Source organism: Marmota monax, unplaced genomic scaffold (genome assembly GCF_021218885.2).
Source record: "Marmota monax isolate L192 unplaced genomic scaffold, Marmota_monax_Labrador192_F-V1.1 WCK01_AAM20220418_F8-fsc00025, whole genome shotgun sequence".
NCBI lineage: Eukaryota > Metazoa > Chordata > Mammalia > Rodentia > Sciuridae > Marmota > Marmota monax.
The window spans coordinates 9,294,642-9,576,473 of NW_026691950.1; the positions used below are offsets into that span (position 1 = coordinate 9,294,642).

The window sequence follows — 281,832 nt, forward strand, 5'->3', positions numbered from 1 at the left end:
TATTTTACATCACTGAAAGTAGAAAATATTTTCTAAATTGTGTAATAGTCCTTGGCTTTCTATCTTGAAAATAGCATGAAGAAACTGCCAGATCTCATTTTGCTGTTGTGTATAAACTGTTTAAAACTGATAAACTTAATCGACAAAGGGTTGTAGGTAGCAAAAACTGGGCTCTAAGTGGAATAAAGTAGGGAGAAAAAATTACATACTTGATATATTCTGTCAATAGATGCAACTCCAGGTTCTGAGAATGAGAAGGAAGCACAGGTTTGAGGAAAATCCAATTCAAAAAGATAATTGTAACGAATTTGTTTACATCGTGATTTCTGCAAATGTATTTGATTTTATTACATTATTACTAGATTAGTGACAGAAGTAAATTTGAAAAGCAAACTTTATCTGTTCCAAAGTTTTGATCTGGGCAGTTTACTTTTTTCCCTCTTTTTTAAAAAGGAAAATTACACTTGCGAATTATGCAGATAACATTTGGAAAGTTTTTTCAAAGTAATTTTCTTTTTTTTTTTTGAGAGAGGGGGGGAGAGAGAGAATTTTAATATTTATTTTTTAGTTATCGGCAGACACAACATCTTTGTTTGTATGTGGTGCTGAGGCTCGAACCAGGGCCGCACGCATGCCAGGCGAGCGCGCTACCGCTTGAGCCACATCCCCAGCCCCAAAGTAATTTTCAAAGTAAAAATGATGCACACTATCGTCATTCATGCTTTCTCAAAATACCACACAAACCAACAGCTACAATGTTTTTTATTTTTAACAAAAAGAATGTAAGGAGGGCGAGAAAAATAGGGGAGAGTTAAGATAGGATATAAAGTGTGATGTGTCTCTGGACACCCCCCTCTCTGCCTGCCCCAACACCCGAAGTTATTAAATAATTTAAAGGACACCATTTACAGTACCAGAACACCATTAAAATAATTGTTTTTATCAGGGTCAAAAAATACAGTGATTATGAATGTGCCGTGACCAGTTATGGAATTTTACAGGAAACAACTAGAGTCAGCAGTCCAACGGCGTGCACAGTGCCTTCAATTAATGCACTTGAGCATAATTACATTTCTGGCAGGGTCCACACCCCCAAGAAAAGGCAAAGCTAAGCATTTCATTTCTACATTCCAAACTCTGAAGTAGTCAGAGCCCAGTTTAAAAGAATAGTCACAGTGGATAAGAGATGCATATAAAAAATACAAGGTGTTCCTTTCAAATCAGAGGAGTTGTGGGACTACATTCATTTCTTTTACAAAATGCTATTTAAAAAAGGACAGAGAATCCAGTTCGTGTTATGCTACAGACTTAGTAAGTATATTGCGTGTTTTGGTAGTCTTCAGGCTGCCTTTCATCTCCCCTCTAGCCCCAGGTTCCTTTAGCACGACACATGTGAGTCCTGAATAAACATAAAAATGCATTTGCATCTCTTTGCAGACTTCAGAGCCTGCAGACCATATATTCTCCCATCAATGACCAAAGTTTTTCCTCTAGCTTTGTACACCTATTCTTGTATAACAGTGCATGGCACGAATGTACAAGAAAATATTGGGTTTAGTCTATACAGTTTCTAGAATAATTATGGTGTAAAATAAGTTAACTTTTCTAATGAGAATAGCTGACGGGCAGCATACATCTTTATTTTACATTTTAAAGTCTCTGCAGGCATCTACTTTGGTTAGTTATCAACAATTTTGTAACATAAGCACTGATCAGAGAACTGAGCAGCATTCCAATAACGTTAACAGATATATTATTTCTTTTTGAAATACTGGGAGAGCCCAGTTTTAAAATATTATTAAAATGTTCTAACATTTACACACTATGAAGAGTTAGATCTAATAAAATAAAATTTCTTCAAAAATAATCTTGCAGTGCTCTTTTAGGCATGCTCTGAGACGTTATCACCAGACATCCACACCTTGAAAATATGACTATCACGTATCCATACATCCCAACTCACACACACATAATTCTTTACACAGACCAAAAAACAAAACACCCCAAACCCTTATCCCATAAATTGAGGGGAAAAAAAAAATCAATGGTTTTTGCAAATAAGTCTATATATCGGTCTGGATGTTCGTGTTGGGTGATTAAGCATCAGTTGTAGGTGATGTTGATGGCTGCAAGAAATCCAAGCAGCTTTGCAGGTCTTCGGCTAAAATGAACCAGCCTTGATTTCAGCCTCATTTCACCTGCTTTCTGATGTCTCAGTATTAGAGGCCATTATTGCAAACATTCTTGGAATTCTTTTCTTTCTCCAGAAAGCAATGTATTTGTATGCATCACTTTTAGCCCTTTTCTTTTCACATAGGTTAAATAATTTAAAAAATTCCTTCTTCATACAGTTACTGTGGGAGGTATTGGCAGCTGTTAGATTTTCTTGTCCTTCAGATACAGTTTGACATTAGTTACATTACAATTGTAGATGCTGCCAGGAAAGTTATCAGTGAATCACAAGGGTTCATAAAAGGTGCTTGGTTAATATTCTTAATCATCAGTTTAGTTTCTCTCCAAAATGTTTGAAGTTTCTCAGAATCCAGTGCTCACCATATTTCCAATGGGTTTGGCCTGTGCTAGAAGTTGGTATGACTGCACCATGCGTAGAGACTCTCTTATCTCCAGATTAAGCTCCATCAATTTGTAGTTGGCTTCTGACATGTCCAGGTTGGAGCCTATAACTGCAAAGCTGCCCGTCTGACCCAGTGTCTGGTGATGAAAATAGATGTGTAACAGCGTCTGCACAGGGTCATCCTCACAGCTGCCGAAAATGTCATTGGGCCAGAGAGATCTGAAAACACATATTCTTTTTAAATTCTGAGGTGCAAACAATTGTTAGTTAAGATTAACTACATTTTAAGTTAACTGATATATCACAAAACTTCCTGGTGAATAACACGAAGCCTGTTTTGTGTGTCCATAGTACCAGGAACTGAATCCAGGCATGCTCTACTACTGGGCCATATCCCCACTCCCCCACCCAACCGCCCTTTTTTTGTTGGGTACTGGGGTTTGAATCCTGGGGTACTTAACCACTGAGTCACATCCCCAGCTTTTGTATTTTATTTCGACACAGGGTCTCACTAAGTTGCTGAGGCTGGCTTCTAACTGTGATCTTCCTTAGCCTCCCGAGTTGCTGAGATTACAGGTATGTACTACCAAGCCCGATGCCCAGCCCAGTGACCTGTTTTTAATTGTTTGAGCAAATATATTACTCAAAGTACCACCTGAGAGTGAAAAAAATCTGAAATTGGTATCATTTCAGTGATAACTACTGAAAATAAACGTGGATTTTTCCCTTCACAAAGACATGCTATTGAAATATCAAACCGAGAACCAAAACCTAAACTTTATAAATTTCCAGTCCAGTTACATAATGGCATCTTTATCTTTAAATCCTTTCACATTTTACCTGAAAGCTTTGACTTGTGCTACAGCTGATATAAATTCCTTATTTTTCAAAGTTTCAATTAGAGAATGAATGGCAGTTTCTATAGTGGTTTGTGCAGCTTTGGAAATGTCAATTTCTTCATTTTCAGAAGCAGCTTCAGCTTCTTTGAGGATACTTTCCAGCTGGGCAAGTTCCTCTGACATGTTGATGACCTAAAACAAATACACCTTTAGGGACCCATTCCCATAGTCAGTACCACAAAGCATTTACCTGGCTATGAGGAGACACCTGATGGGGGAAGCGTTTTCTCTCATTTGTTAAACTTAGAAGTAGGGGCAGTTAAGATTTCATGTTTTCTATTCAGTGGGAATAAGTAATCCCAGTCACAGAATAGGCTTTAAAAATTCTTAACAAAGCAGCAATGAGTTGTAACTTACAGAATGATAATTTTAACGTGATTACATGTTATGATTTGGGTAGTAAAAAACATTTATGGGGGAGAACCATGAAAACTTTTTTGACAGTAGTCTTTATAAAATTCACTGGTTAAACTTTTAAAGCATGAACATATGTACACATATTTTCAGGGATTTAACAATTTAAAAAAATCATTTTCCTAATGAGAGCTTTAGTACCAGCTGGTAAGGGGAAAGGAGAAGTCATTACCCACGAACCTACACATTAAAGATTTTCAACATCCCAGGTGTTTTTAACCCGTTTGTTCTTGTTGCATTCACAGAACGGGAGAGACATTCCATGGACAGGATGTTGGGGTTTCACTGTACAATTTGGTTTTTACTGAGGTGCTTTGCTTGACTTTTGATTACACATGATCTGTTTATACTTCAGAAACCGGTAAGGTCTTGAACCTCTGAATCCAGTACTTGCTGTCTGATTCACTAATAACGTCCTGGCATAGGACATCATTTAAAAAAAAAAAAAATTCCTCAACTGAAGAAAATGATTCAAGGTAAGTGACTTTTGATGTTAGCTAGCCTAACAAATGTATGTATACTTTAGTGTTTCAGTTACTGATGCCTAGGACAACTTAATATTTACCTCTGCTTCATTTTTTATTGTATTTACTTGGTTGATAAGTTTACAGTAGGCCTGGAACAGAAGCAGCAATTGAAAATGCAATTTGTATAACCTTCGGCAGAGCTCCAGTTCCTAGAAATAGATAACAGTACATTAAATTTAGGTGGGATTTTTTATGTTTGGCTATACAGCATATTTCCAGTAAAAAGAATTATAAATCATTATGTTAAATTTGTCTTGGCATTTATTTTTCTGCAGTAAGCAAGTTAATATGGTGTAAAGCTGATGAAAGACAGATGAAAGATGCTTTGAGGACAGGCATTAAAATAAAAACAAGGATCATTGTTGGTTACTAATTCACTTTTTGTATAAAGTACATTTTACATTGGATAAGTATAATATATCAGAAGGCAATATATTGGATGTTTAAAAAGGGTTCACTGTAATTTAAAACTTTAAATTCATAATGAAAGAATTTATAAATGCATAGACTTTTGCCCCCATTGAGCTGTAGCTCTCACATCGAGATGTAGATCTCATTACATTTATCCACAAGTGCTTGATAAAGCAAAGTGAAACTGGGTAACCTCTTACCTAAAGGGTAGAAAAGTCTGTCTTTAAAATGAAGTCATTTTTCTAAAGAAAACCACTTGGTAGTCTCATTGACATGAGACTATGAAATTAACATGTGCACTCTGATTTTTTAAATTAAAAAAATTTAAAGGGAGATAGGTTAGTTATAGGTGAAGAAAAAGGCAACTGCTAGTTGTACATACATATTATAAAATCTCATTTTATTCAATCAACATTTCATGGATTAAGGCTATCAAAATTGAAGCACACACTACTTTTAAAGTAGTCCATGACAAAACATTACTAGGTCACAAAAGGACAATGGCAGATGAAAACCAGTTTGTCTGGCAAGGGTAAGTAGTCTATAAATCAAGACAGGTCACTTACTGCTAGAATTTCCATTTGCTAAGCAAGAAGGTGATCGGGTCACAAAAAATACAAAGAAAGAAAAAGACCAAGAATTAGTGTAAGAATCATTTTAAGTAGGGTCACAGATGTCCCAGGCAAACTGAAGAACATATATTCACACCCCAAAGAAAATTTTGTATTTCCAGAATACAGTTTTCTAGACATTTATTGCAGCAATTCAGGGTGCTTATTTAAAATTCTTTGCCAATTAACTGAAAAACATTTAAGCTATAGTTTATTTTTGTGTAGACAATATCAAGAATCAAATAGAACTAATGTGATGTTGAGAAACTTGACTACTGTAAGTTTCTATTTTTATATCCTTTCCAGAAATCCTCAAACAAAACCCAACTGCAATAAAACTTCCCATTAATAAAGCCGACAACTTACAGTTAGAAAATAAGCAAATGAATTGTTTTTTCAGGAGTGGACTGGCTTATAATCTCACACAACAATCTTACTTAATATATACTCACCCATGAGGAGATCGTCTCTGGAGTAGCTCATTCTAGGCTTCCTACTGTTTAATGTCTAATTAGGTGCTAGGTTCCCTCTATTGGTGCTGAGTGAGCCACAGGGCAGAATATCAAAAGCAGATGTGTTTTACATTGCATTCCAAATGTAATTTAGTAAGTTTCAGAAATTGGACCTAACTAGGTTTGAATCAAAGAGATAATGTATGTAAAACACATAGTGAAAAGTTTTAATTTATGTTCTTGAAAATTACATTAAAATATTGATAGCAACTTGGAAGTGGTTTCAAAGAATGACTTCATGTAAATGTAGCTTCTAAAAGTCATTCTTAAGCCTGCTTTTATAAATAGTTTCCTCTGAAGGACTGTTTATATAACATTTATTCCTAGCAATTTAGAAAGGATTTGCTAAGCAAAGGTGAACTTTAGCTCCATTCTGCTTACCATAAATTACTTGGCTAGTCACATCCTGTAAACATTAGCTGAGTACAATCCAATGTCAGGCATATTAGCCTGAGGTTATACTTGAGGTTTTATTTCATATAATTTAGATTAGCATAAATACAATAGAACTGGCTCAATGTGTACATATCTGTAGCCTCTACTTTGAGATATAATGGAAAACAAACCAGAGCCTCTGACCATCACGATGACAGGAAACAACAAAAATGTCATTCCACAACTCTGAATTATCAAAGATTAGTCTAAATATGCTAAAAGTGTAGTTTTTGCCGATGAACCTATATATGTATGATTTAAATTGTTGCTTGTAAGTACACTGAAATTTGCATGTACGTTCAATAAATATTGATTGCTTATTCTGCAAAAGACAGTACTGGCACAAAGGGACAGAGAGCAGATTAAGTTGTATAAAAAGGGCCTTGCATCCATAAGGACTTCATACTAGAGGAAATCATCATAATTTATCCAGGCATAATTTATTCACCCTTAGATAGGCTAATATGGATATTTATCCTGTTACTCTTAGATTTGCTTTCCTGACCAGACAATTTATTTGCAGAATACTAATGCAGAACAATTTTTTACTTTTCTAAAGGCAGATGCAACTAAAAGCCAACCTGGACTGTCAGATAGCCATCAGGCTTATCTAGGGAATGTTATTAAGCTTCAGTCACAAGCTGGCCTTTCAGTTTTATTAAAGTGAATTTTTCATTACTAAGCCAATATTTCATTCAACATAACTTTTACAGAGATTATTCTGATAACCAAAATGAAAAGGTTTACAAATATTTTCTATTTTCAGGAGTAGCAGGTGAGGACATTTGATCACACATTTGTTTTACCCGATACAGAAACGCGGCCAGAACAAGGGTAAGAGACTTACCTGTGCATCTGTGTTTATCCTATACATGTCCTCTTTGGCACCAAATGTCCTCTTACAATTGTCTAACCACTAAAGAAACAAGAAATAGTAAATTTTAATACAGTAACTGCATAAATGGCAGAACTAGTAACATTACAGCCTGTCCATATAAAACAACACACTTAAAGGTATCTTGAGGTTCTAGGATTGGTGGTGAACATGCACTTTCATTTGCATTGGAGGTTAATCATTTATACGGACAAACGAAAGCGGAATACTCAACAAGATGACTGCACTTGTGAGTTTATTAGTGAAAACACAATGAACAGCCTTTTATTCTAGGAACCGATGCTGCCCCTTTCAGTAAAGATGATTCTTCAGCTGAGTACTGTGGCACATGCCCATAATCCCAGTGGCTTTGGGAGCCTGAGGCAGGAGGATTGCAAGTTCAAAGCCAGCCTCAGCAATTTAGCGAGGCCCTAAGCAACTCAGTGAGACCCTACATCTAAACGAAATACAAAAAGGGATAAGGATGTGGCTCAGTGGTTAAGTGCCCCTGGGTTGAATCCCTAGTACCAAAAAAAAAAAAAAAATTTATTTTGCAGATTTTACTGAAAATCTTCACAATCTGTACCTGACCTTTGTCTAATACAAGTTGTGAAATGAAAGGTTTGTTTTTCCTCTGGTTGGCTTAATAAAAGCAACTGAGAATTAACCAAGTCTGCCTACCAGAAGTCTAATTCTCTGAAGGCTGGTGTCAGTTCTAATCAGTGAAACAGAAACCAAAATCCATTTAAATCTTGTTTTTATTTCTTTTCTTGTCTTTTTGGACAGTAATGAATGACAAACATGTTATCTCCAAAGAATATTGCCTGTAGAAGCCAAATGTTTTTCTTTACCTAGGGGTTGATATTAATTTAAAGTACATTTTCTTCAGTCAAATAAAAATAACAGCATTGTGGTAGAACAGAAAAGAATACTGAAGCCATAGAATTTCCAAAGCAAAGTGAAAGCTAAGAGCTTTCAAGTTTAGCTTCTAGGGTTTGACAGTTTGATACTGTTAGCTCTTTTGACATCCTAGTTTTTTTGTGTGTGTGATATTAAGCATAATAAAACTAGTGTGTGTGTGTATGTGTGTATGTATGTATGTGTATCAATATCATTAGAGCTTTGAGAGAACCTACTAGCTACATTAAGGAGACACCAAAAACATTTTAGCATTAGACATTTAAAATTCTCTATTGACACTTAATGTGCTATATGCAAAGAATTAAAAATAGACATCTCAGTTATTTCAAAAACAATCTCTTTGACCTTATGTCCCTTTTTCCCGTCATTCAGTCTCCACTGGCCTTAAGGCTCTTTGCTTGACAGCATATCTGAAGAAAAACATGTTAAGCTTTTCTGGTGAGAGATGGCCAGTGACAGTCATTGTCAAAAGCTATCAGATTTTTTTTTTTTTTAATCAGCAAAATTCAGCTATCATGGAATTTGTTTTTAATCTTGGTTCACATAAAATGTTGAAAGTTTTATATACTGAATTATCACTACTGTGGCCAGGTTTGTCCAAGTGTATTACTATGCTGTAATACGCTGGAAAATAATAATTTAAGTTGATTATTTTTTAAATATTTATTTTTAGTTATAGTTGGATACATTACCTTTATTTATCTATCTATTTATTTGCTGAGGATCGAATGCAGGGTCTCACATGTACTAGGCAAGCACTCTACCACTGAGCCACAACCCCAGCCTTTCAGCTGATTATTTAATGACTTTTTTTTTTTTAATAATGCATACTTACTGATATAGTATTTTGGGGAGCACTATTCAATGTAATTATTTGATTTTCATCCTGTTAAAAGATAAGCACCAACCATGTAGCCTTGGGCTGCACCTGGCCCGTAAGGCACAGGCCCACACCTTTCCAGACACACATACAGACATGGTAGAGCGTGTGAATAGAGAACACTCCCCAGTGCCTGTTTTCCTGTCATGCTTTTTTTTTTTTTTTTTTACTCAAGGCTCAAATGAAGGTTAAAATTTATCATAACTGGTGAGGAGTTTTCCTTTCTGGGGATGTGGAGCTGGAGAGACATGAGTCAGAGGAGTGATACTTTTAAGATTCTACCTTAATTTGTAGGTTAGGCAATGATTTGTGAAGACACAAAAGGCAGAACCATAATAGGAAAAACTAATATAATAACATGGATTTAATTAAAATTTCTGGTCATCAAAAGGTGATCAGGTAGTCAAATACTAACCATAAAAGAAGGAAAAATATCTGTAATGCATTTATCAAAAAAAGAAAAAGGCTTATATTCTGAATAAAGAGCTCCTACAAATAACCAAGAAAAACATAACCCATTTGTAAAAATGGGCAAGGCACCTGAAAACATAATTTGCAAAATATCTAAATGAAGATATCCATATGAAAAGGTGCTCAAGTTTTAGTCATCAGTGAAATGCAAAATAATGAGATATCACCACACCCTTACCAGAATGACTAAACATTTTAAAAATTGGCAACACTGATAGCAAAGGTATGAAGCAATGGAAATACTTCTGATAGGACTATAAATTGATACAATAACCTCTTCTGGAAAACTGCTTGGCAGATTCTACTAAGGTCAAACATGTATATTCAATGACCTAGTAATTCCACTTTTAGACACCTAGCAGATAGGTGGACATTCATGTACAAAAGATCAGTGTAAGAAAGGACACAGCAGTACTAATTTACATCAGCAGATCTAATTTCATGATGTTGAAAGCCCTTTCCTTTTCTCTTGCCATCATTATTTCAGTCCAAATATAAGATGGCTCTCCCCTTACAAAGACAGCGAGCCTCAATACAAGTATTTTCTTTCCCTGAAATAATCCCCCATGCCAAAATTTAATTGCCTAAAGTCCAAGATCATGTCCCCATTCTACAAAGTTTTTCTGTTGGGCTCAAATAACCTTTCTTTGAAATTATAGTCTATAATATTTTTCTGTTAGACCTGTATGTCCTTGGGAAGACTTTCATTGACAACACTTTTATTTGTAGCCATAACTTAAGTGTCTGTCAGTTATCTGAAAAGCTTGGTACCAGAAGTGTTTTGGATTTCGGAATAGTTGTAATAGAATGAGACATTTTGGGAATGTGACCCAAGTGTAAACACAAAATTCATTTATGTTTCATATGTAGCTTATGCATACAGAGTGAGGTATTTTTGCATAATACTTTTCATAATTTTCTGCATAAAACCAAGTTTTTGTACACTGAACTATCACAAAGCAAAGGTGTCATTCACCACCACCCACGAGGACAAACTGTGGTGGTTTGGCATCAACATCATTCCCAACTCTCACTTTAAATGCTTCTGATAATCATTTATAATGTTTTGAGTGTGACCCATCACAGGTCTGGTGTGGAGTTTTGCATTGTGGCAACATGTTTTAGTGTTCAAAAAAATTCAGATTTTAGAGCATTTTGAATTTCAGACTAGGGGTGCTCAACCTATAGTATGTGTGCTTTATGTTCCTATCTAGAAAATCTGAAAAAACAAGAACCAAGTTTTATACTTCATTTTTCATAGGTCTTTACATATGACAGTTCTTTCATTAATAAGTATTAAATATCTGTATTCTAGAAAAAAGTCTCTACTGTGTGCAGTTTGTCTGAATGGGAGAAACATTTTTTCTTCTTTGTTTTCTGTACTTGCCAATGGAAAATATACTGGATTTATTCTCAGGGGACTGAGCCACTCTGTTTTTCAAGGCCAGACTGGAACTGAAGTACCATTTCTTAGCAGGTGATACCTATCATCTACGACATGCTCATTTCCTCCTTTGCTGGCCCCCCCAACCCCCCAAACATCATGGGAAAAGATCCCAGTTTTGTCAGAGGTTGCATATTTCCTAGACCACAAGCCCATAACTGAGAAATACTGCTTCTATTTCCCCACTTGTAACGTTGACAGCAGTTGAATGGTCTACACACAGCTTTTTAGAGAGCTATTGGTTTTCAATGTGTAGGCGCTTAGAGAGCCAATTTTTAAAAGCCCAGATCAGGAATTCACTGTATAGAGTGGAAAGAGAGAGAGAGAGCTCATACCCAGCACACCCCAGTACTGAGAAGCCTGTGATAACAGGTCTTCTTTCCTGTATGGGCGAATTCTGCTGCCAGGTCAATCTTTCTAGTATCACAAGCAGATTAATTTTTTTTTTTCCTTTGGACATGGTAAAAGAAGACTGACCTGCTCAGCTGCTTCTCTTTTCGCATTGTATGTATCCAGGTGTTCTTGCAATTCCAGAACACTGAACTTGAGTGTCTCCAGCAAACCACATGACATCAGCTGTCAAATCAGAAACACCGCAATCCAGGTTATCATTCCTGATCAGTCACAAGTTTGGCAACTTTTGGGCCATGGACTATCTGTTGGGTGGGTGTCAGATACTCCCTTACTACATTCTGTCTCAGTCTAAGGGACACTGAAACAGGAGTGTGGTGGGACTAGAGGGTGGCAAGAAATGGCATGTCAGACCATACACAACATCAGAGGCACCTCTTTGAAGCACTTTAACCCATATTTCTTTACCTATGTTGTTATTTAGTCATAAGTGGGCTTGGCAACAGTCAGGGGAAGACCAGGCGCTCTGGATATTCCACTCAGGAAGAATTGAGAGAGCACACATCATGGGTGGGTCTCTCTTCAGCTTATTTTTTGTAGTGCTAGGAATGAACCCAGGGCTCAGCACATGCTAGGCCACTGAGCTGCACCACTCAGCCCTGGGCAGGGAGGGGTGGGAGCCAGGGAATCACAGGGCACTGCATCTAATACACTGGAACCATGAGTTGCCAGATATTTATAATTGTTGAAAATATGAACTTTGACACTTTATAATTTCAAATTACTTTTAAAAAAGAACCATAACTGAATGAGGCTATTCAAATAGGCTACTTAATAAGGCTGCATGTAAAAACTTACGGTTTCAGCATCCACAAAGACTGTTGGGCATTCTGAACACATCATCATCACTTCCAGAGAACTTTTAAATTTGGTACCAATGCGCTGTAGACTCTCACCAAGAAAGCTGACTGCTTCATTAGTTATTTCTCCAAATTTTCTTTGAATTGTCTATGGCGAAAAGCGTAAGAAAAAGTTTAATATGTCATAAGAGTTCTTTTTTTCACTTTTAAGTAAAGATGTATTTAATCAGGGCAAACTTCTATTTTAAAATGATTGTAGTGATATATAGAATTCTAGTAACTGACTTGCAAATCCATGTTTTATATATTTCTTCAGGAAATTGATAATTTTTTAAAATTATTATAAGACTTACAAAATGGAATTACTGAAAAAAATTAATGATACACGCTATTCATTCTCCTACTCTTGAGACCTCTATAGTCTAAGGACAATCATAAGCCTTTACATGTCTGAGGAATTAGCTTTTCTAAAGTCAAGTTCTACCTGAAAAGAAACTTATGATAAATGTAGTTTCTGAGCCTTGGCTTTGGGCTGCCATCTGACTTAACTTTAACTAAAGTCATAAAATGCATTAAAGGTAGTACCTTCTCAGAATCCCAAGAATATTTTATTCACATAAAACAACCAGTTACCCAAAGTAAACAGTCAATAAATTAAGACAGTATCAACAGTAATAATTATTATGCAGATTGCTAATGTATACCTACATAAATATGTGTTAGTGCTGTTGGGTAGCATTAGGATTAAGAAAAAGCATAAGCCACAGTTTCAGGCACTGGGAAATAATGCCATTGTTAAGAAAAAGCACATATAGAAAACCAGCAATGAGGTAAGTACATAATTAAATAGATGCTCCTGTTAATAGGCACTTAAGAACATCTGGATGGTGCAGCTGGAAGCTGGAGTGGCTGGCAAAACTTCAGAGACGGGGCTGGGGATATAGCTCAGTGATAGAGCATCTATCTGCCTGCCTGGCATGCATGAGGCCCTGGATTTGATCCCCAGCACTGGGGTAAGGTGAGTAAGAAAACTTTAGAGAGAAGATGTCTTTAGCTGGGTCTTCCAAGATAAGTAAAGTTTGTGGAGATAGGGAGGAAAGGTGGTAGATAGTTCAGAGGATAATGACTTAACTAGTGGCATTTCTCTCTGCTTTACTTTCCCTCTCCACAGAAACCTAAAAATCTATCCATGTTCCATAGTGGTGGTGTGAATATTCTTATTAGAAAGCATTTAGCAGAGTGCCTTGCATGCAGTGAGTTTGCAATAAATGATCACACTTATTGGTTTAGGGTTGAAAGCAACCTTAATAGCCAAAATTGTCAAGGTCCCCACAGTGATGAAAGTTCTAATTCATTTTTCTTTTTTTGGTACTGGGGATTAAACTCAGGGGCACTCAACCACTGAGCCACATCTCTAGCCCTATTTTGTATTTTATTTAGAGACAGAGTTTCACTGAGTTGTTAGAGCCTTGCTTTTGCTGAGGCTAGCTTTGAACTTGCGATCCTCCTGCCTCAGCCTCTCGAGCCGCTGGGATTGGAGGTTTGTGCCACCACACCTGACAAAAGTTTCAATTCATTTTACACTTGACTAGAAGCTTTGTGATACTGTTTTGTAAGCTCCTTGAAGGCAGGGACTATGCTTTTATTTCTCTGGTGTCTGTGATGGTCCCTAGCATACTGAAGAAACTGCTCAGATATTGTGTTGAAGTTGTTTTTTTAACTGCCTAAGGGGACATATCTGTACTAGTAATTGTGTAATATACCAGCAGTACTACAATGTCACTCTGTAAGTCTAAGAAATAGCACTTGGGGCTGGGGATGTGGCTCAAGCGGTAGCGCGCTCGCCTGGCATGCGTGCGGCCCGGGTTCTATCCTCAGCACCACATACAAACAAAGATGTTGTGTCTGCCGAAAACTAAAAAATAAATATCAAAAATTCTCTCTCTCTTAAAAAAAAAAAAGTTAAAGACAGGGGAATGAATCTGACTTAACTTTCCTATGTGTGAAATATATGACTATACCACCTTCATGTACTTCCACAAGACACTAATTACAAAAACCAAAAACCAAACAAACAAAAAAAACACCAACCAACCTTATAAATAAATATCAGAAAGATGAGTAGAGGGAAGGAAATGGGGAGGGAGGAATGAGGAGAAAAGTGAAGTACTGGGGAATGAATGAGAACAAATTATATTCCTTGTTTTTATAATTATGTCAAAATGAATCCTCTGTATAACTTTATAAAAAAGAATCAATTAAAAGACAAGATAGCAGGGACACTAAAATTTGAGATATTGATGTTAGAAAAACCTGTATAATTATAATGAGTTCTGAAACAAACGTCACTCACCTGAAACAATCTAGAAAACACATGAAAAGTGAACACTGCACAGGATCCGTCCATGTCAGACAGCATCTGATTGACGTGACAGCGCCAAGCTTCTTCTTCATCATCATACGCCACCGGCTGGAAAGCCGCTATTATGGCAGAAAGAAAGGGTGATGGTAGAGGTGATGTCTGAACTTCTGGAAAACCATCTTGCTCTTCTTCATCCTGACTGCTGACACAAATATCATGGTAGTCAAAATACTGTCTTGGAATATACAAAGATCTAAACAATTTATAAGAAAGCATAAACAAATACTTTTTTTTCTGCTAAGCATCTTTGGAATTAGAACTCTTAATTTTAAGTGGCTACTGCAAAATAACTCAAGTTCTATAAATGCTTCTGCTGTGGATTAATATCAGTAACTTCTATGAATAATACAGATTAGAATGCGTTCATTTCAAATGGTTAATTCTGGACACTTCTTATTTGAGCAGCCCCACATGATGATGATCATATTTTTGTGTCAAGCGCTGTGTTTGGTGCTTTACATGGATTATTTTATTCAATCTTCATAACTTCATTACTATTTATTTTATGAATGAGGAAATAGTTCAGTGATGTTAAATAAATAATGTGCCTAGGTTACTTGATAGAAAATGACAGAGCCAGAATATGAATCCAGGACCACAGGTCCAAAGCCAGTGCCATTAGCCACAGCACACAGCTCACTGCTAGCTCAGTGATTTCATGAACACACACAATATGCCTCTTAGTACGACAGATGATAAATTTGACTCAAAAGAAACAACAGACCTGGCCATTTCCCTTGAGGAATTTATAATCCCACTGCCAGATCATACTTACACAAATAGAACAATGAAAAAAAGATGAAGTGTTTTGAATTAGACACTCCATAAAGAAATAAGTAACTTGGGATATAAAATTACATGATTCATTATGAGATAGATTGATCCATACGGCTTTACAGAAATCATAGAGCAATTCACATGAAAGACAGGGACCTGAATCAAGATTAGAGAAAAATATCAAAGTAAAGCTGACAACTGGTTTCATACTTTACAAATGTCACAGAAGTGAGTGATTTTAACAAAAAGTGTCCTGAAAGCTAGAGTAGATAACCTCTGTGCTTAGTGGGAATGAACCATTCTGTTTCAGTGTAGTACTTGGACAAAGTAATTGACTGGCTTGGCCTTTTAGAAACCTGAAAGTGTTTGAGTATTTACCTTAATATCATTTCAATTGTCTCTGACCTTGTACTTGATTGTGTAATTGCATGGGCTACTGCTCTATCCAAGATAGTAGGTAGAAAAAGGTATCACTAAGATTTTTTATTATTATTATTATCTGGATATTTACTTTCAAATATAGGTAAGCATTCTAATTGAGAATAAAAACAAAAAACAACTTCCCATATATCTTATAGATTAAAACCCTATTATCACAGGAGGTATGAAAGTATGATGTTTTATTATAAAACTGAAACATCTGATGATTATTAAATACATTATTCTGAACCATGAATATTTATAAAATTTAAATATAAAATTTAATCGTCATAGAATTGTTTGGTATATAAGTTTCATAATAGCCACCAGAATTTCCTTTAAAAAACATTGGTAAGCTGGGCACGGTGGTGCACACCTGTCTGTAATTTCAGCAGCTCAGGAGGCTGAGACAGGAGAATCTTGAGTTCAAAGCCAGACTCAGCAATGGTGAGGTGCTAAGCAACCCAGTGAGACCGTCTCTAAATAAAATATAAAATAGGACTGGGCATGTGGCTTAGTGGCTGAGGACTCCTGAGTTCAACCCCTGGTACCCACTGCACTCTGCTGCCCCCTGCAAAATTGGTATTGGGAAGCTAAGGTAGGAGGATTCCAAATTTGAGGTCAGCCAGGGAGACTTTAGTGAGACCTTGTCTCAAAAAAGAAAAAAAAAAAAAAGTGGGGAGAGAAGCTGGAGATGTAGCTTAGTAATAGGGTATCCCTGGGTTCAAGCCCTGTACTGCTAACAAAACAAAAACAAAAACCTCTATAGGTAATAGTTGTTTACTCCGGCCCACAAGTAAGGAAAAAGTCCTATTTGGGAATTCTTCATACTTTCTGATAATAAATTTTGAATATAGAAAAGATCAACATCTAAAAGGGACAATTTAGCATTTTACAGTACTAAGAAATTATCATTTCTGTTTATTACATAATACCAAACTTTAAACTCTTACCACTAATAAAAAGATTACAAAATAACTTTGGTGTGCTTCTCTAACTGCACAATGACACTATGCTTTGGGAACGGCCTACTTGTTTTTCTTTATGTGAATATCAACAGAAAACAAACCCATAACAGTAAGTAATTTTATGTTTAAAAATGAAAATAGAGTATACAAAAATATACAGAAAAATGAAAGTAAGCAATCACTAAGAGGCATTTTTGGGAGAGGATGGAGGAGAAGATGCCACTTTATTACAGGTTTGTGATTCTGTCTTCTCACCTGGACAGTCCAGAGAAGTCCGCCTCCTCCTCTTCACACCTTTCATCCAGTTCTTTCAAGGCTAAGGTAACATCCTCTTCACAGATTGACTCAGGGCAGCTTTCAGGAGCCAGAGGCTCTGGCATTTCACTTTCTTCTAAATCAAGAATTCCTTGACAGACAAGAGAGTCTTGCTGTTCTTGTATAATATATGCCCCTTCATCTTCAAAGCCTGTAACATGTTCCTCCTTTAATACTGAATTTGAATCCTGTAAAAATGGTCACATTTTTAGCAGACTTTAACAACTTTTAAAAAAAAGAATTTTATGAACATAGTAAGTGACTACTGCCATTCAAGTTCACTTTATCAAGTCATCTTCGTTAAATGGTCTAATTTTTAGAGGTTTTGAATTCTAATTATATAAAATTGTGTTTGATTTTTTTTTTTTTAAATGGTTCTAGGCTGGGTGTGGTGGTGCAGCAGGAGTATCACAAGTTTTAATCGGCCCTAGGATTTTTTTTTTTTGTGTGTGTGGGGGGTAGTACTGAGGATTTGAGCCCAGGATTTGTGATTATTAGGCAGGTACTCTATCACTGAGTTATAATCACAGCCCTAAAATTTTTTGAAATGATGTTATATAGCTTATTGCCTTAAAAAACCATCAATGAGTCCCCTCTGCTACCCCTACTTTTCTCTTATGTACAGGATTTGGGTGTTCACTTGGAAATATATCCTTTGGTAAAATGTCTTCTCTTATACTTATTCTAATTCTATGATGTAAAACATTTTATTATAGTAAACTCCCTCTTATTTGAACTACTATTTCTTTAATTATATGAACACAGTGAATTCTTTGACTATAAGCTGGGAGATGATTCAAGATAGAGAACCGACTGGTCCTATGGGGACTGTCCATTCAGAAGGATGCTGAACCTAACAATGCTGGCCTTCCTAGGAGAAATGAGGTGAACATTTGTAACGTGGGGGTGTGTGGGGGGGTGCTGTTTGCAGGACATACACTAACTCATTTCCGTTTTGAGTACTCATAAAGCTTCATCATCAACCTAGAGACTAAATCAGGTTAAACTGATGCACTTTCAAAATTCAATGAATTGTAAGCTCATTCATCAACAAGAATGATGGAATTCTTTTAATCCTATGTAAATAATAACAGTAGTAAATATATGTTATAAAGTATACTATCAGTTTTCTCTTTGTTAATATTACTGAAATAATGTTGCTATGTCTGGCATGAGGTAGACTCTTAAATGAACTACCACCACTAAAAAAGAAAAATACTTCCAAAGTATAGATCAATGGTGTCAACACCAGTTTTTAATTGCATGAATATTAGTTCAGTCAGTTTGAATGTAAGTACTAGTGGTTTCAGAGTTTTGGTAATAAAGATCAGCTTCTTTCAGTATTTGGACTTAAGCTGCTTTAGCTATATAGTAGTATTTTATCTTTTATAAATAAAAATTAGAATTTTCCTTTCAAAATATGAGAAGTAAAAGCCAGACATTCTGACTTCAGATTAGTCTCACCTTAATTCATTCACCTGTAGAATTGATAAAAAGAAGGATTTCTATCAGATTCTGGGCAAGTGCTCTGGTATAAATTAATTCCTGATCACAATTAGTTCATGATCTACTAATGGGGTTCAGCTAACATGCAAATGACAACAGTATATATTAGCATGTGGTAAGTGAATGGTGAATACCATCAGCAACACACAAATGACCACTGGTACTCAAAGAAGGGGAGACTGCAACTGTTTGAGAAAATTAAGACCAGTCTCCTTAGAGGAAGCCACATAGGGATGGTGTTCCATGGAAAGGGATGACAGGACATCAAAGACACAGGAATATGGGAAGAAAACACAGTACAGGGATAGCAGCAAACTCTTACGTCTTCACAGAATAGCGCTTAAAATAATACAGAACAATAACTTATATTCAATATACTCCATAGTTTCCATCTAAAAATTTTTAAAAAAAGACTTGGGCATTGAAGGCATTAGTTAGGAAAGAGAATTTATGAGACAGTACTAGAGATACTTCTACATCTACAAATTTTATTGATAATAGTCTCTATTCCCTTTTACTTTTTTTTTTTTTTGTACTGGGGATTTGAACTCAGGGGCAGTCCACCACTGAGCTATAGCAACTCTATTTATTTATTTATTTATTATTTTGAGACAGGGTCTCACTAAGTTGATGAGGCTGGCCTAGAACTTGTTATCTTCCTGCCTCAGCGTCCTGAGTTACTGGGATTATACCACCATACCCAGCCTTACTTTTCCATTAATTTGAATGAATCAATATTCATTAATTCACACCTGTATTTGGTTACATTTGTCAAAGTGTAATTTCAAAGACAATGTTTTATCAGTAATTATTATATACAGAAACATTCTAGTAAAACCTAGACTTTATGAAGAAAGTGCTTTTGGGCTAATGGAATGGATTTCCTTTTGTATATGTAGATTTTGAGAATCAAATTTCCTTGGCCTTTACCTTACTAGACAGTGACATACACACATGCTTTGTATGTAACATTCAGATTCATTTTCTATAAGGAATTATTTATGAGGCTCATGAATTTGATTCTAAGTTGTTATAACCCTCTGTGAAGATTTTTCTAATAAATACAAATAAAGAACTCTTTCTAGAGATCAGAGCATAATTTGTATATGTTGCAGAGAAGGGACAAATAGCTCTGAATTTCTATCATGACATGAAATGCATTAGCCCATTCTCTTTGATCTTCCCAATATGAACATAATTTAAGGGAAAAATTCAAATACTTTAAGGAATATTCTTTTAACTCATAAAATATTTCACCTATTGAAATTAATTGTATATTTTAAAAAGTTGATTTTAAAATGATTATGATTTTATTTTAATATGTTTATATTAATATACTTAAACACTTTTTTTGTTTTTTAAACGAGGCAATTTTGGGTCATCTGACACTATACGGCCATGAAGGAAAAACGAATTGGACCAATATAGCCAACAGGTGCCGTGTAGCATTACTCCCTGTGGGAGACTGTTTTATCATCAGAACTGTTTGTAAATAAAATAGTGTGGTGTTAGAATACCCCTTTCATTCTTACTGTCATGACGTGTGTAGTAGTAATGAATTCACCACTATTAAAGGAAATAAAAAGCAGCAGCAACAACACCAGCACCACCCATAAAACCAAAATGTTTTCCCTTTAAAAGAAACAATGGTCCCAGGAACTTTTTAGTGCTTAGCAAGTAGGTCCACTACAACAGATGAATAATGGGTGGATGCCCCAATTGAAAGAACATATTGGTTGCAATATATATGAAGTTTTTAGGAGGTAATTTCCCTCACTATGATAGTAACTTTCATAACCCAGAATAGAAGATTTTCCCCCTTTTAAAATGAAATTAAAATATCTAGCCGCTGCCATGCTGCTTTGATTAAAAAGGTGTTTCTTGTACCAATCTGTTTTTCACTGTTTCTAATGAGCAGGTCTGTTGACCTTTTAATAGGCTATGATCCAATCCAGATGGGACAGATTAGATTCATAACTAATGGTACAGCTACCGAACAAATCTTCAGACAATGAAAGGAATGCCATCTAAAGTGCACCTGTCACTCTCTCAAGTCTCTCCTGCAAATATTTTTTTATGTTCATGCACCATCTCAGTTCAGGCCCTCCTCTTCTCTAGCTCTTTTCTTTCTAGCTTACCTTCTTAACTTTTTCCAATCTGCCACCCACACCTCCATCATAGAGACTTCACAAGGACACAAAGAAGACTATAACTCTCCCCTGATGACAGGCACCTAACTGCAAGCTCTATGTGACAGGCACTATAGCCTACATTCCATTTTCCAAGGTGGGGTGGTGGGGGAGGGGGAGCCAAGATTTTAAAAAATAGGCATAATCAGATCATGTCCTTCTGTTTCGAAATCTCTCATGGTTACCAGCCTGTGGCCTGCTGCTCACCCTGGGACTCCTGCTCCCCTGCTCCGTTACTGCACTCCAGCCCCATTAGGCAGCTCTTTTGTTCTCTACACGACCCAGAGTCTTTTAAACTGCTGCTTCCTCTGCCTGGAACATTCTTCCTCTAAATTTTCATAGACTGGCTACTTACTATTTAGGCTTCACCTCAAATGCTTTCTCCCTCACCTCAAACCACATTACTATGATATTTTCATAGTACAATTAATAGGATGGATACTTTGTTATTTTTTTGTTTTGTTCATTATTGGTCACTCCTGTGACTAGGCTCCATAACATAAGGAGCCACTGTCTTGTTTTCTACATTGCTTTGTGCCCGGAATAATGTCTGACTTGAGGTAGGGACTCAGTAGATGCTGATTAAATCAATGAAGGAAAGCTCATATATGCCCTCTATCTTCATCTATGTATCTGGCACAGTGCTTGTCACATAATAAGTATTGTTCAGCTTAGGTCTGAAATGTCCTCCAACAGCCCATTTGGTAAAACCTTCCCTCCAGAAGGGCACACTATTGGGAAGCAGTGGACCTTTAAGAGGTGGGGCCTAGCGGGAGGTCTCAAGTCACTGGGGATATGCTCTGAGGGACCCCAACTGCCTCCCGCTTCCTCTTCCTTTCTATTTTGTTCCAGGCCATGAGGTGAACAGCTCTGCTCTGCCACATGCATCTGCTTAAATGTGCCCCTGCAGGCCCAAAGCAACAGGTTCACTGGTCATGGAATGAAACCTCTAAAACTGAGCCAAAATAAACTTTTCTTCTTTTGAAGTTGATTATCTCAGGCAGACATGGAATGCTGACTATCACATATATTAAAAAAAAAAAAAAAAAGCCCACATGACTTCCTATTATCTCAAACTAAAGCCTGTCTTTAGAATGGCCCACAGGACCCAGAATGTCTTAGATTCTATTCACCTCGTCCATGTTATTCTCATAAATACTGAGCTTCTTGTAGTTACCAGAGCACACCATACTGTCTCATGATGCCTGGTCTTCCACATGGCGTCCCTCTGCCTGAAAGTGCTGGTTGCCCTGAAGTCTGTCTTTTACCATTAATATCCCCAAGGTTCAGCTGATCTCTCCTCTGAATTTTCACATAGCCTTGGACCTGAATTACTTGAATTACTGTTTCTCATATGAAAATGTAATTTTTTTTAAAAAAAAATCTTTGTCTTAACATAGACAAAAAACTCCTTAGAACAGAGCCATGTGGTATTCTTGCTTTCTCACTCTTAGGTGCTTGCCAGGCATGTAGTGAAATCACAATACATATTTCATTAATTGAATTGACTAAACATTAGCCATAGTAGTATAAGTATTTTCAAGACTGCTCATAAGGAAGCCAAAATGCCTTCATTCCAAAATATACCTGCATACGGTTAAGGAGAATTCAAATATGGAAAATAAATCATCAACTAAGAACATGAGAATTCACCTTACTAAAATAATAAGATCTAGTAGCTAGATTAGTATAGATCCAGTAACTATATTAATGTGGTTAACACTGACAAAAATATAGCAGTTTCTAATACCTACACCAAGGCATCAAAGAACATACCAGAGAGAGCTATAGCAATTACACTTTTTAAAGTAATCTATAATAGTCTTAAAAAAAAAAAACACTCAGAAAACTAGTACTTACTTATTTTTGGTCAGTCAATAGCTTGGAATCTGGCTTACTTCTCACAGGCCTTTCCAAAAAACATAAATACTAGTGGCTCCAAAGTCTTTTTAAGAAATTTCCTTTAACCAACTGCGAACACAGCTGGCCTGAGGTCCTGATCCCAATCACAGCACCAATCACATGAACCCAACACAAAGCAAAAAGGGAAGGAAAAGCAAAAGCCATCCTTCAAAGAAAACGTAGCGCCACAAATGATGCCTGCCACTCCCAGAGAAGCGCCTGCCCAGTAACCGAGTCACACACTGCAACACAAAATGCTCATTGAAACACTGGAGATTATTTTTAACCTGTGGGTCATTTTTCCATTATTACCTACTGACTTAAAAAAAAAAATCGGATTTGACTACTTTGTTTATAACAACCCAACAGGTTAGAAATACTGGGAATGAATCAAATAATTAGCACATCAGATGAAAACTCTTTGGAAAGAAAAGCAAGGGATGGAACAGTGCTAGGAAGAACCTAGATTGGCCATGCGCCAGCCCCATTTCTCCCCACCTCAGGCAGCTGGCTACTAGAATTATTTAGACCAGTCTCCGAGCTTGGGGTCTCGTCTTGGATCTGAAGCACTTCTTCCGTGGTGTTGCTGCCAGTGGAATCCTGAGACTGAAGAAGTAAGTCGGGATGGTCCAGAATGGTTTCATCGACCGCAGAGTCATTGTTTAACTGTCAGGGGAGAGAGTGAAATGAGGAATCTATTTATGAGCCTGAGATGTCACAAAACCCACAAGAAGAACATTTTAGAAATTTAGTTATAAAAAGCTTCTGGAACTTCCTAGTTATCTTTTTTTTTCCAGTCTATACAAGAATGGGCATTAATGCAAGCAGCTGACTCCCCAGAAGAAAGCTAAGTATGTATTAATATGTCTTGCCAAAAAAAAGTGGAAGAGCTCTATAAAAACTATGCTCGTCTTTTGTATATTTTTATGGTTGTGGTCTCTATTTCAGTTGGTCTGAGGATTTGTAAAGGTAGGAGCCCTTGGACCTCCAGTGCCAGGCATGAGGAGTTCTCAAAGATGCAGTCTTGAAGGAGGGGCAGGCACCCACATCAACTGGCCACTCACTTATACAAGCAAAAATCAACACTGCACAATTTCAATAAGACAAAGGAAAAAATATAAAGTTGTTATAAAGGCGAGCCATATTTGGTGAGGTTTATTTTCTTTGAAAAGTAATTATTACTAATTTAAAAAAATATGTATGCCTTTTCCTTTTAACCAGAGTTATAGTTTTCTTGGGGTCAATATTTAACATAAGAAACATAAAGTTTATGACGAAGGGTACAGAAGCAAAAATTAATATTTTTCTTATAAAGAGGAAGCAACTTAAAAATTTTTTTGGGGGGTGGGGAGTAATACTAGGGATTGAACCCCTGATGCTTTACCACTGAGCTACATCCCTAGCCCTTTTTATTTTTTATTTTCAGACATGGTCTTGTTAAGTTGTCCAGGCTGGTTTCAAACTTGCAATCCTCCTGCTTCAGCCCCCCAGTCACTGGGATTACTGGTACGTGACATTGTGCCAGGCTAAGATCTTTTATTAAGCACTTACTGTATGCCAGGAGACTTTCCTCATCATAAATACCTGAGAGGCAAACTCTATCAGGGGTCCCATTTTAAAGGCAATGTTAGGTAACTTGACCAGAGTCACACAGTGTTTTAGTAAAAAGTACTTGTACCCCCAAGCCTATAGTTGCAGTCACATAGAGGCAAAGCTGTAGTGTGTGTAATTAAGACACAATTACACAAAGGCAAAGCTGTCTTCAAGCCTATGGGCTGCCTCATTCAGTCAGACCCTGTGGCCAGGAACTTGACTACTCCTTTACATGAAAAAACATTCTTTGGAAGATCAAGTCTTAGGTGCACAGCACTAGAGACAGACTGGCTGGTTCAAATCCACTCACTAGCTTCGTCTTGGGGCAAGTCACTTAATCTGCAATTCAGCAATACCCTGTGTGGCTGGGGTGAGCTATAGAGACTAGTGCTTATGAGACACCTTGCACAGAGCTGGCTGTCACTCAGGAAGTGACCGCTGCTGTTGCTGCTGCTGCGGCTAGCAGCAATCGTTTATCATTTAACCCTTAAACATGGGTGATATAGAAAGATGTACTAGGGTAACAGTGAAGTGTCAAAACAGGAAGCCAACCACAAACTGACAATTTTACATCTTGTCGAAAGTCAGCCAGGTACAACATCAGTGTAGGCACGTGACCACATAGAGCAAATGGGTCTCCATTAAAGGGAGACATAGTTTGCTTTAGTATGAAAAAGGCTTTCATGTAAGAATTGGTGACCACAGGCTTCTGTGGTTGTCATGGTGGCTAATTCTCACATTGCCATCTTCAACTCCTGATCCTACTTGGCTGCAAATTTAGCTTTTCTTACATCCCCATATTTCTGAAAAAAGAGATGGCTCTTGCAGCAATTATTTCCCATGTTTCACTCTCTAACTCTGTCATCTGGCCCTTGGGTTGTGGATGAGAAATTCCACATAATTGACTTAGTGCAAGTACACTACTCCATCTTGCTCCATCCTGCACACTACTCTAGGAAAGAAGAATGGGTGTGGTGTTCACAGTGATACCAGAAATAGGTATTGTTGAAGAGGAGAGCCCTTAAAAGTGCCAAAACAACTCAAGAACAGGAGAGAAACCAAGATGAACTATAATCTAACTACTCACGGGCATGCTGTAACCACTTAAAGTTTAGTTCTGTCATAAGGAACACTCCTTTAACACTGACATTTTGCATTTTCATTTCAGTGTGTGCACTTTGCCCATAATGACATGAAAACTGGAGACCAGGAAACAATAATTTCTAAGCTGGAAGTTAAAGAGTCAAATGAGACCATTTTCACTGGAAGGAAGGTTAACTGTATACCATCTGTGTGCGCGAGAGAATCTGGCTCGCTGTGAGAGCTGCCTCCTCTTCTGAGGACTCATCTGTGTCCTCCTGGTTTGTCAGGTTCAGGCTGGGGGTGCTGCTAGAACACTGGTACTCCTGGAGGGATGGTGTGTCCCCTTTGTCAATACTGTCCAGTGAGCGCCGGCGGACTCCCCAATTGAAATTGTCCATACTTTCACCCTGGAAAAGGAAGACATGATTGCTAAGACCGCAAACCGATGTTTCTTCATGCTGTAAATGTAAGACACCAGAAGACATGTACCAAGATGAAGAATACTGAATGCATTATCCAAAGCAGAGTTTCAATCAGCCCTTCAATTTCTTTAAACTTAAACACATCATTAAATGTCTATCTTGAAAGAGATCAAAATTATTTCATTGATAACCTGTTGTCACTAAACAATTTTCTTGATGTTCTGTCTATTGAGGGTCCAACTAAATCTATTTTCTAGGCCATTTCTATTCTAATACACAAACATGAATGAGACCACAAGAAGGACAAGTATATCACAGATGACAACGAAGAAACAGTCAACCACACCAGGCTAACACTTACCTGCAGCTCCTGGTTAGCAAAAAGGAAAACACACAGAATTAGAAAGAACGAAGACAAACATTTAAATATACGCTACACTTTTTGGGAAAACTCTTGCACTTTCACAAACCCAAAGACTGATTCAAGCTCTGGATTAAGCTTTTTGCAGGAAGCCAACATGTAATTCAAACTACTTTTTTAATGCAAAATATATTGTGAAAAAGAGACAGACACAACAACATTTCTATAGTACACTCTGGCAACACAAACTTTAAGGAATCTTCAAGATTTACAGATTTAATACTTGGCACAATGCAAAAACTGACTTAAAATACCCACATTCAGTTGACAACATACAGGGTCACATGATTTTAATCTATAGGACAGCTCTTGTTAAATGCAATGGATATTTTTTACTATAAAAAATTTTAAAATCAAGATCATAGCCATCAAAACATAACCACTGCCAATTTCAAAAGGTCAAGAGGAAATATGACAAATTTCAATTTCAGCCATATGTAGATTCATATAAGCTATGCATCTGTTATCTACGCTGGTCATCCTTTTCATATGGATGTAATTCTCTTGGGCCCTGAGTTGGTTCAGGAAATTACACTGAGTTGGTCTGGAAAATATGATTTGATTGTTTCCCTTTACACAGGAGAGAATGTTCAGTATAGAGGGTTTCAAATCTTTTTTTGTTTGTTTTTTAATAAAGCAGAGGAATTTTAGATGGAAACCAATTGTGCAAAACTGATAAATAAATACTGAGCTGATCAGGTAGCAGAGGGTGTCCAGGAGTTCTTCCCATTTAGCTCTTGGATCCTTCCTGGCTGTTTCTCAAGTTATCTTAGATGCCCTACGCCTCTGCAGGTCAGAGTTTGAAAACTACCTTCCTAGAATGCATCATTTCATATGATATTATGTAGCATATCATATAACAATGACAACCATCCTCGAAATATATTAGGTGATGAATTAGTATTCACTGTGATTTTCAAAGTTGGAGGGTGTGTTAAAAGTTGCATTCATGAGACCTTTTTTTTAAACCAAAATATTTCCTATTACCATTTTTAAGCAAGACTATAGCTGTTCTTTTAGAAAATATGTATTATTTGATTTGGCTTAAATTATGAGGTACAAATCAGCATCCCCACATCTTCTCCCAGATTCCTGTGACTTCAATTAAAGACAAAATGACAGGAAGTATCTTGAATCCATTCTGAGTAAGGTTCTACTAAAAGCCATATTTATTACTTCTGACATTTTAGAGCACCAGATGAACTTGAAAACATTTACAGTGCTCTTTAAAGTAAAAAGGCAAACAAAAAAATAATAACCTTACCATTACAAAAATGTCAAGAGCCTACCTTTAGAAATTTAAATTCTGAACTAGGAAAAAAAAAAGTAACTGCAGAAGAATTGAGAAGCCACTCAGGCCCCTGGGGAAGGGCCGCAGGCCTCTTGAACCCACCCAACTTTCTCTCCTGGCTATGAAAGCTTGTTCTCCTTCCTACAATATATTTTTCAAATAATGAGTGTGAAATCACTTTTAGGGTGGTGACCTGCCCCCCCCCCCACCTTTTTTTTTTTTTTGGCTGGGGCAGGGTGTGTGTGTGGAGGAGAATAGGAAGAAAGAAAAGGCACGGAATAGAAAACATTAGTACATCAACATAGAGAGTAAGGATATATATCCTTGAAACTTCCATTATTTTAAAAGTGTATCTATGTATACACTTTGATGCAATGTAAAATACATGAACTGTGCATTACTATCAAAAAAAATTTAAAGTCATGGCCCTACCAAGTACTCAGTAATATTGTACTTGTCCTTGGGGTCCTCTGAACCTGCCCAGCTGTGTTGGAGGGAATAGGCACTTGGGGAAACATTACACAGGAGTCCCCCAGCTGCTGTGAAGGCATCTGTATGGCTCCAGGCACTGTGGTCATGTCCTCACATCTGCAGGGCCGGCTGCAGCATACTGAGGATGGGAACCTTATCTACTTAAGTGGGTCCATCAACAACTGACAGTGTGACACAGCACAGGTCAGCACATTTCCTTCTTGTATGTATGTCACCTGTTAGAACTATAGGAAACATCCCCTCATGAGAGCTGATAACATGTACCAGTTATTGGAGTGAATTTCAATATTTTATGGAAAAAATATCAAAACATGGTATAAACACTTGCTATAAAGGCTTACATGTCATCTTCTTGCATTATAGATACTTGTGATAATTTTATGATGTACAGTTTTTTGACCTATTTGACATATAAACTTTTTGGGTTTTTCTAAGAGACTGTGGTTTAGGGAATTGACTACAGGGTTCCTAGCCTAAGAAAACCTGGCAATCTTATTGTATTTGCCATAGTGATCATTTCAGAAATTGGCGTGTGTCTCACCTTGGGTCAATGCAATATGACAAAAAGTTTGCGTTTAGTAAAGCAACTTCTTCACTATTCTGAGGTCATTTCTGGAAGCAACCATTACTTCCTCTGACACTATTATATGGAGATGTAAGGTCACATACAGCAGTGACAACCGTCTTGCTGCTGTCAGAGGTCAAACTGACCTGTATAGAAGGGCAGAGTGCACAGAAGCAACAGCAGACCTTATGGAGTCACACTAAATACAAGCTGTAACTACCAACTAGCTCAGTTGTGTGGGCTGAAGTACTTTTTGTCTTTGATTTTCCACTTAGAAAACATCAAAATGGACACAACTATCAATACAATTAGAGGAGAAAGCCCTTTGGGTATCAAATGAAAAGAGGCATGGGGAAGAGTTACCCAAGTCATCAAGAAGAAAGTGGTTAGGAATGTCATGGGGTAAATCTGTTATCTGTCACAAAGAAAAGTTCAGAAAAACCAAACCTTCCTAATGTCCGTTTCATGGCAAATGCCACCCTCTTTAAAATTATGTTTGATCAATTTTAATTTTTACTGTTTCCCAGCAAATTAATTTGCATAGTTTATGCAAACTATTTAGGCATAGGCATATCTTAAAAATTTTTTAAGAAATCCATGTTTCTACTTTGCATTTTTAAAGATGAAAATCAAATGTTCCATGTTTATTTCAGACTTATTCTGCTACTGACTAGTTATAATAATCACATTTAGTTCCTAATTTAGATTTTTGGCCTTGGTGACCTTCACTGAGTTAAGGAAAGATGTTATGGCCCAATCCTGATACAACTATAACTATTCTATAAATGTCATAGAAAGTCCACATTCTTACCTCTGCATCTTCCAATTCAACATCTAAAAAGTCAAAATCCTTAAATACACCAAACTGTTGTTCACTGCTGTTATCTTCGACAGCTACTTCTTCCTCTTGAATTATGTCTTCTGTTGTAGAAATAAGGCTAGTCTGTTGGTCACCGACTTCTAAGTCCTCATTAGAAGAAAATACAACCTGAGGCCCGACAAGAAAAAGGAAAGAAAAAAAGTCCACCAATCAGCTTTGTCACTCTGCATATGAGATATCAGTCCCCAGAGCCACTGCAGGCCTCATCCTTCAATGAATTCAGAGTCTAAGTTGGTCTTCTTGGCTAACTAGTTGGAAACTTAGCATAGCTGCCTGGTATCACAAGAGGCAAGCATTATTTTTCATTCTTAGTTAATGCTATAACTCAGTTAGAAAAGGCAAGCAAGGAGACAGAATCATTTCTCCATGGAACAGCACGACTTTGACAACCTTCACTCATGCATTCATAACTACTCACGGATGGATTCTTTGGGAGGCCAGATTCTGGACCACAGAGTGAAAGCACGTTCATTAGCTTCTCTCGTGTTCTTCGCTAAAGAGAAGAAATTCAAATGTTAGTATTGCTGATGAAATAAGGCAAACTCTCAGGTTTCAAACATGTAACAAGATTGGTTCTTGTAGCCTGTGAATGTCCAGTGTTGATGCCCTTATGTACCTGTGATAACTGTGGCCTTTTCCAACTGACAGGAACCAAGGCGTTAGAATTGGAACCAGAGGAGGTGGAGGAGGTACTTCTGGTGACAGCGATCACTTTGGGTTTCCCATTCCTTCCGGCTGCGCTGTGCTGGTCACCATACTTATTTCCAATGATTGGTGTCTATACAGAAACAAAATGCCAATTGATACATATACTTCAACATTAAAGAAACTTGCAAGAGTTAACAGTGAACCTATGATGACATTTTCTGAAAGTAACCAAAAAACACATAAGGAGAAAGTTATGGTGTTGGAAAAAAAAAAAATCAAAGATCATAATATTGTTTTTACATCAAAACTTTAACTGAAAATAATAATTTCATATCTGAGATTACAGAGAGCTTTTTCCTACTGTAAATATAATCTGCTATCTTTAATGACCCACCACCTCCACTGTTCCTCCCCCTTACGATAATGAAATACATCCTCCCTGAAGAAAGCCCCAGAAATAAATATATATATATGAAAAAAACACCTGTAATCTTACCACTCAGATTTGTCTATTTAGTTCTGGCATTTAATGCATATTGATAATTATATTTCAATAATGTTCTCTTGGCAGCAGGTAGTGGGGATTGAACCTAGAGGTACTTTACCACTAAGGTACATCCCCGGCCCTTTTTATTTTTTATTTTGAGACAAGATCTTGCTAAGTAGCTGAGGACCTTGTTAAATTGCTAAGGCTGGCTTTGAATTTGCAACCCCCCTGCCTCAGCCTCCTGAGTTGCTGGGATTGCAGATGTGTACCATTGTGCCCAGCCTCCTATAATACTTTGTCAATAATTTCCCTCTTTAAAATTCCTTTCTTGACTTCCAGAAGACCATTTCAATGGCACCTAGGCCACCAAAATTGGGCTCATTAGGGAAAGCGGTTGGGGTGGAGGGCACTTCCAACTAAGGTCAAAATTGAGACTTGTATTAATATAACAAAGACTGCAGGTTTCCTTCTGAACCACATTAGAAGAATGTGCTTCTGTCTAGCCCTAACATGTCTGGCTTATCTGGCGTCTCAGATTTCATTGTATTTCAGCCTTGTTTTCTTTTTAGTTTTCCTTCCATGGTTTCAGCTATCCACTTACACAACACTGAAAACCCTTTAATTGTGACTTCTATCCAATTTTTCATCTAAAATTTTAGATCTCAAAATCTAGTTATCCACTAGGTGCCTCCATTTTGTATGTTTCTTAGTCATTTCAGGGTCGGCAAGTCCAAGAACAAACTCATTACTCTCTCCTTCCCTGTTAGAATCTGTTCTTGTGTTACCATTCTCTCTCAATGGTACCAACATTCATTCAGCTGTTAAGGTCATTCACCAAATCCTGATACCTTTTCCTCACCTAGCTAGCATCTCCCCCTTCACTTCAAAACCTATCACATACTTCAGATACTTCTTTAGTCTTTTAAAAAATTTTGTTTCCTTTTGTTTAAACAATACTAGGTATTGCACTCAGGGCTTAGCACAAGCTAGGCAAGTGCTCTGCTAAGATACCTCCCCGGCTCTCCTTGGTGTTTTCATAAACCACTCTTTCTCTCCTCTTTCCTTCTCATGCTATGGTTTTGGGACAGTCTCATCCCATATTATCTTTTGCCTGAATTATCCTAACAGATTCCTTGATGATTTTCCTCTCCTCCTCCCTCGCCTATTTTCCATCCTGTTGCTAGAGTGATCTTCCTAAAATGAAAATCCTAATATTTCCTAAACCAGTTAAAAATCCTTTCAAAGCTCCTGTTTTCTGTATTTTGGCATGCACGCTCCCTGTGGGGTCCCGCTTTGCTCCTGTGCCCTCAGGTGGGTCTCTCAGCACACTCTCTCTCAATTCTCTGTACTCTGAGCTCAAGCTACATTGTACTGTGGGAAGCTTCTGCAATACTATGCTTTCTCAAATTTATAAGTGTCCGTTCACACAGGTTCCTTTTTCTTGGATTTAACTTCCCCTCCACAAACTGCCACCTAGGCCTGCCTAGGGTTACTTATCTTTTAGCACTCAGCTTGGAAGTTACTTCTCCCTGAAACCACCCTCTCAGGTGCACACTATATATTCTTATAGCACTGTAATTTACATTCAGGCAAGCACTAATTTGGTTGTTCCCTCAACACTATAAGCTTCTAGGCCTTCTCTCTCTCTCTCTCTCTCTTTTTTATGGTGGTGCTGAGGATTGAACCCAGGGCCTTGTGCATGCAAGGCAAGCACTCTACCAACTGAGCTACATCCCCAGCCCCCTGCCCCACTCTGTTTTTCACAGCACCTGGCACAGTATCTAATACTAAGGATGAGTTCATTCCCTAATGTTTGGGAATGAGAGACTCAATAAAGGAACAAATGAAAATCCCTAACAGAGCACCACCATTAATTTCTGAGCATCTTACCTCAGAGATATCAAAATGAAAATCCAAAGTCTTCCCAGGCAACTCCTTAGAGACATTATTAAAAATTTTGGTGAAGGATATTTCAGGAGAGCCTATATCTCCCACATAGGTCTTGGGGATGTCATTGGGTACCACAAGACTTGCAGAGCGCGACACCACAAGCTTTAGTATGTTGAGGGCTTCCTTCCAATAAGGACTCTGGTTTAAAAAATAGTTAACATACAGAACTTTTTAAAAAAGCATATTTAACCAAGAAAAAAAACTTAGTATACTGTAGACTATGAAAATATTCTTTCCATTAAAACACCTGTAAAGATGATTCTTTTTTCCTATGAGATTTTTAGCAGAAGGGCTCAGGTACAAAAGGAAAGAAAACACAACTTATTCGTACTGTCAAGCTTATCAGACACCAAATACCTAATAATATTACCAAATTGGAATATCCTTCTTTCAAAAAATGCTTTATAAACATTAATTTGGAAAGTCTAATCTTATAATCTGGCAATAGGGGTAAACAAAGGGATAATATATAGGTAAATTTTCTAGATGAATGAAGTTAATGGCTTTTAAACTAAAGAGCATTTTGTATTTGGTAGATAAGTATTTCCTTTTTTAAATTCTGCTTGAGTGAATGCAAATGCAATGCAGAGTAAATATAAAATATTCATCTGTGAATGCTCTTAAAACAGCTTGTTCCCTTGATGAGTCACATCCAGACTACTGATCTGCTCAACAATGCCTTTCTTTACAGACAATTCAAAGGTGAAAATTGGTGCCAATCAGGGTGACCTGTCACCATTTACAATTAGACCAAATGTGATTCTCTGCTTTCACATATCTGGTTCTTTAAATCAGACGAAAAAAAAAAAAAAAAAAAGGCAGGGGAACCCTAAAATATGACTCTTAAAGAGGACTTCTGTTTCTACAAGTTACATTTGTTCGTTATGTAGAATCTGGTTAACAAATGGAAAGGTAACAAAGAAATAGCAATGAGTCATGATTCTACAGGTCATGGCTTCCGTGTGTGTATGTACATTTCTTCCTGTTGTTACTTAAATGTAGACCCCTACAATTCAGATTCTGAGTTTTGTCACATACATTAAGAACATTTCCCATGTAGAATATATTCCTAAAAATATGATTTATGTTCCCTACTTCTGGACATTCAGGGTATTTCTGAGTTTTGATGATTATAAGTGGTTTTGAGTTGAACAATGTCACAGGTAAGTTTTGTGGTCACTCACCTGTACATATTTACCAATAATCTTTATGATCTCCAGATTGAACTGCTTGGCTGGGGCTGCAGATAGGTCAATGTGACTCAATAGACTATAGATAATCTGTAGTAATGACTGCTGCATACTGGATAATCCTTTCTCTAACAGCTACAAATAATATTGAAAAACAGACTTTAATCAGATTGAACAAAACTCAGTATTTACATTTATAATGTTAGAAAACACAGTAGATCTAATCCATGAGTTTATAGTTAGATTATCAGAAACCCAGAGACTAATAAAGTAAAAGGTAAGTATTATTTTTTCCCCTTGCTTCGAAAAGGAGAATTGGAAAATTATTTTCATGTTAATAATAGTATCTTATTTTCTTAACTAATTTGGCTAAGTATCATTTATTTTAGGTAAGGAAAAAACCACTATACAACATCATCAAAGAATAATGGAATACCCACAAACCATTGACACTGCCATCTATTAGCTACATGATCTTGCACAAGATTATTATACCTTTGAGCCCTGATTTTTTTAAAGTGGAAAATAATAAAACTACTGGGTGTGGTAGTGCATGCCTGTAAACCTAGCAGCTCTGAAGGCTAAGGCAAGAAGACCTTGAGTTTAAAGCCAGTCTCAGTAACTACAAGGCACTAAGCAATGCAGTGAGACCCTGTGTCTAAATAAAATACAAAAAATAGGGTTGGGGATGTGGCTCAGTGGTTAAGTGCCCCTGAATTCAATCCCTGGTACCCCCCTCCAAAAATAGCAATACTATCTACTTCATAGGGTTTGCAGGGCTGAGTAAATTAAAGACATATCATTTTAAATATATGTAACTAGTTTGAGTACTGTAGTTGGTAATAATGATCATTAATAAATAACATAAGGATAACTTCCATGAATAAGAGTAATGTTTAGTGCAAAAGAATTCTCTTTATGGAGTGGAAAAATGTTGTCCATATGTGATGCGCTGTGCAAGTTCCAAACCTTGGAACCCCAAGGTGGATTTTCCAGAAGCTCTGGTACTACCTTAATGGTGAGCTTCAGGACGGCACAAATAGAAGCTGGCCTGAGGCACTTAAATACATCCTAAAGGTCCAGATATAAGATAGCTCTAGGGACATGCATTCAATTAGGCCGTCAGCGCCTAATGTCAGCATACTTAGATATAAAATTAATGGCAACAAACCAATCAAATCCAACATTTAAAAAATTCATACTAGTCCTGATATATTTTATAATACTCAATATCAGTGACTTATCCAGGTCAAACAGTGTTATGAGCAACAGTCAGAATTCATAATATGAATAATTTCTTCCTGGTTTGTTTTATGCCTAATTTCTTGAGGCCAACTTTTTAAAAAGGGAGGCATTACTTTATTGTAAGCTGACAAATATTTTTTAGTAACTAGAAATTTCTTCCATTTGTGGTTCTCTTTGTGGCTATTTATATAATAATATACTTTTGGGGGCATGAGGTTATTATTTCAGATGCATCAAAAAATAAAGGTCAAGTTTCTATGTAGTTCTAGGGCTACTTTTTAAACAATTCTGTTTTTTACCCCTCAAATCCATATTTCAGATGAGAAGCAAATGTATCATGAAAATAAAAACTTATCTAGCAGAAATGCTTTTGCATGTTATCCTACAAAGGATGTTAAAGCCAAGAACTAATTTTGTAGAAACAAAAATCATAACCATTTCCTAGGATCAAGACCAGTAAAAACCCATTTTCTATTCTAAATGGAGAGTTTCAATTTAGAGTTTTAAGGACAGTGAATAAAGAAATAGACATTGAAAATGGAAAAAAAAAAAAAACTTTAGAAAAACTTCATTTATTTGAAAGTAATTATCTACATTTTTCTTTTTTTAAAAAAGACATATATATTTACTCTTGAAGACAATTTTAAGATTAGTTAGTACTGCATTATTGCTTCCAGAAATAAATCCATTTGAAATTTTGCCACAGAGCAGTTAAACAGTTTAAAATTTGTAAATTTACCTCTGCAAGATAAGTCACAAGATTAAATGTAGTATCTGAGAAGGAGTCGTGCAGGTATCTGCACACTACATTGATCCAGTTAGAACAATCTCTGGAATATGTATGTGTACTATACAAGCTCATCATGTGGGCCAGGTTGACCAATGTAGGGCATTTTTCTTCTGCACAAACCTGGAAAACAAATATAATTATTTCACTCACCTAAAATAAGATTACAAATTTATACTTGCTAAGGTATTTTATTAATGAAATCATTTAGATCTGCATTTTAAAGTTTCAATGCATTTGTATTTCTAAGACAGTAGAAAAGTTAAATAGAAGAGGAAAAAAAGAAGAAAGCATTCTTAAGAGAAAAACAATTGATAAAATGGAAAGAGGATTAATATAACACATACAATTCTATGGGTACTACATAGTATGGTTTTCTTCTGTTTGACACTTTGTAAAACAGTCTTGGGTAAAAAACAATCTACAACGTGGAACACCTGTTTTGACAAATCCACAAGTGGTCTAGGGACTAAATAGGCAGACCACCATGAGATTCTCAGGGAGGTTCAGAGTTGCTATGTCAGACAGGAAATACTTTAGTCTCCACTATGTCCAGGGCATCTCAGTAGTGTGGCCAGTTGCAGAAAGCCTCAGAACATGTGTATAGTCAAAGGATTTCAATGAAGAGCTGATATAACTGAATCCTTCTTTTTCACTGCATTAACAGTCTGCACGCTGGGCCTCAAATTGCTCCTCAGGATATCACCTAAGCTCTGAGAACCTTGGCCAGCCTTTTAGAGGCCACTCCATAATGTCCTGACTTCTTAGAATTGGCTTGACACAATACCATGATGTCTGAATCAACAGAAGTCAGGGGGATATTTTTGACCTTAGACTGTCTGTTCTTTTGGTTACTGGCGAGGATGATCCTTAGCCACTCACTGGGCATACTTAAACAATCTAGAAATGGAAAGGGCCCTCACTAGACTTACATACTTATCTATCATAAAAGTCTAGCCTCATTGTAAAGTTTGCTTTTAGTTTTTCCTCTTTTCATTTTGCTCATGATTTTTTCCATCTTATTATATATATTTTCACAACTTGCCTAGAACATTTAGTGAGCAAATTTAGAGCATTACCTTTTAAATCTATACATACATTTACCTTTCAAATGAATATAACTGACATTTACTTTGATAATTTAGAAGATGTTTAATAGACTTGGAGGGCCTCAAGTTCATCACTGGACAGACTTGAGATTAAAAACATGCAAGACTGTGCAGGCAACTATCAACACAGTACCATGGCAGTTATTTTATAAAACCATTAAAAGCAGCTGATCTCATGCATTAGTCTTTTGCCCATAAAACCAACAAGAGGATGCTAAAAGAAAAATTTTGTTGATGTTTCTTATTTGCATTTCAACCTAATCTTTTTTTTAAATCACATTAATTTTATAACTTTACAATAATCAGCTTAAATTTTTTTTTTTTTTTTTGGTATCTGGGATTGAACTCAGAGGCACTTGACCACTGAGCCACATCCCCAGCCCTATTTTGTATTTAGACAGGGTCTCACTGAGTTGTTTAGCGCCTCGTCCATTGGTGAGGCTGGCTTTGAACTTGCTATTCTCCTGTCTCAGTCTCCCAAGCCACTGAGATTACAGCACCTGACTTGCTTAAATTCTTTATAATGCAAAAAAGCCTTCCAAAGGGGGGGGGGGGACATTTGTATTGAATTTTTACATTCTTAAAGAATCTATTTTCTAAAGAATGATTTTTAAAAACCTCTTTTGAAAAGGGTGACCATTCTTGGAATATAGGCTATTCAATTTTGTTTGCTGTGCAAATGACTTAAGATTTTGAAATTTTTGAATCACCAGGTTAAAATAAGATCCTAGGAGAATGCTTTATAACAAACTTTTTTTTTAGCACATTACTTTTGCCATGATGAAAGAAACAAATATTTGTCTTAAGTGCTGTCTTATTTTAAAATTCTGGGCTCTCCATGGGCACAAACAGTAGATTGAAATTTGCATAATGAGGAAGCACATAATGGCAGAAAATTACTCTCAACAGTTATAAGTGAGAGAATAATTAAGGAATCAATTTAATTCACATCCTGCAGGTTGCTGAAAGCTTATAAGAGGAAATCTGTGTGCTGCCCAACAGGAAGAAAGCAGATTAAAAACAATTTAGGAATCACAGAAGGCCATATTTGATTTCTTAAAAACAAAAAGATATTTGAGGATTTCCCTCACATAGTCATGAAATCAGCAGCTTTAATACTCAAAGGGCTGTGACAGCCTTCAGGCAGGCTCTTTGGGGAGCCCAGCATTTGGGGGGTAGCTATTTATTCCACACGTTCTAGCTGCTGCTCTTAAATGTGTCTACTTCCCTCTTTGGGTATTGGTGCCTATTGTTTTCTTGAAATATCAAGTTAGGTCAATACACCTTTTTTTTCTCATATACTTTCTTTGTAAGTGCTCATATGGGGGAAAAATCCTTGTTCACAACATTTTTTTTAAATGATGTTTCATAAGAATACTAAAATGAAAGTTATTTTAAGAAATTTTATATTTTGTATTACTTTTCAACCTTACTGGCGCACATACTACATATGTAGTTGGTTTCTTTTAGGCAAATAATCATTTTTCAAAAAGCAATATTTATTTCAATAGTAGTTTTTCATTTAATAATGTTCTACTGGATTTTTAAAATTAAATAAAATCAAGAACAGGGGACAATTTTTAGCTTACTTCTTCTCACTACCATTTTTACTTACAAAACTAAGATATGTTTCCATTAACTAAAATAATGGCTCCTCTTTTAACCATAAATGCTTATGTAAGAATTTCTCTATACCTTATTTATCTAGGAACTTAATTAGGGATAGACTCAACAGCATATTTTATGAAATATTTTCACTTATTAAATATTATCTAAGCAACACAGTGAAAAGATTGTTCTCTCATTACTGCTAATGGATTTTCTCACTACCTCAGCACTCAGAGATAAATTTATTGCAATCAGGGTCACGGAAAGGTATTTTATTTGACTCTCTGTGACTTGTTCTTTCCATTTACTGTGCTACTTGTTAATTGAATCTCAGCTTTTTAAAAAATTGCTATATAAAAAGCTCTTCTTGGAAATTGTATTTGCTGGTTTCCTTCTGTTCAAAACTTCTCTCAGTGTTTTTCCTCTCAGTGTTTTAGATGGCTTCACTTATGTTGGTATTCACCAACCATCTCTCAATCCCAAAAGAGGAGCCATTATATTTAGTTCACCTAATTTCCTGTTGTATGTATACTTCTCATAAATTGATCTAACTCCTTGGAACTGTTTATATTTTCAGAAGGTCTTTCTCTGCCCAAGACTCAGTGGATGACAAAAAAGAAAATAATAATAATAATAATATGTAAAAAGAAGGCAAGCTACTTGAGAGTTCCTTATTGTTCTTGAGGAAATTATTAAAAATATAAAATGTCAATAGCATAAGCTTCTAAAAATAAGATTAAGAACTATAGTACTTTAAAATGCAAGTTAACAGATAATTTAAAAATAGCTACACTACTATTTTCAGAACTGTACAGTGGGAGGGAAAGAGCCAAACACAGGAGACAAAAGAATGAATGGAACAGTGAGGGAAGGTGAAGAGAAAGTTTTCAAAGAAAAATAGTCAAACAGAAAGGGAGAGAGAACTTTCAGAATCTCAAACTATATTATGTCCTCTTCTTCCCTGCGGCCTCTGCACATGTTATCATTTCTTTTGCCTAGAGAACTGAGACCCCTGGCCTCACTCTTGGCCTCACATCTGGCTCTTTTTTTCATTATTCCTATTCAGCCTTCCATGTGAGCTCAGCTAGAACTTCCTCTAGGAAGGCTTTTGGTGTATGTTCTGCTGAAATGTTCGGTCCTCCCATTGACAGAACACTTACCGCCTACTTCTTGACTGCGTTTCCCACCATCCACAAGGCCAGTACTCAACTCACTTTTCTCATGCTGTATGACCAGCAGCTAACCTAGCCCTCAGTCAATATTTATCAGGGAATGAATGAATGAGAAACTGACAGAGAGGTAGAGGAGAAAGTAGGGAAAAGGAGCAGAAAAAGACTCAGACTCAGAGGAATGTTACTCTAATTAAATAGTTTTATTCACTGTCATTTGAACAGTTGCAACTTATATTGCTATGTAACTCTTTTATATGAACAGACAGAATAAACACATAGATGCAGAATTCACACAGGTAGTGACAGTACGAGGATGTTTAAGAGATTCCCCTCTTAAGATAAACTAGAGACTAACATCCCTACAGTGTTATCTTTTGGCATAACATTTGCTTACCTTTGCTATTCGACTAGCTGTTTCTTTGCAAAACTGAGTTGGGCTGTCAAAATGCTGGATTAAGTGAGGCAATAAGCAAAGGATGTTAAGAGGAAAGCCTATCAAAACAAAACAAAAAAGGCAAACAATAACCAATTTTATTGCACATTATTTTAAATGTTAAAGGTATTTTTAAAATGGTTTGTAGAAACCATTTTCTTTTCATTTCCTGGAATACTCAACCTTCTAATTTTTTTTCCCTTTTACCAAATCATTTACATTATCTAACATATAAAACAAACTATCACTGTTTGCAGAAAAGCAGAAATTAGATTTCAAAACAATTGATTAGTTTACATTTCAAAGACATTAAAATGCAATTATATGAACATTGGTGCAGTTATATTTAACATCACCTGACAACTGGGAAGGATCCACCAACGTGTGTTTGGAGACAGAAATGAGTTTACTGAGGAGGTGCACGGTCATTTCTTGGGTAGAAACAGAGGTAAAACCCTTAAGGAAGAGCTGCTGAAGTCCTGGAAAATTGTTCCACTTCAATTTGTTTTGTACATTTTCAATCTTGTCTCGACTCTCCGATTTATCCAAAGGCAAATGGATAAGCAGTTTGTTGAGAAGCCTGAGAGCCAGGAGGTATTCATATTCATAATCTGATTCTAATAAAGATGCTGCTATCCAAAAAATGGTGGCCATCAAGTTGGCAGGCTCAGTAGTGGACTGCACATCATACATTCCTTTCTCTCGTAGAGAGGAAAGGCTTCTAGTCCTTGCTAAGCTACTGTTATGGTTTATCCGTCCATCCATTATATCCAGTGTGTTACTCCGCCGCCGGTCACCTCTTCGGTCACCAATTAAACTTAATCTCAAAGAGTTACTTCTTGCATTACTGTTATATCCCAAATAACTGCTACTATTAATGGGACTTGTGCTTAGATTGAGTTGTCCAGTGCTTTTCCTGTTAGCTGCATACTTGTTTCCCATTATAGGATCATGGTATGAGGTTCTTAAAAAGAGAGAAGAAAAAAGAAAAAAAGATCAAGTCGTGTGCAGTTACTTCTTTTGCTACATTAATTTTACTCTTGAAAACTGAAAAGCATTAACTGTTACCAGAAAAATCATGTTTCAGTATATCTGACTTTAATCAAATTTCAGCTTTGCCTCCATATTAAAATAAAATCTACAACAATGCCTTCTGGTGGCTATGGTGGCTATTTCTTTTGAGTGGGGATGAGGTTGGATTTGCTGAGAAGATTCTGCTATAGAATCTGAGAACTCTCAAATCTGGGATTTATTACGCATTATTGTCCAAAGTAGACCTCATTTATTTGACCCTCAGACTTGATGCCTATTTCTTTGAATAGCATCTTTTTTTTTTTTAAGAGTACTAAACTCAAAAATAAATTTATGATTTCTCCTGCTTCCTCATATCCAATTGATTAAAATAATATTTATTGAATGCCTTCTACATGGGCCAGCAGCATGCCAAAGGCTAGTGATATTTTCTAAAAGACTATTATGGGGGATAGATATGTAAATCGACAAAGTTATAATCAGTTAATTATTATTATTAAAATATAAAGAAAGCACTGTGAGAACCCAAAGGATAAAATAAGTAGCACTGCTTTTGGGGAGTTAGAAAAGCTTAGCTAAGTAACTCTTGAGATGGGACTAAAGGTTAATTTGGGGTTTGCATGGCAGAGAAAGTGGGAGGACAGGTTGTTCTTGGGAGCACATCTGGGTATCCTAAAGGGTAACTAAGGGGAACAATAGGTCCCTAAAGTGTGGCAGGAATGGGGCCTGTCAAGGAAGCCCGACTGACATAGCAGAAAGAGATCTGACCAGGACATTAGAAGAAAAGAATTGACCAAATTAGCTCCAGCACTTTTTAGAAGTCCTCACTATCTGAAGCCGGCTTTCCCACTGGTAACCCATCTGATTTGGAGGGGGGTGGCAGGGATTATTTTCATTGTAAATATTAAAATAATATAATGTAATGATGATAAGAATTTAGTTATTAGAATTCTGTATTCAATAGGTTTCCCGGTTTAAATTCTTACTGAGAAAGGGCAGAAAGAAGATCATAATGTTTCATGGTTTCAGCCAAAGTATCAATTGCAGACTCCAAGGTGAGAAGAAGCTCAATCACAAATCCCTGGGGGAAAAGGGCAGAATTTAATTAACTGTGCTCTAGAAATAAGAAATTGCAATGGATTTCCCAATGAAATTTAAAAATAGAATGAACTCTGCATTAATATTACAAAATGATCAAACTCCTAAGCAACACAATCTGGCTGATTAATGAAAACTCATCAAACTAATGGTAGACATTATTATAATGGCATTACAATTTACCAGAACTGCTCGGGTCAGAATTCTAGGGGTTATTTTTGTTTCTTTCTTCCAAATCTAAATTGAATCCATCAGTAAGTCTTGAAAAGATCACTTTTAAAATAGATCCTCCATCTGACTGCTTTTCTCTACCTCCAAATCTTCCCTTAACCTAACCTACTGCCATTTCCGCCTGGACTCTCTCAGTAACTGTCCTTTCCCACCTCCACTCTCACTCTCCCCAAGGACTCCACCCAGATGCCCAAGTGAATTTTTTTCAAAAGCAAATCACATTCAGTATCTTCCTTCTCTTAAAACCTTTTGAATGTTTTCCCTATCAATTCTGAGTGAAGCCAAATCTCTCACCAGGGCCTATTAGGCCTTATGTGATCTGGACCTGCCTAGCTCATCACTAGCCTTCCTTCCCCTCAATATATGTTAGCCTCACTGGTCTTCATGATGGTCCTAACCCCCCACCCACACACACACATAAAAACAACAACAACAAAAATAACCCAACCACCCTACAGTCTCTGCCTTAGGGCCTTTGTACATGTTAATCCCATTTTCTTCTGCCTGAAGTGTTCTTTCCTCAGATCATCACAGGACCCAGTACATACCAGTATATATTCGATAATCACCTCTCAGATTATTATATATAAAACAACCCCCTCTACCCCACTGCTCTTTAACCCTTTACCTTATTATTTTCACAGTATTTATCACTAAGTAAAATTGTGTTATATGTTATTGGCTTGAGTAAAGGCTTGTTTCCCCCAACAGAGTATGAGCTCCAGAATGCAGGGAACTTTGTTTTGTTCAGCACTATATCCCCAATGAATAGAAGAGTACAATAAAATCAGCAGTTGGTACAAACTTGAGTTTTTCTAGTGTAAGTTTTACTTACTTACCTTTAAAAATGAAATTCAATGTTTCACTTTATATTGAAATTTAACTTCCTTTTTTATCTCATAATCATCCTAAAATAATAATACCCAACTGTGTGTGTCTGTGTGTGTGTGTGTGTGTGTGTGTGTGTAATGAGTATAAAACTTTCTCACAGGCAGTAGACTATATGATCTAACTAGTAGGTTATTAAATATTTGTTACAAACTTACCTTTGTTTACTTCTTCACCTGTTTGTTAACAGGGCATTAATAATTATGACCACTGTCTAGCTCTGGCTATTGCAATCTATATTTGGCAGCGAGACCTTGACCCCAGGTGTCTCACTAACTGCAGGGAAAATGTAATGAAATACCTGTGCATCTTCTCCTGGATCCCCTACAGTTTCTACAAGTCTGGAGAGAACATCAGAAAGTGTAGTTGCAGATAGTGGCTGCTTTAGGGCCCTGAAAATCTGAAAGGATCTCCCAGCATAGTGTCGAGAAGAACAAGAAAGCGCTGTGTGCAGAGCAACTTCACTAAGGTGATGTTCCAGATGAATTCCTTCTGCAGAGAAAAAGGACATGAGCGGGTGTCTCTTATTTTATAGAATTTAGAGAGTTGTAACTAGAGACTGTCCACATTAAAACCAGAACCCCTCACGCTACCAGACCAGTCTCACAGGCACCTAAGTCTTGTAAGTCAATGTATGTTCCTGCAAAACTACCCCTTGGAAACAATCACTGCTGAAGACACATACACTTTTACTATGATTGTCAGATGTGTTAAATGTGAGATTACAGAAGACTTACCAGTACAAAAAGGAATTTTTAAGTTCATCATCTTTATAATTCACAGCTGTCTTATAATTTTGTGATGCCATCACACACAAAACTAAGCCCCAATTTCAGAGACATAATTCTAAGTAGTAAATTAATTTTTCTTCAACCCAAAGAGATCTGTTAGCATTCACAAATTAAAAAGGAAACTCTTTCTAAAATTTTTTAATTTTGACATTATCAACTTGAAATTAAGTATTATCAAAATTTCAACATCACCTTAAAATATCTCATTAAAACTAAGTATCATTTATTAAAAAATACCTGCGCTTGACTGCTTAAAAACAGAAACCACATATTTCAAAAACGTAGTTAACTGTTCAGCACTCTTTATGCTAGGATTCTTGGCGGAAACATCCTCATGGTTCCAAAGGGGCCCTCTTTTTCTGGAAACAGAATAGATATAATTCTCGTTTTTAATTTATATCAACAGATTTATTTAAACTTGCTTAAACTATGGCTTTATAATTAGAAAGGACAGTAGCAAACAAATCAAATAGCAGATCACAATCTATCCATTATTTATGTACATGGATATAGAATGTTCTACATCAAGTAAGGAAAGATCTAATTTCAGTGTCTACCATTACCTCATTCAAATTCTCTCAGAGATAGTAATGAGATGAGAAATTTTGTCTACTGAGTACTGATTATTGTCTATGTGTTATATAGCTCAAGACATAATTTATGGAGCTCAGACTGTACCTAGATTATAATGCAAAGAAAATAATTTACAGGTTAAATGCAGTAAAAAATAACAATGCTAGATAAAACTAGGGAGAAAGCTTAAGGCAGAATATTGTCCTGTTGATTCTTTCTTTAAAATGTCTTTGCAGGCTGAGGCAAAGTTTGAGGTCAGCCTCAGCTACTTAGCAAGATCCTGTCTCAGAAAAAGGATAGTTTTAGCCCTGTTCCTGGATAGAATCCCCAGTATCACAAAAATAAATAAACAAACAACATTTTTGCTATCACCTCAGTTAAGTTCCTTATTAGCCTAAGCCCAAAGTGCCTTGAAAACCTTTAGGTGGGCACACTGGGTCCAGTCCATTCCATTTCTTAATCAGTTCACTGATAGGGAACTGATTTTTTTCCCACATATTTATTAAATTACTCCTCCCATCTTCCCAATTTAGCTCAATGATGTGTGTGTATGAGTGTGTTTGTGTGTGGGGGGGGTGGGGGCTTGGAAATTTAACCCAGGACCTTGCACATACTAGACAAGCACACTACCATGAGCTACTTCCTTGGTCCTAGTTGAGCAATTTTAAATGTAATCTATAACCACGGGCCTGGATTTCATGGCATTCCAGTTTGAATGCTCCCAAGCTTTCTAGCATTATTTAGCAGTGTTATAGTCAGAATGAATTATTTGTTTCTCATGGTCCTTTGATCTGGCTCTCACTGTGGGACATCATGTCCTTTCTCCCCATCTATTAACATTCTCTACTTAGAAAGCCTTGCATAGAGAATAGACAAGTATTTGATGATTGACTGATAATATACATAATGAAAGAATATTATATATCCAAATAATACAGTATTCTTTGGGCAGTTAGTAAGAGGCATGATTGCAGGCATGCAAAAGAACAATCTTTATATGCATTACAATTCTCAAAATACTGTGCAATACAAACCTGTGTATTTTGAATCATGGCATTTCAGAAAATAAAAATGCAGTTTATAGAGATGGAAAGAGCTGCAGGTTACCTTGAGGTAATGAATTCCATGAGGGTTTTGACTTTTCCGTCCTGCTCCACTGAGATGTCCACCTCGTTGAGGAGCGTGGTGTGCAGGTGTGAAATGGCAGCGCTGTTGTTTCCTAAGCTGATACTAGAAGAGGTAGAACTTGAGCTAAGCCCTGAGTCGGTCATGGGGGAGGGCTGGTAATCAGGTATAAAATCGCTAATGCCTGCTGGAAGAGAAAGCTCAACATGAGTACCCACAAAGTGATACCTACACAGGAAAAAAGCTGCAAAACACTTCAGAGATGGACCATTGGGTGTTACTTATAGATTATACAGGACACAGGAGGAAACCTATCAGTGCTAGCTGACATCCCTTAGCACTCCTGACCATCCTCAGAAGCACCTCGTTGCAGCCAGCCAGCTTGGAGGTAAACAAACACTTTTCACAGCTTGTTATTAAAATTCAGCAATCTGGATTTACTGTGTGGCCCTCTGCTGCCATCTGCTGAAAAAAGTTGAAAGTAGCAATTTCCTAATATTTTGGTACATTTTTTTCAATGTTTTTATTAAACCAGTCATATTTCCATAAGATGAAATGATTTTTAATTTCTAATGGAAGGATTCTATAATTTTTGCTTCATTTTAATTTTAAAAAAGCTACATTAAGGACTATGTGTAACATTTATAGTGAGTTAAACATTAAATGAATACTGGCAAAAGTCATTTACTAATGCTGTATTTTTTAAAATAGCAAAAGAGTCTTAAAGACAAACAGCAGAAGCTGGGCATGGGGGCACACACCTGTAATCCCAGTGACTGGAGAGGTTGAGGTAGGAGGATTACAAGTTCGAGAACAGCCTCAGCAACTAAGTAAGGCCCTTAGCAATTTAGGGAGATTCTGTCTTAAAATAAAAAGGGCTAGGGAAGTAGCTCGGTGGTTAAGTGCACCAGTACCAAAAGAAAAATAAAGCAACAACAATAACAAAAAACTCTAACAAACTAAAATGTTTGAATAAAGATGCTTTAGCATAAAAAAGAAGTTTTACTCCATTTTCTTTCAACCATAATTTTTTTTTTAAATATCTTTATTTTACATTTTATGTGGTGCTAAGGATCGAACCCAGTACTTCAAGTATGGTAGGTGAGCACTTGATCATTGAGCCACAATCCCAGCCCCTAAACCATAATCTTAAAAAGCTAATGTTTCCTAATAATCATTTTGTTACTACATTATTTTAAGTAAATAATAAAGTTTTAACTGATTGTCTTTAAAATTTATTAACCACATATTCAACAAAAACTGGCAATTTAATTTCAATTTCTGAAAATAATTATTTTCAGGTTGAGCCTGTAGTTCAGTGATAGAGCACTGATTTAGAATGTGTGAAGCCCTAAATTCAATCCCCAGCACTGCATGCACAAAACAATCTAGATCATATTCCTAGTCTGGTGTACTAATGAGTGGAAGAAATAAGTTGGGGCTATTAGGAAGGAAGATAGCATAACTTTTAAAGTAAAAAAAATGATGACAGTGAAATAAGTTGGATATTTCAGTTTCCTTAATTTGGACCTTGCTACTTCAAAACACATAACATTTTAAATGCAGCAAAGATAATGAAGTAAGTAAAAAAAAATTAAATGTCTAAATTTGTCAGCGTCCAGATCTTGTGAGCTGGGAATCTAATGCAACCTCATTTTATTTGTGGCTAGTATTCAGTGAATTCAACGCTCTTCAACTTACATATTCAAAACTTAACATTTGTGTGATAAAGATCCTTAAGAGCAATATAGATCAAATATTTTAATACATTCTTTAACTAAACAAAGAATGTAAATGATAACTTAAATATAACTGTTTTCTAAAAGCTTGCCCTAGTATTTCAACTTTTATTTAGTTGACTTTCTCTACTGTGAGATTCAAAATTAATGAAGCATACTTCTCCATTAAAGGTGTAGGTTTAAGGTAAATACCTGTGAAAGTGTAATCTAAGTGTGCAACTTGTTTGACTGTAAGCACCCTGGGCTCATTAAACTCCTTGTTCCTGAGAAGGACAGAAGCAACAGTTCGGATGTTACTGTTGGGTCCCATCACTATTAGTAAGTGCAGAAGCAGGCGTTTACAATGTTCATACACCTCAGGGTGGCAGTGGTCAAACCCTGAAACAGAGAGGAGAAAATCATTATCAATTAGGAGGAATAATGAGTATGCTTGCTACCAAACTCTACAGAAATTACAGTCATCACTGGAGAACTGGCTTTACTACTTATCTTAGATACCAAACCCTGCAGATGCTCAAGGCCCTCATATAAAATAGCACCCTCCTACTATATATGCTAAATCATCTCTAGGTTACCTACGATACCTAATACTATTAAATGCTATGTAAGTAGTTGTTACATTGTATTCATTAGGGAATAACAATAAGAAGAAAAATCTGTACATGTTTGGTAAGGATACAGATGTTTTTTACCAAAATATTTTCAAACCACAGTTGGTTCAATCCACAGATTTGGAAACTATGAACACCAAGCGCCCACTGTATACAAAAGACTTCATGGAGTATGATGTATTTGTATTTCATGGAATATGATGGGTTTTTTTGTATGTGTTTTTTAATTGGTTTAAAGTTGTACACTTGTTTTTATAAGAGCCTACTGTCCTATAGCACTAGGGAGAACCCAGGTAATTTTTAATGTATTTCATGTCTAAAATTTAGTGATCTCTTAGAAATTATTACTGTTACATAACACTATATATATAAGTAAATTTTTTTAAAAAAGATAGGCATTTTGGGGGGTGGGTGGGTGTGCAGCACATTAATAGAAAACAAATGAGTATAATACTAAGTGTTCATGGCAGGAAAAGGTGTAAGAAGACAGCTACCTTGACTTGCTTCAGAAAACCAATCCCATAAGTATGGAAGGCACTGAAGATGAGAGCCCATGCAGGGCATGTGGAGTTTTGGGTGTAGCAATCAGATTGTCTACCAGGTCAGTTCTTTTGGGAAATACTTAAGAGTCTATTTCCATATTCCATCTACTCTGAAAGTTTCTAATCCCAGAGGTAAATTGATTCTGCTCTTCCATAGCCACATAAATTTCCCTAGTGGGTTATATGTGTGTTTGTGTGGAGTACAAAGGGCCACAAGACAGGAAAGGGAAAGAATAGGGACCAAATGGGCTGGCATTCTGGCTCAGAGGCAGAGCACTTGCCTAGCATGCCTGAGTCCCTGCTCTATCCCTAACACCACAAGAAAGCAAAAACAAAAACAGGGACAGTGGACATATTTGTTGTTTGAAATCAGGCTACTGATAACTCCCCACTGGATCTGGAGAATCAACAGTGAAAAGTCCCACAAACAATACACTAAACACCAAAACAAGAAGCATCTAAGCACTTTCTGATCCCTTCGAAGGGATCAGACATGAGGATGTATTACCTATAAAAATCGCATGAAGAAGAAGATGGAGGTAGCTTCCCCATTCCACCTTCACACTGTGATCGATGATCAGATCCGTCAGAAGGATCACCGCTATGTTACACCTGCGGCAAACAAGAGCATGATTAGCCTTTGGCTGGACCTGAAGAAACCTAGGGAAAATGCTTTACCAATTACTCAAAGCCTTGAAGATTGTATTTCATGGAAAAATACAACTTCTCAAGAAAAAAAGAGGAAAAACAAATGCAGCTGAAGGAACGTTAAGCAATAGCGTTGTTAGAACAAAACCTAAGGGCCCAGGCTCCTTGAGGTCAAGGGCCACACTCCCTTTGTCCTTCAGCCTTGAGACCTAGCACATCACTTGCCACAGAGTAGGTGTTCAATACGTGTTTGGTGCATTCATGAATTCTCAAAGAAGGCAGCAATTATTCAACTATAATTTTAACTCAGTAGAATTCAATCTAATTCAATTCAAAATAAGAGTGCCCACTACAAGAAAGTCACATTTTTGTCAGATGTAGTAACTGGGTCCCAGAAAGGTCAAGTAACTATGCCAGACACCCAGAAAAGCAGCAGCAGAATGAGATTGAATAATATTAATTTTGTAGAGAGAGAAGACTGAGATTTTTGGCTGTCTTAAAATCTAAACATGGTGGTCTAATTTGTTGCAGCATCTCAATTAAGAAGACTGCTTCCATCCATTCTGGGTCATGAGACAGCATAAAGAAGGCTCAAAGTGTTCAGCAGCAACGTGGCTCATAGGAAGTAGGAATGGAGCTCTAGTCCACCTGTGAAGAGGTAATCCAGGTGACGACGTTTCAGGCACGTAATCCACCAGTGGTGACCAGCAGCCTCCAGCTGGTGGGAAGGGCAGTGGCTCTCCTTGGTTATGCTCCATCACCTTCAGTCGCCAATTAGAATAAAGTGGCATTGAATCACCTATCAAGATAAAATCGTCTCATTTTCTACACCATCTAATTCCTGGCAATATAAGCAAACTCTAGCAAGACACCAACTATTTATAGCATCAGAGCGTGATAAAAAAACAACTTCCCACTATTTGAACATAGGTATGCTAGGAAGACCTGGGTACAAATATTATCAGATTAGGCAAACTGGAGCCAGAGGGAGAGACAGAGATAATTAAGAGATATCAATTCAGGTTCCATCCTTTATATTAAAGTAAAACAACATTAGCACTTCCTTACAATTCCCTAATTGATAGCCAAACCAGGAGACAATCTTATAGTGAAACTGCCTTCTAACATGGACCTTTTGGAAAGTTATTCAGGTCTAAATTTCCTGAGACAGGACCAACACAAACCCATCTCTTAAGAAAATCTGCTCCACCACAATGGGGCTGCAGGTTCAGTAAAAAATGATGTCAGGGAATGTGAATTCTGTGTGACGTGGGTAAGTCACTTAACCTCTCTGGACCTCAGTTCCATCGTGCATAAAATGAGGAGACTGGATCAAATCATCTCCAGGGTCCCTTCCTGGCTTGAAAGTTTGTGTTTCTGCTCTAGTGTCATAGTGAGCAGATTATTTATGTTATAAGTGCAAGGGACTTTAGTAAAATGCAAATTCACACAGGGAAAAGCAAACACCTGTTAAAAAACAAAAACAAAAACAAAAAACCAGGTTGTGCCTAGTGTATTGGTTCTATAATGCTTCTTGAGAACCAATTCTATCATCTAGAGGGAACCTGTGTTTTGTTTTTCATTTCTCCTGTTTATATGTTGCTTATTTAAAATCATTCTTCAAAATCAAGACATTTCAAGACATTATTCAAGACATTATGTTGGAACACCACTAGTGGCAGTTAAATAGTCTTTAAAAAATCAATTTATTGGAAAACTATATTAATATAATAAGCAATAGACCTCATCATTATAGTTCTATAAAGAACATTCGGAATGGATTACTTTTTTCTTCTTCATAAGATCCTCCAGAGCTGCTGCTGTATCGAGACTCTAGTCTGTGGTGCTGACGATTTAGATGGCTGTTCAGTCCACTGTAGATATCCAGCTGCACGCAGCTATGGGGATGATCAGGGAGGTTAAGCACAGCTCATGGAAAAGTGGCATTGTACTTCTATGTTTACTTCTTATGTTTAAAAAAAGCACGTTATGCAAAATACCATCAAGAGTTCACCATGGTATATGTTAATTTCCACCTTATAATTCAAAAGCTTAAGCTTTTAGCCAATTATTCCTACTAAATATCTCCCTTAAATAGATATTTTGGTGAGACTGATTTGATAAAAAAACAGAGTAAACAGCCATTTAGAAAAGTCTCAAAATGACTTATCAGATGTCACCTTTTCATCCATTACAACATATCAAAAATCCTAGCCTGGGGCTGGGGTTGTGGCTCAGCGGTAGGCTTGCCTAGCCTGTGCAAGGTGCTAGGTTCGATCCTCAGCACCTCATAAAAAAATAAAATAAAATAAACGTATTGTGTCCAACTAAAAAATATATATTTAAAAAATCCTAGCCTGTTAGCTTCTTTAACATAAATACAGTCAAAGTGAAATTTTTCCAATATGGAAACATATTTCTTCACTAGAAGTTTTGCTTTTTGGTCCCCTGGCAGTGTTGTTGATCAAACCCAGGGCCTCATGCACGCTAGATAAGCTACATCCCCAGCCCTCCTCACCAGAGTTAACACAACAAAATACACATTCCAGGAGGGCACAGTGGCTTGGGATGCTGAGGCAGGAGGATCACAAGTTTAAGGCCAGCCTCAGCCACTCAGTGAGGCCCGAGGTAACTTAGTGAGACCTTATCTCAAAAAAGAAAAAGGGCTAGTTGTAGAGCTCAGTGGCAAAACCCTGAGTTTAATCCCTAGTACCAAAAAAACAAAAAGAAACAAAACAAAAAACCCCACACAATCCAATGAATAGATTTTCATTTATTCTAATGACAATCAGTGGGTCAAACTGAAAGGCTAATGAAGACCAGAAAGGTACTCACCTCTCTTCAAGGTTCTCCTTTATGGATTTATTATCAGGGTTGCCATCTGTGGGAGCTACCATTGTATTGCTACTGGAAGTAGTTCCTGTCAATAGAAAATAAAACAGTACCTGTTAATTTAAGAGAACAATAAAGGACAGAAGATTTCAGTCAAAACTCCACTGAAATGAAAGCAGAGAGATTTTAAAAAGAAATGTACTCATAAAGATCAAGAGGGAAAGGAGGTAATAGCAACAATTTTAGGGATGCTAGAAAACAAATGCACAGGAAGTAATTAAGAATCATGAAGGCAGCAGGGTGTGGACTAAGAAGTTTCTGCACTACTGAACCAAAAGGCTCAGGAATGAGCAGCACTGAGCAGCTGGAATTTGGGGTTCAATGCAGAGCTAAACATAGGAGAATGGCTGAAAACCTACTTTAGAAGTAGCCTCCCAAATCTATCTCCCTGTTGGGTGGCTGTCTCTACCCACATTTGGAAGAAGTCTCCTCTGGTGAGAGTAAGGCAGAAGATTTCTGGACTAGGGTACACACTGCATGGCAGGAGGAGAAGTACCTTACTGATAATAGGGAATGAGAAGAAAATCCACGTACTAAAATTTGAGACTTCGTCTCCTGTTCTGGATCCTTCCTCCCCTACTGGTCTTTTGGAGGCTCAAGGCCTGTGTAAATATGTGTATATAAATACATAAAATCCATCCACACACACACACCCTCTCCTTTAGGCAGGGGGGTTTTTGCTGGGAAATCGGATTATGAATGATTTAAGAAAAAAGGCCTACATGGAGATCACTGAAATCATCACTTAAAAAAGGACACAATCAACTAGTCCTCTATAAATATACAGAACTTAACTTTTTTTAAAGTTTCTTCCTTCCTTCCTTTCTTTCTTTTGACTTATTTTATTTATTTATTTTTACGTGGCGCTGAGGATCAAACCCAGTGCCTCATGTATTATTAGGCAAGTGCTCTACCACTGAGCCATAATCTCAAGCTCCAGAACTTAACAATTTTTAACACATTTTTCTTATAAAAAGATATGAAACTGGCAGGTCTTAAGCAAAGCTTATATGAAGACAAGATAAACAGTGATGTAAGAACTTCTGCTGAGTGAAGAAATCTTATAACTTTATCAGGCTCAGAAAAAGTACCACCATGAAATTTGAATAGGATACTGCTAAAAAAAAAAAAAAAAAAAAAAAAAGAAAGAAAGAAAAGAAAGAACTCCTAACTAAAAAAACAAAACAAAACAAAAAACACTCTTTGAAATTAAAACTGTATTAGCAGATATGAAAAATTCAACAGAAGTATTATTAGAAATCAATTAGACTGTAGGAAAAACAGGCTAAGAAATAAAAATAAATTGTGAAGATATAATTTTGAATATTTCTAATTATACACTGTTATTGACATGGTAAAAGCATTCAATATAAACTGCCAAAGAGTTTCATAGAAATTTCATTTATAATAGCCTAAATATCGTATTGATTTTCACTGGAAGTTATTCCCTCAGGAATGTAATTTCTTCACTCAAAATAATGTAATATGATAAGTATTTAAGGTGGTAGGTATGCTAATCAGTTTGATCTAATTATTCCACTTTGTAGTCATAAATCTAACATTATTTTCTACTCCCTATATATAATTTGTCAATTTACAATAAAAATTAAATACACACATACACACACTTACTTGAATAAAATAATCACAATGTGCAATTTCACAAATAATTCTAATAAGCATTTTCTAAATTTAGCATACTGATTATATAGGCATTATAAATTTATATTCCAGTTCCGAATAAGTCTGTAAAGTTTCCCTCTATAATAGTAACACTCCTTATGTTACCAAATTTCTTTACTCATATGAGGATTTACCAAATCTCAGCATATTAATTATGATACATAATTCACATTTGCTTTCTCAATAATGTTGTTTAAAGACACAGATGTTTGCTAAAACTAACAATTAGGTAAAGCAACTCTTCTGACACAAAACAATCAGTTTCAGGTGCAGTCTCACCTGAGGTGACGGAAGGGATTTTGTAGCTGGAAGTGATGCGGTAGTAGGGGGGGTTATCCATGTGGGTGACGGCTGAGCTGACAGGATCTGTCAGCTGAAGTTCGCTCACCAGCTCCTCTAGCAACTGCATTGTTTTGTCCCTACCTAAATAAACGATAACTTTCTTCACCTGTCACAAAAGAAATGGTTCAGAAAAGAAAACACAAAATATTTATCTCATATATTTGTCTTGAGATAAACTTTATCAGAATTAGTTAAACATTAAGTGAAAGATAAATAAGCACAATCAAAATGTGCCTAGACACTGATTGGTAATGAGACACAATATCTTTATTTTGTTTGTTTATTTATTTATTTATTATATGGTACTGAGGATTGAACCCAGGGCCTCACACATGCTAGGTGAGCAGCACTTTACCACGGAGCCCAAGAAGTCCTGTTTCTTCTTTTTAAAATAAAAATTAAAAAGAAAAAATGCTCTTCTATAGGTTTCTTTTTTAAGGGAAAAAGTTTTTGGTTAAAAGTTTTTGTGAAGACTTTCCTCTGATCTTTAGTAGCCCAGCCTCCAAACCTAGGATTTACCTTTCATTCTGTTTTTTTCCTGCCTTTCCTGTTCTCTATGTGGAACCTAGCAGTAAAGAACAGTCTTTAAGAGCAAGAGCAAGGAACAATGACAAGAACCCAGGCTAAGCTAACTCAAATGGACTGTGGATCCACTGGAAAGTTTTCTCATCTGCAAAATGGGGATAGTAATAGCACCTACTTCATAAAGCTATTGGGAGGATTAAATGAGTTAAGTAAGATTTGTAAAGCACTTTTAAAACGGCGAGTACATGATATGAGTTTAGTTAAATGGACAAAAAACTTTTCCATACTATGTATTATATATTTTAATAATATGTATCACCAAAATAACGATCAAGTTATCTCTTTTTCTTCTTCCTATTTTAATCCTTACTATTCAAAATGTGGTCATAGGTATCATCAGCTGGAACTTGCTAGAAATGAAGAACCTCAGGCCCTACCCTCCTTCCAGAACCAAGATCCACAGATGATTTATATATACCCAGATGTGTTCAAGCCATATTTTAGACGACCCCGGTCAAATCTTAAAACATGCTTTATTATATCAGAACAAAAATCTGTTTTTTTGTTTTGTTTTGTTTTGGTACTGAAGAGTAAATCCAGGGACGTTTTACCCTGAGCCACATCTCCAGTTCTTTTTATTTTGATACAGGGTCTCACTAAGCTGCTGAGGGCCTAAATTAATGAGGCTGTCCTCTAACTTGTGATTCTCCTGTCTCAGGCTCCATAGTTGCTGGGATTATAGGCACGAGCCTCTGTGCCTGGCCACATTGAAAATTTTATAATGGTTACCCAGTGATAACTAACCTCACAGAGCTCTTTACCCATCCAATTGACTGCTAATTCTCTATGTTCTTGGGTTCAGTCTCCTCTGACCACGCTGTGTGCATTCTTGCCCCTGTGCCTTGGCTCTCTTGTCTGAAGATCCGTGGCATTCCTGCCCTGATCCTATCAAGTCCTCAAGTCCCCTCCCAACCGCTCCCCACTTTTCTGTGTGAAGCTTCCCAAAATCTATTTGAAAGCATTGTTTTCAAAGCATGTAACAGGGCTTAATATTCTTTGAGAAGCATCAAGAGACAGGTAGGTGTATGGTCTTAAACCACATGACCCCACAGTACCTCTCTGACACATCTCCTACAGTTCTCCCTCATGTTCCCCACCCTCTGTCACACTGACCCCTTGCTGCCTGCTCCCTTGCCAGGCTTTCCCACCATGGATGTGAGATGGAATTCCAGCCCATTAAGTGTCACAGCTATATGCCTCTGTGGCCTTGAGGAAATGACTATTTTCTCTGCCTTTTTAAATTCATTTGTAAAACTTCAAAGCCATCAATTTATTCTGAGAAGTGAATGAAATAATGTAGATGAAGTGCATTTACCATGTCTGGCATAACAAGTGCTGAAGAAATAGTAATTAAGAAACTATTACTATTAACACTAAAAATGACTCCTTTTAAATTCCTGTCAAATGGCTATTCCCTAAATTTCATCTCATGCTTTTTTCTAGTTCCCACTCCAACTCACTCATTCATCTATCTGGTTATTGAGGACCTGCTATGTGCCAGGAACCATTTGAGGCACTATGAATACAGCAAGGATCCAAACACAGACCTATGCTCTTCATCTACTTGGCTGAGACAAATGGGTAAAACATCATTTGTGTGGTGATGGCTAAGTACTGGCAAGATCAATGAAGCAGGGTAAGGAAAAAGAAGACTGTGCATATCAGGTCTTGGGAGTACTGGTGCTCTAGGGAAGACCCAGAGGAGGTGTAGGAAAGAAAAGGAAAGAGAGTGCCATGGCCCCAACGTGGGACTGTCCAGTGTGGGCATGGCAATGAGGGGTGAGCATGAGGGAGAACTATAGATTTGGTCATAGAGGGGTCACATCTTGGGAACAATGCTTTCAAGTACACTCAGAAAATGCTGGCTGAAGCCAGGCCACTAACTGGTTTGTTTGAAGAGGGATCTGGAAGAACCTTTGGAGCAGCCTTCTGCAGATCACACTTTTAGGAGATGCCACTTCATGGCTACTGTGAACATAGAACAGGTAAGTATTCAAGCATCCAAGTTCCATTTCACCCTCGAGCTTGAGAGTTTTATAGGGCCCTTGGACAGATTTAGTTTTGCTTTCCCCACAGAGATAAAGATTTGATATCCTCCATGTTATCCACTCTTCCTTTTCTCTCTATTCTCGGGCTTCCAGCAGCCTATGGCACTAAGCTCCAGTCCCCCACCTGCTCCAATAGCCCAATGCCAGCTGCAATACCATCTTCCTCAATCTGGTGGTCTATGCTGCAATATCAATTTCTTCGAGTATCATCTCTTATTCAGATAGCTGTTTCCTTATTATTCACTCTCAGTACTTTCCCTTATAGCCCTTATCACAACCATACTAGAACTTACTGATTTATTTATTAAATAAACCAGGTGTAGCTTCAAAGAATAAAATCTGTCTCACCCATCAGGTTGGAATGCCCAGTACCTAGAAGAGTGTTTGCTTATAATTATACTAGATAATATTGTTGAATGAATCAATAAATAAGGCCATCTAAAAGTGCCTGACTGTCCTCACTCCAGTGGCTCTTGCTTGCTTCTGTGGGGTGACTGCTGTCCATACTTTGGCATAAACACATCTGAGGTATATACACATCTGAGGTGTGTGTGTGTGTATAAAGTTAAAAGAACTTGAATACTTACGTAAGGCAAGAGGCTTGGTTCACTATTCACCCCACAAATGCTGATCAAAAAGTGCAAAATTATTTTTAGGTTTTTCGGCCAGCCATCTGCAAGTGTGGTCCACACGTTCTCCACTTCCGACCAGGCCAGCTCATCGCCATACTAGGGTGCAGCACACACAGGAGATACTTCAGTAACAAACTTGTCACACCATGAAACATGAGCAGATAGCATTTTCACAGACAGCTCTCATCTTTTTCACACTGTAGAGAATGATTATTTTTCATGTCTAACCTCATTATTACTAATACATATAGAAGTTAAAAAAGATGTTTAATGAGAAGTTTTTTTTAAATAGGAGGATTTAAATGCACTCTGTGTGGTTATCAGATGGTCTAGTCTCTGCATCTATCTGTAATCATGCTTCCTCTTCCCAGTGGTCACCTGTGCAGCAACTGCAAATACAAAACCCACCTTACCTTTGCTGTCATGTACATCAGATTGTTCAAAACCATCGCAGTGGCTTGTGGGGATCCCCAGCCTTCTCCCCGTAACCAGCGCCTGCTGGTCACCATAATTTCTCGGTCTTTTAATGAATCATCTTCATCTTCATCATGTCGCCTTGCTGTGGGCAGGGGTTTTAAATCCACTAACTCGATGTTGTTCACCCACGGTAAGAGATAGTGCAACATCACCTGCCGCCCAGCAGGGTGAGCTGTCTGAATCCTCTGGCTTATCTCTAATTAAAAGCAAACCAAAAGTGAGAACTGATGTAATTTCAATTTCCTTTAACCTATAATTAATTTTAACATCCACTTAAAAACTAGGAAGCCAGATTTTTTTTTTTTTAGTACCAGGGATTGAACCCAGGGGCGCTCGGCCACTGAGCTACATCTCCAGCCCTATTTTGTGTTTTAGTTAGAGACAGGATCTCAGAGTTGCTTAGCACCTCGCCGTTGCTGAGGCTGGCTTTGAACTGGCGATTCTCCTGTCTCAGCCTCCCAAGCTGCTGAGATTACAGGCATGTACCACCATGCTGGGCTTAGGAAGCCAGATTTTATTATATGAGTAATTCTCCTTTGAATAAATTTCATTTCAGTGATGTCATAAAACTAACAGTTGACACAAACCAGATACTTGCTTTATATATAAAATACTTTTGGCAGTTAAAATAAATGTCTGTACACTGTTGGTGGGTCTGTAAAATAGTGCATATTTTATGGAAAGCAGCATAGAGAATCCTACTTCTGAGTACATATCCAAAAGAACTGAAAGCAGAGACTCAAACTGATATTTGCAGAATATATTCACAGAAGTCTACTCACAACAGACAAGAGGGGAAGCAAACCAAGAGCCAATAGGTGAATGAATGGATAAGCAATATGATATACACAAAGTGGAATATTATACAACCTAAAAGAAGAAAATCCTGTCACATGCTATAATGTGGCTGAACCTGAAAACATTATGGTAAGTGAAACAAGCTACAAACTTAAAAATATTGTTTGATTCTACTGATATATCTAAAATAATTAAATTCATAAAAATGCTAAGTAGAATGGTGACTACTAGGGGTTGAGAAGAGAGGGAAAGGAGGGACTGCTGTGTAGTGGCTCTAGAGAGTTCTGTTTCTGCAAGAGGAAAGAGTTCTACAGATGTGCTTCACAAAATGTGCATGGTCTTAACACTACTGAGCTGTACACTTAACATGATTAAGATGACATTTAAAAAAAACAAATGGATAAATGTAATGGCCAGATAAAAAGTCTATATACATGGATTACTTTAAAAGGACTCATTAAGAACCTCATTGGTTCTACTTAGGGGAGGCTCCTCTGGTGCATTACTTTTACATTTCTTTCCTCTAACACTCACAACGAAGCTGTGATGGGGGCAGAGACTCATTAACTTGGCAGAGTCAGACTATTATCTAGTGGCAGAGGAGTCAAACACAGGTCGATTCCAAAGCCCATGAGCCCTGATTTGCTATTTAGTTTCTGCAGATGACTAAATAAAAATCTTTCTCCTCTGCCCCTTCTATTTATTTACTCATCAGGAAGAGTGTATGGAAGAAGAGTGGGTATGAACTTGACTCTGGATAGCATGACCCAGTTCCACTGCACCTACCCCTGGACCTAGGGCCAATGAACCTCTTATCCTCAATTTCTTATTCTGTAAAAAGAGGGTAACACAATAGTTGCCTCATGGGGCAACTGTGCAAATCTAAGGTAATGTCAATGAATGGCTGATCTTCCCCTCCCTCCCCCCAACCCCTTTCTCTTTAAGATAGGGTCTCACTATGTTGCCAAGGTGACTTGGCAACTCCTGGGCTGGTTCCTCCTCTTGTCTGAGCCTCTCAAGTAGGTGAGACTACAGGCATGTACCACCATACCTGGCTTTAGTCTTGGCATATGGTTATACTGCAGTCTATCATTTATAAAAATACCTTCGATTAGTACAGAATCTTATTCATTACCTGTAGTATGAAAGGTAATTTCTGGAGCTCAGAAAGTAGTTGAATAAAAAAAATCCTAACCAAGGACACTCACTGTGGGAGCTAGGGCCATGGCAGTGGCCAGACCTCCTTCAGGGAGTTGGGATGAGGTGAGGAGGCAGCCCAGCTTGGAGCCCTGGGAACACTAATGTTTATATGGGTAGAAGGAAAGAGTCCACCAAAAGTGACAAAAGAAATAGTCCATGGTAGAAGAGAAAACAGGAAATATTAAGTTTCTAGAAATCAAGAGAGCCCACAATTGAAAGAAATACAGGAGAGCTCACTGACATCAGTGGCTGCAGAAGACCAGAAGTTAGGTCTAAGACACAGCAGTTAGAAGGTATCTGGTGGATTTACAGAGAGGAAGCTGACACTAATGGAGTCTGAAGGCCACCTGAGAAGTCCCAGGCAGCCGCAAGGGCTGAGCACATGGGAATGTCAGATATCAAAATGGCCAGGCACAGGGTGTGGGAGGGGGAGAGGAGTGGCGTGAAGGAGGAGAGAGGATGCAAAGAGCCAGGAGCTGATGATATTTAAAGTGCACTTCACTGGTCCTGGGGACAGAGAGGAGGAGGGCCCTCACACTTTAAAGTGGGTACAGTTGATATCTGTATCTCTTGAGAAAAATCTCTCTAAACAAAGGAGTTAAAATTAACAGATGCCAAGGACAAGAGCATCTGAAGGCAGAACCCAGGGAGACAAGCTGTGACATGCAGACTGAGCTGGGGTGTGGTCTACACCTGGGCCAGGTCATGCTCCCCACCATGGGCTTTCAGAGACTCAACTAGATGACTGTTCTCTGTGCAGGATCTCTGTCAGAGGACCAGCAACAGCAGAAATGGTGTTGAGGAGGCCATTCCTTGATGGCCAGTCATGTCCACGTTTAAGTGCTGGCAGGGATTTGGGAGTTGTGAGAAAGGAAGGGGCATGATCCCACTGCCATCTACCAGTGCAAACCAATAGGTAGCCTGCTTTTCAGAACCCAATGTGAGGGCCATTCCCCTCAGGTCAACTATGAATGGGAAACAAACTCGACCCACTGATGAGATGAATGCTGTGGGAAGATGGCAATGTTTGCATCGATTTGGTGTCAAATGTAATCTATTTAAAAATTTTGAATAGCTTTTAAGAAATGACTGCAGAAAAATAACTAACGTTCACTGATCATACCTGAGAATATGGCAAGAGTGAGCTCGGGATATGCCCTTGCTAATTCCTCAGACAACTGATAGTATGAAACAGAATACAGATGTGGCAGGGGAGACAGCTGGCTGAGTACTCCATCTGTTCTCTGAACCTCCAATTTGTGAGCATAGCGAAACATCTTGGGTTCCAGAATCTACAAGAATACAAATTGATCAGCTGAAGTCAATATTTTATGGGTCCTCTAAAGTTCAATTATATTTAAAAGAACAACTCCCAAGAAATATTTCAGTTTAAAAATTACATGGTTATATATATATATATGATAAAGTATGTTCATTTCTAATGTCAGGATGTGTGCAAACAGGCAAAAGCTGTTTAAAGGGATTTACCTTCCTTGGTTTAATTGTAAAGATGTGGGTTAGTAGTCTAGTTAGAAAATAACTTCAGCAACTTAGTGGACAATTACTTGAAAAATATTTACCACTTTTCCAGTCCAAAATATAGTTGTACAAAATAAGTGTAAATGGAAAAACACACTTTGAACAGATCTTGGTTAATCACAGATTAAACATGACATATAGAACTCCTTTTGACATTATACTATGTGAAGAGCTATACTGTTAACTTTCCTCTTAATTAATTAAGGCATTAATTATAATTCCTAAGATGGTCCTACCAGCATCAGTACTACATGAAAGCATCAGGGGGAAAAAGAAAACCAGCATTTACTCAATCCTATTTTCAGCCCATGGTTAAGATCAAAGAACTTTGCCCTACTATCAATTAGTTATATACTCTATAATAATGATATATACTCAGTTTAATAAAGGAAGGTTCTATGAGGATATCACAATAGCTAATTGTTCACATTATTCTTGACTACTAAATAGAAATAGTTTCAATCAACATTTGTATCTTCAGATACACACTAATATCTTTCAATAATACAGTTCTAAATAGTTTATATTATTTGTATATTTAAATATCTATATGATCTTTGTATCTATTTCTAATCAGAACTTGCTATCACGCTTCACTATTAAAAATAAAACTAAATATTGGTGTTAGTATGCTTTAATGGCAAGAATAAATTATTAGGCTTCACTAAATCCTGAGTGAAAAAAAATTTAATTAACAACTGTTTACAAACCTGTAACAGTTGCATAGCAACTTCATAGATACTTCTAGAAGAATCAGCTGCTTTAAACAGTATCAGATTTAGGAGCATCACTGTGTCACACTGATAATCCCTAGGGATAAATTTCACATGTTAGGTAAATAACAAGGTTTGAAGTCTTTTGCTGCAGTGGATAAAGAGGATGTACAAAAGGCAAAGTTGTATGATCTTCTAAGTTGGGGGGTGGAGGATTGTAAGGGAATAGGTACAACAGATTCATGGTGACCATTATCCTTATCGGCTAAGTTTAAAAAAATAAATTCCACTGGAGTTTAAAAAAAAGAAATTCAAAGAGAAACCTTTTCTTAAACAACAAACAAACAAAAAACTAACTTAGCATGAGACAGTGTCTATAGTACCTGTTCTGGAAGACATTCGCGATGGCTTTAAAGCAGCCAGCTGCCACCCTCTTGGAACCTGTGTAGCAGCGATCCACAGCCCAGTACATCAGGTTGCTCTGATCAGGGTTCAGCTCCAGCAACAACGTGACTGCTTCACAGCCCAACTGATGAACCTGAAATAAGGTCACAAAATTGCCAGGGAGGGGGAAAGTTATTTATAATTAATTTCCTATTTTTCTACCTTTTGAAAAATATTTTTTGGTACTGAGGATTGAACCCAGGAACATGTTACCACCAAGCTACATCCACAGCCTCCCTAGCCTTTTTAAATTTTGAGACAGGGTCTTGCAAAGTTGCTTAGGACCTTGCTAAGTTGCAAGGATGGCCCTCAAATTGTGATCCTCTTGCCTCAGCGTCTCCAAGTCACTGGGATTACAAGGCATGTGCCACTATGTCTGGCTATATTTCTCTACATTTTTAGTAAATCAGAATAGTGCATACATTTATTACATTTAATCACAAAACCTGTCTTGTTTTGTTCAATTTCCTCTCATCATTTACTCAGCCAAAATGATGACAATATGAATAAATTACACTTGGCAGGGGGTTCTCTTACACAAGATTCTTCGTGTAAGTCTCTCTTTTGAGAGCCCCAAAGGCAGTTGATGAACATGAATGATGATAAGTGCTTTCAGAAAAATGAGTTGTTAACCTCCGATTATTTTTATCAAGCTATATTCTTATTTGTGATAACTCAATAGAAAAAAAAATATTCTGAGGGGAAAAAACACAAGTCCTATTTTAAATTCTGCAGTCTCTCTGGCAACACAGCAGTGATCACCCATTTATATTGGAGTAGATCTCACAATAAATAAATAAAGCTATCACACAATATACTGTCCAGTTATGTTGCTAATTTTACTTTGAAATATAAAATATTTTAAGCTTTATGTCAAAAGTGGTAACACCTTAATACAAATAAAAGCCTTTATATGGTTGTAAGGTATAGCTTATAAACCATTCAGGTTGAAGGGAAACAATTACTAGGTCATTGTTAATGACTCAGTCTGTGTATTTATAAAGGAATATGTGTTTTTGTAAAGGAAAAGCACCTGTAGATATTTCATCAATATGAGATATTCTGTTTTGCAGAAACAAAATGCTGCTGAGGTTCTCTTTAAACATTTTTTATTTTTGTGCTCAAATATATTTTCTGTTGATATATAGAATGCTCTGTACAAAGCTGTATGATTGTACTATTGAGCTAGATCTATTTTAAAAAAAATCTGAAACCTAGTCAAGTATATTCGACCATGTTAAAAATAGTATCTTTGTTATTGAAATTTTGATTGCAGAAGAAAATTGTCTAGTCTGTTTGTATAAAACATGAGACTAAGGAAGGCAAGAAAGTGATTAATTGGAGATTGGGCAAAAAAAGGAAATTAAACATAGCAAATAACCTCTTTCTTCCATGGAGCTCAATGCATTCTAGATCAGTATTTTATTGACTCAGAACCCTATGAGAGATATATACACACTGCTATATTAATCCTATAATATGAAAGTGAAATTAAAGTTACTCCATAGAGTGATAAATACAAATTGGAATTTCCTTAGATTACAATAATCTATTTAATTTTACATAATATAATTTTTACCTATAGTTCCATCCTATCTTTATTAAAAGATGACTAATTTTTAGAGGGCCATATTTTAATTCTGAAAGACAATTCATTATGAAATTTTAAGGGAATTATCCTAATTACCTTTTTGTCCAGAGAGTCCAAAATGTTATCCAGCCATTTGTACAAATAGCCATCTGATGAAAGTCCTACATTATCTGCAACAGGGCCACAACATAGTACAGCAGACATAGCCTTCAAACAATAATATCAGAATTACATTTAAAGATTTTAAGAGGGTCAATGTTGGTTGCTTAATGAGAGGAGGCAAGATACTTTTACTCATGTTTATCTAGCCACAAGATCTTTTTTTGTTGTTGCAAAGAAAAGCATAATAGTATTTTTTTAAACTAAGAAATTAATTATGAATAAATATCATCCTACCAAATTAGACTAGAAGAGAAGATTAAAAGACTTAAGTACTTGGAAGTAGTATTCAGTTCTTAAGTAAATGTTGATTTAAGTTTTGATAGATTCTGAAACTTTTTTGCATTGTATTTTATGTACTTAAATAAAGGTATGGTTTAAGTATTTCCATATGGCAGACAAACATGTATTGCAATATTCTCAGGCACTCTGAAGAAATCCTTACCCCATTTATAAAACCAGATAGAGAGAGACACATGAAAATATTTTAACTCTGTTCTTAAGAAAAAAGGAATTCAGGTTCTAAGTAAATACCTTTAATGCACAGTATTGATGTCTATTAATTTGCATATTCCTATCACTGTATCTGTCCAAGGGTGTAAACATGATGCTAAAAGGACCTGCCCAGTGACTGAACAGCATAAACAGACTGTGACGAAGGCTCTGTTGAGGAAAAATACTTCTTCTCTGGTGCACTGTAAATAAAAACATAGATGGAAAAATTTATTTCCATGTCTTTTTACTTTAACATACATGGCAAGTCACTATTGAGTATGAGAGGCTGTAAAACAGAAAGCAAGTTTTCATTTAAACTTGCCCTAAACCTCCACAGTAACAGAAGTTAGTTATACAAATCCAAGTCACAGAAACTATCACAGCAGGCAGAATGGCACAGGGAGACTGGCACGGAATAGGGAGTCAGGACCTGCTCCTCCCCAGGCCAAGATGTTAACACAAATACACCCCAGGATCCTGGTTAACTGGGAGGGCTTTGGATTAAAACGTTATTTTAAACTTTCTATTTTTTTTTTTCCAAGCAGAAAAGTTGCCTTTGAAAAGGAACCTTACACGGAATCTTAACATACAAAACAGATAACAGAGGAGCTAATCTGGGTGAAGTAAGGTGTGAAGCTCAGCATCCAAATCCATTCTGCTGCCTCCTGCTGATGGCATCCAAAGAGCCACGGGCATCATTTGAAAATGAATGCATTAGATGATCTTTTCCACTTTGATGTTCTATCTCATGAGTTCTCTGCATCAATCTTTGTTGAAGAACTTCAACAGTATCTCCATAAACCAAGGGGGAGGTTGTGGAAAAGTGCACAGTAATAAGCTAAATCAGACCTTTATATCAGTGAGCTTTGGGATGGAAAATTTGAAGAAAAATGCTCTTTTCCACTCAACAGCATTATTTTCCTTCCAAAGATCAAAATAGGGCTCCTTCACTTGAAATTAACATACCCGACTGTGTGCTTAAGTGACCCTGTTATAAAATACAGCCCATGCTCTTTAAAAGCCAGCTGCTAGCATATACCATTAAAATAACAAAATAACCTTAATTTTTGAGAGATAAGAGGTCTATTTATGCTGTATACAGAAGAATTATAGTCACACTTTTGTGTCTTACACTTGCAAAGAATTTATGACTTTTAAAAATGCAATTGTGATCAGATAGAGCACTAATCTCCATGATATATATTGAACTCAAAAAATTTAATACCCCCAAAACCCAAATAACCCAATCAATAAATGGGCTGAGGAACTGAACAGACACTTCTCAGAAGAAGATATACAATCAACAAATATATGAAAAAAAATGTTCAACATCTCTAGCAATTAGAGAAATGCAAATTAAAACTACTCTAAGATTTCATCTCACTCTAGACAGAATGGCAGTTATCAAGAACACAAGCAACAATAAGTGTTGGTGAGATGTGGGGGAAAAGGCACACTCTTACATTGCTGGTGGGACTGAAAATTGGTGCAACCAATTGGACAGCAGTATGGAGATTCCTTAGAAAACCTGGAATGGTACCACTATTTGACCCAGCTATCCCACTTCTTGGTCTATACCCAAAGGACTTAAAACAGAATACTACAGTGATGCAGCCACATTAATGGTTACAGCAGCACAATTCACATTAGCTAAACTGTGGAATCAACCTAGATGCCCTTCAATAGATAAATGGATAAAGAAACTGTGGTATATATACACAATAGAATATTACTCAGCATTAAAAGAGAATAAATCATGGCATGTGCAGGTAAATGGATGGAGCTGGAAAATATCACACTAAGTGAAGTAAGCCAGTCCCCTCAAAATAAAGGCCAAATGTTCTGATAAGTAAATGCTGATCTACAATGGCAGTGGGCGGTAGGTGGCAGGGGGCATGGAAGGAATGGAAGAACTTTGAATAGGGCAAAGGGAATGGAGGGGAGAAGGAAGGGAGCATGGGGGTAGGAAAGTTGGTGGAATGAGACAGATATCATTACCCTAAGTACAGGTATGAGGATACAAATGGTGTGACACTACTTGGTATACAATCAAAGAAATGAAAAATTGTGCTCCATTTGTGTACTATGAATCGAAATGCATTCTGCTGTCATGTATAACTAATTAGAAAAATTAAATAAATAATTTTTTTAAAAAATGCAATTGTGTAAATCAAACTCCAAAGCACATCTTGGCGCTTGCTCCATAACAGACAGTATTGCTGTGTCCTTGTCATATTCACATTGATAATTCTCTTCTCCCATTATTCAAAACAATCTTGTTAATATTATTTAAAATTATCATTTGAAGCATTATGCTCCTTTGTTCACTGCATCTAGAACAAATTTGTCCATACAGCTTATTCTAATTGATTTCTTCAGAATTTCATTTCTGTGTCTTGACCATAATAATCTATGCTGGGTTGCTTCTCTGATTTCTAATCAACTGGTACTAATTTAAAAATAAAACGATTTCTTGCCATTCATGTTATGCTGTCATTTTTCCAGTACTTTTACAAGTTGCTTTTCAACTTGATTATAAAACCTCAAGGGAAGAGAATGAATTATGGTCTCAAGGGAAGAGAATGAATTATGGTCTCCTAATACTCAGTAATGCTTTAAGAAACTAAAAGTAATACCTGGAACATTCTGAATGATATTCGCCACTAAGGCACTAAAATGGCATCGTATATCCTTCAGTGTGTCAGAGTCTTTTTCATTTTCTGCTTCCAGGAGTTGTCTGGTTAAATCTACATACTCCAATAAAGTGTTGTTGAGGAAATGTGTTTCATTATCAAGGCCACCACTTGCACTGAAAATATTGAAGAAAATAAATGATAATCAAAACGTGACTCCATTACATAACTCAAAATGAATCCCTAGTAATCAAAATTAGAATAATACATATTAAACTTTTCATGGTCATGGCAGTATAAAATTTAATGAATATGATTTTGATTTACTTAATATACATAAAATAGATGGTGGTTTGTAATCAAAGAACTGCTATTTCAATTTGTATTATTCAATTCCATATCTAACTTTAATTCACTATTATAAGTGCTAAATGCTATCTGTATTTATTAACATATAGAGCTTTTTTTTTTTTTAGAGAGAGAGGGAGAATTTTTTAATATTTATTTATTTTTTTAGTTTTCGGCATACACATCTTTGTTTGTATGTGGTGCTGAGGATCGAACCTGGGCCTCACGCATGCCAAGCGAGTGCGCTACCGCTTGAGCCACATCCCCAGCCCCATATAGAGCTTTTTGATAAGGAGATAAGGAAGCTAATGGGAGGGAGAGGATGAGTATAGAAAAAATAGAAAGAGGAAAGACTAGTTTTACGTATATGTATAATATCCATGCATATTCATATTATACCTCTGACATAGTCAAATATCCACTAGGTACTTACTCCCCACAACCTTCTGGGATAGATTATTACAGAGGATGCAAAATCTAAAAAGAATTCAAATAAGAGTGGAATAGAGTACTGAGTTTCACATCTTTTTAGATCTATGGAGTTGCCTCAAGAATCTCTGCAATGAGATTCTCTTTGAGTCAAGGGATCCAAGTCTGGAAACTGTGGACTAGTTGGAGGACTAATGGTTAAAGTCAAAAGTCTTAAACTGCCTTGCTCTATCAGTTATTACACATGTATATCATATCTTCTCTAGAGTGTTTTAGTAAGAATATAAATGGGTCACTAATAAAATGACCTAGTAAATGATAAGTACTATATAAAGTAATAGCTCTTACATTAATGTTTATTAAGGTCAGCTTTCCTTGAAAAGTATTTCTAATACAAATTATTCATTCATTCATTCAGTCATTTATGATGATACTAGGTACTGAACCCAGGGGCACTTTACCATTGAACTTCCTCCCCAGACTTTATTTTTTTATTTTAAGATAATATCTCCCTAAGTTGCTGAGGAGACCTTGAATTTGCAATCCTCCAGCCTCAGCCTTCTGAGTCACTAGGATTACATAGTCTAATGTATCTGTGCTGAGCTTATTTATTATTTTAAAAGCAAAAACTATTATTATTATTATTATTATTTCATTTTTGCTAGTTGTGAGTAGTACCAACATCCTGAACCCATGAAAACAAGAATAAGGAGTTGCAATGTTACTGCAGTATTTTAAAAATATCAGTCCACAATAATAAACAATCATTATATGAATTCATGACCAAATATTTTTTCTTCTATAAAATGAATGTTCTTTAAATTCTGGGACATGACCTATTAGTGAATGGGGAAGCAATTTAGTAGACTGCAACCTGCACCAAAACAAACCATGCATTCATTTAAGTAACATTCACTGCTATTGTATGCACCAAGCACGTGGGATCCGCTGGGTGAACTAAGATTCCAAGATTCTGACACTCAGAATTCAACTTTTTCCTTAAACAATAAATAAAATCTACAACATTGATAACCCTCTATTAATTTCTCTTTCTTAAAAAAAAATAACCAGAATACACAATAGTGTTTAAAAATTAAGTGTTCAAAAGAGTGAGTATAGCTTTTGTAGTTTCAAAATACCAAAATTCTGCAGTTCTTCAAAAGAGAATCATTATTTGCTATCATATTAAAAAAAAAAAACCTTCAATGTAAAGCTTCTTAATTTACTAATGTTACCTTAAAAGGAACTGAAAAGGAAAAGATTCAGATACATATTAGGATATCTTTTTGCTTCAAGCTCATAAATTTCAATTTTACTTTTCCGAAATTAGCTGGTTTTTTTTTTCCCCTTCTCTCATTTGCTTCTCATGTATTAAGAATGAAAACTAAAGCACAGGCTTAAAATTTCTTTCATTAAAGTTCTATTCTGAAAACAATCTCCAAAAGTATTTGATACTAAATATAAAACACATTATGTACAAAAAAGAAATAATTAGGACGAATGCTAATGTAAAAATTCTACACTCAGTTACTGTCTGGTTCAATTATAAATACATTTCTTCAATTTCTTTTCATATGCCTTTCTGTGGTTATGGACAGATCTGTTATTCTTCTCCTTCAACGGTCAGGAAGTACCACTGCCCTCCAAAGTGGTTATTTTTAAATACACTTCTGAGGGAATTTTCCTCAAGGGGCTGATCTAGTGTCAAGAAACTTTCAGTTTAGCAATAAAACTCAAGGTTTTATGGTTTAATGTATAAATGATGGGAAACATAGTTATGAATTATTTTGTAGATTTAATTTTTCCCAGCAGAATAGATAAAAGTTACTTGGAATGAATTTGCAAATCTTATAATATTTAGTCTTTTTAACATGTGATTTTTTTCAAGCCCAGAAGAAATAAATCTTCAAGATGAGGTAAGAAAATAGGGAAGCCTGTCAAAATAAGGCTATTGTTGTCCCTTTGCTTAGAAAACAGGTTCCAACAAATAGCAAAACCATAGAAACATTATCACCAATTTTTGTCCAGAGTGATCCAGTTCTGCTGGTAGATTTTCTAACATATTTTTTGAACACTGATGAATGTACGAGATGCCTTTTTGTAAATTAATGTGTACAATGATACTGATAGATTTTGTTATTGCAAAGGTGTTTTTCTATATTTCATGAGAAATAATCATTCCAAAATTTTGAAAATCAAAATCCAATACTTACCTGTGACTAATGACACCAGCATCTGCCAGCAGTTCAAATATTCGTACCAGCTGTACTCGTAAAATGTCTCGACGCCTGCGCCGTTTCATATTCTATTCCACAGATACAAAGATATTAATTAAAAAAACCTTCAGGGAAGGACACAGAAAACCCTGGTGTGACTCGGGAAGAATAACTTGAATGCCAGAGATAGATTCTGGGCTCATTAAGATTATTCTGCTTGTACGGAATAATTAGTCTGCTAGACACTGCATCAAAGAGACGTGACGATGTGGAGAACAAAATTCTAACTATTTTTAGGTGATTTGTTGATTTAACCATTATATAAGAATTCCAGGGATTAGTAAACTGTTGTCACTGAATCATAAAGACACTCTAAGAAGATGACAGGAGGGCAGGAAAAACTAAAGTCCCTAAAAGGGACTCAAGTAAACCCACAGATTTTATTTATTCTAAAGTTTTTCAATGATTAATTTTGCTACAAAAGTAAATATAAAACAAAAGAAAAATGTCTTTGCTCATTATAAAATAAATAAATAAATAAATCTGTACTACTAGAGCCAAGAGAACTAATGCTAGAATAATAGCAGTAACACTTCAATTGGATTCTGCTTCCAACAGGATAACAGAATAGCAAAATATAGATTTTCTGTATCACTTTCAATTCTAGATCATTATCTCCCTTAAGATGTAATTTTCATAATACAAAGCAATTAAAAACATATTAGTTTTTCACTTTTATGTCCCTGGTCCACTTCTGTGTGTTCCATGGCAGGCCAATTTGCTGATGACCCATTCATTACATTTACTGTTTCCATGGGGTCTTCCTAAAGTTTACAGCAATTCGTTTTGAGTGGGATGTCTTCTTAACAGTCCTGCAGGAATTCTGCAAAGTTTTAATTGGACTGTTTTCATTTTGTCTCCATAGAAACACTGAAGCTCAGACTCTCAAACTATAACTCATGTTCAAGGAACACCACTGTACTTATCTAATGACTTAACATCAGGACTCTTCTCCCCTAAACTCAGAAGTGTTCCAATTCCATTTCCCTCAAATAAATTATTACACATTGTAAACAAAATTATCATTCTGATACAAAAACTTTATCAGTGGAAAAAATGGGGATAATATCCATACTCTACACAGGGTGTAAGTAAAGATGAGAGTGAGGGAGGAATTACTGATGATGTTTCAAAATCTAATAGAATAGCTGTTGTCACCTGTTTTTTTTTTTTTTTGGTCAGGGGACCTCCAACATTAACAGCAGAGATTTTCAAACATCAGATACATATAAGGTGCTTTATGAAAAAAGATTTCTGGGCCCAACTCCAGGAATTCTTATCCAAAAGGCTCAGGGGTCTAATTTTGAACAAGCTCTCCAGGTAACTCTCAGATGCCACTGGCATATAGCAACCACTGGACTACTGGATACAGCTCGGAGTCTTTCATGAGAAAGTCCCTATCTTACTATCCAGTCTAATATTTAACCATTATTCCCTTTAAAATAATCATACAGAAAAATGCATAAGTTCCAAATATGTGTGTAAAATTTGTGAATGCTATTTTTCTGCCTAGAATACCTTTCCTTTGCTTGTCAACTGGGGAACATGCTTTAAAATTCACTCCAATATCAGCACTACCTCTACAATGCCTTCCCTTACCTGCAGGCAGAGAGTTCAAGGCTCTTTTCTCTGTAACTCTCATAACTCCTTACCTATGACATCATTACAGTGTGTAACAAATTGTTGTAATTACGGTTTACACAGTCATGTGCCCCACTAGACATCTAATTTCTAAAAGTTGCACAGAACTTGGTGCAGATCTGGATGTTTGGGATTCCAAAACCAGGATTTTCAAACTAGGACTCATAAGCCAAATCAGGCCCATGGTTGCCTGTCACTGTAAATAAAGTTTTACTGGGGGATAACCATACCTAATTACTTATGTAGTCCATGAATGTTTCAAATTACAAAGTAGCTGCCATGAGACTGGTAAAGCTGAAAACATTTACTACTGCTACTTTACAGAAAAAGTTAACTCCAGTCTACACCCTGTTTCCTGCTTTTACTTAAGCTATAGCAATGTCTCATTTGTATTACACAATGGGTTCCTACATATGTTCAGCTGTAGGATGAATAGTTTGTATGTGAAAAAAAAAATTTAAATGTACATAAGAAAGCTGGAGTTGGGTGTGATGGCACCCAGGTGTAATCCCAGCAACTTGGGAGGCTGAGGCAGGAGAATCCCAAGTTCATGACCAGCCTAAGCAACTTAGTGAGGACCTGACTCAAAAATAAAAAGGGGTGGGAGTAAAGTTCAGTACATAGAGTTCAATCTTTGGTATCACAAAAAATAAAATATAAAATGAAATCAAATAAATAAAAATATACTAGACAATCTTTTACTTCTTAATTTCTAACCTGTGGTATAATATATAGTATATAGCAGAGAAATATGTGTTTGCCAAAAAAAAAAAATTTAATGGTAGAAAACTATGTAACAGAGCTTACCTCTGGCCTTCTTTCGAGTGCCTCTTTAATTATTGGATGTAACTCCTCTATTAGTTCCCTAGAAAAAAATTATATGTAGTCTATTAATAGCTACACAGAATCTGAATACTTACAAGCCAATATGTAAATATTAATGTAATGATGTAAACAAGTGTTAACCCTAACCCCACTGCTTCAAACACTTTTATTTTTACTATAAAATAATACATCATTTTATAGAACATTTGAAAACTACAAAAACTAGTACAGGCCATTTATTTTAGCTTACAGAGAGGTATTTACCATCAATATTTTTGTTGAATTATTTTGCATAATTTTTGAAACACTGTTACATATAAAATAGCATCTTTTTTCTTAACACTAGTATAGTTACTTTCACGTGCCATAATGAATTCATAATATTCTATCATACTTCAATAAATTGTCATTTATTATTGAATCATTCAATTCTTTCTTTCTGTTATTACAAATACTGGATAATTGACCAATGTTAATATTAATTAGTGTTCATTTCTGATTATTTCTTTATGATTAATCTTATATATTAAACCAGTGGGTAAAAGGGTATGAACTTCATGAAAATGATAAATTTCTCTTTGTTTACATTTTGATTATGAACTGATAATGTGCTAATTTTGTAAGATTGAGAAATTTTTTAAAGTCTAAGAAGAAAACAAAAAGTATACTCAATTTCATCATATATATAAAGAAAACTGTAGACATTCCAAGTATTTGCTTCAAAATTGCTTCTATCCATAGGAATTTGAAAAATTTTTAAATGAGATAACTTTTATATTCCATTTATTTTCAGTAGCATGATAGTATATTTATTTCCCTAAAAGTCTTCTAAAACTTCATTTATGTTGAATGCTCTCCCACTATAGCTATGTTAAAATTTATTAGCCTATTTTCTTGTACATGTCATCTTCAAGAGGAAAAAAAAATCAATACTATCCTATACCAATCAAGATTCTGAAAAGAATACATTCAGGGCCCCACAGGAAACAAAAAAGCAGAACATAAAGAACATAAAGAATTTGCTTTATTAATATGAAAAATATGTAATATGCATGTAAATATTTCTTTGAAAGATTCCATTCTTTTAAACAACACAGAGAAAACTAAAGTTTTAACCCAGACGAAGATTATACATTAACAGAATTACTAGATAAGTAAAATGAGTATGAAAATATTAAAGATTTACATGGCATTTTATCACTTTTAAAGAATATTTAGGGAGGGGGTTGTTGCCCAGTGGTAGAATGCTTGTCTAACATGTGTGAGGCCCTCAGTTCAATCCCTGGTACTGAAAAAAAAAATTATACATGGATATGCTTTATTTACATACAATCCTGTGGGATGGGGTTGTGGTTCGGTGGCAGAGCATGTGCTTATCATGCACAAGGCCCTGAGTTCAATCCCCAGCACCAGGAGGAAAAAAGAGGAAGAATTCTGTGAAGAAAATAGGGTTAATCTCAATTTGCTCAATAAAAATAAGGAAATAAAAGACTCAATTAATTGAGTTAATTATTACTTGGCCAGTTAACTGGTAAAAGTCAGGGCTGCTACGCAACTATCCTAATGAGTATTCTGCTTAACTCTACCAGACCTCTAGTCTGAGTCTTATTTGACTTCAGAGAAACATAGGAAGATAATTACCTGAAAGCCCCGGGGTTGGTCCTGCCAAGACCTAGAACAAGGGATTCTGTGATTTCCATGCTCTCAGAGCGCATCATTGGAACTATGTGCTTAAACAAGGATGAAGGGGATGGGATGCCAATAATCTGAGGAAAAAATGCAGCCACAAATGATTCCAAGTCCAACTAAATAAGTTAACATTTCAAATTCAAAGTTAGGTCAAGTACATAAGACAGATGAAACTTCTACACGAATGTTGCTTCAAAATTCACCTGTGGTATATAAAACATTACATGCCTTGACCAGGGGCTTACTGCAGGTTACTTAATAGAACTTGTTTGTAGGACTCTTAATTTCTTAGAGATTCACTACCATATAATCATATAATATAATAGGCTGACGTCCACCATCAAATCCTTGATCCATGAACAGGAGTTAGTAAAATTATGTCTAAAACAGTCATCAGTGTCAAAGTCAGACATTCAGTCTTAAGTTTTCTTTAAGTACACCACATTTTGTGTCATACCATAAAAAATGACATAACTGTTCTTACTGAATATTTGGTATCGTTACATGATTTAGGACAATTTTAGAAAGGCATTTAATTTTTTAAATTACTCTTTTTGGGCACTGAGAAATCTGAGAACTCTAGAGACTAAAAGAAGGAAAACAGGTATCATATCTTAAAAATATGGATTTCCTTGAAGTATTTTAATTTCCAATGTAAGTAATCTATCTGTGAAAAGACATTTTATAATATTCCTTTCATAGTACCACTCAGAGTCAATGGTGGGTCTGAAAAACTTACTTTGGAATCAATGCCATAGCCACTGTCAGGGGTGGACGCCAGCGTCTCGGGAGGAGAACATTTCACAGAGCCTGCAGATGTTGAAGAGGATGTGGATGTTGCTGCACTGCAGCAAAGAATTAGATAGTTTCTCCACAGGCCAATGTAGGAGTCACTGCTTGTGGTCGTATTTACTTTCTTAGCATTGATGGGACTACTGAGGAAAAAGACAAAAAACAGGTAGATACAAATTATAACATGTTTTCAAAAGTTCTTTTTTTTTTTTTTTTTTTTTTAAACTAAAGTTAAATCTCTATCATATACCATATATCTCTATATTAGGAGAGACAGTTTGCATCAAGATTTAATACTAGTACTGAATCTCTGTGGAATAAGATAGACATGAATAAAGTGTTCGACACATACTATGTATCAAGCTCAGTACTATTAAGAAAACAAACATAATTTGGTGACCCTGTATACATGAAAAGGGGGAAGGGGCTATAAGATACATCCTTCACAACTTTATTTTCCCTTAAGATATCAATATAGCATATCATACACACACACCCCCCACACACATATATGAATGAGAGAGGGAGAGAGAGAGATCCATATAATATGGCCACATTATTTATAGGACTTCCAATTTGTACAACTTCCCAAATGCATTATGAAAGCTGACAGCTGATACATTTTTAAATTTACACTAGGAAAACAACTTACTTTATATCCACCTGGGGGGACAACAACTGTAACCTTGTGTAGGCAAACATCCAAGCGTAGCTCACAGCTGTTGAGCAGTGTTTAGGAAGGTTTTCTTGCTTTAAAAAACTGGAGAGACTTATAATCCATGGGTCTTGGCCTTGGGTCACATGTGCAAATATCCATATGTGCGATGGGCTAATCACATCAAACTGGTGGCTAATAGGAGAAGAGTTCCATTCTGCTAATGTTTGTAAATCAATTGAGCTAGGGCAATATAGCAAAGTAGTCTACAAGAGAAAAAAAAATTGGTTATTGCACATTTCAATAACTTTCAAAGTTCTGCCATGTGAATTGCTTTAAGTGGTCATTGGTGGTTGCTAGAATAGAGGATAACATGAGGTCTGAGGTTGGTTTAAGGGGATGGTGAATTCCTGAAACTGCATATGCATACACAAATTTTTCTGGAAAGAGATTGTATACTTTCATTATTCTCCAACGGGTTGACAAACCAAAAAGGTTTTGAACCATTACTTAAGTAATTCAAATATGAATAGCCAACTTTTATGGGCATACTGAAGCTGCTAGCGAACTAAAAAGTGAGCCATTAACTTTCATGCTGATATGCCCTACCTACGCATGAGTGGAACAGACCAGAAAGAACATAGGCTTTTCTCCAGAGGTGCACGTTCTTAAATAGTTGTTCAATGAAGAGATTAAGATTTACTTTCAGAGCATTATGTTCAGTAAGCACTGCTTTACGCACTAGAAGCAAGTCACCTATTACTCTTTGTTAACATAATTCATGGTTAATAATCTAAAGCAAAAATTTTTTGATTGTTATTTTTAATCATCTCTTACTTAGGCTTCTTAAACTTCATTATTATCTCTCTTGGTTGTTGATAATGAATTATTAGTCAGGTGTTTTACAGAAAGTGCATGAACCTCCTGTCCATGTACTCCAAGACAAGAGGAAAAGAATTTAGAGACTGACAGTTATTCCTATATCAATGTTGATATGCGACCTTTTCATACGTTTTCTTTGTAATGTGTTTCTGACAAATGTGTTTCTTTCCATTCTATCAAATTACAGGGCATTGGCATAGAATACAATACTGAGAAGTGTAAAATCATTACTTACCTGATCAGCCCCTGTGAGATGTATGAAGCTCTCAAGAATGGATGGGCTCAGCCTGTCCATCACATCTATGGCTAATTCATCATCACCCTGTAAAAAAAAGACATCATATATCTAAAAACAATGATCAGTGTTTCAGAAAAGTAGCCAAAGCTAAGATACTGAAAAGTTCACTTCAGCACTCTTTGTTATGAAAGAAATTGAGGCCAAGTGGGTTAGTTTAGATGCTCTTTCCTAAAAGACTTTCTTGGAAAGCAACACACCTACATTGTAACAACAGAAATGAGATAAAGATAACAAAAGGATGATTTTAAAGTACTTTAACTAGATAACTAATGAAATACCTACATCTTACCTTAGGTATTTCCAAAAGTGCAAACAAAGCCCGTATTTCTCTAAGGACACTGACGGCTAATCTCCTAGTGGCAGGTCGACTGCTACAGAGGATGACGAGTGCAAACCCTTCAACCACATGGAATACAGTGGAATACGGGCTCCTTTCTGGAGGAGGGGGATGAGAGGCTCCATTTGCTACACCATGCTTGAAAAACAAATACAAATTAAAAGTAAGATTAAAAAGGCATTTGTACAGACATTTCAAAAGAACAATAAATTAAAAAAAAGCAAGTTTGGGGCTGGGGATGTGGCTCAAGCGGTAGCACGCTCGTCTGGCATGTGTGCGGCCCGGGTTCGATCCTCAGCACCACATACAAACAAAGATGTTGTGTCCGCCAAAAACTTAAAATAAATAAATATTATTAAAAAAAAAAAAAAAAAAAAAAAAAAAAAAGCAAGTCACTGAAATTTGGGTTATAGGTCTGTCTTGGCTCAAGCAATTTGAATAGTATTTCATTTCTAAAACAGTAATAGAGTGCAAGAAGAAGAAAGTATCTAAATATGAATTATGTACCTAATTTCTATCACTCGCTGACAACTCTGTAACCTTGGAACAAACACTTAACTACTCTCAGTCTAATGTTCCCATGTGTAAAACTGAGAGGAGTTTACATTTTTCCTACTGCAAGGTGGACCAGCAGCACAGCATCACTTGGAATCTGTTAGAAACAGAGATTCTTAAGCCATCAGTGAGTCATATGCTCATTAAAGGTTGGAAAGCTGGGTTGGCTTAGATGGTGCCACTCTAAAATTCCAAGATTCTATGATTTACACATTATCATCAACCAACAATTTAAGCATCTTTTATTGTTAAGGAACACAGACACTAAATGTGAAGCAGGGATTGGTGCCTTTGATAAAATAGTCAGATGCTCCAAATGGAAGACTACCAAAATTTTTTATTGTGTAAGTTTAGAAAATATCAGAAACAATCTAAATGAGAGCTAGAATTAGCTCTACTTTCTATGCTCACTAAAATAGAATTGTTATCAAAGGGATAACAATAAGTGGGAAAAGGTGCGAAACACAAACATTTTGTATTTAACATACCCACTACTGGGAAGCTCAGTGCAAGGAATTAAGAACACATTAAGAGTAGGTAAAACTAATATAAATTTTTGAGAATGTAAACCTATATTGACATCATTATTGGTCATTTACCACTGATCATATACAAAGGGAGAGTATAAGAGAATTTGGTACCTGTGAGTCCTGGTTTTTGTTATGCATTTGGGCTGCTTGTTTCCACTGATTTATTAATTGTACCAACATCTTTACAGCATTATCAAGAAGCGTGGGGTGGACATCAGTCACTTCACGAACAATAAAATAAACAAATCCTGAAAGAACATCCTCCCGCCAATCTGGAAAATCAAGCATTAGTGCCTGCAGAGTATTGAAAGCCAGAGCACGCAGTTCTTCATCCATGTGAATTGTGAGCCTACCGAGAACAAAATTCCATTAGATACCTCAAAATCTATCCTAGAGTCTTATCATTTAAACTTAAAAACTAAGTCGCTAAAATATATGTCCTCTTCACTGGTTTGTAAAAAGTGCAAAGACAGGAGCCAATGTTCACTTTCTTGTGATACTCATCCCTTATGCCAACTAAGTCTACATGAATCTATTCACATCAGTTGGTATTTTCACTATAATTCGGAATGACATCTCTGATCCTAATTTAAATGCTATAGTTTAAAACAGAATACAGACGGCATGTCAGGAATGCATTTAAACTTTCAAACTTCAAAATACTGTGTTATTTTATAGTCAATAAAATATTATATCAAGTCACATAATATCTTAGCACTATCTCACATTTATTTAGTCCTTTAACATCATGGGAAAGGACATGACTTATCTCAGTTATTTCCTATATGTAGCTGAGGTTACTTTTATATAAGATGGCTGATTATGAAAAAGAAAATACAAAATAAAGATGGAATCAATTAATAGCAATTATTCTTGAAGGTAAGAATATGAGTAAGTCTGGGAGTTGCATCATAAATGGTACACGCCTAGGGGAAAAAAATAGGTTGACTCAACACCCAAGGCCCCAAAGAGAGTTTAAGTCTAAATAAATTAAATTAGAGAAGAGGCTATACAAAATTATTTTTTAAAACAATCAAGATATTACAAGGCCTTGAACATAATTTCAGTTATAGGATTTTAACCAAACATTAAAAAAAGAGAATGATGAATAAGAAAATCATCAAAAAAAAAAAAAAAAAAAAAAAAAAAAGCTGCCGTAGTGAAGCCACGAATGTCTATTACCAGATGAACAGGAGTTTCAAATTTGGGGCTGAAGAGGATTATTTGGTGACTGACAATTAAAGACAAATGTATTAGAGTTAGAATTAGCCTAAAAGAATATGACAAAAAAGTGATATTAAGTTGGTGTAATGGTGCACGCCTGTAATCCCAGCATCTCAGGTGGATGAGGGAGGAGGATTGCAAATTCAAGGCCAGCCTCAGCAACTTAGCAAGACCTTGTTTCAAAATAAAAAATAAAAATGGCTGGGGATGTGCTTCAGTGGTTAAGTGCTCCTGGGTTCCATCCCCAGTACCAAAACAAAGTTAATATTAAAATACAACACAATGCCAAGTGCAATGGCGCATGCTTGTAATACCAGCAGTTTAGGAGGCTGAGGCAGGAGGATCATGAGTTCAAAGCCATCCTCAGCAATTTAGTGAGAACTTGTCCCTAAATAAAACATAAAAAGGGCTGGGGATGTGGCTCAGTGGTTAAGTTAAGCAAGCCTGGTTTCAATTCCCAGTATTAAAGAACAAAAAAAAATCCCTACCACACCATAACTGCAAAAGTGCAAGGGAAGCTGAGCAGTTGGAGTCATGCACAATGACAGGAGGGAAGCTGCACGGTTTAGGAGAAAGGAGGGACCACAGTGTCTACCCTGCTGAACTCAGTTCTGGTCTTCACCAAACCAACCTTCCACTAAGAAGGAGGCTGAAAAGAATAGGTATTCCAGCCTCACAGATTTGGGCATGAGACATGAAGCAGCAGTAGTAGTTACATCAGCACATCACAAGGAAACCGTCAGAACAAGGCTCTGTGGCCCAGTGTGTTCTATCTATGAGTGACACACCAAGGGAGACACTGTCCACAATGCTGACTTAAAGGTTATTTCAACATCCCTCAAATCCATGAATGTACCATTGATCATACACCCATCTGTGCGACTCAGGACAAAGATCCATGAGTTAACTATTCCTTGTGAAAATGAGGTAACAATGAGTCCTGGCTGATTAAAGGTAGGGAAACTAATTAACTTTATATCCTTTACTTTAAGTCAAGATTTGCTTAACATCACAATTCCAAATGATAGGGGTAGAGTACAAGAGAGAACAGACCCTAGAGTCTTCCTTTCCACTGAGTCAATTAATCAGGAAACAAATGTCATGAGGGAAAGAAGCAAAGCAAATTGTCATTCAATGTTCAGATGCTGGCTTCTTTCCTAGGCTCCCCAGTCACTGCCCCTTACAGGTGCAGTTTCATTCAGTTGGAGAATATGGGAAACCCATCATGGTGGTCATCCTTCACAAAATCTCAGGTGAGTTAAGCAGAGGTGGGAGGAGTAAGAGCAGAGTAAGAACAGCAGCTGTTCAGTGCTCTCCCAAGGAAGAGTGTTATAAATAATATATCTCTAATTTCTGATGTTGGCATGAAATTTTGTAACTCTGTAATGTAATTCGCAGCAAAAATTAAGAGGCAGAGTGGAAAAGGAGGAATTTATGGAATGGTGTCAAGTTTCAAAGCAACCCCTTTTTCCTCTACTCACGAGAGACAAAGACCATTCTATCTCTGGCCCCAACCTTAACAGCTGACAGGGTGGTATGTGGCTGTTTGAACACCAGGTATTCCCAAGAAGAGGGTGGAGGGAACCTGGAGCAATCTATTCACCGTTTATTCATTGCATATTTGATTTGAGTCTCAGTGGTAAGTGCCCAGCAACCAGTACATATTTTTCAACAGAGCTGAGCATCCCTGTTCTATTACAGTTAGTATACTTGGTTTTCCATCTAGGGTAGGGGCTGGCAAACAGTGGCTCAAGGGCTAAATCCAGCCAGATGGACGCCCATTCCCACAGTCACACCCACTCCTTTACAGATCATTGCTGGCTGCTGTTGAACTACATGGTAGAGATATGATCTGCAAACCCTAAGATGTTTACTATTCGGTCCTTTACAGAAAAAAATTGTTGACCGCTTATCTAGGGAGTCCCTACTGGTACCAACAAGGAAGTTTTTCAATAGGTCACCAGTGCAACTCAGAATTAGTTTTAGGAGCTAGTATTTAAGTTTGGTTGTCATGACATTTCCTCATTTTGTAGAGCTATATCATGATAAAAGAAAGAAAAAAAAAATAAACTTAAATGCTATAGGCTCTGTCACAGGAGAAAAATGGGGAGAAAGAAAAGACCTGATCACCACCCAGGATACTAAAGAAATGACTGTAGGAGTAAACACAGTAATTAATTCCTAACTGGGTGTCACCACACACTGATAATGCCCATATGTGAAGGAATAATTGTCATATAAATCCAAGGAACTATTACCAGATAGAAAGATAAAGAATTGAAAAATGGGATCTGTATGGAAATCCAAAAGAACTTCAGAAGTTAAAACTGAATAGGGAGAATGTGTTTAATAAATAATAAAAGACAACAGGGACTTAGAAAGTAAATCAAATAAAGGACTGAAAATGTCTTCATTACTGGTTTGCAGTGTTAAAAACAGAAGTGTATCACAAATTTAAAGGGATAGTAAAGACATAAAAATCAGCACAGCAGATAATAATAATTCTTATTTACCTTGCTAACAATTCAATGAGATCAGTTCTGCTCATACCGTCAGGAATCAACCTTGGAATTGCAGCGATGCAAGTTCTAAACAAATCAATTTTAGGTTTTCTTTCCCCCCTGAAAAACATATCACAAAGAACTTAATAAGAAGTGTATTATATACGATGCACAATGAAATCAAATTTGCAAAAATTATTACAGTAGGTGGGAGCCTGTCCCCAAGCTTATTGCACTTAATATGAAAAGTACATTAAGACAAATCCAGTAGAAAATTAACCCAGCAGCAGATAAAAGAATACAGAGATAATTCCAGAAAAAGACAGCCAGCAAGCAATAAAGTTTTCATTAATTACAAACAAAGCACATCAACTTTATCAAATAATATGTAAACAAATTATAATACTTTAAATAAAAATCAGATTATTTAAAACAATTTAGCCTTCCATAAACATTCATTAAATACTAATATTATGAATAGTAGTGTTGACATAATTGAATATCTATTATTTGGGGCCTATAAAATTAACAACAAAATTTTTTTTTTCATTTAACATTCCATACTAACAAGGGTTTCAGAATCAGACATTCTTATATATCACTGTTGGCATTAATTTTTTTGTCCTTTTGTGATACACATACAAACATATATGTTTAAATTTTATATAATAAAATGTGCCTTTTGTTTTTGTATTGGGGATTGAACCCAGGGGTGCTTTTACCCCTGAGCTACAGCCCCCAGCTCTTTTTATTTTGAGACAGTCTTGCTAAATTGTTGAGGCTGGCCTCACACTTAGAATCTTCCTGTCTTGGCCTTTCAAATTGTTGAGATTACAGGTGTACATCACCACATCTGGCTAAAATGTGCCAATTTTTGAGACTCCTGGTCTCTCCAGAGCAGAGGCTTAATAATTTAATTCTCTTATATTTTATTTCTTGCCTTCCTTTCTACCTTTCTTTTTGTGGGGTGCTAGTGACTGAATCCATGTCCATGGGCATTCCAAGCAGGTATTCTCCCACTGAACTCAACCCCAGCTCTTCTACTATATCCTCTTATAGCTATTTGAGGGTTTCAGTTATTATTAATTTTAAATATCTAACCTCTTAATTGTTTAATTTCAGCCTATATTTCAATGTAAGGTTTTTAGATATATTTTATCAAAATTGTTCTCCATTTGGCCTAATAAAATAATCCTTATGTAGAAAATAATTAGGAATGTTCCAAGTGTTTTGGGTCAGTATTTGTTATAGGGGCAATGATTCAATATTTTTTCTAGAGATGTTTATGTGTTTGGTCCATTCTTTGCATGGGTCCAAAATGCGTGAGTTTCAGTCACTGATTTAGTTAAATCACATATATTATTTAATTAATAAAGAAATAAATTTCAGCTACTCTACATTAGCTAATGGCACAAAATTTGCTATTGGCTTGTTAGTCCATAGGTGCTGTGTGAGTGACAAAAGCACACCATGATCAGTGACTGACCACACCACGTCTTTCAGGGCTGTGGGAGCCCAGTCAGTGTACACCTGCCACCCAGTTCTCACACAGCCAGCCAAGGGTGCAGGGATGTTGCCTGCTTGTTTCCCAGTGATAAAGCCATGTGACATTTTATAAAATTGGAGAATCAAAGGAGAAAAATCAGCCAACAAAGATGCAAGTGCGGCAAAGAAAGGAAGAGATATGGCTGTAGTTTAATTATAATTTTATGTTGCCCTGGCATTTGTTTTTAAATACAAGTTTAATTTTCTCATTTAAGGCACAGGGCTCAGTCACTCTTGACCCACTTTCTAATTCTACATACACTCCTCATTCCCCACCATTTACTTGATGTGACAGATCCAGGTATGTGCCACCTCCCCCTGGGACAGCTAGATACACCCTGGCTGACTGGCCTCATGGACACCAGCACCCTGTGTGTACTGTGCAGATAAGCCACCATGGCCATTTCTTAGTTACAGAATTACCTCCTGGACCTTGTGACTGCTTGCTTTAAACACAACTACTAAAACATCTTGAAGGAAACCTGTTTGAATAACACTCTGGACCCATGAGTCCCTTTCTCTTTCTTTTTCCCTTCATAACACCCTTCTCTGTGTGTGTGTGTGTGTGTGTGTGTGTGTGTGTGTGGCCTCCAGGTGTGCTGTGTACAACCCCCACCTCTCCCTGAAGGACTTATAAGTAATAAAATCTTTATTTTCATCTTGTGTCTCTCCTCATGACTGAAAGACCCTAAAGACCCTAAATTAAAATGCATTAGAAGTGAAATTCAAATTGAATGTTAATGGAATTACAGAAGAAATAGCAGATAAGGGAATATTGATACTGCTGCCACTTCAGACACTACAAGAAAGTCAGAGGAATGGAATGCAAACTTACTGACTTACATGAGGAAAATGGTTCTGGTGACAAGAAGAAAGATATCTCAGAGAAGGGAATATAGACAAAAACTTCACATTACAGAAGCTCAGAGAAATTAGAATACAGCAGCATATAAAAACTGTATATTGCAACTAAAATGCACATTACATAAAATTTAAATATGCATATTTGTATCACAAAAGCACAATTATAGTTACATCAGACTGTAATGCAAATATTAGAACACATAAAAATCTCCCTTATAGAGAATATGCAAATGTTTTCTAGAAAACAAAAGAAGTTGCTGCTATAAAATACAGTCTCCTGAGGAGTAAGTCCCCAACAATATAGAAGACACTGGGATGACAAATATCGTGTGGGGATGGGGTAGAAGTAGTTTCTACAAGAAACTACTCAAACATTATTCCCCTATGTATACCCCCTGGTTCTAAGAGACAAAAATACCCAAGTTCTGGTTTTTGGAATTTCTTTGTCTTTTTTTGTGTTTTGTTTTTTTAATTAACTCTGGAAGTAAGAGCATTTGCTTGTGTCTTAATAACCTAATCATGCCCATACAACACTCATCTGAATTTATTCACTGAATAAATGTAAGGCCTTTAGTTGGTAACTACACTGGGACCCAGAGTGACTTCTGTTACTGCACTAGTTGAACATTAAGTTAAAGAATAAAACTGACATGTGGAAGGAGTCACTGTATTCAAAAGTACAGCAGATGGCAACTTGGGAGAAGTTTAAAGAGAACAGGTAAGTAAGAATGAACCATCTGAACTTTTATGAAAAGTGAAATAGCAATGAAGGTAAATCATTTACTACGTACGTAATCATATCTTCAGGCTCCTTATTAGACATCTGCACACTAGTCATACACATTGGTCTTCCAACTTCTTTGTCCAAATGTCGGAGAATGCTATCTAATGCTTTTCTTACTTGAGGATAATAAACTGACATTCCTAGGGCAAAAAAAATCTCATAGTTAGAATACATCAGAAATTATAAAAATAATTGTTAGTTTGGGTAATAAAAGCCCATTGATCTTAAGTTAAACCCAGAATCTCATATATGCTAGCCAAGCACTCTACCACCGAGTCACATCCCCATTCCTTTTCAAAATTTCATTTTGAGTCAGGGTCTCTCTAAGTTGACCAGACTGGCCTCAAACTTGCAATCCTCTATCCTTTGTCTCTGGAGTAACTGGGATTACAGACATGTACCACCAAGCTTGAGTCTATCAATCTTTAAATGACATGAGCCTACTATTATCACAAAGAAGGAGTTTCAACTATAAAATATTCTTCTCCCTGATCAGCTTTAGTATTTTGGAATAAGTGGAGGAATTATACAAAAATTATGCAGAGAATACAAATTAACTAGAAGAAAGGATAAAATTGAGTGAAACATATCCTGTGAGAAATTAGATCTAACAAGAAGACTCTCAACATGAAGACATACAAACATTATCAAAAATGTATTTATTTGATACTAATGTATATACTAAAATAACCATATTTAGCAAATATATACTTTAGATTTGATCAGATAATTTTAGAAAGAATATTAAATAATATTACAAAGTAATTTATTTCTTCCAGTTGACACTAACCTATGACTTTTGCCTCTTCATCTGTCAAAGTTTTATTAAGAAAAATTTTCTTCACACGAAGAGTATTTCCTGAGGGAAGAATAACTCCTGTTGTGGGCATGGGGGGTTCGCCATCTTTCTGCTGCAAACTGTCGGCAATTACAAGGAAGACTCTGAGGCCTATGTTCATTCTCTTTAGAGGAAAAAAGTTTCAAAAGGAAGAAATCAGTGCCATACATTATCTTCTTTCATGTGAGAAATATCTTACCAAATAACACTAGGGGAGATGGCAGAAAGAAGACAGAAGGAAAAATAACCAGTCTAGGCACTAGAGTTTTGCTTTAGATTCAAATCCCCAAATCCCACCCATTCCCTTCTGGGGTCAAGTGTCTCTCCTATCCTCCAAGTGTATTCCACACCTCTTCCTTTTTCCTCAGCTTACCTTGACTTCTTCGGTCCATACTTTCCTCTTTCTAAGCAAATGACTTTTCTTTCAATTCACAAGAGGGAGAAAAAACAACTTTTCTCAACCTCTCTCCACAAACTGTACCAATCTACTCAAAATGGTACTTCTTATTCCTCCTCTTTGTTGTTGATACAGTGCAGGCAAAGAAGGCCTTACTACTTTTTGAAATCCTATATGCTTTTGCATTTTCTGGAACATTCCACCATCAATGATCTCTTCTCATATTCAGGTTATCTTAATGCACTGGATATTCCCATACTGCTTCTCTGAAGCAATTCTCATTCATCAGTGACCAGTGGGCCTTCTCTGGAGTCCTACTGGATTTTCAGTAGCACAGGTACCACTAAGTGCTCCTCCCCACCTGACACACTCCCTTCCTTTGCTATTTTGTACCATGGACTGGCCATTTCATCACTACCTACATGTCAGACTCCTAAGCTTCCTCCTTCTATAGTTATGTATTTTCTCCCAAAGAAAGTTCACATACTCACAGATTCAAATACCATCCATCCCAGACCACCAACAAATCCCATGCCTCTCCTCTGAACCCAGACCCTCAGACCTGTGTGATTTCTCTTCTCAGACATCCAAAAGATGCCCCAGATTAGACTTAATATTTTCCTCAAACTTGATTGCTACTCGATATTCCATTTTTCAGTGAATGGCCTGCCTCACCTCTGTCTGCATCCCTACCACTTCAGCCCAAGATGTAACTCACTCCAACCTGCACCAGTGCTCTCTATGGCAGGGTGCAAGCCTCCCAGTGACTGGGTTAGGTAGTTCACTGGAATACAGGAAGAAAACATTTTTTGTTGTCTAAATAAAATGAAAACATTAAGCTTCACTCATCATTAGACATGGCAGGGCAATGAAGCCCTCCCTTTATCTACCTATCAGATGGTCAAGCTTCACTCAGTTGAAGGAGACCAGTGGAAGAAGCAGGAAGTTCTACAGTGTAGCAAGGTTAACTGTGGTTGCTTCACCTGTACCTTCTTTCTTGCAATTTGCAATTTGAATAAGAGGGCTAAGGGATAATTTAATGTGATTTTTAACTAAACCAGCTTTCACAAGCTTAAAAAGATTTCTAAATAGGGAATACAGATCGAATATAATCCTAATATAGTAAGCCTGGATGATAACAATAACCCTTAAAACAAACCAACAGAATTAAAACTTTTCCTAGTCCTAGTAAGAACTTTGGTGAGGAAAAGATTTTACTTTCAGAAATCAACTTCAATGGAGAGAATATTTTTTAAAATATTTTTTAAAAAGAAAAAATCTTCTGTTCTTTGACTTTTGTTGCTGGAAGCCACGTTAAATATGTTATCTACAAAAACACTCCCATCTACCCAATTTAAGTAATAGCTTATTTTTAAAACCTACAAGTAAAAAACTTGAATAACTTTCAAATCCACTTGTTACCACAAACATATATCTTAGAATTCAATTATGAGGACCAGCATAGTACTTTAAAATAAATAAGAACAAAGATAACACCTATTTTGTCTTTTTTTAAAAAGTATTTTTTAAAAATATCTTTATTTATTTATGTGGGGCTAAAGATTGAACCCAGTGTCTCACATGTGCGAGGCAAGTGCTCTACCACTGAGCTAAAGCCCCAGTCCTACTTTGCCTTTTTATATTTTCAAATGTCATCAGGAAATTAGGTCATAAAATATTTTGAAACATAAAGACTCAAGCATAAAATCAGCAAAGGTAGGATACAATATTTACTACATATTATTACTATTCTTTATTGTAAGCTCCTTCTGGGTAAAAGGATTCTTGTCTTTCTGTAACACCTGGAATAGTGCCTGGAATATTTTAGGTGCCCAAAAAATGCTGAATGGCTGATATTTATTAATAAGTACCTCAAATAGAAATCATTCAAAGTAAAAAAAAACCTAAGTTCATGTCAGAACTTCTAGAAGCCAGATGAGCTGCATATCTTGGAGAATTTAATCCCTCTGTTATTTCCTACAAGGCTTAATATGACCATTAAATAATTCAGCAGGGCTCAGAGAGGTGAAATAACTTGTTCTGAATCACAGTTGTAGTTAGAAGTAGAACTAAGATTTAAACCTAAAAGTTTTGATTCCAGAAACTTTGCTCAAAGGAAATAAGTAAATAGTACAGGGAGGTATATTATTATCATGTATTATTATATATGGTAGTAATTGTATATGGTATATAATTATTATATGTGGTATATATATTATATATGGTAGTAATTATATATGGCATATTATTATATATGGTATATAGAAATATACATTATTAGTATATTATATATATTCTTACCTCTGGATTAATGGTGAAAGTTTTAGTAGATTTTCCAACACTGAGAAGATCAAATATTATTTCTTTCATTGCAAAATCCAAACGTTCCTATTTTTTAAAAAAAACAAAAAACCGTAACTTGCTAGTATATATTAAGTCCCATCTAAAAATTGTGCATATAATAGTAACAAAAACAGCATGGTACTGGTACCAAAACAGGCGGGTGGACCAATGGTACAGAATAGAGGACACAGAAACCAATCCACAAAACTACAACTATCTTATATTTGATAAAGGGGCTAAAAGCATGCAATGGAGGAAGGATAGCATCTTCAACAAATGGTGCTGGGAAAACTGGAAATCCATATGCAACAAAATGAAACTGAATCCCTTTCTCTCGCCATGCACAAAAGTGAATTCAAAATGGATCAAGGAGCTTGATATCAAATCAGAGACGCGCTGTCTGATAGAAGAAAAAGTTGGCTATGATCTACAGTCGGTGGGGTCGGGCTCCAAATTCCTCAATAGGACACCCATAGCACAAAAGTTAATAACTAGAATCAACAAATGGGACTTACTCAAACTAAAAAGTTTTTTCTCAGCAAAAGAAACAATAAGAGAGGTAAATAGGGAGCCTACACCCTGGGAACAAATCTTTACTCCTCACACTTCAGATAGAGCCCTAATATCCAGAGTATACAAAGAACTCAAAAAATTAGACAATAAGAGAACAAACAACCCAATCAACAAATGGGCCAAGGACCTGAACAGACACTTCTCAGAGGAGGACATACAGTCAATCAACAAGTACATGAAAAAATGCTCAACATCTCTAGCTGTCAGAGAAATGCAAATCAAAACCACCCTAAGATACCATCTCACTCCAGTAAGATTGGCAGCCATTATATGGGGTAAAAATGGGAGCTCATAACCCACTTGAATCAAAGTGTGAAATATGATATATCAAGAACTATGTAATGTTTTGAACAGCCAACAATAAAAAATTAAAAAAAAAAAAACACAACAACAACAAGTGCTGGCAAGGATGTGGGGAAAAGGGTACACTTGTACATTGCTGGTGGGACTGCAAATTGGTGCAGCCAATTTGGAAAGCAGTATGGAGATTTCTTGGAAAGCTGGGAATGGAGCCACCATTCGACCCAGCTATTCCCCTTCTTGGTCTATTCCCTAAAGACCTAAAAAGAGCTTGCTACAGGGACATTGCTACATCGATGTTCATAGCAGCACAATTCACAATAGCAAGACTGTGGAACCAACCTAGATGCCCTTCAATAGACGAATGGATAAAAAAAATGTGGCATTTATACACAATGGAGTATAACTCTGCATTAAAAAATGACAAAATCATAGAATTTGCAGGGAAATGGATGGCATTAGAGCAGATTATGCTAAGTGAAGCTAGCCAATCCCTAAAAAACAAATGCCAAATGTCTTCTTTGATATAAGGAGAGTAACTAAGATCAGAGTAGGGACGAAGAGCATGAGAAGAAGATTAACATTAAACAGAGATGAGAGGTGGGAGGGAAAGGGAGAGAAAAGGGAAATTGCATGGAAATGGAAGGAGACCCTCAGGGTTATACAGTGGAGGGGGTAGAGAGAGAGGAGGGGAGGGGAGGGGAGAGGTGGGGAGGGGGGATGGTGGAGGATGGGAAAGGCAGTGGAGCACAACAGACACTAGTATGGCAATATGTAAATCAATGGATGTGTAACTGATGTGATTCTGCAATCTGTGTATGGGGTGAAGGTGGGAGTTCATAACCCACTTGAATCAAAGAGTGGAATATGATATGTCAAGAAATTTGTAATGTTTTGAACAACCCACAATAAAAAATTTAAAAAAAATAAATAAATAAAAATTGTGCATATAATGGCAATGATACAGGTTTGTGCCTTAAAAAAATCCATACATTTAAACAGAAGAAAAACACATATGAATTAAGGTTAAAATATGACTTATCATTTATAATCTAAGTGAAAGAATTGGTAGAAGGATGATGAAAGGAAGTCCTAAGATGACAGGTGTATAGCAGGTCTTGAGGGCAGCAAGTCAGGGGCGGAAGGGCTCTGGCAAGGAGCTCTCCAAGGGAAAAAAAGATAAATCATCGGATTAACCAATGTTTGAGAGGAGTGTTACAGATCTACTGCTGTGCTGGGATGCGCACAATTCTAGAAACAAAGAAAAAGGCAACCTAATGACATTAGTTTTCTGAACATTAGATCTAAGACACAATTTGTTTTATCAGTCTTTTTGATACTCTTATCTAATTATCATTACTTCTCTGCTCTAATAAATTAAAATGTATTTGTTTAAATAGTCCTTTATTTCTTCACTGTAAAAAATAAGATTTCATTATAGAGCATCTAAACTGTCATAGCTTCAGTGCTAAGAGAACATAATAATTTGTTCTAGAATGAGCATCTTTCTAAATTGAGGTACTAATCTTACCCGTTTCTCCAGGGCTGATGTCCCAAAAAAGAATATGGCAAAAACCTTTGATTAGCTCACTCAACACACATTTAATCCCTTTCTAATAACCTCCTTTACGGCAGCAGCTACAAAGCTAAAATTATATTTCAGAGAATGCCTTACAAAAAAAGGCTTCAGTATGTGATGTAATCCTGCCAGGTGATGTACTAATGTGAGTCTGGGGTCATGAGGAAGAAAAAGTGCATGGGGGTGAAGAAGAGAGGAGGAATCAATTTTACCAGTGGGGATCATGGCATGATACTCATCCTATATGGCAACTTCCTTTTTTTTGGTACTAGTGATTGAACCCAGAGATGCTTAACCACTGAGCCACATCCCCAGCCCATTTTATTCTTTATTTTGAGACAGGATCTCACTAAGTTGTTCATGGACCATCTTGCTATGTTGCTGAGGCTGGCTTTGAATTTGTGATCCCCCTACCTTAGCTTCCAGAGTCACTGGGATTACAGGCATGCATGATCTCGCCCAGAGTGACTTCCTTATGTAACAGTTTTTTGATTCTGGTAGGGGGAGCAGCTTCTGATAGTCCAATTCTACAGCTTCCAGTCATTAAAATAAGAACTTGTTTGAATCCTGCTAGTAATTCTGTGAGCTATGTGTCTTCCTTAAAAGGTCCCTGTGGGTTTAACTAGCTACTGTGGATTCTGTATCTGTACCTGAGAACCTGGGTGAAGACAGATTATGAAAATAATTTTCAAAGAAATCTTTTAGGATACTCAGTGATAATTAGTGAATGGACTAACATATTAGACACTCTGCCTTTCCTAAATTGAAAATGCTTAAACTTGTGCATCTTTCTGTCCTTCTCGAAGTATTTAAACTAACGATTAAAACCTATTTTGTCAACCTCCCTCAAAAAAATTAACATATTTTTCTTTTACTATTTAATAAGCAATCTTACCTTTCACCATTCAACATTAACCCATGTTTTGATGGCATGTTTTTAGATGTATAAAAAAATTTTTGAACTCCAATTTATGACAATAGATTACTCACCTGAGCAATGAACTGAATAATCTTCACAAATATGTTGAGAGGTGTGTCTCGAGGAACCACACTTCGGGAGCCTTTTGGAAAAAGTGCTGACACTATGCTCATGAGACGACTACAGGAAGAAAAGATTTCAACATAATGAAACCATGAAGTTAGCAGCATATTAGCAAAAAGGTCTTCCTATTCTTTATGTCAAGAGAACTTCTATTCCTTCCTCCAAATATTTAACTAAAATTCCGTTAGTGTGATTCTTTTTTAAACAAGATTTTCTTTTATTATTTCATTAATTTTGGTGCTGGGGATTAAACCAAGGGCGTTGTACATGCTAAGCGTGTGTTGCTCTGCCACCAAGCCATGTCCCCCAGTCCCAACACTTTATCTTAAACATATTTTAAAACAAAGGTACTCACCTTTGAGTTACAGTGTTGCTTTCACATTTTATTCTAATTACATAAACCCACAACAATCTATACAAGGATTCCAGTGCAACTCGAGACATTTTAGGATCTTTATTCTGTTTAAAAACAAGACAGAATAAGAATACACTTATTAAAACACTTGCAACAACTAAGATCATATCTCTGCCAACAACTAAAAGCCTCCAACTCCGGTTACTAAATTCAATCTAAAAGATGTTTAAATATTTAGTAAGTGAAAGTAAAGATGGCTCAAAACTAATCATAAAATAAGGTGCTTCTAAGCCCTTCTTTATACCCTCAAAATAAGACACCAAAATATAGAATTCTAGCAATATTTCTAGGACTCCAAAGTTGTACACACAAATTACTTAATAGTTCATACTACAATAGTCTAATTCTACAGCTTCCAGTCATTCAAATAAGAACTTGTTTGACATGACAGGAAGATTATTCATATTTAGAGTAATTCATTTGCAGCCCATATGCATTTAAAGTTTAAAAAACAAACGGTATTATAGTCATTTGCATATATGATATAATGCCAATTATTATTGAATGCATATTATTATAAGAGAGACTATGTACAGGGAGTTAAAAGCATGATTCTAAAATTAAAAACACCTGGAATCAAATCCAAATCCATCCTTGGGCACTGTTAAATCACTCTGTACCACAACTTCTTCATCTTTTAAATGGAAAAAATATTGCACCTGTCTCATGGATTAAGAAAATTAGTATCTATAAAGCACCAGGGACAGTACACAGTACCTGTTAGATGTTCACTAAGTGGTAGGTGTTACACCTCCAACTTTCATTTGGAAATCAGACCATTATCATTTAAATTATTATTATTGTTATTTGGAATCACAAAATTATTATTATTTCAGTCACAATTTGATCAGCAAACTGTTTCTTTCTAGGTGTTTTTAAAAGTACAATTCTTACATGACCACAGTCATATAATGAAATTTAATTGTGAATTTTAAAAATGTAGCTAATCACCTCCTTTATTAAGAGAAACTCTTTAAACATGTGTTGATTATTTGTAGAGTTCATTCATTAAGATACTGTACATTTACAATTTTATAATCTGGTTGAGGTATTTCTTATTGCTAAAGATTATTTTATATACATCAACTAATGAAGAGTTTTTAAAAATAACTTTAGCCATTCTGTTTGATTTTCTTGAGATATACTACAATAGATATCTATAATATATGATTAAAAGAAATGTGAAAAGATAACTGGGAGTATTTTCATAAAAGACTTACCTACTAGAAAACATAATTGCTTGTACATCTATATACATGAAGATTTGATAAAATTAGAAATGGAAATCAATTACTCAACTGGTCAAGAGTCTCAAGTTAATCAACATTGATCTGCCAGATCAATAATGATCCCAAATTTCAAATACACTTCCTCAAGTAGTTTTCTACTTGTTAAAAATGTAACTGAAGTGGCATATAACATATGCATATTACTAATAAACAACCAATATAATGCTTTTTATAATAATGCTTTTAACAGAACATAACTTTTTTCTATCATCTAAATCCCAGATATCAAATATCAAAATATGAGTTCAGCAAGGAGTTAAGAAGGTAGGGAAAGATGAGTAGGCAGAGTACAGAAGATGTTTGGGGCAGTGAATAAACTGTGTTTAATACTATCATGGTGGATACATGTCAAAGCCCACAGAATGTACTAGACTAACATTAAACTCTAATGTAAAACTACCATCTTTGGGTGATAACATGCACTGGGGGAGGTTCATCAATGGTAATATCTGTACTACTCTGCTGAGGGATGTTGATAATGGGGGAGAGAATACAACTGTGGAAGAGGAAAAATATGGGAAATTTCTGTTCTTTCCTTTTGATCTTGCTGTGAACCTAAAACTGCTCTAAAAATATTTTTTTAAAAAACTAGTTCAACTAGTTTTTATATATATGCCAAGTTAAACTTACATTAAATTATATTTCTAAAATGTCAATGAAAATTATACATTAAAAATATTTGTCCTACTTAATGTAAATGAGGATTTAATAATGTGCTAATAATGTGCTCATATAAAAGATTAAATGTAAACATACTTCAACTATTTGAACTGATAAACTATCTGGCATAAAAAAAATTGAGTTTCAGACTTTCCAAGATGGACTACAAAGTTAACACCATCACAATATGAAAAAAGCAAGATGATAAGTGATTAAAAAAAAAGCAATTATTAATGATTTTCAATTGCCACAATGCTGTTATATATGTTCAAATAAAAAAAGAATCCTAAATTGATCTGAACCTTACATGAGGAGATGAAATTTCCTAGTCACAATTTTGGTGTAACTTGAATAATCAGATTTTCACATAAATAAAAGCCAAATAACATTAACATACAACAAAGTTTTGATAAGTCAGTTAAATATGACCTTTGTGGGAATCATTTAATGTTTCTTCCCTTTCTTCTACTCTGGACTTAAAAATAATTTGTTAAAAACTCAAACCCGGGCTGGGGCTAGGGCTCAGTAGTAGAGTGCTTGCCTAGCATGTGTGAGGCACTGGGTTCAATCCTCAGCATCACATAAAAATAAATAAAATAAAGGTATTGTGTCCTACAACTAAAAAATAAATTTTAAATAAATAAATTAATTAAATAGAAATACTGTGTCCATCTACAACTAAAAATATGTTTTAAGAAACCTCAAACCCATGTGATAAAAGTTTTTAAAAAATTCATTCATCAAGATCACATTTAAAATCTAAGCTACTATCTCCTTAATTGCAATGGAAAATGATCATCTAACACTTACTCTGATTTATAACAGTTATGTAATATGAATTAAACAATATTTTTAAGCAGTAAAGTCTGGTGCAGAATCAGCATTCAGTATCATTTCTTTCTCTTACATCCACCTTCTTGGGGCTACATTAATCATAAACCTCTGAAGAATGCTCTGCTGTGAGCCACCCTTTCTTTAACATTAACAGAAGCAGGTTTTAACAAATACATTAGACATGCAATGCAACAATGGGTAAAGGAAAAACAAATGCCACACTTAAAGAAAATAAAGCAATATTTTACTTTGTAACATCAACACAACTCACCTGGAGTGTTTCTATTTGTTTTCTGATACTGTTGTTAGATGGCATCTAAATAAAGCAATGTGAGACAGCAAACATAAACATGAGATGCAGCACATGCATGTTAGATGAAAATAAGCACAAAACAAGACGGCTCTTCACCAAGGTCTCTATTTAGAAGAAATTTGAAACTTTCAAGATGGTGGCCAGAAACTCTAAGGGGAAAAAAATCTACAATTTGGGCATCATGGGATATATACCTACAACACTCAAACTAACAGCAAACAGTTAAAATTTTAACTGCCTAATTTTTCCTCTTAAAACACTACTCGTGAGTTCAAACAACTTCAATTTTTTTAAAGAAAATAAGTATCGATTATTTTTAACTGTGATCTACTCCTATTATTCCTTTATCTCCCTTAATAATTCTTCAAAAACTTGAAAATCACTTTTCACTTAAGCACCTAAACTGATAAAATAGATATAGAAAGCTACCAAATACTCTTTGGGACATAAATAAGAAATATAACTCTTTAGTGAAAATAAAATGATACTCTTTTACATGTTATTTCTGGGCATACAGGAAGCAAGCCCATTTTTCATGGTCACCAGCTTAAAAAAAATGGTATAGTAATATCTTAAAAGCGCCTTGAAAATTCACCATATTTATTTTATGATTCTAGAGATAATGCCTTTTTAAAATCCCAGAATTATAGCCAAAAGATTTTCTTAAAATATTCAGTACAGCAACATTCCTCATAGTACATCTGCAGATAATATGGTAGACCAGAGAGAGCAGAAATTATATAACGATAGGCAAATCTGGATGCAAAGCTCTATCATTTACTGGCTTCCTAAACATGGGTTACATATATTCTATTCAGTGAAAATTAAATGAGATAATGAATCTAGCATCCAGTAAACATTAACAAAAATTAGTCCTAATAAATGAGTCTAATCAGTGAAAAACTGTTGTAGATGTTTTTTAAATCAAGAGATTATTTGAATCAAATAAAATAATTGATCACCTTTATCAATTTAGGTAAGGCCTTCATTCTGGATCAATTTTTCCAATATAGAAACAAAATAAATTATAACTGTTATAACTGACAACTACCATAATTTTTCCTTGAATGCTTGAAACTTCTTACTTCAACTATGCAAACAGCCACATTACTGAAAACTTAATAGACAGAAGCCAAGTCATAAAATTTCTGCTGAATAGAGCCTTAATGTAAGCTAAGGGTTAATGGCCAAGACAATTATATTCCAAATATTCATGCTAAGTGGCTCTTATCTCCTTTAGTCTGGCAGATTGCTATCATGCCATTAATGAAAATGGACAATATGCCAGAAATATTTAACAGGAGATAAGGATTCAAAGAAAACAGAGCAATTTAAATGAAAGCCTTAAGACAAAAAAAAAGTTAAGGTACCGCGAAAGTATTGCAAATATGTTAGGTGGAAATGTGTATATATATTAAAAAAAATTCCAACAGCAACAGAAAAGTATGAATTGTCATGAAACAAAGCAACCTTCCAGAAACACTTAAATGCATATCTTAAAAATATTTTTTTAAGTATGAAAACTTATACTACCCAGAAAATGATCCATTACCTTTAGTACCTATATCTGTAGGAATTATCAAAATAAGGACAGAAACAAATATGATGCAATTAATTAAATAAAATTTCTTTCCTTGTTGCAAGACATAAAGAGTTAAATCAGCTTCACTGATTCGGTTCTGATAATTTTCAAAAGTAAAGCAAAGAAGGTATATCAATTCTTATCCAAATATGAATAATAGCAAAATACGTCTAGAAGGAGACAAAAGTATTTTTCAAAGACATATATTTAGTATGCCTTACTAAGAAATCACAGTTTTGAAAATGATACGTAAAATTATGAAATCAATATACAGGATTATACCCAGTGAATCTTTCCAGAAGTATGAAAACAGCAGTCCTAGTTCTCACAATACCAACATGAGTTGTCTGGCCAGAGAGAGGTCATTTAATCTACCTATGCCTCACTTTCACTATTAAAGATTTTTAGTCTCAAGTCAAACTTAGAGGAATAACAAGAAAGGAAATGTCATGTCTGCAAAGCTTTTCAGCAAATATTCAGTCTCATCTAACTGTCTATGAAAGGAGTATCCACACTGAGCATTCACATAACATAAGGTGAGTATTCCCTCCTCTGTGTCAGATATTAACTATATTCCTATCCAAAGAAGAAAAGAGGGTCCTGCTAGCAGAGCAGGAAAGAAGAAAGTCCTATCTCTTACAGATACTGTCAACACTAAGGGAGACTGAACCTGGATATGTCAAATAGTGTTGGCAGCAAGTATTCCTTCATTCAAATCACAATTATTTTAGGAGCTTTTACATTCACGTGGATCCAATAGCCCACTTAAAATTTGACCAGTTATAGTTAAACTAAATGCACTTTTTGTGATATTTTATTATCAAAGCTCTTTTCATATTATTCAGACTTGAGCCAACATTTCTGAAATTTTCTCAAAACAGAAGAAAAGCCAGGTGCATTGAAGTACACCTGTAATCCCAATGATTCAGGAGGCTGAGGCAGGAGGAGTGCATGTTTGAGTTCAGCCTCAGCAACTTAGCAATGCCCTAAACTACTTGATAAGACCCTGTCTAAAAAATATGTCCGGGCACAGTGGCACATGTCTATAATCCCAGCGGCTCGGGAGGCTGAGATAGGAGGATCTCCAGTTCAAAACCAGCCCGAGCAATGGTGAGACACTAAGCAACTCGGTGAGACCCTGTCTCTAATAAAATACAAAATAGAGCTGGGGATGTGGCTCAGTGGTCAAGTGCCCAAGTGCCCCTGAGTTTAATCCCCAGTACAAAAATAAATAAATAAATAAAGGGCTGGGGATGTAGCTTGGTGGATTAAAGCATCTCTGGGTTGAATTCCCAGTACCAAATAAATAAGTGAACAAACAAACAAAAGACAAAATAAATATATGGAAGGTTTTATGATATTAAGTAACACTTTCATAATTTTTCCCCCAGTAATAGTGATCAAACCCATGGATATTCAACTACATTGAGTTACATTCCCATCCCTTTCTGTTTTTAATTTTGAAACAGGGTCTAGGTTGAATTGTGATTACAGGTGTGCATCATCTCATCTGGCGATATCTTGTAATTCTTAAGAAATTTATTTATTAACCAATATTGCTAGATCTAATATAATATAAATGATGATCCACGAAAATACACAGTTTTGTCTTAAGTCAAACTACATTTTCCATCAAAAGTTCATGCACTTCTATATGTGATTCCCTAAAGGAGAACTAAATGTGGCAAAGTATTATTCAAATGCACCAACAAAAAATAAAGGTTTTGTCTATCTACAACTAAAAAAAACATTTTTTTTTTTAGAAAAGGAAGCTTTTGTTATATACTGTTCAATGTATTTGTGGAAATGAATACAGCTTATTCTGTAATTCACAGGTGAGAAATGTAATTACATCTTACCTTTAAATGTGACAAACAGTTCTGTAGGAAAATATGCCAGTTATTTAAAAAAAACTGTTTCTGACTGACACATAAAAGGCAGGTAATTAGTGGATATAAAGCCTATAGGAGATAGGAAAAGAGAAAATTAACATTTTTTCGTGAAAAAATTATGACTTTTAAATGATTATTTCATTTATTCTTATGAACAAACAAGGAAACTAAAATAACTTACTATGTGGTTTTCCCATTTGTAATAATATAATTTCATAGAATAATGTCAGAAAGAATGATAAAGGATACATTTTCTGTAAGAACAATTTTTTTTTGTGTTGAAAGTTTTTATTAGTACATTATAGTTATACATAATAGTGGAAAGAAAACTTTTTGAACTACCATCTCCCACAGTTAAAACATGTTCATATTTCTCCTTGGACCCTTTTGTCCATTGTCCAGTATGGTGGTTATGAACACAGGTCCTAGGATCAAAGGAGAGACTGGCATTGAAGTCCTGGCTTTCTATTTGCCAAGCCTATGGCTACATTAAGCACTAAACATGTAAAGTAGGAGATGATAATCACAAATGTCCTACACTGCCACAAGGCTTTAAGATAGACAACACAAGGGACTTAGCTCAAGGCCTGGCACAATCAATGCTTATTATTGCTAGATCTCTAGTTTAGATAGTCAAGTATTTGCCCAGTTTTCTAAACTTTCTCCAAGCTATAGAAAAGTAACATGGAATGAAGGGTTAAATGGAAAAAATGCTTTCAATCTCAGAATAGAAGAGATGTTGTTAGAGAATGTCTCCTTTAAAAAAAAAATCAAACACTTTGGAATACATGTATTATAATGCAAAGTAAAGGAATTTATGATTAAATATAGGACTGTATTTGATCTCTCCCATAATATGAAATTTATAAGACCTGTCAAGATATGTAAATTCCTAAGAGGAAGTCTGAATAACCTATCAGAGGCAGAGATAATAGCATAAACTTAAGAATAGAAAATACATATGTAAAAACTCTCCCTAGTATTGTACTTCAGGAATTTAACAATTTCAGATTTTATAATTCTCCTTAATCTTTCCTGAATTCATAAATCAACTGCTAGAACTCCCAATTAAACATGTAAAGCTTTACAATATTTCTAAATACCAAAGAATGCTTCTTCCTGGAGCTCAGTTCAAAAGTAGTCTGATAAAGCATCTCCACGAAATTTTTCAAACAGGGGACATTCACTTCATTTTTAACAGCCTAGGTAGAGAGATAATGCAAACAGAAAAGAAAACGGTTACAAACATTAAACTACACAAAGATTATAAGAACTTTCTGTAAAGTTTGAAAGTAGTTAATAATTCACCAAGATCTGTACTGAGGTATTATAATGTGCCAGATGACCAAATGTTAAGTAAATAAGATAAACCTGGGCCCTGCCCTGTGCCAACAAGCAAACAGGTGGTGAGCATGTGGGCTAAAAGGCCCTGGGAGAGGCTAGGCACTGGAGTGCTCAAAGGGGCCCCACCAGACAAACTCCACAGGGAAGCAGCCTCTATACTGAGGCCAGAGAGTCTTACCTGCCACATTACATCAGCCTCCGATGTGACCTTTCTGGCCTCAGCTCCCCCTGCTCTGCCCCTGTGCACTGGGATCAGCTGCACTAGCTTCCAGGTGTCCCTGGAAGTGTGATCTTGCTTCAGGACGCCCACACTTGTTCCTTCTGTCTGAGATGTTCTTCCCCCAGATACAGGGAGTCTTTCTTCCTCAGTCCTTTAGTTTTGGCTCAACCAACACCATCTCTTTCAAGGTTGGTAGGCTTTCCTAATCATGCTCCTTAAAATTTCAACTCCCCTGTGCCTGTGGCAATCTTCCCCCTGTAGTCCCACGCGCCTTGCAGTTCTTTATAGACCTTGCCATAGTCTGCATACTACATGTTTTACATCCTAGTTTACTTTCTGTTTCCTATGCTGGGACTAAGCTCCATAATAGGAGAGAACCTTTCCTATCTTGTTCTTTGTTGTGTTCCCTGGAAATAGAGGAGGTTCTGACACCCACCCATAAAAAACTCAATACATAATGCATAAATAAACAGAGGCCAGCCAGGCAGAGGATCTAGCAGAATTTACTAGACAGGCAAATGTTCTAGGCAGAAGAAACTGTCAAAGGTGCAAAGGCCTGGTATTATGGACTTAATCATGTCTCCACAAAATTCCTATGTTGAAGCCCATACCTCACATACTTCAGAATGTGCCCTTATTTGGAAAAAGGTCATTGCAGATCTCATTAACTAAATTAGGATTAAAGTGGCCCTAATCCAACATGACTACAGAGTCCTTTAAAAAGGGGAACAAAAGGACAAGCCCACAAGAAAAAGAATCATGTAAAAACGAAAGCAGAGATAGGGTATTGCCCCTACAAGCCAAGGAAAACCAATGACATTCAGCAAACCACAAGAAGCTGGGCAAGGGGCTCAGAACAAATTCTTCCTTGAAGCCCTCAAAAGGAATCAAGCTGACGACACTCTCAGATCTCAGACTTCTAGCCTCCATTGCTACAAAACAACTGTTGGGTAGCTTTGTTGTTATGCTACCTAATCTGTGGTATGTAATCATGGCAGCACTAGTGAACTGATAAACCTGGCATATGGCATAAAAGAATCAGGCAGCACAGGGAGAGCGGACCACTGTCCAGAGGTTTTCTTCCTACAACCTGTGCCTTTTGGTGAAATCACCTTAAAAACTAAAACTTAATCTCACTTATATTGCTGGAAAAAAAGTATTCTCAGACAAAGGGGGATGTGCAAACAACAATTTGGATTGGATAAGTGGAAAAAACATCTATGGAAACAACAACAACAATAAAGGAAGTACATTTACTAATGATGATAGAGGAGAACTGATATGGCTTCATAAACAGTAGCCATTTTCTTTTTAATAAATGGTCTAATGTATCTAAAACTGGGGTGAGAGGGTGAGGGGACTGACTCAAACCACTTGTAAACCTCTAAACAAACCTTCAGGACTTCTGTTATTCCCCACTTTAAAAAAGAAAACTTTAAATATTTAAATAAATACTCGAGATAGTAAAAAAAAAATCATGCCAACCACTCTGCCCTTAATATTTTTACTTCTTAACTTTTCTTACAATTCTCTGTTTACCCATTCTAAACATGGCTCCAAAGCAGTACATAAATATTGCAAACCATTTCACCTAAACATATAGGTCACAAGTCAGTGAACTTGTGTTTAAAAAAAAAAAAAAAAAAATCAAAGCCAAAACATTTAGTTTCCCACATGAAAATGTTTCTTCATTTAAAAAAAAAAAATCTTAAGTAGAATAAAATCTGAATAAAAGAGTAATTAAGTCCCTTTTCCAGCCAAAATAGAATACGAGGGGCTGAATTCATTTTATCATCTGAAACAACCAAATAAATAAATAACACATGCAAAAGAATAAGCAAAACAGGGACACCAATCAACAAAACAAAGTAATACCTAAGGAACAACAAACAAATGAGAGGAACCCTCTGGTGGCCCCAGCTCACTACCTTGCAAGAGTCTGTAGGGAGGAAATGAAGTATAGGGTTTGTATAGTTCTCACATGACACATGAAAGATATAACATATAAAATTACTTACAGCAGCTACAGGGATAAGAATCTCCACAAATAAACCAGCAAGTGCATGTTTTATATCTTTGTCTTTTACTTCTAAGAAATACTGAGCACACTCCTTGAAGGGAAAAAAAGGTATACTTAGATTAGCAAAAGAGGCTAACGAATTTGTAATATCACAATAATCTTGTGAAACTCCTATTTTTACCAAGAAACTAAGGTCAAAAAAAGAAACTTCATCCACACTTGTGAGAAGTTAGCACTTGGAATAAGACGTAATGGTGCATTAATTAATGTACATTTTGTTTCTTCTGGAGAGTCATGAAGAACAAGAAGGACCAATGTCAGGCTAATTCTTATTACTACCACTAAGAAGATATATCACCTGCATAAACTGAAATGATGCTTCAAAATCTTCTACAGGATACATTTTCACCCGGAAAAATTTCATTCCCATTATTAAGCTGATGACACTTTGTACCACATGTGGGCTTTGTTCCTTCTGTCGAAGTTCTTTCAATTCTGTCACGAACTTCTTCCTGACTGCCTGAAACCTTTAATAAACATGGAGACATAATTTGATGTGAATTATAACACTAATTTTCCACATGGTATTTAAGGGTGAAATCCAAAGGTATCTTGCCCAAATACCACCTCCTTTCTCTGCCCTCATCAAAAGCACAGGAGGAAAAAGAAACTGTTACATTATATTTGCTGTTGGTTTATTTTAAAACTAGGGAGTTCCTGGAGGATGACATGATTTCTTTATTCCTATGATGTCATCATCTCTATATAAGTAGGGAATTATCTCCAATTTTTAAGGCTCTTTTTTAGGTTTGTGATGAGAGATACACAGCCTGCAGACTGGGCACTATAAATTTATTTAAAAAGATAAACCAACCAATTTTTAAGTATTAATTATCATTTAAAATTACTATCTCACTACACCAGAGAAAACCTGAAGAGGAGACAGAGGACACTGGTTGCCCAATGTGAGTAAGCTACAAAAATCAAAAGGTTTTAAAAATGTGAGCATAATCCTGGATTCAAATCACAATTGTTAAAACTAGTAACTATTTCTTTAAAAAGACACCTAGTAGTTTATTAATAATGCTTACTTATCCCACACTATATATTATGAATTGACTAAAGATTTTACTGTTAATATTACTCAGTTTCTGACAGATAAAATGAATTCAAATAAGTCATGCTTTCTAAGTGGTCACTGACAACAGTGAGGGAAAAAAGAAAATTACAGATTAATAAAATATGGTCATGCTAGGAAACATAACATTAACTTTGATTTGAACCTTGGAGAATACCATTTGAGCATTAAGAAATTCTTTAGGAAATGGATAAAATTGTTCCATCAAAATAATATTAGAACCCATTTTTTTAACCAAATTAAAAAAAAAAAAAAACCTATTAATCATTACAATCCAAGAAAACTGGGACAAGATTGAAACATATGCCCAGTGTTTTTTGTTTGTTTGTTTGTTTGTTTTTTAATTTCCGCTCCCTTTCCTACTCCTGCTTCACCCACCAGCTGGGAGCCCAAGCCCAATGTGGATATGTCCACATTTTGTCGCATGCTCACTACATGCCCAAGTTGTCACCTAAATGTGGCTCTGAAGTGGTGATTCTCTTATATTAGCCTAGTGAGGCTGATATCATTTATAATTTTACTGATAATTTAGACTTATTATTCTACAACGTAGTATTCTTCTTGATCCAAACTTGCTAATGTATTGCTTAGAACTTCTTTTCTATATTCCTGATATAGAAATTCATCTTTGACTTTTAAAAAATCATGAATTACTATGCCATAAAGAGCAATGTAACATTGCTTACACCCATGATTTGTGTATATATTCCTGAATTAGGGATTCATTACCAATTAATGTAAATGAGATATTAAGGTGTTATTGTCTATGTCTTAAATCATTTAAAATATTCAAACTATATTCTAAGTTCTAAAGCATGGATTATATAAGGATCTTTAGTATATTTTTAAAATGTAAAAAATATATTAAATAAAGTATGACTTAAAAAATTTAAAAATTTTTTACTTAAGTATTACTTAAAATTACTTAAGTATTATTTAAAATTAAGATGCTAACTATTTTTTGAATTATGCTATTAATTAACTATTTCCACATTAAATAATTGTGCTTGCCTTCTTGGAATTTAGATAGTTATTTGGTGATTTTTGGGCCAAAGAGTCTTTCAAAAGCATTCAAGAAAATATGAATCAATACTTTCTTAGGAATTTCTTTTAGCAGCAAAATGAAATCCAAAACCTTCCAGAAATTCAGAGTAACCACAAGGTGCTAAAGATACTTTACTGCTTACTAAAATGAGGTTTTATTATAACTCCATGAGTGTAACTCCTACTGAATTGAATAACACTTTCAAAAGGTACAATCCTAACCTTTTATCCTTTTCAGGGGGTACATTTTCTACTTAACCAAGACTTTGTTTACCAATTTTTTTTCTTTCTGGGGTGCTGAGGATTGAACCCAGGGCCTTATGCATGCTAAGCAAGCACTCTACTGTAGACCTCCATCCCCAGCCTCTCAGTTCAGTATTAAAACAAATAAGATGATTAAAATACATTATATTGTGATCTCAGAAATAAAGGCACTCACTGGAAAGTAATAAAAGTAATTATTAGCTCTGTAAAGTTTTAAAACAAAGATTTCAAAAAATACTTCTCATAAAATTATTAAAAATATGGAATAAAGTAAATGTCCTGACTACTCTTGGCAATTTCTGACTTGCTTGATTCAGACATTTATGGAAACCCCCAAATAAAGTAAAACAAGTAGTGGAATTGAAGAAATGGTGCTACTCAAAGGAGCTTCTAGGGAACAGAGAAGAGTAATAAAAGTGGAGAGGGCTTCATGATAATTCAATGGCAAAATTGGTGGGTCTTTAACTATCAGAGTTTGTTGTGTCAGTTAGGAATGAAACATTCTGAAGTACAAAGCAAATCAAAATCAATGATTTATAAAACTTACTTTGACTGGGCAAGAACCCCTATCACCTCTGCATATAAATCTGCAATGATATGCACATTCCCAGTGTTGGTTCCTGAATATCTAAAATAGCAATAAAACAAACAATATTTCATTAAATGTTTAAAATGATTTCTCTTAATAAATTTAAAAATTCCTTATCAGAGTATTATATTTTTTGAATACTCATTCATACTATGATAGTACACAAATTTTCTTGTTCAGGTTTTAAATAGCCAAGAAATCTAACCTTCCAGTTCTTATAAATATAATCTAGAGTGTTAAGAATTATTTTTACAAAATCTTTTCTATAAGCCTATTGTGTCGATTCAAAAGAAATGGGAAAATGATTGCTTTGAACTCTAAAAACTAATAATCAATAAGAATTCATACTATCTTCAAGAGTCTCAACTTAGGCTTTGGAGAAAAGCAACAATTCCAAGTTGTTATTTTACTTACCCTTCCTTATGTTTAAAGTGCTTAAAAGCCAAGTTTAGAACTTCATGAACTAAGGGATCAGGTACAGGATGAACAGGAATCTAGAATTTAAAAAAAAAAAAAAAAAAAAAAAAAAAATATATATATATATATATATATATATGGAAAAGCTAACTTACAAATTAGACTTTTGTAAATGTTCCCATCACTTAAATTAAATCAATCACTTTATTCTTATGACAATAAACATATGAAGAGATGCTTAATTTCATCAGTAATAAAGAGCATGAAAGCATACAACCACATCATTTTATACTTATTCAATGGGAAAAAACCCAAGTCTGACACAACCAAACAGGAGAAAGGTAAAAGATAAATTATTTTTTATCTTTAAAAAAATTGTCTAAAAAGACAAATTATTTCCTAAAGACCACATATAAATTTTCCTTTCTGAAGGTGTCCACTCTGAACCAGGTATGAGGGTCTCTGCCTTGTTCACTGCCACTGGAGACAGGAAGTGAGCATGAAGATGTGACTGTCTCAACAAGTCTTAGTAAATCACCCTTACCTTCCTTTGGCTCCCCCCATGTATTTACCTTCCCTAAATGCACTACTTCTAGAAGCCCAAACCCTTTCTGTTTTTCACTTCTCCACCTGTATAAGCCCTTGGGTCTTCTTCAGGGTCTTCATTTCTTTTCTATGAGAGCCTCCACATGCATATGTACTTAACCTTTACCCATAAATCTGTTGTCTCTCAAATCAATCCATAAAGCCCCAATCATTAAAACCTAAGAGGGCAGAGCAAAAACTATCTTTCCCCTTTCTTCTATACTAGCATATTACATGCATGCCTAAGAAAGATAATGATATATAGCTGCAATTCATGGATTAAATTAATAATGTAATTTTGAGTGGAAAAATAAGTATTAGAGATAAACAGCATGATGCCATTTTTTAGAAAGTTCAAAAACAAGAAAAATTAATATATTATTTAAACATATATAAAACATTTTTTAAAGTTAAGGGGATAATTTACACAAAAATCAGAAGAACGATAAGGGGTGAGAAAAGGGAGTGAACTAGGAGAAACTCACATAATTAGGCTTAAGTTGTGGTAATATTCTAGTTCTCAGGCAGTAGGCTCATAGGCCTGTGTGTGGTTTTCATCACATGTAAAACACACACAGGCCACCATAAAGACACCAATGACAACAGAGTGTCTTAAAGCAGAATCATGATTTATCCAATTCTGCAGATATGGGGTCCAATGTAAGAAAATATAGAACTTTCATTTTCTTAAGAACTTTGACAATATAGATGGTAAAATTCTATCAATGTAATAAAATTACAATATAGATAGTATATGAAAACAAGAAATCTACAAACTAGACTGGGGAAAAAATAATAGAGAACTGTAACTACTTAGAGATGGCCAAAATATTTCTCAAGGGTCTAAGGAAGGATTAAAATGGTAATTTATTTCTTACAAAGGCAACCTAAGAATTTATCAGAGGCAGCTAAATTCAGTCCTGAATAATGATCAGGAACTAGCAAAATGTGATTATGAAATGTTAATTAGATAAGAATAACTATGATTATATTATAATAAGGGCAAGAAATTCAAGAAATAGCTGTTCATTTACATTTATTAATCTCGATGAGAAGGTGACTAAGTTGACACAACACTGAGAGGAACACTGGCGCCACTTCTACATCACTGTCAAGTAAAAGAACAGCAGCTGATGCGGTGGTTTTACTCCCTGAGCAAAGAGTCTGACCTTGTCTTGGCTAAATGGCTCAGTGTTTATTGCTGACCAGAAGGGGATCAGAAAGAGCATTCATCTCACATTTCCTGGAAACTGAGGCTGTCCCAAAGCCTGGATCTGGAATACGATCTACCCTCCAGATCAAGACTGAATGAGGAAGCGGCATGGTACAGACCTTGCCTTTCTAGGTCTCAGAGAACCTTTGAAAAGTATCCTGATGACTCAGGAAAGAGAGGAGGTGTACTTATCAACTTGTAGAATATGAGTTTTTAAAATCTCATGCTAATAATAGGCAAAAATCTGAATTTATTCTACCCAATCAAGAATTATGAAGACTCTAGAAAAATCGTTTAATCCTTGTCTCATGTTGGTAAGCTAAAACTCTAAAACCAGGATTTCTCTAGCAATCAGGGATACTTAATGAGGACTTTTATGATCTCAAAATTACAAGAAGTCCTTGAATCTTTTATAGGTAAATGCATCCTATCATTATATCATTATAAAGCAAAGATTTAAAAAATAACAATCATATCTTATTGATTTGGAAATTTCAGAATGCCAGCTGGTCAAGGAAAGAAAGACATGGCAATCTTTTAGTTGTTACTCAGTCTTTTAGATTACATTTAAGAGGAAACTAAAAAGCATCCCCCCAAAGGGTCCCCTTACAGTCACACTAAGTTGTCCATTTTATTGTAAGTAAACTATGATCAAATTATTGAGTAAACAAACAAAAAAAAAACCCATTTTCTTCATTTTAATGAAATGAAGTGAAGAAAGATGATGAATTTGGAATTAGTAAAACCAAAGTTTTTCTTTTTACTCACTATATAATCTGAGTAAGTTTCCACCTCCTCTAAAATGTAGATAATAGATTAAATCTCCATACTTACTGGCCCTGGAAGAATGCAGATTGTGGTGCATTACAACTGAACATTATTCCTTGTCCTCTTACCTGTTCCATCTTTCTCTAAAAGTGATCAGGTCAAAATTCTTACCCCCTTGAAATCTAAACTAGATGAAGGGACCAGATGAGGGAAAGAAACAGGCCAGGCCAGGTGGGAGGAATGGGTGGAATCCAAACTTGCGAAGGCAGGGAAGCAGATAGTGTAAGCCTTATATTCTCTTGGCCTGGTTTTCTTGGCTTGGACCAAAAAAATAAGACCCAGGGTAACAAGAAGATTACTAGAATCACTGGTTCCCTAAGTTTCAGTCAGCCACACCATTACCCCACCAAAATTTAAAACAGAACAGACACCTGCCACTAGGTGAAGCCAAACTTGAGCTAGGAATAGAATGCATTTGAAAGAGCAGCCTAAGCCCAGGATGGTGATGCTGGCCTGTTATCTTAGCGACTTGGGAGGCTGAGGCAAGAGGATTGTAAGCTGGAGACCCTGTCTCAAAATAAAAAACAAAAGAGCTGAGGAAGTCACTGCCTGTGTCTATCTGTTAGAGTGCAGACTCTATGATTTCTTCTAGGAGGTACAACAATATTAAAAAGACAGAAAAAAATAAAGGAAAACTACTTAATTTAAAAAAAAAAACAATCTAAATAAAAACTGAGCAAAGATTTAAAAAAAGAAGAGGAGAAACAGAGAACAAGAAGAATGAGGAAGAGGAGAAGGAAGGAGAAGGAGAAGGAGGAGAAGGGGAGGGGAGGGGAGGGAAAGAGCCCGACTCCCAGGATTTATTCTGAAATTCACAGTAAGCTAGCCCTAGACATTTTAGTGACCTCAAAATAAGACAACTCGACATTTCATGTGATTTAATTTTTTTGTACCTCATTTACTGTGCTGTGGTTTACCATATTAATTCCCTCATAAGGATGTTTGTTATGCTCTTAGGACAGAGATGTGAAACACCAATAACTTAAATCTATGATTTCCCCAAGTGCATATTCGTATATATGCACACACATACATTTTTTCCTTTCTTTTTTTTTTTTGGGGGGGGGGTGCTGGGGAATCACTGTGCTGCACTCCCAGCCACCAGGGAGTACTCTTTATTTGCTGCAGTTATGCGTGAAGTCCAACAATGACAGCCAGGGACAACTCTTGGCCATGCAGTGTGCTCTTTATTATGACCCTATTATTACCACACCCAGCATTTTTTACACATCTGTGTGTCAGAAAATTCACCTTTTTATATACATTATTTGTATCACAACAGCCTTAAAGATAGATATTTGTCCCCTATGGATAAGGAAAATGAAGTTCTGGGGTTGCTATTTTCTCTAGAATATGCTGTGCCCCCATTCTGATATAGGAAAACACACTTTTTAAAAAAAAATGAAACAAAAGTGCAAGGAAAACTTTTGATCTTATATTGTCACTAGAAAAGAATGAAAGAGAAACAAAACTGAAAGAAAAAACATATCTCAATTTTTGGAAGAAAAAAATATACAACCTCTGAAATTTTTCTTATAGGAATGGACACAATCGGTGTACACAGGTATTTCTGAAGTCTCTATTTCTCCCCTTATTTTCAATAGTGATAAAAATGTTTTCCACTGAATTAAAAAAAAAAAATCGACAAGGAAGGATCTCATTTCAGTTCAGACAGAAAAATTTCTGCTTCCTTGAATTAATATTTTCACCTAGCATCAAGACTTTTTCACATCTCGTGATTGGTGTGATTTCAGATGCAGCAGCTCCAATTCTCCTTGAATATTCAGGGAGGGAGTATCTAGAGGACACTGGAGAATACTTAAATTTTGTTCTGAGGCTAGTCCTGCTACACTTCCCAAAATTAAATGCTCCTGTCACAACAGGGAAGTAAAGAACAACAAAATCAGGTAAAGACAAGGATACTGGGGAGTCAGCAATGCTCATTCATTAGCCAAATGCCCAGGTCACAACAAAAAGGACAGTGAATAAATTCACACCTCAGTGGAATGACAAATCACACCCCCCCCCCCCCCCCCCGCCTTCAGAACTTCTCATGGATATCTTAAACGCTCATGGTAAATCTAAAAAAGGTAAGGATCTACTCCAAAGACATAGAAGACATCACTACCTTCTGATCTGTCACAACAGTACTGGTTAAACTTAGCCAACACCTCAAAATGGCTCAAAAACTAGGTTTCTCAACCTTTCTGTTTATTTCAAAGAATAAATGTATGATTACAGTCCAACATAAAAAAAAATAGCTTCAAACAATCAAAATGCCATATTTCTGTTTAAACATGCTGTAATCACATTCTAAAGCCTAAATTTTGTGGTCAGCCATTACCCCAAAATTATTCTTTTTTGAAATAATAAATTTTCTATCATTTTAATTTTGTTCCTGTGCTGAATCACAGTATTAAATTTCATTGTACTTAAATTAACTAAATTTTTTCATCTAACTCATGACTAAAACTTTAATTTTAAAAGATACTCACCATTTTGATCTAATTTCATACCATTGATTTTACTAACAAGACTGTTTTTATTTGTATTAGTAAAGGGAAAAAACATGGGAGTAAAAAATGAACTATTTTATGATCTTCGGCAAATCACTACAAATAAAAACATTTCTTCATCTGTAAAATGAAAATAACACATAATATTTATTGGGCACTTTCCATGCACCAGGGTTATCATATTTAATTCTTATAATTCTATAAAAATGATACCATAATCATTCTTTTTTATAGAGGAGGAAGGAGTTAGTGGGTAATAACTTAGCTAAAGGTTCTCAGCAAGGAAGAGAGACTGCTGGCATGTTAATACTTGCCACAGCCATCTCCCAGCATTCATAATAATGATCAGTTGGCATGATGGATATAGAGCCCTTTATGAACAATGAAGTTCTAAACATGTGGGCATTATTGAAGACACAACAGGTTAGTTATCCAAGGAACAGATTACTTAGACTCTATCAGATCAAGAACTACCCACAAGAAAGAATCACTCCTCCTCAATACTGAAACAATCATGTATGGATACTTCAATACCCTGGGAACTATCTGCCTCATCAAAATAAAACCAAATCACATTTTCATATGGGTATACTATGCAGAAGCAAAGTTAAAAGTCTGGCCTGGGGTTGTAGCTCATTGGGAGAGCATCTGTCTAATGTGCAGGAGGCCTTGGGTTTAATTCCCAGCAACACATAAAAATGTACAATTCTTATTAAGCTCAATGTCTTATTAAGTACATTGTACGTAGATTTATCTCTGGTTCTATTAAACCCTATGGCATTTTAAAAAATATTTATTTAGTTGTAGATGAACACATAGTATCTTTATTTATTTTTATGTGGTGCTGAGGATTGAACCCAGTGCCTCACACATGCGAGGCAAGTGCTTTACCACTGAGCTACAGCCCCAGCCCCAACCCTATGGCATTTTGACAGAAGAAAGCTTGGTTGGTTTGGCACGACATTTTCTATTGATTTTTACTTCAGTTTCTAGTTTTATTAATTGTGGAGAAAGTAAAAAGACTTGCCATTTACTAGGGTGGGAGGATCTTTCTATAGGATTTTTGATAAGTAAATTCTATCTATGAGATACATTTGTTCTTTGAGAGGTATGAGGATAGTAGAAAAGAGAGGAAAGGGTAACTGGTTGCTGGTTGGAACAATATGATGACACAGCCAAAGAAACAGATTAGCTATCAGAGCCACTGTATTTGTGTTTCATACTTTAAGTCCATAGAAACCATCAGTCAGAAATGATCTTGTGCAGTGAGCTTGAAAAACCTAGTCTACTGAAACAAACTGTTCTTAAATTTATAGACACTGATTTTGTTTTTTTCTATTAGAAGAGCTATCTGGATTATTTTAGAGGAGGAGGATTACAAAAGGCACAGGAAGGGGAGTAGACAGGGAGGAGAAGGAGGAAAGAAGAAAACACACGTCTACCAGTTGCCTGTGATTTGAAGCTCTGAAGCCAACTGCAATTAGGCACAACTTCCTGATGAGAAGAGAGACTGGCTGCTAGGAGAATGTCATGAGAAACAAAGTAGAAAGGCACTGTGGAGTTGGAATTCAGAGGGCCTGATGTCCAGGTCAGGAGTCTGCAATTTCTCAGACTGGAAGGAGAACACTCTGCTATTTAACTAAGCAAAATATTGCATGTGGTTGCTACCAAAACACTCATATGACCTACATTTAGCTCACAGGAGATGTTGGGGATCAAGCACAAGGAGCAGGAGTCCAATCCTCTCCGGGTCTATGGATTTTTCTGGTCACCAGCTCCTCCCACCCTAGTTATTTCAGTCTTAGGGTCTTAGCACCCCAGCCACACTGAGAGATCACTAAAATCAAATCTGACTTGTAAGCACAAGGAACGGAGAAAATTTTTTCCTACATCTACTAAGGAACCTTTATATAAAAGGTACAAATTAGAGATTTTACCTTGAGTTATCTTTACATACTTAAAGTATTATTATTTGCAGATTTCACAGTACCAAATCATTGTCTTTTCACATACATTGGAAAAACAGAATCAAAGTAGAAATGATTATGTAATTAGCATATTGACTGTATAAAAGACTGTCAATTAGCTTTTATATTTTACTTTTACTATTTATTGTCTAATATTACATTTTATATAATAAAAACTCTTGCCTGAACATGTTATATGCAAAATATGATTTTTGTTTTTTAGTTATCTGACTTTTTCCTAAACAATACAATGTTTGTGGCTGGAAATACATGGATCATTCTTGAATGATACTTAACTCTTTAGAGACTATGGATTTTAAAATAAAACAAAGCCCTCAAAATCAGCAGAGGTATTTGCATGTAAACTGGCACTTATCTTGAATAGGAAATGGAAGATGGTATCTGATGTTGTGTATTTATATATTTACTGTCTATCTCATTCAGATAGAAGCTCATGTGTTCAGTCCTGAAACAATGTCAGTGCACACAGACATTCTAACATTCACTAAATGAATAAACACACCTTGTTCTGAGGTATTCTTGCCTGAAACCATGTGCACTTGACAATTTGATCTTACTTTATCAAATCACCCCCTTTCCTGAACTATAACTGCTCAACTATTCCAGGTTGGAATGCAAGTGAGAGGGGTTCAGGAAGAGAAATCAAGCAGAAGTAAACTTAATGACAAGTAGACTGTAGTTACAGCTAAAGCCCATATTTAAAATAATTTCCACCAAGTTTCATCTTGCTAACAAAATTTCATATCCTAGTTGGCAAAGAAAGGTAAAAAGAACAGGAAGTAGAGATAGGTACAGGGTGGAAAGCAGCAGGGTATTCAAAGACATATAATTAAGCTAAAGGGATTTGGTTTATGTGGGCCAGAATGTTAGACATAACATCCTAAATAAGGAAACAAACACAAAGACATGGTAAGGATGAGAAATACAGACTTTGCGGACACAGGAGAGCTCACCTGCTTTAGAACTTCAACTAAAACTAAACAAAAAATGAAATCTACTGCTAAGTCCCGCCTTTCCAGAAGGTAATCTCTTTCACGTTGCTGTTCATCCCTGGAACAAGAACTCAAAATTAGAATTGCATTAAGACACAGAGTTTTAAATAACTATTGGACAGTAGTTCATGTTGCTTACTGTGTTCCCACTATGTGCAGTGTGGTACAGTGTTTTTTGAGTAGAAGGTGTTTTTTTTTTTTTTTTAAATAACTCAGTATATGCATGGCATATTCTTTCTTTTTATACAATGGGTATTTAAACATATAATTCACTATTGCATCTAACAGAAATTAAACTTAATATGGAAGTATTAGTAAGAGAGAGTGTTTTAAACTATCTTTAGAAAACCTACCATCATACCCTCTTTGATGGTGATTTTTTTTTTATTAACAAGTGAAACAAAAGTAATAAGTTCTCTGGATGAAATAGGTTACAAAGTAACCTCACAAATCTAAGCTGAAAACTCCTAAATTCAATACTCTAAACCATGGGCAATCGCCTGAGCAGAGTAGATGTTATATGTAATCCAAAATCTCCCTGAGAAGTCTGAAGGTGGAGAAGATAAGTTCTAGCACTTGAGCACCAAGAGTCTTGGTGTGATAATTCAGTTTCTGATTCTTCGTGTATCACAATTGCTTCCCTTCCAAAATCACATGAAATGGACCTTCTCTGAATGGCTTTTAACTTTTATGATTAGGATTCCCCACTCAACTACTGGCATGGCACACCTTACTCCAATGACGGGACCTGCTCTTACTTTGCCATTGAGGCAAAGAACCCAAACAAGAACCCAAAATTAGTATTGCATTAAGACACGGAGTTTTCTCCTTCCTACCACCTTTATAACAAAAATAATCCATGCTCTTTGCTTAAAAACAAAACAATAACAATCGTAGTTGATAACCCTATAATTTTCTTCATTGAAAGTGTTTTAGCACCAAGTAAAACACCTAGAAAATTCACCACTTACCCCTTAGATTTTGTGCTAGATCGAGGCCTATACTCATAAGACTCATCTTCAGTTCCATTCTGGCGTCTATACCAGTCAAACAAGGTGCGAAGTAAGGAAGGGAGACAGTGCTCTGCTACTGAGCTCATAGAGCTTATCAACTGAAACACAAGACATAATCGAAAAATAAAATTTAGCATTGAACACATCATACTCCTAACCCTATTAGTAATCACTTGGAAATGAATAAAGTAACTCAGTTGGCACAGTGATTTTCAACCTTTTCCTGCCTCCATGTGCCACACACACACGTGTAAAAACAAGCCCCTCAGTAATATCCTTGATTATATACACAATAAGTCTAGGAAAAATGTTAGAAATAATATGAATAAACCCTACTTCTTCCTGCCCTGGAAACTCCCTTGTGTTTATGCAAACAAGATTCTAAAATGTTGCCACTCTATGCATGAAGACATGCTCAAACAAGAGAACTACACTATGTTACAATTGTGAAGAAAGCTCCAATTTTCTATATATTACTATGAAACAAAAGAGAAAATTACAATTACTCTGATATCCACAAGTCCACATGTTAGAAGCCTGTTGGAAACAAGCTTGCAAAGCTGATAACATACAAATGGACAGCAATAAAGGTAAATGCAGTAGGTCTAGCAGTGCAGCACAGTGGCAGAGAGCTTGCCTAGCATGCACAAGGCATGGGTTCAAGTCCCAGTGGCACAAAAAGAAAGAGAAAGAAAAAAAGGTAAGTGTAGTGTGACGAACAACTGTTACTGAATTTCTGGTACCCTTGAAAATACCTGAGTTCTAGGTGAACATCATAAATTCATTTAATTAATAAACCCAACCTGACCCAACCTGCCTGGACCAATCACTCTTTGTCTTGTGTGTCCCAAGAAAAACTTTCTCTCTTCATAAGAATTTCTGCATCTGACTCAACCCACTGCTCATATAATTATTATTTTTAAATTAGCATACAGTCAAACATGCTTCACTTTGCTGACTTGTTTGATTTTGGGGCTACAGAAATATTCAAGGTCGCTTTCAGTTCTATGATTATAGGAAGACTCCATTAATGAAGATGTCTCTACATGTTAAGCATTTCATTTTCCTTATATTTCATATTCTGCAAATGACATCAAAATATACATCATGGGGAAAATAGAAAAGAATTCAGTAGGTTATTTGATTCTGTAGCATATTCTTTTTTATTACTTCTACCCCCCCCTTCAATCATTCTTTATTATAAATTAACCATAATTTGACAGGTAAATAGTTTCTAATATAGGTAATTAAAGTAAAAAGATTCCATTTAACCATGTTTTAAAATGTTTTATGAAACAGTACAGCTCAAAGGAAATCTGTTTTAATACCTAAAGAAGGGACAATACAACATCATTTGATTCTATAACTATATACTAAAAATATTTACATCACACGTACAACTTTACTGTGAGGAACAAAAACAAGTTATGAGGCATGACCATTCCATTTTTAATCATCATACAATAAATTAAAAATTTCCTTAAACTGATGTTTAACTGGATTACAAATCTGAGTATACATTGATTAATGAGTTAGATTCAAGATGTGAATAATCTAAGTAACTTCTACAATAGTACAAAATTTGAAAAACATTGCCTTAGTTGATCTTACTGTAACAAAGGCCTTATCTCCCTATTGATGGTTTGTCTATCAGTATCTTCTTACTAAGTGTATGCCTCAGAGAGCTGTCCCCTACAGAGCCCCCACAAATACAGGTGCTATATTGTAAATACACCACTCTTGGTGATTCTGATTTAGCACAACTGGAGTGGGATCCAAGAACGCAGTAAATGTCTACCAAATAACCCTAGCCAGTCTAATATGGACATTGACTTCTATTTCTTAGATATATTATTTTGAGTAAAGTGGTCCAGGAAGACTGATGGCAACAGAAAGCTAATCTAGATTATTGGTTATTCCAAGTAATCAACATTTAATAAAATAATTATAATGAAAGAGCACTTAAGCCAACATTTAATCTCAGGCAGAAGAAAAACCAACAGTAGAGCAATATCACATGAGTTTTTAAATGCTAGTATCCTACTTATAAGTTCTGAAAGCTCCAGCAGTAAAAACATAAATTTAACAATGTAAAATATTATAATGTAAAAACCATAGACTTGGCACCTAAGAGTGAAGAGTGTAATCAGAAACTTTCTGAGAAAAATTTCAAAAGGAACATTAAAGAGATTAACAATGAAAAGTAAAAAGTTTTAAAATGCTAAGTGGACTAAAATCAATAAGGTTTATAACTTATTTGTTCAAGCAAACAAAAACTACCAATTCCAGAAGAATCTAATGCATAAAGAGATACAGAGTCACTAAAATAATAAAGAAACTTCTTAATATTGGACATATTCAGAACAGATCATTAGGAAAGACATTTTCCTTCCAGGAAAAAGTATCCTCTAAAACTGACCCACCTGATCAAACTGCAGGTCTTCACCCCTCTGAAGAGATCTGGACAACAGCTTCTCCTACAAAAAAAAAAAAAAAAAAAAAAGTATAAATACAAAATACTAGAAATCTTCCATGTGATAAACACTTTAATTTTGCGACCTGATTCTGCTTTTGTTTCATTTGTAATTAGGCTATTTTGGAGGAAGGGAAGCCTCACCTCACCCTGATCTAGGACTAAGACTCAAACCCTCCCGTAAAAGTGGCTCTCAGCCACACTTACAAAGAGCGGCCGTGTCACATGATCACTTTTTCTGACAAATTCAAGTTCAACAATTCTTAGATGATAAGCTTGAAGTTTAAAATAGGTCCTGTCAAGTTCAAAAGCCCCGGCATGTGTTCATTAATTCTTTTGCCACGTTCACCACCAAGGGGTGAAAGGCCTTAAGGTCTCTGTGCCTCAGTTTTCTCATCTGAAAAGCCAGTGACTGTCGAACACTGTTATCAGCTATATACTACTTTTAAGGAAAAAAATGAGGTGGGGGTTCCATTTTTCTCTATTCAAGAATGAAATTTAAGGAAGAATGAAATGAATTACTCCTAGAAACTGAAAAACTAGCTCATAGACTATCTGGTACCACTGCTTTAGAAAAGTAGTTTGCGGCCTTGAAATTTCCCCTCATTATTACATTATTTAGATATATACCTGCTGCCCGAGTTGATTCTTTATATTTATACATATATGTACATACATACATATATGTGTGTGTGTGTATATATATATATATATGTATACACACACACACACACACACACACACATATATATATTAGTTGTCAATGGACCTTTATTTTATTTATTTATATACGGTGCTGACAATCAACCCCAGGATCTCACACATGCTAGGTAGGCAAGTGCTCTACCACTGAGCCATAGCCCTAGCCCCAAGTTGATTCTTAATGTATAACTTCTGGGATTCAGCGACAATCAGTAACACCATGATCAAGACACTGTAAGTATTTTATACATGAATGCTTGAATCTTTACTATTTTTTGAAATAATCAAAGTAAACTAAGAACTCAGTCTGTCACGTACCAAGTACATACTTTGTGCCGTACACGTGCCTTTTACAGTTGCTTTTGTACTTTGTTTTTTTGCAGTGCTGGGGATGGAATCCAGGGCCTCTCATGAGCTAGTTAAGCATTGTATCACCAAGCTACTTCCTCAGCCTCTGCATCATTCCTAATTTGATATTATGTGTTTTAACTGTTTTATTAATTTCAAAAATAACCTTACCTTGAATTTATTTGCCAATAATCCTACTGATTTTCTACTTCATTAAATGAGACTTTTAAAAAAATTCCCACTTTTGCCTTTTTAAATTACATGATTGTTCTTTCTAACTCAGTAATTTTCTAATTAATCTAAAAAGACTAAAAGCAATCTGTTAAGTTGCCATGCCTGTTTTTGTTAATATATATTAATTTCCAATAATATTAATGTTACATATTTAGAATAATATCATTGGTCTACAAAAACTAGATATTATACATCAACAAGGAGCTTTTCTTTTAAAGACTCTGCTAGTTCAATTTTTTAAAAAATTTGACAACCTAAAATATAAGGCAAAAGGTATATTTTAGAAGTCTGTTGACCAGTTAATTAATAAAAAATGCTATATGATGTTTTCCTCCTGGTCAGGGATTATGATAGTTGTACCTACATTTTGTGAATTATATGTTTTAACACACAAAGAACTGTGATTTTCTCTTCCATTTTTTTCTTGCTTCATTTCCACTGTGTACAATATTTATATGGTATCCCCTGACATTTAAGAACCAGGCACTTTCACGTGTTGGGGATATGATGGTAAGCAAAGCAAGAGAGTTTCTGCCTACTATGAGCTTTAAAAGGAAAACAGGGTTTGGGAAACATGGCTCACAGCAGAGTACATGGCTAGCCAGTGTGAGGTCCTGGGATCCATCCCCAGCACTACAAAAAAATAAATAATAAATGTAAGAGTCTGTAAACAAGTCTGGATGGCACCTGGCATTTTGCCAGAGGGAGTGGTTTGTGAAGTAATGCCAGTGAGCCATTAAGTGTGGAGATTCCTTATTGGTTGACTGCTGTATCTAGTTTATGCTAATTAAGATAAGCTGTGTGGAATGTATAAATACCGCTCCTGTCCTACAATAAACGGCTCCTACTCCTGCTGTATCAATCTACACAAGTTGCTCCTCCCCCCCGCCCCCCCCCCCCCCCCCCCCCCCGTTATTTTGCTGCAGCCGGACTGCGGCAAATAAACATAGACATTAACTGAATAATCATATCAATATATAAATATAAACTGAGGAGAGTGCTGTCAAGGAAAAATATAGCATTCTCTGAGATTACCACCTAAAGATTTATCTAGCTGAGATGGTTATTTTTTTAGGTGTCAATGAGGCTGGATGAACAGATCCCCAGAGCTGGTAAAGCATTATTTCTAGGAATGCCTGGGAAGGTGTTCCCGGAAGGAAGGAAGAATGGCCCTTACCTAAGTGGAAGGATATCATTCAATTGGCAGAGAGCCAACTAAATTTAGAAAAAATTTATGAAGCTTTTCTATGCAGTAGTGTTAAAATCTCCTCTCATTTATGACCATTCTTTATTTAAAAAAAAAAATCACAAATGTATTTGCCACTGAAATACATTTCAGTATTTCAGTGGCAAATTCCCAATCTGTCAGAGAATCATGTTTCTAACTAATTTAAATGGGGTCAGAAAAAACACCAGAACACATGGCACTTTAATTTCTTAGCAGGAAGTTTTTGGTATGTCCTTAGCACTTTGCCCCTCAGAGGCTAAGCACACTTCAGTAGTTTTCTTGCAGAATAAGACTTTTATCTGTAAAACCAAACTACACCCCATTCATGTACTACCTGATGATTCTGTACAATTATATATCTTGCACAATCAATTACTTCTAAAATTTAAGTAAAACAGCTAGTAATTTCCTTAGTAAGTCCTGTAAAACACTATTTCTAAAAGCAGGGACCAAGCCAGGAGTGGTGACAAACACCTGAAGTCCTGGCTACTCAGAGGCCGAGACAGGAGGACCACTTAAGCCTAGGAGTTAGACTGGGTAACACAGCAAAACTCCATTTCATAATAATAAGCAAAGTTTGAAAAATATTAAGCTTTTAAAGGGATTTTAGTATTGTAATTTCAGCTGGGTACCCAAGGTAGAATTGGGAGATACAGCAAGGGGTTTCTCCCCAACTTAGTTGACTTATTCAACATTTACAGTGAAGAGGGGGATCAAATCTAAAAAAATTTAATAACCATACAGAAGAAAAAAAGAGAATGATAATCTTTTCAGAAACACACAGTTGCCTTATATTTAACTTTTTTTTTTTAATGTCTCCACAAACCCACACTTCCTCAAAGCTTTCTAAAGATTTGACATCTAAACAGAGCTTTTCCTGAAGGAGATGACCTATTTTTTCCATAATTAAGAAGTCAGAAATAATTTTTGAATGAAAAGGCTACTCACATTACTAATACAAAAACATGAAATAAATGGACTGTATTAAAAATAAATTACTAACCAAGGACTTTGTATTAACCTCTAAGTTTGATTATAATGTGTTTGAGGATGTCCTAATCGTTGTTCAGGAAGATAAATGGTAGATCCCTCTTATCTGTGAGAGATGTGTTCCAAGATGCCAGAAACCCTGGAGAGGATTAACCCCTAAATATGCTATGCTTTTTCCTATATGTATGGACTGTGTATAGACTAAGTTTACACTACAGTAAATACACTATTTTTTTCCTATGTCAAAATCAATGTATATATTAGGCACAGTAACAGATTAATAATGAAATAGACCAATTAACAATATATCATAATAAAAGCTATATAAAATTTATGAATTATTTCTGGAATTTTCCCTTTAATGTCTTTGGCTCACAGTTGACCTTTAGTAACTGAAACCACAGGGAGGACCATTGTACTGTCTTTCAATTATGTGAGTATTCTAAAAAAATAAGCCTTTCAAAATGTTTTATCCTAAGCAACCCCATTATCACAAATAGCTAAAAAAGTACATAAATTAGTATCTATATTCACACATACATAAATGTCAACACTATGTACTAAATTGTTAATGTTAGCAATTTTTTTCACAATAGCCTCAAATTTGGGTGTAGAACTATCAATAGACTGGCTTAAAAATGATCATCGTACCTTCATTTATTGAAATAATATTCAACTGTTGGAAAGAATGAAACAAGGGCTGGGCATGTAGCTCAGTGATACATTATCTGCCTAGCATGGATGAGGCCCTGGGTTTAAGCCTCATTTACTACAAAAAAAAAAAAAAAGGAAAGAAAAGGAGAGAGGGGGAGGGAAGGAGGGAGGGAAAAGAAAAGGAAAAAAAAGTGAGACAAATTTATATGGGCTAATATACAATCACCACCAATATAAAGTAAAAATATTTAGGTATAGAAAAAAATATAGATATATTACACACATTTGTATGTGTTTCTTTTAAAGGTGACAGGAGCTACAGAGATGGATAAATAAGACATGAAAAAACTGCAGACTAAAAACTGTTGACAGTGTTTAGCTTGATTCATAGTAGAAAAGACATTTTTATTACATAACCTTTAGAACTATTTCCACTTTTCATAATATAAAAATTAATAATGATTCTAAGATCCATAATTCTTTATGTTGTAATTTGATTCTACAACTTCTGTATATGTTCAGACTACTAACAACACCAAGTCCCTCCTGAGGAAAGCAAGAGAATTTACTGAAAAGATTTTGATGGCATGATAACAGTAAGCCTGAAATATTTCAATAATCTCCGATTAAAGATGGCAAGCTGAACACAGAGACTACATTCTCCCCTAAATCCCCACTAAGATGATAACAAAATAACTTTCACAGGAGTTAAAACCAAAAGGACAAGTGAGTGGGAGATGAGGTAAAAAGCCACACAAACAACAGGGATTCTTTAGTAGGCAAGAGGGAGAGTCAGATGTGTGCTCCTTCAGTCAGCAGGCATTCACCCAAATTTTTACTGAGTGTGTAGTATGCCAAGCACTGTTCAGCTCTAAGATCCAGCCCTGAACAAGATGGAAAACTCCCTGCCCTTGTGGGGCTGAGAGTCTACAGTATCTTAGACTTAGAAGAGGAAGGTGGAATGGGGTCGAAAATTTGAGATGTCCATGGAGAAAATGACACTGGAACACAAGCACAGGGAAGCGAGCCTTCCACACCCTTCAGAGAGTGATGGTGGGTAACCCAGCGGATGCTGTGAGACTCCCAGGAGGCTCAGGAATTGGAAACCTTGGGTACTCTGGAAGTACAGCTAAAGTAAGGATAAAAATAAGAAGGTCTGTTAAGACTGTTTTAAAAAGATTATATAAGAAAGATTAAGACTCTTCCTTCTCTACCTTCTCCTACCTCCCGAGAAAGGTGACCATCCCTTCTCTTGCCCTCCGAAGAACCGTCTTTCTTTAGAAAGGGCAAGATAGATGCTGACTAGGGGATGTGGCAGATGGAGATGGGTATAATACCAAAGATAGAGTAAGTAAAACTTCATATACCAAATAGCAAAACCCCAGTGATCTTCTGCCTCTAACTCCCCATTACAATAGCAGCCAAAGACCAATCTCTCCCATTCAGGATCCTGCAGGAGCAGCCTGATTAGACCCTGGACAAAGATCTGACATTGATGGTCCACACGATTATACACCAAAGACCACAGTCAAAAAGGCTCTTCCAAGTACATGGGTTTTCAATCAGTTGTTTAGCACCTCATTTTAAAAATATAACATGTTAAAATAAACATTAAAGGAGGAGGCAAAACTAATAAGAACATGCAGTTTGGAGCAAATAGATCAGACCAAAAAAAAAAAAAAGAAACACTTTTTAATATATATTATATGTATGTGTATACATATATACACACATATATATTATTCAATATTCTCAAAAAACAATGGAAATTGTACTTTTTTTTTTTTTTTTTTTTTTTTTTTTTTTGGTGCTGGGGATTGAACCTAGTCCTTGTCATGAAATTATAGCGCTTAAAAAAATGCTGGGCTTAAACCACATACATAAGGTCCAAATCAGGCGATGACTGGTTAAAGCTTTTTTTCTATCTTCTTTTCTAGTCACTTGCAATCTAAAAGATTAACAGGTGTGCTTGGTTATCCCTGGCTCATTACCCAAGACTGATCCATCTCCTTTCAAAAAGGAAGAAAGAAACCTAAAATACTGGATTGCATAGTGTGCAAGCTGCAATTTCAATCAATGACTGCCCTTCCTGAATGTTCCTCCTAAAATGAAAATGAAATTGTTAGTAAAAATCAAGCTCAGATAATCCTTGACTCTTTTGGCCTCCTTACCCTCCTTTTTTATTAAGGTTTCTAACATGGGAAATGGAAAAAAAAAAAAATTCTCATTATAGTGGCAGATTAAGTTCTTTCAACAAAAGCCATTGACATTTGTGCTTCCAAATGATTCCATAACCTATTGTCCTAACTGACCACGAGGCTTGCTAGCATCCTTATGCTGTTTTCTTTAAAGTGACTCTGTTCTGCTTTGAGAACTCAGAGTCACTGTGCACAGTTGGTTATTGACTCAGAGTAGAGGATACATTTTAAAATAAATGAAATCACAATAAAAGCATTTGAATCTATAATATAAACACTGTCACAAAATATATTAAATATATCTTCATTACCTTGATGCTCTGACTGCCAACCTACCCACACCTGGATATAAATGAAAACAAAGCAGATCTAGATAAGGAGGAATAATTTACACATACGTGTAATGGGTAAAAATCTGTAAGACAGGATGAGGATTTGGGGGGTTTCCTGGTACGGCAGGGAGAGTAAGCAAGGATGACTCTTCTAAGGGTGATGATGGGGTAGAAACCTCAATGTTCTGGTGGAATCTGCACCACTATTCACCACCATCTTATAATCTCATCTTAAGAGTCTATAGCTGGTATCTCTGAAATGATATTTAATGAATAAATAAAATAGAATCTGCATTGCACTATTCTGAAAGAACTTCTAGAAACTGTTAGAATAATGCATTATGTTTTATTAGAAGAACAAGGGGCACAAATCAGAGCAATATTACTTAAGGCCAAATTCCACTTATAACACAAGCCCTTAACAAACACCTTTTCCAAGTCCCTACCACAATGGGCAGTGTTATAGACACAAAGAAGGGACACCAAGTTCCTGACATCAGGCAACTCAAATCAGAGGAGACAGATAGGTGCTATGATTTAGATATGAGGCATCCCACACACTCATACACAAGACAATGCAAGAACACCCCTTCAGAGGTGAAAGGATTAGATTATAAGAGGTGTAACCTAATAGATGGCTTAATCCACTAATGTGGATTAACTGGGTGGTAACTATAGGCAGATAGGATGTGGCTGGAGGTGGTGGGTCACTGGGGACATGCCTTTGGTGTTTACAGTTTGTCCCTGATGAGCAGAGCTTCCTAGTGGCCATGTCCTGGGCTGCTTTCCTCCACCATACCCTTCGGCTGCTCTGCCTCATCTAGGGCCCATAGTTATTAAATCAGCCTTCTATGAACTGAGACCTCTAAAACTGTGAACCAAATAAACTTTTCCTTCTCTAAAATTGTTCTTGCCAGATCTTTTGGTCACAATAGTAAAAAAGCTGACTAGAACACCACCAGGTAAGCAATTAACCATAATACCTCATAGTCATGATCTGTATGTACACACAAAGACACAGTGTAAGTTCAAATTGCTACATGGTAATTACAGATGCATAATATTTACATTGTATAGATGCAATAGGTAAAACATTTATTTGGCTTGAGGTAGGAACATTGTTAGAGGGAACAAACAGGAAGTTTGGAAGGATGAGTAGAATTTTAAAATTCAGGAGTTAAAAACATTTTAGGGGCTGGGGGCTGTAGTTCAGTGAGAGAGCAGTTGCCTAGCATATGTGAAGCACTGGGTTCAATCCTCAGCACTATATATATATATATATATATATATATGCTGTCCATCTACAACTACAAAAAAAAAATTTAGATTGGGGAAAATAATAAAAACACACACCAGCATAAAAGAATATATAGAAGATGTTTTAAGTATCATAGCATATCAAGATAGGAGAATCAATAGGAAAGGTAGTAGAATACAACAGTTACTAATATGGCATTATGTAAAAATGTGGATGTGTAACTGATGTGATTCTGCAATCTGTATTTGGGGTAAAAATGGGAGTTCATAACCCACTTGAATCTAATGTATGAAATATGATATGTCAAGAACTATGTAATGTTTTGAAAAACCAATTAAAAAAAAAAAAAGATAGGAGAATCGTAAGACATCACCCTGACTTTGACAAGACAATGGAGCACCTGGGATGACCTAAAGATGCTAGAACCTTCTTCACAGGAATGACAAGGGACAGAGTTGCCAGAAGCAGAAAGTAGTATTTGTATCACAGACAAAGAAAAGTCGGGTGAGTGAAAAGAAAATGGCACAGTGATGGACACTTCATGGCTAGCTAGAAGCTCCTGCATGCCCTTGGCAGAGCCGCCACCTAATCTAGACAAGGACAGGGCACCGGAAAGGAAAGGAAGGATTTTAAATTGCCATTTATATAGACTCTGTCACATTGGGTAAGCTCAGCCATATTTTCCATTTAATACTTTCACTCTCAAGACCTTTACATTTGGAAATTAAAAATTCCTTTAGGGACATATAATATTTGAGAACTCCTAGGACCACACCACATGGCACTACTAGCAAATATTTTATAAAATTGGCAGTGATTTTAAAATGTGCTGTGCAAGTTGAAAATTGCTGAAGTTGGGGGATAGATGCTGAGCACTTCTTAGACTATAAATCTCTATTTTATGTATTACTGAAATTTCCCATAAGTTTTTAATATACTTTCCCCAAAAAGGGGTTCCCTTTCTCATTGTATGCTGTTTAAATAGACGAGTGTAGCAATTTATCACAATTCAGAAATTATTAAAAAGAAAATTAACATTTTGTAGATTAAGCACATATATAATTAAAACTTATCATTATTTATTCAGGTCTATAAGCTTTTTTGTAACCCTTATTTATAAACCAGAACTTTATACTGTGCACATATTGCAAAAATACATACAAAATAATCATTATTATTGTAGAAAGCAATCATGGGATGATTTAAATTGAATATAATGATGTCCACAGTTTTGAAATATACATTTGGCTGGTGGTTTTTTAACCCATTATTATGTATTAAAGCCCAGGATGCATTATTTCATAAATGCTTTCTTCAGATTAGTTTCTTCTACTTAATTTTCAGAATTAAGCAGAATTTCTGAGAAACACTGTCAGTAATTTTAAGTCTTTCCACACTAAGAATTTTAAGAGCATGTAAAAACACTTCTTTCACCTTCCCTCTCTCCCTAGGTCACCACCTCTCCTCTACTCCTTCCTTTGAGGAAGCAGACAGCCAATATTAGTACACCTAACTCCCACTCGGCCACTTAATGGCTTTGGACCTCTGACAGCAATAAGCCCTCCAAACCGCATACTGGAAGTGAATGTCTATCCGTCACCCAGTTGTGTGAGGAATACAAGTTTTAGCTGAGGGCTGGGGTTATAGCTCAGCAGTAGAGCACTTGCCTTGTACTTGTGAGGTACTGGGTTCGATCCATAGCACCACATAAAAAATAAATAAATAAAGATATTTAAAAAAGAGTTTCAGCTGGTATGTCCTTCATCTTTACCTCCATTGCCATTAACACTCTTCTAACCTACACTGTGATCCTAGCACACCATATTCCCCGTCCCTTTAAGCCCAAAGAGTAACCTAAACTGCCACCTGTATTTTCAAAGCGCCTTGAACCAAGGTATACTGACAAGCCCAGCCTGTTCTCTTAGTGACCAGACTGCTTTACTTCCAAATCCAATTGCCTCTTTCATTACACTCTGTCTCTCTATAATATCTGGCAATGATATTTCTATTCTATACTCCATTTCCCTTGATATCAGTACCTGCTCTTTGGGGTTTGATACAGATTATGCCCAAATATACAATTTCTAGTCTCCATCTCTTTTGTGTTCTGAAGAAGAATTTCCAATCACCAATCAAGGAATTCCACATGGTTAGCTCTCCAGTGAATCAAGTTCAATGCACCAAATTGAAAGATTTCAAACCTAAGAATATTCCTGTGTGCTTTACCCAAGAAAATACATTCCCATCTTTCTTAATACTGCAAAGCATCTTAACCCTTAACTTTCACTTAAAATGCCACTCCTATTTAAATACTTCTCAAGTCCTCTTTGATTACCTGTCAAGTTCTATTGATTCTACTCGTCATTTCTCTCCCTTTCCTCTGCAACTACTTCTGTTTATGCCTTACTTAGTTCACGAACCTTTTCATTCCAATCTGAACTGGATACAATAGCTAAATAGTCTCTGCCGTCACTCTCTGCTTTTCTTATTGTCTGACCATTTTGTCACCTATCATGGGCAGCACTTACAACCGTTCAGAATCTTAACAAAGTATTTCCTTCCTCCTTATCACAGGCTGTCACCACTTAAGAGTCCATCATGGTCCCTAGCTATGCCTCATGTACTATAAGCATAAAAATATAATGACTAGTTTATTATAACTTTGGCTACATTCTTAATGACAACTTGTAGACTATCCTAGAGTTCCTTTATTTACTATTATGTTTTTATCTGGCCTTCATAATTCCCATTGGTCAAGTTTTTGTTGTTGTTGTTGTTGTTTTTGTGCTTGTGGTAATTTATCAAAGTGGATTCTAAAATCATTGCAGGTTTCTGGATCGCCACTCCATTACTTAAACTTTTTTTCCCAGTATATAATTTCCTTCAGAAATTTTGTATTATAATGGTTAATGCAAAAGTCAAGAAAACATTTCAGATTTATAGGTCAGCTCAACTCACCAAGGGTTCAGCCATTACAACTTCAATTTTCTTTTCAGCTTGAACAGCAAATTCTGCAAAGAGGCTCTTGATGACATATTCGCCAGGCTTGACATCCGGGTCAATTGTAATGTTTGACATGATGAGGTTCTTTCTTCCCCAAGTGGAATGAAAGTTGGAAGAAGCACAGTACTTATTCACTTTGCTGACTGGTGCTGAAGCTAAAAGTTAAAGAAACCAAAGAATCCTACATTAGTCATCAGATCAATGAGGCCTCCCATAACAACAGTGCTTAATATGCATCCTGCTCCTTACCCCTCCAAATCCCCAATCTCCATTACCATGCTCCATTTTTCTCTATCACACTTGCCACTTCTAATGTATTGCCTAACATATTCAATGTAGTAATATATCACGTTTACTATGTACTATTTCTCTCTTTACTTTAATGTGAGTACCAATAAAAACAGGGATTCTCTTTTGAGCTTTTTGTCCATGGATGAAGCCCAGGTACCACCAACAATGCCTGGCATACACTAGGTGCACGATAAATAGTTACTGAATGAATGGATGGATTCTAATCAAGTAATCAAGTACAACAAAAGTAATAAAACAGATATGAATAAGTGAAACAAGAATGGTATTAGGGAATTGAAAGACAACTTTGAAAAGCATGTTTATGGAAGGTCTCAATGAAGAAGCTACAAGTGAACCTAGGCCCAAAGATGGAAAAAAGGCAGCAAGCCAAAGCACCAGGAACACAAGTACAAGACTGGACATGTCTGCTTGAGAAGCAAAAAGACAAGGGAAGAAGCTGGGTGAAGGGGGTTGTGAGAGCAGGTCAGAATCATTAGTCAGGATGCAAGTCAGAGGACCCTGCAGGATTTTGTAAAGAAATTGGATTTTGCCAAGTGTGGGGGCACACATGACTCAAGAGGCTGAGGCAGGAGGACTGCAAGTTCACTAAGTTCTTAGCAGACTTAGGGACTTAACTAAGTTGCTTAGAGCCTCACTATCTCATAACAAAAAATGAAAAAGGGTTGGGGATGTGGCTCAGGGGTTAAGCATCCCTGGGTTCAATTCCCAGTACAAAAAAATATGTATTTTTATATTAAGGTATATTATATGTAATATATAGAATTATGTATATATTTTATATATATATATATATATATATATATAAAATTTTATTTTTAAATGCAGTTAATATTCAATGAGAAAGTGGAAAGCATTAACATACAGAGGGATAGGATCTGAATTCTATAAAGATCTCTCTAGCACCTCTGGAGAATGGTTTGAAGAGGGCAAACACAGGATCAAGGGGTGCCATACAAAAATCCAAGTGAGATGATCCTGGCTTGGCCTGGAGGATGGTGATGGCATAGGACAGAAACAAAAGGAGCGGAGACTTGTCACATGTTAGTGCATTAAATATGGAGGTGAGGGAAAAGAATTAACGACTCACAGGATTCTTATTTGAATCGCTCAAAGGATAGTGGTGCCATCTACTCAAATGGGAATTGTCTTGGTGTTTGGCAAACAGGAAGAGGCACCAGGGCTGGAGGACTAAGAGTACACATCAGTGACAGCTTCACTTGTCTTGACTGACTAAGCAGCCTACCAGTCTATAATTTATCCAGTCACTTCCCTCCTCCAGCCTGATAATATTGACCCTCCCATCTTCTTCCTTCTGCTTATATGACCCTTTAGGCCTAACACACCTGTGTTCATGGAAATTGATAAGTTTGTACTTCTCTACCTCAACCTGATCTTTAGTGACGGTTTTTCTCCACTTAAGTATGCCCTATAAGTAACCCCATCCTTCAAAAGGGAGCAGAACACAATCAGCACAAACATAGTATGTGAAAATATAAAACCTGTTCAAAATCTCAAAATTACTGCCAACTGTTAATATTGTATCTAAAAATAAATATCTTTGTATCAGAACATGTCAAAATACATTATGTATTGTATTCTAGAATAAAAATTGTATAATAAAAACAATGCAAAACAAAAATTCACAGTCCTTTAAACACAGTGACCATTATTTCAAACAATGACCTGTTTGTTTATTCTGTGTCATGATCCAACATTGTGTATTATCAAAGAGGGAATCTATTAACAAATGTCATTGTGAAATAAAGCTCTTAAAATTTTTTTAAAAATTAGTTTGGGTCATTAAGAATATTAAAAATGACATCCCAACCCCCCCTTTTTTACTTCCTTAAAAATTACACATAAGCAAATGTTACTAGGTATTATAACTGGATACTTTAGAAATTTGCCAACAGAACCAGAAGTTTCAGAAAAACTTTGTGTTACTTTCCCAGATAAAAACATTTCAAATTTGAAAACTCAAAATTTTATTAAAAACAAATGTGTTAATCAAATAAGATAAAGTAATTTAATTCAATTATATTTCTTAGTGGGTGTTTAATAAATGTTTGTTTGTTATATTTATTATTATAAGAAAGTTACAGTGAACATATTTATTGATTGAAATTTCAGGCCATAAGACAATCTTATCTCAGGCACATGGGACTATAAATCATTTTTATAACCTAATTAACAGAATGCTATACAAACATCTGAAGTGATATTATTAAAAAGAAATATATTGACGAGCATGGGAAAGTGTTCAAAGTACAGTGTTAACTGCAAAAAGACTATAAGAGTATGCATACAAAACCAAAATAAAATTAGAAGGCAGGAAAGCCTATTTGCAGCCTATAATAAATCACAGTTAACCACTTTTACCTCCAACCACAAAACTAATGAAATCAATGAGAAAAAGACCAATGCCCACCCCCAACTAAAAACAGGATAAAAGTTAGAAGCAAAAATCAAACTCAAATAAATAGAATAATAATATTGGAGGTCAAAAAATACAAAGCATTTAAGCTCACTAATATTCTAAAACCAAGCAAATCTTTACCCCTCACACATCAGATAGAGCACTAATCACTGGGGTATATAAACAACTCAAAAAGCTAGACACCAAAAAAACAAATAATAATAAATAAAAAATAATAATAAAAAAATCAATAAATGGGCCAAGGACTCGAACAGACACTTCTCAGAAGATGATGTACAATCAATCAACAAACATATGAAAAAATGTTCATCATCACTAGCAATTAGAGAAATGCAAATCAAAACTACTCTAAGATTTCATTTCACTCCAGTCAGAATGGCAGCTATTATGCATACAAATAACAATAAGTGTTGGCGAGGATGTAGAGGAAAAGGTTCACTCATACACCGCTGGTGGGACTGCAAATTGGTGCAGCCAATATGGAAAGCAGTATGGAGATTTCTTAGAAAATTGGGAATGGAACCACCTTTGACCCTGCTATCCCTCTCCTCCATCTATATACCCAAAGGACTTAAAAACAGCATATTACAGGGACACAGCCGCATCAATTTTTATAGCAGCACAATTCACAATAGCTAAACTGTGGAGCCAACCTAGATGCCCTTCAATAGATGAGTGGATTAAAAAATGTGGCATATATATATACCCAAAATGGAATATTACTCAGCAATAAAAGAGAATAAAATCATAGCATTTGCAGGTAAATGGATGGAGTTAGAGAAGATAATACTAAGTGAAGTTAGCCAATCCCAAAAAACCAAATGCCAAATGTTTTCTTTGATATAAGGAAACTGATTCATAGTGGGATAGGGAGGGAGAGCATGGGAGGAATAGACGAACTCTAGATAGGGCAGAGGGATGGGAGGGGAAGGGAGGGGCCATGGGATTAGAAACGATGGTGGAATGTGATGGTCATCATTATCCAAAGTACATGTATGAGGACACGAATTGGTGTGAGTATACTAAGTATACAACCAGAGATATGAAAAATTGAGCTCTCTATATATTATAATGCATTCCACTGTTATATATAAATTAAAAAAATATTCTAAAACCAAATAGGAATTAGATTATCTTCCCTTTCATGCTACTCATCTTGGAAAATATATGTGGATTTTTTTCACATTCTGCTAATATTGAAGATGCCCACTCTAAGCAGGAAGAAGAAAGCAAGTTTTCACACAACAATATTAACTTGATGACACTTGACTGCTTGAATTAAATATTTATAATGTTAAGTAGTAGAATTTCTCTGCATGCTATTATAAAATACTGAAACTTTTGTCAGCTTATAAGGGAATAAGACATAAATATGAAAATATAATTCTTTAGAACACAATTCAGGCTTTGAATTACAAATAGTAAAAACCTAATATCATATTCAAGCTTCTTGGGATATAAATCTACTAAGCTCTAACTGCCAATAATAGGAATAAAGCAAGCCCTGAATATTTAAAATTCCAACATTTCTATTATTTGTCTTATATCAAGTGTAACTAAAAGTTAAATATTAATATTTCTAGATGGCTTACTCTTGCTATAGCATTGTGCTTATTTGACATTTATTATTATCTCATGTTCAAAGAACTTCTGTGTTCTTACAAAATAAATTTAAATTTGGTCAAGAAGAAGAGACAAGTAAGAAGTGACTTAATCCTTAAAATGATATGCTTGGGGTCATTATTGTAATGGATTTCAGCCCCCTCATTTCTGTCCCTACTATATTATTATGTACAACCTTCCAAATAGTATCATCCTTCAAAATGCATGAGATTCTCAACAAGTTGGGTGTTTTGGAATCTCACAGGTTGATATGACCTTGGCAGAGTCTATGAAAGCTGCCTCTTGCTCCCTCTCTCCCAAGAAAAGGTTTTAAGGGAGAAAAATCCCTACACAGTAGTCACAAGACTTCTATATGTACATACATATTACATGCAAATGTTTATGCATCAATTTATACAACACAGAAATATAATAAGTTACCATACAATTGCTTATTACAATAATTACTAATTGTATTGACTAATATGAATCTCGATGACACCTATAAAAGAAAAGGTATAAGGTAAATGGCTTTAGAGCAAGAACAAAAGTAAAAAAAAGTCTCTGAATATAAAAGGCAAATACAAAATTCTTAGTTTGAAAAGGAAACTTATAGGGCTGGGGCTGTAGCTCAGTGATAAAACACTTGCCTAGCATGTTAAAGCCCCTCAATTTGATCCTCAACAAACACAAAAAACAAAAGAGCAAAAAGCAAACCTACTGCAGATAGTTATGTCATGGTTATAACAAACTGATGCTAAAGTCTGTGGAAAGAAAATGACCTAGAATAGCCAATACAATACTGATAGAGGAGAATAAAGTCATAGGACTGACACTACCTGACTTTAAGTCTTATTATAAAGCCACAGTAATTAAGACATTGTGTTGTTGGCAAAAGAAGAGACAAACAGATCAATGGAACAGAACAGACAGCCCATAAAATAAACCCACACAAGTAGAGTCAACTGATCTTTGACAAAGGAGCAAAAGCAGTTCAAGGAAGAATGATGACTTTTCACCAATTGTACTGAAACAACTAGGTTTCTACACATAAAAAAATAAATAAATAAAAGTAAAAGAATCTAGACATACAAATTTCACCTTCCACAAAAATTCACTGAAAACAGATCATAGATTCAAATGTAAATGCAAAATTATAAAATTCATAGGAGATAGGAAAAAATCTAGGTGATCTTGAGTTTAGTGGTGGACTTTTTACACAAACATCAAAACCTAAGAGCATGAAAAAAAATAGGTTGGAATTTACTAAAGTAAAACCTTCAGCTCTGCGAAAGACAATTTTAAAAGATGAAAAGACAAGCCTACAAAAGACATATCTAATGAGAACTGCTATCCGAAATACATGAAGAACTCTTAAATCTTAACATTAAGAAAAACTCCATTTAAAAATGGGCACATGCTCTGAGCAGACATAAGAAGACATACAGATTAAAAGTTATTAAAAAATACTGCAATGTATTCATGGAATTGCAAACAATGGAAACCACTATATACCTATTAGAATGGCTAAATCCCAAAACACTTAGACCAAATCCTGGTAAGGATGTGAAGGAATACAAAATGGTGGGAATATAAAATGGTACAGTCATTTTGAAGACAGTTCAGTCACTTCTTATAAAACTAAACATAATTCTTACCAAACAGTCCAGCAATTCTACTCTTTGGTCTTTAACTAAAGGAAATGAAAAACTTAGCCACACAAAACCCTGCCTACAGATGTTTTTAGCAACTTTACTCGTAATTGCCAAAACATGGAAGCAATCAAAAAGTCCTTCAATAGGTGGGTGTGTACATCCAGAAAAGAGAGTATCATTCAGCGCTAAAAAGAAATTAGCTATCAAGCCATGAAAAGATGGAGGAGCCAGACATGATGCCCTCAAACTCCAGTGACTTGGAAGGCTGAGGAAGGAAGATCACAAGTTTGAGATTAGCCTGAGCGACCTAGACTCAGGCTAAGTGGTGGGCTTAATTTTAAGGCAGTGAAAAACCACTTTGTATGATACTATGATTGTCATTATACACCTGTCAAAACCTATAAAATACATAACACAGTGAACCCTAATGTGAACTATGGACCACGTATATTAACAGTATTTCATCAGTGGTAGCAAATATACCCCCAAATTAACAGGGAAGGTTGAGGGGAGGGATATACAGGAACTCTTTGTACTTTCTACTCAATTTTTCTGTAAGCTTAAAACTGCTCAAAAAAGTCATTAATTTGACAGTCACTAGTATGGCAATATGTAAATCAATGGATGTGTAATTGATGTGATTCTGCAATCTGTATATGGGCTAAAAATGGGAGTTCATAACCCACTTGAAGCAAAGTGTGAAAGATGATATATCAAGAACTATGTAATGTTTTGAACAACCAACAATAAAAAAAAAATAAAATAAAATAAAAAACAAGAAAGAAAAAGCAAGCTTATCTATCCCTGTCAACCAGAACCAAAAGTGCCTGGAAGAGTCAAAGCAACAAAATGCTCAAGATTAAATAAGAAAGTACCTGGAACAAGATCAAAGACAGGAAACAGTTTCTAAGTCAATTAAAAATATAATTTCAGCCACATACCTGTAATCCCAGAGACTCAAGAGGCTGAGGCAAGAGGATTCCAAGTTCCAAGCCAGTCTTGGCAATAGATAGATAGATAGATAGATAGATAGATAGATAGATAGATAGATAGATAGAGGGCTGTGGATGTGGCTCTGTGGTAGAGTACCCCTGGTTCAGTCCCCAGTATTGAAGGAAAGAAGGGAGGGAGGGAGGAGGAGGGAAGGAAGGAAAGAAGGAGGGAAGGAGGGAAGGGTGGGTGTAGGGGGAAGAAATCAAAAGTACCCACCAGTTTATACGTTTATGGGTCAAAGGAGAGACAAAGGAAGCAATATCGTATTTCAGGTGAGGTCAGGTAGACTGATACACTTTTCAACAAACTATCCAGAGGAAAACTGCACATCTGAAAACGCTTGTATGTAAAGAAGAAAAAAGGAGATGTGTGCTGTGTGTGTTAAGTGGTACACTATGAAAACATCCTTTGACTTCAAATGCACAAACATGGCTTATTGAGAGCAGAAAATGGGCTGTCAGGTAAGGGATAGCTCAAAAATTCTTCATGTTAGTAAAAAGCAAAACAAGCACTGTTTATTTCTTAATCAAGCATGATGGCATTTCATCCTAACAAATCTTATTTACCTCTGTTGGTAAATGGCTCTCTAAAAAGTGTCCCAATTTGTAGCATTTGCCAATATCCATCATATAAATATTCCTGCCACAACTGATTAGAAGTCACCAATGGTTGAACAACCAGTGTGTTAAAGTCTTGGTAGAAACTAGATTTTTTAAAAAAAAAAAAAAACAGTACTTGTAGTAATTTTCCATATATGATGAGGAAACTGACTCCATGTTAATATTACTGACAACTGGGAGCAGAGGTGCTGGAATATGAACTCAGGTACTATTGTGCTGTTTTGTTTTGTTTTGGTGGGGGAGTTCTGGGGATTGGACCCAAGGGTGCTTTACCACTGAGTTAAGTCCTCAGCCCTTTTTATTTTGAGGTAGGATCGCACTAAGTTGCTTAGGCCCTATCCAGGTTGGTAAGGCTGGCCTCTTGTGATCCTTCTGTCTCAGCCTCCTGAGTCATTGGATTACAGGCCTGTGCCACCATGCCAGCTCAGATACTGGTTTCTACCAACTTTCACTCAGAAAGTTGATTTATTTCCTCCAAAACTGCCAAATTACAATGTACCCTTTTCTTCTTTTAAGGTCCAGATTCTTAATATACTACTTGCCTAGAGTAAGTACTTACAAACTCAGATATTTTGGTTGTACCTTCTAACTGATGTGCATAAAAGAGACTAAACAGAAAAGACTTCCCTGCTTTGATTAGACAAACATTTACCTGTATTTTCTTTTAACTCTTGTTAGTTTCACTTCATTCAATTTAATTCTGTTTTCTAACTGGAGTTTATTTGGGCTACTGATATAAAGATTTTATTTATTTTTTCCCCAATATTTAACCAATTCCTTTGGGTCATTTACTGAAATTCTATCATGAACTAAATCCATACTCAAATATACTTTCTGGGCTTTCTGTTCAGCTAATTAACAGTCTGTTTCTGCATCAGTACCACATTTTTAATTATTGCTATTTTTTTAATAGGTTTTATTACCTGTTGGCACAAAATAATATTCCTGTTTACAGAATATCTCAGCTGCTGTCACTTATTCTCCCAAGCTCACACATATCTCCACACATTAATCTAACCAAAACCAGCATCTAATGTTAAGACTCCTTGAGTAGAAGCTGGCTCGCCCTCAACTGACTCATCTTTTGGGTACCCAAAGAAAAATGTATCCTTTCCTTCACAGAACATCTATCTAAATCTACTAATCCTATTTCTAAGTACTTTGCTTCTGCTTTGTGTGAATAAAATCATTTCCCCTCACTATTCAGTTTTATGTTTTTGCTTCTGGTTCAATTGAAATGGATAGAAAAATTTAAACTTCTGCTTGTTCTCTGAACAGCTGTTTCTAAATGTTTATTTATCCTAATCTAAACTCTTCTGACTAAAAATGATTTCTAAACACAGAAGTCCTATGACATCTTTGGCACATGTTCAATGCTTTCTTACTTGATGCACACTACAGAAATATCACTATAAAGCTTAAAAAAAAAAAAGGTCCTATCTTTTAAATAATCCATTATTCACTCAGCCAGCGAATCCCTGTTATTATTATTTTCTTAAAAACATTTCTGTTACTCTTTGGAAGCTCAGCTTAAAATCTATTCTAAAAACCCAGAGATCATGTGGCATTTTTAAAATGTGCATAGGCCTGGGAGTCAGAAGATAAGGACCCTAGACTTGTCTGTCTTGGCTACTTACTAGCCTTATAATCTTGCTAAAGTAATTTCACCCCTTTTGTTTCCCATGTAGCAAATGAACACATTGAATTAAATGTCAGTGAGGGGTATGTATCAGAAACAACAAGATGTTATTTTCATTGTTGTTCTCTACTCTTTCTCCCATAAAAAGATTATTTGCTGGTTAAAAATTGATCTTTCTCCTGCAGCTGGACATCAGGTTGGGGATTAGCACTGGACAGCCCTGAAGTGAGAATCAGCACACCAAATCCAAGAAGACCTCACCAGCAAACACAACTGGGTCCAGGGTCTGGGGAAAAGTTCACAACCACAAACGGATTTGTATTCATGTTCTCTGACTCCTAAGCAGCAGAGTGAAGTCTAAAAAGATGGGCTGGGCCCCCCTGAGGCTAGGGTTATAGAAGGGTTTCCTCCTAGTACCTTAACAGGCTGCTAGCCCAGAGACGCCGGGGCTGCTTTCCCTTCCATCTTTCTTGGAGTTACTGCTTACAATATTGTAGCAGCCTGACCCACAATTACCAATGCACACCTAATGGTATCTAGCCGTCACAGACAAGGAAAACAAATGCAACATTTAGTCAATACCAGCAACAAATATCAGGATAGGTACTATGGTTTGGAGGTTGAACACTCCCAAAGGCCCATGTGTTGAAGGCTTGGTTCCCATGGTGGTGCTGCTGAGAGGTGGACCTTTAAGAGGGCCCTAGGAAGAAATTTTTACCCCTCACACATCAGATAGAGCACTAATCTCTAGGATATATTTAAAAAAAAAAAAACACTCAAAAAGCTAAGCACCAAAACAACAAATAACTTAATCAACAAATGGGCCAAGGACCTGAACAGACACTTCTCAGAAGCGATATATAATCAATCAACAAATATATGAAAAAATGTTCATCATCTCTAGCAATTAGAGAAATGCAAATCAAAGCTACTCTAAGATCATCTCACTCCAGTCAGAATGGCAGCTATTCACCACTTCTATTTAACATAGTTCTTGAAACACTGGCCAGAAAAATTAGATAGATGAAAGAAATTAAAGGGACACAGATAGGAAAAGAAGAACTCAATTTGGCACTATTTGTCAATGATATGATTCCATACCTAGAAGACCCAAAAAATTCCACCAGAAAACTTCTAGAACTAATAAATGAATTTAGAAAAGTAGTGGGATATAAAATCAACACCCATAAATCAAAAGCATTTCTTTATGTCAGTGACAAATCCTCTGAAAGGGAAACAAGGAAAACTACCCCATTTACAATAGTTTAAAAAAATATAAAATACTTGGGAATCTACTTAACGAAAGAGGTAAAAGACTTCTACAATGAAAACTACAGAACACTAAAGAAAGAAATTAAAGAAGAACTTAGAAGATGGAAAGATCTCCCTTATTCTTGGATAGGCAGAATTAATATTGTCAAAATGACCATACTACAAAAAGCACTATACAGATTTAATGCAATCCCAATCAAAATCCCAATGGCATTCCCTATAGAAATAGAAAAAGCAATCATGAAATTCATCTGGAAAAATTAGACCCAGAATAGCCAAAGCAATCCTTAGCAAGGAGAGGGAAGCTGATGGAATTACTATTCCAGACCTAAAACTAAACTACAGACCAATAGTAACAAAAACAGCATGGTATTGGCACCAAAATAGACCTGTAGATCAATGGTACAGAATAGAGGACACAGAGTCTAAGGCACATAACTACAGTTATCTTATATTAGACAAAGGCACCAAAAACATACATTGGAGAAAAGATAGTCTCTTCAACAAATGGTGCTGGCAAAACTGGAAATCCACATGTAACAAAATGAAATTAAACCTCTATCTCTCACCATGCACAAAATTCAACTCAAAGTGGACCAAGGACCTAGAAATTAAACCAGAGGCTCTGCACTGAAAAGAAGAAAAAGTAGGTCCAAATCTCCATCATGTCAGATTAGGCTCTGACTTCCTTAGTAAGACTCCTATAGTGCAAGAATTAAAATCAAGAATCAATAAATGGGATGGATTCAAATTAACAAGTTTCTTTTCAGCAAAAGAAACAATCAGTGTGGTGAATAAAGAGCCTACAGAATGGGAGCAAATTTTTACTACAAGCACATCAGATAGAGCACTAATCTCTAGGATATATAAAGCAATCAAAAAATCTTAACACACACACACACACACACACACAAATTACCCAGTCAATAAATGGGCCAAGGAACTGAACAGACACTTCTTAGAAGAGGATATACAATCAATCAACAACATATGAAAAAATGTTTAACATCTCTAGCAATTAGAGAAATGCAAATCAAAACTACTTTAAGATTTCATCTTGCTCCAGCCAGAATGGCAGCTATAAAGAATACAAAGAACAATAAGTGTTGGTGAGGATGTGGGGAAAAAGGTACACTCATACATTGCTGGTGGGACTGTAAATTGGTGCAGCCGATATGGAAAGTAGTATGGAGATTCCTTGGAAATCTGGAAATGGAACCACCATTTGACTCAGCTATCTCACTCCTTGGTCTATACCCAAAGGACTTAAAAACGGCATACTACAGGGACACAGCCATATCAATGTTTATAGCAGCACAATTCACAATAGCTAAACTGTGGAACCAACCTAGATGCCCTTCAATAGATGAATGGATTAAAAAAAAAAAACATGTGGCATATATACACAATGGAATTTTACTTGGCAATAAAAAAAAATAAAATCATGGCATTTGCAGATAAATGGATGGCATTGGAGAAGATAATACTAAGTGAAGTTAGCTAATCCCCAAAAAACAAATGCTGAATGTTTTCTCTGAGATAAGGAGGCTGACTCACAGTGGGGCAGGGAGGGGGAACATGGGAGGAATAGATGAATTATAGATAGGGCAGAGGGATGGGAGGGAAAAGGAGGGGACAGGGGATTAGCAAGGATGGTGGAATGTGATAGACATCATTATCCAAAGTTCATGTATGAAGACACGAATTGGTGTAAACATACTTTATATATAAACAGATATGAAAAATTGTGCTGTATATGTGTAATAAGAATTGTAATGCATTCCACTGTCATTTATTTTTTTAAAAAATCAATTAAAAAAAAAAGAAGAGGGTCCTTGTGGGAGATCCTTAGGTCACTGGGATAGTACTCCAAAAGGGTAGGACCCTGGCCCATTTCTCTTCTTTTGGATCCCTGCCATTGCCAACACTCCCACCAAACACCTAAAAGCAATGGGTCTGCCCAATCGTGGACTGGAGCCTCTAAATAAACCTTTTCTCTTCATAAGGTTATTATCTCAGGGATTTTGTTATGGTGATAGAAAGCTGATCAACACAGAAAATTGGTACTCAAGAGTAGGATGGTCTGTGCCATACTATATACCTAATGATACAGAAAAGCCACTGGAATTGGTTTAGGTGAAAAACAAAAGAGTTTGGAGGAGAAAGGTAGGGGGAAAATCTCAAATGTTGAATGGAACTTAACAGGCAATTCTGATGGGGGGCTCAGAAGACCAAAATGCTGATAGAAATACTAATAGTAAACGCTGCACTGATAATTTCAGATGAAACTGAGGGTTCTGGGAAATGGACTAATGGCTCTCCTTGTTATACCATGGCAAAGAATTTGTCTGCATTTTTTCCATATCCTGATACTCTGTGGGAAATTAAACTTAAAGGTGATGGGCTAATTTACCTGCCAGCACAGCATTCAGGTTATCACACAGGTATTACTGGCTGCTTTTAGTCAGTTTTATAGTGAGAATCAGAAACAAAATGGAGCAAAAAAACATTTGGAAAAATTATAGCCTGGTCAGAAATGTAGCATGTGTTAAGAAGTGGTCAAGAAGAGTACAACTACTAGTACTGCTACAAAGAAGCCACTGCTTTGCATCAGGACAGTCAGAAAGATGCATCCCCAAAATAAGAAAGTAAATTGCCATCACAGGCACAGAAATGCAAAAATGCAAATTTGTTCCAGAGACTTTCCTGGGCAGAATTGTTACAGAATACACCTCCACATCCCCCAGTGCACTCTTGTTTAGCTGGCAAAGTGTTCCAAGGCTCCTGCAGCCATGGTTCAAGTAGGCCCAGGAACAGCTTGTGCAGGCAGCAGACCTGGGCATCAGTCATGTGTTGCTGGTTTTGTAGGTGTGCAGAATGCAAGAGTCACAGGGTCATGGCAGCTTCACAGAGATTTACGAGGAAAGACTTAAAGGACAGATAGTGTGTTACAGGGTTGAAATCCTCTGGCAGGGCGATGCCCAGAGTTGTGGGAATGAAGCCAAAGCTACAGAGAAGGCCCCCAAAAGGCAGAAGTGTTGTGTCAGCAATGCACAACACGCACCAAAGGAAGACGCAGGCAGCCTGCAAACCTGCCTCAAACAGGCCGCGCAGGCTACATGGAGTGGGCTGTCAAAGCCCTTGGAAACCTACCTCTTCCACCTCTGCCTCTATGTACTCCAGAGTCTGGACATAAAGCTTTAGCATTCAGTGTGTGCCCTGGTGGAATTCAGACTTGCTTTGAGCTGATCCAACCTTATTATTATTATAGGAATGTTTACCTGTGCCATTCTCACCACCGCCATCTTGGAAGTTCCCTTATATTTATTTATTTATTTATTTATTCAGGAGGTCAGTCATGGTTACATTTGACTTGAGTTTCATAGGTAACTTTGGACTTAAACTTTTGAGCAAAGCTGGAACAATCTGGAGACACACAGATGGACTAAATGCATTTTACTTGTAAAAAGGACATAAATCTTTGTTTCTAGGGGCAGAATGCCATAGTTCGGAGGTTAAATGTTTTACAAGGTCCAGGTGTTAAAGGTTTGGTCCCCACTGTGGTATTGAGAAGTGCTGAGGACTTTTTAGGAGTCCTTGTCTTGTAGGGGTCTTTAGGTCACTGGGGTCGTGGCAATCCAATCTCTTCCTCTTTTGCTTCCTGGCTATGAGGTAAGCACTTGGGCTCTGTCATGTTTCCTGGCACCCCCATCAGAGGCCTAAAAATGATGGGTCTGCTCAGTCATGGACTAGAACCGCTAAAATTATCAGCCAAAAGAAGACTTTTCTCTTTATAAGTTGATTATCTCAGGTATTTTGTTATAGTGATAAAAAGCTAAAATAGGTTTCAAAACACCAAACCTATTTCAATTAAAATGGAAACTAAACAAAGATGCTGATTCTTACCTTATCACTTCACATTACAGAGAATATAAGTGCAATACTACACAAAATTTAAATCATTGTTAGAGATATTAAAAAAGAGACTTCCTATACCAAAATACTAATTATCACCTGGAAATGAAAATAGGCTTCCATTCACAAATACAAAATAGGTCAGGATAAATTTGGTAAGAAAAGCATAGGACTTACATGGAGGAAACTACAAGGATTTCTTAAAGGACAAAGAAGAAGACCTGAATACATGGAAAGATGTGTAGATGGGAAAACTTACAAGAGTCAATTGTCACAAAATTAATATGTTAATTAGCATAATTCAAATTAAAATTTTGATACAGCATTATTTAGATTGCACAGAACTATATTAGAGTATACTCAGAGGAATAAACAACAAAGATATGCCACAAAACTTACTTTTTAAAAGCACAAAGAATACTTTCTAAATCAGAGGAAACTGTAACTTTAATCACAAAACAGCTATAATCAAAATATCATGTATACACTGTATTCAAAATTAAAAGTCCAGATGGATATGTAGTGGCAAATTAATTTTTAAGTCTTATGCAAATAAATTAGGAGCTTTCCTGTATAATCCAGGAAGAAGAAACCTTCAGCCCAAATAGATAATTCAAGATTATTTTTTTAACTTTTTATGTTCTTTTTAAGTTACACATGACAGTAAAATACATTCAAAATTATTTCAATAAGATGAATGCATTAAACCAGATCAAAAGTTGTAAACAGGGTACACCATAAATAAGAAAAGACAAAGCTGGAAAAGTGTTTATAATGTAGATGACAGAAAATATAAAACATCCAACAAGTTCTTACAAAATAACAAGAAAAAGATATAAATAGGCAATTCACATAGAAAAAAATCTAAAAAGACAACAAACATATGAAAAAATGTTCAAACACACTAGCACCCAAAAAATGCAAACTAATCTGGTGTTATGACTTAAATATGAGATGTCCCTCAAAATCTCTTGTGCGATACGATGCAAGAACTTTCATTTGAAATTTTTTTTTTTTAATTTTTTATTGTGGGTTGTTCAAAACATTACAAATTTCTTGACATATCATATTCCACACTTTGATTCAAGTGGGTTATGAACTCCCACCTTCACCCCATACACAGATTGCAGATTCACATCAGTTACACATCCATTGATTTACATATTGCCATACTAGTGTCTGTTGTGCTCCGCTGCCTTTCCCATCCTCCACCCTCCCCCCTCCCCACCTCTCCCCTCCCCTCCTCTCTCTCTACCCCCTCCACTGTATAACCCTGAGGGTCTCCTTCCATTTCCATGCAATTTCCCTTCTCTCTCCCTTTCCCTCCCACCTCTCATCCCTGTTAAATGTTAATCTTCTTCTCCTGCTCTTCGTCCCTACCCTGTTCTTAGTTACTCTCCTTATATCAAAGAAGACATTTGGCATTTGTTTTTTAGGGATTGGCTAGCTTCATTTAGCATAATCTGCTCTAATGCCATCCATTTCCCTGCAAATTCTATGATTTTGTCATTTTTTAATGCAGAGTAATACTCCATTGTGTATAAATGCCACATTTTTTTTATCCATTCATCTATTGAAGGGCATCTAGGTTGGTTCCACAGTCTTGCTATTGTGAACTGTGCTGCTATGAACATCGATGTAGCAGTGTCCCTGTAGCATGCTCTTTTTAGGTCTTTAGGGAATAGACCAAGAAGGGGAATAGCTGGGTCAAATGGTGGCTCCATTCCCAGCTTTCCAAGAAATCTCCATACTGCTTTCCAAATTGGCTGCACCAATCTGCAGTCCCACCAGCAATGTACAAGTGTACCCTTTTCCCCACATCCTCGCCAGCACTTGTTGTTGTTTGACTTCCTAATGGCTGCCAATCTTACTGGAGTGAGATGGTATCTTAGGGTGGTTTTGATTTGCATTTCTCTGACAGCTAGAGATGTTGAGCATTTTTTCATGTACTTGTTGATTGACTGTATGTCCTCCTCTGAGAAGTGTCTGTTCAGGTCCTTGGCCCATTTGTTGATTGGGTTGTTTGTTCTCTTATTGTCTAATTTTTTGAGTTCTTTGTATACTCTGGATATTAGGGCTCTATCTGAAGTGTGAGGAGTAAAGATTTGTTCCCAGGGTGTAGGCTCCCTATTTACCTCTCTTATTGTTTCTTTTGCTGAGAAAAAACTTTTTAGTTTGAGTAAGTCCCATTTGTTGATTCTAGTTATTAACTTTTGTGCTATGGGTGTCCTATTGAGGAATTTGGAGCCCGACCCCACCGACTGTAGATCGTAGCCAACTTTTTCTTCTATCAGACAGCGCGTCTCTGATTTGATATCAAGCTCCTTGATCCATTTTGAATTCACTTTTGTGCATGGCGAGAGAAAGGGATTCAGTTTCATTTTGTTGCATATGGATTTCCAGTTTTCCCAGCACCATTTGTTGAAGATGCTATCCTTCCTCCATTGCATGCTTTTAGCCCCTTTATCAAATATAAGATAGTTGTAGTTTTGTGGATTGGTTTCTGTGTCCTCTATTCTGTACCATTGGTCCACCCGCCTGTTTTGGTACCAGTACCATGCTGTTTTTGTTACTATTGCTCTGTAGTATAGTTTGAAGTCTGGTATCGCTATACCGCCTGATTCACACTTCTTGCTTACCATTGTTTTTGCTATTCTGGGTCTTTTATTTTTCCATATGAATTTCATGATTGCTTTCTCTATTTCTACAAGAAATGCCGTTGGGATTTTGATTGGCATTGCATTAAACCTATAGAGAACTTTTGGTAATATCGCCATTTTGATGATGTTAGTTCTGCCTATCCATGAACAGGGTATATTTTTCCATCTTCTAAGATCTTCTTCTATTTCTCTCTTTAGGGTTCTGTAGTTTTCATTGTATAAGTCTTTTACCTCTTTTGTTAGGTTGATTCCCAAGTATTTTATTTTTTTTGAAGATATTTTGAATGGAGTGGTTGTCCTCATTTCCATTTCAGAGGATTTGTCGCTGATATACAGGAATGCCTTTGATTTATGCGTGTTGATTTTATATCCTGCCACTTTGCTGAATTCATTTATTAGCTCTAATAGTTTCTTTGTAGAGCCTTTTGGGTCTGCTAGGTATAGAATCATATCATCTGCAAATAGTGATAATTTAAGTTCTTCTTTTCCTATTTTGATGCCTTTAATTTCTTTCCTCTGTCTAATTGCTCTGGCCAGTGTTTCGAGAACTATGTTGAAGAGAAGTGGAGAGAGAGGGCATCCCTGTCTTGTTCCAGATTTTAGAGGGAATGCCTTCAGTTTTTCTCCATTCAGAATGATGCTAGCCTGAGGCTTAGCATAGATTGCTTTTACAATATTGAGGTATGTTCCTGTTATCCCTAGTTTTTCTAGAGTTTTGAACATAAAGGGATGCTGTACTTTGTCGAATGCTTTTTCCGCATCTATCGAGATGATCATATGGTTCTTATTTTTAAGTCTATTGATGTGGTGAATAACATTTATTGATTTCCGTATATTGAACCAGCCTTGCATCCCAGGGATGAATCCTACTTGATCATGGTGTACAATTTTTTTGATATGTTTTTGTATCCGATTCGCCAGAATTTTATTGAGGATTTTTGCATCTAGGTTCATTAGAGATATTGGTCTGTAGTTTTCTTTCTTTGAAGTGTCTTTGTCTGGTTTAGGTATCAGGGTGATGTTGGCCTCATAGAATGAATTTGGAAGTTCTCCCTCCTTTTCTATTTCCTGAAGTAGCTTGAAAAGTATTGGTATTAGTTCTTCTTTAAAGGTTTTGTAAAATTCTGCTGTATACCCATCCGGACCTGGGCTTTTCTTAGTTGGTAGTCTTTTTATGGTTTCTTCTATTTCCTCAATTGATATTGGTCTGTTTAGGTTTTCTATATCCTCCTGACTCAATCTGGGCAGATCATATGACTTAAGAAATTTATCTATGCCTTCACTATCTTCTGATTTATTGGAGTATAAGGATTCAAAATAGTTTTTGATTATCTTCTGTATTTCTGAAGTGTCTGTTGTGATATTGCCCTTTTCATCCCGTATGCTAGTAATTTGAGTTCTCTCTCTTCTTCTCTTCGCTAGCATCGCTAAGGATCTGTCGATTTTGTTTATTTTTTCAAAGAACCAACTTTTAGTTTTGTCAATTTTTTCAATTGTTTCTTTTGTTTCGATTTCATTAATTTCAGCTCTGATTTTCATTATTTCTTGCCTTCTACTTCTTTTGCTGTTGTTTTGCTCTTCTTTTTCTAGGATTTTGAGATGAAGTATGAGATCATTTATTTGTTGGTTTTTTCTTTTTTTAAGGAATGAACTCCAAGCAATGAATTTTACTCTTAGAACTGCTTTCAATGTGTCCCATAGATTCCGATATGTTGTGTCTGTGTTTTCATTTATCTCTAAGAATTTTTTAATTTCCTCCTTGATGTCTTCTATAACCCATTGATCATTCAGTAACCTATTGTTCATTCTCCAAGTGATGTATGCTTTTAACTTCCTTCTTTTATCGTTGATTTTCAGTTTCATTCCATTATGATCAGATAAGATGCATGGTATTATCTCTACTCCTTTATATTGTCTAAGAGTTGCCCTGTGACATAATATATGATCTATTTTTGAGAAGGATCCATGTGCTGCTGAGAAAAAAGTGTAACTGCTTGATGTTGGGTGGTATACTCTATATATGTCAATTAGGTCTAGGTTATTAATAGTGTTATTGAGTTCTATAGTTTCCTTATTCAACTTTTGTTTGAAAGATCTGTCCAGTGGCGAGAGAGGTGTGTTGAAGCCTCCCATGATTATGGTGTGGTGGTCTATTAGACTCTTGAACTTGAGAAGAGTTTGTTTGACGAACATAGCTGCACCATTGTTCGGGGCATAAATATTTATGATTGCTATGTCTTGTTGGTGTATGGTTCCCTTAAGCAGTATGTAGTGTCCCTCTTTATCTCTTTTGATTAACTTTGGCTTGAAATCTATTTTATTTGATATGAGTATGGACACGCCTGCTTGTTTCCGAAGTCCATATGAGTGATATGATTTTTCCCAACCTTTCACCTTCAGCCTATGTATGTCTTTTCCTATCAAATGCGTCTCCTGTAGGCAGCATATTGTTGGGTCTTGTTTTGTGATCCATTCTACTAGCCTGTGTCTCTTAATTGGTGAGTTTAAGCCATTAACATTTAGGGTTATTATTGAGATATGGGTTGTTCTTCCAGCCATATTTGTTTATTTCTGTTACTAAACATTGTTTGTTTTCCTCTTTGATTATTTCCCCCCCCCTTTACTGTCCTACCTCCCACTGTTGGTTTTCATTGTTATTTTCTATTTCCTCTTCCTGTAATGCTTTGGCGAGGATGTTTTGAAGAGATGGTTTTCTAGCTGCGAATTCTTTAAACTTTTGTTTATCGTGGAAGGTTTTAATTTCATCCTCCATCCTGAAGCTTAATTTCGCTGGATACACAATTCTTGGTTGGAACCCATTTTCTTTCCGTGTTTGAAATATGTTATTCCAGGATCTTCTAGCTTTCAGAGTCTGTGTTGAAAGATCAGCTGTTATCCTGATTGGCTTACCCCTAAATGTAATCTGCTTCCTTTCTCTTGTAGCTTTTAAAATTCTCTCCTTATTCTGTATGTTGGGCATCTTCATTATAATGTGTCTAGGTGTGGATCTCTTATGATTTTGCACATTCGGCGTCCTGTAGGCTTCTAGGATTTGGGATTCTGTCTCATTCTTCAAGTCTGGGAAGTTTTCTCGTATTATTTCATTGAATAGACTGCTCATTCCTTTGGTTTGGAGCTCTGTACCTTCCTGTATCCCAATGACTCTTAAGTTTGGTCTCTTAATGTTATCCCATATTTCTTGGATGTTCTGCTCATGGTTTCTTAACAGTCTTGCTGAGCTGTCTATGTTCTTTTCCAGTTGAAATACTTTGTCTTCATTGTCTGATGTTCTATCTTCTAAGTGTTCTACTCTGCTGGTAGTATTCTCCATTGAGTTTTTAAGTTGGTTTATTGCTTCCTGCATTTCTAGGATTTCTGATTGCTTGTTTTTTATAACCTCTATCTCCCTGTATAGTTGATCCTTTGCTTCCTGGATTTGTTTGCGTAATTCGTTGTCGAAGTGATCTTTCATTGTCTGATTTTGCTGTTTAATGTCTTCCTTGATACTCCAGATCATCTGAAGCATGTATATCCTGAATTCTTTATCTGACATTCCATCTGCTGCAGCTGTTACCTCTTCTAAAGTTGCGTTGACCTGCATTGCTTGTGGTCCTTTCTTTCCTTGTCTTTTCATACTGCTTGCGTATCTTTCCTGCAGGTGCGGGCGGCGGCTCTGCTCTCTCCTTATTCCAATTGGGGTGTCGTGGCTACCACGCCAGCAGGTCACTAGGCCTGTTCTGGGAGCTGGTGGCGGCTCTGTTCTGCCCCTACTCCAATTGGGGTGACGAGTGTACCACGCCGGCAGGCCACCGGGCCTGATCTGCCGGTCGGTTGCAGGTTTGCCTACCCTGCAGGCGCGGGCAGCAGCTCTACTCTGCCCCTACTCCAAATGGGGTGACGTGTCTGTCGTACCGGCAGGCCACTGGGCCTGTCCCGCTGGTCGGTCGCAGATCTGCCCACCTTTCGGGCACGGGTGGAGGCTCTGCTCTGCCCCTACTCCAATTGGGGTGTCGTGACTACCCCGCCTGCAGGACGCTGGGCCTGTTCCTGGCAAGGGAGGCGACTCTGCTCTGTCACTACTCCAATTAGGGTGGTGTTTGTACCACGCCGGCAGGCTCCTGGGCCTGATCCGCCGGTCTGTTGTAGGTCTGCCTACCTTGAAGGCACGGGCGGCAGATCTGCCCTGCCCCTCCTACCATGCCTGCGGACCCCTGGGCCTGATCTGCAGGTTGATCACTGGTCTGCTCACCCTGCGGGCACGGGTGGCGGTTCCGCTCCGCCCCCACTCCAATTGGGGTCACGTGACCACCACACCGGCAGGGCCTGATCCGGGCGTGGGAGAAGGATCTGCTCTGCCTCTACTCCAGTTGGGGTGACGTGTGTACCACACTGGCAGGCCACTGGGCCTGACCCGCCAGGCTGTCACAGGTCTGTTTACCTTGCAAGCGCGAAAGGCGGCTCTGCCCTGCCCCTCCTACCACGCCCACGTACTACTGGGTCGTGGGTCTGCCCACCTGACGGGTGTGGGTGGCGGCTCCGCTCCGCCCCCTCTCCAATTGGGGTCACGCGGTCACCACACTGGCGAGCCGCTGGGCCTGCTCCGGGGGCTGGCGGCGGCCCGGCTCCTTCCCTCTGGCTCGAGGACAAATTGAGGAGACTCGGGTGACTGAGCCTCACCCCCCTTACCAGGAGACCAACTGCTTATGTCACCGCTGGTATTGATGAAGATCTCTCCTCCACCGCTTTCTGCTGACATCAGATCTCTGCCATGTTGGTATCCTATGTGAATGGCAGCATTTCGTTCCCCTTGCCGGGCAACCCAAGCAACGGGTGAGTCCTGACCAGCCCTCAGCAGGACCCGGTCATTTGAAATTATTAGATGATGAAAGGTGTAACCTAATCAGCTGATTAATCCACTGATGGATTAACTCTGCTTAAGGGTAGGCAGCAAGGTATGGCTGGAGGCAATAGGTGACTGGGGTTGTGGCTTTGGGGTTGATATTTTGTCCATGGTGAGTGGAGCTTGCTCTACTTACTGCCCACGTCCTGGGCTGCTTTTCTCCACTACACCCTTTTGCCAAGATGTTCTGCCTTACCTCGGGCTCAGAACTATGGAGTTGACTGTCTATGGACTGAGACCTCTAAAACCATGAGCCAATAAACTTCCTCCTTTATATTGCTCTTGCCAGGTCTTTTGGTCACAGCAATGCAAAGCTCACTAAAGCACTTAGAAATGAGATTTCCTATCTATCATCCTGGTAAATATTAAAAAGAATAATTATATATGCTTTGGGCAAATTCAGGGACATGGAACAACACATTGCAGATGGAAATGTAATGCAATCCAAATAGATTCCAGTAGAGAAGATATTCTGAACAAAAGCCTGAGTATTCTGGCCCCTACTGCAGGACATAAATTTCTTTGATTTTTTTTCAGGTTCTCCATGCAACCTTTCTGATTAGAATTTAGCTTTGGATGAGCTTATGCTATAAGGACAGCAAAGAATCGTGGGCCAGATATAGCATTAACGTCCACTTGGTGAATTACTCATTGTAAATTAGTAAATTGGCAAACCTCTAAAAACCTATCTGTCATACTGTTTATGATGATTCCTCTCCCTGAAAAAGAATTCATATCCACTCTCAGCATTCTGGCAAAGACAAGCTTTTTTAACTTGATCTTGAATTTGCAGGCCATCCGTTAAGTCACAATCAAAATCTCTCCAGTGGGACCCCAGCATATGTAGGTTTCTAGAAATTCCCAGCATGGTTCTAATGAGGACCACTGCCTCACACTATTCTCTTAATGTGGAATAGTTGGCTATACACATCATTTTATTTAAAATTCATTTTGATCACTAAAGGTCTCAAAAGCTCCATAGATAAGGAAACCTATTTACATGATACCACACATACCCATTGAACATTTCAGAGAAATTCTGAAAAGTCGAATTTGATTCTCTCCACTCATACTAGAAACCCTGGTGGATGGGTTTTTCTCTCAGGGCTTCAATCACTTTGCTTCACTCACCATCCATGCCTCAAACCCCTTATCTTGATGCCGTATCAATCCTGGCTTTCATTATCCATGATTTCAAAGGGCGAGATTTCAACAATATAAACTTTAAAGCCATTATTAATTCCTCCCTATGACTTTATCCCACATCTAGTTTAGTTATTAAATCCCATCGCTACTTCAAGTAATCCATTACACTTTTTTTTCTGCCTACTTGAATTTTAAGTTCAGAACCTATGTACTCTCCTGAAAAAAAAAAGTTCCTTCCTATTTGCAGATGAAATAATGTCACGAAGCAGGCTGACTACTCTCCATTCCAAACACAGAAGGCCTTGTACATCCAACCTCGCACTTCCTGCATAAAAACACACCAATAACTTTATCTCCAAGAATATTACTAAAGCTGTTTTATTAGAAGTATCCTTTTCTTCCATAGTCCCCCCAATAATAAAAATGACTTACATTCATATAATGTTCCAAAATTTTGTGTGAAACCTTTTAAATAAAAAAATATTCACTTTGGGCTGGGGCTGTAACTCAGTGGCAAAGCGCTTGCCTAGCATGCGTGAGGCAGTGGGTTCGATCCTCAGCACCACATAAAAATCAAAAAATAAAGGCATTCTGCCCATCTACAACTACCAAAAAAAAAAAAAAATTCTTTTTAAAGTATTCACTTAAAATCTCATGTTAAGTCCATATGTTATTATGTTGTTACTATCCCACATCCGAATGGATATTAACATATCACTGTCCTGAGGCATCACACATATCAATAGACTAGGAATAACAACCAAGAAGGCCCATCTTTTCCTGCAAAAAGACAGCAAACTGTCTGATCAAAATGATAAAGAGATTGCAGATAGAGTTACTTCCAGAAAAGAAGCATGAGAGTTTGACCAGTAGTGAATTAGTCCAGAACCCACTGATTTAATAATTAGGACCTAGGCACTGGCTGTTCCTAGAATAGGCCCAATACCCGTCAGATATCACATGACAGTACTAATCAGTACGGAGGACAAATCAGAAGAGTTGCTGGTTGTAACTGCCAGTGTAGCCATAAAAATGTGCAATGGCTGAATAACACTACTGTCAGAGGTCATGAGAGTAATGACAGAATTTGGCATCTTCAGAGTACAGCAACAGGTAAAAAGCACCAGAGAGGTCCAGCAAAGAGTAACAGAATAGGATTTTCTTGTTGTTTTTGTTGTTGTTTTAATTTTAATTTTTAAAAAGCATCTAATTTTCTTCAAGAGGAAAGCAGGTTTCATATTTGGAAGAAATGAAATTTGGCAAGGCAAAACTCAGGAAAGAAGGAATACCAGTAAATAGAGGTGGAAGTGTTCACACAAGCATGGTGCCCAGAAACTAGAAATCAAGAACAAATCAAATCAAAATCTGTAGTGAGGCTGGGCTGAGTTGCCAAGTTACCGAAACTAGTAAACAGGGGTTTTCCCAAACTCTCCATCTCAGCACAGGTCAGGACCCAAGGCCTAAGTCTGTGTATTCAACACAGTACAAACCAGAAAAGGCCTTCACCTCAGGTTTATGAATGAATAAAAACTTAACATAGAGATATGATTCTAAACTTCCTGCATATTCTCAGTACCCTGTGAATCTTGTGACCATTCACAAATGAATCCCATTCTTAAACTACATGTTAGTATTTGAATATTTACAAATTGAAAATGTTTAAGCAAATCATGAAACCAAAATCTTAGTGAGCTAGAGAATCAGATACACTTCTCATGACACATAATGTTTAGTTTTGAAGATGAAATGTCTTCTTTGTCAAATGGGTTAAATCTAGGATGAATTTTATAGTATGTGAATTATATCACAATAAAGCTATTTTAAAAAACAGCAATAACACTAGTTTTCATCAGATTATCATGATGATTACATGAGATTTAATGAATATATGTGCATATGAGTGCAACACTCACATATAATACACAAAACCAGGCCCATAAGTCCTTCAATAAATGATAAGATTATTTCAATCAACTAACACACAAATTTTAACTGAAATTTAGATAAAAGTATAATGTATTGGGAAGGGGGTAGCTTCACTACCTATAACTAAGGAAAATCACTTGAGTATTGAAAACTATTTAGGACTTTACTCATTGTGCAAAAATCCAAGTAATCTATATAAATTTAGTTCTTTCATATTATTTTAATTTATAAAACTGGCTTAAATAAGTCAACTTATCTATTCTATGTCTGTGGTAAAAACTGAATTCTCTGAAGCTATTTCTGCCAGAAAATTATGTAAGAAAATAAATCACTAGGTTTACAAGAGGCATTTGGTGGAGGGTGTGCAGGCATCTGGGGCCTTCGTTAACACTGCAGATAATAATTGGACAGATCTCAGTACTAGATCTTGCTTTGTCTTATCAATTTTAGGGAACTAAGCCAATCTTTTAAATGATAACATCCTCACTACACAGCTGGTTTAACAGAATGTTCCTGATTCCGTTTTTTAAAAGAAATAATGCCCAAAACTGTTGGCACAAAGACAAAATCCTGAATTTAGGCCATATGAATGTCACTTCATTGTTGTTACTGAAAGAAATAAGCTCAACTATAATCAAACTTCAGCAGCACCGCATCAACATTCTGCCAGCTAAGCAGGCCCTGAAACCAGAGGGCCTCTGGCGAGAAATATAAAAAGTGCCATCTAACATTTATGCAAACCATGCAAATGTATCCTATAAACAAGAAATATCATTACAATTAATGATAAACAACTATAATAACATATACTGCTGTCGAGGTATGTTCAACAATAAAATCCCTAGATTTTTCTTTTTCTTCAAGAGGGTTAGGGGCAACATTTGAAATATGTAATTTAATGAAAAAAATATTTTCCATTTCCTTTTTTATAAATGCTATTTAAAAAAAACAGAATTTTCTCTTCCCAAGAAATTTGCCAAAATAAATATTATTAATATTATTTTTTAATCACTAAGGTATCATTTTGTGCATTCCTGCTTGAGGAATTACTCTCCTGAGAGACATAACTACACTAATATTAATAAACAAACAGTTGAAGAGGGGTCATCTATTTAGCTTCTCACTTTCTTTCCTTTTATTCTTTCCAACAAAAATTACTACATCCCTACCTGATCTCTTAGTCGCCCACACACTTCAGAGAGCTTAATTAAGCATTAAGTATACGGAAAAACAAAGACAATCATCCCATCCCCTGGAGTAGCAGAGAAAGACATGCACAGGGTGATCAGAACAATGATGCAATGATGTTCAAAGTGAAGCACAGAATAGAGGAAGCATGAACCATCTGGCTGGCTCTAAGGACAGGTCCTGACCATGCACAAGAATTCCCTGTAAAGCTGTCAGGGGTGGGTGTGCATTCCAGGCAAGGGGAGCAAAGGTGGCACAGCGTGTTCCCAGAATGGGGTCAGCCCAGCTAGAAGAGGAAAGGCTTCATTCTGCCAGGGACAGAATGACTGTGAAGCAAGCAGGGGAAAGCACGGAGGGCAGGTATCTAAAGGAACTCAGCAGTGACGGGAAGACACAACAGGACATGAAAGGATGCGATGGCAGAAGTCCAGGTGATCATGAAGACACAGGCCTTAACTAAGGCAGTGGCTGTGGCAACAGAAACCAGGAGGCAACAAGGAAAACTTTAAAAGGTAGAATGGCAAGTCCTGGGCGAGGGCTGAAAGGGGTGGGGTGAGAGAGGAGTATGACCGGCTCAGGGAGACTAGATATCAGCACTGTCTACCACCATGGGGAACATCCTGTCACTCAAAACCAAACGTGAAGAATTCCCTTCCCCTCCAAGTCTCCTCTGATGCCTGTATTTAATGATTCCTTCCATCTCTGCACTCCCTCTTTTCATGTGTGACAGTCATCTTGTCCTGTCATAATACAAGTGTATTATCTCCCCCTACTGAACTTCCTTACTGTAACTTTTCTCTCTCTGAGCAAGTTCACAGGGAGCAAAGATCCATCTCACACTTCCTTCTATCTGCCATAGCACAGTAAATGATCAATAAACAGTTCAGAAGTTTTGCTGTTGTGAAAACATCCCTGGAAAGACAGAGCTAACTACTCTCCTTTCGGTGGTTTTAATGGTTTAATCCCAACCCTTCTTCTAATTCAGTAGGGCCAAGAGAAAATTGAATTCACAGATGCTGATAAAATAAAAATATTCTCCTATTTTCCAGGGCCATGGCAGACATGGTTTGGGCCTTAGTGGACACTGACACTAGCAATTTATTTTCAATATTAACTTATTGCTTTGAAACCATAAAAACACCTTCAAGAGATAATACCATGATTGCCCAAGAGCTGTGGATCAGATACCCACAGACTCAATCATCATACCATTAACAGCTAAAAGCAAAGTTTTTTGTTGTTGTTGTTGTTGTTGTTGTTGTTTTTTAAACAAACATCTGGTTTTTGTTCACTCTTGAATTCAGAGAATATGCTTATTGAGACTTTGCTATGGCTGATTACAGGGTCCAGGCAATGACATGTAGAAATATTTAAAGGGTCACAAAACAGTAACTACAGAATACATAAATACCTAAGCAAACTAAGTTTTTATAAGACAAGCTGCTGTGATATACTGTTCTTCTATAAGAATCTGTTAATTATAGCTTCATTCTCACTATACACCATCTTCCTATTAAAAAAACAAACAAACAGTAAGTATATGGTGAGGATGGGGGAAAGAGGGAGAAGAAGCAGAAGGGGACAGAGGAACATTAGTAGCTACAGTCTAGCTTACTTTAGAAAAAATGTATTCCATATTACCAGTTTCTTTTTAATTAGTAAAAGTATTTCATTTAGTCAATAATTATTATGCTTTCAATATTTTAACTATACAATACTCACTGAGAAACTCTCCTAAACCTAACATAATTTTCTGCCATCTGGCATGCCAGTATCTCCACATGAAGGAATAAAGATCAAAAATGAAAGAAATAGAGATCATAAATACAATATTTGGGGCACAATATAAATTTTCTCAAATTGTTATCCAGTAAGTCTTTATCTTCAGAGGGTTTTCTTCATGTTGATATTTGGTCTTTTATATTATTTGCTTATAAAACAAAACTACACTAAGTAAATATTTTCATAAAGAGTTAAACTGGAAAAATTTAAATTCAATCTCTCATATTTTATTCATTAGTTTGCTTAGGCCCAGCAGCACAGTTGGGAGCAAGAACAACTGGGTTCCATTCCTAGTTCTGTGCCACCACATGACCTTGGAAAAGTCACAGTTTTTCTATACTTGAATTTTCTTTGGGCCAAACAGGGTAACAGATCCTGAATCTGCTTAATTAATTAGTTTGATATTATGTTATTATGATAATTTTGGCATATTATGATAATGATAATTTTGTGGTAACATAATTTTTTATAAGTGTTTTGAGATTTTCAGAGAAAAAAGTACCATTGAAAATGACTGAAAATCTTGAACAAAAAAAATCAATATTTCTGGCAAATCCACATATTAGGAAGGGAGTAGGGTAGAAAAAATAGCTCAATGGGATTAGTTTTACTGACTTAACTAAACTTTGAAATATATCGACCTGAATGTTCTTTATAAGAAAATTAACTACATGTGAAAATTACTAATTATAACTTCAACTGTAAGGATAAAGGAAAGTTATTATTATTATATGAAGTTGCCTGATGCTTTAAAGACAGCTGATGTTGCTTCAAACAAGCATTTTGTGCTACCACAGAACTGTGGCATAGTACTGGTATCTGATAACACTGCAGAAATCCAAGTTCATCTGTCATCTTCTTTTCCCCTCATTGTTGACCAATTATAAGAAACTTCGCAAGAATAACATAAATCCAATGAAATCCAAAGCTGGCAAATTTTTGCTGAAGAAAATTTAACTACCATGTTGCAACTGCCCAACGTGTGCGCGTCTGGGTTTTTTTTTTTTTTTTTAATCTATCTTGCTGATGTCCCATCCAGAATATATATTTATTCCTTATGCTATTTTCAACAGCTTTTGTCCTATTTGGATGGGTCTAAAGAGAGCATGCAAGAATGGCAATGATAATCATACCTCAGCAGTCCTCCCATTTGGGAATATATACTTACAACTGCTGCTCCAGGACTTTAACAAGGACTTTATGCTTATTTCAAAAAACACAGAATCCTGTAGACTCAACATCGTGTCTCGACCGGCTGCAATAGCAGCAGCAGCAGCAGCAGCAGCAGCAGCAGCACAGGCAAGCAGCAGCGGCAGCAGCAAAGGTTGTGTTGATCTCTCTCTCCAAGCCGCTGTCCCCTCTCTCCTCACAGGCAGCAGAGTTTTGGCCCACAGTACCTTGGCTTCATTACCATGCAGTCTCACAGTGACGCACAACTATAGTGGAAGCGCTGCTGAATGCAGATGAACTATCCAGTTGAATAAAAGCTTACAAGTTTATTGTAAGTGCCCTGAAGGACGCCCTCACCTTTCTTTATGCAGACCTACCCACGGCCAAAATGCTGTCTCCGTTTCAGTTCCTGATACCAGTTTTGAGGAGCAGTGCCTCCAGCTGCTCCCAGTGTCATCACCAGTGCTAGTGAACGGGCGAGCAGGGCAGCTCTGCCCTTGGATGCCAACTTTTCTCATTAGCTAAGGGCTTTAGAGATAAAATTTCAAACTGAGTAAGATCTTTAAATCTCTTCCTTTAATTACTGACACCTCCCCCCACCACCAAAAAAAAAAAAAAAAAATCAGTGGAATTTCTCCCAATCCAATGTGAGTTTCCTCCAGGTGATGTTAGTAGTAAATTCTCTCCACCCCTCTCCACACCAGGCAGTAAGCAGTGGTTTTCGCAGCATGCTCATGATGATACCCAGTCCACCGTCTCATTTACCCCACCAGAGAATAACACCGGCTAATGGAATGAAAAGATGATGTCACAGACACTGGCTGAGCTTCCAACAGCCTCTAAAACTGCTCAGCTCAGGACAAAGTTTTTTCTGCCCTATGCAACTTATTCAAGAGAGATAACTCTATTATAATGATGGGATTGTTTGAAAACATAGGGTCTTCTATTCTTAATATAACACCTAATTCCCTTGAAAACCTTACAGTCAAATCATCAGTGAACTGTGAAAAATTCTCTGGGTCAAATAAAAGGCAAATCTGTAAGACTTTATTCCACAGAAACTGTTTTAAACTGAAAACAGGCACTTTTAAAAGCCTAAGTACTTTTTGAAACAGAAAAATTTCACAACCAAAACAAATAGAAGTTTATGTCAAAATCTAAAGAAAAATGTTTTGACCTATTAATTTACTGTCACTTTGGAGGCCCATGGGGCATATATTTTAGAGTTATTGTTGTTGTTGTTTTTCCCATGTGACAATGCATTTGTACTGATCCATGGGTACTACACTATTATATCCTTCAAGTACCAAAAAGAGTAAGTAAATACAGTGACCAAAGTCATAACTGAATAAATATATTCCTAGCCAAATGAGTAGGCATTACATTAGAAGCTAAATATCCTTCTAAATACAATACTCTACGGGGAAAAATATAGTCACATTCATTAAGACACATTCATTGGTAGTGATACGAAAAAGTTATCTGTAGTTTTTCAGAGCAGTCCAAGAAACCTGGTATAAGTCTGGAGCATTCCTGAACAGATCTAAGTAAATTCAAACCAGGGTCACAAAGGTTGACCAACAGAGAACCCCAATGCCACCACATTATTGTGTGGGTATGTCTTCTTTATCAGAGACCTCTCAGGACTTGTTTAGACCAAGGTTTCTCCTGGGATAAGAGACCACAAATGCTTTTAGACACTGAACAAATAAAGGACATCCCAAAGCCTATACATCTTACCTACTATATCCCATCATGTACACTATCCATGTATGCCAACATGCAAAAAACTCCAAGCTTTCCAGAAACTAGTTCATTCTATCTCTCTAACATACATACTCCTCAAAGTGATTTGACAACACAATCCTCTTTTCACCAAACAATTATCAGATTCAAGGAATAAAGTGATCCGGGCCCAACAAACACACCATTAAATGCCAAGGCTCAGAACTGAACCATGTCAAAAAGCAGACAAACTAGCAGGCAGATGCCCAGACACTCTCCCATCCTCCTCCCAGCCCAATTTGGCTAAGCCTGTCTCACAGAAGTCTTAAAAGCCACTTAATGTTATGTGGCCATAATGTCCCACAAAAGCAACTAAGGTTCTTTCTAGTAAACCTTTATAAGCTATAACAAGTAAGTATAACTATTTGCAAATAGACCAGAGTATGATAATATTGGGTCCTGGGTGCTAAACAATGAGTGATTTTCTCACAAGTATTTTTTTTTAATTAAAAAAAATTTTTTAAACGTGGATGTGTAACCGATGTGATTCTGCAATCTGTATTTGGGGTAAAAATGGGAGTTCACAACCCACTTGAATCAAATGTATGAAACATGATATGTCAAGAGCTTTGTAATGTTTTGAACAACCAATAAAAAAAAATTTTTTTAAATAAAAAATTTATTTTTTAATTTTTTGCTTAATTTGTCTACATGGATCTAAAAGAATACATCAAAACCTGAAGTTTCTAATTGGTCTATCACTGTGTATATACATCCAAAGAAAATCAACAGTTTCTTTTAATAATAAATACATAATAAAAATTAATTTTTTCAACTACATGTAGACTAATCCAATAGGCTCATATGGACAGAGCCTGGTTTCTCTGAACTTTATTCTGAAATGTAAAGAACAAAATAAATAGTGTTATGCAACTACTAGTCACAAATATTAAAGCAGAGATTAATGAAATATGTTATTTCCTTTCTCTCTCTTCTCAATTTTTATTACCCAAATCACTAAAGTATTAACTGGGAAAACCACATTCACATCAAATAATCCTTTTTGAAGACCATGGAAGAGTCCCGTTGTGTTCTAATTTCTTTCTCAATCCTTTAATCACTAATCCTGTTTTAAAATTAAATAATGATACTGCCATTATTCTGTCCTTAAGGTTCCAATTAATCATAGAAACCAAGCCTAAAGCTTATTGCAAATTTTATCAAAAGACCAGAGATGCCAATTTCCATTTTATTCTTTCTATAAATCCAGCATTCTTTGAATAGTATATGCATACATATTTTTGGTATTATCAAGAAAAGAAAGCCACGGAAATTGTTTCTTGACAGCAGATCCTTGGCAAGGCAGAAAAATCTAATTTGGATAATTTCTTTCAACCATATTCCTCCTTGCCTAATAGATTACAATGTATTAAGAAGACTTTTTAAATGATGCTTTAGAACACTTTTAACAACTTCATAATTTCAGTATTAGCAGTCTTTTTATTGAGGTCCTCTTGGCATGGGCCAGATACCATAGGGAAGACTGCTTGTCAGTGAGGATCATGGCAATTCTCTTGACCTCCATGGGTTAGAATGTAGATTTCCTTCTTTCTTTTAACCAATTCTCATTTGATTATATGCCCTTCTGATATTTTAAGGACTCATGAAATTAGTCACTTGCTTTACATTTTTAAGTATAAGGTATACACAGGTATATTCACATTCATCAAAACAATGGTACCAGGAAGAATTTTCAGCAGCATACCTTATGGTATCTGAGAAAAGGTTCCTTAATATATAATAAAATTTGGGCTTAACTGAAAATATCATTAGAATTTAGTGTTCTGGCTACACAAAATAAAATAAGATTACTAATTCATTCTTAGGAAAATACAAATATATGAATGATTCCTCATATTAAAAAGTTTTAAAATATCTCAAGAAGTATTAAACTGGTATCCAAAACCAACATATATGGAAAAATTATTTTGATAAGTCTTGGTATAAAATGTCAAAAACTCTATCACTCCTAGAGCCTTCTACAGCCTCCATAGATTTTATCTATTCAAAAAGGCCTCATTTTTTCCTGGAGTTTAGGAAAGAAGTTGTAACCAAAATAAATAAATAAAGCAAAAGAAAAGAGGTTGAAAGGCTCTAGGTAGAAGAAAATATGCTCACAGGTTTGCTAAATGATCACCACCACACATAAAATGCAAACGAGAAAAAAAGCGGCAAAAAATCACTTTGGTGGTTTGCTTTAAAATTTCATTAAATAACACAACATAGTGTTTTACAGTAACTACTATACCATTAGCTGACATCTACTTCTTGGTGTACTTACTTTTATTTACTTGCATCTTTCTATATTGCCCAAATTTTCTACAATTTTCTTCCTTACTAAAAGGAAATAGGGCTCCTTGGAGAATCAGCTGATTCCATGGCTGGAGCAGAAAATACACAAAATGAGCCTGGTAGAAAGGGAAGACTCAAGAAAGTGTGGTATGTCAGAGAGACACGGGGGTCAACTCAAAGAGCTCTCAACCACCAAAGCTGTAAAAATCCGAGCAACCAAATAAACAACACAGTTTTGGAAATGTAACCCTAGGCATAAAATAAATATCCATAAATCCATATTCATTATTATGGGTCGGCTGTCCTCACCAAATCTCATATTGAAATTTAATTGCCACTGTAAGATATTCAGATGGAAGAAACTTAATCTGACTATGATATTTGGAAGCAGGACATTTGGGAGGTAACTAAGGTAAAATGAGGCCATAAGGGAGGGGCCATCATCCAGTGGGACTGTGGCCTCATGAAAAGAGACCTGAGCTACGAATCTAGCCACATAAACTACCCAGGGACACTGCAGAATATGTACCAGATACCAAGGCCCCATTCCCAGAACTGTGAACCAAATCAATTTTCATTCTTCATGAATTCTTTGAAAGTCTATGGCATTCAGCAATAACTAAAACAGACTAGGACACTAATATAAATAAATGGGGGAGCCGGGCGCAGGGGTGCATTGCTGAAATCCCAGCGACTTGGGAGGCTGACGCAGAATTCCAAGTTCAAAGCCAGCCTAAGCAAAAAGCAAGACACTAAGCAACTCAGTGAGGCCCTGTCTCTAAATAAGATACAAAACAGGGCTGGATATATGGCTCAGTGGTTGAGTGCCCCTGAGTTCAACACCCAGTACCCCCCCCCCAAAAAATAAAAAGAAAAAATAAATAGGGGGTGGGGAGAGACAAGTCTTACATTATATAGAAAAGAACCCAGTGGTTCGAGAGGCTGAGGCAGGAGGATCAAGGGTTCAAAGACAGCCTCAGGCAAAGTGAGGTGCTAAGCAACTCAGTGAGACCCTGTCTCTAAATATAATACAAAAAGGGCTGGGGATGTGACTCAGTGGTCAAGCACCCCTGAGTTCAATCCACTGTACAAAAAAAAAAAAAAAAACCTGACTGCTGTCATTTGAAAGGCCACCTTAGCAGGTTGGCCTTTAGCTGACATCTAAGAACTCATCTTCTGAGAAGGTCCCACCACTCCCAGGCCTAATAAAAGCCACCCACTAGGCTTCAGTGGTTTGTGTTGGGAGTCACCCCGGCTCCAAAGACTAACTTCCCCATCCCCCAAGAAGAGCCGTCCAATGGTGAGCCCTACTGGCTCACGTGATCTTGCCATCCAATGGTGAGCCCTGCTGGCTCACGTGATCCTGCTGTCCAATGGTGAGCCCTGCTGGCTCACACGATCCTTACCCACCAATTAGAACACACCCCAAGCCAGCTGCCAAAAAACCGTTAAATTGTTGAACTGTTTCAACTGTCAAACCACCCCTGGCTCTATAAATATGCAGAGCTGCCTCAATAAACGGGCATTTTTTCTCCGATGGCAAGCCTTGATTGTTCTTTCAGTTTGTACTTGTGATATGGTTTATGCTAACACCTGCTTCCCTGCTGGGAGTCTAAACTATGGATAAATGCCAAGCAGGGGATGCCTATATGATCAGCCAGATTAAAAACCCTGGGCACCAAGTCTCTAATGAGCTTCCTGAGTTGGCAGTGTTTTACCTGTGGTGTTATAGCTCTGTGACAGTGAAACAGAAAGTAAGTGAGAAACTGATAGTTTTATCATGAGGAAATCCAACATGACCTCAGCCAGAAGATCAAGGGTAATACCGCCAGTGATAAGTCACGTTAACAGTACTCACTCTTGATATAATGTGATGCCATGGGCACTTCCTTGTATTTTTCCTCCAGAAAACCCATAAGCCCAGTCTAACCATGAGAACATCCAAATAAAGGACAGTCTACAAAATACTCACCCAATATTCCTCAACACGACAATAAAACAAGGAAATTCTGAGAAACTGTTACTATTTAAAGGACCCAAGGAGACTCAGCAAGTGAATATAAAGTGCAATCTTAGATTAGGTTTTGGAACAGAAAAAGAACAAAAGATAAAATCCAAAGAAATGCAACCAAAGCATGAGGGTTTTGTCAGTAAAAATTTATCAATAATGGTTCATTACTTGGGAATAATGTAACACAATGATGTAAAATGGTAACAGGAGTGAAAACAGTGTGGTGCATAAGCTTTTTCTGTACTCTCCTTGTAATTTTCTATAAATCTCAAAGTGTTCAAAAACATGTTTACACATAATACACACATTTAAATATAAAATACATAAAATTATATATAAAATATATAAAATTTTATTATAAACTTCTGTTTCTGGGTATTGAGAGAGTAACCAGACTAGGACTCTCTCTCTCCTACTTTAATTTACAACACTATACAACATACACAAACAAGGTTTTAGACATAGGACAACAGGAAAAGGACAATACATTCCCTGAAAGATGGGAAACAAACAAGAAGAACACAGCAATCACCTCAACATTCTGCCCACAGGCACTTCGGCAACACAGTCCTGGGAGAAGATCCCATGAAAATCCATAAACCACAGAAATTCCCACTGAATAGCCAAGGCACTCTGTAGATATTACAGAAGGGTTTTGTCTTATAATAGGGTTCAAGATTGCTTCAAGCACTCCTTAAAGTAGCTTCAGAAGGTCCAAAACAATCTTGTAAAACAAGCTTCAAAGGATCAAACTGATCTATCTGTAAGTATTGCCTTCCAGAAAAAAAGAATGAAATTCTTTAGGAGAATATAAGAAAATCCACCAGTCAATAATGTCATTCACAATGTCCAATATCTAATTAAAAACGTTTGATGTGTCAAGAAGTAGGAGAATGTGATTCATAAAATTAGTCAGTAAATCTAGAAATGACAGAGATAATAGAATTACACAAGTTCTTTAAAAGACGATTATAAAATGATTCAAGGATTTAGAGGAAAAAATAAATACAATGTTAAAAACAAACCTTTTTTTAAAAAAAAGATTCAAATAGAACTTTCAGATAAAACAAATACAACAGTCCCGCCCTTATTAACATGAATTTGTTCTAAGACTCCCAATGGATGCCTGATACTGCAGATAGCACCAAACCCTATATATACTATGGTTTTTCTTATACAAACATATCTATAATAAAATTTAATTTGTATTTATATTAGGTTCAGTAAGATTAACAATTATAAAAAAGCAATTATAACAACATGCTATAACAAAATTTATGTTAATGCAGTCTCTCACTCAAAATATATTATTGTACTCACTTTTCTTCTTGTGATGATGTGAGGTGATACAATGTCTACATGATGAGATGAATGACATCATAATAACAGCATTAGGCTATGTTTGGGTTATCTATACATGGGTTATGTAACATAGTATTAGGCTATGCCGGGTTATCTATATGTGGGTTATCTGAACAGAAGCACTTTAAATACCACAACAGATAATCTGAAAACTGAGGTGGCTTCTAACAACTAATAGTTGGGTAGAATATACAACATGAATACGCTGGAAAAGGAATGATTTACTTTCTGGGAAAGATGGCTCAGGACACAGTCAGATTTTAACATGCTACTACGAATGGCATGCAATTACAAATTTATGAAGTTTTTATTTCCGGAATTTTCCATTTCATATTTTCAGACCATGATTCTCTGTGGGTAACTGAAACTGCAGAAAGTGAAACTATGGAAAAGGGGAAACTAATGTACCTAAAACAATGAATTCACTGTGTGAAACCAACAGAAGATTATAGACTCTTAAAAAATTGGTAAACTTGAAGAAATGGATACAGAAATTCTTCAAAGTGAAGTATAGACGGCAAAACATAATACTGTTATAATTATAAATAACAAAATGAACAGAGCCTGGGTGACTCATGGAACAACATCAACATGTCTAACATATATGGAACTGAATCTTAGAAGGAGTAACAGAAAATATTACTAGAATAAATGATGATCGGTATTTTTCTAAAATTAATTTGACTATAAACCCACAGATTCAAAAATCACAAGCAAAAATACATGCGTATGCATTCACACACACACATGCCCATCACATGACAAGGCACATAAACTGCAGAAGCCATTAATAAAGAATTTTTAAAGTCATCAAAGAAAATGATTGATTATGTATAGGGGAACAAAGATAAAAATAAACAAAGACATCTTATCTGAAAGTATATAAAGCAGAAGTTGGAACATCATGATTGAAAAGCTTAAAACATAAAACTACTGACCTACAATTCTATATCCAGTGAAAATATCTTTCAAAAATAACAAGCAAAATAAAAACCTGTGACAGACAACATCTGAAAAATTTGTCAAAACAATAGACCTGCACTATAAAAAAATGTTAAAGTTCTTCAAGTGGAAAGAAAATCATAAAAGATCAGTCCACACAAGCAAGTGAAGAGTGCCAGAAATGTGGATACAGAGAAAATTTTTCTTTTCTCATTTTACATGTTCTTTGAGTTAACTGGTAGGCGGGGGATATAGCTCAGCAGTAGAGCACTTGCCTAGCATGTGCAAGGCCCTCAGTTCAATCCTTAGCACATATACACAAAAAGTTAACTATTTAAACCAAAAGTGGTTAGCAACATACGACTGGGTTTAATATGTACTAATAAAACATCTGACAACAACAGCACAAAGGATGGAGGGGTGAAACAAAATATAAGATTCCAGGTTCTTACACGTAAAATGTTATGCAATTATTGATAAGTAGGCAGTGATAAATTGAAATTCATTTTGTGAACTCCAGAGCAACTGATTTTGAAAGAGACAGCTAGCTAATAACCCAATAGTAGAATGAATTAGAATATTAGAAAATACACAATCCAAAAGAAGGGGGGAAAGCAGGATGGTAACAACAGATAAAGCAAACAGGACACAGAGAAAGACAGACTGAAACCAACCATGTTGCCAATTAAACATAAATGGTCTAAGTACTTATGGACAGATAGTGAGTACAATAAATCCTTATGCCCTTGACAAAGTTAGAAGAAACTAATGGTGGAGATAAAAACACGTATGTGTGTATATGTGTGCATATACATGCATATGTGGATCAGAGAGCCATTCTACACACAAATGTGCACATATTAAATTGCAAAACTGGGTAAGTGCTGTGCAGGCAACCAAGGGAATATACGGACAGAGAATAAGATGGAGTGGTCAGGAAGGAAGGCCAATTGGGAACAGCATCAAATCTAGATATGTTCAACAGCAGATCTTCTGAGGAATGAACCTTTATGCTTAGCCCCCAAAAGAAAAGCAAACAGAATAACTCCAGCACCCAGAGCACCAAGTCCTACCCATGTGGCTCTTCTGGGTGCCTGAGGAGATTCCCAAAGAAACCCCAAAACACCCAAGGACTCCAAGAAATACAGAAGCAGACAACAGGAAGCCAGACAAGAATTTTGATTAGGAAAGAGGTCAGAAAGGCTACATGATTGGTTGGGTGGAGAAAAGATTAAAGAACACAAGAGAAGTAGATGGACTATTTAAATTGCTCAGACAAGAGATAATGACTAAAAATACAGTATACTGCTAACAACAAGAAAAGGGGGGAGGAGAATAGGGATAAAGACACAGATCCAATTTTCCCCACTAGATCTTCTCTGGTGTATTTTGTATTTGGTAACTAATAGGATCAGAAAAATAAGGAACGTTGAAATATTCAAAAGTGACCCCCAGGCTTAGGAGGTGGGAAGATGGTAGTGCTGGACATGATTAGCCAAGCGTAGGTCACAGCGAGGAGAGTTTGGGCTCTGTGAATATGAAGTATTAAGGGACACCAGGACAAGAAGTGGGAGGACAGAGACAGCAGGGAGCAGGCACACACCAAGCCCTCAGGGCTGCGGAAAAGTGAATTAATTATCTTCAAGTACTTGCTAGCCAACAATAACCACAAATTAATGGATTCCACTGAACTGAAGGAAAATAAAATAACAAAAAGATAATTCAAAGTCAGCTCCATGAAAGGTAAACAAAGTAAACTACTGAGTTATGAAGAGAATCTATTATAAAACAACTAGACTAGAATTCTGAATAGAAAGGTTTTAGGTCAACTTTCAAGTCCAAAATTCACTGCTTATGTTAGAAGGATAAATTGAGTTCTTAACCATAGCTCTGAGTGAATTTCTTTGTGTGTGTTGGGGGGAGGTGTATTGAGGATTGAACCTAGGGGCATTATACCATTGTGTTACAACTTCAGCCCTTTTTACTTTTTATTTTCACTAAATTGCTGAAGTTGGCTTCAACTTTGAATTCTCCTCCCTCAGCTTTCCCAATCAGTGGGATTACAGGTGTGGGCCCCCATGCCTGGCTAGTTCAAATAAAGATAAGTCTGATACAAATACCACAGGTTGCACCAGTGCATCAATGTACTCATAAATAAGCAAACTAAAACCACCAAAGAAGTATTTTCAATATCTCTATCATTTGGGGAGCAGACACCTACCTATTCAGCAGCAATTATATGACGTATGTATTACTTGTGTAAGGTACAATTACCCTTATGTTCCTGACACAGGTATTTATTAATAGCCCAACTTGCTCCCAGCTTTGGTTTTAGTTCCTTTTTTTAATCTTTCACACATAAAAAAAAAAATGCTTCCTGTAGTATGAATGAAACAGTCCCAACCGTATAATCATACTTTCTTCTTTGTCCTCACAAACTATACCAATTTTCTATCATTACAAGGCTAAGACATTATTTCTTGAATGAAAGAAGAATCTGCTTTTTAAAAAAAAAAATATATATATATATTTAAAATTCATTCTTGAGATCCTAAAAACTCTAGAGAAAAACTTTTAATTGCGTGAAATAGTCATTTTGAAGATAATAATAAAAATCCAGATCTTAAGACTTTTAGAAAACCTCCTGGTTACTAAATTTGTATTTTTATAACATATAACGCACATATTTATTGTCCAAAGAAGCTAGATTAGTATTACCATACATTTACTATCAATATAAGTAATACAGATGTTTTGGGCAGTAAAGGGTATCTGCATTGTAATTGACCAATCCTACTGAGAAAGAACAAATAAAATTCTATGAACCATGAAGGTGAATGTTGAATTTACTATCCACAGTAGGACTTTCTGAGAACAAAGAGGGCACCATTAGCACCTGTGCCAGAACAGGGCCGAGCACTGCAGCGACCCAGGGCCTTTGGAGACCTAAGGCAGCCTCATCCAGGAGGTGCTCTTAGAAAAGCCAGGGCTCAATACCCGGGCCAGCACTCACCTTCCATACTTTCCCTACATTGTTGGTAGCATACTCCGTTTTCAACCAACTGGAGGTCTTCATCACCAGAGTCACCTTTGATATCACTCTTGGTTTAAAACAACCAGGTATATCAGGAAGATTATAATATAACATAAAACAAAGAATCTAAACCGGGAAAGGAAGAGCCACCAAACTGCAGAGGCAATCAATTAAAGAGACAAAAAGTAAACTGAGGAAGTAGATAGAGTACTATTAGGGTTAGAAAGAAAAGATGAAGAGACTGTTCAGTACCAACAAATGGGCAAGCCCAAAACAAGAAAAAAATGTTCGTCCATGGCCAGCTTTAAATCACAACATACACTATTAAAAGTAATTTGAAGAGCTTAAGTTTGTAAGCTTAATGCTCTTCAATGCCCCACTCCTAAACTTTGCACATCAATAATTAATTTTTTACTGGATGCAATGGCATACACCTGTAATCCCAGGGACTTGGGAAGCTGAGGCAGGAAGATTGTGAGTTCAAGGCCAGCCTCAGCAACTTAGCGAGGCCCTAAGCAACTAAGTGAGACCCTGTCTCAAAATAAAATATTAAAAAGGATTGGAGATGTAGCTCAGTGGTTAAGCACCCCTGGGCTCAATCCCTGATATCCCCCCCCAAAAGAAAACTAATCCATTTTTTGATAGAATTCCCCCAGGCAATTCTTAAGCACATTAATGTTTAAGAAGAAATATCTCAAAATATACTAGTACAGAAAGAGCATTATCTTGCTTATCTCATCTCTAGTGCACCTGAATCTAGTTAAAAATAGAGAATGGAAAAATTTGGAAGCCTAAGAAATAAAGAGAATTCTTTTGTATTCCTTACAAAGAACTTTTCTGAGTTTTTTTTTTTTTAAGTTTCTTCTTCAAGTAAACTATAAATATACAGCGTTTCTTACACTTTCTTTTGAGGATAGTGTAAGAAAGAGGACTTAGCCTAAACTTAAATCACTCTTTAGAAACAAAAATCCATCAAAAGTCTAAGAATTTAGATAAGGCACTTACAATTTACATTTGAACTACTGCTTATCTTTAATAGTTTAAATAATCCAGTGATTAATATTAATAGATAAATGAACTGATCCTCATCTTGACCACTATCTATCTACAAAGGACCACCTAAAATTGTTTAGGTCACCTTATAAATTAGCTAATTCTTTTAAACAAAGAAATAACTAGGCTCAATAAATTTTATGATTAAAAAATGATAAACTATGTATTCTATCCACATATATGGTAGATGGGAGCAAGACAGAGCTATAGCTTAGATAATGAGTTCTACTGTGGAAAGAGCCATTAAAAAATGATTAATAAAAGCATCCTCTTTAGAACTCCACTCCAGGAGACTGAGATTATAAAGGAAATGTGCTAAGCCAACTGTTGTTATCATTAAAGAATAAACCATCTGGCCTTCCAAAACATTTACAGAATGGGGGGGGAGGGGTATTTTATTTATTTTTTAACTGGAGAGATGTTACAATCACCTTCTAAATTTTATAAGACAACTGAGGCCCTGGGAAGATAAATGATACAGTTGGATCTCAATTCAAATTAATATTCATCAAATACCTACTACAGGTAAAACACTTTCCCAAGAGTTAGAGGAAAAAAAATACAATATTGGACCTTTTCTTCAATACTTCTGTTCTTTATTACCGAGGTAAGTTTTCTGTATGTAGCGGTCTGATGTTAGCAACATTCTTTTTTATATTCCATCTTAGGTCTTGGAAAACTTTGTCCTCCAGGCCAAACTCAGCCTATGGCCTGTTTTGCAAATCAAGTCATATTTGGACACAGTCAAGCACATTCTTTCATGAATCATCTGTGGTTGCTTTTGCTATCTAAAGCTAGAGCTAAGTACTGTGATAGAGACTTGTAGCCTAGAAGCCTAAAATATTTACCATCCAGCCCTTCATAGAAAAAGTTTATACTGACCTTGTTCCAGGTCATCATTTGCTCAACTTGTGAGGCCTTTTTATTCCTTCTCCTTTTTTTTTTCTTTTGAAACTACTAGAAGGCTGGTTGTGCCCCATGAATCAATGCCCACTGAGCCATGTGTTGAATGGTTTTGAAGGCAAAGCCAGTGAGTTCAATATGGAGGCCAACAGCAGCTCTTACTAACAAGTAAAAACTTGCTCTTGCCACATAAACGACAAGAACGACAGGACAGAAGACTGGAACTTTTCTTCAACAAATATTTACTAAAAGCTTATTAACTGTCTATACCTAGACTAAGCTCTGAGACTACCCACATACTTCAGACCAACTTCGTCCTCAGAGAACTCACCAGCTGGTTTAAACAACAACAACAAAAAAAAAAACCTTTTGTGTTTCATAGAATGACTGACACTAGAGGACAAGGAGTTGCAATCCTCACAGGGAAAATCAAGTGGGGTAAAAGGTGAGAGGGAAACTGTTAACCCCAAGGATAGTCATACAAGAGACTTCTCCCCCTGCTGAATTCCAGTTTCAGGAAGTCACCAGAATTGGAAGCTATAACTATCTACAGTTGCCTCAACCCAAAGGCCATTATTTGTACCTGGGTGGAGTTAAATCTTGGACTTTACATGCTTCCTGAATTCCCTTTATAGCACACTTTATTTTTGTTTAATCTTTCTAGTATATTCTTTTAGTTACATTTTAAACTTAATTTTACTCATCTTAACCTATATTAATGTTCTTCTAACTATATCTTTAGCACCCTTTTTTCTTTTCTTTTGACAAGGGGTCTCACTGTGTTGCCCATGTTAGCCTCAGTTTGTGGGCTGAAGCAATCCTGATGCCTGAGCTGCCTGAGCTACCTGAGCAGGACTACAGGAGTGAGCCACCACACCTGGCAAGTATTTCCTGGCATGGATATTTTTATTGTCTTATTCAACTTCTTATACTTTTACTGTATTTTTTTCAGAATGTTCTAACTAATATTGGTTTATTTAATATTTATATTTTGCTCCCATTTAAAATTATTTTACCTTAAATTCAGTATTTTTTTTTAGATTTAAATCTTTTTTTTCAATATCTTTATTTTGTTTATTTATTTTTATGTGGGGCTAAGGATCAAACCCAGGGCCTCACATGTGCGAGGCAAGTGCTCTGCCACTGAACCACAACTCTAGTGCTTACCTTAAATTCAGTATTTCCTTCTTTTTTGCTTCTTAGGTAAGGAAGAAGCAGAGGTGACCATCAAAACAGCCATTTACCAGGAAGGTATGGTTACTGAGCCTCAGAGTGGAGTGGGATCCTAGATAACATTTGCCCCACGCAAGAGGTTCTGGGTAGAACCAGAAGGATTCATCAGGGAGGAGATCTGGAGCAGAAGCTAAAGAGCAACTGATGTAAGGAACCGTAATACAACCATGCATTGCTTAACCACAGGGACACATTTTGAGAAACATGTTGTTAGGTGATTTTGTCCTTAGGCAAACATCACAGAGTGTACTTATACAAATCAAGACGGCTGTGACATCATTAGGTGATATGATCTTATGGGACCACCGCCATTTGTGCAGTCACCCATTAACCACAATATTGTCAAGTGGTGCATGAAGGTATTTTAACAGCCAGTGTCACCACGCCAGACAACACTGGTTAAACACAAGATCTGGGACTCAGAAATGACAAAGTAAATGGGACAGAGAACCTATAACAGGTCCCTTCAAATGGGAAACAACTCCATCTTTACTTCCATTAAGGTCGTTCTAAAAGCCAAATAAATAAAAGACCCTGTTTCTGACTCCAACCATAGCTAACTGCCTCAATTTTTAAAAGATAAATATCAAGTAAACCTGAAAAGACAATCTAAAAAGAACCTTTTTTTTAAGAGTAGGCTAACTACAAAAACAGCCAAAAGAAACTACTAAAGTAATACTACTGCACTAACTGAAAACTTTTCTATCTGAATCATACAATCATTTGACAGTAGCTATTTTGAAGGGAATACATCGTGAACAGAGAAGGAAGTACAAGGAAGGGCCCAGCTATTCAAGCCCCATGAACTCCCATATATGCTGCATAATAAAAATTCTGGAAGTAGGCACAAGAAAAGACCTAGATTCAAATTCATAGAATGTTGTCTATGATGGAATGCTCCAAGGTTTTTTTTGTTGTTGTTGTTGTTTGTTTGTTTGTTTTGCAGTGGGGAGGATATTGGAGATTGAATTCAGGGACTATACCACTGAGCTACAATCCCCAGTCCTTTTTATTTTTAATTTGAGACAAGGTCTCACTAAGCTGCTTAGGACATTTCTAAATTGCTGAGACTAGTCTTGAACTTGCGATCCTCCCATCTCAACCTCCTAAGTCGCTGGGTTTACAGGTATGTGCAACTGCACCCAGGTCTAGGATAAATTTTTAATTAAAGTGATTCCTCTTTCTCTAAATCAAGAACCCAAATGTTTTGTAGTTAAATTCAGCCCCAATTTCTCAAACAATGGGTCCATTTTGTTATCATTTTTTATAACCTTAAAAACAATGCTGGGAAGAAGATATTATTACACTTGATAGGTGATACTGACCAGCCTAAAGAGATTGAGCAGGCTGTTCCAGATATACAGCAACCAGTCACAGGTGGAGCTCATCTTGTCCTGGACTGAAGTCCCACTCTGTTCAGTTTCTCAGCACTTCACTGTCATTCCCCCATCAGACCTGTAGGTCTTCCCAATATCCCTCCTTTATCATGAGAATTCTCACTAGATCCAGAGAACGCATGAATACAACCACCTGGCAAGGCTTCACCTGTATCTACCAGTGACTTAAGGCCTGAGAAGTACTCCAGAGATCTTCTTTTAATGAAACCTGTTTCACGTCGTGACCCTGAAAGCCCAACAAATCCGAGTCCCATTTGTATGAGCAAGAACAACTCCTTCACACATTTACACAGTGAGGATACAGTACCATCTGGTTGGGCTCAAAGTTCCAGAGCAGACTGGTGGTCATTATTTGGAACTCGGGTTCTGCTTTGACATTGCCCTAACCAACAACCTTTCTACCACATCAGAATTCAAACACTTCTCCATCTCCTTCAGTTTGCCAACACCATGAGCATCTCAAGTGTTAGAAGGAGCCCTCAACTCAATTTTCTCCCAAGCACTCTCTACACTCCCTGTTAATAGACTGGTCTTCAATGAAGATTTAAGTCACTCTTTACCCATTTGGTCATCTTCTAAAAAGAAAATGGCCTGCCATGCTCTTCCTGTTTGATACCCAATATCAGAGGTATCAAATAAAAACTTGTTATTCTAGATCTAAATAATTTAACCACTGAAAGTAATAGTTCTGCAGAAACAAAACTGAAAAGACCACTTGTTACGAAAATCCATTTAGTAACTGAGTATTCTCCTTTAATTAATAGTCAAATATAGATAGCAGTTTTTAAAATACAATAAAAAGGGGCTGGGATTGTGGCTCAGTGGTAGAGTGCTCGCCTAGCATGCACGAGGCACTGGGTTCAATCCTCAGCACCACACAATTGTAAATAAAGATATGTGTCCATCTAAAGCTAAAAAATAAACATTAAAAAAAGTAAAATACAATAAAAAGGCATTTGGAGGTTTCAAACAAGTTCTACATTTTTATTCCTCCCTGGAATTAAAAGGTTTTTTCCTATTGAAATATGTTTCTTATATAAAATGAAAGTAACCACAAAGATATATGTTCTTTAAGAAAACTACAGATATACTAGACTTTAAAAAAAGATAAAGATTCAAAAGCATCAAATAACACTGCAATGAGATAGAACAGAAAAAAAACTCAAATAATTTCCTTAAGCCTCCATGAATTTCTAAAATCTTAGATAATAATTTGTGTCGCAGGGTTGTCTAAGAAGATTTAGGTGGGCAATATCCAGACATTTACCCAGTATTTATTGCATAACTATTATGTCCTAAGCCCTGGAACACATCAAGCAAAGCAATTCCATGCTCAGCTTCCATTCTAATTTGACCATGGAAAGGGAACAGATATGTGCTAAATAGGTAGACAAATGAAATAATTTCACTTCTTGGTAAAATAAAACAAGATAACAATATCTAGACTATAGAAGGTGCTCATGTTTCTTCCATTTCTAATGTTGATACATACTTTATCACTGGCTCTGCTCTTGGTGGACTATAAGAGTCAATGTTATATTTTTATCACATTAACACTTATGCTTGACTCCAATGAATAAAAACAAAATTAAGATTGATTCTATCAGAATAAAAATAACCCTATTCTGGAGATATAAGGATTCTGTAGCTGTTACAACAGAAGCCTGCAGAAACACACACTGCCTGATTTTTAGGCTCTGACTCTACCTATCATTCACTGTTCTTCAATCATCAGAAACATAGCAGCACATTCTGAAATCAGCAAAGGGCATTTTCTTCCTACCAAATATTAAGTCTGAAAATAAAAACTATTTGTTCCAATTCTAATAATACTTACCAATTAAATCCCTTTTTCTGTTGTCTCATTTGTGGTACTGTGCATCAAACCCAGGGCCTCGTGCACACTAAGCAAGCCCTCTACCACCGAGTTACACTTCCAGCCCCTGAAATCAGTCTTTGATCACACAATTACGACTCCACATAAAAACTATGAATTTAAGTCTCTCGTGAATAAGATAAGGTTACAGCACATGCTATGTGATCATTCTGACACCCTTTTCTTATTAAGGAAGTAGGTATGGCAGATAAATGATTTATTTCTTTAATAATATTGCAATATTATACCCTATATACAGTAGGGTGCTTTTAGTCTAAAGTCCAACTCTTGGCTAACCATTTAATTTAAAAGCTCCATTCAAGTAGGAATCAGAAGAAAAGGATCAAGAGGTCCATTAAGGTTCTATTTTAACATCAAATATAAAATTCATGTTTAATTCACAGCCCTTGGATAAAGTACCATGGCATCGTCCTTTGAGATGGATTTGCTGATTATACCATTGTCTTCCTTGCCTAAAACCAAACCCACATACATCAACTATGATTTCAAGTTACAGAAGGTATCCAAGGGCAAAATCCTTCCAATCTTGCCCATACTTCACTGGCCTGCATTTAATTCAAACACAAATTTATTTTAGGAGTTCTTCTTTATGGAATCTGACCAAAGCACACACTTTGCTTACACTAAAACAACCCAAAACAATCCTTTCTTTTTAATCTCATATTTTGCCAAATTATATAATATGTAATTAAGTTAAATAATCACAATAGCAGGGCTGGGGATGTGGCTCAAGCGGTAGCGCGCTCGCCTGGCATGCGCGCGGCCCGGGTTCGATCCTCAGCACCACATACAAACAAAGATGTTGTGTCCACCGAAAACTAAAAAATAAACATTAAAAAAAAATTTAAAAAAAAATAATAATCACAATAGCAGGCATAATTGGCATAAACAGGTTAGATTAAAAATACAACCAATTCTCAGGAAGCCCACAACTTGGCCTGTTGGGAGCAGAAATGGTGGCAAGGGAATTCAACAGTCTGCAGCAAGCAGACTGCTAATCTGTTTTTCCAGAGAGAACAAATGATATTGGTAAACCCAGTGAAGTGTTTGAGAATGTCTATAAAAATGTTTAAATATTAGGCTACTTGACATTTAAAGAAAGTTCAAAAATGAAAACATTTATCAAAAGCAAAGAAAAAAAGTTCTTCCAAATATTGACCCACTGAAAATACATCAATTCTACAAATATTTTTGTTAAAGAAATCATAATTGACCATAAACAATTTTACAGTTAAAAATATATGGTGGGTTTCTATGTTTTCTAAGCTGGACTTATACTCAAATGATCCTCTCACAAGTATAATTGTCCATCCATCGTACGATCTTATCTAATATGCCTTAGAAAAATCTTTTAAAATATGGAACAATTGAAGAAGTTGGAAACAAACTGATTCCAGTACAAAGGTATGAGATTACATGCCAGTTTTTCTCTAAAATAGCTTCCTTCTTTTTTTCTTTTGCATTGTTCACCTGAAATCCCTCCACAATCTTAATGTCTCCTTTCATTAAATGAACAAAACTAGAACACCCCTTAAGTGAGCTAAACCAGTTATATTTTCATGAGTTCTAACTAAACTACTACATTTTCTCTATCCCAGAACCACCAGTACTTACAAGTTCCTGCATCTCAGCATAAGTGAACCTTCTTGTTTATGGGGGATCCATGTAGGTTCTATTCTATTTGATACATATTTAGTATCAAATATTGAGATTTGACAGAAGGACTGTCATAAGTAAACTGAAATTTAAGGACCAGACCTTTATTCTTTTCATGGCAGGGGGTGGGGATGGCAGGGATTGAAATCAAGGGTACTCAACCACTGAGCCACATCCCAGCCCTATTTTGTATTTTATTTAGAGACAGGGTCTCACTGAGTTGCTTAGTGCCTCACTTTTGCTGATGCTGGCTTTGAACTCGTGATCCTCCTGCCTCAGCCTGCCAAGCTGCTGGGATTATAGATGTGTGCCATCAGGCCTGGCTTGGAACAGACATTTTAAAACCAAACCTTTGTATATTGCTGGCAGCTGGAAGTCACAGCCAAAGGGGCCCCAGCAAACTTCCAGCTGCCAGCAGTATATAAATCACCCAAGAAATTCTTTAACTTTCAGAGTCATTCCCAAATTTGAATTTTACTTTTGAAGAAACAAAAATTGGGCAAGGGTACTCCTCAAAGTACCTGCAGCCTCAGAAATTTTGACAGACAGGAAATTCTTCAGTACTCCATTATTTTGGTTAGTTTTAACCATGATTTCTAAAAGAACATATGTTATGAAAAAATGTTAATCACCAAATTGAACCCTTATTTACAAATTAATATAAATTACAAAATCTAACTATGCTTGGTAACATGTATGCTTTATTCCAAAGACTGTAAGATAGTTTTTAAAAATACCAGATCAAGTTCAGATACAAAAGGAGCCACATAAATGGCATATTACATTTAAACAAAGTCCAATCATATAGGCTGTGTTATAACAGCAGTGTTGTTGTTATAGCAAAAGCTAATGATTCAAGACTGAAAGTGAAAGGAAAAGTAACTCTTTAATAACTTTGTAACTGTACATATTAATACATTCATATTTTTGCTTACACACATATACACTGTTGAACACAAAACTCTGCTTACCGATTTATAGACTTTAATTGAAATTTAAGGGGTACCAACCCACCTATGGCCTCACCTCCATTTCACCCACCCAGGTGAAGATGACTTTTAATAGAAATACATTGTAGAAAGCAATATATATTTATTTATAAAACTTAAAAACTCCTTCATTCTTTTACATAATTGATATTTTCAATGCAGAAACTGTGGTTTGAACTACAGACAGCTCTTTTTAAACTGCCACAAAACAGTGTTAGGGAGACTATAAAGTAATAGGGACTCTCATATCCTGTCCTGAAGAGGCTAATCTGAGAAACGTTTTAAAAGTAACATAGCATCTTCTATCCAAATTTTAAAGGAGCATAGAAATTTATACTAAGAAGCAATCATCTAAAGGTATAAAATGATACATAATTGAGTAATAATTACATAATTATTTTAATAGCTAAATTTAGTCATTCTAAATGTTCATGAATGAAAGAGTAGCTGGACAAATCGTTGTGTCACACAATGGAACACACTTCAAATAAGACAGAAAGATGTTTATGATGTACTAACTGAAAAAAAGAATGTATCAGAACCATTTGGACAATAAATCTCATTTAGATTCTACTAGTAAAAATGTGTATATACATGTTTAAAAATATGTGCATATTTAAACTGTGTGCATTTTTAAATATGCATAGAAAACAGCTATAATATATATCAAACTTGCAGATGGTTTACAGAAACCCTCTTCTAATAAATATTTCATTAATTTATACAAATAGCTATTTACTCCCTAAAATATAAAAGTTCACAATATTTTATATTATTTATTAAATATTTTATATTATTATTTATTAAAATTGTTTATACAAACAATTTTAATCAGAAATTTTAAAACAAAATAATTTTTTCCATTTGTTAGTTACTATGTGCAGAATTGATTTTTGTAACAAAAGTACTACAATACAAAGTAATCATCTTACATTCAAAGACTACTCCCCAACCCAGGGCTGGGAATGAAACCCAGGCCCTTGTTCATGCTACACAAGTGCTCTACCACCAAGTTACAACACTTGCCCCTAAAAAATTGTAATACTCACACCAAATATTCACTGTTTTTAAGACTAAACAGTGAGACCTACTTTTTAAACAAAATTTAAGTTGTTTCTATGATGATAGATAAAAACTCAGTGTCTTAGTTTTTTACTTACATATCCTAAAGGTTTTAACAATAATATTTTAAAATATATCACCATCAAAATATTTTCCAAAAATCAAAACTGTCAACTTTATTAATGGTTTTATCTTAATTTTTTATAGCATAAAAACGTCTCCCTCTAAACTCAAAGCAAAAATTTCAATATTAAAAAATTTAAGCCAACTATATAGCTACTTTATTAAACATTTTTAATGTTTAAACATGATTTTTCAAATAAAGATTCAGGATCACTAGAATTCATACTTGTAAAATAATTTTACTTTCCTAAAATCCTTTTTTGAGAGGATAGAAAGCAGTGCATTTTTACTTTACCTAGTTGCTGATGTTGGTATCTGTCATAATGACTGTGACAGAAATTGCTCCCATCTTGCTCCTCTACTGTCTTCTCTGATGAAAGCGAACTGAGACGTCTCATCTTTAGTAATTTTGGGGAACTTTCCTGAATGCTATCTCTAGTATCCAAAACCATGTCTCCAGAAAGAATGGGAGGAACAACTCTCTTTAAAAAATCCATTTTAAGCTTTTTCTACATTACTAGACCCTGTCACAGGCACACAGAAAAGGTGCCTGTATACTTCCTTGATGAGAAGTTAAGTGACACAATTTGTGTCAAAGAGCAAAGAAATGTCATGTGAATTTAGGCGGTGCTAAAACTCAGCAGGTCAACTGCCAGCTGTTGGGAAGCTGATTTTTAGGACATTGACTGTTCATGCTGATAACAAACCAAACAGACTATATACACATACTTGTGTGATGGGTGTTAACAGCAATACTGAGACCATAAAGTATTTCATATCTATCCATTTTAACATTTAGACTTCACTAGGATAATGTAAAGACAAATTTACTTTGGTCTGAGGTGTGTCTTTTACACTTCAATAGTTACTTGCATTAAAAACATATAATCCTTACCATTGTAAAAATTCAGTTATAGACCTTGGGAACAACAACTTCCACAATACATGAAAAGGAATCACTGACAACTTTACAGTGTATTATGAAAATTCTGATGTACTTTTAAATGCACACTCAAAACGACTTTCCTTATTAAGATCAAATCAACTTATCAGTTGTAGTAGTAGAAATTCTAGCATGAATTACCAAAATTTAACTCATAATTTCAAACAGATGGCTCCAAGAACATAAATTTGAATAATTTGAAGTATAAATATTTAAAATCAATAAACACAGTAACCAGTAACATATATTTTCAAAATAATTGAGCACTCTACTTAATATTTTAAAATAGCGAAAGTAGCTCATCCTACTGCCTTAATGGAATCCAGAACTATGACAAAAGAGACCAGTGAAAGGGTGCCTGTAAAAGACTTTGAAAACTTAAAGGCAATATTTGTTTCTATCCCTTCCTTTGCCTGCCCTCTGGTGGGGGTGCCAAGCGAACAAGAAGGAAATAAAGAAACAAAGGGAACTGAGAAAGAAGGAACGCCCTAAGTAATCACATTTGTAACTTCGAAAGACACACATTTTAATAATAACTTGAAAAATCAGATTCACTTAGTGAAAACACATTCACAGTCTCATTCTTCCAATACACATGAAGTATTTATATCATATTTCTAAAGATGAAGCAAAAAATGATCTCTAGGGGTATTGGAGAAAATGATTGTAATAGAAAAACAAGTCAATGTCTGGTTCTGAATTACTTAGTCTTTCATCCTATCTTCTACTACATTACTTATGAGGTTGACTATTCCTTACTTTATTCACTCAAAAGATGTTATCTGAAGTTCCTTTATAATCAAGCATCAAAACAATAGGCAGTCTCAGACGATATGTAAAAGATTAATGCAAATTCTGCAGAGGTGAAAAACAAGGAAATCAACTAAAAGAAATTTCTCACCCTAAAGCAGAGGACTCTTACAAGGGAAAAAACACTAACTTTTACAAAAATGCTTGCTTAAGAAGCACATTCTCTTAACCCCTGAGCCTAGAAGGATCACAATTAATATCCAATCAACCCATTTTCCAGAAGGTGGAAAAAACTGGTGGGAACCACAAACTGTGCCTTACTGCGCCTAAAAGTTATCACTGTGTTTCCAAACACACTCACTTGCTCCATCTTTCTGTCTCTGAACATGGCCTCATGTTCCATATAGCCTGGGTCTGTTGTTTGCCTGAGGTCCTGTGCAGGTCTTATCTACGGAGCCCAGAAACACAGTGGTATACAACACACGTTAATCACAGAGGGGAAGCCACCTTGGTGTTGTTCATGATACACAGCACAACCAGCTGTGTAGCTGTGAACCTCAATGTTCTCAACGGCACTTTCAACTGCTGAAAGGAAGGGGTTGAGGTAAAGGGGAAAGCATAAGGTGTTATACAACAGACCACACACTTTTATTCGACTTTCTTCAATCAACAAATACTTGCTATGCAACTTTTATAATGATCTGTGCAAGATAACCAAGGCACTGAGACGCATGTCCATCTCCAAGAAGGAAAACCAAGTCTTCCAGCTATAATACTGCCTATAGGGTCGGCCCAATCTTCATTGAGCCTTCACTGGAGTTCTGTTTCCTCTGCCCAATCTGCTTCCTATCTCATCCCCCTCTCCATAGGTGTCAAATCCTAATAAACATCCTGCAAGCTACACTCTTTTTTAGCACCAGCTTCCTAAGAACCCACCCTGAGATGTGGAGCCAGGGAGAAAGCAGGGCATTCCAGTACAACACTGTACCTGCTGCTGCTGAATCTCTGAGGAGAAAATGACATGAAATCTAATTTATGGTTGCTATTTCAAAGCATGCTAGGTAATCATCATAACTTTGAACTTGCTGTGGATCTGATGTTGAATGTCCCCCAAAGATCCATGTGTTAAAGGACTGGCCCCAACTTGGGCACTATTGGGAAGTGGTAGAGCGTTTGAGAAGTGGAGCCTCATGGAAGGAAGCCATTGGGCGTTTGTTCTTGAAGGGGATTGTGGGACTCCAGTCCCCTCCTCTCCTGCTTCCACACCATGAAATGAGTAGTTTGACTCCACCACACACTCCCACCATATGTTGCCACACAACAGGCCCAAAACAATGGGGCCAATCGTTCATAGATAGAACTTCCCAAATTCTGAGCCAAAACAAACCTTTTCTCTTAATAAGTCAATTATCTCACATATTTCATTAGAGTGATAGAAACCAGACTAACACAAGTTTCAAGGGGATCAAGGAATTATAATTGAAACTTGAAGCCACAATACAACATTCAAAAACCCTTTTAGACCTTAGTCACTATTTAGCCTTTAGAATATTTAGTATAATCTTACCGTCTGTGTCACTGAAGACAGTAATTTCTTGGTGGTAATGTGGATCATCTAATTCTGACTGTGTGACTTGAGCAGTTTTGAGAATGAAGCATTTAGATGTGAATCATCCAAGACTCAAATGAATGGCTTCAGCTCTAAAGAAAAACAAAACACCATATTTACACATCAGCTATGTTTGTAATAAGTGCATATTTGTGTTAGTCGTATGCATTCTTTTGTATTAGTTACCTGGTGCTGCAGTCATCCTCATTCAATAACACAGCATTACATTTTCTCTCAGTTTTTACTATGAAAAATTCCAAACTAATGCAAAATTATTCACTGGTATCATGAACCCCTATCCCATTAGTTCCAGCTTCAACAATTAACTCAGAATATCATGTTTCATTTATATCTTTATTTATCTTTTCATACCACACACTCTGGATTATCCCAAAGCAAATTTCAGACACATGTAGAAAATTCAGTATGTATCAAAAATAAAGATTTACTTTTTCAACATAAGCCAATCCCATTTTAATACCTACAGTATATTAATAATAATTATTTTATAACATCAACTACCAGTCAGTGGTTAAATTTTCCCAAATATCTTTCACTCATCCTTAGCCTCCCCACTGGTGACTGAACCCAGTGATGCTCTACCATTGAGCTACATCCTCAGCCCTTTGTATTTTTGATTTTGAGGCAGGATCTTGCTGAGTGGCCCAGGCTGACCTCAAACTTGTGATCCTCTTGACTCAGCCTCTGAGTCACACCAGTCTTATAAATGACTTTTTAATAGTTTCTAACCCAAATCTAAAGGAAACCCATACAGGCAATGGTAACTGTCTCCCTTCAATCTCTTCTAATCTATAGTTTTCTTCCTCCCTTTTTCATTTGTAATAAGTAATGCTTACTAGCTAATGATTGAATCCATATACCAATGCCTTAACTCAGTAACATTTTAACACTGTTATTATTCTATTCACTAAAATAAATATAGATTTGCAAAAAAAAAAAATGTTCATACACACACACACACACCAAGTCTACTATTTATCCCATTTACAGATAAAAGTTGGGATGTACATTTTTCAGTCTATAATTATCGTAACTCTGAGGGGATCATGAACTGTGAACTACTATACAGACCTGCAACTATTTTGATGGCTATTAAGAATAAAACCAATGGAATTGTTCTTTACAATTTATAAAGATTCACATGTATTCATGCACATTATGTTTCACTACCATTTTACTACCATTAAAGGTCTCAACATTTTTCAATAGTTAAGTAAGACTCAAATTAGTCTTTATTTACTTATTTATATAGTACTGAGTATTGAACCCAGGGGCACTCTACCACTGAACTACTCCTCCAGCCCTTTTTAATTTGAGACACGGACTCCCTATATTGAGGCTAGCCTGTAACTTGTTATCCTCCTGCCTCAGCCTCTTGTGTTGTTGGGATTATAGTCAGGTGCTATCATGCCTGGCTGAAGACCGATTTTTTTTTTTTTTGCAGTAATGGGTATGAAACCCAAGATCTCTCACATGCTAGGCAAGTGCTCTTCAACTGAGCTACAGCATCAGCCCTCAAAGAACCCTCGTTTAAAATCATAACCAGTCTCGTCCCTTTTGTTTGTAACAGAAGGAGTTAGCTCTCTGAAATATTAACTTTGTACTTAAAATTCTTAATCTGAAAATCATTCAGTCCAGTTATAAAAATGTAATATAGCCTGTGTACTCAGAGGACTGGATAACTAATCATGACTAAGGTCAAATTTTCAAAGCCAAAAATCTGGTGAACAGCAAAACACAAATTCATTTACACTTTGCATTACACTTGCACATAATGGTGGGTTCAGTATTACATGTTTCTACAGGCACACAATATAACAATATAATTTGGCCAATATCATTCTCCAGCACTCTCTCCTTCTCTCCTGCTTCTGGACCCCGGTCCCTTTCCTCTATTCTACTGATCTCCCTTTGATTTTCATGAGATCCCCAACCCCAACTTTCTTTTCCTTTTTCCTAACTTCCACATATGAGAGAAAACATATGACACTTGACTTTCTGATTCTGGCTTATTTCACTTAACACAATGGTCTCTAGTTCTATCCATTTTCTTGTAAATGATAATTTCATTTTTCTTAATGGTTAAATAAAACTCCATTGTGTATATATATCATATATTTTCTTTATCCATGTATCTATTGATGGACACCTAGACTGGTTCCATAGTTTGCTACTGTGAACTGTGCTGCTATAAACAGGGGTGTGCATGTATCACTATAGTATGATGACTTTAATTTTGTAGGATAAATACCAAGTAGTGGTATAGCTGGATCATATGGTAGTTCCATGACTAGTCATTTTTATTATTTTTTTTTTATTTTTTGGTACTGGGGATTGAACTCGGGGGCACTCAACCACTGAGCCACATCCCCAGCTCTATTTTGTATTTTATTTGAAGACAGGTCTCACTGAGTTGTTTATCACCTCACCATTGCTGAGGCTGGCTTTAAACTCACAATCCTCCTACCTCTGCCTCCTAAACCACTGGGATTATAGGCATGAGCCACTACGCCAGCCATACCTAGTCTTTTGAGGAACCTCCATACAGATTTCCATAGTGATTATACCAAAAATTTACAATTAACATCACCAACAGTATAAAAGTGTTTCTTTTTCTCTACATCCTCTCAGAATTTTTCAATACTTCTTCAGTAGATATGCAGCCTTCCTATTTTCAGCTTTTAAAAAAATAAATGTCTTTTGGTTACACTGAAAACACTTTGAATCATACTTCTCTAGTTTCTTTAGAGGTTGTAGTAATAATTTCTGGCAAGGCTAGGTTTTGAAGAGTTTTTATTTGTTTTGAGGGCTGTTTTGTTTGGTTGGTTGGTTTGGGACAGCTTTCTTGCATATTAATCACTTTTTCATCTTGTCTACATACACATTATTTAACAAGGAATTTTCATTTCACTTGACTGATTTGGAGAACATTTTATCTAAAAGAAAAGTAATTGTTACATCACTTTTATACTACTTTTGAGATAGTGAAGGTCAGAGAGGTTAGGTTAACTGTATGTGGTCTGCTGTTTATGTGATCAAATGCTGTGATTTCTAATTTAAGAAAAAGGTCAAATAAACAAGGAGGTCAGCTGGTATTTGACAATACTAAAAAGAAGATTGTAAATAGCCAAATAACGGATGATTTGAAGGGCAAGACTTTTCACCTGCAGTGGGAATATAAATCTAGACACTTCCATGTGCAATAAAAATAAAGAACAGCAGCTCAGCTCTGGTGCCTGGAAGAACCTAAGGGCAAATAAGGCCCTCCAGGGACAGCCTTGCTTCACTTTAGTCCAAAAAGTGTAAAAGAGAAAGTTGAATGAGTATTCAGGTAATACATTAACTTCATTTCCTTTTTGAAAAGAATTTTTTAAACAACCAATAATGCTGCAAATTTAATTATCTTAATTTTTCTAAGACATCTGATTCCATGAACTTCTGATATAACAGAGTACATAATAACTGAAGAAGCACCAAAAGTTAAGAGTGAATGAATTTCAGTGATATTCATTAAAGTATTCTTAATACTTGTCTGTATGCTTGGAATACTTCATAATTAGAAGAGGAGAGCAAGGAAGTTCTGGTGCCTAGCACAATGTAGATTTGAGCTCAGCAGTAAAGAATGACTCAATTATTATGTAATTAATACAAAGTCAACTTCTTAAAGGGCTAGAATCCCTGCTCAGAGTTTTTAGGCAAAGGCTATCAGGAATGCTACCATTCCTGTAGCATGTCACAGAAAGGACTACCCCACTGGGTAAGAAGACAAGGGAAAATTACATCAAAGATTCCAGCTCGAAGCTCTAAATTTGACTTCAAATGTATTTTGTATTATACTTTCAATACCAGAATATGTGGTGACCTAAAAATTCATCATATTTTCAACCAAAGAGAGAAACTACACTGCAAGACATGACATCTATAAAGGCCAATTCCTGCTCTTCTTTTAAATTAATGTGGGACTCTTGGGAGGCCTTTTAAAATGATGCAGAAAAGTAAGATGATGTAAATATTCTGACAGCCTTTGAGAGTAAGGATGTTATAGTTTTCATATACATTTAAAATAATCAGTGCTCCTATATAATACCAAAATAATTATGGAAAACAGAAAAGACAGTAATTTTTTAATCTACCAAAGATTGTACAAAACATGAAAAATCTACTCATGAATAATCAAGGATTGATAATGTCATTATTCAAATATATTTTAAATGTGATTGGCAAAAATCATGAAATTAAATAATTCATGGTCATCCCTATAATTACCAAAGAACACCCATGATTCATAACAATGGTAGTATCACACTTTAATCTTTAAACAATTCACTTTTTCTCTGATCATTTTAGAAAAGCTATAATCTTTATAATCTTTTAACTTTTATAATTTTTAAACAGCTTTATATTTTTAAGCTTCTCTCAGCCATTCTTTTTAAGAAGTATGGAAACATACTAATGCAATCACAGATTACATGACCTGCTAAAAAAATGCTGTATAATGATATTGAGCTAGAATAATTGGGCTTCACTGCAAAAATCCAAATCTCCTGCTGATAAAGCAATGTTCTCTGCAGGTAAATTTGTCAACATTTTGTTGATTTCACACTTTGAGTCAGAACAGCAGTTACTGTCATACAACTTGATCTAGGGAAACAACCAGCAAATTTTCCATTCACAATCTTAAGGGAAAGTTTTCCTTGAAGGTTTTATTATTGAATTAAATGAAAATAACACCAGAGTACAAACTTTCTTATATATTAGTGAATTAATACATATTTTTAGAATAATTTCTTATTGTATTTCTATGTTGGCACAGGGGGAAAAAATGGAATTTGACCAAAAATGATCATACAAATGCTCTCCACTCTACATAGTAGCCCAGTAAGACATCAATGTGGAATGCACTGTCAGTCTGTATCTCTGGAATATAATTCTACCCCTAACTTCTAAAAATCTATTACTGTAACTATTCCTCACATAAATTAACAGAAATCATACACTCAACCAATATTTATAGACAGAACTATCTGCCAAGAACCAGGGACAAAAGAGTGAATAAAACAAAAATCCCTAGCCTTGGAATTTACTTAAAGTGGGAGTTCAAGCTTGAACTCCCACTTTATTTTTTTTATTGACTATTTTTTTATTTTTTTATTTTTATTGTTGGTTGTTCAAAACATTACATAGTTCTTGATATATCATATTTCACACTTTGATTCAAGTGGGTTATGAACTCCCATTTTTACCCCGTATACAGATTGCAGAATCACATCAGTTACACATCCATTGATTTACATATTGCCATACTAGTGTCTGTTGTAGTCTGCTGCCTTTCCGATCCTCTACTATCCCCGAGTTCAAGCTTTTTAAAGTTATTTCTTTGCAAATCTGAAAAAAATGAAGATTTGTCATCCCAAAATGCACACTTATCTAATTTTACACAGTTTTGTGCCTTTGTAATCTAACCACTAATCATGGATTAAAACTCTGATTAAAATCCTCTTTATACTTCCTTTCTAATCCTACTATTTATAGGAGATAGTTTCACAATTTTACTATTCATCGTGAAGGGCAGTACTTCTTTTTTGCTCTTTTAACTACTTAGAGCCCTCAAATTCAATGAGAATGCTTATTTATTCCATTTGTACCTCTCATGAATTTCCAGGTTATCAGATTACCCTTTATTGATCTTGGACTTTCCAGAATAATCGATCCTAATGTCTTCCATAGCTTCATATAAGGGACTTTCTGATTTCATTTATTCTCTGGGCTCCCTTAAGCCAAAACATCCCTCTCCCCACCCAAACCTACAGTTAGAGTCTTTGCAAAAGTCTCCCCTAAAATCTCTGAAAGAAGATATGCTCAAGAGAAACACAGTAAAGCTTAACTATTAACAGAAACTATCAATTAACCAAAAATTTTCAGTTCTTGCTTTTTACAAAAAGATAACATGTTATGCATTAAAAAATTATTTTCTTTAAAAAATGCAACATCATGGCCACGATCTACATTCTGTGGGGTCGGGCTCCAAATTCCTCAATAGGACACCCATAGCACAAAAGTTAATAACTAGAATCAACAAATGGGACTTACTCAAACTAAAAAGTTTTTTCTCAGCTAAAGAAACAATAAGAGAGGTAAATAGAGAGCCTACATCATGGGAACAAATCTTTACTCCTCACACTTCAGATAGAGCCCTAATATCCAGAGTATACAAAGAACTCCAAAAATTAGACAATAAGATAACAAACAACCCAATCAACAAATGGGCCAAGGACCTGAACAGACACTTCTCAGAGGAGGACATACAATCAATCAACAAGTACATGAAAAAATGCTCAACATCTCTAGCTGTCAGAGAAATGCAAATCAAAACCACCCTAAGATACCATCTCACTCCAGTTAGATTGGCAGCCATTATGAAGTCAAACAACAACAAGTGCTGGCGAGGATGTGGGGAAAAGGGTACACTTGTACATTGCTGGTGGGACTGCAAATTGGTGCAGCCAATTTGGAAAGCAGTATGGAGATTTCTTGGAAAGCTGGGAATGGAGCCACCATTTGACCCAGCTATTCCCCTTCTTGGTCTATTCCCTAAAGACCTAAAAAGAGCATGCTACAGGGACACTGCTACATCGATGTTCATAGCAGCTCAATTCACAATAGCAAGACTATGGAACCAACCCAGATGCCCTTCAATAGATGAATGGATTAAAAAAATGTGGCATTTATACACAATGGAGTATTACTCTGCATTAAAAAATGACAAAATCATAGAATTTGCAGGGAAATGGATGGCATTAGAGCAGATTATGCTAAGTGAAGCTAGCCAATCCCTAAAAAACAAATGCCAAATGTCTTCTTTGATATAAGGAGAGTAACTAAGAACAGAGTAGGGACGAAGAGCATGAGAAGAAGATTAACATTAAACAGAGATGAGAGGTGGGAGGGAAAGGGAGAGAAAAGGGAAAATGCATGGAAATGGAAGGAGACCCTCAGGGTTATACAAAAGAACATACAAGAGGAAATGAGGGGAAAGGGAAAAATAATACAAGGGGGAGAAATGAAGGTCAGTAGAGGGGGTAGAGAGAGAAGAGGGGCGGGGCGGGGAGGGGAGGGGAGGGGAGGGGAGGGGGGATAGTAGAGGATAGGAAAGGTAGCAGAACATGACAGTCACTAGTATGGCAATATGTAAATCAATGGATGTGTAATTGATGTGATTCTGCAATCTGTATATGGGCTAAAAATGGGAGTTCATAACCCACTTGAAGCAAAGTGTGAAAGATGATATATCAAGAACTATATAATGTTTTGAACAACCAACAATAAAAAAAAAATGCAACATCAAAAACCCTTTCAAGCATCATTATGGTATCTATTCAATGTTACACCTTTCATATCTATAGCTTAAAAAATTATACAATGGAAATTGCTCTACCTAGTTATGATTTTAAGTTCCAGTAAGATCAAAAACAAAAAAATATTCATGCAAATTTGATAGGCATATTTTATGTTTTTATAGAACAACTTGAAATAAAAGGGTTACCAGTTTCATCAAAATTTTAAGTTAGAGAGGGCTGGGGTTGAGGCTCAGTGGTAGAGCACTTGCCTCACATATGTTATACACTGGGTTCCATTCTCAGCACCGCATATAAATAAATGAATAAAATAATGTCCATAAAAAGGGGGGATCTGGGGCTATAGCTCAGTTGGTAGAGTGCCTGCCTTGCATGCACAGGCCCTGGGTTCAATCCCCAGTACTATTTAAAAAAAAAAAAAAAAAAACTTAAGTTAGAGAAGGGGAGCAGGGAAGAGTAGCTAGTTCAAGGTCCTAAGGCAGGTACAGGATCACAGTTTAGTGTCCCACATTTGTCTTTCCTCTTCACCTCAATTTACCGCATCCAACAAGCTTAGAGAAGCCCAACTTCTTCCTCAAGAGAAACTATGAAAGCATTCATCCCATAATGGTTTAGATCCCCTATATCTCCCAAATTTATTGCTCCAAAACAACTTCTCTAAACTTAAGGATGATGATCTGTCATCTGCAATCTCACAATGTGTATTAAAAGACTTCAAAATTTTTATGATTTTTTATCCCATAATGCCCCTTCCAAAGCCAATTCTAGAAAAATAATCAGAAATGCCCATACAAATCTATTTGCAAAGATTTGTTTACTGTTATCTCTATGAACAGAATATTACAGCAGAATGCAAAGAACAAAAACAGAGGGCCAGTTGGAAAAAGTCATAATATATTCATAAGATGAAATGTTATTAATTTGGAAAAAGCTAGCCTAGTGCAGTGGCAAAACCTGTAATCCCAGCAATTTGGGAGGCTGGTACTGGATTGCAAGTTCAAGGACAGATTCAGAAACTCAGTGAGGCCCTAAACAACTTAGTGGAACTCTGTCTCAAATTTTTTTTAAAAATCAATTTTTTTTTTTTATTGTAGATGGACATGATACCTTTATTTATTTATTTTTATGTGGTGCTGAGGATCAAACCAAGTGCCTCACATGTGCTAGGCAAGCACTCTACCGCTGAGCTATAACCCCAACCATAATACTCACCATATATTTATAAGAGCAAACACAAAACAATACATATAGTATCTTCCCAACTGTTAGAGATAAAATTACGTTTCAAAGCAAAGAACAGCCTGTAACCCAGTGGTTTGGGAGGCCAAGGCAGGAGGATTACAAGTTCAAAGCCAGCTTCTGCACTTAGTGACACCCTCCCTCAAAATAAAAGCTAAAAAAAGGGGTTCTGGGGATGTGGCCCAGTGGTTAAGTGCCCCTGGATTCAATTCCTGGTATAAAAAAATACCCAAAAAAGAGCAACGAATAGATCCTGAAGACGAGACTAAAATTGTCAAGAGTACTCAATCTCTGACTCCATTTCCTCATCTACGCAATAAGGATAATAGAATCTCTTAGGGCTATGGTGAGAATTAAGTATAAAAGATAAAAAATGCTTAAACGGTATTTGAAATAGAGCAAGTAAACTCAATGTTATAATTTATTAACATATATCACATGTTAGGCAAATATTGCAACAATTTCCGAAGGAAATAATAAAAATTTTAATACCTAGAGACTGCCATTATTTATTCCAATTAACTTCTGGGTTAATTTTTTTCAGGTCTTTTAATACACATTAAACATTATACAATTTTAGTTGGAATTATATTGAATAATTTCTAGTGGTTACATTTTTTGTCAAGGTATCCTCATTGAATCATTCCACTAACACTGAGCATTAGGTTCAGTTCTTCACTGTTGTACAATGAAGACACTGCAGGAAATATCTTGATTGGCAGTCTTTGTACACACTTTGATTTTTTTCCCCTTCAAGAAAAAGTATTGAAACAGAACTGCTATCTCAAGTGATAGGAAATGCACTTGGCTTTGCTCACCTACTGACCTGTATGAAATGCAGACACATAGCAGCTGTTCAAAAATGCAAGTTTCTACTCCCTCTAAGTGGGTACTCTAAAAGCTATTACTTGCCTTTTTCTCCATGCCTTTTGTCTTGTTTTTTGGTACAACCGCTTTCTTCCAATTTAAAGGATCTAGTTTTTCCTATATATCACTCTAAGGCCCATATACAATTTTAGTGTTCCAAAATTCAGTACATTCTTCAAATAGGTTCTTAAGATTTTACTTTATCTGTCACAAAATGGGATTCCTTGTTTGTTAGAAATATGTGCTAAAATATTTACAGATGAAATAGCATGACAGAAGAAATGCATCAAAACAACTAGAAGCTGTGGAAAGGGAATGCTTATGGAGGTCATGTGAACTTGGAGGGGTTGTTGGTTTGTTTGTTGCAGAGGGGAGTGCTGGGGATTGAATCCAAGGGCTCTTTACCCTGAGCCACATCCGCAGTCCTTTTTATTTTTTGAGACAAGAGTCTCACCAAGATGCTGAAGTTGGACTGGAACTTTTGATCCCCCTGCTTTAGCCTCCAGAGTCACTGAGATTACAGGCATGTGCCACCACACCCATCTTAAATATGTTTTTAAACTAGTCTAAGCGTGAGGACATAGTTTTTTAAATATATCTTTAAAAGTAGATATAATGAGGGCTGCGGCTGGGGCTCAGTGGCAGAGCACTTGCCTAGCATGTGCAAGGCACTGGGTTCAACCCTCAGCACCACATACAAAAAATAAATTAAATAAAGGCATGCTGTCCATCTACAACTACAAAAAAATAAATTAAAATAAAAGTAGACATAATGATTAAAATAATTACTATAAAGCAATTATGGTTCATTTCTACCATAGATATTACAAGAATAATAGTTTAGTCACTATAAAAAAAAAAAACAAGACCTAAAATATTTAAGCCAAAATCAAAAAGGAAGTAAACAACTACAGTATTTGGAATCTTGATTATACTTGCCAGTAATTCCCACAGATAAAAACATACTACAATGCATTTTTCTAAACCATGGCTTCAGCATACCATGCTGATTCTCCAAAACAATATTAGTATTTATATTGTGCATTACAAGAATACAATTATGCCTCTGTATGTGCCCACATGAATATTTGATAAGTCGTTTTATTATGTACGAGTATTAAATAATCCAAATTCTCTTGTTGCCTAAGTCTCATCTTGGTACTAAGTTAGGCATATCACAAACAATACTTACAGATTAACACAGCCACCAAAGTGTTTTATTTGTATCCAGAGGCAAGTGAACAAGACCAGTATCATCATCATCATAAAAATAATAATAATAATAATGAAACCTACCTCTCTGCACATCTTTTCTTTAGATGTACTGTGGGAAGCATTACTGATTTCTGTACAGAAAACACTTTACCTGGGAGGCAGGTTGTCAGAGCAAAAGGTTAAACAGCATTTCTAGGCTTGAAGGAGCAAAGTTTGCTGGTTAGTTTGACAATAAATGGTAATCACTATTCATTCTAATAGTATTCTAAAATTCAAGCTGATTACCAGCTTTTGGTTTCAATGGTACTATTTTTTCCCTGTCTGATTAATGATATCATTATTAATGAGCAAAACACAGTCCCAGGACAAAAGAAAAATAACAGTGAGCGAAGGAACAACCGGAAGCTGTCACAACCCAACCATGGTCTCCTCTTCTGTAGTCTTAATAGTTTTCTCCAAAAAAGCTTTCTTTCTTTTCTTTTGTTTTTTTTCAATAATGTTAGGGATTTTCCCATATACATTAATTTGCAATAAACCATTATGGTTTAATTAACGTAGAGTAAGAATTAAAAAGAAGTCTGCTTAAGGCTGGTGCAGTGGAGCACGACTATAATCCCAGCACTCGGGAGGCTGAGACAGAGGGATCACAAGTTCAAAGCCAGCCTCAGCAAAAGCAAGGCACCAAGCAACTCAGTGAGACCCGGTCTCTAAATAAAACACAAAATAGGGCCCAGTGGCTGAGTGCCCCTGAGTTCAGTCCCTGGTGCCTCCCTCCCAAAAAAAGAAGTCTACTTAAAATTCCTATTTTCCATCACAATACATGAGAACAATACAGTATGAGGAGGACAATAGGGTAAGTCCCTATACTTTTTATATAACAATAAAGAAAAACCTATGATAAAAGATAGGTTTTTCATAACAACCTGAAAATTATAAATCTCACTTCCTTTCCATAAGCTTGACCTACAATTTCCAATATTTCAAGGTTCCAAATTAAAATTATTTGGAAAAAAATCAAGAATTTTACCAAAATTAATATAATTTCTGATATTTAAATGTGGACAATGTTTATAAACATTTGTGGTACTTCAAAAAAGAATGCATTTTAACAGGGGACAATGCTAAAATTCAAGCTCTAGGTTACATCTCACCTTCTCTTGAATTTCTAAATGTTCATTATTACTAACCAAAATGAAACACATTTCTAAAAAGCTTCATTGAGAAGAACTTTAAAAAAGAAGAGAAGAAGAGAAGAAAAACTGCAAGAAGGGGAGCTACTGGGATTTAAATAGTCCCTCTAGAGGTTGTTCATTAAAGAATTGTTAAATTCAAAACATCCCTGAACCAGTTAATGATGGGGCATTTCCACAAGAGGCAGAGGGCACAGGAGTTTAACATTCATAGTGAGGGTCAACTTGAGCGCCTAGAATCTGCATTAAATGACACTTAGATACATCCACCACCATTGAGGCATTGGCAGGCAATCTGCAAGAGAAATCGTGCAATAGGTTTCAGATACTTGAATTAAACCCATTCCAGCCACAGTCAGGTACCAAGGAGACAGTCATCAGTGTGAGTAAAGGAGGGGACAGGAGAGACACCACTGGAGACATGGTTACCAAAGACTAACTGGAACAACAATCTGTAACTGCACAATGGCTTCTTGCTTCTCTTTTCGGAGCCAGCTAGCTGTTCTTTTTTTAAATGCCCTTTAAGTAACATTCAGGTTCAATAAACGAGGCTGTTTCACTGTGAGCCTCCAGCCCTAACTCCCAGCGTGACAGGCCCCCAGAGCTGGTGCTACCATGTACCCTGTGAGTTACACAACAGCTCCTGGCTCCACCCCAAAAAGTGCTTATCTTGCTATTGCCTTCTCCCCACGTTTATGAAAGAAAGTGTTGTGCTGGGCAGGATTTACACCGATTGACAGTTCCTCTCACTCTAGAAATCTGTAAAGGATAATAAGCAATTTATTCAAAGCCACATTCTCTGTACAGAAAACAAGACATTTCAAAGTCAGTAACAAAACAACATTCCAAATCAGTTTGGTCACGATGGATGATCATATAGAACATACCACAAAGCTTAATCCTCCTCACACCAGTACACATAACAACTCTGAAAGGACTCAAAATACAAAAGTCAGTAAGTCCTCTCCTACCCCACCCCACAAATAGACTGAATTAACCACTGTGAAGAATAAAGCCTAAGAAAGTTACAAACACAGGAGGGTAGAATTCAGAATTGGTTTGTTACACCACGAGAAGCTGCCCTACAGATCCAGATTAACTAAGTACTCAATAATGACAAAACAACCACTAACTACTGAGAGCCTATTATGTGTGGCCAACAAGGTTAGGTGCTTTACATATATTACTTCATTTTAACTCAAACAAATTCATAATTTTTGCAAATGTTCAGCTTTATAGATATGGAAACTGACAAAACTAGAAAATGAATCATAATACTGCACATCAGGATTTATTTAAATATTTGGTACTGGGGATTGAACCTAGGAGCACTCTACCACTTGGCTACATCCCCAGCCCCTTTTTTTTGTTTGTTTAATTTTTGAGACACGGTCTCATCAATTTGTTTAGGGCCTCACTAAGCTGCTGAAGCTGGACTTAAACTTGTGATCCTCCTGCCTCAGCCTCTAGAGTTGCTGGGATTACAGGTGTGGGCCAAGGTGTGGTATCCAATGTGAATTCTTTTATGTTTTAAAAGAATAAACTCTTCTCCAGGAATTACATGAGATTAAGTAATAAAAATGCAATTATGCTTTCAATATGTTCTTACATTGATTGCGAATCTCAGAACAAAAATAAATAATTAAACTTAACCAACATGATTTTTTAAAAATGTTTCATGAAAAGCAAAGAATAAATTTACCTTTTTGAAGTAAAAATAGGAAAAAAAGGGAAATACTACGATCAACAAATCAGATTATTTTAAGATTAAGTCAATCCTTTTCTGATGTCTAAATACTTAAAGTCCATTGAACAACTTTATAAAATGACAGTTCCCTGTTTCAGTCAACATTCTTAAAATAATCTTCAACCTAAAACAAGTGCTTCCCAAAGACCAATGCTAATAGTTTAAACACTGTGATAATTCAATCAGCTGTAAAATTCCATATTAATAGTTACTATATTATAGGGAAGACCTGACAAGAATATACAAGAGATCAGTTGCCATATGTGGGGTTTAAAAATGAAAATTCCTCCACTAAAATCAGCCTTTTTCTTCCAAGTCCCCACATGCCCCTTTCACTTTGTTACTGCTCTATGTTGAAAGAATTTTTGGTCCCTGGCTCAGTTTAGTGGAGTTCAAGGTCATCAGAATAAACCTTCCAAATGTTGTCTCTAGACCAATATTCCAATCCTGGTTATACTCCTCTTCTCATTAAAGAGTGTAATACACATTTAAATCACATTAAAGCTAGATGCAAATGTTACCTGGAAGATTCATCAGAGGAAAGCAAAAAGGCAAAAACTAGATTTTTAAAGCTTTGTGGAAACCTGATGCCAGATACAGAATAACAGATGAGGAGAGCCCAGCTGTACTCCAGGCACTGCTCTAGACAGTGAAGCTCACAACTAGGGAAAGGACACAGCCCACAACCTTGAGGAATGCGTGGTGTGGTGTGACTCACCCGCTCCAACACCAGCCCTCCCAAACCATCCTAGAACAAGGAGGTAGAAAGTTCCAATATGGCACAAATATAGCTATCACAAAAAAAAAAAAAAAGCTTAGCTTTTAATATATCCAGCTTCTGAATTAATGCCATGATTATACTTGAAGCTTTAGTTCTTATGTGGGACTTAAAATGGGAGAGGAAACAAGACTTGTAGAGGGCAAAGTGAGGAACTGAGTCATTTCTCCCACCTCACCAGGTTTTTCACCATCATTACTAGTTACATAAATCCTATGTGGAATGCAGTATTTCACTTGTGACATCTTTATCTCTTAAGCCTTTCATAAAGCTGTCAAACCAAGAGCTACATGGAATATTTTTGGTTTTATAGACTCTCCATTTTAAAATAAAAACCTTCATCACTCCAAACTAAATGCATTATGATTGACGATCACAGTACCAAAAATTCAATTTTTACCTATAAACACTTATCCAGTTAATATTTCAAAAGAGTTTTTTTAAAACTTAAAAAACATAGTCCAGAAACTAAGACTTGGTATCCTAATTTAATCTTAAACAAACTCATTTAAAATTTCTATTAAGATTGTATTTTTAAATAATACAATCAAAATACTTTTATTAGTTAATATAGTTGAAACAAGTTTAGATTAATATCTGAAAATTCATATGTAAGATAAATCTGTAAAAGAATCATTATAATTTATAATTTCAGAGAAATGACCTCATACGGAGGCAACACATGTACATGTATACAGTACAGTTACACAGTGCTAAGACATTATAAGTTGGAGAATGTGAATTAAATTCATTTACAGGTAGAAAGGGAGACAGGAAAAGAGAAATGGAAACAGAGGAAAAACTGTGAGGACTTTAAAAAAAAAAAAAAAGAGTACCTAAAACCATTTTGCAAGCTATGGGGCAGTGAATGACAGTGCCCTTCTCTTAACAGAAGAAACCCGCTGGCTGGCCCTGATGTACAAACAAAATCAAGCATGAGAATCAAGTACAGCACTCTGTCAATATGCAGACTCTTACACTTGACCTAGAAAGATACATAAGAAGCAACCCAGGTGGACAATTAGTCCACGAGATGTTTCAGATAAAAGCAGAAGTACATTTAAATATGCTACGTATTCATGACTTTATTGGCCATTATCTGCTACCATGGAAATCAAACATTTAATTTTCTACAAATGTCATTACTCCCATTAAGTCATAAGAACTCTCTGACACGGCCATAGAAACATACTTTCATCAAACCAGTATAGAGAACATAAATATTATTTGATGTGCACAGAACTGTAAAGGTTGTTTCAAAGGGCAAGTGAGATTTTTCTCTCTGAATGAGGTCACTCTTTGAAGGTTCTATTCATGATATCTGTAAAACCATGCTTGAGATTTGCCTTTCTTATAAGAGATTTCCATGACTGATCTCTCTAATCTTAAACAACTCAATAAATGTCTAGAGTCCCTAATCAGTTATGAAAATTAAAAATATACAATTGAGTTCCAAATAAATATATGAATGTTTCTGATTTAATAAAAACTATGGTGAACCATAGAATTGACTATCAATAAGGAAAATAGGGTAGGTGGGTTAAAAAAAAATCAATCTGAGTGAAGGGATCTAAAAGGGATTAGGGGAACAGTCAGGAGCTATGCAGAGCCTTCAGGAAACAACAAAAAAGCAGGGAGGAGGAAGAGGGTTCTAGGGGCAGAGATGTCATGACTGAAGTTGGGAAATTGCAGGTCAGCTAAGAAAAGAGGTAGAAAACCACCAGTCTCGGGCTGCCTAAAAGGACATAGTCTCACAAGAGTAGACCTTGAAGCCTAAAGAAAATGATAAAGCCTTCAGTTACTTCACTCTTCCCCAATGAAGGAGCCACCACGAGTTTGAGAAAGCAATATATGAACGGACCCATCATTTCTAAATATTTCATGAAGCAGTTTGGATGAAGAACAGGGACCAAAACAGTGAGACCAGTTTTTTAAAATGGGAGTAGTCCAGAGACATCTTTTTAAAATAAGGCAATGGACACAGAAAACCAATGGGAACAGGCATAGGCCCAAGGTAGAACTGAAAGAAAAAACAGAACTGAACAAACAAGGCACTGTCACCTTTCACAATTGCTACCAGAGTCTGCAACCCAGCTCCTGACCAACTTCTGCACATGGGCACACACACACACACACACACACACACACACACCCCTCCCTCTAGCGGACCACACCCACCATAATCAGAGAGCCCTTTCTCCCCAAGCAAATAAGATGACATCTCACTCCCCTCCACCCCCTTCTCCCTACAAGCCCACCCAACCAATCTTCATTTCCTAGAAGTTCAACTCTTCCTGCCTCAGCATCCTTCCTCACTGCTTCCTGTCGGGAAAATGGCACTCTGATTTTTTTTTTTTTTAAGCAGGTTAACCCTTACTGTCCTTCAAATTTCAGTTCAAATATCATTTAAACTGTCATAAAGGCAATCTATATTCTTTCCAATCTAATAAGGTGTCTCAATACTTAAATCTCTCTTGAAATATTTGACCACACCCATAGACCTGAGTTTGTTTAATATGGACTCCCTGTTAGAACATTCCCTGAGAACTGAGATGATGGATATTGGTTACCTAGTGCCAAGCCCAGTATGTGAAACCTGGTAAGTGTTCAACAAATACTAGTTGAATTAATAATAAATAAAGGCACAAAAGGTCATTTCAATTTCTCAATTAGAAAAATGGTCATTCCATTATGTGATAAACGGAAGACAGGAAACTCAAGCTTGTGTACAAAGTCAAATTCTATCATCTGAAATACTAGTGGGATAGGTCCAAACTATGTACATGGACTCATCAAATAACAAATGGTCACTTAGCCCAAGAATAAATATAGCATTAATAGGAAAGGATGAGAAAACAATAAAGCCAAAAGGATTAGAAAACATATCTATTTAACTGTCAGAAAGAAGAAAATAGAAAAGGTTGACATTAAAAATTGTATAGAGTTTACAAAATAGAAAACTCCAACAAACAGAGAATCCCAGAGCTCAGGAGCCTGAGGCAGTAGGATCTCAAGTTCAAAGCCATTTCAGCAATTTAGCAAGGCCCTAAGCAACTTAGCAAGACCCTATCTCAAAATAAAAAAATATATATATATATAAAGGTCTGGGGGACATGGCTCAGTGGTTTAAGTGCCATTGGGTTCAAATCCTAGTACCAAAGAGAAAGAAAGAAAAAGAAAAAAGAAATGAACATCTAACAGAAAAAGAAATGCAAATGCCTCTTGACCAGATAAAAAGATATTCAATCTCACATGTGATGAGGGATGGAAATTAGCCTACAATGAGATCATTTGACAGAACACCCAAAAGTTTGACAACATATTTTTTTGACAAAGTTAAATATAGACAAATAGGTACCCACATTACTGGTGAGAACACAAAGAGGGGCAATGAATTTGGCAAAGTCTAGTAAAATTGCAAAATCATTTACCCTTTGACCCTACTACAAACTAACAACCAGCTACCCATGTTGGCTACCCTACAGAGAAACCCAAGGAATTTTGGCCAAGAGCCATAAAGGACCTGAAACCTGCCAAAAATCACATGAGTGTGTTGGAAAATAGCCCAGAAGACTCATTGGGCCCCCTCCAATTGAGCCTTGAGATGAATATGGCCCCAGAAACACCTCGATTGCAGCTTTATTATCAACTCTGGGTTACGGGCACTCAACTAAGCTATCCCCAAGAAATGGGACCACAGCATCTTTGGGTTATAATGCTTACTGTGTTGTCAAGCCATTACGTTATCTGGTAATCTGTTAGACAGCAATAGATTACAAGTACATACACAGTATTTTTGACTAAACATTCCTACATAAGGGAATACACCTTATGTCCAAAAAAAAAAAAAAAAATGCAAATTCAATTCTTAAGTATATATCCAAGAGGAAAAAAAAAGTGTATTATGTCCACCAAAAGAGATATACAAGATATATACATGCCAAATCGATTCATTATTGCTCTCCACTGCAGAATGGATAGAGCAATGGCAGTATGTCACAATGGAATAATGTACATCAATGAAAAAAACCTACTGTTTCATACAACAGGAGAAAATCTCACAGACCAGGTATTAAGCAAAAAAGTCAGAAAGACAACTTTTGATAGTATTCCCACATGGAGACTATTATGTACTAACTGGGAGTACAACAAATGAGTAATTAATGTTCTGACTATATTAGTCCTTATGTCATTAGGACCACAATTCTTAGCCTGGCATGATGACACACACTTATGATCCCAGGGACTTGGAAGGCTGAGGCAGAAGAATGGCAAAATCAAGGTCAGCCTGGATTATTTAGTGATATTCTGTCCTCAAAATAAAGAAATAAGAAGGGCTAGAGATGTAGCTCAGTGGAGAGCAGCCCTGGATTCAATCCCCAGTACCCCCTTCACATACACACACACAAGAAAAATCTCTACTTTGCAAAACCTAGTGATTTAAAAGCACTAAAGCAAGGGGTCTGCCACTTAGTTTCTTAAGTAAAGTACTATTAGAACTCCACTACATCTGTTCATTTTTGTTTTGTCTGTGGCTGCTTTCCCATCAACATCAGCAGTTGAGCAGTATAACAGAGGACAGCAGCTGGCCCACAAAGCCTAAAACATGTACTAACTATCCACTTACAGAAAAAAAAAAAAAATTGCCAACCCCTGACCTAATTGCCATTGGTGCTCAGTACAAAGAGAGACCAGACAGCTAGATGTTGTGGGCTGACTCTTACCAGATTCCTGCTAAGACACAGACTGGCCAAAGAAACTGTACTTGAACATGATCAAGTCCAACTACTGCATCAATTATTAGGAGATAGAAAGACAGATGAGTAAATTACTTCACAGGAATGTAATCAGGAACATCCCTTTAAACAAAAGGGGAATGGGGACAGGGGAGGAAGAAACTTGAGAAAAATCAACGAACTGCAATGGAAGGGAGGTGCTCATACACATCCTGATCCAATCAAACCAAGTGTTTTTAAAATGTACCAGAGAATCAGTATCAAGATTAACTGGACATTTGTAATGCTGGAATTTACTTTCTTTTTTTTTCCTTTTAGTGGTGCTGGGGATTGAACCCAGGGCCTGGTGCATGCAAGCCAAGCACTCTACCAACTGAGCTATATCCTCAGCCCTGGAATTTGCTTTTTAAAATAGTGATAATGGTATTATGGTTATATTTTCTAAGAGTCTTAAGTATATATATGAAAAGTTATATGATATCTAGGATTTACTTTAAAATAATACAGGAATGAGAAGAAAGTTGGCAGGATGTATGAACAATCTGCCTATGACTTGATCATTACTGAAACTGGGTGATGAGTACACAGGGATTCCTTATATTAGTCTGTGTTTTTGTTGTCATTGTTAAATTTTTGGTATTTTGTGCAATATTGGGGATTGAATCCAGAGGTGTTCTAGCATGTACCTATATCTCCAGTGCTTTTTGGGGATTTTTGTTTGTTTTGTTTTGTTTTTTTAGTTGTAGTTGAACACAACACATTTATTTTATTTATTTATTTTTATGTGGTGCTGAGGATCGAATCTAGCACCTCACACCTGCTAGGTGAGTGCTCCACAGCTGAGCCACAACCCCAGCCTTTTTTTTTTTTTTGAGACAAAGTCTCTCTAAATTTCTGAGGCTGACCCAGAACTTGCGATCTTTCCTCAGCCTCCTGAGCTGCTGGGATTATAGGCATGTGCCACTGCATTGGGCTATTAGTCTGTTTTTTCATGTTTTAAATTTTCCATAATGAAAATTTTAAATAATAAGGCAAAATTTTCTTCAGACATTTAAAAAAAAATCCTGAAGTAAAAAAGAAGACCTCCTTTTCAATACCTTAGGAATGAACCTGTGCATTCCTAGTAATGATGAGGTTGGAGGTGGCAGTGTTGGGAGTGAGGAGTACACAGAACCTGGGGGTTGCAGTCCTAGAAAACCAATGCCAATTTACTTATGAATTTCAGTTACTGCAGAAGAATCACACCCTTCTTCTCCTAAATTTCTTTCAGAAGCTATCTGATTTTTTTTTTTTTTAAGAATCTGTTTTAATCAGATTTTTTGTCACTGTGACTGAAATACCCAACAAGAACAACTTAGGGGAGGGAAACTGTATTTGGGCTTATGGTTTGAGGTTTCAGTCCATAGATGGCCAAATCCACTGCTCAAGGTGGCCCAAGTTGAGGCAGCACATCATGGGGGAAGAACCCAATAGAAAAATGCAGCTCACCTCATGGCAGGTCAGGAAGTGGCAGGGAGGGGGGAACAGGGAAGAGGCACCCTTTCAGGGCTCACACTCAATGATCCACCTCCTCCAGCAAGCCACAGCCTACCTACCTTCCACATGTCTACAGCTACCATTTAAACTAGGATGGACTCTCACAATCTAATCATTTTACCTCTGAATATTCCTGCATTAACAGGAGCTTTTGGGAGATACCTCATATCCAAACTATAACAGGATCCTAGCACTAGAATCACTGATGGACAATTACTAAAGTGAAAATAATGAACACAAGACAGGGCAAGGATACAAGATGAGAGCCATTAATATAGTACAATACAAGCGTGAATGGAAAGACTTCTGGATCAAATGGAGGAAAGTCCTAGAAGTCATAAGAGAAGGCTAAGAAGGTAGAAAGAAAAGAATATAAGAGATCAACTTCAAAACAGAAAGGTTTTGTGAAAAACATTTTAATAGTGGGACCTTAGTCTTTCCCCATAATTTAATGAAAATAGAACAAAAATGTATCTATCAGATAGGATATAGAAGGATACATATCCTCAAAAAAAAAAAAAAAAGCTACCAATTTGTTTATTAACTTCATAAAGCATTAAGTATAGGAAAGCATCAAAACACTTAAAAATCATTTAGTCTAATTCATTCATTTCATAGATGAGAAAACTGAGGTCTAGTAAGGCTAATTCATTTGCACTCAAGAACACTATGTGGTTAATGATGAGAAGGAGAGCCAAAATATACCCCATTCTCTACTCTACCTACCCACCTTCCATTCTCATCTAATCCCACAGTTCCCATCTGGTGACTTCTTTTCTTTACTACAAATGTCACTATGTATTTTCATTCACATATAGCAGGCATTTGGCAAATATTTATTAACTGGCTCAACCTGAGCCTACTTCAATCCTTTCATTTTTAAGATATCCCATTTCAGCTGTTTTCCTCCTCTATCCCCAAATCCCCAGATGTGTTCTGAGCAAACCTCAGCGATGCCCAGAAAATGGGTTGGCTAACTGTCATCTATGCTTCAGGAAAAATGTTAAAATATGAAAAGGCACAGATAATGCCACGCAACAAAAAGAGCTGGCATTACAAACCTCTCTTATTTTCTCCATAAATATGTGCGTAATTCGCAATCACCAGGAGGTAAGAGGATCTTCTTGATTCAATGGGTTCAAAATATAAATAGATAGGAAAAGACAGTAATAGGATATACTTCCTCAGCCTTACAATAAGGGATTAAAGAGAACATATAAAGTACACAGGCATAAAGCTGTTCACATAGTTTATATTTATTCTTTATAAATATTACATATTATACTGCACCCAGAATGTAATGTGGAAAGAATCTTTTAAAGCCTCTAAAAACCTAATGCTACTGCTACTTTTAGATGTGATTTAGGAAAACTCAGTGAAAAGAAAAAAAGTGTAAGTATTAGCTTGTATATAAAGAGAAGGCCCAGAAAAGGAAGCAAGCAATCCAACCAATAATTGGCTTACAATTTTCCACTATTCTTTAAAAAAAAAAAAAAAAAGTACATATACTTACCACTTAGAAATAACTATTGAGGCACAGATTTTATAGAAAAGACACCAAATTTGGAAAGGATCCATCTAGAAGCTTCTTCAATCTGTAGCTTGTACTTTACAGGCACTCAAGTGGGCACCTGGGGCAAAGCAGCGGTGATTCTCCATGTATGGAGCAGAATAGGGAATGTTGAAGGCTGGAAGATCTAAAACAGAAGAAGGAAGTATGGTTGGTTATTAATAACAGCCATGCCTCAAACCAAAGTTAACATTTTAGCAGCTGTCACATAACATATCACAAGCGAAATTAGAATTATAATTGAGAATTTGGTCAAGAAAAGCTTACAGGGCTGGGGATATAGCTCAGTTGGTAGAGTGTTTGCCTCGCATGCACAAGGCCCTGGGTTCAATCCCCAGCACCATACACACACACACACACACACACACACACACAAACTTATAAAAAATATTCAAAAGCAAAGAAAAAAATTTTTTTATTTTTCCTCAGGGCTAGGAACATATAGGTAGAGCACATTCCTCACACACATGAGGCCCTGGGTTCAATCACCAGCAAAAAGTAAAATTAAAATATCTCAACTCTTCAGAGAAACTATCTGGAGAAAATAAAAGACTGAGAATTCATCTTCCAAGGGTTCTAACTTAAATGTTTTTCACTACCTGTAAAACCTTTTGAGTAGATTACAAACTCCTCACTATCTTAAAGAAAATGTGAATCAGAATTACCTGCTTCTTGATGACACAAGGGCCATGATAGTGTCTACAAAGCCTTTCTCTGAAAAGGTCCCTAGGAGACAGGTGCTCTCCGTTGCTGGTGGCAGGGTCAATGTCAACAAGGTGATTAATACATTGACTCTTTGACCCAGAAATCCTTCCTGGGAAACCATTTTACAAATAAAACTGACACTTGCAGAAAGACAGTTGTACAACAAGATTATTATGGTATTACTTGTAAAAGTGAAACATGAAAAACCCAAGAAGATTGGTAAAATCACCTATGGAATTCATAAAAGGAGATTCCAAGCAGCCATAAAATGAGAGAGGAAGATCACTAGACTATATTAAATAAGCAAGGTACAAATAACATGCTATATTCTGTGTTTTTAAAAAATGTTATTGGTTTGGTGTGGTGGCACATGCCTATAAGCCCAGGGGCTTGGAAGGCTGAGGCTGGAGGCTCTTGAGTTCAAAGTCAACTTCAGCAGCTTAGCGAGGCCCTAAGCAACTCAGGGAGAACCTATCTCTAAATAAAATATATTTTTAAAAAGGGCTAGAAATGTGGCTCAGTGGTTAAGCATCTCTCGGTTCAATCCCCTACACCCCCACACACAAAAAAATTTTATTGTCTGCATTTAACAAAAAGGGAAGAGAAGAAAAAGTACAAAAGCACTGTAATGATAACATGAGAAATTGGTCAAATGGTTACCTAGAAAGGACAATAAGGAAACAGGATGAGAGAACGTATCTTTTGACTTCTGAAATGTGAATGTTCGAATAAAATTAATTTTTTATAATTCTCAAAATTAATTCATATTCTTTCAGAAAAATACCTATAGATAGATAGATATAGGTATATAGATTATTCTGATTTATATCATTACACTGATTTATATCAGTATAATGAGGTCACTTTCCTGAAAATTCAAATGACAAGTTATTTCCTTGTCCTTCAAAAGAACACTGTTCTCTGCTACTGGTAGCAATCCAACATACACTGACTGAGACTGATGGCTATAATCAAAAAGATAACAAGTGTTAGCAAGTATGTGGTTGGAGCCTCAGACACTGCTGGCGGGGATGTAAAATGGTACAGGTGATTTGGGGAAGTCTGGCAGTTCCTAAAAGGTTGAACATGACACCAGCAATTCTACTCCCAGGTATACACCCAACAGAAATGAAAACAGACATCCACACAAAAAATAAATATTCATTAGTAAAAATCATTTATAATAGTCAAATGGTAGAAACAACCTAAATGTCATCTAATCCATAAATGGATAAATAAAATGTGGCATACCCACCCAATGGAATATTATACTGCTACAAAAAGAAAGTACTGATACATGTTACAACATCGATACATTTTTAAAATGTTATGCTAAGTGAAGTCATTCATAAAACCCTATATTTAACAAGATTGCATTTATATGAAATGCCAAGAATAGGCAGTTCTATAGAAAGTAAAAATAGATTACTGGTCACCTACAGCCAAAAGAGAAAAGATGGGGAATAACTGCTAATTAGTACAGGATTTCTTTTGGGATGAAAACATTCTAAAAGTCAATTGGGGTGAAAGTATACAACTTTGTAAATACATAACCACCTCAAATTGTGCACTTTAAATTAGTTATTTGGCTGGGTGCAGTGGCACATGTTTACAATCCCAGAGACTCAGGAGGTTGAGGCAGGATGAATGCAAATTCATGATCAGTCTCAGCAACTTAACAAGACCCTGTCAGAATTTAAAACAAAAGGACCAGGGAAGCAGTTTAATGGTAAAGCACCCCTGAGTTTAAAAACTAAAAAATTTAATTAGTTATTTGTAGTGGTATGAAAATTATATTTCAATAAAACTACTCCTTTTTTAAAAAGCTATTGTCTAGGGACTGGGGATGTGGCTCAAGCGGTAGCGCGCTCGCCTGGCATGCGTGCAGCCCGGGTTCGATCCTCAGCACCACATACAAAACAAAGATGTTGTGTCCACCAAAAACTGAAAAATAAATATTAAAAATTCTCTCTCTCTCTCTCAAAAAAAAAAGTTAAAAAAAAAGCTACTGTCTATAACTTCTTCACCACTAACGAATATTGAACATTATTCCTTATTATCTTGCAACTCTGGAAAAGCAATGGATTTAAAAATAAAAGCATATTCTTGCTAAACCATAGATAAGTCACAACTTCCGAATTTCAATTTCCTTGGGGGAGTGAGAGTGAATTCTCTCTGACACACCATCACATTTTTCTTCCAACAGAGCTGCATGCCCGCACCAGCAGTAAATTGTGTCTGTCCCAAAATATGTTTATGTCAGTTGAATTTACAACAATTATGCAATTTAATTACATATTGCATCAAAAATGAGTATAAAAAGATATACTTTATAAAAGTTTAGTCATATGATCTAGGAGACAAGCCCTTCTAAAAACATTCTACAGAAACAAACTTGACTATACGGATTGGTGAACCATAAATATTTATACAGTTAATCATAAAATATTTAAGGTATGTATGTTTCCTCTCCGTTTTAAACAAATTCTCTGTTTAAACAACCCAAATGCAAGTATATTATACAATCAATATTTTGTAAGAGAGCTTCTAATCTATGTAAATTATTTGTATAAAAGACAAATAAAATTACATTACTATCATTCTATGTCACACTCAAAAGAGTGACGATGGACCTAGTCAGTTCCCTCTTAGAGGATAATTTTTCTACTCAAGTTCCTATAATCTCTTCAGATACCCTCATCTCTGAACAGGAAGAGGTGGCCCCATGTTGACCCTTCAAATTCAAAGGAAAGCTAATGAAGTCCCTCCTTCCTGTGCACTTAGCTTCCACTTGTGAAGGCCTTTTTTAACACAGACCTCTAAAAACTCCTCCCTTTTCACACCTAAACCTATATATTTAGTTGACCATTATATTATGCAAAAAAAATTAAAAATTTAAAACCACAACAGGAAAAAGTCTCTCACTTACGTTCATGTTCCTCCACAGACTCTACATTTCCTCTCATGACCACATTTGTGCCTCTTCTTTCTAACTTATTCTTCAACTACCAGTCATTGCACTCCGGCTTCAACCACTGCAGTGTTAAAACACCCTACCAAGAAAACTGTAAGGGGTCATGCTAACTAGTGTCTACCTCTCCTCTCTCAGTACTCTGATGCATCTCAGATATTGATTCCCAGTGCACAACTACGGTCACAACACTCACTGGTGTGGTAAATCCATACTCTTGATAGCTACAGACTAAAATCCAAAACCTCACTGTCCTGGGAGTCAAGATTCTAAAGAAAGAGACTAAACCACTTAGCCAGTCTCCCAAAGATTACCGGGACTTCGGGCTGAGCTCTTTGCGCTGTGCAAATACATCCCAATCATCCCTTCACCCAGATCCACTTTCGGCCACCTGGACTGCCCTCAATCCGTGTCTGCAATGGAATCCAAACTCATTTTCAAAGTAAAAATCACTTACTTCCTCAAGAGCCTCAGGTTTCTAAGCTGCACAATGAGAATACCTTTGAGGCTGTTTTATGAAGATTATAAAGTGTTATAAATACCACGAGTACTGGTAAGTGTAAACTTAGAACAATAGCTGGCAGATATCACTCAGCAAATGCTGTTACTGTTGTTCATTCCACACAATGAGTGCCCAATAAATATTTTTTAATTGACAAAACAATAGAAAATGTTTTTTCCATCCACACTATGCTCTTTGTTCTACAAGCAAACATTTATAAAATCCGAAACATCTGAAAGTTAAAATGATGAAAATTTCTGATCAAGTTTTCATTTTATGGGATTTCTCACATAGATTAATGATACAAGAACAGCAACCCACTTATTTTAGTCAGCTATTTTTGCCGCTATAACCAAAAGACCAGACAACAACCATTTTAGAAGAGGAAAAGTTTATCTGGTGCTCACAGTTTCAGAGGTCTCAGTCCAAAGACTATCAACTCCATTGCTCTGGGTCCAAGGTGAAGCAGAACATCATGGTAGGAGGGCACGGAGAAAGAAAGCAGCTCAGGTTATGGCAATCAGAAAATAGAGCTCTGATCACCAGGGACAAAACATACCCTCAAAGGTATGATGCCTCCAGTGACTTACCTTCTCTAGTCACACCCTACCTGACTACAGTTACCACCCAGTTAATCCATCTAAGTGCATTAATGCACTGATTAGGTTAAGGCTCTCATAACCCAATCATTTCACTTTTTCTTGCACTGTCACACACATAAGCTTTTGGGGACACCTCATATCTAAACCATAAAACTATTTCATGATTCATATTAGTTTTTTGATTCAGTAATATCTACTAGAAAGGGGGAGGAGGGGCTTACCAAATCAATAGCCTTACCATCTACTTTTTTTAACTGTGATAAAATACATGTAACATATAATTTGTCATTCTAACCATTTCTAAGTGCACAGTAAGTACACTCAAATTGTTGTACAATCATCACCACCAGCCACTCTGGAACTCTTTTCATTTTGCAAAACTGAAACTCTATACCCAATACACAGTAACTCCCCTTTCCTTCTACCCCAGCCTCTGCAATCACCTTTCTGCTCTCTCTAGGTTGATTACCGGAAGTATCTCATTAAATTGGAATCAGCATTTGTCATTCTGTGACTGAGTTATTTCACTAAGCTAAAGTCCTCAAGGTTCATCTATGTTGTTCTGTACTCTTTCAACAAGGCCTTCAAAACCACACAAGGACAAGATATAAACATCCTCCACCTGAGGTATATTATGTGAACGACACTAGAGATGCAGATGACTCAAATTACAGAAAGAAAGGGAAAAGGAGAGTAAGATCCATTTGATTATCAGGTATTCTGCTAGGTGCACTTTACATATCACTTAAGTCCACATCTTCCAAAAAGCTAGATTATTAAGACTCCCAATTGACAAAAGAGAAAAAAAAAAAGGAGGCCACACATGTCACTACCCTATGTCCATTTTTGTTTTCACCACAGAGTTTATGGCTACCTGACATATGCTAATTTGTATTTAACTATTTCATTCCTTATTACCTCTCCTTAACTAGAATTTAACTATTCAAGGTCACTGACCTCTAACCAACCCAGCGACCAACAGGCAGAGAGTGGAGGGGCAGGGTACACGAAACTTATAACCCAAGCATCGTCTAAACTCTGGTTGTTCAGAGTGTCACCCATGTGCACGTTTCTTAGATACTCAGAAAGTGGAAGACTTTATTACTATTACAAGAAACCCCACACTTACAGGTTGGTTTTGTTTGCTTTTTGGAGTGAGGAGTCAGGGACAGTGGAAGTCAAGAGTGGAGGATAAAATCTCAACTGAGAAGACTGATGGTTCAAGAAGTCTGGTCTCTAGCAAGCCCAAATCTATTGTTAAATCTTCATCTTCTATAAATTTTTGTTGTTTTTATCAAACTTGACCTGAGGACTTTTTTTTTTAATAAACATGAATTTGTAATGGAACAAAAGACATTGTTGTGAAACATGATCTACTTACACCTTAAATATGTTCAAGAAATTATTAAAAAATACATTTTCTAAGTTCTCCAGCTATATTTTTCATAATGGAAATGAGAGCCACCTCCTACACAATTAGAAAGATTTAAAATACGATGAAGAGAAATTAGTATTTTTAAAAAAACAAGCTTTCACTTCCTTTAAATCCCCACAAAAGTCTACAATTTCCATTAACTTATTGTTTTCATAAAATAATTTCATCTGAACACAGTATGAAAATGTCAGTCATAAAAGAAGTTCTGTGTTCACAAAATAATTTTATCTTACTGATGTAACAAGAAGTCAGTGGTTTCCTTTTGGTGGTAAACAATGGGCCTTGGGAAACACATTCCCCGTTAAATGTCTTTTGCATTTTTCAGACACAATTGGTTCAACTTCCTAATAATCACCATTTACCAGAAATGTGAAAGATAAACATCTATCATGATACACAATAAGACTAAGCAAGCCAAAAGGAGAAAAATAAATGAAAACTTCAAGGGCTCCCTGAGGACAGTGGGGGACATAGAACTTCCAATTTCCCAGCCATCTCCAGTCTTTAAAGTGGTATAGCAGTGTCAAGGTGACAAAACACTCACCATTTTTCTCCCTTCCTAAATGATCATGTACATCAGCATGAAAACAGACTATATCATACATTTTTCTACGTTAAGGAGGGAAAAAAAGCCCCTCTTTGTCACAAAACTCCTTCCTGCTAATGCTGCATTCTCTGCTCCCCTGATATTCTCTCACTCCCTCTTCTCATTCTTTCTTCTATCCAAGGCTTTCTACCTCTACAGTCCCCAGGACCACTAGTCAATGCCCTCCACACCTCATGAAATCCAAAGGTCAACGTTCAGTCCTCATTTTCCTCCACTCAAAAGCAGCATGTCTGTCCCACCTCCTTCACTTAGATTACAAAATGCCACATGCTCTCCTGGTTTTCTTCCTCTTCCTCATGAGCTTCTCTTCCTCTGCCTCTTTCCAAACTCAATGTAAGGGAACCTAGGGTCAGTCCCCAACCTCCTGTCCACTGACATTTACTCTTATGTGGTCTTATCTGGCCCCAAGGGCTTAAGTTCAAACTTGAGTTTTATCAGCAGATGGAAAGAATCTCCAGTTCAGAGGTCAGTGCTCTCTGCAGTCAGCTGTCCTACAAGACATCGAAAAGTATCTCAAATTCAACTCTTGATATACTAAATTCTTTGCCTACCTCCAGCAGTGTACCTTGAGTAAATAACATCATCATTCTTCTAATCGCTAAGGCCAAATATCTGGCAAGCACATTTATTTCCCTGCATCCCCCAAAACAATCCATCAGCAAGTTCTGTAAACCTTGTCTTTAAAATACTGTAAGTCCTAAATTTGACCACTTCTCTCCATATCCTTGGCCGCCACTCCAGCCAGAGCCATGATCATCTCTGGCTCAAAGTTGATTCTTAAATGATAGCTCTGTATCTACTACAGCCTCAATTCTCCACAGAGGAATCAAGGCAATCTTTGTAGAGTATCAATGCAGTCGCTCCAACCATACTGAAAATTCTCTATATCAAATACAGGAGGAAAAAAATCCATGATCTCTCTGCCCTTTCCTTTCCCACATTCCAGACACACCAGCTTTCCTCTTGCTCTCAATAAACATTTTTTTTTATTAAATAAATGCTGCCCAGGATAATAAATAGGCACTAAAAAATTTAGCAAAATTTCGCAAACATTTTATTCAATAAATATTAATATCATAAAATTCCCACTTTACTGCATTATGAGGAGTTTAGAGTAGTGCAGAATGACAGGAAGGGAGGAGAACTTGCTTGCTGCTCTCAACAAATAAATCCAACACATTTTTGTATCTTTTCTTACATCATGTTGAGATACAACCTAATTTCTCCGGAAAATAAGAGAATTTAAATTGCTTCCTTTCTTCCTATGAAATACCTGGATCAACCTATACATAAACTAGCTTAAAAGGAGGTGAAACACTCAGCTGATGACCTAAAATGACTTAGCTCCCTATTCTGCTATCCTAACATGACTTAATCCATAAGAGAGAATTCAAGCATCATTAGAAATTCTGAATTTCCACAAAAATATTTTAGGTAGGCACAAGGAGGAGAAAAGAGAAGCAACCTGCCCTAACCTGCTATAATCTAGAGCTTCCTGCCAGTCCAGGCCACAAAAGTAAGCCCCAGAAGAAAATGGATCACACTCAACCCCTCCATCCATCCATCCATCCAACAAATTCATTAAAACTAAATCAACTTCAATAGACTCCTCCTGTCCCTTAAGTGAAGGAAAGAGGAAATATAAACTCTGTCACAGCCAAACTATGACAGAGCTGATGCTATTTATCAGCACTAAATAATGTGTTTACAATTTTAAAAATCACCACTCTTATGCAGAGAACTGGCAGATATCATTGAAATTCACAAAAATTCACCAGTTCCTTATCTGCCAAATTTGGCAAACTTCTAAACACAGGTGTGAAAGGCAAAAATCCAGTTGCTTTTCTAAGATAGTTGCTCATTTTTAGAGTGGTGGAGTGGTAGTCAGACTTACCCAAGAAACGCTTACAAATCGGGTTTAGAGACACTAAAGCTTTCTCTCAAAGCACACACACACACACACACACACAAACAGCATTACCCACTTCTCCTCTCTTTATCAGTTTTATGGAGGATTGTACTTTTCTTTTCCCTCCTGAAATGAGGCATAGTCATGTGACTTGTATCAACCAAAGAAATATAAGTAGAGTGATTTATAAACTTCCAGCAGAAAGATTTAACTGTTGGTCTCAACAATCAATGTGGCCGCGTCTGTGCTAATGTGTAATGCTAAGCCTTTTATGGAAAAGCAATTTTGCCCTGGAAGACATGGACTTGATAAAAAAAAAATAAATTTTTTGTGTTTTAAGCCATGGATAGGGGATTGCTTTCATTGCAGCATATGCTAACCTAGCTTGACTAGCATATTGGTTAAAGATGTTCCTTTACATATGACAGGGTTATATCCTGACAGATTCCATGGTAAGTTGAAAATATCATAAGTCAAAATGCATTTAATACACCTAACTTACCAAACATCAGAGCTTAATCCAAGAATCCTTCCTTACACAAGCCTACAGTTGGGTAAAATCATCTAACACCAAGCCCATTTTATAATAAAGTGTTGACTATCTCATGTAATTTATTTAATACCTATATCAAAAAAAAAAAAAAAAAAAAAAAAAACACTGGCAATACAGTACCCTGTAGACTATCAGTTGTTTGCCCTCATGATTATGTGGCTGACTGGAAGCTGCAGCTCAATGCCACCACCGAGCATCATAAAAGTATCATATCCCTAGCCATGGAAAAGACCAAAATTCATAAGTTGAAGTATGGATTCTAAAAAGTGCCCATCACTTTCACACTATCATAAAGTTGAAATGTTGTAAATCAAAGCATTATGAGTCAGCTGTACCAGGAATGAATAAGTGGAATTTCACATTAAAAACATAACATCATTTATATGAGCAACATCCCAAAATAAAATACTTAGATATAAATTTAATAAATTACCTAGAATTAAATATTCTAACATATGTATGTAAGGAAGACTAAAGAACTCTGATGAAACAATCTAGGAAGAACTAAATAGGTAGTCCATGTTCATGGATAGAAAAACTCAATATTGTCAGGATGTCAGTTCTTCCCAACTTGATCCCTAGATTCAATTTAATCCAAATCAAAATTCCAGCAAGTGCCATGCACGGTGGCACATACCTGTAACCCAAATGTCTTGGGCAGCTGAGGAAAGGAGGATCATGAGTTCAAAGTCAGTCTAAGCAATTTTAGCAAGGCCCTAAGCAACTCGGCAAGATCCTCTCTAAATTAAATACAAAAAGGGCTGGGGATGTGGCTCAGTGATACCAAAAAAACAAAAAAGATTCCAGCAAGTTAGTTCATAGATACTGACAAACTGTATCCTGAAGTTTATATAGAGAGTCAAAAGACCCAGAATAACCTACACAATATTGAAGGGGAAGAACAAAGTTGAAATACTGATACTACCCAGGCCAATGCTACCATAAATCTAAAGTAATCAAGACTGTGTGGCATTGGCAAAGGAACAAATAGGTCAACAATACAAAATAGCCCAGAAATGTACCCACATTAATATGGTTAAGTGATCTTAAAGAGGCAAAAGCAATACAATGGAGAAACAATAAACTTTTCAACAAATGGTGCTAAAACAACTGGACATCCAAATGCAAAAAAAAAAAAATGAATCTAGACAGACCTAACATCCTCAACAAAAATTAACTCAAAATGGATTACAGACTTAAATGTAAAATGCAAAATTTTTAAAGCTCCTAGAAAATAACTCTGGGGAAAATATATGTGACCTTTAAGTTGGCAATAATTTTTAGATACAACAGAAAAGGCAGGATCCATGAAAGAAAGAATTGATAAGACGGACTTCATTGAAATCAAACCTTCTGCTCAGCAAAAGACACTGGCAAGAGATTGAAAAGACAGTCAACAAACTAGGAGAAAATACTTGTGAAACATTTATCTGATAAAGGAATGGCATCCAAAATATAAGGAGCTCTTAAAATCCAACAGCAATAAAAGACCAACAGTTTGATTTAAAAAGGATCAATGATCTAAGCAGTCATGTCATCATAGATGATGGAAGGATGGCTAATATACATAAGAAAAAATGTTCCCTATCATATGGCACTGGGGAAATTTAAGTTAAGATGACAATAAGATACTGAAGTGGCACCTCCTTTCTTCACTGAAAAGTCTTAACTGGGCCTCTCCAGAAATCTTCACCTTGGCTGATTTTAGGAATGTCAGCAAAAGAGTCTCTGCAAAAGAATCCAATGTAGATAAACTTCCTATTTTCGTGTAGCCCTGTTTACTTGGCCACTGGCCAAGAAGATACCAGCATTCCAGGTGCTGGACGCCCCCTTACTAGTTTTTCACAAACATATCCAGTATAGTACTTTGAAGAAATGTGCAAATAAGGCCTCTGGCCTTGAGCTGGACTTCACAGAGATGTCTACATTTTTAAAGTAAGTTACAAATGGGCTCCATGGTAACAGCTGGCAGGGGGAGGAAAAAAAGGGGAGATGAAGCTCTCCCCTTCTCAGGTGTTGTTCTTGAAGAGTTAACTTGCCTAGAACAGTGAAAGAAAAAGCTGCTTTTATGTGAACTTTTGCAGACTGTGAACTTCTGAGCCCCTCCCTTTACATGCTGGGTATAAAACTCTGAAACTCCCTGAACTTGGGGTTCGGGGGATTAATTGATTACAGCAAAAGCTGTGCCCTCTGAACCTGGCTGCAGCCAAATAAAACTGTTTCCTACTATCTTTGGTGCCTTGCCTCGTTTGTCCCTACAATAATGCCACTGCATAGCTACTATAACAAAAACCTCTACACACACACACACACACACACACACACACACACGGTTCAGCTTCTCTGGAGAACCTTCATCAATATAAGCTGGGTTAGTATCTAAAAGAAGTGTTTCAATTATTTAGTCAACAAGAGTATTTACTAAGAACGCTTTTTAAAAAATGTGAACAAATCTATAGAAATAGAATGTAAATTAGTGGGGAAGAAGATGACTGCTAATGGGTAAGGAATTTCTTTGGGGGGGTGATAAAAAATGTTCTAAAATTAGTGGTGAGATGGTTACACAATTCTGTGAATATGCTAAAATCCAGTAGATGGAATACTTTAAAAGGGTGAATTTTATGATACATGTGAATTATGCTTCAATAAAGTTGTTATATGAGAAAGAAAAGAAAGAAAAGCAAGCCTGCCTGCCAGAGGAAACCAAGGAGAATCATAAATGACAAGGGAAAAATGTCAATTCATAAGTTAATTAACCTTTAATTGTTCAAAGTCATTAAGTTATAGAGAGAGCTTCAAAGAGTCTTCAGAGAATGGAATAACAAAGAAAGTCAACAAATTAGTTGCATATGCCCACTTCAAAAAGAAGTTCAAGGCAGCAACTAAGTAGAAACTGTGACATCTGAGAGAATGACTATAAACTGCATTAACGAGAAATATCCCACTTAACAGTGACATGTGAAACCAGACCACAGGACTAAAATCTCTCACTGGAGAAAAGAAATTGTTCTAAAAATCCTATACTTAGTCTAATGATAGGGATCATTATAGACAAGGAAAGGTTTCTACTGTGTTAATCACAATTGCACTATTTGCAAAAGATTAAAAAGTTTACTATAAAATTCTCAACATCTTTCACCCCATTATATAGTATGAAATCATGTGATTTGCACTCAATAAGAAACTAGTTTTTGGACTGGGGATGTAGCTCAGTTGCATGCACAAGGCCCTAGGTTCGATCCCCCACACCACACACACACACAAAAGAAAAAAGAAAAAGAAAAAAAAGAAATAGTTTTTAAAAAGAACACATTTCCAAACAGTGCTTCTCTCTCTTCCTCTCCATAAAGAGAGAGAAAGGGCAGGGGAGAGGGGGCAAAGAGTAAAACACCACCCAGGAAGTTAGAAGTACAGTAAGAAATTCAGTGTGGCTAGGGCAAAATGTGCATTTGCGGGCAATGGCAAGAAATAGGGTCTGATTTTGTTGGAAACAAATCAGAAAAGTAATGGGTCCACACAGGCAAAGGACCATGGACAAAGAGTGCTGAACCCAGGGAACAGCAGTGAGTTTCAGAAAAATCCATCCAAGTGGCAGGCACTAGAGGAAGGAAGAAAAGACATTGGAGAGAACAGAGGGACCTAGGTGAGAGACTATGAAGGCCTGTCCTAAGGCAGTGATGATGTGACCAGCAAGGGAGGAAAATAGATTGAGAGGCATTTAGATGATCAAATCAAAGTATCCAGTGTGAAGCAGGTACTCAGTGTCTGGGAGCAGCTTAAAAACCATGGTGGCTAAAAAGAGAGATGACTCAAGGATTTCTACAAGTCTTGAGCCAAGTACAATGTCAAAAATAAAATTTGGAACTACTGAAAAGACATAAGTTCATTAAAAATTGTGGAGGAGAGAGCTAGTAGAGGAGACTTCTGAATGTTCCCAACACAGAGAGGAGGAACATCTGAGGTGATGAATATGCCAATTACCTTGATCTGATCACTGCACATTGAATACAGACACTGAAATACCACATGCACCCCATAAATATGTACAATTACGAGGTATTGATTAAAACTCTATTTTAAAAAAAAACTGTGAAGGAATGTTTCAAATAAAGCAAGGACACCAGGATGTGCCAGCAAAGGAACGCACACTTGTGTTTCCCCACAATGGGCCACTGTGGTTAGCTGGCACAGTCCTCTTCCCTAACAAGGGCCTGATTTCCCTGGTACTTACTGGTCTAATTCTAACAGATGACAGTGGAAGCCTCAAGCAGTGGTTTTAAAACAGGTCTGCAAATTCTTTGAGAGGCCTCCTGCCAAGGAGTGGACCTATGTTCCCTCCCCATCACCTGGAAGTCTTACAGATGCCTCCACACACAGAAAGCTGCACAGAGGAGGTCCAGTTCTGAGCCATGCCAGAAAAGACCCACGGGGCCGAGAGCCACCTCAGGAGTTCCACTAATCCAGACCACCCTGGGAAGAAACCACATGATGAGCACACTCAAAGAGAGGAGTCCCCCGCAGCTTGATTGTTCCCAGGCCAGGGCCAGACGTGAGAGAAGACCTCCTCCCAAGCCACTGTCCTAAGTGTAGCTTCCAGAGAGAAGTCATATGAGAAACGCCTGGCGGAGCCTGGGCCACTCCCACGCGTATGGACAAAATGAAAGATTGTTTTTGTTTAAAGCCACTGTTTCGGGGTGGTTTTTCACACAGCAATATTGATATCAAGGACAGCCCAACTACTGAAAGAGCAGAACCCTCCCCTGATCCCACAATGGGTGGGTGACTGGAGAATGGAGATGAGTTAAGGAGAGAGGGAGAAAGAAAAACAGACACAGAATAGGAGGGTGGGAGACATGAAGGAAATAAGAGCGAGGAAGAGAGGGAGGGAGACTGATAGTCCCCATGCAAATATATTCACCCCCTAAAAAATTCCAGGGCAAGAGTTGGGTAATAACATCTGTGCATTTTTTTGTTTTGTTTTGTTTTGTAATATTTATTTTCTAGTTGTAGTTGGACAAAATACCTTTATTTTATTTATTTTTATGTGGTGCAGAAGATGGAACCCAGGGCCTCCCACGTACTAGGCAAGCGCTCTACTGCTGAGCCACAACCCCAGCCCCTAACCTCCTTGCATTCGTAACTCACATGTGGAGGACTTAAAAACAAACTAATTAAACCTCACAAGGCAGTATTTGTTGGAGATAATTTTAAAGTAGACAATTTTTTAAAAAATCATTTCTTAAAGGTTATTTTGGGGAAAATATTTAAAAAGAACACTCACTCTTGAAATATCTTTCTCACTTCAAACTTTGTACTATACTAAATGAGTTGCCAGTATGAAGAGGGTAGGCAAGATATAACATTGCTTGAAAACTTATTTTATTCAAATCTGTTAATATTTTGTCCAGACTAAAAACATGGATTAGGAATCATTAGCAATGTGGATTTTACCAAAGATCATCTCATTAACTTGAGTTAAAGAAAATGAAATGAGATGAATTCAATTCACAAAAGTCCTGAAGAATCCTGAGAGCTTTTTGATAAGACTGCCTCAGCTGGCTCTAACTCCAATTGTTTCCACAAATCCTCACACAGAATGTTTTCAGCTTGGTTGCCATTAAAACAAAAGGAGGACATTGTTGAAAATGAACAATAATATGTGTATTGCTACTTCAAAGACAATGCCACAATCTCAACTTAAATCAGTCTTCCCATTAAAATTTACTTCTAAATTCTACACTTACCAAAAGTGGATAACAAAGGATCTATTGTGAAAGGGTTTCATAAAGATAAAATGCAGATATTTTGAAACAGCACAGAGGAAGCCCACTAGAAGTGAGTGTTCACTTATGTCAATTATCAAGCATCCTATTATAGCTTCATCTCTACTCCCCCTCCTTTAGTAACAGAACCCACAAGTTTTAGCTATAGTCATGGCTACCCACTTAAAAATTACATTTCCCAGCTTTCCTTATAATTGGCTGTTGCTACAAAGTTCTGGCCAAGAGAACATGAGAAGTAAAGTTGGCCATCCTGGGAAGGGGTGTATGTGTGTATGGATCTGTTTCCTCCCAATTGAACACTAGAACTGCCCAAGACACCAAAGTTGACTGCATCAGAGGTAGCCCACCATTCCTGTGCGCTACTCACCTCTGCCCAATACATATGGGAAACAGATGAATGTCTTGCATAAAGCACACACATACATAAAAAATATGAACATCGGCTATGTTCAGGCTATGTCCCTAGGCTGCTGAGATATGTCATTGCACATAACAGATAAAGAATCCTGCCCTCATGGAGTCAGCATGTTAACAGCGGGTGACAATAAACAACAGACACAATAAGTAAATTATGGAGTATGAAAAGGTGAGAGACACTATGAAAAGCTAGAAAAGAAGCACAGGGGCAAGTGTCAAGGCCAGTAGGGGTTGTGACAGACCTTTTTGAAAAGGGATTATTTTAGCCAAGCTCGGTGGTGCATGCCTATAATCCCACACTTGAGAGGCCGAGGCAGGAGGATTACAAATTCAAAGACAGCCTCAGCAACTTAGTGAGATTCTGTATCAAAAATAAAAAGGCTGGGGGTTTGGGGACAGTATCAGAAGATCTCAGAAATGACTATCTCCCAAATGAACAAGTGAATTACAACACCAACAGAGAACACGTGGAATGTAGCCTTTGAATCACCTTTTTTTATTAGTTGCTCGTGACAATAAAATGATCTTGACACATCATACATTTGAATCAAATGGGGTATAATTTCTCATTTTTCCAAGTGTACAGGTTGCAGAATCACATTGGTTATACAGTCACGTATATACATACAGCAATACTAGTGTCTATTTTATTCTGCTGCCCTGCCTTCCTTTCCCCTCTTCCTTTCCCTTCCCCTCCCATCATCTCTCTCTACCCAATCTAATGTGACACATTTCTCTCTTTTTTTCCCCCTCACATCATCATACATGTATTTTGTATAATGATGAGGGTCTCCTTCCATCTTCTGTGCAATTCCCCTTCTCCCTCCCATTCCCTCCCACCTCTCTTCCCTAAAAGCCCCCAGTTCCTGTTGATGGGCAGAATGACATCCCCTGTGTTTCTCCTCTGATAGCAATAAACCTTCTTCCCCCTCCCAAAAAAGGTGGGGTGGTTGGGGGTGTGGCTCAGTGATTAAGCACCCCTGGGTTCAAACCCCAGTACCAAAAAAAGGGGGGTAGAGGGAAGAGCAGGAGGTATTTTAGGAAGGATAAGAATATTCCAACCATGGGAAAGAGCCAATGAAGGCACTGGGTGAGAACACACCTGGTGACAACTAAACCATTTAACAGATAGATGGCAAGGAAATGGTATGGAAAAAGATCAGGGAGGTTATAAGGATTATAATGCCAGATTTGTGGGACCCTAACAGACCTCCAGGAGCCGAATCCGATGCAATCACATAAGAGTCTTTATTGCAAGCTCGTGCCTGGACTCACAACCATTTCCGATGCATCGGTCCCGAGGAGTGAGTCCTGGCCCTTAATTCAAGTGGTGGAGACATATGAACTGATTGGTTTAGGTCTCGAGGGGTTGCAAGAGTGTATAGCTAAACTGCAGGGTGGCCTAATCATGTTATCACTGAAATTACTGAGAGGGTCACCTGGCATTTCAGATATTTTCCCTGTCTTATGCTGATTGGTGGTTGTTAGGGGGTTGCTATGGGTCCTCACCTAGCATAATTTGAGTCAGGAACACCTGGCACAGCTATCCTTCCAGTTAAACAACTCAGCAGGGTGGTTATGTGCCTAGGTGCGTTCTGTGGGTTTTTCCAAGGACAAGGGTCATGTCCCCTCCCTCTGGACAGGCCTTGAGATAGAAGCTGGTTTCTCAAAAATGGAGTCACATCAGTTTCTCAGGATCAGCTCAGCTAAGGCCTCCAGACATGGTACTGAGTGAAGTGGGAAGTCGCCGAGGGCTTTGTGGAGAGTAACATAACCTGCCATCCATTTTAAAGGGCCACTCTGGCTACTGTGCTGAGAACTGAGAAAGGAGGGTAGAAACAGATGCAGGGAGACCTTACTTAGAAGGCTATTTGGAACTGAAGTGTTAGCAAAACTTCTGTCTTTCAGCATGAGAAATAGCTCTTGGACTCAGTTAACTTAGCTCTGTTAGCTCTATTCCCTGGAAACCATACAGGCAGAACATCAGCTGTGTTACCAGGCAACACTGCTTAGGGTAAAAATGACCCATTGGTAAACTGCAAAGGGACTCAGAAGAACTCTGAATACCTGGTAAGCAGCCATAATGTTAGGCCTGAACCAATGTAAAGATGCCCGTGATTGGGCCTATATGGGTTCTGGAAGCTCTAGGATCATGGGCTGTCATATGAGATAATGGCTTCTGATATGACCAGAGGAACAGGGACTCCTAAGCCACCCATGTGGCTGTTCTTGTGGACTTCTTTGTGTGTCTGTGTTGGCTGCTACTAAGAACCTTATGAGAGAGGGGACCAAGAGTACCCCTGCAAGGAAGCCATTTCCTGTCCCACATCCTCCCAGGTCACTCTCATGTCAAATGTGGACTATGGCAATCCACAAGCCTGGTCAGTTGGAGCCCCCAGGAACCTCCCTAAGGAGGTTCCACATGCTGCTCTATGGCAGTAACGCAGGCAAGCAATGGGAGTAGCTTGGACAAGGATGAAGTAAAGTAAAAAGATGATTGTAATTTTGAGGAGGAGGCTACAAGAGCTTCTTAATGAATGTGAGAGAATGAGAAGAAAAACTGCAAATTTTTGGCCTGAGCAATCAAAAATAAAAATTGTGGGGGGGCAGACTTAAGAGATTTAAGTGTTCAGTTTTTGATAATTTTTAGTTGAGGGTAACTCATCATTTTGCTTTCTCCTTTCTGACCAAAGATGGCTGCAGCAGTTCCAAGGAACATGAGCTAACAAAAGGTGCATACCTTCATAAATTCAAGAACTCCAGATTCCCAGAAGGCTTCTCTTATGTGTCACCATGGCTAAGCCAATCATGGGCAAGGAGAATGAAACTAATAACTTTAGGCTAAGCAACCTTTAACAGTAGCCCCTTGGGGCTGAGGAAGATTCCAGAAAGCATATGAACAGTCACTACCTGAGCAAAGTTCGGCTTCACTAGCAAGGAAAGAGGAATGACTAATGGGTGCAGCATCTGTCAAAGAGGTCAAGGGTGTCAGAGAGATATTCAAATCATCTACATTAAAAGACATAAGATCAGGGGATGGGGTTGTGGCTCGGCGGTAGAATGTTCTCCTAGCATGTGCAAGGCCCTGGGTTCCATCCTCAGCATCACATAAAAATAAATAAATAAAATAAAGGTATTGTGTTCAACTACAACTAAAAAATAAAAACAAACAAAAAAAAGACATAAGATCAACATTAGAGGTACAAAATAAGATAGGGAGCCAGGTAATAAATGAATGAGTGGGATGGAATACCCTCTGTTCCATGGGAAAAAGAGACAAATTCTGTGAAATTCTACAGCAACCAAGAAAAGATCATTTTTAAATAATGTGCGAGGGAAAAAAAAAAAAAAAAAAACACAAGAATCAGGAATCTGATTAAAAAAATCACAAGCTCCCAATCGCAGAAGACAGGCCAGTGTCTCAAGACTCTCCAAAGTGAAGTAATTTTGGCCTCGACTTTTAGGTACAAATGATCAATCAAGTGACAAGGCAGAATACAACATTTATTTGAAGGTGTCCTTTAGTAAAACCAGGATGCAAACCCATAAAATCTGACATGAGATACACAAGAAGCAGTGGAAAGGATCCAAGAGTGGAATGAAAAAGAAATCCCAGGATGGCAGCTGGGAGGCAGGAATAGACAATAATTCACCCTATTAAATCAGAAAACTGGTGAACTCCATGAAAGGAAGAAAGGAACGAATGCTGTTCAAAAGCCAGAATAATTAAGAAGCTGGCTTAATGACAAAAATGCAGTTTCTTTTCTCAATTTAAAAAAAGAGAGAGAGAGAGAGAGAGAGAGATGCAACAGAAAACTCCAACAGAATGCTGCTGTCTGTCCCTGGCCCTTCCTCCTTGTTAAGGAACTCAATTTTTTTGTTTGTTTGTTTGTTTTGTTTTTGCTGCTGTTGTTGTTGTTGATTTGTTGTGTTGTAGTTTGTTTTGTTTTGGTCCCACTCACATTCCAAAGACTCACTGCTAGGTGTGAGGAGTAAAGTTAACTAAGAGCTTCCAGTCTTCATTTCATTCAAGTCAGCTATGGTTTTCAAGACAGAGTCACAGGATTCTCTATACAGCCCCAGGCCACAGCTGAAAGGCAGTGATTGAAGTCAAGCAATTTCTACCCACCGCGGAGCTTCTCTAATGGACCATCCTGAGCCCTGGTCTGCCCCTAGTACCAGCAGACTGAGTAAAATCACAGGCTAACAGCCTCACCTGTCTGATCCTGATCCCTCCTTTACTTTTGTACAGCTGTAATTCTGTCTGAGCATCTGCTTCCCAGAGAATGCAACCTGCAACCATTAACACTGTGGAGATGTAGGTCAGTGGTAAAGTGCTTGCCTGGCATGCACAAGGCCCTGGATTCAATCCCCAGTACCACAAAAGCAAACAAATATTAACAATGTGAGACTTTCTCAACCAAATCATTGTTCCATGATTGTTTGAAGAAAGGCCTTTGCTTTGATGATATGTGAAGTTTTTAAGGGTAGAGAGTCATGCTATCTGCAACTTTCTCTCAAAAAATTCACCAAAGTAAAAACAACTCTAGAGCTACAACTAGATACAGACCCAGATATAGAAACAAGACAAAGAAAGGAAAAGGCAAATACAGCAATAGTTCTAACTGATGAACTTAGGTAAAACTTAGACAAGAGTTCACATTACCATTTTTATGACGTTTTGTAAATTCTGAAGTTCTCAAAAAATGTTGAAAAAAGATGAAGATCCAGACACAGCAGCACCCACTCCATCCTCGCTTTCTGCCTTTTAGAACATAAGTAAGAAAAAGATGCTTGGAGTCACAGCAGCCAATGACAGTAAAAGGAAGGTCAGGAAAATCAGATGTCACCTACAGTTCAATATTCTGTTAAATGCACAAAAATAACCAAAATGATACAAAAGGGGGCTATTCAAGGAATCATGATTCAAGTGTGTGGAGGGGAATGTGACACCACTTTGAACAACTGATGGATTGCCAGAAAGAAAATCCATTTGACCTTGAAACGTGAACATCTTCCTTTTATTGGCATGGGGTCATGACACTGGACAAGTAGGAAAGAAAATGTAACTATAACTCACTGCTTTACAGTGAATATTTGTAAGATAATGAAAAGACTCAGGATCAAGCTAAAATTAAAGCACCAAAGACTTAATTAAAGCTACAGAACAGGGAGAATGTTTACAATCTTGAGGGTATAAAAGGTACAGCTGTGAAAATTTGGGGGATAACAGAGAAAGATTTTAATTTTGAATCTTATCACGAGACTAGAAATCTTTGAGCATATTCCATTTGACTCACTGATATCAGTAATTAGTCACATTACTATTCTCACAACTTTTCTGCAAGTTCTGAAGTTTCTCAAATCAATTTTGAAAAAGGAGGAAGATCCAGAGCCACAGCACGCCACCCCCATCCCCTACTTCTTGCCTTTTAGCACCTAAGCCAAAAAAAAAGACACTTTTTTTTTTTGCAGCCATGGGCAGTAAAAGAAAGGTCAGGAAAATCAGATGTCATCTACAGTTCAATATTCCATCTGACTCATTTTTAACAGCTTTTTCTGAGATGTAATTCATATACCATAAAACTCACCAATTAATTCATCATTTTAATTGGATTATCTGTTATTGAGTAGTGACAGTTATTTGCATAGTCTAGATCCAAGTCTCTTATTTTACTGGATATGACTTGAAGATAGTTTCACATATTTTGTGGATTGTCTTTCACTTTGACAGTGCCCTTTGACACAACTATTTTTTTTTAAGAAAGAGAATTTTTTTAATATTTATTTTTAAGTTTTCGGTGGACACATCTTTATTTTATTTTTATGTGATGCTGAGGATTGAACCCAGCGCCACGCGGATGCCAGGCGAGCGCGCTATCACTTGAGCCACATCCCCAGCCCAACACAACTATGTTTTTAATGTGATCAAATCCCATTTATTTGTTTAATGTATTGTTGATTGTGCTTTTGGTCTTGACTCAGAAAAGGCTTTGCCTGACCTAAGGTCATTGAGATTTACTTATACTGTCTTCTAAAGTTTTTATAATTTTAGCCCTTACATTTAGGTCTATCATCCATTTTGGGTTAATTTTTGTGTACAGTATGAGGAAGGGGTTCACATTTATTCTTTCAAAATGGAAATCCATTTGTCTCAGCACTATTTGTTCAAAAGACTCTTCTTTCCCTTTATTTACAGTAATATCTGGGCACCCTTTTCAGGAGAGGGAAAAAAAATATTTACAGACCATAAATGCAAGGGTTTATCTCTAGACTTTAAATACTATTTATTGTTCTACATTTACTTTTTTTTTTTTTTTTAATTCAGACCCATTTACCCCTCAATGGACACCCAAATTGGTTGATTCCAGACAGGAGAGTACAGATGTCTCCTAGAAAGACCGATTTTGTTTTCTCAGGATATAAATACCCTAGGAGTGGAATTGTGGATCACATAGTAGGTAGTTCTATCCTTTTAGTTTTCCAGAGATCCTCCATGTTTTCCACAATGGCTGCCCTACTTTACAGTTCCCCAGCAGTGTATAAGAGTGCCCTTTTTCTGCATCCTCACCAGCATTTGATATTTGTTGTCTTTTGATAATAGTTATTCTAATCAGATCTCTCCTTTCTAACTGTTTTTTGACATACCCATTATCCAAAGTATTTGCTTGAATACTTGAAGTCATTTCTTTGGAGTCCACGTCTAAGAGTGGAATACCTGGGACATACGGTAATTCCATGTTTAAGTATCTGAGGAACCAAAGTGTTTCCCACAGCCGCTATACCATTCCACATTGTCACAGCAATGTATGAGGGCTTCAATTTCTCCATATCCTCACTGACACGTTATTTTCTGTTTTCTGACTCATTTTGAAACATTACCTCCAGAACAGAACAGTACACTCAATTGCAAATAGCATTGTGTACCATACCAATAGCAGACGCCTAACACCCGCCCTCTTCTGAGCCTCCTCCTCTTGTTCGTCCAGACTAAGATTTTGTGAAGCTTTCTGGTAGTCACATTATATTCTATGTCCATGCTGAGTTTATTACAGTAATTAAAATACCAAAGTTGCTTGTATTCAACCACATCTCCTTCACCCCTATAATTGTGCAGCTGGTTTCTGAACCCATGTATAGGACTTCACAGCAAGTCCTATTAAAATATCATGTTAGCCTTGGCCCACGATTTCAGTCAGAACTGTTATTTTAAATAAGTTAACTCTAAAAAAAATCCATGTCATCCAAAAATCTGATATACATAGAAATAAGTATTACAAAATGGTCATGCTATCACAAAAAATGCAAAAATGAAGTTCATCGTGCCACTAGAAATTTCTCTCCAGTTGTTACCTATTCATTACCCACTAATATTTGGAGGTATTATTCAACTAATCACATTTTCACCTGAATGTATTATCAGTCATCCAGCCAACATGGCAACATCAAATGTAAAACCTGACTGAAATCCAGTTATACTATATTTTCTACTTTCTCCTGACCCACAGTCTAATAATCCTTTCTAAAAAGAAGGTTAGTCTGACATTGGTTGTCTTTACTGGGCCCATGAAATACTCTCATTTAAAAATATAATCACAGTCAATGTTTTTAAGCACATAAACATTACTGATTAGATGATAGTAGATTTCAAAACATATACTGAGATTTTTATACTAACATTAAAATGTAATGATAAAAAAGCAATATGTATTACTCAAAGCAACACAGGGAATCAAGATGTCTCATCATGGCCTACTTGAGACAAATGTGTTATTAATTTACTATAATTTAAATTTACAACTTTTTAAATTTTGCAAGTTTTTACTCAACCATAAAAAGTTCAATGGGAAAAGGAATGTTTCCCCATGTGTTTACAAAAATTACAATATAACTGGTAAACCTTTGAATTTCTCAAAATATGAATTATTTTATTGAAGCCAATTTCCCTAGCTCCTTTAAGAGTATATTCCTAGCTTAAACATCCCTTTTACAAAGCCTTTAGAGACTGTTTATAGTCTAAAAGACGGCCCTACTTCGCCCTTTATGGTACCTACTACTGCCTCTGCCACTCACCCCAACACTCAGTCATCTGGTGCTTCCTCTTTGTTGCTTACTAAGGACTTGATAATTTACTAATTGTCTACAATGGTAAATTCTTCCCATTCTTTCCCAAGCTTATCACACCTATCACATTGCTTATGAAAGGGTATCAAATACTTACATTAATTCATATCACACCTAATAAGCCTAAAAAGAATTAAAATTAAAGTGAAAATTATCAGATAACTTTGGCAAACACATAAGGTTGTTTGGTTCATCTGGGTGATTAGTGTGGTAACTGGAGGAAGTCAGGATCAAGCAGGTTTCCCCAAATAAGACAACTCTATGCATATTTCAACACAGCAGGAAAGACAGAAAAGAAATGAAGATATGGGAGGTGAAGGAAAATGTGGAAGAGAGTATGGGATTCTGGGCCTCAAGTGAAGAAAAGATAAAGGACATCTTTTTCTCTGAAAAGGGATACGCAGGAGTGTTGAAGTAGACAGGGTTAAACTGAGCAGGTTAGAGAGAAAGAAAATGCTTACTTAGCTCCTAATGTGTACTAAGTAAGCACTAAATCAGATTTCTATGGCTGCTGTAACAAATTATCATCAACTTAGTAGCTTAAAACAACACAAATTTATCTTACAATTCTCGAGGTCAGAAGTCCAAAATGGGTCTCACCAGGCTAACAATCGAGGTGTTGGCAAAGCTGAGTTCCTCACTGGAAGCTCCAAGGAGAATCCATTCTCCTACCTGTTCCAATTTACACAGGCTGCAGCGGCCTGTTCATTCCTTCTCATGACACACTCTCACTGGTTCTGACTCATTTGCCTCCTGCTCCTACTTTTAAGGACTCTCATGACTACATTAGGCCCACCTGACATTCCAGGATAAACTCCCTATTTTGAGGTCAGCTGATAAGCAACTTAAATTCCAGCTGAAACCACATTTCCCTTTTGCCAGATAACATAACACTCAAAAAGTCCCAGGGATTAGGATGTGGATATCCTTAGAGGTCTAGGATTCTGTCTACCACAAGCACTATGTCATGTGCTTCATTTACAGTGGGGGGGGGGCGGGGGGATACAGGAGGGCTTAGCAAGGATTTCTATATGTCTCACGTTTAGTTTTGCACCGAAATTTGCTACACCCAGGAATAAAATCCAAAGTATACAATGAAAGAAAACAAACTTTAATTATTTTTAACAATAGATACCCAAGTTATAATGACTCTATCACCTCTAGCACAAAAATACAGTTGTTAAAGAAAATCCATCTTTTATACCATTCTCCAGGGAGAGCTGTGGGAAGCATTGGGGTTAAGCAGCAACAAGGCACAGGTCCCAAAAGAAAGGAAATAATTATGTTGACTGAATTTAATGAGTGTTTCCAGAATGACACCAGCTTCGCTTGTATTTGTAAAAAAAAAAAAAAAAAAAAAAAAAGAAGAAGAAGAAGAAAGAAAGAAAGAAAAAAAGAAACAATATGATTTTGTGATTTCAGAAATTGGGAGTTATCAAACAATTTATATAAATCCTCAGAAAAAAAATCATACCAGACCTACTATATTTCTACTACTTAATCATCAAAATGTATTAAATTCAAAGTGGAATACTTGTACCCCTCAGGTAACCCTACAATGATCAAGCCATTGTAGTGAAAACAAAATTCCATAAGATCATATGTATTTATTATTTTAATTTTATAATTTGAACTTCACTGATGCCATATTTGACAGATCCACAGCCAACATCAAACTCAACAGTGAAAAGCTGAAAGATTTCCTTAAAGATCAGGAACAACTCAGGGGTATTCACATTTACCACTTCTATTCAACAAAGTACTGGAAGTCCTAGCCAGGGCAATTAGGGAAGAAAAAGAAATAAAGAGATCTGAATCAGAATAGCAGAAATAAAACTGTCTCAATTTGTAGATGACATGATCTTATATCCTCATACAGAGAAAACCCTAAAGATTCCACCAAAACGCCTGAAGTAATGATGAATGAATTCAGTGAAATCACAGGATACGGAGTCAACATACAAAAATCCACTGTGCATCTATACACTAACAATGACCTATCTGAAAAAGAAATTAAGAAAACAATCTCAATTATAATAACAACAAAAAGGAACAAATTTAACCAAGGAGGTGAAAGACCTCCTTTAGTGTACAAACTATACTGATGGAAGAAATTCACCATAACACAAATAAATGGAAAAACAGTCCATGTTCATGGATCAGAAGAACTAATATTGCTAAAATGTCCACACCACTTCAAATAATATATAGAATCAATGCAATCCCTAGCAAAATCCCAATAGCATTCTTCAGATATAGAAAAAATAACTCTAAAATTCATATGGAACTACAAAGACACCTAATAGTCAAAGAATTCTGAGAAAAAAATTAAATGGGAAGCAGGATCGCACTTCCTCCTTTAAAAATTATATTACAAAACTATCATAATTCAAACAGTATCATAAAATTACAAAACAGACATATAGACCATGGTTATTGAATAGAGATCCCAGAAATAAATCCAAACATATATGGTCAACTCATTTCTAAAAAGGGTGCCCAAAGGCACAATGAGAAAAGAACAGTCTCTTCAATAAATGTGCTGGGAAAACTGGATTTCCACATGCAGAATAATGAAACTGGACCTTATCTTACAGCATAATCAAAAGTCAACTTGAAGTAGAAAAAAGACTAAATCATAAAACTCCTAGGAAAAAAACATAGGGGAAAAGCTCCTTGTCATTGACATTACCAATAATTTCTTGGATTACACCAAAAGCTCACACTACAAAGAAAAAATAAATGACACTACATCAAACTAAAAAACTTCTGCAGGACAAAGGAACAGATGACAACATGTAAAGACAATGCTCAAATTTGGAAAAAAAATATTTGCAAATCACATATATGATAAGGGGTTCATATCCAAGAATATAGATACAAGAGCAAGAAAACATAAAACTTGATTTTAAAATGGGCAAGATGATGTAAAAATGACCAACAGATATACAGAAAGGTGTTCAACATTACTGACCATCAGGAAAATGCAAATTAAAACCACTGTGAGATACTGTGTCCCACCTGTTAGGACAGCTATTATCAGAAAGACAAGAGATAGAAGTATTGACGAGAGTGTGGAGAAAAGGGAATACTTGTGCACTGTTGGTGCACAAGGATGTAGATTAGATTAGTACATGCATTCCAAAAAACAGTACAGAGATTCCTAAAGAAATTAAAAATAGAACCACCATATGACCCAGCAATCTCTCTTCTGGGCATATACCCAAAGGAAATGAAATCATCACCTCATAAAGATATCTCAATTCCCATGTTCACTGCAGTATTTTTCCCAATAGCCAAGACATGAAAACAACTTAGGTGTCCATCAATGGACAAATGAACAAAGAAACTGTGGGGTAGGTGGGCATGAATGGAACAGTATTCAGTCTTTAAGAAGATCTTTCCAATTGCCAAAGCAAGGATGGATCTGGTAAATTAAATATACCAGATAAAGTAAGGAAAATACTACATGATTTCACTTATATGTGGAATCTTTAAAAAAAAATAAAAATAAGGATGGGGGTGTATCTCAGTGGTACATACACTGTACATATGAGGCACTGGGTTCAATCCTCAGCACCATATTAAAAAATTAATAAAATAAAGGTATTATCCCCACCTATGACTAAAAACATTTTTTAAAAGACCAAATATATACAGAATAAAACAGCAAAGGGATAAACAAAGGTAGTTAAAGTAGCAAATATAGGTGAATAAGCAAAAGAGCTAATGAACAACATGAAAATAATAGTTAATAATAGTATGCTGTAGGCTGGGGTTGTGACTCAAGTGGTAGAGCATTCACCTAGGACGTGTGAGGCACTGGGTTCAATCCTCAGCACCACATAAAAATAAAGATATTGTTTCCACCTAAAAAACTAAAAAATAAATATTTAAAAAATAATAATAATAGTATGCTGTATTTGATATTTTTGTTAAATCAGTAAATTATAGCTGCTTTGGGCACAGTGGGAGAAAATGGTTAGGTGAGAAGATGGATAGGTTACTTTGTTCCACTACAGTAACCATTTTACCATATATATGGTACACATCTTAAACTATCATGTTGTGGGGTTGGAGTTGTGGCTTAGTGGTGAAGCGCCTGGGTTCAATTCTCATCACCCCATATAAATAAATGAATAATATAAAAGTCCATCAACAACTAAAAAAAAATTAAAAGAACTCTTTAAATATGTATCATGTGGAATATATGAATACACAACCAGTATAACCCCACATCATGTACAACCACAAAAATGGGAAGTTATACTCTATATATGTATGATATGTCAAAATACATTCTACTATCATATATAACTAAAAAGAACAAATTTTAAAAAATCATGCTGTCTATACATAATACAATAAAACAGACATATACATAATAAAATTTATTTTAAATAGTTTCTTCACAAAAATAGAAATGGATAGAAATATTATGACTATAAGTTCTACAACAGAAAAAAGTTAAACAACAATAAAAAATGTATGATTGAAACTCTCAACAAGGGGCTGGGGTTGTGGCTCAGCGGTAGAGTGCTGGCCTAGCACATTCGAGGCCCTGGGTTGGATCCTCAGTACCACATAAAAATAAATAAATAAAATAAAAGTATTGTGTCCAACTACAACTAAAAAATAAATATTAAAAAAACTCTAAACAATATCTATTGAAAATATACTAAAGGTTCAGTGTTGCCAAGAATATTAAATACAAGACATAGTCTAAGTTGTATCAACACAAACCCAGAAAACGGCATCTACAAAGATAATTCTACCTCAAATAAAACAGACTACCACAGAAAAATATAAATATTTATAAAATAGCCACAGGCACATGTGGCTATTTTACATTCAGCCTCATCATTCTTTAAAGCCTTTAATTTCTGCTCATTGAATTACATTAGTTTCTGTAATTGAACAAACAAAATACCAATGCATACAAGAGTACATGCATAGGGTTTCTAATAGGTCTTGCAAGAATTAGTGTATTAATTCAAAAAGGGGTTGGGGATACAGCTCAGTGGTGGAACAGGTGCTTGGCATGCATGAGGCTCTGGGTTCCATTCCTAGTACATAGGTACACACACATACACAAAAGAAAAAGAAAGGAAGGAAAGAAGGAAGAAAAACAGGTATTCTCTGTCCACTTAAATTAGTTAAAAAGACAGAATTTTATGAGGTTCATTATTCAGAGAACGTTAAACATCTACAAGGTAATTATACCATTGTGATATACCACCCTCTGCTATCCAGAAGCATCATCTACCTATGGGAGAGTCCAGACCCAGAAAGAACTGAGTCTTCTAAGCAATAAAAACCTCTATAACAAAATTCTAATAGTATAATTTCATGCAGATCCCAGATCCCACAATGAGCTATCATTTTTATCCACTATTCAGCAAGTATAGTTACATGCTCTATTCTCATAAGCACACCCAATTAGAAAGAGAAGGACCACCCTGAATGTGCTGATCTCATCTGATCTCAAAAGCTAAGCAGGCTCAGACCTGGTTAATACTTGGATGGGAGACAGGAGACTACTACAGGCAGGTGTAATAAGAACAAAGTCACAACAGCTAACAGTAAAGTAATACATAAATCAACTCCAAAACACAGACATAACTTGGAAAGGAACAGTTTCCCCAAGAAACAAAATATGAGGCACAGTGGGATACACCTATAATCGCAGCAACTCAGAAGGCTGAGGCAGGAGGATCACAAGTTTGAGGCCAGCCTCAGCAACATAGTGAGGCCCTAAGCAACTTAGCAAGTCCCTGCCTCAAAATAAAAAGGGCTGGGGATGTGGCTCAGTGGTTAAGCACCCCTGGGTTTGGTTCCTGGTACTAAGTAAATAAATACAAGAAAAAAAATTTTGGTGGTTTCTGTGTTGCTGTCTGAGGACATGAATGGCTGAAGTTTCTTCTGCAAATAAACTGTTGTGAGTTCATTGACATTCTAGATACACAGATGGAACCACCAAACTAATTATTTTTTACCAGTATAATGACAGCATGATCTATCTTAAGTTTTAAAATGGAAAATGAAACTATAAACTATACTTGTCTTTCCTGCATTCTTTGGTATGACCTAAATTAGTTCACCTACAAAGATACCATGAAATAAGGAGGCATACCAAACAGCATCATAGAACAAAACAAAATGAGGGGCTGGGGATATGGCTCAGTTGGTAGAGTGCTTGCCTTGCATGCACAAGGCACTGTGCACCACAAAAAAAAAAAAAAAAAAAAAAAAAAAAGACTCCTAAGAAGTTAAAGTATCATGCTGAAATCTATTCACACAATGAATACATGTTAATATTTTACCATCTAAAAATGAGGCTGTATTACAGTAGGTGAACAAACTAATGTTCCTTTTTCATCAGCTTTCAAACACCCCCCCCCAAAAAAAAAAAAAAAAAAAAACCTTTAAACTCTCTGCAGTATGGATGCTCTGAAATAAAGATGTATCTTGCAATTGCTGTCATTCAACAACAGGATGCAGTTGGTGAAAATCTTTTGACACCTCCTAGAAAGATCAAGAAAGCACCGGTATCAAAGAGACTTGGGTTTGATCAAAAATGGTCACTCAAAATAATCTTTAGACAAAAGCATGCCTAAAAAGCTGCAAAACTACAATCAGTGGAAACAATTACAAAAGATTCTCAAAAAATAAACTGCAGCCTGCTACTTTAAAAGAGAGTACACAAGTACTTATCACCTTACTTAGTAAGCAATCAATAAATTTATTATTATTATACAATGGAAAATAAGGACTAGAAAAGATGACGGAAATGTACAATCATAGAGATCAGGCAATTAATAAGCACCAATTAAGTGCCTACCAGGTCACTTCCAATATGTCATACAAAGGTATCATGATAAACCAAGAAGCACCATTTTGATCAAATAAAATGATATGACCCAATAAGATGCAAAAGTCACATTACATTTACCAATGATTAGAATTATCTAAGTACTTTTAATTTTTTTATGAATTACTGCCCATGCCAGGGATGGTGGCATATGCCTATAATTCCAGAGACTCAGGAGGCTGTGACAGGAGGATTGCAAGTTCCAGGGCAACCGCAGCAACTTAGCAAGACCCTGTCTCAAAATAAGAAATAAAAAATAAAGGGCTAGGAATGTAGCTTAATGATAAAGTGCCCCTGGGTTAAATCCCTGATATAAAAAAGTGAAATAAAGTACTACCCATTAAGTTGAGCCTGCAGAATGTGGAACATAAATTGTTTACTTGAAGAGAGTTGCCAAATGATTAAATAAGCATGAAGAAGGGTCACAATGAGTCTAATGATTTTCCCTGGGTAAAAAGTCTCTTTTCCCATTTTTCCTCAGGCTTAGGAAGAATAAGGATTTAGATGAATTTCCTCTTAAAGAAAATCCTTGGGTTGGAGGTGTAACTCAGTGGTAGAATACTCACCTAGCCTGCACAAGACCCTGGGTTCCATCCCCAGCACTGAAATGAAAAGAAAATCTTTCTAGACCTGGAGCTACACACATAAAAGCACCTACTTGGATCTGCTCCTAGGAGTTATACACATGGAGAGGGACCAAATTACATAGGGATGTACATTTATCAACATGTTAGTTTTCATCCACATGAAATGTCCAGAATAGGAAAATGTATAAAGATATAAGGTAGATCGGTGGTTGCCTGGGTCCAGAGAAAGAGCTGTAATGGAATTATGAAAAAGTTATAAAACTGTGGTAATGAAGCATAACTCTAGAATATACTAAAACCACTGAATTGTACATTTCAAATAGGTGAATTGTATGGTATGTGAACTACATTTCTAAGAAGCCGTTATTTTAAAATGTTAACTCTTTACAAAAGTTGGCAAATCGAAATTGCTGAATTATAGTCAAACTCCATATGATGAACCCTCGGTCAGATATTTTTCCTAGCCTGTATGAATTCATTACTAACAGTCCTTTCTTAACTCCCTTTCTTAACAATTCAATTTTTTCTCCCACTAAAACAAAGATCAAGTTGGTAGAGGAAGAGAAGGTGGGGTCCACTTTGTAAAAGTTAAAAACACTTCATGCTACATTTTTAATAAAAATGACTTATTAAAAAATTTTTTCATAATAAAAAAAACACAAATCCTGGTAAAGGAATCTATTTCAGCATTTACACTTAACCTATTTAGTCCCAAGTTATCAATTATGTGACTATTTCAACAAAATCTAAACAGATATATTAAATAAGTTGAAAATCATAATCTAGAGCTTATATTTCATATATATCTATATATACATACTATATATACACACACACTATATATATATGTATACACACACTATATATATGTATATATATACATATATATATATATACATATATACTATATAATCTATTACTTATCTCAAAAAAAATAGACCTTGAAAAACATCATTATTTCTAAGTTACCATAAATAGTATGTTTTAAGTTTTCATAGGTGTTCCATATCTGAGACAATGGGACAAAATGGGTTTAAAAATATGTATTACCACTCTATCAGCAAAAAATGAATTATTTGCTAGGATACTATAACCAGCCAAAAGACCATGGTGGGGACTACAGGAGATAAGTATTAGAAAAGTGTTCTTTGAAATTAATAAATGCTGTAAAGAATAAGGAAAGATATATCTGCTTTGCATTATTTCAGCAATGTTTTGCCACAGTGAACAGCAATAAACAAAAATACTAGTGCTCCCAGGTTTAATTCAACAGGCTCTATGGACCTTAATACAACTCCTGTGGAAGATCAGGTCAGTCAGCTAAGAGACCTTGGAAAAAGCTAGGCAGAGCAGTAAACAAACCCGTGAATAATAGAATTAATCCTCAAGCCTACTTTAGTATACACAGTAGGCACAATTCTTAAAATTTTACTAATGAATGGAGATTTCCAGCTGATTAAGCCACCTGGAAGCTTGAGCTGGGTTTTCTATTTAGGAACCTTTGGAAAACCTTTTTCTCCACTGGTTTAGCTTAAAGAAGCACCTAGAACAATAGACTATTCTCACCTACATCACCAGCCTCAATTGTAATTCCCTTATTTTAAGAAGCAACCCAGAATTAAAAGTAAAACCTCCTTCTGTGATTTGATCATGAATAAACCTGTATTTCTCCTTGGGAGTGTGATGGCAGTCTTAAAGCAAAGTTCTCTCTAGAAATGAGAATAAAGAAATAAGGAGAAATTATACAAACATCTACTCCAAAAATCTTGGGGTATAAAGGCAGGTAAAATATTCTGGCTCACTGGTTTTGATCAATTTTGAAAAGTTTGAAGTCTATGTTTTGAACATAAACATGCTAGTGATAGCCTTGTATCCTAACAAATAGTAAAATAAACCAGAATTACAGAACTGAGGGAAATTAATATAAAAAAGTGTATAAAAATGATTCACTTTCTCCATTCCCAGTAAACACAACTTACTAATTAGAATTTTAAAGAAATAGTTTAAGACAATCCTGAGGATAAAAGTACAAAAACTGTAAGAATAAACAGCAACATTAGCAATAGTTACAATGTGACACGAGCAGTGTTATGTGACATTTCTAATTTCGATATATTTTTCAATGAGCATGTGACACTTAAGTAATAAGGAAATTTTTTTAAACACACATATACCTACTATCCCCCAAATAAAACTAAATATTTAAGCTTCTTTATAGTTCATTGTTTATAGAATATTGGTGGGCTAATAAAAATGTTCAAGTACTTTAAAAATGACACAGCTCCTGTTAATGATACAACTTCTATTAATGATTTTTATCAAACTCCATAATCTTTTTCACTTGTGTGTGTGTATGTTTGTGTGTGTGTGTTGCACATGCTTAACCACTGAGCCACTCCCTAGCTCACTTGCTTTATTTATTTATTTATTTATTGGTTTATTTATCTTTTGAGACAGGGTCACACTAAGTTGCTTAGGGCTGCACTAAATTACTGAGGCTGACCTGGAACTTTCGAGTCTCCTGCCTCAGCCTCCCAAACCACTGGGACTACAGGTGTACACCACCAATCCTGGCCTGTATATGCACGCCCACTTTTTCCTATGGAGAGTAATTTTGGTTCTTGCCATGAAACTGGATACATTTGGGAGCAAGACTGTCATCCACTTCCACTTTATCTCCCCATCATATTCCTTAAAGAAAAGGCTACTTAACAGATGTTGGCAGATTCAATCTAGTTTGTTTTCTTTTTTTTTTTTTCTTTTTTTTTTTTTGGGGGGGGGGTAGTTGTCAACGGACTTTTTATTTTTATGTATTTATATGTGGTGCTGAGAATTGAACCCAATGCCTTACACATGTTAAGCAAGTGCTCTACCACTGAGCCACAACCCCAGCCCAAATATTTCTTTTTTCTTTTTTTTTTTGGTGGTGCTGGGGATTAGAACCCAGGGCCTTGTGCATGCAAGGCAAGCACTCTACTAACTGAGCTATAGTCCCAGCCTCAATCTAGTTTTAATAACTGTGATCATAAATGATCACCATCAGAAAGATGTCTGAACAACATACTGTAAAACTTAATCACAATCTCACACAAAATAAAGAGCAACTAAATTAGAATATTTTCTACTGACTTTAAACCAATTGCTGTTCTTTTATTGTAACTTGTCAAAAAAAATTTTAATTGTCAAAGAAATTTTTAATTATCTCAACAATCTTTACAGGACATTATCTTTTTCTGTCACAAAGGCCTAGGACAACAGTTTATTGGGCTTTTCTAGTACACAGTGATGCGGTGGATCTGCACAGAAATGGAGGACAGCCCACCTCCCAAGTATCTCAAGGCACAATCCACAACTCAAGAAATGTCTTGGCAATGTACATAAATGAAACAGTGTGCTTAAAACAATATGATAAGCAAACTGGAAAAGAATATGCTGTCCGGGAAATTCAGCCTAGCTATTCAAAGATACATTTTTTAACATTTTATTTTTATGTGCTCTTTTAAAAGTTCAGAAATTCTCTCCCCTATTGTTTAAATAAGCTCTTAAAAAACACAGATGGAAATTTTGAAACTTATCTACATTCTATAATGAGATGAAAGGAAGAGTATGCCTCAAAGCTCACCTGATACCCTTCCCAGAAGAGAATGGGAAGGGGAAGAAAAGAAGAAAAAAAAAAAAGGAGGAGGAGGAATGTAAGGTATAACAATGCCAGGCACCATCAAGATGACTATTAACAATTGTTTTTGTGTCTTATTTCCTAACATATGTATAAAGAATAATCTTTCAAACATTATTATCTGAAACCAGCTTTTAGTTTCCTTTTACAGTCTCTGGGTTTGTGTTGTTATTCCTGAGCCTGGGAACTAATAATGTTCCATGCTATTCAGAAGTTACTAGACAGCCAGTTAATCAACACATACTTTTAAAAGTCAGTATTGCTTTAAACAACAACAACGGGCCAGATGTTCCAACAAAATTCACCCTTCCTAAAGAAGTAATTTTTTCAAAATACTGTAACATGCAATGGGAAAAAAAGACAAACTGCAATGTTATATTTGATAATGAGTAGCAAAAAAAAAAAAAAGAAGAAGAAGAAGAAGAAGAAGAAGAAGACAACCATAGAATAACATACCCAATGCTACTTTGTTTATACGGATGTAACTTTCACATTCAAGTACTCTACAAAGCACTGCACAAGAAACTGTCAAAAATGACATGCCTCTAAAAACATTATTTTCTAAATAAAGACTTAGTCAATGGATGTGCTGTTTGTATTACTTCTTTAGCAACTATTGACAGGTACAGCATAGTGTTAATGCTCAAAATGAAAAGATCTCTTATGCTTTGCCTGTAGTAAAAGTTGCTCGGGCTTGTTATAATACCTGCAAGTTCAGTAGCAGAAATCAATTTTACAGATGCTATCGGCTAGGTAGAATGGCATTTTATAAAACCAACTTTATTGTCATCAAAAGTTTTATTTCCTAATCCTGTAGACCCTGGCAACTTTGGGCGGGGCGGGGGAAGGGGGGGTCTTTTCTCTACCCTTCCAAAACAGCCTCAGCCAGGAACGTCAAGAAACACTTTGCACAGTTCGTCAAATTTAGCTTTACCTTGAGCTCTTGCCTCTCAACAACCCCCTTGTTTTTTTCTTGTAGCCCGGGAGAGGTTAAAGGTCCCATATAATTGCAGATGCACAAGAAATGCGATGTTGGATGAAACTGTGATGGTAGTAAAGACCGTCAGCAACCAAGAACCATTTCGCCCTAGAAATCAGCCTCTCAAGAATACAGAAAGAGTCTATGACCAAAGAACCTGCCGCCCGGAAGCAACAACTTCCATCAAACGGCAAAGAAAAGTTGTAGGGACAAGCTCAGCGCCTGAACTGGTACGGAGACTGAGAGCAGCAAAGACACTCTGCAGGCCCAGCCCGCCTGCGGGTGGAGGCTGCCGCTGAGCGCGTGGGGCCGACCCCGGCTCGGGATGGCTCCAGGTCTGGGGGTGCGCCGCCGGCCTCGGACCGCTCGGGCACGGAGCCCGCATCCCACCCCTCCCGACAACCGCGGGCAGTGGGCGGAGAGACCAGAGCAAAGGAACAAGCGGACAATGCCCGGCCCGGGTGGCGATCACTGCGCGCGCCGCGGGTCCCCGCCGCCCCTTTCCTCCGGGAGCAGCCAGCCGCTGTGCTAAGTTTGCTCCCAAGCCCTCCCTTCACAGCCTGGGTGGCGGAGCCCTGGCCGCCGACCTCCCTGCACCTCCCAGCCGCCGCCTTCCTCCCAGCCGGGCGGTTCCCGCGAGTCCGCGAGGAGGCGGTGTGCGAGCAGAGCCCGGCGCGCAAGAAGGAGGCGCGCGAGGGAAGCAGGCGAGCCAGGGGCGCGGGGCGCGCGGCAGAGCCGGGAGCGCGAGGGGGAGCCGGGCGCGCGAGAAACTAGGCGCGCGAGGCGGCGGCGGCGCGCGCCGAGTGGAGCGGGCACGCGGGTGGAGCCGGGCACTGGAAAAGGAGGCGCGCGGGAGAGCCCGGCGCGCTGCGCTCCCCAAGGACCCGCCGTAGCTCCGACGGGTTTTCGGTTGATTCGGGGGCTACACAGCGGCACAGTGTCGGTTAGGAGTCTCCGCCCGGGAGGCGAAGCTTGCCAGCCATCCTGGCCCGCCTTCCCTCTGCTCCCACCAGGAAGGGCAGCCGGGAGAGGGCCGGCGACCTCATCTCCCGCCCGGGCTGTAGTCGCCAGTCAGCGAGCATCCCGGCGCCTGCCCCGGGGCTGGAAAAGAAAGTGAAATGAAGCGCCTTTACCCAGGCAACACCTACCCGTCCCCAGTCCAAGTGCAGCTGCCTTGCTCCTCAGGCGCCGCCGGTCCCCGCCCTCGGACCCCAGGCTCCGATCTCTTGACAATGGCGCGTCCCCTTTAAGGAATAATCCGATCGGCACCGATCTGTGGTTAAACCTCCCTCCGACTCTGATTTTAACCGGATTTCTCTCTCCCAGAGCCCGACGGGCGCCCGGCGGTGCTGCGAGCTCTACCCACCCCTTCCCTGCCCCGCCCACCTCCTCGTCTTCCTGATTGGCGAGAAACACTACAACAGGAACAGCAGTCCTCACCTTCCACTGGCCAGCCCAGCCGCCGCTCAGGATTACCCCCGCCTCCACCCCGCCCCCTTTCCCGGGTTGGCCCTACCTCTAATCACTCTCTGTCCTTTCCTCTAACGTTGCTTTGGAGAACTGGCAGTCAAGGCTCATCCTCCCGCCTCCGGAAAGCGAACTTTATTTTTATTGGTAAAAGGACATCTTCCTGTGCACCTGATTGGGCAAGTAAGGGGCTAGTCTGCACGCCTCTTACCCATTATCGCTCTCCCTTTACCGATTTGAGAAAGACAGTCGCAAAGTCTTCCCCACTTTGCCTTTTTCTAAGCGCCTTTGCCTTTAAATGTTGGTAGGGGTCGAGGACAAACTAACAGCCTGTATTGAGGGAAGCGGGAAAGGGAGAAGAGAAAAATTCAAAATCTTCAGAAGAGTAACACATCAGAGCTGGTTCTGGGATCCTGAGGAACCTAACACTGTGTTCCAGTGAACGGAGTGGTTGCATTGAGTTAGAATACCTGAAATTATAGTACTAACTCCTGAATTTACTCAAGTTTTTACTCACTATCCATCCTACTCATACCCTTGATTCCTCCGGCATTTTACCACCCGGAAGAGCTTTAATAAAGGTATCTGCAGCAAACGTGGAGGTTTCCTTGTTTGTCTTGCAGTCGTTCATTTAGAAAAGCATTGAAGTCCTTTCCATTGGAAGTTCCGTTTAAGTCACGTCCTTTGTGTCATTGTGGTTTACGCGAGAGCTAAATTAGTTTTTTTGGAAAGATTTAACAGATTGTGCTCCTTGTGGCAACCTCAAAGTGTAGGACCTTGTTCCTCTTGCTAGAACTGTAGGAAGGACACACCAGGTTGAACCCAAGTGGGCACACCAGAAGGACTGTAGCACCTCTTAAGAGAAATGTCTCGCCAAGGTAAAAAGGGAGTTTGGTACTAAAAGCTTGGCCCTGCAGCAGAACCTCACACATTGAAAAGGGGAGAGATTATGTGGCAGCTTAGTAGGGTCTGCATTAGGATAGCCTCAGTTTCCCACTCTAGCTGTAACAACCAGCTAGATTGTTTAGACGAAATTTGAGTAGAATTATGGCTTTGGGGCCCATCTCAGAATGTTAGGGGTAAACAGTTGAGGATTCTCTCCCTCTTTGCCAATGAACTTTAAAAGGCTTCGGACCTCAGAGGCATTAGTCCTTTTGCTGTGATAACCCAGTAGAATCTAGTGCCAAGAAAGCGGCAGCGCTCAGCAATATCCTAGAAGTAAGTTCAGTGCCAGAGAAGGGGAAATAAATATAGGTGGTCGATAGGACTTTTCCCTGAGCTCAGGTGCAAAAGTTTATGGAGATAATATAAATATCTAGGAGCAGGAGGGGGAAAAAAAAACGTTGTCCGGAAATTTAGATGTCACTAGTGGGGGCAAGAGACAAGGAGCTTGCTGGCTTACAAATTAATATGGCTTTCACAGATATATTTTAGCTAAACGCTATTTTCAGCCTACTCCTATTACATATAACTTATCATCCATTCATTTCTTCAAGGAAATTAGTTCCCAAGGATTCCCAAATCCTTGGTGTTCAAATCCCTTATACAAAATGTCATAGTAATTGCATATTACCTAGCATGCATCCTCCCGCACACTTTGAATCATCTATAGATTACATATTATACCTAAAATGCAAATGTTATGCAAATAATTGTTGCACTGTATTATCAGTGAATAATTACATGGGGGAGGGAATCTATACATATTCAGAACAGATAAAAACATGAAAAGACTACATAGCACAGCTCAGCAACAATTCAACTTCCCTGGTCCCCACATCAGTAAATTCCCTCCAAGGTTGGTTGAACACAAGGATATGAAACCCAAGGATATGAAACCCACAAATATGGAGGGCTGACTGCATGGATGTGTTATGTGTATTACACATATTTGAAATTCCTGCCTTCTCGTTTACTATACTCAAGGGCTTTTTGTTTTGTTTTTGAAATTTTGTTTATTTTTTGTTTTTTGTGGTACTGGGGGTTGAACCCATGATTTGGGGCATGCTTAGGCATGTGCTCTACCAACAAGTCACACCTGTGCTCTTACCTCAAGCTTTAAGACTGTTTCTGGGTTCTAAAATTCTACATTAGAATATAGTAAGAATAAGAACATTCTAATATCTAGTATGATCTTCTGGAAATAAAGGCATCCAGTATTACAGGTGTATACACACCTGCTGCTTTTGTTTAGGATCTAGGTGATGTTTTCAAGTTCTTTCTAAAACACCTGCTTTATGACATCTGGCTTGTTGTTGCTTTGCTTTGTACTAGCACACTAGGCTTATAATTCCAGAAAGCAGTTAACAGTGACCTCTAGACCCTCTTCCTTGTACTTAACAAACTATGCTGAGATCATCACCTATAAACAAATATAATTTATGTTATTTTCTAGGTATTTTGCACTTGCCCACAATACACTCATTTATTATGTTTTAGTCCACACACCCAGCCTCCTGTACTAATACTCCAATGGTATTCCACAGTGGGAAAATTTTTAGAAACTCTGCAAACCTGGAGTTTACAATGTTTCACTTCAGGTCATTCTTAAGAACGTATCGTTACTGGACACAACCCCAATTCCAACCCTGGAGAACTTTACAATCCGCACTTTCCCATGCAAAGGGACTTCATCTCCCCACTTTAGCTTCCTATTTCTAAATCAGATTCCCATTCTTTTTTTTTTTTAAATTTTGTTGTAGTTGTAGATGGATAGAATGCCTTTATTTTATTTGTTTATTTTTAGGTGGTGCTGAGTTTTGAACACAGTGCCTCAAGCATGCTAGGGAAGCAGCGCTCTGCCACTGAGCTACAGCCCCAACCCCAGATTCCCATTCTTTAAATAGAAATATTCCTCCAATGTGTCAATGTGACTAAAGCTTTTTCAACCTTTGTATATAGATCTCTTTAAAATCTTTTAAAAGGCAAAATATGTTAAGATCACTATGTGTATGCTATGTATCACTGTGTGTATACATACTTGTCCCTCAAGTAATTCCAGAGTTTAGCCAATAATTATTTTTCCTCAGAGCCATTGTTATCATTTTTATCAAAAATTCTTTTCAGTTCACCATACATTTATATAGTAACTATTATGTGCTGAGTTAAGAATAGGGGGGAAATGATGAATATGTTTCCATTCTCCAGAATATAATCAATCTCCACCCATAAGCAGTGCAATTTTACTTTTTTTTCTTCAAAACTCATGGTTGAATACCATCTATTAACCAGTGATTTTCTACCATAAAATTAAGATAAATCCAGTTAGAAGCTAACAACCAAAATCACTTCCCCTACCCCTTATTAATATTACAAGAATGAGCCAAGATATGAGAAAATAGTCAGGAATGGTGGCACACACCTGAAATCCCAGCAGCTTGGGAGGAGGATCATAAATTTCAAACCAGCCTCAGCAACTTAGCGAGGCCCTAAGCAACTCAGCAAGACCCTATCTCTAAATAAAAAGTATTTTTTAAAGAGGGCTGGAATGTGGCTCAATGGTTCATTGCCCCTAGGTTCAATCCCCCATACCAAAAAAAAAAATTATATATGTATACTTATGTATATGTGTATGCACACATATGTATATATGTATATACATATATATACATACATATATACATTTTTATATACTTACATATATACTATATATATGAAAATAAATTCATAATAATTTAATTATATAATGAAACTTCAGAAGACTGTGAAGGAGGAAGAAAAGGAGGGAGGAAAAGAAAATGGTTAATGGGTAGTGATGCAGTTGGATAGCAGGAATAACTTCTACATTCTATAGAGTAATACAATAACTACAGTTGACAATTAATTGAATATTCCCAAATCACTAGTAGAGAGGATTTTGGTTTTGGGGTTTTTTAATGTTTTATTGGTTCTGTTTAGTTATACATGACAATAGAATATACTATGACACAATTATAAAAGGATGGAATATACTTTGTTCTAATTCAGTCCCCAGTATTTCCTCTTCCCCTCCCTTTCTCCCACCTCCTGTTAGTAGAGAGGACTTTGAATGTTCCCAACATAAAGAAATTATATGTCTGAGGTGATAGGTATGCCAATTACAATAATCTAATCATTACACATTGTGTAAATATATTGAAATATTATACCTTGTGAGTATGTACAATTTCTATTTGTAAATTAAAAATAAAATTATAGGGAATGGGAATTAGCTCAGTTGGGATATAGCTCTTGTGCTTGCCTCATATGCACAAGGCCATGAGTTTAATCCCCCGTACCACAAAAAAATTAAATTAAATTAAATTAAATAATTAAATAAAAATTATATTAAAGAAAAGAATACGTATCAGGGAAAAAAAGTCCTTACTTTTCTACAGGAGACCCAAGTTTTCCACATTGTATATTTAAATATGTTTCTTTACCAGGCATGGTGGTGCATCTCTGTAATCCCAACTTTCAAGAGTCTGAGGCAAGAAGATAACAAGTTCCAGGCCAGTGGGGGCAACTTTGAGACCCTGTCTCAAAATAAAATAAAAAGGACTGGAGATGAAGCTCAGTGATCCAGTGCTTGCCTAGCATGTAGGATGCTCTGGGTTGAATGTCCAGTAATGCAAAAAAAAAAAAAAAGTTCTTTGTAAAATAATAACTGATATTCATTGAGACGATTGATGAAAGATCTTCAATCAACAGTTAAAAAAAAAAAATTGTGTTCAGTATATTTCACTTACCGAAACAGAAAGGAGATAGTAATACAGTTTTAGAAAGATTTCCAATTCTCTTCTGCTTAAAATAGTTAAGGGATCTCTCTAGGCACACATTAAATATAGTAGCAAAACCTTGCCAAAATATACATGTCCCTTTGTAATCTTTATTATCTGACTCCAGACTACCTCTGGAATTTCTTCTCTGATCACTCCTTCTTTTGACACTTGAGAATATCTTGTTTTAATCAGCTTTGTATCACTGTGACCAAAAGATCCAACAAAAACAATTTAGAGGAAGAAAAGTTTATTTTGGGCTCACAGTTTCAGGGCCTCAGTCCATGGTCAGACTATTCTATAACTCTAGGCCTGAGATGAGGCAGAACATCTTGGTGGAAGGACATGGTAGAAGAAAGCAGCTCAGTTCATGACAGCCAGGAAGCAGAGAAAGCTCCACTCACCAGCGACAAAATATACACCCCAAAGACATGCCCTCAATGACCTACTTCCTCCAGCCATACCCTACCTGCCTATAGTTACCACCCAGTTAATCCACTCAAGTAAATTAATCCACTGATCAGGTTGCAGCTCTCATAGTCTAATTATCTCACCTCTAAATATTCTTGTATTTTGTTTCACACATGAACTTTTGAGGGATACCACATATCCAAACCATATCACGGGTGTTCTATCACATCAACTATTATGTTCTTCTAAGGCACAATGCCTTTAGATATGTTGTGTCCTTTGTGTAGAATAGTCTGCTTTTGGCTCACCTGAAGAACTCCTATCCTTCCATCAAATGGATGGACCAATAAAAGTTTTTTTCTTTATGAGCTCCTCCCTGATTGTACTCCTTTCCTTGACTTAAGTTATTCTCTGTGGTATTTTTTTCACACATACATACTATTCTGATTATAGGTAGCAAATTGAAGACAGAACTTAAATATTTCTTTTTTTGTCTCTTGAACTAACCTGATTTGTTCTGAAAGAAGGCCCTGCTTATTCATCTTTACATCTACATCACTTAGTATGATAACTGACAAAACTATCAGTGAATGAATATTTAATTGAGGTGAAGAGCAAAATGCAAACAAAAAGTTAACCTACAGGAGAGGATCTCAGTTCAAGACCAGCCTCAGTAACTTAGAAAAAACCTCAGCAACTTAGCAAGACTCTGTCTCAAAATTAAAAATAAAAAGGATGAGGATGCAGCTTAATGGTAAAGCATCCCTGGGTTCAAGCCCTGGTATCAAGAAATTAAAAAAAAAAAAAAAAAAAAAAAAAAAAAGCCTATAATGTGAAAAATCTAATTAACCAGGATACCATTCTAAGAGCATTCTAATTTCTTAGTATTGCTTAATGTTTTGTTTTAAATTTTTTTTCTTTTTGAGACTGGGTCTAGGCTGACCCCAAACTCCTGAGCTCAAGCAATCCTCCTGCCTCAGGTTCCTGAGTAGCTGGGACTACAGGTACAGGCCACCATGCCCAAGTTGTAAACATGTCTTCTCAATTAATCTGGTTCACTGGTTTCTGGGCCTTTTTATTTCATGGGCTGGTAAAATTTCCAAGGAATTTTTGGAAACAGACATATGCTTATCAGCTTTTTTTATTTTACAGAAGAGAAATATGAAAATAAATGTAAATAAATGTTCTATCTATTCCTCTCACTGTTTTACAGAATAAGAATATCTTAAAACCCCAAATTGGGAGGGTTATAACTTCAGGATTAAAGAGTTTCAATTGAATAAATTTAAAATTATGAAGGGTTTAACAGCCCTCCAACTGAGTTTGGAATACTCTGTACTTCACATTTCTTGATCAGATGCTTCTTTCACCTTTTTAGAAATTAGAATATTCCTAACATTTCTTCCATGATATCCATGGGAAGAAAAAAACTCCTGAGTTTTTGTTAATTTTCACTCCTTTCAAGAGCAAATACTCAAGGGTCATCATTAATTTTCTTTCTGGCTTCCCGCTAGAATATATATGGTGGCTCTTGTAAAATGCCTCTTGAATTCCTTTATGTATCTACCAGGCTTTATAGCATACTTCCTCTCTTTTTGGGACATGTATTGCTCTTAGTCCTTAGGAGGTTCCACTGTTGTCTGTCAAAGAGGCAAATAATAAAAAATTCAGTTTTCTTTAAAAAAAAAAAAAAACATTTTATCCATGTAATACATATGTTTTCTGAGTTTCCATTAACTTAGGTTAAGTCCTGCTATTTACCAATAACTGCTACAGTGTCTATCCTGTGTCACAGTTATGCTAATGATAAAATGAACCTCATTAAAGCATATGGAGGAAGGTTTGTTTTATAAATGCAAAGTGTGTTTGTAATAATACAAACCAATCAGATATAAGTTCTTTATGATGAGGTAGTTCATAATGGCTGAGAATCCCATAGAAGAATTTTCTGATGTCATGGTAAAGGTCTAGATACATTCTCTTTCCTTCTAAACTGCATTAAATGATTGATTTCTTATTCCATGGGATACATGGATAATGTATATGAGAACACCTTCCATTAGTAAAATATTACATTTATTTTGAATGACTTCAATTTCTACACCTATTTAGATCATTTATAAATTATATATTTTATTATCATTTCTATTGAGATACCTTTATCAATAAAATCTTAACTTTATCCAAAGTATTTTATTGCCAGTATGTTAATATTTTAACATTTTTCTTTCCTTTTATTATCACAAGGGAACTTCCATTCTAAAGAGATCCACTTTGTGAAAATGTTAAGGAAGAAATAAATCAAGGGCTGAATTTTAAAATATTACTCAACTTAGATATTTTCACTCATGACTTTTCGGAAGTAAAAGGAATTATATAAAGAAAGACACCTATATTCCATTTAGTTCCCTTTGTCTATCCTGTCCCTAAAAGGACCTTTGAATTCAGCATCCAAAACATACACAGTCATGGGAAACTCCTAGTCCTTAAAGGAACAATATGTGGAGTTACTACAAGGATTATTATATTTCGTTTGCAAGCACGCTCGCAGTCACGTCTGATACTCTACACACAGTGGTTACTTTTCAGATATGATTTTAAATTATTTAAAAGGAATAAATAGTTTGCTAAAATCACTTTTAAATTATCTTGAAATCTTACTAGATTATAATGTGTATGCATTTGTAACTAGAAAGGGATATGATTGATTTAAAAGAAGACAGAAAGCAGTTTTCAGTCTGTTCCCAGTTTATGAGTTGAAGGAAAGTAAACATAGGCACTCTTTTTAAATTTATTGCTACCACCTATCAATTCATTGTCTCTTTTGGAAAGAAATTCTTGAATTATTCAAAGAACCAGGAAATCTTCTGATTGGGGGAAAACAGTTTCATGATCATACCCTGACTGATCTCCTTTAGGGGACTTCTGTCTGTTGATAGAGAAGAAAAACAAAGGACAAAGAAAACTCGATTTAATTAATCCTACCAACTAAGCAAAACAAATAGACCTCTTGTTTCAGCAACAGAAGCAAACAGTTGACAATTGAGAAAAGCCACCTGCAGGTGCTTTTGAACACAAGCTACCCCAGAGTTCAGAAATACAATTGTCTAACACATAGGTCGGAAAACTTCTATAAGAGCAAAAAGTAAATGCTTTTTGACTTTGCAGGTTACATGTTCACTGTTGCAACCACTTAACGCTGTGGCTATAGTATAAAAGTAATCAAAAACAATACATAAACTATTATGTAGGATTAGATACAATAAAACTTTATTTATGGATACTGAGGTTAAATTTCATTGCATTTTCACATGTCAATAAATATTATTTCTTGAATTTTTTCAATCATTTAAAAACATAAAAACCATTCTTAGCTTGCCAGTCATACAGAAACAGGACTAGATTTGGCCCATGAGCCATAGTATGCTGTTCCTAATCTGACACAAATATAATTCATTAAAAAAAAAAGTTGGGGGAGGCTAAAGAAACAAACAAACAAACATGTGTCGAGTACTGTGGTAGGCCTGAGAGTATAATAGCTAACAAGATGGACATGATCCCTGTCCTCATGGAGCTTCTGGTATAGTGATCACACAAATAACTAGTTAGAAACAATAATAAATGGCAATGGGGCTGGGGATCTAGCTCAGTTGGTGGAGTGCTTGCCTTGCATGCACAAGGCCCTGGGTTCAATGCCCAGCACTAATAATAATAATAATAATAATAATAATAATAATAATGGCAATGAAAGAGAAGTACAAGTGTCTAAACTATGAATTAAAATCTAGGCCAGGCGGTCAGAGAAGATGTTCCTGAGGAAGGATTCTTTAATAAGGATTTAAAAATGAGTACAAATTGACATGGCACAGTGGAGGATGAGAAGGAGGAAAATATTTCAAGTAGGATATACAGCATGTGGAGTACTTCGATGGCACCCACAGGCCTGCTTGCCTGGGAAATACAAAGTGGAGGGGAGAATAGCAAACAGAGAAGATGGAGGAGCACGTAAAAGCCAAATATTTGGGGCCTAATGTCTTTTTTATCAAACTAGTAAATAGTAAGCCATTGAAGACTTTAAATCAAGGCCAACCCACGGTCAGATTTGCATTTTTAAAAGATCACCAGCTACAGTATAGAGAATGAATTTGTGAGGGTCTAGAATGGTGGCTACAATGGCCAAAGGCTTCTAGCCCTAAACTGCAGGCTCTGGACTTTAAGCCAGATATTTCTATTTTACCCATGCCACCTACTGTTCTTAATGCTTTACATGTACCAATGCACCAAAATTTCATAACAATTCCATAGGTATTCATTAGTATCCACCATTACAGAGGAGGAAACTAAACTACACACAGCCTCTTGATTTCTTCCCTCGGTACAGTCCTCGTTGACTCCAATCTTCAGAATTAGAGGCCATAATTGCAGGAGAAAGACAAGAGAAAGGTGGAAAGGGGGTCAGAAAGAAATAAAGGCATATTTCTGTGTTAGTCACTTTTGTATCTCTGTGACAAAAATACTTGAGAAGAACAACTTAGAGGAGGAAAGTTTATTTGAGGCTCATGGTTTCAGAGATTCATGGTCAGCCAACTTCATTACTCTAGGGCTGAGGTAAGGTAGAATATCATGATGGAAGAGCATGCAGAGGAAATCAACTTAGTTAATTGCATCCAGGAAGCAGAGAGAGGACTGGAGGAACCAGGGACAAGACATAATACCAAAGGATACTCCCTTCAGGGACTCACTGCCATCAGCCCCATCTGCTACAATTACTACCCAGTAGTTCATTCCAATTACTAATCCATCAAATGGATTAATCCACCAATGAGGTTACACATCTCATAATCTAATCAGTTCACCTCCTGCATTGCCTAACACATGAGCTTTTAAAGGGCCACTTCATATCCAAACTATAACAATTCTATCCATAGCCTTGATTCAGACCCTGGTAAGAGATTGTATTGTTTGCTGAGAATGAGGACCAAATTTAGTCAGATAGCTGCCTTGAGTATCTGCAGAAGCCCTTGTAAGAGCACTCCTTGCTACAAAAATATACCCAATGCAATATTTAGGACATATTTATCCTAAAAAGTAGTCTCTGTTTATCTAAAATTCAACTTTAACTGAGCATCCTGTATTTTATCTTATAACCATAGGAAACAAACACATTCCCTCCCATAAATCCCTAGATACCAGCTGGAGACACCTGGTCCCTTAAGATTTAGAAAATCATCAAGATTTTCTAATAAGTCTCTGGTGGATTTTGGTCAACCACAAGGGGATGAAAGATTTTATTTTCACCTTTCCCTCCAGGTGCATTCATTGTCCCTTAAGACTCATTCTGAGACTCTTCCACTACAGAGAAAACCAGAAAATATAGAGAAACATTGGGAGTGTGGTAGATTGACCAGAGTACTAAGAGTCAGAGGAAGTTGTCCCACAAGGCACAGCTTCATAAACAGATCAAAGTAGTATTTGACATACAGTAAGCCCTCCAGATCTGTGAGTCCTTCATCCAAGGATTCAACCAACTGTGAATCTAAAATATTTTTTTAAATTGCACTTGTAATAAATATGTTCAGTTTTTCTTATTATTCTATAAACAACACAGTATAACAACTACTTACATAGCATTTACATTGTAATAGGTGTTATAATGATAACCCAGATATGATTGAAGTACAGGGGAGGATGTTTGTTAGGTTACCATGCTATTTAATTCAATTAATTGATTTAGTGCCAGAGATGGAAGGATCCCAGGGCCTCTGGCATGCTAAGCATGCATTCTACCACTGAGCTATACCCCCACTTAACTACACTATTTTATGTAAGGGACTTGAGCATGCCCAGATTTTGGTACTCACAGGGGGTCCTAGAACCAATCTCCCTGGGAAACCAGGGTATGACTGTATCTTTTTTGGGGTGGTGGGGGTGGTGGGTGGTACTAGGGATTGAACTCAGAGGCACTCGACCACTAAGCCACATCCCCAGCCGAATTCTGTGTTTTATTTAGAGACAGGGTCTCACTGAGTTGCTTTTGAAGTCTTCATCCTCCTGGCTCAGCCTCCTGAGAGGCTGGGATTACAGGTGTACACCACTGTGTCCGGCTACTGTATCTTATATACTCTTTCTTCTAGGGTCCTTTCAATCACGTATGACCAATAGTTTCTCATGGCCCTCTGCCATGACCTCTGGATCATGCTCACTTGCTGTCAACCTACCCTTTTCCCTCCTTTGTCTTCTTTTCAACATTCTCTCAGTAGCCAAGATTTTTTTTCCTCTAATAGAGCAAATTCCCAAACTAAGCAGTTTTGACTCCCTCTCAAAAGGTTGATCAGCAGCTGACATCAAATACCTCAGGGTCTCAATCACTTACTGAGGCATTCTTCCAAACAAAAATAATTTGAAACGTTTCCCAAGAAGAATTCTGATGCCAACAATTAATACAGAAATAATTTCTAGACAGAATTAATTTTTATTAAATTGTTGCAATGGTTTCAATTTTTGCCAGTGTGCCTGCCACAAAAGGGTATCTTTTGCTGGTATCCACTGGGCCCATTTTTACTAGTTAAATCATCTACAATTAAGGGAGTGTTCAATTTGTTTTTTGACCACTACACATTGTCAGCTCAGAAAAAAAATCTTAATGTGTAGCATTTTGAATTTTATTACAAATTTGAGAAAAGCCTACTTGTCTATTTTTCTGCTTTTAAACCTAATTCAAAATTAAAGCTTATTCTTTTTTTCAAGGTAAAGAAAAAGCATGTTAGTAAACATGCCATAGCTAAAAGCATTACTGATTATTTACTTATTCATTTTGGTACTGGGGATTGAACCCAAGGGCTCTATCACTGAGCTACATCTCCAGCTCTTTTTTTTTTTTTTTTTTTTTTCTTACTAAATTGTTGAGAGCTAAGGCTGGCCTTGAACTTGTGATCTTCCTGCCTCAGCCTCCCAAGTTGCTGGGATTACAGGCCTGTACTATCATGCCCAGCACATTAACTGATCTTTAAAAAAAATGAATGAAACTTTTCAAAGGAGAAAAGAAGAAGCAGGAAGGTAAGAAAAAGTTGGGCTCTGTGGAACCAGAGCCGTGGCTCAGACCCTAATCCATTGTCTTTTCCAAAGTTTATCTTATACATTTAGCTTTACTCACTTTTCCAGGTAACTCTTAGATTCTCTGAAAACCTCAGAAAGATACATGGATATAGTAATTTTGTTAGCCAATTAGGATAATCATAATAACACAACCAAGATTTTTGAGTAATATTTCTGTGAGGTTCTCTGTGATAAAGTGAAAAAGATAATTTGGTCAATAATTTTTATTCACATACTCTTTGGGGGGGCAGGGATTGGGGTACTGGGGATTGAACCCACTAGCACTTTACCAGTGAGTTACATCCCCAGCCCTTTTTATTTTTTCTTTTGAGACAGGGTCTCACTAAGTTGCTTGGGGCCTTGCTAATTTGCTGAGGCTGGCTTTGAACTTGTGATCCTCCTGCCTCAGCCTCCTGAGTTGCTAGGATTACAAGTGTATGCCACCACATCTGGCTCAGATACCCTTATAAATAGCTTTGCCATAATTATCTCAAAACTATTAGTAATATATTCATCTGTTGAATAGTGCTTCTTTTTTCTTTGACCCAAATAAGAGCTTTAAGATTTTACTCTCCTTCTGCAAGAATAAATCTGCCCTGAATCTTAGTGTGTTGATAATTCACATTGGGACAACATGTATGTGTGTGTATTTATGAATATCCTGTATATTAATTAGGTAAATGATAAGTAGATTTGTAACCTAGTAGCCATACTAGTTATATTATAATGGAGAATAAAAGACTCAAGTTCAAATGACAAAACAACATGTAATTGATTTATCATTTTTTCCAGATGTTTACCACATCAGAAATTGTTTATCTTCCAACATAGTAAATATTTTACAAACTAAATAAAAACATAAAATTCTCTTTTAGTAAACTATCCCTTTACATAGGGGAAAAATGTAATAACTGAACAACCTTCTAAATTGTCCTTCAAAGAAATACCTTGCCTTTAGGGAATTATATTTTCAGTCAAGTGGTGAAGCAATTTTAATCTTTATCTGTAAGGGTTTTTCCCCCTCTAAAAGTCCTCAGCTTTGCATGCCCTGGTATGTTAGCAGGTCATATTTTCCATAGATGTGTTTTACAAACCATATGTAGATATCTGATGGTTCTTGTGAAGTCCCACTCAACACAATTTAGTATTTTGGATCTATTTATAGAAGTCCTGCTATGTGAACATTTTTAGCCTGTTCGATGTCAGCCTGGTAATTTCCATGCAAGTTAGAAAACAATTTGTTCTAGCCTCCAAAATGGTACTGACATCAAAAGTGTCCTTCACATGGGAAAACTTGTGACTGAATAACTTCCAGCAAAAGCAGTGATGATGGTGGCAATAGCAAGTAAATGCCACTAAAGTGGCAGAGCCAAAGGGAAAGCATTGACTCTGGCCACTGTAACAGAGGCAGAAGTCAATGCTGAGTGATTGCAAGGGAAAAGGTATCAGGGCTTCTGCTAAGAAGTTCTCCCTGACATGAAGATACCACCAGCCTCAGAGAATCTGGGTTGTTGTAGTGGTTGTTTATTGTTGTCATTGTTATTTAGTGGCAATCACATCACAGACCCAATCTATTTTTCTAGCATCATATCTCATTGTCTTCTGATAATTTAATCAGTTCTGTTATCTGCTGTTCTTCAAGTTCTTTCAATGCCCTTATCTGCATCAGAAAAAGTTCTCAAAAGAGTGGAGTCCAAGAAAATTAACAGAGAATTAAAGAGAGTAAGAGAGTAATATTGAATTATGATGCTCTGAGAGCAGCTAGGGAGACAGAAGTATGCCTGTAATCCCCAGGCATGGCCCTAAGGAATCTACAATTGGATGTGAGCAAAGTGAGAATAAGACCTATAACAGAGTCCTCTCAGCTTATTCAGTGCCACAAATGGACAGGCTAAGTGGGACATAAACACTTGTCAGTGTGTGGGTATACGTACGGTATCCTTAAGGAATGTGGAAATGAAAGGAGTCTCAAGGGCTCTGGGAGTTCATTGTAAAGCCAACACCTAATAAGTCCTCGGAGAAATCCAAAGTCACCATAATAGGACAGAGTGGCTCCTAACACTGCAAGACATGTCTGACGAAAGGGATAAAATGTGCCATTGTACCTAAAAGGATGGGAGTGTTCATAAGAGTGGGGATGATTACCTGCCTAAGCAGAGAAATAGGAAAGTCACAGAGTAATGTTAGGAGCCCTCCTCCAAACCCTTGAGGAAAAAGGATGCCTTGACTCAAGTATCAGTTTGTCAATCTCAGCAGCAGAAATACTATTATTATATGTGTTCTACCTGTGCTAACTTAAGACTTCTTTAAAATACCATATAATGCTGCATTGGTTGAGGTTATTTTGTTGCAAATGGCAGAAGCCAAGCCTGACTAATTTATCCAAGAAGTGGAACATCTTAACCAAGAGGAGCACACAGAAACATTTCAAGAAAGGGAAAAACTGCTGAGTCTCTGCAGGACCTGGAACAGTGGGGTGACTGCCCCAGCCTCTCACTGCAGAGCCCATGGTCACAGTCTCTGCTTCTCTGGAGAAGTCTGTTTCATTGAATTCTTCTTTTCTCTGCTGACCTCGCCTCATCTAACTCTGGCAGCACATGGGCAGGCATCATTATTCCACAGAGGTAGCTTTGGGTCCCAAGTTCACATCATTCTCTTCATGTAAACAGACCAGACCAGATTGAATCCTAGGTCAAAACTGCAAAATATGGGCTGGGGGTACAACTCAGGGTAGAGTGTTTACCTGACATGCATAAAGCCAATCCCCAGCATCATAAAAATAATAATAATAATTAATTTGATTTAAACCAAATAATTTATGAGTCTCTATGAAAGAAACTGATTGGCCCCACCTAAATAAGGAGTTCAGTCCTCATCCATTTCCCTGTGAAATGTGGTACAATGTTACAGTAGAAAAACAGGGAAGCTAGGTCAGACACAATGGTGCACACTTCTAATCCCAGTGGCTGGGAGGCTGAGGCAGGTGGATCACAAGTTCAAAGCCAACCTCAGCAACAGCAAGACTTTAAGCAACTCAGTAAGAGCCCCACTCTCTTTTTTAAAAATTAAATTAATTAATTAATTTATTTATTTCAGTTCCTTGATTTTTTTATTTATATATAACAGCAGATGCATTACAACTCTTATTACATATATAGAGCTCAATTTTTCATATCTCTGGTTGTATACATAGTATACTCACGCCAATTTGTGTCCTCATAACATGTACTTTGGATAATAATGATCATCACATTCAACCATCATTAATTACCCCATGCCCCCTCCCTTCCTCTCCCACCCCTCTGCCCTGTCTAGAGTTCATCTATTCCTCCCATGCTTCCCCTCCCTATCCCACTATGAATCAGCCTCCTTACATCAAAGAAAACATTCGGCATTTGGTTTTTGGGGATTGGCTAATTTCACTTCTTCTCTAACTCCATCTATTTAACTGCAAATGCCATGATTTTATTCTCTTTTATTGCTGAGTAATATTCCATTATGTATATATGCCACATTTTTTTATACATTCATCTATTGAAGGGCATCTAGGTTGGTTCCACAGTTTAGCTATTGTGAATTGTGCTGCTATAAACATTGGTGTGGCTGTGTCCCTGTAGTATGTTGTTTTTAAGTCCTTTGGATATAGATGGAGGAGAGGGATATCGGGATCAAATGGTGGTTTCATTCCCAATTTTCTAAGAAATCTCCATATTGCTTTCCATATTGGCTGCACCAATTTGCAATCCCACCAGCAGTGTATGAGTGTACCTTTTTCCCCACATCCTCGACAACACTTATTGTTATTTGTATGCATAATAGCTGCCATTCTGACTGGAGTGAGATGGAATCTTAGAGTGGTTTTGATTTGCACAGACCCTGTCTCTTAATAAAATACAAAAAATAAGGCTGGGGATGTGGCTCAGTGGTCAAGTGCCTTTGAGTTCAATCCTTAGTAACCCCCCCCCCCACCAAAAAAAGAAAGAAAGAAAGGGATGCTAGAAGCTACAGTTATATGAGGAGGGAAGGAAAACCTAGAGAAGTAGTTATTCTTAGTGGAAGTAAACCCATATTCATCCCAAAAGTTATCTACAAGCAGGGACTATTATTATCCCCATTTTACAGATAAGGAAATTAAAGGATTCAGAGCTTAGGTAACTTGCCCAAGGTCACAGAGCTATTCAGTGGCAGACTTAAGATCTGAAGTCAAGCCTGTCTGAGTCTTAATCACTGTGCTGTGGTGTATCTCCAATTGCTATTTATCAAGCATTCTTATTATTTGATATGACTTCTTATAAAGGTCTACCTATAGGTATGCACTGATTATAAAGATCTCATGTATTCCAGTTCCCATGTTGATTATAGTTCTTCTGATAAACTAATAAGTTGGCATTCTGGCTCATACACTATTATTACATGTTCCAGTAAAGTCAGCCTGGTCCTAAGAAGTAGATCTATTGTTCACATGCTGACAAATTGGATTTTAGATCCTATAAGGTTAAGGCTGAGACCCACGATGATGGTCAGGATGGTTGTTTATTCCACCATTCAAGTGATGCTCACTCCTAGGAAATTTTATAAAGAACGGTTGCTGAGGGCTGGGGATGTGGCTCAAGTGGTAATGTGCTTGCCTGGCATGCGCGAGGCTCTGGGTTCGATCCTCAGCACCACATAAAAATAAAAATAAAGATGTTGTATCCACCGAAAACTAAAAACTAAATATTAAAAAATTCTCTCTCTCTCTAAAAAAAGAAAAAAGAAAAAAGAACGGTTGCTGACTTTCTAACATGACAATCCTCTTCCATGAAACATTTTGATTTCTACAAAAATTAGGTCTCTTTCTCTATTAGGTCCTAAAAATAATTTTTTTAAAAGGCTAGGTTTGTGTTTGTTAACTTGGGAGTTATTATTTTCCATTTATACACTGATTTCACACTATATTTTTAATGTCAATTATGTGTCAAGCAATGTACTGGTTACTGTGAATGCAACTAACAACATAGGCATGATTTTTGTCCACAGGGTGTTTTTCTTGTTTTTTGTTTGTTTGTTTGGTACTGGGGATTAAACCCAGGGGCACTTTACTGAGCCACATCCCCAACCCTTTTTTATTTTTTATTTTGAGACAAGATCTTGTTAAGTTGCTTAGGACCTTACTAAGTTGATGAGGCCGGCTTTGAACATGAGATTCTCCTGCCTCAACCTCCTAAAAACTGGGAGCGAATAAAGGGAAAAGAAAAGAGAGTGGTAAAAAGATTTGTGGACACCCCCCCACACACATACACTCATACACACAGAGACAACAAAAGAGGGAATAGAAGAGTAGAACCCTGGGCTGTTTAAAAAATAACCCAGGCATGGTGGTACATGTCTGTAATCCACTAGGGAGGCTGAGGCAGGAGGCTCTCAAGTTCAAGGTCAGCTTGGACAAATTAGGAATACCCTGTCTCAGAATAAAAATTTAAAAAGGCTAGGAATTTCAATGGTAGAAAGTCCCTAGGTTCAATCCCCAGTACTTTAAAGAGAGAGAAAGAGATAGAGAAAGAGAACCCTATAGATTACATGAGTGCTTGTTAATACATTAATCATGACAGCAATGCCTTCATCTCACATCCCACTGGAAAAAAGAAGTACACACATTGTGACATAAATAACACAAGTCAAAGCAGACTTGGCTAAAGAATAACTAGAGTCAGCAACAACCAAAGTATTATATGATTATGAACTTTCTGACATATTAATGGGGTTTACTGCCTCATTTTAATGAATTTAGTCAACCCACAAATGTACACATGCATACACACATACATTCCTCCTCCTCCTTTTCCTCCTCCTTTTTTGTACTGGGCATTGAACCTAGGGTGCTTTTACCACTGAACTACATCTTCAGCACCCGCCCCTCCCCCCATTTTTTAATTTTTAAAATTTGAGACATTTTTGTTAAGATGCTTAGGGCTTCACTAGGTTGCACAGGCTGGCCTTGAACTTTCTATCTTCCTCCTCAGCTTCTTGTGTCGCTGGGATTACAGGCATGCAACACCATGCCTAATAAGAAGAGAAGGATGTGGATGCAGGGGATATTGGTGGGTTGAATATAGACAAGATCTAATGCACGTGTGGAAAGGTTGGCTTTGGGCGGGAGCACTGACAGTGGATGCAGGGTAACAGAAGGGAAAATCAATCATGTGACTGCAGGTGCTAGCAGACTGATAGATTTAGTGAAGGAAAAATGAAGTGACTTTCTTCGAATTGCTTCTATTTTCTCCATGAAGAAGGGAAGTCATTATTTCAAAGTGAGAAGTATTATAGCAATGCTTAAAGTTGAAGAAATATGAGAATCTATGAAATAAGTATTGAAGAGAGTAGAAAAGATCAGGGATTGTAACAAGATTGTTAAACAAGTAAGAATGGATTTGAAATTTATGTTTAAAACATTTTCTAAGTAAGACCAGTCAGCAGGGCTACGGATGTTGCTCAGTGGTTAGAGTACTTGCCTAATAAGCACAAGGCCCTGGGTTCAATTCCTTGCACTGAAAAAAATAAAAATAAAAACAAGATTGGTCAGCATAGTTGTGGATTGTTCTCTAGTGATGTTCAATTGCTTAGTGCTGATGTGAAACACATGATGAATTATTCTCAACCCAGAGTTAGGCTAGGTTTTTCTAATGAGTAAGATGGAAAGTGAGAAGCGCAAGACAGTTAAGGGTGTGTGCGAGAAATGGAATGATTGATTACAATAAGCCACACAAGGAAAAAAAGACAGTAGCACAAGTGGAAAGATGGATAGTGAAGAAGTGATGGGTCACTAGATAGGCTGCCCCAAAGGGGTTGACTGAGGTCTGATGTGATGGCACATGCCTGTAATCTGTAATCCCAGTGGCTGTGGAGCCTGAGACAGGAGGATTGCCAAGTTTGAGGCCAGCCTCAAAAGCTTAGCAAAGCCCTAAGTAACCTTAGTGAGACCCTGTCTCAAAATAAAAAAGGCTGAAGATATAGCTCAGTGATAAAGTACCCCTGGGTACAATACCCAGTACCAAAGGGATTGGTTGAGGGTGATGATGATGGTAGAGCTAGAAATAGAAGAGATAATTGGAGAGAAGAGAATGGAATTCTAGAAATCAATATTTTTTTTGTTTTGGTTTTTTGTTTGTTTTTTTATGGGTACCGGGAATTGAATTCAGGGGCACTCAAGTGCTGAGCCACATCCCCAGCCCTATTTTGTATTTTATTTAGAGACAGAGTCTCATTGAATTGCTTAGTGCCTCACTGTTGCTGAGGCTGGCTTTGAACTCCCGATCCTTCTGCCTCAGTCTCCCAAGAGTCTGGATTATAAATGTGCGCCACCATGTCCTGCTTAGAAAAATCAATGTTTTGAAGGTAATAATAATAAATCCTCTCAGGAATATGATCATGATAGTGTTTTACTGAAATGGAGTGAAAGAAAATAATGTTGAAAATAAGATTAGCTAGGTGTAATGGTACACATCTATACTGCCAGCAACTCAGGAGGCTGAAACAGGAGGATTGCAAGTTCAAGGCCAGCTAAAGCAATTTAGCTCAGTGATAAAGTGCCCCTGGGTTCAATCCCCAGTACTGCTCCTGCCCCCAAGAAAAAAAAGATCAATTAGGGGACTGAGAGGCTAGGATCTTTTTGTTCTTATTGTTGTTACTGGGAATTGAACTCAGGGGAACTCGGCCATATCTCCAGCCCCATTTTGTATTTTATTTAGAGACAGGGTCTCACTGAGTTGCTTAGTGCCTTGCTAAGTTGCTGAGGTTAGCTTTGAACTCATGGCTTTGAACTCACGATCCTTCTGTCTCAGCCCCGGAGCCACTGGGATTATAGGCATGCACCACTGTGCCCAGTAAGGCTAGGATATTTACAAGATAATTTTTTGTGAATGCTGAAATCACCAAGCATAGGAACATGGGATAGTGGTGGAGAGAGAAGACTAGATGCTAAAATCTTTGTTGAATAAGAAATCATTAACAAGAGAATGGTCAATGCTCAATAAGGAAAGGTAGGGGTCTGAGTGAAAGGAAGTGGTAGTGTGCTTCAAAGAAACTGAGAGGTTTTTTTTTTTATTGTTTATTCTTTTATTTTGTTTTTAGGAAGGAAAAACAATAAAAATATTCAAAAATATTCAATGAGAAAAAAAGACATCTCCTATAGGTGCTGGGTAAGTGAGATATGGGGGACACTTGGCTACTGCTTGGGAGGGCTGAGGAGCACCAGGATCCATAGATTCCAGAGCACACAGTGGAGAGTCTTCGGTTGGGGAGTAATGGAAGGTGATTCAGACCAATGGATATTTTATATATATATTTGTAGGTTGACACAATACCTTTATTTATTTATTTTTATTTTATTCATTTTTTTTATGTGCCTCACACACGCTAGGCAAGCGCTCTACCCATGAGCCACAACCCCAGCCCCCCAATGGATATTCTTAACTCTGTGAATGATAATGACAGATGGGGCTTGGACTTCCATTTGCTCTCAAGTATATAAGACATTTGGCCTAATGGATTAATTTTGTGGTCACTTGCGGGAAGGTGGACTTCACTCCTCCTTACAACCTCTGCTTTATGCCTGATTTCTTAGCACTTTATAGGAGAGAGGCAGGTGGTATACTGTCCATTGCTAGCCATGTGGCCCTTCCTTTAGGAGATGGTATGAAAGGAGGCAAAGGGCTGATTTTACCCATGTCAATGGGGTTCTCAAGGATTTGTTTAAATCTTTCCAAGTCTTTCTACAGATAACCATAGAGAGTATATTTGCTTGGAAAACTTTTGCCTTCAGTGTGCAAAGATGTATACTGTAACTCCCTGGCACGTTCATCAGTGATTTAATCAACTGTAGTGTAATCTGTTTACCCTTGGAATCCTCCAGTTGATATAAAGAAGTGTCAACCTAGAGCTGGCATTGGCCTTTCCTAGATTACACCAATGAAAATTGATTAAGGACCTAAGTCATCAAGAAAAAAAAAAAGTCTGGTAATTAATGTTCGTTCAACTCCTTGAATTCCATGATTAAAAAAAAAACACGTATGAAAATAATAACTGTTTTAGTACAGGATTTTCTTTTTGACAGTTGCAATTGTAATTCCCGTGCATTAACGTTCATATTTAGTCTGGATATAGTTTTAAAATATAAAGCAGCTCAGTACAAATGAAATTAGTGACAATTTCAAAATAGAAAACATAAAGGAGAGAAAACTTACAGGCTGCTAAGTGTTTATCCAACAGTGAGCCGTGCTGGATAAATAGTGGGAGGACTACAGTTCAAAGAATTGAAATTCGTGTCCCAACAAGCTCAAAGCTATTCAAAGAGCCTGAGTAAGAGCCTTTTACCCCTGCCCCCGCCTCCTAACATAAATTCATGACACAGAATGATGCCCCAAACAATGACTGTTTTATTTTAACATTTCAAGGCCAAGGTGTTAATGCTCATTACTGCAGTTTGGAATGCCCACATGGTTGCACTTGAAAACTGATCAGACATGTCTGGGTCCTGTCAGGACACAACACAAGGTTAATGCAGGTGGTGAAAGCAGACAGTCAATTTCAAAATACACAGTTGTTACCATGATTTTGAGTAAGTCCTGAGGAAAGCTGAATTAAAAGTATAGTGCGAAGACAGCTGAAAAATGAGACTGGATCAAAAGGACTTGAACTAGAAAAGTTCCAGCAAAGTTTAAAACAGGCAACTCCTGCATGCCCAGTCTTTCCCATTTTGTAACCCCACCTAGACTCCATCTACGTGGGTTGAACAGACATGACTCCCCTGGAGAAAAGCCTTCTCTCCACGTTTTTTTCCTCTTCAAGTTCTTTCCCAAAGCTGCTGCCAAAATCAACTTCCTCTGTTGCCATTTTAACAATGTCACTCCCTTCCTAAAATTCCCTTTAATGGCCTCTGTTGGTCTTTGTGCGAGAGGCAGGCTTCTTGCCCTGCTTGAAGGACAAACAAGATTCCTGCTCAGATTTATTTAAGGCTCCTGCCTATTTTTGTAAATCCACATGTCATTTCTCTCTCTATGTAGACCAAGTACTTTTCTGCTTCTGGTCTTCCTTATGCTCATTAATGTTTAGGTTGTAAATATTTTATTCCATTTTGGTCAATAACAGTATCTCATTTTACCTCTGTCCTCCCCTCTCATTCCTATCGCAGAACAATATTAAAAATCTCTGGAGCTATTTTCCTTATTCAGATTTCTCCTGAAATCTGATTACTTTTGAAGAACTACATAATAATCATTACATTGAAATTTTCCAATAAAAACTAAACATCAAAAACAAAATACTCCTAAAGGATAAAAATAATACTTTGGAATTTCCCTAAGGAGTGAAATGACTTTTCAGAATGAGTCACAGGGAAAAAATGTCTAATGTTATTATCATCTTCTAAGAAAAGGTTCTATAGGTTCTAAAGCGGTCGCAATGCTATATTTTTCTTTTATCCTTCTTCTTTTTTTAACCTGGGACTGAATTCAAGTTCCAGCATTGTTATTCACAATTTTTTTTGTGGTCTAAACTCTTCCAGCACCATCATCTTGTTTGTAAAGAGGAAATAACAAGACCTATATGAGCTCTTCTGACAATTCAATAGCATTTGTAAAGTAAGTACAATACAAATTTAAGAGAGTATGATTATTTACTTTAAATGTTCCCTTTAATTAAGAATTTTCCCAGATTTCCCACTTTCCTATGCATTTTTATCCAGAAGCAAATCTGGTAGTGTAGTTACCAATTTAGCATCTAAATCGAAAAATGTGCTAACTTTCTCAGGGATGTTGAATACTATTGCTGATCATTTCTTCCATCATTATAGTCATCTCTTGATTATCTGCAAGGGGATTGGTTCCAGAATCCCCAATGGAGACCAGAATCCATGGATAGTCAAGTCCCTTATATAAAATAGCATAGTATTCATTATGCACATATTCCTGAATAATTTAAATCAACTCTAGATTACTTACAGTGCCTAGTGAAATGTAAATGCTATGTAAATAGTTGCTATACTGTATTATCTAGGGAGTAATGATGAAAAAAAGCATGTATGTATTCAGTACAGATGTCATTTTTTAAAAAAAATATTTTCTATCTGCAATTGGTTGAATCTCAGGTGTAGAACCTGTAGATATGGAGGACCAGCTCTATTTTTTCAGGATTGTTCCTTTTGTTTAATTTTTTGACCAAAAAAAAAAAAAAGGAATCTTCCCATATGTGTCTTACATGTCACTTTTTTGTCTTTGCAATACTTCATTGACATCTTTCTAAGTCAGTCCATGCAGTAACTGTGACTCTGTCTGTGACAAGAATTAAACACTGACTTAAACAATATTAGATTTAAAAAGGGATTTCTTTTTCACTCATGTAACTGCAAGGTTCAGAGGTGGATCTAACCCTTGTGCTTCTAGATGCAAGTACTCTAAAGATAGCATCAAGAAACCTCTGTCTCTCTCTTCCATTTTATGTTTTCCTCTGCAATGGCTTCCTTCCCAGAAGACACCATCAGCTAAGCAACCCTGGGGGATGGAGGGAACTTCTTTCCCTGATATACCACCAACCCAGAGTAGATAGTCATCAGTGCAGCTTGAATTGTGGACCCATAGCTAGAACTGGGTAGTGGAAATCAACCTCAACCTCACTACCCTGAAAGTGAGCAACACTTTGTTTCACAAAGGAAAATCAGGGCATTGCTACTAAAAGGAGGAAAAAAGGAGGTTGGAGTAGATGCAACAAGAAATGTTTGCTATGTACATATAGATCTGCTACTGGTGTGTAATAGTTGTTTATTTTTTAAAAATTGACAACTATTCTTATCAAGTACTTTAAGCTAGTATATTTTGTGCTCCAGTTGTCTAATTTTTTACTGTAAGCACCTTCAGTGTTCAACTGATTCCATATGTGACACATGTTACAGTATCATTATATTATTTCTAATCTTTCATGACTTCTTATTAATTTGGTAGTGCTTCACATATAAGTAAATGTACTGTCTGTGATGGGTTGAACTGTGCACCCCAAAAAAGGTATATTGAAATCCTAACCCCCACAACCCAGAATGTGACTTTATCTGTAAATAGTATCATGACAGAAGTAATAGAGATAAAATTAAGTCATTAGGGTGGGCCCTAATCTAATACGAGTAGTGTCCTAAAAGAAGGAGGAAGAAGAGAAGGAGGAATTTAGACAAGAGTTAGACAAGCACAGAGAAAGACAGTGTGAAGAAGTCCAGGAAGAAGGTGGCCATGTGACTACAGCAAGGCACATACAAGCCAAGGAACCCAAGCATTGCTGGCAAACACCAGATGTGAGAAGGGCAAGGAAGGTTTCTCCCCTAGAGTCATGAGAGAGATGGTGGCCCTGCTGATACCTTGATTTTGGACTTCCAGCCTCCAGAACTGCAAGACAATACACTTCTGTTGTTTCAAGTCATTCAACATTTGGTACTTTGTTGTCATCCCTAGGACACAAATATGCTGTGATTTCCTTTCCTAGAGGACGATACTTCAAATGGCAGTGAAATGCAGACAAAAATGAAGAGACGATTACTGCATATTGGAAAGATTGGCATAAATCAGAAAGTTAGATAAATGCCAAGAGTTGTCCGGGTGGTGGGGACATACTAGGAAGCCTCATGCACTGTTAGTGGAAGCACGGCCTGGTGCAGTCATCCTGATCAACACAGCAGTGCTTTTTCCAGTAAAGGATACACAGAACCATACTCCTTCTGGTATAAGAAGTCCCAAAGCGTCTCTCATAGGCCTTGAGCAGGTGTGTTTGAGGATGTTGGTTGTATCGCTGTGTTGAGACATTCGAAGCAGCTGTGTGTCCATGTCTGGGTGGGTTTAAAGACAAAATGTGGAGGATACACAGCATAAAGCACATACAGCTGTGAGAAACAACCCATTATATATGTACAGCATGCATAGCTTCTGGAAATATCCTGAATTAAAAGAAAGAAAGATGTGGATTTGAAACACCAGCACAAATGAGTAGCCATCTTTGAAGAATATTCATATTCCACAAATATTCATACTCCTCAAACATGAATATATAACGACAGAAAGCTAGGAAATAACATCATGTTAGAAGACAAAAGAAGGACAGGTTCCTATAGGGAGTAATTGTCACTATAAAATGTTGCAGATATATAAAAGTAAGTTGTTAAAACTATCCATTTAATTTAGCAACTAGGTCATAAGTGACCTTCAGGGAAGAAGTTCAGAGAAGTGAAATAAAAGATAATAGACTGGACAGGGGATCTACTCACTAGTAGAGTGCTAACCTAGTAGGTGTGAGATTCTGGGTTTGATCCAACCACCACACACACACACACACACACACAGCGAGACAGAGAGAGAGAGAGAGAGAGAGAGAGAGAGAGAGAGAGAGAGAGAGAGAGAGAGAGAACAGTTTGAAGAATAAATGCAAAGTGAGACACTGGAGATATGGAAGGTAGACTGCATTTTCTGGAAAAACATGATCATTCATTTGACAGACTACCATGATATCAAGCTATAGTTTTCCATGTCAGAGACTCTAATGGGTTTAAAATGTGTCTACAAGGAGTTTAATATGTCTCCCTTCAAGAAGTGGAACTTAATTCCTCTGTCCTTGAGTGTGGGGTGGACTTAGTGACATGCTTCTGACAAATAAATATGGAGCAAGTGACAGTCTGTGACCTTTGGTACTAGGTCATAAAGAGCCCTGAAGCTTCCTTGTCTGTCTCTTGGTTCTCTCCCACCACAGCAGCCCTATGGAGGAACCGAGGCCCTGCCAGTGACTCTGGAAGTAAGCTGCCTTGGAAGTGGCTTCTCCAGTCTCAAGTGAAGCATTCAAATGAATATGACAGCCTATATCTTGACATAGGGACTCCAAGCCAGAACCACATAAGGGACTCCAAGCCAGAACCACACAGCTAACCCACTTCCAAATTCCCAACCCAGAAAAATTGTGTGATAATAAATGTGTGTTATTTTAAGCTGCTAAATGTTGGGCTGATCTGTTATATGGCCACAGATTATTAATATAGGAACTATCAATATAATGAACAATTTGAATTCTTATATAGCTAATACTATAATTTTGGGTGTTTGGAAAAGACATATAAAATTTACCAAAAATGTCTCCTGTTGCTTTTATCTAAATTTGCTTGTAATCTAAGTCTGAGCAGTTTACAGCTATTTAGAAGAAAATGATATTTAAATGTATGTGGTGAGCAGTTTTACTTTTTTATTATATGGGATTATGGAATATGCAGTTATATGATCTCTAGGAAAGACAATGTCACTTCTCTGTCTCCTAAATTTAAAACTATCCAACTTTTATTCATTTATAGTTTCATGTTCCACATTGTCATTTAAATTTGGGGAAACATTTGACAGAAAATACCTTCCCCACTCCATCAAAATTTTCTCCCCCCATTATTTTATGTCAGTTGGTGGTTCTATCATCAAATGCTGTTACCTAACCTGGAAGTCATTCTTATCTTCTTCTCCTTAGTTATCCTACTTAGTTGATAATTATGTCCTTTTGATTATACATTTTTTATTATTTCTTAAATATGGTTGCCTATCTTTCAACACTTAAACCACCTTAGTTCAGACATTTGTCCTTCTTTGGATTACAAAAACAGCCCTATAATGTAGCTGGTTTCCTTCCCTTTAATTTAATCTGTTACCTACACAGAGGACATTGATTCTTCTAAAATTTAAATCTGATCTTATTTTCATTACCTTGTTTAAACTCACTAATGGCTTCCCTATTGCCTTTAAGATAAAATATAAAAGCCTTATCATGACATAGGAGGTCTTTCATGGGATGACCTCTGTGTACTGTATAGCTCTTGTCACTTGCTCTCTACTACTTTATTCTCTATAACAGTGACATTATTTTTAGGATGGTCAAAGCACCCACTCTTTCACCTGTTGGTGCATATGCTGTACTTTTTCAGGCCCTCAAAATAGCCTCTCTCAGAAAGCCTGCCCTTCCATCTATGCTTTCCTATAATGACTTAGGCTCCCCCATTCACATATTGGTTGAATATCCCCAATCCAAAAATCTGAAATCTCAAGTGCTCCAAAATCCAAGATTTCAGTTCCAAACTTCATTTCGGATTGTAGATTAGGGATGCTCAACCTTTATTACATGATAAATTACACACTTAGGTAATTTAGCTTATGGATTCCAAACCCAGATGGTATAGATTTGAATGCTGGTATCACCTTGTTTTTACCAGCTATATGACATTGAGTGTGCCTCTTAACTTCTGTGCTTTGTACAGAAGTTACATCTTATTTGTAAAGAGAACTTAAGGAAACAACACATGTAAAATTCTAAGTCTTTGGCACAAAGTAAGCACTTGGCACATATTATATATTATCTCTACCAAAGAACTTAGCTTTTTAGAGGCAGAGTGTGTTAACTTTGTAAGAACTCTGTGTGCGTGTGCGTGCATATGTGTGTGAGTGTGTGTGTGTGTTGGGTTTTGCTACATTTTAGTTTTTAACCTCTTTGCTTATCCAGTTCCTAGCATTTGATATATACTCATTAATGACTATAGTTCTTTATCACCATCTATCCTAGCTGGCCACCTATGCTGTGTTCACAAATCTGACTATTCCAATAACTTAAGAAAACAGCAAAGAAAGCACACAAACACACAGAAGTACCTTTTCAAATCCAGGATGGCTCTCCGATCTTAGGGGGTTCATTGAAAGAGAGAGAGCCACTAGAATTCTTTATTCTTATATAGGGGACACACAAAGGGAGGTTCCATGGAACATTCAATCCCAAATAGGGCAAAGGGGTAGGATTACAAAGGAACAGTGAGCGTAACTCAACCCCACGGGGTGACGCCTTCTCCTGGAGCCACACCTCATTATCCGAGGTCCAATGTGTTGTGGGGTACAACAACTGCTCCATACTCCTTTACTCAGGATTAAAGGTATATACAGTCCAGAGTGGCTCCTGACAGTTCATTTACTCATTTAAACTTTTAACAACTATGAGCTGAGCACCTTTCTGGCAATAAGGATCTATCAATGGAAAAGTACAATCCTGCCCTCACAGTGCTCATCCAAAGATGTAAAAGGAGTAAGTAAAGTACTAAGTTGGGTGGTGGTGTTATGGAACAACAGGAAATGCTAGTGATGGACAGTGGTTGAGGATGGGAGAAAAGGAAGAAAGAAGTTACAATTTTTAAACAGGATGATCAAGAAAGGTTTATTGGGGAGATGAAGTTTCATTAAAAGTGAAACAAGATGAGAGATCATATCATACAGATATTTGAGAGCACTTAGATATCTTACCCAGAGGAAGAGATAATTACATGAGCCCTAAGATGAATGCCTTCTTGGCATGTTGGAAAATGCAAGAGCAAGCGGGCACAGTGAAGCATGCCTATTATGCCAGCTACTTGGGAGACTGAGACCAGAAGATCCAAGTTGGAGGTTAGACGGGACAATTTATCAAGACCCTGTCTCAAAATAAAAAAGATCAAAAGGGCTAGGAATGTAGCTCAGTGGTTAAGTATCTCTGGGTTCAATGCCCAGTATTTACCCCTCATAAAAAAAGAAAAATAAAAAATGAAAGTTAGGAGCCTTCTGTAATAATCATCTCTTTAGACAAGAGATGATTATGGTGATGAGAACCTTAGTGGTAGCGGCAGATCTAATAAAGGAACCAGATTATGGATATGCTTTTTTGTTAGTGCTGGGATTGAACCCAGAGCCTCATGCATGCCAGGCAAGGGATTCGACCACATTCCAGCCCCTGGATATACTTTGAAGATGGAGCCAAAGGTTTACCAAGAGAGAGTTTATGTGGAATATGAGAGAAAGAAAAGAGGCATGGATACCTCCAAGGATTTTTGTCCAATAAACTGGAAACAGGGATTGCCTTCAAATGAGATAGAGAAGACTAAGAAAAAAGGTTCACTTTTTCTGTTGTGGGATTGGAGACCAGGAATTTTTTTGTGGGTATGTTAAGTATGAGATGCAAATTAGGCTTATCTATGAATCTGGAGTACCAGAGAGAGAGGTCTGTACTGGAAAACTAAATTCAAGAATTATCAGATAGTATTTTAAACTATGAAACTGGATGAGATTACTAAGAAAAATGACTTCTAAGAAAATGACTACAGAGATGTTCAAGGTCTGAGTCAAAGGGCACCCCCAAAATTTCAAACTCAAAGAGATGAGGAGGAACAGGAAAGGAGACTGAGTGTGGTCAGTAAGATAGAAAAAAAAATGAAAAAATGGGATATTTTTGGAACCAAGGGAAGAAAATGATAAGATAGGGGCTGGGGTTGTGGCTCAGTGGTAGAGTGCTTGCCAAGCATGTGTGAGGCACTGGGTTTGATTCTCAGCACCACATAAAAAAAATAAAGGGTCACCAACAACTAATAAAATATTTTTTAAAAAAAAGAAAGGAAAAAAAATGTTAAGGAAGAAGTGAAAACTGTGCTAAATGCTTTAGAATAGGCCAAATAATACAAGGATTGAGAATTTAAGAATTGATTTAACAACATGGAGGTCATGGATTCTTTTACAAGGCATTTGTAGTGGAACACTGAAGATAAAAGCATGTTTGGAATGGGCCCAAGAGAGACTGGGAGAAGAGGAATTGAACACAGGAAGTATAGATGATTTCTTCACGGATCTTTTTTTTTTTTTTCTTGCTACCAGGTATTGAACCTAGGGGCACTCAACCACTGAGCCACATTCTCAGCCCTTTTTTATATTTTATTTAACAACAGGTCTCACTGAGTTGCTTAGGGCCTTGCTAAGTTGCTGAGGCTGGGTTTGAACTCATGATCCTCCTGCCTCAGCCTCCTGAGCAACTGGGATTACAGACATGAACCACTGTGCCTGGCCCACTTCATGGACTTTTAACATAGAAGTGAATAAATGAGGATGCAGGGGTCAAAAGAAGTTTGGGGGTAGTTATTATTAAGGGTGTGAGCTTACTTATGAGATGCTGGGAATTTTCCAACAGTGAAGAGAAATCAAGGATAGGAGAGAAAGTGGGCAGAGCTATTGGAGGGATGTCCTTGAGTAGGTGGGAGAGGATGGGATCTACCTCACAGGCTGCTCTTGGATAGCAGCACAGACAGAAGAGCCATGGTAACTGGAGAGTCGTAATACATGGATGCAGATGCAGGTAAGTGCAGGTAAGCAGGTAGACATGACTTATGCTTGCATCTACCAAACGCCCTTGCACAAATAAAACAATACTTCATCCATTACATACCAGGAATTTTCATGTAACTAAACATTTTTTAAACAGCCTGACAAGGATGTTAATGTTGATATAAACAAGGGGGAAATCCCTTTATTTGCAAGAATCAAGTAAACAAATAATTATGTTGTGATGTATCATAAAGACATATGAAAATGCTAGACAAGCTAATAGTGAGTAAAAAACCAAGATTTTCAGAATATATAAGCATATGGCCAAGACTAGTTTCCTATAGTTCATATTCTGCATAAGTAGGCTTTTTAAATCCTGAGAAAAGATCATAAGAATGTGAAAATCCTCTTTCCCCAAAGACAAACAAGTCAATACTATATTTGTCTTTTGATCAATTTGAGGTTGATGTAGAGAAACTGGCCTCAAGCTATTAATATTTTTGATCTCTAGACTCCATATTTACATCTAGTATCTTTATGGCAGACATGAAACTCGCTTCCCTATCTGAAAGTACTTGGCTGGTGAGTCAGTTTTGCAAAAAATTTTTTTTCAGGTGATATTTTTTCTTAAGAGGAACTCATGAATAATTATTTAAATATTTACAGTTGGTTTGATTTTTTTAAACACTTGGTGGGCATTGTTAAATTATATACATATTTTGTAAACTTTCAGAGAACAAAAATTTAAGGCCCACTCTCTTAGAAGCTATTATTATGAAATGAATTATTCACTTTGTGGTTCTAATCTCATAAAAAAAAATAGTTTCAAAACTGAGATTGACAAGTAGGACCCAGCTGCAAAAATTCAAAATCAACCCTATGCAGCTGCACTCTGGTTCCTGTAATTCATCTAATAGCTTTTAGTGGGTTCTATAAGTGACATTAGAAAAGACACAGCAGATGTGCATGATGGCTCCTGAAATCTAAAATGGGACAGATGGTTCTCTGGTTGATTGACAGCATGAGGAACACTGCAGCCGGGGTCACCTCCTGTGGAGTGTTTTGTTTTTTTTTCCTTCCCTGCTTCTGCCTGAAAATGAAACTGTCATACAAGAAAGAAAAGCAGAGGATGGCTATTCAGAGTCTTTCTTTTCAAATATTCATCGTAGAAAAAAGATTCTCTTCAATAGAGTGTCATTTAGATGTGGAAGAAATTCTCCTCTAACATTTGACAAAGAGTTGACTCTGTATAGTTATAACAAAGTAGATGGATTTGTGTTTAACCACAGTACTCAGGGTACTGGAGATAGAACTGAGATAAAAGAAAAAAAAAGAAATATTGTAATCCACCAAAAAGTATTGATTAGAACAGAAATATTTTATCATTGGAAGTCTTATGTTGGCCTTTAAAATAAACTTATTGTTTTAAATTTTAATTAGAGAGCTGGATAAACTATCTTCAGTTTTCAAAAGGAATAGTTCAAAATTAATAGCTTGGATTACATCACTTGTGTGCTTACTTTTCTATGTATAAATTTTCAAATTCCTTTCTACAATTTGAAATCAACAAAAAATAAAAAGGAACTCACATTTACTGCCTGCAAACTAATGCTGGACCCTATGCTAGGTGTTTTCTTACAGTTTTATATGGTTTGCAAACTTAGAGATTAGACAATTCTTAATAATTATTCTTAATATTAATATTCATTATAATATTGATAAATGAGCCCCATAATTTTCTCTTCATTTCTTCTGCTTAAGAAAGAAACCAAGCACAAACTCTGCAAACGGGAGAATATGACCCAGCATAAATTCTGATGTATTCTAGGATTCCAGATTTTTTTTTTCCTTGAGTGTAAAAGTAGTATTTATTTGAGTGTGCACAGAAACAAAACTCCCACAAAGCAATACTAGACCCAATAGGGGTTGCAGCTTGAGTGTGCTAGTCTAGGGGTTTATATAGCACTTGGGTCAATGCTATTGGTCCAAATTTATGCTAATCAGAGTCTGAAAAAGTACTAATGCTATTGGTTAATCCTTGAGTCTGAATTTCCCTTCAGGTTTGTCCCACTTCCATTTTCTCACTGCTAGCCTGTAATCTCAGCTTCCCAGGAGGTTGAGGTTGGTGGATCATGGGTGCTTGAGGGTTTGGGGTGACCACACTATTTACAGCTCTAGGGTTTTTGAAGCCCTCTTACATAATATCTAGGAGAAGCTCACATAGTGGCAGATGCAGGATTTCTCTGTAAAAAGGACTCAGGAATGACAAAGTGCTTGCAATGAAGAGCTGGGGTAATTGTCTAGAAACTTAATTTGTATAAAACTATGCTTGTTTGGAATGAACCACAGAGCTTATCAGGGAATTTACACCCCTTGGGAAGCCTGCCTTTTTGGAGAATCTTCAAGAAGTGCACTTTTTTTTTTTTTTTTTTTTTTTTGTGGTGCTGGGGATTGAACCCAGGGCCTTTTGCATGGTAGGCAAGCACTTTACCAACTGACATATATCCCCAGCCCTAGAAGTACTCCATTTTGATTGAGCTGAAAATTATAGTGGGCCTTACATGTGAATAAATTTAGATTTCTTCCAATGTGGACATCAAAATTCTAGTTGTTTTTCTCCTTCCATTCTCAAGCAGAGCTGCTTCAGCTCTTGTAAAATCTTTAAATTCCCACTCTAATGGTATAATCAAACTGTGGATCTAGTCTGCAGCTCAGACCCCTGAGCAAACCTAACACAGCCATCTTCCCTTTTACTTCCATTTTAATGATGACAAAGCCTTATGTGGCCATGGAGTAAACCCACTGAAAATATAATATTTACATCCCACTATATAGTAAACATCATATTCTTCTCATTGTCCCACATAGATACTCCTACAGACACCTGTTCTTTGACATCATTGTGACTGCTGGGTTTTTGATAACCTTATCTTCATTCCTAATTGTTATCACTTCTCCCCTACCCAATATCCATTCCATTGCCCATAACTGCAATCATTCTTTTGCCCATATCTTCAGCTGCCTTGTCTTTCATAGATGTATGAACGAACCTGTATTCTGTCTTCCCTTAGCTTCTTTCACCTTGTTACAAAGGACGTTCTGCCCTTCTCCTAGTTATGCTGATCTGTTCACCTGTGTACTATCCCATCTCCCTGCTCAGAAATTCTAGGTTAGTATGTCCCAACCTTTTTTATATCATGGCACACACAAAAAATGCCAATATCTCACTAGAATAAACTATACAGGATTGAGGTATCTATATAGGCCTTGGTAAACAAATAACCAAATAAATAAATATGCAACTAAAAATACAACATATAAGAGAAGATAGAAAATAATAAATGCCAAGTTTTCTTGAATAAATATAAAATTACATAAAACTTCCAAGCAATATCTTTTAAAATGTGGGCTTGCTTCTCAAAATTTAATTAGGCTTAAGTTTGAAGTATCTATAAAAGTTTCCTAACCAATACTTTTTAATGATGATCTTTTTGAATTTTCAGTAGTTCTCATCAAGAGAAATTTTGAATACAATAACCACTTAATATTTACAATTATAATTGGCAAACTGTTCAAACTCTAATAGTTCAAAATTTTTCTCTCATTGACAAATATAACAAAATATTATGATAATCCAGGTGAGTTTTGAATCAAATTGAATTATTTTATTTCAAGAATGTCAAAATAGGGCTGGGATTGTGATTCAGAGGTGGAGTGCTCGCCTAGTGTGCTTGTCTAGCATGCATGAGGCACTGGGTTTGATCGTTGGCACCATATAAAAGTTAAATAAAGAGATTATGTCCACTTCTAAATTAAAAAAAAAAAAGAATGTCAAAATAGCTGTGCTCGGTGGTGCATACCTGTAATCCCAGTGGCTCAGGAGGCTGAGGCAGAAGGCTCAAGAGTTCAAAACTAGTTTCAGCAAAAAGAAGGTGCTAAGCAACTCAGTGAGACCCTATCACTAAATAAATTACAAAATAGGGCTGGGGATGTAGCTCAGTGGTTGATTGCCCCTGAGTTCATTTCCTGGTACTCCCCTCCAAAAACAAACAAAAAAAGAATGTCAAAATAATGATGGAGCTTTAACATGCATTGTTACAGCTGACCTGGACACATGAAAGACAGACACATCAAGGAGCAAGACGTGTGCAATTAGTGTAAAGACTGAGGTTTGGGGTTGCTCCCTTGGGCTACTCCCTGTAGCTGTGCTTACTGGGAAGCCCTATCCTGACTCCTCTTCCTCGTGTTCCCAACACCAGGTTTGGGATCTAGGCTTTGTCCAGGGCATCTAAAACATGAACATCAGCAGCTGCTTCATAGGCTTCTTCTTCACAAACAGCAGCAAAGTGCCCTTAGTGTGAATATTCTAAGATTTAGGATGGAGAAAGAACAACTAAATATTGCCCATCATTCTTACGACTTGTAGAGAGTACATGGGAATGCCATTATATTTGTTCTCCTCTTGATACCCTCACAAAATTCCAAAGAAGTTGTTCAAGATTCAGGCATATAGGATCTTCCCACAGTCCACCCCAAAGGTGAGTGAGTGACTCAATAGCTGTGGCATACCTATAACACATTCATGGGAATACCAGTTGAGAAATCTGCTTTATGCTATTAATCATCCCCCATCTCTCCCACATTTCCAGAACATCTCATTACTGGTTTGTAACATTTGCCAATTACAATCAAGCTTGTATGAAATTAGAAAGCAAAAACTAACCTTCACCCATTTCTTATTTTCCCCTCAGATACCACTGTAAGTCTTCTTTCTCTAAATAGCTAAACTTCTGGAAAAGACTATTCTACACTTTTCTCCACATCATCCCCATCATTCTCTTCTTAATCCATTGTAATCTAGATTTTAATGAACTATACTTGCAAAACTTGTAAATAACCTTCTTACTGCTATATTGAGTGGATATTTCACAGTCCTTATTAGCATGTGATGTGATTGACCTTATTTCCTTGTTGGAATATTCTCTCCATTGATTTCTATGCCATTACATTTTAAACAATAAATATATATTGAATCCTGAATAGTTTATGGTGAACAAATAAGGCACAATCTCTGCTCTAATGGATACTAGGTGGAAACACATTGAATGACAATTGTGATTATAGAAGTTCGGTTTCTTCTAGGAAAAAAACGCTTTTTTTTCCTTGACACTGAAATCGAGAAGGCATTTCCATTTCGTTTTAATTTATATGAATTAATTAGTACTATAAACTATTCCTTTATAATTCATCTTTAAAAAGTAATGTTGAACAAGTGGAAATATCTTGTGATGCCCTTTTTATTTTCTCTTTTGAGGTGGGATATTGCTACGTTGCTTAGGGCCTTGCTAAGTTTCTGAGGCTGGCCTCAAACTTGTGATCCTCCTACCAAGATTACAGTGTGCACTGCCACACCCAGCAGAAGTATATTAATTTTGTCTAGGAAGACTGATTTCCGGTGATCTAATAGTTAAGATTAGAGTACTAAGGGTCTGAATTGGTGAATAAATCCTGCATCTTTTCTCTATCAAATATGAATCAACTTCCAGGAAGACTTTAAATCTTACCTAATTCATGGCAAAATTCTTTGTCATATTACCCAAATTACCCAAGAGCTCAATAACATTTAAGTACCAACACAGATGCAAAATGATAGTTTACCTCGAATTATAATTTTATTTTGAAAAAATGAAAAAATGACATTATACCCTGAATGCTTTAGGTGCTAATTTATACCCACAGAAGACCTCCATACCCTTTTGACACCAGAAACCCAATTTATTGACTGACTGATTACTGAGAAATTGGTGCCCAATAGGAAATATACTCATTAATTTACAATGTGTCATGAATTATACTTGGCTCAGCAAATATACAGAATATGATAAAACCTAGACTCTGGAATCTTATAATCTAGTCAGAAAGCACAGAAAAAGCAAACTTTGCATTAGAGAAACAGTGTACCCAGAATGGCTTCTAATATTCTTTTCTCTTTTACAAAAAAAGAACACACAAAATTTATTACATACCTAAGGCATGCGAGTATTAGATTCCTGCTTTCTAGTTTTCTTATTGTTGTTTCCTGTCTTATAAAATACACATTTAATTAATTTATTTAAGAAATATTTGTTGATTTCATACCATATGACAATCACTTTGACGCTACACAAATATGGTCCTACTCTCAAGGACCTTTTATATTAGCAAGATGTGAGGTAGGGAGGGAGAGAGAAAGATAAAATACAAACAATTGTTTTAGATCATCATTAACGCTATGAAAACAATGAGCAAGGCAATATGGAGAGTGACTGGGGTGCCACTTTGACTGGGTGATCAAGGAAGGCCTCTCTGATGTGGTAACATCAACTGAAATCTGAGACAAGAACTAAAGCAAACATCTGAAGAACGGTGTTCTAAAAGAGGAAACAGAATTTAGCACATTCTAGAAACAATATTAATTACTAATATTAATTATCTTGGAGAAATAGTTGGGAATATAAAGACTTATAAAGTTCCTGTCCCAAAGAAGCTATGTAACTGAGATAGAAATAAGCAAAAGGGATGACAATAGAACTCAGAAAGGCAGTATGTACAGGGTGAAACTGAGGAAGAGTGATTAATTCTCTGGATTGTGTTTCAGGGAAGACTTCACAAAAGAGGGACTACAAGGCAGGATTCTGAAACATCAAAGCAACTCAGAAGGGTTGTACAGGCAATGTACAGGGTACGATGAATACGGAGAAAGCAGGCTATGTCTTGTTGTGAGACAGATTCAAGAGGTATGAGGGCAAGCCATGATTCTATGCATCATGGGAGCTATCAAAAAGGCTACAAGGGAGCTGGGGTTGTAGCTCTGTGGTAGAGTGCTTGCCTCTCGTGTGAGGTCCTGGGTTCGATCCTCAGCACCACATAAAAATAAAATAAAGATATTGTGTCCATCTACAAGTAGAAACAAGAACTAAAAAAAATGCTATCAGGAAGGAAACACTGGGTTGGATCTGTGTTTTATATGGCTGAGTCTTTTAAAACTAGAGACTCTCTGTCTAATAGAAGAAAAAATAGGTCCTAATCTTCATCAAGTGGGATTAGGCCCCAACTTCCTTAATAAGATTCCTATAGTGCAAGAATTAAAAGCAAGAATCAATAAATGGGATGGACTCAAACTAAAAAGTTTCTTCTCAGCAAAAGAAACAATCTGTGAGGTGAATAGACAGCCTATATCTCGGAAGCAAATTTTTACCCTCACACATCAGATAGAGCACTAATCTCTAGAGTATATAAAGACCTCAAAAAGCTAAACACCAAAAAAACAAATAACCCAATCAATAAATGGGCCAAGGACATGAACAGACACTTCTCAGAAGAGGATATTCAATCAATAACAAATATATAAAAAAATGTTCATTATCTCTAGCAATTAGAGAAATGCAAATCAAAATTACCCTAAGATACCATCTCACTCCAGTCAGAATGGCAGCTCTTATGCATAAAAACAACAATAAGTATTGGTGAAGATGTGGGGGAAAAGGCACACTCATACCTTGCTGGTGGGACTGCAAATTGGTGCAACCAATGTGGAAAGCAGTATGGAGATTCCTTGGAAAACTTGGAATGGAACAACCACTTGACCCAGCTATCCCTCTCCTCGGTCTATACCCAAAAGACTTAAAAACAGCATACTACAGGGACACAGCCACATCAATGTTGATAGCAGCACAATTCACAATAGCTAAACTGTGGCACCAACCCAGATGCTCTTCAGTAGATGAATGGATTAAAAAATGTAGCATATATACACAACGGAATATTACTCAGCAATAAAAGTGAATAAAAATCATGGCATTTGCAGGTAAATGGATGCAGTTGGAGAAGATAATGCTAAGTGAATTCAGCCAATCCCCCCCCCACCAAATGCCAAATGTTTTCTCTGATATAAGGTGACTGACTCATAGTGGGGTAGGGAGGGGGAGCATGGGAGGAATAGCAGAACTCCAGATATGACAGAGGGGTGGGAGGGGAAGGGAGGGGGCAGGGGGTTAGCATGATGGTGGAATGTGATGGACATCATTATCCAAAGTACACGTATAAAGACATGAATTGGTGTGAACATACTTTATATACAAACAGAAATATGAAAAATTGTGTTCTATTCCTGTAATAAGAATTGTGATGCATTCCACTGTCATACATTTAAAAAATAAAAGCAATTAAAAAAGAGATGGCTGAGTCTTTTAAATATAAATTTGGGGCAGTTGTAGAGTGAAAAAATGAAATGAGTATGGGACAGAGGGACTCTGACAAGTTTTTAGGAGTTGATGAACTGGGTAGAACCACAATTACTTACTGTTACATCAGCAATAATTT

General features: G+C 36.7%; 1 protein-coding gene and 2 non-coding genes across 11 annotated transcripts; 1 reads left to right on the forward strand and 2 right to left on the reverse strand.

Moving 5' to 3' along the window:
* Nucleotides 1-745: 745 nt before the first annotated feature.
* Nucleotides 746-242,993, reverse strand: Fryl (FRY like transcription coactivator). 9 transcript variants are annotated; one of them, XM_046459167.1, is made up of 65 exons: nucleotides 242,774-242,993; nucleotides 205,848-206,031; nucleotides 183,609-183,742; nucleotides 129,348-129,547; nucleotides 118,396-118,449; nucleotides 115,931-116,070; nucleotides 114,921-115,017; nucleotides 106,835-106,914; nucleotides 106,379-106,459; nucleotides 103,744-103,912; nucleotides 103,384-103,476; nucleotides 100,905-101,003; nucleotides 99,769-99,870; nucleotides 96,286-96,330; nucleotides 93,172-93,275; nucleotides 92,765-92,873; nucleotides 89,281-89,367; nucleotides 86,535-86,706; nucleotides 85,752-85,884; nucleotides 82,564-82,671; nucleotides 78,938-79,175; nucleotides 77,694-77,879; nucleotides 77,342-77,428; nucleotides 76,222-76,490; nucleotides 75,517-75,712; nucleotides 74,730-74,854; nucleotides 73,071-73,128; nucleotides 70,560-70,651; nucleotides 67,573-67,745; nucleotides 64,976-65,136; nucleotides 64,379-64,489; nucleotides 62,631-62,785; nucleotides 62,245-62,344; nucleotides 61,119-61,287; nucleotides 57,934-58,193; nucleotides 57,476-57,616; nucleotides 54,193-54,361; nucleotides 52,174-52,258; nucleotides 51,124-51,236; nucleotides 49,987-50,137; nucleotides 49,199-49,302; nucleotides 47,730-47,915; nucleotides 45,781-45,985; nucleotides 44,338-44,459; nucleotides 43,611-43,801; nucleotides 42,079-42,173; nucleotides 40,417-41,024; nucleotides 40,022-40,119; nucleotides 35,691-35,861; nucleotides 33,701-33,841; nucleotides 32,457-32,654; nucleotides 30,048-30,209; nucleotides 29,850-29,924; nucleotides 29,363-29,539; nucleotides 25,564-25,767; nucleotides 23,183-23,350; nucleotides 17,028-17,275; nucleotides 14,539-14,749; nucleotides 12,184-12,333; nucleotides 11,452-11,550; nucleotides 7,232-7,300; nucleotides 5,393-5,410; nucleotides 4,454-4,564; nucleotides 3,416-3,606; nucleotides 746-2,794 (listed from the first exon to the last, which is right to left on the reverse strand). In XM_046459167.1, the coding sequence occupies exons 4-65, from the start codon at nucleotides 129,465-129,467 to the stop codon at nucleotides 2,536-2,538; spliced, it is 9,093 nt and encodes a 3,030-aa protein (XP_046315123.1). In that variant the 5' UTR covers nucleotides 129,468-129,547; nucleotides 183,609-183,742; nucleotides 205,848-206,031; nucleotides 242,774-242,993; the 3' UTR covers nucleotides 746-2,535. The 9 variants fall into 9 exon arrangements, with proteins under 9 accessions (XP_046315123.1, XP_046314791.1, XP_046314709.1 ...); XM_046458835.2 differs by lacking the exons at nucleotides 183,609-183,742; nucleotides 205,848-206,031; nucleotides 242,774-242,993 and adding an exon at nucleotides 180,644-183,588 and having other exon boundaries at nucleotides 45,781-45,982; XM_046458753.2 differs by lacking the exons at nucleotides 183,609-183,742; nucleotides 205,848-206,031; nucleotides 242,774-242,993 and adding an exon at nucleotides 180,644-183,588 and having other exon boundaries at nucleotides 14,539-14,746.
* Trnaa-ugc (transfer RNA alanine (anticodon UGC)) lies at nucleotides 32,231-32,303 on the reverse strand. Its single transcript has one exon. It is a non-coding gene; the product is annotated as a tRNA-Ala (tRNA).
* Nucleotides 206,175-206,251, forward strand: Trnaa-cgc (transfer RNA alanine (anticodon CGC)). Its single transcript has one exon. It is a non-coding gene; the product is annotated as a tRNA-Ala (tRNA).
* Nucleotides 242,994-281,832: the final 38,839 nt, after the last annotated feature.

Coding starts and splice junctions, on each gene's coding strand:
- Fryl (XM_046458679.2), bottom strand. CDS start 180,845: ATGGATTTTTTAAAGAGAGTTGTTCCTCCCATTCTTTCTGGAGACATG. Junction 106,915..114,920: donor TAGTTGAAGTTCTAAAGCAG/GTGAGCTCTCCT, acceptor TTTAAATTCTAG/ATTCCTGTTCATCCTGTACC. Junction 62,345..62,630: donor GCGAATGTCTTCCAGAACAG/GTACTATAGACA, acceptor ATTTATCCCTAG/GGATTATCAGTGTGACACAG.